Genomic DNA, 261,180 nt, shown 5'->3' with positions numbered 1-261,180 from the left:
CTCGATGACGCAATTTGATACGTATGCAGTGTTCAATCACCTCAAAAAGGCTCAATTGGTTTTGGAACATACCTACATAACATCCACAGAACGCCTGGAAGAAAAAAATATTTGATAATATTTGTGTATTGAGTATAAAAACTATAAAATAGCAAAAACGTAGCTATCCTAGAAAAATGTTTAATAAAGTGATATAAGTTATAGACGCCCATGTTACTTTGCCATATATAATACTTCAACGCTTCGGGAGAAAAAGTATACGAAAAAATGAATGGTATAATAATTATTTACACAACCAAAACTATTTGAAAATTGTCTTTGTAGTAATGCGTGATCATATAAAATATTATAAGAAAAAGTACTTTAATTTAATATAATATAATATGAACATAAATTTAAACCCCACTTGCGTCAATAAAAGTAAAAAGTTGTCATAAAAACTTTAAATCCATCAGTGAAATTAGGTAATTCCATCTTAAATTAATTCGCTTTTTTCCTAATACGAAAGCCATTTTTGCAGAAAATCAATGCCTTAGTATGCAAAATTAAAATGATTAATTTATTCGTAAAAATTCAAATTCGAATCAATTTTTTTAAATAAAATGACATTACAAATAAAAAATATTTAAGGATTTATATTGGGACAAGGTAAATATCAAACCAGGAACCCTTGAGCAATGGTTCGACATTAGGTATATTACTCTCTAAAAACAAGAGTATTTACCTCTTGAACATAGTTTTGATGATGTGAAAGATGTTGATTTCCAAAGTAATAATGTTCAGCTGCCTGACTGCTTTTCCAATCGGCATGAGCAGAGGCAGGTTGGTTCTGGAAGCCGGGAGGTAAAACAGTCTGCGCTGACGCTGTCGGAGATAACCATCAGGTAGATAAAAATTGATACTTTCTGAAATGGCCGAGACCTGGTTGCACCCAAGTCGCACCCACATGCTGGTCCTGGTCATCTTTCCACCTTAGTTGTGGTCGCCCTGCACTTATTCTTGTTGCTTGAGGTCTCCGAGTCAATTTAGTATACCTGACTAATTAGAACCATATTAAGTATCTATTCATATTAATTCGTAATGTGTTTTTACCTGGTACATTACATATATTATCATTTCGCACGGTCTACGAACATTCCGGATAATTCTCTCTAATCCGACAGATGAATGTCTAAATTGACTAAATCCTCATTGTTGGAGGCACAAATCCAATAAGTTAAGTGAAAATATGTCACTTTTTAAATTACCTTACCTTTGAGAAGGGTTAACGTAATAATAATAATGTGTACACAGGTACAAGTCTTAGTTATCTTGGGTGAAATGTACAACATTTATGTACAATGAACATTGGTGTTAAACGGCCAGTTGCATAAAAAATGTTATGGTTAAGTAAAATCGTAGTTACGTTTTCGACAAATGGGCAAAGCTGATTGTAAAATAAGAATTTAGCTAAGGCAACCCATTTAATCCATTTATGCGAAAGCGCAACTATGATTTCACCTAGAGTTTACCAACTTGCGGTGTAACTGGCTCTTTTTGGTTAAGCTCAAGATTCGGGTAATCCATAATAAGTGTGAAAAAATTAGAGTTAAATTAATTTATAAACTTAGATTTGTGCAAATATAGATTAATAAAAATTAATTAAAGATAGATTAATAGCAATTTTCAACTCAAAACCTAAAAAAATACGAAAAAGATAAAATCAACAAATGGAAGATTTTAAGAAAAATAGGCGCAAGAAGAGTAGTGAATGTTACGTAATGCGAAAAGCGATCACTTAAGCCACCTGATTTTTTTTTATTTCTCTCCCTTCCCAAAAACATTCTCCATTTCTGTTGAAACATATATGTTTTAAAAAGTATCGTAGAAATTCTTCACAAAAAATTTACTATAAATTAGTGGATAGATGGCTAAGTATGATATGTTCCTTTTTTAGGGATTCTGAGTTATATATTACCAGATTTGGTTGTATGTCTTCGTATGATAGGGTTAGAGAATATTAGTCGTGTCAGTTTATAATAAATATGTCTATTTTTCTATATCCAAAGATGGTAAATTGCGATGACATGACAACATACATGACATATCATTTTTAGAAATGGAATAATGGTTGACAATTTATTATATGTCAGGCACATCTTGTTTTGCCGTCTTTGTTCTAGATAGCTAAATATTATGTCAGAGAAGTCTGAAAAAAAAAGTAATTTTTCAACATTTTGTATAAACGCGTTATAGTGAAAAAAAAAACTTGCAGATACATATTTTATATTCAATACATCTACTGACACTAAAATTATTGATTTATTTTATTGAGTAACAAACAGTATGTACATAAATATTGTCAACTTTTGTCAATGTATATCAATGTAGGATACTCATGCACACACCAATGACAATATTTAAAATTAAATAAATATAAAAAATGTAAACACAAACACAAACACACCTCTACACTTATTCTCATACAAATACACACAAACACACCCCTTTGTTGTACCTCAGTTGAATATGTATGATTTTTATTTAGAAACTTCGCTGGTCTGTCTATAACTCGTATTTTTTTATGTTATTATATCATTGTTGACTGTTTGTTTCTGTAAAATAAATCAATAAGAAATGAAATATATGTATATTATATTCAAATCAATGAAATATTTGCTTCTCTCAATATTTCTATGATAAGACTTGTAAACTAAAATTTCGATTTTTCAGGACCCCATCAAACTGACAATATGAGCTAATGGATGCAGCTAACAATATATTAGAAATGTACTCAGACCAGAGAAAATCAGCATGTAATAACACTGACTAATCTGGTGTTGAGTCATTTTCCTTGTCGGCGATCAGGAATCAGAATCAGGATCAGGGTCAGGGAAATTGATGATCAGAAACACTGCAGGCACACCATTACGTCTGGAGGGGCCGGATGATGATAAACGACGATGGATTGATGATAAATTTGCTGCGTTACGCAAGTTAAAGCGAAATTCAAACTTAAGCGGCGATAAAGCGATAATACCCTTTTAAATTAAAAATGGGTACGAACATAAAAAGTAAAAAAAGCGAAGAGAAGGGCGCATCGTCACAACGTCACAGTGATCAATATCAAACATGTCGCGTTTTTCTAGTGATATATTTATTTATTATTTCATTTAAAGTTTTATATGAAAACGTTTCTCCAAAATATCCAACTTACAATAAAATACAGTACATCTACAAACATTTGAACTTACTTAAAATAATATTCTTACTTAAACTGTTCTTACATACTATAAAGATTTTGTTATGATCTAACACGTAACCATTTAAGTTTTTTAATTTTGATTCACGTTTTAATTTGAATTTTATAAAAAAAATTGCGATGATAACAAGAAAACGTCTTTGTCACTTTGATCAATGTACACAATTTTAATTGAGGCATAAAATGTAAATCTTAGTAAAGCATAAAGTCTTTAGTGTCTTTTTTCCGCAAAGAATTATTTTCACGGGGGTTCGCTAAGGCTGAATTTTCGTGGCACTCTCCAATGAACCAATTTGTCATCCCTTAACTGAGAAATATGGTTTATCGCGTTATTAGCCGGAGTATTCATCTTGATTTCCTGGGGGTATTTATCTTGGGGGAGACATTTTTATGGAGATGTTATTACGGCAAATTAATGGACATTATAGATGTTATTAGAAAACGTAACTATCCCTGTAAAAAGGCTTTTTGGTACAACGAATCTAAAAGTACTTTCACTGAAGATGACTTTTAATATTTATTTAAATATTTTAATTCCTTTCAACAACGTAATATTTATATTAAAATATCGAATGAGTTCATCATCGATTTTTAAGAAAGATATTTATTTAAATAAAAATATACATTTCATTTACGTATAAGGACAGGCATATTGCCTTAAGGCGATTTCTTCCGGCCTACGCAATCCGTTCAGTTAGTGAAAATTATAAGTCCATGGACATATTTTATCGTAGATACAGTATCTTATAATTTTGTAAAAAAATTCAAACAAAAAATATTTAAAATATTATGAAGAATTGATTTGTAAATGTTTTTTCTGTGCCTGATACTGAGCCAGTGTATTTACTTGCGGTATTCAGTTATGTGGTCGAATTTGCGAATATTAAAGATTTACCATATACAGACATTCTGCAATCGTTTCAACTTATCAAGCAGTTTAGAGTCATTTGGTTAACATACATCAGCATAATCAAGGAGTGGTAGAAGTAAGCTCTGGACTAATATTTGCTTCACATTGATTGGCAAGAAATTCTGCAATCATTTAAGTGAGTGCAAATTTCTATAACGTTTACGACCGACTTCGTTTACCTGTTCGTGCCTCTTTAATGCTTATGTATGATAATACCTAAGTTTTAAACGTAAGTCATACAACAAATTTCTTTGCAATTTATTTTGAAAAGAAGTGTGGGAACATCCATTTTGAACATATTTTTTTTACCACCAACAAGTACAGTTTGGGTTAGATTTATGAAATGTCCATTATTTTTGGTCTACTAAGAGATATACTTGAGTGCATGTGACATTAATTTTTTGTGCTTTATCAGTATCATCAGGTTTAAAATGAATATATATTTGAAATTTTCCGCATATAGATGGACGAACAGGGATTAACTGGAAAGAGAGGCTTAATGTAACGTTTATCTAGAAGCAATTATACATATAATGAGCTGGAAACTATCTTAAATATATTGTCTTTTCAAGATCATCAAAATAAATCCGATTCGTTAGTCCTATTCAAAAGACCTCATTCACTTGTTGATGCGACTGAACTACTGAGTTCTATTAAATTGAATATCCCAACATAGGTCAAAATTTGCTTTTTTACTGAAAATCATAAAACTTACATAGAATTACGATTTTCACTCCGCCTTGTCGAGAATTCCTAGGTCTGCCAAAAAATATCCCAGTCTTGATTTCACTCATAAAAAATGGTCTTGCCTGCATGCGATCACCGAATCAAATCAAATTAAAACAATATCTTTTCCTCTTCCATTAAAATTAAGACTATTTTTCCCCTCTCTTATCTTCTTCACATATCAATGATTTTGTCTGTATTCTTGAACTTTTACTTAACGATAAAATATCATGTTTTTTTATCGTATCGACGCCATTCAGACAAAATTCACTAACCCTAAAAATGGCAGTTATAAGTTAAGAAAAAGTTATGTTATTTAAGAAACAAAAATCGCCAAGGTTACTTCGTCAGAAAAAAAGTTGCGCCTATCTCCTTCCGGAGTGTGGGCACACCCCTAAAATTAAAATTAAGAACTCCCCGTTATTTCTATTGGTTTTGATCTAAATTATTTGTTGTTAGTGAAAAATAGTGGTGTGATTTTCAATAAAATCTCAACAAGCTTAAATCACTAAAGGCATTTTAACAGTTTAAGCAGATTTTGATTATTTTTTAAGTAAGACAGTTTTCTTCCTAAAAACAACATTTTGTTTGTTTGATGTAAGTATAAATAAAAACATGAAAAAAAAAATGTTAAATATTGATCCATTATATAAAACTTTCCAGGTTGTGGTCCCGTGGTAGAATTGTTGACTCACAGACTAAAGGCCCCATGTTCAGATTCTACTCCACCACAACTCGATTGTCTTTTTTCCAGCACAAGTTATTTACGACTTTTAGGAAATGATCTTGAAATTTAAATACCCAGTAAATAAAAAGAATTCAAGTATTTCTCTTTTTCAAAAAAAATAAAAATAATTTAAGGACAGCATTATCATACATAATTATTTGTAATATTTTCTTCCTTTCGCCAACTCTTTTGTCAGAAGTCACAGGAAACAAATTTTAGCCACGTTGCCTCATTGAAAACCTTCCAGATATATGAAAATGTACCTGAAAGAAAAAGTAAGGAATGAAATTCATTGAAAAGACTATATATATTGTGATTTACAAAAAACGAATCTTCCAAAACACGAAAGTCTTTCCTTCCTATCCAAAATAAAGAATTGGGAATTCTCAAAAATGTGTTTATTAGGTTACTGACTTTTGCCTGAACGACGAAGATATAATGTATAGATCGTTCTTGTACGTATAAAATAAAGAAAATATATAGTAATAAACATATTTTATATGTTTTATAAACATTGTTAAATAATGGCTAGATGATATTCTTCTTACATTTAATATCGATGAAACAAAATATCTGCCATTTTGTATAAATAATAGTTCACCATCAAGCAGTACGCTTAATCTAGGAATTTACTGTAATGAAACATGCCAACTTCTGCAACGGGTAGATTCCATAAAATACCTTGGTGTTATTATTGATAGGAATTTGCGATGGGAGGCTCAGGTTCAGTCACTAGACTCTTGGTTGAGAAAGCTGTGCCATCTATTCTGCTCACTTAGAGACATTCTGGATATTGGCACTCTCAGAAGTGTGTACTTTGCTCTGTTTTAATCCACTGCAACCTATGGAATAGCTGGCTGGGGGGGGTTGTGTGGCATTAGTTTTAAAGCCTCTCATAATTTCACAGAAATTATTATTCAGGATAATATTCCGGCGCCCTCCAACATACCCGTCAGAAGAGATGTTCCAATAGATGGAGGTGCTGGATATGAGACAACTGTACCTAAAAGAAGCGCTTACACACTTGTAATTGAACAATAAGAAGAGGTCTCAGCAAAATGTCCGTACGCGGTTTTCCCAGAGCATGATTATGTCATATCCAAAACCCGTGCGACTTTTGCCCAGAGACTTCTCTCATTTATTACACCGTAAGTGTTCAATATTTTGGAAGAGCGTATTAAGCCCTGAACGACAAAAACTATTTTCAAGAAAGGAGTAAAGGACTGGATTTTCCTTATTGGAAGAGATTTGAGTAGGAAACTCCTTGATGATTTTCCGAATGTTTGAGTTTACTGTTTACCATATTGATGTGCCATATATAGGTTTTTTTTTTTTTAAATGTGTTCCTGATCCTATATTTGTAGTGATATACTCATGTGCCTGTGTCAACTAATTGCTCGTCCCATCTCAACACAGGACTTTTAGTCTCATGAAATTGGGACTTATGTCTCAAGTAATGTACAATAGACTTATGTATGTGAATGAATTAATGCCCACATTAAGTTAATTTAGTTATATACGTAGGTACACATGCTCATGTCAAACTTTGCACTGTGATTAAGTAATCATTAATTGAGCATAAAATTACACTTTTGAATCAGCCAAGTCAACTCTTTCCGTCCGTGTTTTCATTCAAATAAGTATACGCGCATTTTAAGTTTTTTACTCTCGTACTAACTAAAATTATAAAGCGGTGTATTTATTTTTTTATTACTTGTATCTCTAAATACGTGACTGTTTTTTTCTGCTTAAGCGAGAAGTCGGTATTGTAAAAAAGTATCTTTCAATTCGATGGTTGGTTTCTGACTGGTTTATTTATTTTAAAGCAAATTCTTTTAGTCCTTCGTAATGATATTTAAGGCATGTTTGAAATGTTTTTGACTAGGTTAATCTAATTTCATAGAATAAATACATATTTTGCCTTAACCGAAATTGATTCGGATATAAAGGGGTCAAACGTCACAATACTAAAAACTTGTTAAGACGCATTTATAAATATGTAGATACAAGTGTTATGTTGATCAATCACAATACTTTAGTGAAAAATACCATTATCATTATTGATGTTCAAAGCATTCACTTTCTAGTCAAACATTTTAACTAATGTTAGTAAATATAAGTAAATAACCACTTATCGATATTTCATGTCTACCGGTTTCGAGACGTACCTGTCTCTTCGTCAGGACACTTACTTCACTAACATACCAATACAAAAATTATTTTTAGTGTACATAGTAAGTACTATATATATAAAAATTATTTAAAATTATTTAACTATAAATATAAAAATTTCATGCAGAGTTACATGGGATGTGAACACTACCGCATCCGAACATACATAATATTTAGTGGTATTTTAAAAATATTTTTTGTTTTCTTTTATTGAGGAAACATACAGTACAATAACATAGTTTTATAGTTTATTCAGTTAGACTTAATTTTAATGGACAAGTGAAGTTTCCATATAAGGTAAATTATCATTACATGTAATCTTAATTCTATGATCTTAGGTTATCAATTAACTATTTTTAGTACGAAAAAGAAGGGAAAAAAAAAACATAAATGAAAGTAGTTTAAAAATTTTAATCGAAGTAAAAAGTTATTATTAAAGTTTTTATATCTTACTACTAACGTATTTACATAAATAGAAATGATATAAAAGTAATTAAGAGGTAAGAATTAAAATAAATAAGAATAAAAAAAACATGCTCAACTTTGTCAAAAAGGAAAAACGTATATATGGATACATATTTTAAAGAATTAAAAAAAGAAACAATGAGAATAAACATTAAAAGAAATAAAAGACAATAAATTTATGTTGATTTAAAAACATCTTCGAAAATAATGACACATTATAGTAAGAAAAGCAATACATAATTTTTAGAAACAATTCTAAAAGTAAATAAAAGTAGTTTAAAAGTATAAAAACATGTCAAGCGTAGCTGAGAAAAAAAAGAATAACAGTTATATCAAGTAATTTTTAAATTTGAAAAAGAAATATTAAGAGAAGATTTTAAACCAAAGGTAGTTAATTAAACTTTATTAAAGCAATATTAGCCGTAATAAAAATTTCAGTGGAGAAACTTAATTAAAAATAACAATATTATAGTATGTAATATGTGATGTAAGAGAAAGAGGGTAAGAACTTATTATATTAGGTCAACGGAATTTTTATTCAAAAGTTTCCACTACATTGTTTTTAAATAATTGTAATACTGTATGATAGATATCTACACCTATACGGTTGAAAAAGATGCTAAAAGTTGAACAAGATCTATGTAAAAACGAAATTTGACAATTGTTCGTTTTGACGTTAGATATTCGAAAGGTGGGGTGGGTGATTTCGTAAGGCATGTGATGGACAATTAATTTGAATTTTATTTAGAAGCGGGGACGAATCAGCTAGAGTGCTTATAATTTTATAAAGGAAAGCGAGGTGCATTAATGTTCTTCTTTTTTCAAGATTAATAAGTTCGTAAAAATGGTGCAAATAATGATGCAGGTATATCGGGGAATTGATAGGAGGTTGAGAAGGAGAGGAGGAAAGAGGTTGAAATTCACTCAATTGGTTTATGTTCTAATTAACAAGTAGACTGCAGATATTTAAAAAAGATATTTGATTATTTATTACGGGAATATTATTTTTGAAGGCTTTGTGAAACGCCTTCACGTTATTAAATTTAAGGCCTTTTTAGTATTTGAATGTAAAACTCTTCCCAACCTCCTACCAATTCCCCAACATACCACTAAATAATATCAACCTTAGTTTTTGGTGCATGTTCGGACGCGGTGGTGTTTGCATCCCGTATAACTACGCGTGTACCTAATTTAAACATTTTTTCATAAATACAATGTACCTGTACTATGGTGATGGTAAAGGTGAAAGTGTATTTTGGTATTTGCATGTTGGCGTAGTGAGTGCCTCGATGAAGAGACGGGTACGTCTCGAAACCGGTAGACATAAATACTTATATGGTTATATACGTATATTTCCTAACATTATATTTTATTTTAGTGTATAATTTAAAAATATATATTTTTTTAAAACCTCATAGGTACATCGGTCTAAAAATAAAATTTAATTTTCGTCAATTGTATGAAAACTGGAACGCATTTCAAAATAGTTTATTTTTGGTACAAAAAAATTGTTTATTGAAGATTGAAAAATTCTTTTTTTTTTTTTTTTTTTTCTCAGTATCAAAAAAAGAGATTAGTCATGTCATAAGTAATTTTTAGCAAAACAACATTTTTTATAAAACATTACTATTGACTTGATAAATTACATTGCTTTATTCTCATACATATCGCTGCCTTAATTCCAAAGGGCCACAAATCTAAATTGGTCTTGTTTCTGTAAAGCCAATCAATGTTTTTTACATGAGTTTTAATTTTTTTTAAATAATCTTACTTTTTAAATTGATGCTTTTAATATCATTAGATGCGTTTTTTAAGGCTGTAACTATCTAATTATGGAGTTTTGTGCTAACGATCGCCCAAAAACCTCTAAAGTTAGTTACTTAAATGCATAATACCAAAAGGGCTATTGTGCTATTGGGGTAATTTATAATGCAAAATGTTCTTATAGAAAATATGACCGATTTTAATTGTTTTTTGCAATGAAACAAAATTTTGGGTTTTATGCCTATTTTTAATTCATAATATTTCAATATGCACACAGAGATACATAAGGCACTGCATTGATACTTCAATGTATTTTAATTAATTTTGTTAAAAAACGGGGAAATATTACGTTTCAGGTGCCAGTCCTGGGATAATGAAATGTTGCAGCGTAGAACCACATTTAAAACCAATATTTTGTATCCAACCTGCTAGGAATCTAATCAGAACCGCAACTGTGGTAGGCAAACGTGGTAACCGCTACACACAGGGTGAATTTATCACCACTCGATTTCATATTTTAGGATTTTTAATTGAGAGTAGTCAAGATTGAGCCGAAAATACCCGTTTTCTGATTCACAGAACTATAGGTATTCATCAGCCCGGACGTGGAAAAAAATAGTGTTTCAAATAATGTTTAAATTCATTGACGACATAAACAGCTTAATGTTTACTTATGAAAATAATATATTCTTTGCATCGGAGTTTAGGGTCTCGTTATGTGAGGGTATTGCCGTTACTATACATGCTATACAATCTGTACATAGATTGTGAACCGAGGTTTGAATTCGATAATCGACGTTAACCTAAAGTCTTGTATTTTTTTGTATCTCGGGGAGTTGTCCGGGCGTGGGGTGGCGGTGGGCGTGTCCCCGGGCGGGCGGGGCGTCGCGACGCAGGCGCTGCGGCGCTTAACGGATTAGACGCCGTCAGGAAGCGAGCCGGGATTGGCTGCTAATCCGGACGCGAGTCCGCATTGGCTCTAATCCGGATACGCAGACGCGGATTGGCTGCCTAATCCAAACGCGGGATGCGGATTGGTCGGCTTATCCGGTGGATAATGCGCACTGGATTTAGCGCCGGACCTGATATCCGCCTATATCCTTCCGGAGTGTGGGCACACCCCTAAAATTAAAATTAAGAACTCCCCGTTATTTCTATTGGTTTTGATTTCGGCGTACTTTAATTTATCAAGATGTATAATTTGATATTAGATTAAAATTGTTCCTATATGTACTGAAACTGCTTAAGTTCGTTAATAGTACTTCCTAACCTTTTTTTTGTCTCAGCCTATTGTGTTAAAACATATTGTTTCAAAAACTTTGTTATTATAACGTAGATAATGTATTTTCTAGAAAGATTTTCATTTATAATTTTTTGTAAAGGTAGAGAAAACTGTTGTACCTCTGGACGGCTTTACCTTTGGACACTTTGTACATCTAACAAAATATACATTTAAAAAGTGTAAAAAAATAGGATTGAATAGATTTATACACTATGAAGCGTGTTGTTCAGATATTTATGGAAATATGTGATAATTTTTTAAATTTTTTTTTACTTATGTTTTTGTTTTTGGTTTCTTTTTGTGCATGCTTCCACTTTCCATTATATTCTATCCGAACTCAACACAGGGCTCTCAGCCTCATTGATTTAGGGATAGGTTATTATTTTTTTTTATATTTATTTATTTCTTTACGGATATTGTCCATTTAAACAACTCAAAGGGTTTTAATTTTAATAAGTGAGAATAATGAAAAACATTAAAAAATAATAAATGAAGCATTGACAAACAGAAGGGACATATATATGAGTTTGTATGAATAAATATTTTTCAAATGTAGTTTTGTCAAGTGGCAATGGCTGGCGACCATATTTTTTCTGTCAAAATTCACGGAAGATGGTTGAATTAAAATAATCCTCCACGAAAATTAAACTATATTATTATCATTATAGTGATTCATATAAAAAAACAACAATGATTTTAGGTGATGTTGTCAAAAACGTACCTATGGACTATCTAAACAACATTATTATGATGATATGTATCGAATTTTGTATCTTTTATTTGTTCATGTTCGCTTCCTTTTTTTCTTTTTCTACTTTTAATGTGTCCATTGGTACATTTGCACCTATGTAATTTTGTACTAAACATTGATAACTTTAGTCTTTAGTTTGTGAAGTATACATTCAAAAATGTTTATCTTGTCTAAACTATTTCTGGTTTGAACAAAATATGAATCAAATAAATAAATCATGAGTTTGTCCACAGGTACAGTAAATGTCCTTATGTACATAAAAGGGGAAAAATAGATGCCGTTATTGTCAATTTTACTTTAATATTTATGGGGGGGGGGGGCACAGATATTGTTTGGTGTCGAATGACTATTTCGCTTATTTCCAAACTGTGAAGTATTATTTTATTTTGAAAAAATTGCATTATGAGGAAACACTATTTTTAAAACAGACTCATATTTCAATTTTAAATTACAAATAAATTTTGATGGATTACACAAAATTGTGTATAAACAATGACATAAAACGTTTTACAATGTACACTGAAATTCGAATTTATAACATCCCATGTTATTTAAAAAGATAATAAGTTGCAGTTTGACGGTATTGACCTGTAGTCCAAATATGTACAGTGTGTTCGAATGTTTAATAACCTAATGTTAATGTGTTAGTAGCTATTGGTGAACTTAATAAATATATTTGTTTTGCTTTTGAGGACACACTTAAATATTTTACATACACATATATAAGAAAAGGTCACTAAAGATTTAAATGTACTGTACTGACATAATAGCACATTCTCAAAATAATCAACTTCTGCTAATATTGAAGCATATTTTGTCCATTTTCTACCTTATTTACTTATGGCAATCATAAGGCATACATTTTTTATTCAACGATATTTTAAATGCGTCAAAATGTTTGAACTGATTTTTTAAAAAAGCAAAATAAAAAATAAGTATTTTTAGGCATCGATAGCCAAGTAGGTGAAATAATTTAGCCAGACAAATCTCACCCTGTAAGCCAATAGATGGAAATATGGACATTAACATAGGCAGAATACTGAATATTACACAGCGTGTCAAACGATCACTTAAACCAGCTAATTGTAGTCCTGTTAATGCGCAGACTTCTATATTCCCCCTTTGTTGCAATTAAAAAAAAATATTAAAAACATATTATGTTTTCTAGAAAAACAAAATTAAACAATGAAAAGCCTTGAAATAATTTAGGGTGAAATCCAATACTTGTTTTTAAAAAAGTAAGACAAATTCAGAACATAGTTTATTTGTAATCAATTTAAAAACCATACTTTTGATAAGTTGTGGTTTAAAATAAAAACTAGGTTATGGTCCCGTGGCTAGTATCGATGACTCACGGATCAAAGGACCAAGGTTCGCACCCTACTCTACCACAACTTAGTTCCCATTTTTAAATATTTTTAATTATTTACAAGTCGTAGGAAATGGCCTTCAAAATTAAAATATATGTGTAAATCATAAGAACTCAAATATTTATTGTATTTTTTTAAAAATAAGAATTAAATGCTTTTTAATTTTATATCAATTCCTAAGTTGTAATTATATAAATCATGCATAGCATATACGATTGCCGAATGTTTATATGCGTTATTTATTTATTTTATTTATTTTGAATATTTGCAAATTCGACCAATAATATCGCGAATATCGCACCCAACTACACTGGTTCAGTATAAGGAATAGAAGAAACATTCGCATTCTATCACTTTTTCACAGTATTTTAAATAATCCCACTTCACCTGTTTATCTAAAACAGCTCTTCCCCAGATTCCAGTGATAGACACAGCATGGACTATATCTTCGTTCTAGTAACGAGGGAACCATTTCAATACCCATTCACCGGTCTTATTTTTTTGCGTCCTCTTTCACAGTAGTAGCTGCTCAATGGTGGAACAATCTACCCACTAATGTAACTTCTTTATTTACATTAAAATCACGTATGAAATGTCATATCCAGAATATTTGAGTTTTTTTTTTCTCTCTCTTTCCTTTCCGTTTTACCCCCTCCTCTCTTCATAGCACACATTTTTTAAAATTGAACAGTTTGTGTCTGTAGGATGAAATTACCTTAAGGCAATACACTCGCATTTATGCATATGTATATAAACTGCAAATGTATATAAAGTGTTTAAATAAATAAAATATCAAAACAACATTTCGACCTTCTGATATTGATTTATCAGTTATTTAAAAAAAAAATATTTTTATTGAATTTTTTTCTATTTTATTTACAAAGGTTTACAATACATGTGAATAATAGTTGAACATGAGAAAAAAATCCCACAGCCATAGCCTGTGCGTACTGGTTTAATCAATTGAATGTGACCACGAATTCACGAACAAAATAACACATACATACATACACACACACACATATACATACAAAACATACATGCATATATATATATATATATAGAAGAAAAATACATAATATCAATATTTAAGTAAAAGTAATATATTTTGATAGCAATTTAGCTAACAAAATCAAGTACATCTCTTTCTATGATTGGTTAAATTAAAAATTTAACACGTAATTAGAAGTGTTATCGGAATTTACACGTATTACCGAATACTTATGTAATTCGCCACTCAGGTATTACAAAAAAGGCTCTTCATAAGTTATCTGCAATTATAATTATAATCTGATATATCTTCTCAAATAAACTCAGTTGGCTTATGTACAAATTCACTTTGTAATTCTGCTCCAGAATAAAAGAAGATCCATGTCATCCAGATTAACTAGCTGATAGACGTCTTACGCTTAGACCAGCTTCATCAACACATATTTGTAAAAATAATAATAATTAGGTTGTGGTCCTGTGAAATGTGTCATTGACTCAAGGATCAAAGGCCCGAGGGTCGCACTCCACCCTACCACAACTTGATTCCCATTTTCTAATAGTGAGTTATTTACAACTCCTTAAAAATAGCCCCCAAAATCGAAATGTTAGGATAAATCGTAAGAACGTTAATGTTTGTTTTTATAAACATACCGCCACACAACTCATCATTTTCTTTTCCGCACCTAATGGTGCATAGGGCACTGTATTAGTACACCAATTACAGCTTATCCTGATCATTTTCGTTACATGAAGGTAAGATGATCAGTCTTACGCTTTTATCAGGGACTATGAAATACTATAGCGTAAAAACACCTTTGAAAATAAATATTTCATGCCAACCATATCGGGAATCGAACCCGAGACCTCTTACCACGAGACCGACTGGCGCATTAAATTCGGTGATCGCCATTCGCGGTAGACTCGGTGACCCTTATGCCAATGAATGATCTCCCTATAGAAGTACGAAATTGTATATACAGGGTGTTTTTTAAACCCTGTCACATCCGAAACCACGAGGATCAGTATGAGCAAGTAGACATATTGGCACATAAAAATATATTTGTAGAATAACTAAAATCTTAAAAAATAAAAGATAAATAAAAAACAAATGGTTGCTTACTCCTGTAGGGGAGAAACGAGGAGGGGGGGAGAAGGGAACCCGATACACTGTCAACCGAATGGCCGCGCCTCCCTCGCTTCTCCCCTGCTGAAGTAAGCAACCATTTGTTTTTTTTTAAATATTTTATTTGAAAAAAAATTCTTCCTTCTAAATATTTTTTTTAATATGCTAACATGTCTTCTTGCCCATATTGATCATCGTGGTTTCGGATGTGACAGGGTTTAAAGATCACCCTGTATATGTAATAATTCATTATTGATTATCATTAATAATTTTCCTCTCCTACTTTTCTTCATCCTCCTTCACCACTCCTCATCAATTTATTTATTTTCCTTCCTACCATCTCCTTGTTTTGTCCATATTTCTTTATTTTAGTCTAATTAAGTGAAGACATATTATTGGATGGCAAGTTCTATTATTTTTATACATACATTTTTATTGTTTATATTTATAATCTTTTTACCTGTTTATCTATTTGTATTCGAAATAAATAAAATAAAATTTATGATGTTTTGGAGAAAACTTAAAATCTGCATGTTTTCTAAATCCGTTGCGTAGGTACACCTATTTAAATTTTGAGTAAAATTTAATAAAATATTGCATATAAACCGCTTTGTCAAGCGCCTTTGAGGTTATTATGACGAAAATAGCGCTTTATAAATTATCCATAATAATAATAATTCCCGACCGCCTAATGGGATAATCCTTACTCCTTTCATTTGGGGATAAAACAAAAAATTACCGGTTAGCCTTGACGGAGTTAAACAGATCCAGGCAGAATGTTTATTGGGCCCAAGAAATAGTTTTTATTGCAGATTGTAAAGTTTTATGTCGGCTTCTATTGGGTATTGGGAGCCCAGTTTGACCATTGGATAATGGTATTTCAGATGAACGCTAAACTAATCCATTCAGGTTCCAGAAAATCTCCGTTTTTATTGTCATCTTTCATTGGCTGCTGTCCCACGTTCTACGTTCCTAATATTTATGATCATAGTTAAATATTTGCCAGAACAATTTATTTCTGGAACTAGTAGACTTTATTTATTTATTAATTTTCAAAGGCAGTCTAGTAAAACAGATACAGTGCGTTTGAATGTTTAATTTATTCAAATACTTTATTTGTTTTTTTTTTACAATTTATGTTTTTATTTTTTTGCATTACAGATAAAATTCCCTAACTGGGGTGTTCCGTGCAGAGGGAGACATTTTATATGATTGTAAAATATGCCTTATTAAACACAATTAAATCATAATCTTAAATACATACATAAATTAATATCTTGGTGTATGCATAAACCAAAATTAAAAATGGAAAGACCATATTAGTGAACTTGTTAAGCGTTTTAGAAAATATACACAATATTTATTAGATTAAGGAACATTTTTAAAATAAGTTATCTTAGTTACAATATGGTATTCTTGGATGGAGTGGTGAATATGTCAATAAATTTAACCCTCTTAAAGTAGTACAAAGATTAATTATCAATGTTATTTTAAAGAAACCCTCAATATTTAGTACGGAAATTCTATGTAAAATAATTAAAGTTCATACAGTAGACACTATTTATAAAATAAATTCCATTATGCAAATTTATGAAGAAGAAAAAATATAAGAATTCGAGATGAATAAGTCACTCAGATACCAAAATAATACTAAAATCTCTTAATTCCACACAAGTCATGGTCAAAAAGCTATTTAGCTTTGTATTAAAAAGTATCAAAAATGACAATAATCTCCCTAATGAACTAAACACTATTAAAACTAATATTTCAACAGAGAAATTTTTTGAACTAGTGCAAAAACTGCATTCAATTTTAATTAGTAGGAATGTATTATTATTTTCTTTATATAACCTACAAGTCGTTTTTTTCTCATGTACTCGTATATTCAAAATTATATCAATTCTAATAGATAAACAACTATAACATTGTTAGTCCTCTCCAAGCACAAGAGTTAGTCTCTTTTTTGGAGAGTTACAGTTATAACAATTACTACATGTATAAAAGTAGATTTGTATGGAATAAAAAAATAAAAAAATATATTTATAAAAAAAATTAAACACACATAAAACAAATAAAACTCACAAATAAAAATACTTTAAATAAATACATTTTTCTATCTATTTGGCCTGATCCACTCATTAATCCGTGCGCATCCCACGTCCATTATCCATTTCTCAATGGCGATTTTATAGTGATAGTATTGACTTACTGTCCTTATGGACAATGGAAGTAGGTTGTACACTTCAATGGAGAAGTAGACTAATCCTCTTTGACCAAAAGTTGTGTTAATTTTCTATTGCTTTTGCAGCATCAGGGTGGAATGTCTAGCAACTCTAGTAATTGTGTTTTGTCACGGTCGGTTAGGAAGAATCGATAAACCAACTATAATTAAAACTTTGCAAGCATTTCTACACAAACCTGCAATCTTTCTCTCCAAAACCTAGCGGCCACCGGCTAGACCACAACGGTACAACATGACAGGGATACAGAGATTCGAAATTTAACAAAATTAAACACAGAAATGTATTGGAGATAAATATGTATTTATGTATATTATTTTTCCACCACAAAAGGCCAGCAGGCCCAATGTCAGTGGTGAATTATATTACAGAACACTCAGGCTTAAAAAAGATCTCATTTGTTTTTTGTGTTCTCACTAGGAATCGAACCCGGAGCCTTACGTGTGTGAGTCAAGCGTCTTGCTACTACCCACGGAGGCCGCAGTATGTGAATTTGATTATTAACATGTGAATTTATTCAATCAATATTTGTTATATTTTTATCATTTTTTTTTTTTTTTCATTTCATTTTTTTTGGCACCACAACAGGCCAGGAGGCCCAATTACAGTGGTGAAACATTACATTACAGAACAACCAGGCTTGAGAAAAATCACATTTTAATTTTTGTGTTCTCACCGGGAATCGAACCCGGAACCTTCCGTGCGTGAGTCAAGCGTCTTGACCCCCATACCACGGAGGCCGCCAAAGCCGCCTAAAGCATTAACGTTGTGGTCAAACATTTCACTAAATGTTATTTAATCTTTGTATAAAACCACTTACCGACTTTTCTATGTCTACCGGTTTCGAGACGTACCCGTCTCTTCGTCAGAACACTAATCAAAGAGACAGGTAAGTCTCTTCGCCAGGACACTAATTAAAGAGACGGGTACGTCTCAAAACCGGTAGACATAGAAAAGTCGGTAGGTGGTTACATACAAATATTTAATAACATTAAGTAATATTTGCTAATTTAAGAATCGGGTAGAGTCTAAAATAGCAAGTATTAATTGCATAAATTCACATGTTTACAATTAAATTCACATACTGCAAAGCAATGAAATTTCATATATTTATCTACAATACATTTCTGTGTTTAATTTTGTTATGTTTCGAATCTCTGTATCCCTGTCATGGTGTACCGTTGTGGTCTAGCCGGTGGTAGCTGGTTTTGGGAGAGCAGGATCGCAGGTTTGTGTAGGCATTTTTTGGACAAATGTTGCAAAGTTTAAAATACAGTTGGTTTATCGATCCTTCCTGACCGTGACAGTTTGGTGTCATGGAGATATTGAATAAGCCTATGTTAATGTGCTAGTGACAGAAAGTTTTCAAATAAAGTATTTTAGTGTGCCTACTAACGCAAACGAAATGTGTTTGTTTACTTGGTTTACACATTACCATAGGGTTACTAAACATTCAAGCGCACTGTTCTTATTCGGATAATATGTAAGAAGACTGCCAAACTGCAACTTTTTAGCTTTTTAAAAATAGCCAAACGAGCTTCCTCTGATGGTATATTTACGTTCCAACCCTAAATAAAATATCTTTGTCAGTCTAACTTGGGTCAGTACCCCGTAATAAGGCCGGCGAGTATTTTTTTTAATGAATTTCGTTAAAACAACAAAAGCATATCTATTATTTCTTCAAATTCGGCTAATTGTATCTAACAACACAATTACGAAATTAAAACAGTAACAGATTGAAACTTTGCCACATTTTTGTCTTTCTTCAATAGGTAGTCATCAATTACTAAAATAATAGCATTGAATTGAATAGAAAAAGTTCAATAAAAACAAACAATACCATCACGCCGTTTCCCCGTAAGGGTAGGCAGAGAGGATAGAACGCCACATCACTCTATCTTTGCATACAGATCTCGATTCTTCTACATTCATACACCTTCTCATGCACGCGCGCCGATTATTCCGACTTAGTTTATTAGATAACAAATAAAAAAATCGAAAAATCAAACCAAACAACCCTGAATAATATTAACTTCGAGATTTACGGGTTTTACAAGTTAAGCCAACGATATTTTATTTTTTTAAGTTTATTTTTGTGTCATTAAGTATATTACACTTTTAAACTTATACAACAGAAACGAACGGTTATAATTCCTTCATCTCGTTTAAGATATCGATCAATGTTATTTCGTTCGTCTATATTTAGATACTGGGCTCTATAAATAAAAAATAAGCTTGGCCAAATGGGAATAACAAAAAAAATGGAAATATTAAACATGTATGTGGTTACTTTTCATTCGGTTTTTGCTATAGATAAGATTATTAAAAATACGCCCTAATATTGTCACCAGCTGTGAATGTTGTAATCCGATTAATCAGTGAAGTTGAATTATTGCTTGACAAGTTTACAAATCAAAATAAGTAGACAAAATCGTCTATTAATCTGTTTTGACATTTTCTAAATTATTCATTTAGATCTTCCGATGTTAAAAATGACTTGCTCGACCAATGATTATTGACGGGTTAAAATATGAGTGTGGTTTTGTTTATATTAAACCATTGACTTTGTGGTCAAACATTCCAACTAATGATAAATATATAAATTAAACCACTTACCGACTTTTTAATGTAAAGGTATTTTAGTATTATTTTAATATATTTTTTAATTTGTTTTTATTTGAAATTTTATTTATAAACCCTCACTGATTATTACATTCATTTTACAAAAATTACATTTACATTTTTTATTCATTCTGTTGTTCAAAAAAATATTTATTACATCTTTTGTAAAGTTTGTCTAAGTCTTTTGTTTAGTTTTGTCTGGTAGTTTAATGTATAATTTCAGTCTCTGGTTTATTAGTCTTGATTTTCCTTGTCTTGTTTTAGAAAGCTGTTTATGATATTTTTCAGATATTCTCACAGAAAGAATACAGAGACGCTGTTCTGTGGTCGTTGTTTGTGTGAAACAGATTCAGCCAGTTATTGACAATGATAAGGTACGCACTCGTATTTATGATTTTAATTTATTTTACTATAATAAGGCTCAATCATATGTTTGCTTAATAAATTGTGGAAAAGGAATAATAAAACAGTATGTTTCCATGTTTTTTTTTCAAACATCTGAACTTTGCGGTAACACGATGTTACATCACCGCGCGCAAAAGAATTATTTACCACAATCTTTCAAGGGCTAATATAAGATAGTATTCTAAATAAAGGTTTTCAAAATATTCCATTTAAGGAACTAGATCAATATAAACAAATATATTCACATAATAAAGTCTACTTAAATTAAACTTCAAAACATTATGAAAACAAAAAAATTAGTTATATTACAACTTATATTTACACATAAGTTATTACATCATTATGACGGAATTTCATCAAAAAATGACAATAAATAATTTTAATCAAATAAAATTTAGTCTTTAATATTGTCGGTCAGTAAAAGATGAATAATTTTCACCAGAAAAAATAATGAAAACTAATGTAGTGAAGCTTACGTAAATATCAAATCATTTCTGACGCTTGTGGCATCCGGGCTTGTACTAACATGCTTTGGTCGGTCTGTGGAGGTATGCTGGGTTATAAAGGGCATTCTCACTTAGTTTGTCGAGAAACATCATCATCTCATATTAGGGACACATGCCATATTCTGTGCATCTTTATCTATAAAAAATATCAATACTTGTAGACATGCATGAGATTATATCCATGTAGATGAATTAGTATGAACATAAAGCAATAAGATATTCGGAAATATGGAAGTCTAAGTATTTATAGAGTTCATGACCCTTTCATTGGGTGGTTTGATTGATTATCTAAATCTAACACACTGTTTTACATTCACTTTTTTTCAACATGTATTTATTTATTTTGGCTTGTTTTTTAATCATTTTTTTAATTGGTTTTGCGCACAGCACGGGATACCCCAAGTGAGCAAACATTATTTAAAAAAAAAAAAAAAATGAATACAAAAATTGTTAAATTTTAAATAAATAATGCAATTTGTATGGGTGATGAAATGTCATTTGTTGAAACTGCATTAACCTGTATTTCTTATAAAAATGTTTTACAGCAATAAATTCGTTGTAAGAGCTAAGAGTCATTTGTTTTAAATTATTGTTACTTTTACTCTAAATAATGATAGGTTTTCTGATACTCTTTTTTGGTCAAATTTATAAAAAATGTATTAAAAATGTGTTTTTTAGGTTCCCCTAACAAAAAAACTCAGTTGGTAATTACGCAGTATTGAGTGTCACCGACAATATATTGAACTGAAAGTATTCTGATATTTTTTTAATGATACTAATTATCCGTTTCATTTTAACGTTTGTATGAACTGATTGTTTTCTTTTTTGAATCCAACTCATTAATCCATTATTGTAATTTGTTATCTTATTTGCATCGAATTAAGTATATTACGTAAAAATAAAATTCCTGGTGAACAGATAAATTAATCTGCTACTACCATATATTGTAATATTATTATTAATTGTAGCATTAGCGCAGTAATATGTGTGTATCGTCGTTTATCTTCGTCCAATAGTATTCAGTGGGCAGGGCCAATACGATTTCATTGCGAAAAATAATAATCGTGAAAAAAACTCGTCGAGTGAAGCGAGAGTTACCTTTGAAACTTATCTCTCGCCTTACGGTTTCCCGCCCGAAGCTTCAAACGAAAATCTGTCTTATATTTTCCAATCGCGTCCGATTCCTAGCCGCTCGGAAAACGTTCACCTGTCGCATTCTTTCACGACCTTTCAGGGGTGACGTGAAAGGGAAAGAGAGATGTCTGTAAGGGTTGTTTCAGAGCTGGCGCGGTAGGGTGTATCGCGAGAGAGACGCGAGGTGGTTATTCAGTTGCTCGACGGATGTCGAGGCGTTAGCACGGGCCGGTGGTTCTGTCGTCACGCATTTCGCGCGCGGAAGATTGTTTCGTCAACTTGTAAATACGAGGAATAGAAAAAGCTTTCATGTGCTCGAGTTTACATTACTTTTGTGTTTTTGATTTGTTTTTATTCATTGAATCGCTTAATTTCGTGGTTTAAAGGATTGTCGGAGAGGACATTAAATTTGGACAATGTATTTTAGTTTGGAGGTTTTAGTTTCGTGAAGTTCTGATCTTCTGGTCTACCATGGACTTCCAGAGCGCCTTGGAAACCTTCGCTGAAGCTTGGGTTGCAGCCAAGACCAATCCTGATGGAACTGATACCGCTCAGGTAATAAACGATAATAAATATCGGTATTTCTTTCTGATTTACTATAATTTTATAACCAATATTTATTTTTTTATTGTTTTGAGTCGAAAATGACGTATATGTAAAACTGAACGTCATTTGATTGATATAATATAATATTGTTAAGTTTAAAACTATTATAAATATTACAGTTAAAAAGAGTTCTCAGAATCTATCGGCTTTGTTGATAAAATTAAATACAATTCTGTTAGTCAAATAAATAATTTATTTGCAAACAAAATATGATGTTGTAATTTTCAGAACGAATTTTAATTTTTTACATTTTCATATATTAAATTAAGGTTTTTAAATTAGTAAATAAAATGTGCAATAAAACCAGTTTTAATTTATAAAACTTAGTTGATCCTTATTCTGTTTTGCTTGTATCGAAATAGGTAACTAATTGATAAGACAGAACGTTTATTTTAAGTGACAGACAGTTTTAATAGTTCGTATTTATTAATTACATTAATAAACCAATAAAAAAATGTGGTTAATTTTATATTCATAAATTTGTACCTCCAAAAAGCTACAAGATTCTTTATATAATAGCGAGTTAATGCTTCCTGTGATTATAAAATATAATATTAAATTTATTACAGATAATTTTATTCTAATATTTTTAAGCAAACAACACTAGTTGGACTTATTATTTCATAAATAGGTACAATTACTTAACCCAAAAAATATTTTAACCAGGGAATTTCTGCATTTTTTTCTATAGATTCAAATAATTTTGAGATTTGAAACTAAACAAAATATACAAAAGGTTTTTTTTAAATCTTTTCTTTTAGTTTTAATCTAATTCAAAAATAACTTTAATTTTACTTTATGTCATGTTTACTGCAAATTTAATTATTAGCGGTATTCGTGGATAATCTATTTACTTTCATTGTTGATTTTGATATTTTAATTCCTTATGAAACATAACGACTAATTTATGAAGCAATGAAATATGAGAAAAAAATAGAACATAATAGTTTTTATTTGCCAAATTTATTGCTAAATTGCAACATGAAATCCAACAGGAAATTCGTTTGTTCAAGTAATAAAAAAACACTTTAAAAATGTTTTCAAACCCCTCGTAAGCTGTTTTCAGAATATTTTCATTACGTCTGAATACGTTCATCAAAAATATCCAACTAATGCAGTGTGATAAATGCATAGGTATAATGCAAAACAATTTATTAATAAGTAGTAAAAATAAGAATAATTTGAAGTATAATATTTACTATTGAATAAATCCCGCCGGCAAACAATGTTTGCTTCCGAATAGGTATAACGTAGAATACCTCTTTAATACTGAAAACACACCTCAAACTCAAATTCAAAAACATGCAATTACGTTTTTAAAACAAATATTTGGTTTATAAAAATTAAATAAAGGCCTTGTAATGAAAATGAGGATGGAACATTGAATTCCAATATCGCAATAACCATAAGGTTAATAATACAAATAAAATAAAACTTAGGGGTAGGCGAAGAGGATAGAACTAAACATTTTTTTTTTGCATACAGACCTCATTTCCTCTACATTCATTCTCCTTCTTCCAGTGTTTGTTAAATTTGGTCGTGGCTTATCTTCCTCGGTCTTCCTCGTTTTCTGCATCCACCAGCATACGCATCGTAAATACTTTTAGACGTTCTTTCGGCACCCATTCGTTCGACATGTCCAAACCGACGCAGAACTCCTTTCTTGATTTTGTTGATAATGCTTATCTCAGCTTTACATAATGCGCGGATCTTGTTAGGTAAAAAAGGTTTATTTTTAAAACGCATACTTTGGAACTTCGGAAGTATTTACGCAAAATAAAAATGTATGATCATCACGTTGTCCCTATGAAAACCACAATTCTACTTTCAAATATTATCATCACACATTCTAAAAAAAAATCATTTTCTCTTGTAGAAACATTTAAATTAATTTATGTATGCCTTTAGTTTTACTATTTTTAAAAATAAATTATGGTATCTTGTTTCAAAACGGCTCATATAAAAAAAAAAAACATTTTGTTGTTTTTATTCGATTGTGCGAAAATAGTTTGTGATAAATTATTTAAAAAGTAAATTCGTTAGTATTTTTATAATAATTTGATTTCCATTAATTAATAAATTAAGTCGCTAAAATTTATCATTGCAATAATCATTAGCCCTTTTGCAAGACTACCTATTACATCAGTAGATATTGCAATACAAATGTTATGTGATGTTTCAATCAATAATAATTGCCGGTGCGATTTTTAAAATCCTTATTATAATAGTTGAGTAAAATTTCACTACTTTAAAAAAAATGGACAACTGTAGTGTTTTACTAAAATGGTATTTTCTCTTGTATTAAATTATTTATCCACTTTTGTTCTATTTTATATAAATGTAAAAAAAAAAAATTTTTGTTTGTTTAAAGTTTGTCATTGTCAAATTAACACAGAAGGCTTACGATTGCTATGTATTTTTTTTTAAATTTCATTAAATGATATTTAAAATAGTTTTGAAAAACGGGCATAGAAAAAAAAAATCGGTTCAAAACTATCATAGACGAGTTTTTTTTAACTTATTAATATCATCGCCATATGTTTTGTGTTACTGAATCAATAAATAAAAAAATGAAGTCATAATTATTTATCACTTTATCAATCACTCAAGATCTTATCACCCCACGAACCAAATCACGGGCCTGATTTGGTTTTCACTCGGTTAGAAGAAAAATTTTACTTCGGATTATCACTTAAGCACTACTTGCTTATCGGGGATAAGATTATTATGCTGGGATTTTTAACAAATTTTATATCAGTGATATTCTTAATAAAGTTTTCAACTATTATCGCAATTACTCTGTTGCTATTTGAAAAAAAAAATAATTACTTTACGTCAGAGATAAATAATAATTAATCGTATCTAATGCTACATTTGCATCGCATAATTTTTGATCAATGAGTTAAACAAGAAAAAAACGTTTTTATCTCAAATCTGTCTTTTTTTATAGAAAATTAGATACACTGTTTTTATCAGTACCCACGAATTAAATTTAGATAATCATTGAGGATCAAAAATTGTAGAGATAGATCTATATTTTATTTTAAACGAGCTGAACCCGGCAAAACTTTGCTGTTACTAGATTTGCGCACATACTCGCATATATGTATATGAAATAAACACAATCGAAAGTTCGATATTATTTATTGTTTGTAGTTAAAATTAAATTTGTACACATTCATTATTATTTTTGTGTATCCGATTACATAAATTGTGAGGATATGCGGTGACAGGGAATTTTGTTAGATAGGTATTTGAACATTGTTTTCCTGTCACTGTCTTGAAGATGCCTCTCCGATGCTATGCAAAAGACAACTGCATTTTGGACTATTTATGCCTTACTAAAACAGACAAAATCAACGTTTTGGGGTCCCATTTTCCGCAGTGTAAAACTGAACCGATTTGGTAATTTTTTAAAAACTGAGTAAAAGAATGACATTTTCTGTATCGGTACGTTTTGTGTTTTTCCAAAAACAGTTATTATATTTTTGGACCGTGTGCCCGAAGCCGCAGATAAAACTGGTCGTTTTAATGGGTTGTTTGATGGTTATAGAACTAGTTCCGATAGAAAACTATTCATCAATAAAGCAAAACAATTGAGACACGCCGATGATAAATATTTATGCTGCGAAAAGGGTGAAAATACGGGAATACGGGAGGACACACATACAACACATAATTTGTCTCTTGATGGATTTGGAATAAAAAAAAGTATGTATTATACGAACATTACATAAGGAAGAATACGTTTTTAGTTAGACGACGGTTAGAACGCAGATAGTTACATAAAATAAATAGATTATCTTAAATGAAAAAGTATGGAGTAAACAATAAATTTATACGTGCAGTATCATATCTCTATAAGGAGAGTTTTGCGTGTGCAAGAGTTAATGGGGGATTCACATCTTGGTTTGCGATCTCAAAAGGCGTGAAACAGGGATGTGTAATGTCATTATGGTTGTTTAATCTATATACATGGACAACTGTATAGATAGAATGTATAGGTATTGGAGCAAAAATTTTAAATTTTTCAGTAAATTGCTTGTTGTGCGCTGACGATGCAGTTCTTCTAGCAAACAGTAAGGAGGATTTGCTACAAATAGTCTCTAGAATGTATGATATATGCCTGGAGACTGAATTGGTGATGAACGAAAGTAAGTCAAAATTGATGGTATTTGAAACGAGGAAAGAGGTTACCGATTGCATAATAAATGTAAACAACGAATGTCTCGATCAAGTAAAAGAATTTGGGTATCTAGAAAACATATTTCCAAGAAATGAAAGAGTAGAAAAAGATGTTGAAAGAAGAGTGAATGCGGCAACAAAATGAACGGCGCACTAAGCGCAGTAATTACCAATAAAAATATTTCAATCGCAGCTAAACTGGCAGTGCACAGCGGAGTTTTAGTCCCAACACTTATGTATGGAAGTGAAACATGGAACTGGCAGAAGAAGGATGAAAGCCAAGAGAACTCGGTCGAAATGGGATCTCTTAGACGAATGTGTGGGAAATCAATGTTACCGGGTGACCAATGATGAAATCAGGCGAGAATGTAAATCTGAGTCAGGTATAAATGATAAAATTAAGAAGGGGTCTCTAAGATGGTTTGGTCATGTAGAACGAATGGATGACAAAATAATGGTAAAACAGATATACATGGCCAGAATGAACGGTAGCGTGGGACGAGGACGATCACAGAAGACGTGGCATGATCAGATAAACCAAAATCTTATGTCTGGTCATGTCAAAAGCAGGCAGAACCGAAGGGCATGTATGACAAGATCTACAAATGTGTGAGAAGCTAGAAATGTCTGCCAGGATAGACGTATGTGGCGGTGCATTTTCTCTGATGGTAGTAGTTGCAGTAATTAATAGATAATTATCTTTACATTAAAAAAATTAATTAATTAAGGACACCTTAATGGTATAAAACTTAACGGTTTATTTTTAAATTCGTTTGAAGTTAATTTATCGACGATTTTAATGATATTTGATTTTGTTCAAATGGTGAGAAGACATAAATAATGTTTTGCATATTATTAAGACGCCAATCATTGTGATGAAGTTAATCCAACAGGTAAAAAAAAAAACATGAGTCAGAGAATAATGAGCTGTACTTAATCCCATGGCTTCCTCCGGCGGTAATAAAAAGGTTATTATTTGGTATTCGATTATTGCGTGTAGGTTTTAAAAAATATTATTTAATATAAAATGAATGATAAAACAGTAAAAAGGTACGCATTAAAAATTATCTAGTCACACGGGGCCTTAAAAAATAAAACCTAGGGATAGTATTGATGTCTTGTATAATATATTTCTTGGTAAAACTCTTTAGTTAATATTTTTATACAAAGCATCAATTAACCTTCTTGATTAAGTTTTACTGTTCCTTTTTATTGAATAACGAGAGCTTTCGTTGATTGCTATGTTGGCATATTCGCAACCGGTTGTAAATAATTATTCACAATATATTTTTTTATTTGTTTTATTTTATTTTTCTTTCTTTTACATTATACATACTATATAATCAGAAAAAGTTACACATTAAACATAATTAAAATTTTTTCAAATATAAAAATTTTAAAAAAAATATTTTTAAATTTAAAAATAAAGTTACATAGTTAACATAATACACTATTAAGACATAATACATACTTTATATTATGTTTATAATATAAGGCATAGTAGGATTCAAATAAAACATTATTATTATCATTATTTTTAATTTTTTTTACACCGGTAAACTAAACTTTAAAGTGAAGTTATCCAAAATGTTGAAAACTGAAAAGGGTTTTATTAATTAAAAATATAAAACATAACACGGGCTAACTTTTAAGCATACATAATTTTAAACTTAGATATAAACTATTCTTTACAAGATTAAAGAAATATTTAAATCGAGGTAATAAAAATTAGGGACAAACCGTTATTTAATTACACGCTTCTCTATGTGTGTTTTAAAAACATTGAGATCTAAATAATATTGAATAAAATAAAATATTTTTCTCTGGAAACACCTTTTTTAATGGCGGTCTCCGTTACTCATTTCAACAATTATTTGTCAATTTCTCTATCTAATTGAAAGCACCCATCTATCCGTATCAGACAAATAGTTCGATACGTTTCGAATCTAATTGAATTTTGTCTCTGTAAGGTTTTTACCTCTCGGTTCCAGGAATTTAGCGCTACAATGCCTTCGCAAATAAAGACGCAATCTCAACAGACCTGCTCCGAAGAAATTATATTTTTTGAAGTCGGACCTCATCAAAGTGCCTCAACATCTTCTTGTATTGTCAACGTCCCGAGGTATTTATTACATGTATTGTGAGCCGTACGCAACGCAATACATTCACCTGCCTCCTCGAGTGATTTAATCGTTCAATTACATACCTTCCGATATACGAATATTCAGATAACGGAATGCGATTTCTAGATAATATACATAGCTAAATATCTAATACTTCCCTTTGTGCTCTTTTATCAAAGTCTGCGTACGTTTTTCGGATACAGACAGCGTCTTGATTATCTATTCCGGTTTGTACGTTATTTAGTTTCCACATGAATATTTTACGAAAATAGTAATGAAGGCGTTTGGAATCATAATTTTGCAAACTGAGGAAAAACAATTTTATTGTTTCTTAGAATAACCTTAAACTTAATTTACTTATACGAAACGACGCGTAATAATATTTTGAAATGTAACAATGTTATAGAAAAAACATACTTAGCATTATATGGAATGTTCTATCGTCATACGTTTTTGCAATTATGCCAATCGACCCGTTTTTTGTGAGCGATTAATAAAAAGTTTTACTTTGTCACCGTGTTTCTATAATTAAATCGTCCTTGCTAATAAATAATTATGGAAGGGCGACACCTGCCTTCGGCTAGATGTGTCCTGTCATATTGACCTTAAAAGGATGTTTTTTAAGCGGTATAAATTTGAATAATAACTGTCATCTTGAGGAATAAAAATGAATGCCAGAGATGTTAAAGTCGGCGATTAAGAATTCTTACTTAGTTGTTATACAAACATTTAATTTGTTTCTAGTTATGCGTATTTACAAATACGGAGACGAGTTTATATGAATTCGAAGCATTGACAAATGGGTCAGAAAAGACTTCTAAAATAGCTGCTGAAGTATTTGTACCGTGTACCCTGTTATCGATCAATCCTAAATGCCTTCCAAATTAAAAGTACCCTAAAGCTATAGTATTGTTTCAACACGGTGTATTTAGGAGCGAGCTAATGATAAATATAAAATAGAGCACACCTCGGGCCAAATCTTTCGTAGGAACGAGAAATATACAAACTCGTTATGTAATACTAATCGATCAATTATTGCTGTCCAAATATGCACTTTTATTGATTGCAGAATCATCGCAAATTTAATTACTTACTTATTTATTTCACAATACTTACATATTATTCAGCTTTTTTGTAGTTTACTTGGTCGATTCATTTTTTTATTGACTTTAAGAAAGTCATACATGAGCACAGACGTATTAATCTAAAATGCATTTCTATTCCGGTATGTACCAAAATGAACTACCAAAATGATTAGGTTAAATGATAATTTCAAAACATCCAAATAAAACATAATATATTTTTAAGTTCTCTCGTATCTTTTTGGTAATCAAATTATTTCGAGAGGTGCCGGACCATTTCTGTAGATTGATATTAGTTCTGATGAATTTGTCATCTCCGACAAAATGATGAGAAGTGTCTGAAAAGTGTACAATCATCGCCGATGTATAGGATTTCGGTGATTGTAATTGGAAATCTGGAGTCGGAGCCATTGTGCTACGGATTTGTATAGACAAGAAATGTTTATGCTAAGCGTGTAAGAACGCGGATATTTATTAAGCTCTGTACGTTCATACGGGACCATTAAGCCGGAACTCTGAGCCTAAACTCGTCCTTCGGAGATGTTATCTTGTCCTCTGTACGAGTAATAAAGTAATTTTTTGCATAAAGTCGATGGTATCAAAAATAATTCGGATTAGTTTATTTAATCTAGATTGTTCCGGCAACTGTCTCAGAATAGAAGAACGAATCGAGATGTTGCACTCGCCACTGGACTTTTTACGCCAATTTTATGTCCGAAAGAATGCACCTAATCGTCATTTTATTTCAATACACAGACCGAGCGATAAAATATGATTATGAACGAACGTGCTTTTTCCCCAATCGTCGATCGTTTTGGATAGCGGAATATTGTATCCGCTTGTGTCGAATTTGGACATTTTTTGCCTTCGCCACATTGCGACCGTCCTGCGGCTTGTTCGATCTGAAATAGATTTGTGTTTTGGACATCCATTCTGTCGGGTGATAATAATAATTACTTGTCGTGTTTTGTGAATAAACCACAATCCATTTTGGTGTCTCTGTACGAGGTCTTCGGCGAGCGAGCGAATAAAAAGTAGGTACGAACTTTACCTACCGGGCCGAGTGGAAGAGGCCTTACCAATTATTAAGAGAACCATCGACGTATGGAACGCGAAAGGTGTTTTTTTACGCGGTGGAACGGCGGTTATGTCGCGCAGTCTTGCGTGTAGGTACTTCGGCTATTGGAAAGCTTCTGTTAGCGCGTACGTGAAGAAATATCTCCTCTTTTTTCTTACGAATTTCAATCAGTCCAAGTATGCAGGTCTTATTCGGGGTTTTTTTCTTTGGATTAGTGCACGACGTCACAGTTGCGGCTGTGATTAAAAAAACATCTATATCGACTTTTCGAGAGTTTGCGTCCCATTATCGGAGTGACCGTTAACCACATCACAATCACGTATGTGATCTTGTCCATCGACAGCTCACATGTTCGCCTGCCGCCGAACGTCTTTAGATAGTGTCTAATGGGTGATGGCGGTACCCGCGCCCGCCCGCTCCGGCGACAGCGGACATCGGAAGAACCTCAGACTTATAGCAATACAAATACGCTAATTTGTTAGCTGTCGGTCGAAACGTTTAGTTTCTCTATCACATGCCTAGTCTATCTCGTTATGTTACTAAAAGTTACTAAACGTATTTCGAATGATTACCATAAGTTTATGTGTCAGTATATACGCCTCTTATTTACTTAAGCTAATTTTCCTTAGCCAATTTACGATCATTTGAGGGAGTCCTCTACTGCCCTGTTACAAAATTTCGGCTGCTAAAATGTTAATTGTCCCAACCGACTGATACCAGTTCCCGAATCGTCGTTGGATGCTGTCGACATAACCGGGAGCCATGTACACGCCCATCACACAAATGGAATACTAACTCCATCTGAAACAAGCGACGCGTCTGGCACCGCGCGCAATAATCCAACCGAGGTGGCTCGCCACATACCCAGCCGAGGGCTTTCTTCAGTTACTTTTGCCAAAGTGCAAGGAGGATAACCGGAGGAGTAGCTTGGCTCAGATTGATCCCTTCATAACCGATCTCCTCCCGGAGGGTATAAAAAAGATGAAAGATAAATTACGGGAACAAGGATCACCTGTGTAGTGATAAACTCCAGATAATGATAAACAAAATTAGAGGACGCTGAACCTTTTCAAGTGGGCACCTATGTATATGCGCGAAATCCACATTAATTTGCACTGAAAGCGCTCGAATCTTCAAACATTTAAACTCGTTTCATTAATCATTTTTTTATTACTGCATCACTATAGCTATGGGCTAAACAAAGCTGGTTTTTAATTTGGATAGTGGAATATATATTTTATTATAGAATACTGCAATGTTTTTATATTCTTACCATTTTTGGTAGAAATAATGGCAGCAATATTTTCGCGAATCTCTTCGTTTTCAGCGACATGCATTATTTACTTGCAAGTCATACAATTATCACGGCGACATTTTTAATTATGTTTTTTTTTTCATAATGAATATTATACAAATAATTATAAACATCCGAATCAATTTTAAATTATTTATTTAATCAGACTAGGTACTCATTAGTAATTAGAATAAATTATGACAAGACGTTTCATTGGCTGTAGTGTTCCTTTACCGTTGAAAGCTCGTTGATGTGGAGTCCGATAATAGACGCGGTGGGTTGTTTTCGAATTCGAGCTATCAATATTTGATTGACAAAAGAAGTTCCCGTGTCCATCGGGAGACAAGGTCGGTGACCCTGTGGGGTTTGGAGTAGAGGAGACTCCTGCGGCGGGGTCCAGTAGCCAGTAGCCAGAAGCCAGTAACCAGTAACCGAGTAACCAGGCCACATTGCGCCGCGTCCCGCTGCCCAAAAACTAGCCATAAATTACTGCGAGCCGCATGGGCCAGGCCTTTATACTGTTTTCCAGCTATCAGCGCATCAATCATGGCGGTGGATCAGCCCTGTTTGTGTGCATTGCAAATTTTTGACATTTCTTCACGTGCAGACAATGGGAGCGGCCAGAACCAGCTCATACAACCACCCGACGACACTATGACATGCGCATATCAAAAGCTTTCGGATTACGTATTTTTATCTTCCTTTTTGAAACTGGTTTTCTAGTGCAGAAAAGCGCGGGCTCTTTCACATTTAGAATACAAATATTTATCTTTTTGGGTATTTCGTCATTTGTATTCGATAAGTTTTTCTTTAATTTCTGAATGTGGGTATATATTTTGTTAAATTGTTGTTTTAATATGTTACTTTTCATATTTTTTATCCCTTTTATTTCTATATTACATTTATATATTTGGTTTCTTTTTTTGTTCAACATATTCGTGTTTATTTGAAAAAATACTTCTTTTTTCAATTCTTTATTTTGCACATTCTGATTTAATCATTTTTATGATTTAAAAGCACGGTTTTGAAGGAATTAGCTGTGTTATAATATGTAGGATAAATTTTTTTTTTTCGTTTTAATCACATTTGAAATATTTATCTATGATAAATAAGTATTGGTTAAAAAACAAACGGCACTGCGTATCACGTACATAAATAAATAAATAAATTCAATGTTTGGAAATTTACTTTGCTTTGATTTTGAGCTTGAATGAAATGTTATGTTCATGAAATGAAATAGTTAATATTCGATTTCAGGGGTTATTTTACGACATTTTATTTTGTATGCCTATTTTAAAGTGGTCGTATTTATTTATTTTTTTTTATAAGGTTGATTTCTTATTTGTAAGTAAGACTATCAAATTAAGCCGGTTAAAAAAATGTGTATATACATCAGTATACTCGTATGTGTATCGTATTATGAAGCAATGATTTTTTAAAGTTTTGTGATTTTGTAATTACACCGCGTGTTACGAGTTACGACATAAATTCACTTTGGTAGGTTCTGCTGGTGGGTTGGCTTCTTGTAATTCTGAAATCTATCACAACGCTCTGTCATTTGTTTAATTGGAAGGACTAGGGACATGGTTCAAAACAGTTCGTTTTTATTAAAGTCATGTTTATTTTTCATACAAATTCGAGAAACTTCGCCGTACTATTGAATGTTATAATTTTTACCACGCATAAGAAAACATTTTTGATATCCAATTTTCCAATCGATTGTTTTTCCATATATATTTCTAAACATTTTCTAGCATGTTTCGGATTGAAAATTTGTGATTAAACGAATTCAAGGAATATCTTACATTTTACTGATCGACTCCTTTTGTTATAAATTGATCTTTAATAATATCGAGAGATATGTCGGTAAAAACATTATTAACGAGCATCCAACCGAAGTTTAATTTTAATTTTAAGAAAATGAAGGCATAATTATTTATTAATTACACGAAATATCGTCGTTATTTCTGTTAAAATCTCGCGGTGATGGGGCGACGTATTGCTCGGTAGCAAGAAGAATTCCGGTAGCCCTCGGCACTTTTAAGGATCAACATCTGGACCGCGGAAGCGTCGAGTAAATCGAATACCTGAACAAAAAGATCATTAAAAATTAATCAAATATAAAAGAGCCGGTGACACTATCACGCCCTTTTGAAGTTGTATTTATTGTATGCAACTACTTGCTTCAAGGGATGATCGTTATCTTACTGACTGTTTTTTGGCACGCACTGTCTTCATAAATTATACTGGATTATTGTTTAAAGTTGATACAAGGCATCGAGTAAAAGTGGTTCGACCTTTAATTTATTATAAACTTGAAAAATTTGAAAAGCTTAGGCGGTATTTAACCATTTCCTTGTAAATCCAGATTAACAAAGTGTAAGTTTAAATTAGCTACGCGATTTAAATGATATTTGCAAACAAACTATTTCACCTTTGAAATAATGCTAAATCAATCATTCGGCTAATATATCAAGATATTCGTCTGGCAACAGATCCGCAAAACGTCCTGCCTGTAAAAATCCATACATTTGTTGTCAAAAACCACGCATCTTTTAAAATCCACATTGCCACACACAACTCAGCCATTCCTCAGTTATTACGTCAAATTTTGTTTTCATATATTTTAGATACATCGCAGTATTTCATATGTTATTAAAAATTAGTATCAATCATTAAGGTTACTTTGTATGGCGTTTAGGTTACTTTATCTATAGTATATCTTTCTTGGCCCGCTTTAGTTTTAACAGTTATAATTTTTCTGTTTTAGTATTTTCTCTTTGGCTTTTCCAATTACTTAATATCAAATATAATAATGGTCATCGTTTTTTTAAGTTTAGTTTTTTTTAGTCAAATGTGTCAGTATGCATTAGAAAGGAACAAACTTCAGCAGGAATTAATGTTATAAGTTGATTACGGACCGTTGTAAACTGTCAAAACTCGAAATACAACACGGCCAGGTTACGAAATCGTGTATAGATAATTATTATTTTTACAAGCTCTAATCGATTTTAATTGTATTTTGTTGATAGGATACCAACCTAATTTAACATAAATTTTGGATTCTCACAGAATTATTTGGATTATTTATTTATTATGGATAACTTATATAGCGCCATTTTCGTAATAAAATACCTGAAGGGCGCTTAACATTATAAATGGTTTTCACGGCTATAAAAATTTGAGCAGAGCTGTCATAGCAATAACGCGAGCGATTCCATTTTTGAATGTGATTTAAACATAGGAAATGCAGAGGATTTACATTTTTTTGCAATAATCAGAAATTGTTAAATCGATTTTTACACTTAAATGCTTTTTAGCAAAACATGATATAAGTTAATCAGGTTTTACAAGAAGATGATGAAATACCCCTTTAGAGTCTATGAAACTATGAAACGTTCAATTACATAAACGTTTTCTTTATTTACTTTCATGTTACCATTATTGTTTATGTTGTGATTATTATTTTTATTAGCGTTTGTCGGGATCGTATAGTTATAATACGGACCACACATAGAGAATACTTCAAAACTAAGTCATAATCATTATCATTTCTTTATTCGCACCTAATGGTGCATAGGGCACTTCATTGGTATATCAATATTTTTTTGAATGAAGTAAAGATGATTATCAGTCTTGCCTATTGGGTGCCAGTCTAGGGCCCCGATTACATTGGAAAATTAAGAGAAATGTCTTCGACCGTCTATAAAGTAAAATAGAAATTTATTTACCGATATGTGTATATTTTTATGAAAATTAAAAGTATCTTCATCGGTAATCTGTAATTGAACATGTTTAGAAAAAAAATGCATGAATATACAATTTTTCATACTGAAAACATAATTTTACTTTGTAGATTAATTGAACGTAGTTATGTAGAAAGCGTCAGGCTACAATTTTGAAAAAATGAGATAGTGGTGTTATCAGCTGATGTAAAGTCAAGTCTATGTTCTGCTGAAAACAATCAGGCCGCTTTAATACAAAAAAAAATGGAAAAATCACAATGTGAAAATTGTATTGGTTACAGAAATGGCAAGTCTCAATTTGCAGAAAACACCCACAGCACTAGGAAAATCTTACTGTATGGATGCTGATGGGATGAGTGATGCATTCAGAAATCTAGTCATCTTAATTAAATGAAATTAGATAAATGCGTAACAAGATGAATTTCAAATATTAATTCATTTAAAAACACGCGTTATAAAAAAAGTATTTTAATACACAATCTCATCTCATCCATTTAAAGTTTGAATGAGGTATCATTCAATATTGGATCTGGTTGTTTTCAGAAAAATGGAAATATTAAGTAGTGTAATCAGGTAGACTTTAAAAAATTACCGAAATTCTTTTAACACAAAACTAAATAATTTTATTATAACAATTTGTTAACAATTAAGTAGTTCCCTTATATAAATAAAAAAAATCATTTTCAATAGATAATGACACAGTATACACCACAGTTTTACTAGGACTGGCTGTTTTCTGCAAAATGCAAAACTTAGGTTGTATGGTCAGCAAGACTCTAATAATCATTAAAACTGATCAAATACACCATGTATTTATTTGAAATTAAAATATTTAAAAAACTAAATGACGCATTATTTATCAGTAGTCAAAATAATTATTCCGAATGTTGTGTAGATTTGATAACTCACTCTTTTCACAAAAGTGGTATTATCAAAGTTTCACTTTTCTATGGTTTGATTTCTTTAGTATAAATACGTTCAATTGAAAATAACTGTTAGTTTTCCATTGAAATATGGGTCCAGGGACTACAAAATATTGTAGTCATTTTTTTAATAAACATTTCATGTTAACCAGGTCAGGAATCGAACCTGAGACTTCTTGCGTGATAGGCAAACAAACTGACCATTAAACCACGGGCAATGGGAACAAAGGGATCGATTTATTAACGATTAATGCTTTAATTTGTAGATTTATTTAAATATGTAAAAGCGTTGAATTTTTAATTAACTTAAAAGTTTCAATATTAATTGAACTACCGTTTATTTTATGAATGTGCAAAATTTTAGAAGCGGCGCATCATCCCATCGTCTTTTTCCCGAAGAATCTAAAAAGACGAGTTTCCTTTCGAGACATCTTAAATGAACCGATCTTGATATGATGCGTAGATGCACTTTCTATTAGGTACTTTAGACATGGCTCATTTTAATTAGTGAGTAGTTACTTCAAAATTTACAACTATGTAGTTTTATTGCCATGTTACATTTATACATATAAAAGGCGACTATAATTCTGGTAGTTCACAATTTATAGCCATCAGACGTATTCAGATTATTTATCTATGAATTTTCATTAAAACTTATGTAAAAATCATCCAATTAGTTTACTCCTGCTCACGATATTTTCAACTCTTAAAATTTAAATAATATTAATTCAAATACGTACATTTGAGTAATAAAACTTTTTTTTTTATTTTAAAAATTTATTTATTAACTCTTACGGATTCATTTTTCATTCATTTAAAAAAAATATATTTACATTTTTTATTCATACTCTGTTGTTCAAAATAATATTTTTTACGTCTTTTGAAAAGTTTGTCTGAGTCTTTTGTTTAGTTTTGTCTGGTAGTTTATTGTATAATTTCAGTCCCTCGTTTATTTGTCTCGACTGTCCTTGTCTTGTTTTAGAAAGTTGTTTATGATATTTTTCTGATATTCTCGTTTTATGTCAATGTTTGCTACAATTTTTTACAAGTTTTAGTTCTTCGTCTACAATAACATTAGTGGCTAATTTATAGATAAATTTTTATGATCCTAGTTGAAAGAGTTCAGTTAAATTTAATTGTTTAGTTTGATTAAAAAGTTCTCTAGTTGATGTTAGATAGGGAATGTCATATACTAACTTCAATATTTTATTATGTTGTCTTTGTAGTCTGTTTTTGTCCTTATGATATCCTGTTCCCCATAGTAGTTCCATATAACATATTTTAGTTTTTACTCAGGCTTCATACATTAGATTTTTTCCATTTTTGAATCAAAATTTTTGATTATTAAAAAAAGACTCGATAATGTCGCCAATTTGCTAATTAAATTGCTGATATGAATTTTCCATTTAAATTGTCAAGCTATTGTTAGTCCTAAATATTTTACATGTTCAATTTCAGTTAATCGTTCATCATTTATGTGAGCATCTATTTTATGTAATTTTTTTCTAGATTCAAAATGGATTCATAAAATTAAATAATTTTCACCTGTTTTGATTATAAACATTCAAACGAAACTTAAATTCACGCAATTGTTATTACTTTATGCTTAAATTAATTTTATTAAAATTCTTTTATTTCCATAATTATATAAAATCACGATTTAAAATCTCTGCTTGCACTTGTATATAACATGGAAATTTGTTTAGTCTCCCATCAGGCTGACGATGTTGGTCACGAGAAAACCCGGTCACTGATAAAAATTTATAAATAAAAAAGAAATAAAACTATTTACGTATTTTTATTATTATAACTCTTGGTAAATAATTCCTTTGCGCGCGATGGTGTAACATCGTGTTACCGCTAATAAAAGTTGGAATATTTGAAAGTTTAGACATAAAAAAAACATATAGACATACTGTTTAACAATTCATTTTCCATAATTTATTCAAATAAACGTATAATTTAGTCCTGGTTTAGCAAAATAAATTAAAAATCATAAATACTCCGATTATATTACGCGCGTGCGTCCCCCATCACTGTCATTAACCGAATGAATCTGTTTTACATAACATCCGCCACAGAACAGCGTCTCTGTCTTCTTTATTGTGAGTTCTATCTTCGCGCTCTCTCTTATACAGATGTGTTGCTGAATTAGCAGACATTAATTCTTCGCGTAATTTTTGCATTGTCATCCAGCATATTTAAACAAATTTTACTTTCCAAATCCGGTGTAAAAATGTCTATTTAAGGATTACGAAAAATGCGATTTCATAATTTAAAAAAATAAGATAGATATATTAAGTCTTGTATCCTATGTCGACTATTGTGACATTACAGCCACACAAGAATCAATAATGTTTTGTTACTGTTGATATCCCTAAATAAATCAAATAAATATATTAATATTATTAATCACCAACTATAGTAAAAATCCGTTTCACTTATGTTTTACTAATTGAATGCTTGATAAATGAACAAGCAAATAACGTTTGTTTTTATTGATTTGATTCATAAAAAACCACTTAAATGCCAAAGGTAATTGTACCTAACTATGATGTTATTATTATCTGTAACTCTGTGATGAAAATATATATATATACGTGTGGAATTGAATATTATTTTAAGTATATAGGTTTTTGTTGAAACTACCTCATAAAATAGATAATAAAAAATACTAAACTACACAATGTGATTTAAAAAAATGTAGAAAGGTTATTCTAACAGTATTGAAAAAAAACGTTTCTTGAATTAGTTTCAATGTGATTACTAGGTACTGTTAAATTTGAACCCACTTTATAGATTATACCTATATTATGTTTTATTTATAATATATCTTATATTTATTATATATCTCATTAGCTGATCCCACAATCATCATAATGTCATATAATTTGTATGAGATAGGTATTTATATTATTTCTTTTAATATTTACTTGCTAAAAACAGACATAATTTAAAAATAAACGTGTTTTTATAAAAAAATAAAAATAACTAAAAATTTTCACAATTATTATTTTGACAAGTTTGTTGAAAGATATAACTTTTAGCACTAAATCCGCCAAAGTACGTGTGTTTTTGTGCTTGATAAGCAAAACATCACTAAAAATGCTGTTGAGGATAATTGATTGGCAAGATACAAAAATCTGAAGTTATTAGTACCATTTTGGGGAATTGTTATGTGCGCGGGAGTAATTTTTAAATATTTTTCGATTTCCCATTCACATCCCGTCCTGCTAGCTGGTCCTGCCGATGTCCTTAATTCCCCATCGGTATATGTGGAGGAATTTTCATCGTAAGTAAACGCTGGTCGTGTCCATCATTAATTCGGCAATCGCTCATACATATATACACACATAATGCACCCTATAGATAGGTACTCACCAATCTGGTCCTGCGGGGAATGCGGACTACCGAACACCGACTACACACATCCTAACTACATACATACTTTCTCGCCTTCAGAACAACGCAACTGACAAATTCCAGTAAGTCAATAAAACAAAAATCCTGAAAACGCAAAGGTGGAGATTAGTCTACCTCGTGGTCAAATTGGTTCGTACGTTCTTCTAAGAGCTGAAACATTTATTGAAATGGTTGTTTTTTACTGCAGTATTTCATTGTCCCTGGACTGGTGCGTGACGCATAGGACTGATGATTTTACCTCCAAGTACAGGTAACTCTTTTACGACAAGGTAGATTAGGTTCCTATAAAACACCGCGTTATACAAGACTCGTAGCCAGTACAAAAACAGAGTTCTTATAAAAAAAAAATTTTTTTGTTGGTTATAGAAAATTCTTAAAAAAATATCTCGTATGTTCAAATAGTAAAAATAACTTTTTTGTTTATGTTCTAATACCAAGGACTAGTTTCTTTCGTATTAAAAATTGGTTTCCCGCATACGAGTATTAATATTCTTCAATATATTTTTCTGGATAAGCCCGGCATGTTTATGGTCATATGACGCAGATTTGACTTCTTTTTTTTTCACAACAACCTTTGTTTACCACAAAATCTAGGTGTTGTAAATTTTCAAAGCTTTCTGTTTAGTAATACAATGGTTTTAATAGTTGCGTTGTTTCGCTAATTTTTTTTAGGTTTTTGCAATGTGTAGGCGCTTTTTTTCTTTTTACGATGCGATCTAAAACTTTATTTAAAACTAGCGGACCCGACAGACGTTGTCCTGCCTAAACGTTGGCTTGCTTGCAATTACCTTGGAATTCATTGATAAGTAGGTACCTAGGTACTTGTTTATGGTTGAATTCCAAAACATAAAATAATTCATTTTCAAAAATAGAATTCTTTTAGCATTTGTCAAACTCAGCTCTTCTCACCAACAGGGGTGCATTTTATTCATGAATTCAGAATTCCATGAATGCAATTCTCAAAAATGTATTGAATGTCAGTTAATATTATTTTAGTTTTACCGAAAATCCAGTTAAAATAAATAAATGGGAACACATTATAAGGTAAGAATCTGATCCATAAAAAGCGATTGTTATTTGTAAACATTCAAACTTTTTTTAAACACAAAAAAACAACATTATTTATTTTTGTTTGTATATGCATTCTCGTCGAATGCAACCCTGGTAGGTCGATGAAAAAATGTTTATGATTCTAACTTTTTATAGATTCGATTGAAATTTTAATATTTTCGAACACGCGCAGCGCAAAGATCTACATTTCGATTAAAACCGCACGTAAATTGGTTTAACCGTTTAGGGGTTCAGTGAAATCACACGTACAGAAGAATTATATATATAAAGATACGTTTTAGTATTCATAATGCAATAGTTAACCAGAAAATTTATCTGCTTTAGGTAGATAAATAATAGGTTCTTTATTGCCATATTATTGATATTTTAATAATATTTTGGGATCCAATCAATTTTAGTATTATATCGATAGTAACTTAACAGGTAGGTTCCCACATTTACAAAAAAGAATACGATGTCATTTGACCAGTTTTTGGAAAAATAAACAGTCACTTAGTGGAATTAGGCACGTTAATGTAAGTATTACACAGCTTATTTTTCAAGTGGAACATTTTATTTTAATGTCAGCACCGTAGAAAATTGTTCGTTACATCGAATGTCTCCTAACTGCTGTTTTCGGCCATACCACAAATAATACGTTTTATTAGCAAAAAACTTATTTCTAATGCGATACGTGGTTTGATGACAATTACCAAATCGAAATGAAATTTGCAGTATTTCATAATTAGTGCAAAATTTATAATTTTTCAATGCGGTTTGGTTATTTTTGGGCCAAATTTAATCGTTGAACTATTTTACGTATCATTCGCAAAACAATATTTTGAATAAACATACCCATATTTTTTTCATTAAATATCAATAAGATACAAAATACATACAACAATAACTAAAAAAACCCGTAAATGGATGTAAAACCAATTACATCAATTTATAAATCAATTTTAATATTATTACAAAACGAAATGAACCTGGATATAAGAAAGCCCAAAGTACCGAGATATTTTTTTTCTTATAAAGAGGTTTCTTTTTTCTTTTTTTTCCCCATTTTTTTTAGCACGTGCACAAGATGACGCTGCAGCCGCATTTGCAAACAAAATGCTCTTTTATTGAGGCCACGGTTTCGGCTCTCTCTTATATAGAGGTCATTCCAGATGGAACGACTCTCTTGTACAGAGTTTTCCCCGCTCTCTTTCCCAGAGGTTTTCGGGGGATGAATAACTGATCTTAAGCTAACTCTCTTTTAAAGAGGTTTCTTTTATATCCAGGTTCGACTATACCAATACATTTTTTGAATTACACGAAATTGTTTAAAAATTATACAAAAAAATGATGTTTTAAATGTTAACATACGTTGTGTCCATTTTTTTACAAATTTATAAATGAGAACCAAAAGAACAACCAAATGGTAAAGGTTATACGTCATTCGAAAGAAAATTTTCTGTTTTACATTATATATTTTTTTTTACGTTAGAAATATTATTTTATTTGATTACAAGCCTTCAAAATAAAATACCAAATATATAAAAGTGAACATTTTTGACACCTCCATCTGTTCGCGTTCAATCGACGAAATGTAACTGTTAAAATTGCTCGCTATATTTTCACAGTGTACGATGAAGATGTATAGATATTAATGAAGAAAAATGTGTTATCGTTTAATTTGTTGTATTTTTTTGTTGCTGGGTTGTTCTCTTCATTTGGAAAAAAAACTAACAAAACTCATTAAAACCCAATACATAAAAACTGCATGTAAAATAAACCTAAGAAAACCAATTAAATGTAAAGAAATATCTCTGAAAGAAAAAGTAATATCAAACCATTATATTATTGCTCACAAAAACATTTATGAATAAAAAAAAAACAAAATTTTTGAAGGTTAAGAAATATGTGTTAAATAACTTATAAATGAAATATTTGTACATTTTTATATGTTTAAAGGTGCCTGATTTCAAGTTTCAAAATAAAAATTTTAAAAATATGTATTTCAGAAACAAAAATATAAATAAAACTTTGGTTGGTTTCATTTTATTTTTTTGCGGTTTGATTTTCAATGTCTTATTTTGAAATTACAATGCAACTCTATTATAATACTTTTAATCTACGTTTCGTTATTAAACAAATGCGTTTAAAAAAACACATTCAATATTCCGTGTCGGTACCATTTTTTGAAGATTGCAAGATATTGTGCATGTATCAATAATAAGCCAGTTTTAATAAAATGCTGCTTACTCATTTTTTACTGAAAGTTTCTTGAACCAATGTACTTAACGCATCTTCGGTAGTCAGAATTTATAGCTGCAGGGGCTGTAAAGTAGCTATTAATATGTAAATCCGATTTCGTAAAACAGGACAAGTTATTTGGAGGGAAAACGATAATGCTCTCATTAAAATCATCAAAATTATTTAAACAACGTTAACGACAATCGTGTCATTATTGGACATCAATACGGACATTAAACGAATAACGCCATTTTTTTTATAAGCGTAAAAATAGTTACATTATCTTCGACAAACAACAGTTTTATACGTGTTTACATTTTTTTAAATTTATTTACTAAACTTTCAATATACTATAATTTATTTAAATTAGAATAGGTAATTCGGAGTTACGTCTTTAAATGTACTTAGGGACAATGCTTTTGTTACTATTGTTAAGTTGATCACATTCCTACAAATTATACCCATACATTTTAAACTTTTTTTAATGTTTCAATTTTATACCGCACATAATTATATTATTCACTAAAATATGAATAAACAGTTCAATTGTGCCAACTTACCTGTTTTAAAATGATATTGATTTGGGTCAACAATGATTTAGGTGGGGTAACGAAGATTGTGTTCTAACCTTAAAACCGGGATTATCTTGTAACTTTCTCACCCCGGTGCCGATACCTGTGCAGGAAGGTTTTATGACGGTAACCCAGTCCACACCGACCGTCAGTTGAAGGGGTATCTATATATCCACCCTCTGTACTCCTTCATACGAGAGGAGGGTTATGTGGTCGGAGATAAGCTCGGATTAAGCTGGACCTTTACAATCTTCGTGAAACAGATCGTGAATAACAGAAAATGACACGACGACATTTTAAAAATTACTTCATAATTATTATTTCGACGGACAAGAAAGAATGACATTCAATGTACAAAATGTATGGGGTAATTCGTTTATTTAGTCTAGAGCATTTTATTGCTTACGAGTATGTAAATCACAATGCGTTATTATAACGCATTCTTTTCGTTTCCTTTTTGCACCTAATAATGCATAGGGCACTGCATTGGTACACCAATATAGGTACATACATAAATGTAATCATTATATGTATGTGTGTATGTGAGTGCTTATTCTTATTATTATTCTTAGAGGTGGGGGTCAGTGCTTTTTAAGCTCTCGACGTCACTGTGACCTGTGAATATCTATTGTGACAGATCCCTGTAAATAATGAGTACTTACATATATATATATATTGTTTTTTATCATATTTTTTTTACGTTAGCGTTCTTAATAATCTTAACAATTTTACATCGATCGATAAGGTGGTTGATAGGTTTCCTCATTAAGGTTTTAAAAAAAAAACGATATTTTTTGATAACCATTGTTCAATAAGTCCACTTATTTTCACTACACACTCTCGAATACACACAATACTCACACACCCATACACATATACACACACCCTCACACACCCTAAATATATATACTCACCCTCACTAACATGTACAATAATAAAACGGATGCACTAAACTTTTTGTGACTAAAACTAGTACTTAGAGTAAATATTATTATGTTATAATAAAAGGTATACCCATAATGTAATTGAGACACATTTAATGTATATATTTCTACCGACATATTATAGGCACTGTATAAATTCCATAATGTGTTTTGTTTTTATGAGAAAAAAAAAATCTGATCTTTCCGGCTGTTAATTTTTATCTGTTATTCATTGTTTATGTAACTGTAAATAATATTATTAAGTTAGTATAAATATAATTTTCACCAACAAGCTACAGAAAGTGGCTTGGTGGAATTTTAGTTTTAGTAAAAATTTAACAAGTGAATTTTTTTTTAAATTGTAAAAATGTATAATTATACAATTAAAATAAAATAAAAATTTGCAGGTACCAGTCCAGAGACTATGACATATTCTAGTGTGAGAACACCCTTTTAAAAAAATATTTCATTTCAACCATGTCGGGAATAGAACCGAGACCTCTTGCATGGCAGGCAAACGCTTTAACCATTACACTACAAGGGCGACTCATAGAAATACAATAATTTGGTTTGTTTTTTTTATTTATTTAATGAAATAATAATGACGAAACGGTGTTTGTAAAAATACCGTTAATCCGCTATGCAACAATTTTATTTATTTATTTATTGCGAGCGCCCTAGATTGTCTGTACTTCATTATTCTGATGAACGACTCAAGCATCTCTATCTGTTCACTCTAGGGTTGGCTATTGTGGAATTTGCCTGTCAGTATATCGCACTTTTAGGACGAAAACGATTCAACTAAAAAATTCAATTTTTTGGGAAATTTTAAAAGAAGAATGTAAATTGTGACACCTTCGTATTCTTTAGTCGATTGTTTCGTATTTTTTGAAGTAAGAACTAAATTTTGAGTTTAAAATTATACCGAAGGTTTTTACCCGTGAATCTCGGAAAAAAAGCGTTGTAAAAATAAATTATTTTATTTTATACACGTTTATTTAACGAGTCATTATTAGATTGAAAAAAACAAACCAAAACACTTCGTTAAATAAGGTAAAGTAATTTTTTTGCAAACCATTTTCAGTTGACTCCATCATTATATTGTGGCGATTAATATTTTATGCGTGTCGAAACCTTTTCTCTTTCTTATTTCAAACAGTTAAAAAAAATGTCGAGACACCGTTCAAAAGTTTTCTCTTCTGAGCTGATTGTAGAAACGAAGATTTGATACAATTTAAGAAAAAAATGCATCGTTCAGATTATGCGTCATAATCATTCCATGTCCGCTCCCTAGTTGTAGCATATGGTGTCCATGAAAATCCTACAAGCACCTCTGTCGGCTGCCAGCTTCCGTGCATCCTCCCAAGTCAGGTTCGCGTTCAGTAGTTCTGGCATGAACTGCCGACGAACAGTCAGCAGTGGACGTTCAGGACCTGATGCCTTGTATAGAAGGCAAGCGTGGTTAAGGCTGAGGGAGGTATCCGCAGCACTTGGCCAACCCAACGTATCGCGTCCGCTTGATGACAGTGGTTACCGAAGTTTGCTGCGTTCGTTCTCTTATTACGTCATTCCATACAAAGTCAAACCAAAACACCTTTTCTTAAAACTCAGAATTCAGCTGTTACGGGCAATAGTGAGGTGCCACGATTCGCATCCGTAGAGGAGAATAGGTGTAATTCAGTTATACATTTTGCAACTAAACACAATTTTTAATATTTGCATATTTAATAGTTGGTCAGTAAAATAAGCGATGAACGATTATGTATTTTTCTTACATCGTATGTTTCTTTTTTTGGTGATGCCGTTTGAGTTGGATTTGTTCCGACGTTTCGGCTACCATTGCAGGAGCTATCTTCATTGTAAACTGAATATTTTGTAAGTATGCGTTCAAGTACTAGTAATTTGTAGTACCGCATCGCAGTCGACAGTAGGCACATTTCTATTCCTTCTTGTAGTATATAGTGGTAGGAACCATATTGAGTTTGATTTAAGCCCGTTATCTTTGTTTATGTTATTTGGGTGTCTGTGTATTTCAATTGCCTCTTTTATTATTCGCACACTGTAATTACTGGGTTTATGTCAAATTTAAGGTTCAAAGGCGAAAAAGTATCCGGTGTCTATAAAGTGTTCCGCTATTACAGATTTGTCAGGGTGCCCAAGTTTACACGCTTTTCCGTGTTCGTCAATCCTTTTCTTTGCTGTGGCCCTGTTTGTCCTATGTACTCTTTATCACATCCTTGGCAACTTAGTTAATATACCGCTTCTATTTTCGAACGAGGCAATTGAAATACACGGACACCCAAATAATATAAACAAAGACGACGGGCTTAAATTAAACTCAACATAGTTCCCAGCACTACATACTACAAAAAAAAATTAAATGTGCCTACTGCCGACTGCGACACGGTACAAATCACTAGTACTTAAACACATTATTTTTTCTACATAACACTCAGTTGACCTTGAAAATGGCTTCTGCAATGGTAGCCGAAACGTCGGAACAAATCCAACACACACGGTATCACCCAAAAAAATAAAATATTGATAACAGTGACCGTGAAAACCTTCGCACCTATTTAACAATACCTTTTGATGGCGCCTTTACCACAGCGTACCGAATTTCGGATGTGAAGATAAAAATATTTTTTCATTCTTAAAAAAATAATGTTTAAAACATGTTATTTTATAACGGATACCTGCCTAATTATTCGTGTTCGTTTGTTTTCTTATTATAAATTTATTTATGCTTTATTAAAAAAAACTTAGTTTTGTAACTGTTATGTGACGAATAAGATGGCAAGGAAGCTTTCTCTTATGGTAAGAATCAGAAGATATGTACGAGCAGATTCGTGCAGAATGATATGGAATTCCATCATAGTGCCTCATATCAATTATCGTTGTAGTATTTTATGTTTGGCAACTGAAGAGGAATGAAATACTATAGTGTGAAAATGCTATTTTAAATTACTATTTTATATCAGCCTTGTCGGGAATTGAACCCGAGAACTTTTGCATGGTAGGCAAACGCGCTGACCATTAAACCACGAGGCTGATACAGTTTTAATTATTTTTTTGCTCTAGTGTATAAATGATTATGTATAAATCTAAATCTGTATAATTTGTATTTTAATATTTAGGCATGTCCGATTTTTTTTTTAACGTTGTCTTTTTTGGAATTTTATTATTTATTATTTATACCTTGTTTTTCTAGATTGTTATTCTATTGCATCATATGTCATTAAACTTTAATTTAATTAATTTTACCGTGTATTTTTCATAGTTAATTATTATGGCACGACACAGGCACATCCTAAAAAGCCGTAATAAGTTCATTTATAATTAAACGAGTGTTATTTTGAATGAATAAATAAATAAGTGTATTCTTTAAATTCTCCCTTTTTATTTATTTACAAAAAATCTCAGTTGTTTTTCTTTCACGTGTATTGAAGTTTAAAAATAAATAACACATTTTAATTTACTGGTTGGCTGGAAGAAATTGCCACTTAGAAATAATTCAAGCAATGCGCAACGTAGTTTTTTAAATAAAAAATCAAATTAATGTAACAGTGCACTTTCAATTGTATTTCATTTATCGATTGACAAATTACATTTCGAATTAAAATAATCTCGGATAGGTATTTTTATATAATATTATAATTACCTAATTTGCTTTTCTGTTCACTTAATATTTTATTCTGGGTAAGTAGTCAGCGCATTTGTTTGCCATGCTGGAGGTCCCAAGAAATTTTCGAAAATATAATAAAAGCGTTAATCGATTGACCAAATATTTACTTTTTAGACCTCCGATCGAACAGGGAGTAATTTCATTGTCCCTAAGATTGATAACCGTATTTTATACCCGTATGCAGAGACAAACCTTAAGGTGAGGAAAGTACATTCTATTGTCTTCACCTTCGGGTTATTCTCTGCATTTGAAATTAGAACTTTCCTTACCTTAAGTTTTGTCTCTGCATACGGGTATTAGTGTAGCAGACGATCATTATATACTACATTTGGTTTCCAATGTGGTGCTTTATACACCATTGGGTGCAAATAAGGGGAATGACGATATTGATATTTTATTTCTCTCTCCGTAAAACACAAATTAGGTTTTTTTAAAAATAAACCAGATAAAATAATTATTTATTGAAAAAAATTCATTATGTATTTTTTTTACCCTTGGTTGTTTATTTTACCCTGTTTGTAAAATAAATAACCGATTGCAACTGCCATTTTGAATAAGAACCCTCTTTTACGTTACAATAAACTAATTACACGTCTATTAAAATATCCCAAGTATTTAGTGAACCTGAACGCGAAAACCGTTACAATCAAGAATCGAATGTAAACAAACAAAATGAAATAAGAAGTAATTTCTGTTTGTTTCAAGAGTTTGGCGGATTATTACGACCCTTAAATTTTGTTTGGTATGTTTTAAACAAGTGGACGCGAAACAAAAAAATCTCCCTTATTCTCAGGCTCCAAAATATACTAAACCCTTTTTAACTACTTGAGACTAATGCATTCATGTGTAGTTTAAATCAATTTGTTAATCAGAAAGATTTCTCTCGCTTCTAAAAGTCAAGCATCAATCAACTCCATTTATTTAATCGTGAGAAAAATTCACCAATAAATATTTAAACGCTGTCGATTGATTTATGATTTTTATTATATTTCACTGGAAAAATGATTGAAGAAGTTACAAATAGCATAATAAAATAATAGTCATTTAAATTAACCATGAAGATCGAAGAAAAATTGTTATAATGGGTTTTTGTGATTATGTACATTGTACAGTCTGCTTAACTAAGGTTTAACGTATTTTAAGGCAAATTACCAACTTAAGTATTTATTATACAATATTCTTCTTCTTCTTATAATTCTTCTTCTTCCTCAGCCTATTTCCGTCTACTCTTTGACAAAAGCCTCCTCTATTCGCCTCCATATTACCTTGTCTTCCGCAGACTGCATCCAAGTCACACCGATTTGCCGGTTTAGGTCCACCTCCACAGCCACCTCCTTTTTGTTGCTCCAATTCTCCAAGTCAACAGGCCTTTTTCCCATTCCTCGTCCACGCTTCTGGCTACGTGGCCTGCCAGTGCTATTTTTTACTGCCATTTTAAATTTAACTATCCATACTATATTATTAATATGTTTGAACCTCTTCTGACTTCTCTGTACAAAAACTGAATGTGGTAATGTTTTTTTCTTCTTCTTTACTTTCCACATCCACTCCTGAGTAGAGCATGTGGACATCACCAGACACCTGCAAAATACCCTATCGCCAGCCAGCACTCTCGCTTTTCTCACTCCAATCCTGCGTCCCTTATTTCCACCGAATAAAGCCGAAAGACCGTCATCGACGCCCTTCCAAGACGGCGTCGGCGTGGTGGGAGCCCGCAGGTAAAAAGAAGAGGCAACTTGGGTTTAATTTCTCCTGAGGCATTCGCAGCACGTCTCCAAGCCAGGTTCACAGCCGCATCCTCAAGTCCGTTATAGGACTTCAATGTTAGTTATGAAATCGAACTACCTTATTCCTAATATTCTCCTCAAGAACTTACTCTTAAAACACTGTCACAAATATTTATTTTGATTATTTTCCCGACGTTGGGCATATTTAATTATTAATAGTAGATTATATGATTTTCCTGTATTAGGCACTTATAAGAAAAAAATGTTACTTATAATATTCAACTAAGAACTGTTAATTCAATTAGATAGATTGGTATTTTTATTACAATGTTTTATAAACAATATATTACAAGTCAATCTACTTTGTTTAAATGCTGGGATTCTAAGTCGCGCAGCGGAGGGCTTTTATTTTTATAGAGTAATATATTTATTTTAATATAAGGCATACGTTAAGTGATAGTGAGTTAACATTTATAAATATTTTATATATTCTCCTCATTAATTGTGTTTTTATTCTACCGCGCCTTTCAGAAATTAAAGTTTAAAATAATTATAATGAACTGGGTATCCAGTATCCAGTTCCTTCCAAGTAATATAACCTACGAGTATTTCTTTATTCTTCAAAGGGAGAATTTTTTTTTACGTATTAATGTTATTAACGTTTTTTATCTTTCCCAAAATCTGAAGCTAATAATACGAAAAATAGAGTAGTTTTAGAGATGTGATAAAAATATTTTTTTTTTAATCATTTATTCCACATATTTACCCATTATTGAATTACATTTATAAACCGATTAAGGCATTGAGATCGCAATTTGTGTATTATCAAAATATAAGATTATTTCAATTCGAAATGCAAAGATTTAATTGCCATTTTTTTTAAGTTCTGATACATACGTTATAAATAGTTTTGAAGGACAAACACAATTAATTTTTGAAAAATGGAATGCTCTTAATAATAACAAAAATCATAAAAATTTAAAATAGTAACATACAAATATATTTACATTATGTAATTTATGATTTTGAATTATTTATATCAGTATTGATTGATTTGGTGTTTATTTTGTAGAACTTCATATTTAAACTTATAATTAGAAACCAAACACTGATTTGAGTCCACTGAACACTTTATTTTATTTTTACGAATATAAACATATAAAAATAAATTCGTTTGAAAATGCCTTAATAAGGCGAAACAATTGTCACGAAGTTTTTATTTTTATATGTTTATATTTGTAAAAATAAAATAAAGTGTTCAGTAGACTCAAATCAGTGTTTCATTTCTAATTATAAGTTTATTTATATAAGCCCTGTAAATGCCTAGACTTTCGTAGTACTGTAACAAGTGGCATTCAATGTTCCGATTCGCGGGTTGCGAAATAATATCGTGCTGTTCCTTCATCAGCACAGCACAAACTATGGCTTGCAGCTTTTTTTCTTTTGACAGTGGTCAGTAACTCCCTCTCTTTGTGCATAATGCTTAAAACCACTTCATTGGAGACACGATCAGATCATGAGATTCAAAGCATTCTTCTGATCAACCAAAGTTCGAAGACCTCAATTTTGTTCACCGTCGAAACTTTAAGAGTCTAACCCTTCACTCCATACAGCAACACTGGCAATAAATACGTTTTTTAATTTTTTTAAGCTGTATTTTATTTCAATTGTACCAGTATAAAAATTAAAAAATAATAAAATACCATTATCAAATGGTCTAAATAAGCCCGTAAACAAATAAGGAAAAAAAAATTCTTGTTCAATTTTTTTTCCCTCTGTGATGCAACAAATTTAAATCTAAATAACTCCCCAGGGAGAAAATCCAGCCTGTCTACAATCATTTTGACATACTCAAATCATTGTTAAATTAAGACTCTATATTATACACGTATTATTTATGATGGTTACATTAATTAATTAGTTTTTAGAAAAACACAAATAATTTGTTTTCGGCGCAAACTATATTGGATGCATGAATAAATTAAAGCCATTGAAATTCGATTATGCATTTTTGTTTCCTAATCCGCCCTTATTGTGCGTAGCTCCCTTCCGGCGTTACACCTGAGGGGATTTAACCGCTAGTGTATATCTATAATACTACGTCCCTCTCTCCCCTCCAAACTTTATATATCTATCCTCCATCGGAACAAATATATAGGTTGACCACAATTCCACGAGACAACGCAATAATATAATTATTCGGATCGAATTAAAAATAAAACAAAATATAGATACTTATTCACTCAACAAAAAAAACAAACGTCGCAATATGAAACAAATCGTAATCAATAACTAAATTATGCCCTCTTCTTGCGGTGCCTTGTCAGGTCCCCCCGACGTTGGCGATCGCTACAGCGAAAGCATCTCGGTCCTGCGCTACTCCAAGACCAGGACAACTGCTTGTTGGATGTACTCGCCATAGTGATTCCTGAGAAAAGATGACCAGAGTGTTTTTCCGTTGCCTTCTCTGGTGGATTTTTCTGTCGGGGTTACCGTTTCTTAGCTGGCTGGTTCGGGTTTGGATGCGCCAGAAACTCGCATTTCATCCTCTCGTTATCTGCTATGATCACACCGATAAGTGCGATCCTATTGCCCAGGGTTCGTGTCGTGGATGCTTCACTAATTATACCTTATCGATCTAAATTTGTTATAACAGAGAGAGAAAACATTTTTGAGAAGGGAATATGGAAGTGTAGGTAGCCAGCCAATGACAGGTCATAAGTCCTGTAAATGCCTTGATTTCCATATTCCCTTCTCAAAAATGTTTTCCTTCTCTGTTGCAACAAATTTAGATCCAAATAACTCCCTAGGAAATCCGGTCTGTTTACAAACATTTGGACATACTCAAAACATTGTTTATACCTAATCCGTTTGCCTTCAAGAAAAGGCTTGCGCACTTAAGGTTTTTATTTCTGATGAAGGAGTTTTTATTCTTTTTGAGACTAGTCCAGTCTGACGATGTTAACTAAATGAATTTAAGCGTCATCCTATCGTTTTTAAAAAACCAATTATTTTATTTGTTTTTATGAACTTCCATCTAAAAATTATACGAACTAAGTTGAATTGATAATTTTTATTTCATTTCAACTATTTTAAAGTAAGCATATAAAATATTTTATGTTATAATTTTTTAAAGAATGCAATTTTTAAGAAATAATCATAACTTTTATTAGTATTTAATTTTTACGCATTCAATTCAAATTATTAGTATTTAACGCATTAACTTAAAAACATAACAAATTTTTGTTAATTAACCATTTTTAAAACGTTAAACGTACTATTTTTTTTTTCTTCTTTTCTTATAAAAAAAATATTTTTTATCTCGTCATTGGCTTCTTTTTTGAAAAAGATAAAAGAAGGGTTTAATATAAATGAAAAAATAAAAATATTTTTTTGCTGAATTACTCAGTATTTTTTCACTCTCTTTGTTTTTACCAAGAGTGAAAAGAAATAAAGGGAAAAAGAAAAAAAAGATGAAATGTAAGTAAATGCGATTAACTGAGCTTAAGTAAATACCATTATCATTTTTCTAAAATCAAACTTTTTTAATAAGCAAATGAATCTGTCTCATTAAAATCGCAATGTATGGTAAACCTATGCATACGTGTCCCCGATTCACATACGCGTAACCTGGCACTCACACCAAAGCAATCTGTATAGTAAACGTGCACAGTTGGGCAATGGTGTTTAGCGCCAACACTAACACATACTGGAGTAGGTAAGTACGTACGCCTGATGACGCGACCCCCTACATACACAGCCAACCCTGGCGATTAGCGAGACTTCCGTGTCACACTTTAGCGATTTCGGTGATTACTGACGAGCAAATATCACCATCTTGTAACCGGGAATGGAAAATGATAAATAAATTATTCGGTATCTATAGCAAACATTTTATTTACATCTAATATACGCTCAGTAAAATTCAACGCCTTTAGGGATCATGGGTTTGATGTAAATCTTACGATTTAATTCATCTTTTAAATTTACCTACACACAAGAGTTTATGTTTCTTTTTCAGAAAAACATTTTATTTGCTTTCGTAATTTTTCTAAATTTAATATTATATATTTTTTTATCTACATGAATTTTTTTATCTTTTTCCCAATGTACTTTTTATTTTTAATTTATATGTCTCTATTTCACAAACACACCATAAATCGCGTAATATATTTTAGATTTAGTATACTTACGCACAGGACATGCTTATGTGGGATTTTTTCGTTTCAATGAATATAATGACACATGTAATAATAAATGAACTGAAATGTAAACAAAAAAATGTTAAGATATAAATATTAGCAAATCGCAGCTTAAATTTTAATTACATAAGTTTTTTTTATAATAGAACGGGAACTCACAAAACTAATTATTTGCTTCATATAATGAATAAGTAAACTAGAGTAAACACTAGCGTTAGAAATATGTTCCCTAAACCTGCGGCCAATTGGCATATGTTTGATAGAACGGACATAAGTCTGTTGCGAGCGTTCGCCGGATACCCGTTAATTTTGTGTCCTCGCAATTACTAAAATGCCAATATGTACGCTAAGATATTGCACAAATCGATCTGGAAAAGCGATAGTATTACCTTATAAGCTATCTCCTGTCTCTGTCCTGCTCAGTTAGTCGGGCGTATAGTGGAACAGTAAACAAAGTTGACGCGTATACGGAAAGGAGCGACATGCTAAATAAAACTTACAGTAGACCGATGTAAACAGTCCGTGCTTTTTACTGTAAAGTCGACGTGAATGACGTGACGCTACTTGCTTCCTCCGCTAGTCATTCCTTTCCTTTGGGGACGACCTTTTAGCTCGGATTCGTAAGGAGTGTTTTCTCTTTATTTTATATCTCAATGATAAATATTGACGAAATGCATAATATCATAAATAGTTACATTGCGTTAGAACGTTGCTTTGGGTTAGCGATATATCTTGCGTTTGATTAAAACTGATATTACATGGCACTATATAAATTATTATTAATAATAATACGCACATTAATGTTGTACTATTTTGTTTATAAAGAAAATAAATTGCATTTGCAGCTTAGTTATCTATTATGATTCTAATAAAGTTACTGGAAATGCATAAAAAATAAGTTTTCATTTATTATTTTCGGGGTTTTAAAAGAGCACATACAAAACGACTCGCAGTTGGCATTCCGTCATTTTGACGTCAAATGTCATGTCCGTCGAATGCGCGTCTAACAAACATCGCATACATGTATGGCGCGATATCCTATAGGGCGCGAAACGTCTCGTTGTTAGGTAATTAAAAATACGCATATTTTACCTTTGAAGGAAATTAATCCGACGTCGCTCGGAAAAAAATAATACCGTTTAGTTTTTGCTTATTTAAAAACAATAATTAAGAAAAACGTGGACCCTATTACAGTCATCTTACAAATGAAGTTAATGTTTGGTATTTACATAATGTACTTACATGAAGGTATTTAGGTATTTACATGAAGTACAATGTAATTAATTAGTTTATTCATTAATTTCAAAAGCTTAAGGCGGTAAGGCAGTTATTAATTATTATGTTCTTTTTCTTCTTCCTTGCAATTAATCTATGTGGTCTGGTCTCCAGAGTGTTGTTTCTCCCATGAGGTGGATTCCCAGCTGTCCTTTTCTTTTTTGGGAAGTTTCCTACGAGAACGAATACCCTGATACTGATAATGCAGACCGTACCAGACCCTCCTTCGCATCTCCCCACATATGAGGGTATTATAAGCAAACTTAGAAATCTCCATTGAAGAAGTTCTGAGCTATTTGCGAAAAACGTTAAAAAAAAGAATTGTTAGATTTCTAATTATGCTCCATAAACTCAATGAAGAATGCTTGCGGTGTCGAGTAGTATGATTGAAAACTGTTTTTGTTAGATTTAGAGACGGTTTTGAATTACGCTATTATTTACTTAGGTAGGTTTTTATGTATAGTTTATTTTGGCATCAATAACTAATGTTACGTTTTTGGTCGAGATGTCAAAGTTTGTTTCTAATACCCTCATATCTCTTTTTTTCTGGTAATCATAGAGATTAGTATGATATTTATTTATTTTCACCTTTTATCAACATACAATTTCACTTTTTCCAGCTAACAAGAGTACATACCCCGTTCCAAGCTAGGCAATTACATTCTAATATATAATAATAGTTAACAAATGAATAGAGATAACAGAAAACTAAAATACAAACTTATTCGTATACACATTTTGATACATATACATATACACATACACATATATACGCATATATATATATACACACATACATACACACACATATACATACACCCATGCGCATACAAATTCATAAAAACATAGACAATTTATTTATGCGAAACTTCATGGTTGCCATCTATGATTATATTTTTAAAATTATTCCTTATTTTCATATTTTATTTTCGACATCCAGTAAGAATCTCCAATCCATGGCATGCATCAACTTTTCTGCATTTTTACGACGAATGTCATGAAAGAGCAAGGTCAACACCTTCCGCAACTTGACAACACTCCCGTCTTCCCACGATTCTGGCAAAAGGCTATGGACTTTTTTGCCTACGTAATAGTGTTGTCTCGATGCCAGAACAGTGTTGACCCCGTCACCTCGTATCAGATCCCTATTAGAGTATTTTGTATTATGGTTGTGGTTGACGCTTGGGTAAATGTCTCTATTTATATGTGTAACCCCTACCGTTTTCAATATATACTGTTGAATTATAGTCAGTGCTCTGAATTCTTTGAAGAGCAAGTCACTTGGATGACGAAATGTTTTTTTAAAATTACTTGGATTACAGATTTTTGTGCATTTGCATTTTTGGTTCAATCATCCTCAGTATCTTTATTTCGGGAATCCTCAATCTTGCTGCACTTGCTTTAACACCATATGTCGATATTGGTCTTACGAATGCTTTGTCGAACCTCATTTTACTCGTAATAGCCATATCTACATTTATTGCGTTAATTTTTAAATAATACGAATTTCGAATTATCTAGCAGAAAGCCACCGAAATAAGCGAGGTGCCACGTAGCTGTGACGATAATTTGGTTCGGGTAGAATAAGCCTTGACAAAGGGACGTCCGGTCAGGTATGTGAGCGATAATCCGCTAAGCAGCTGTTTCGATTTCGGTAGTCGGGAGGGTGAGACGTGGGACCTACGCTCCGTAATACTCCACTTCTAAGCTTCTATGGCCGAATTAGAAATTACCTACTTTGGGATTACTTTTATCGATAGTGATGTCATTAATTCAATCCGGTCTGTGGGAACATTACACATAATATCATGGTTATTTAAAGAATTGTTATAAATGCACTGCATTCCTGGTGGTCTATGTGGTGTAGTGGTTAAAACGCTTGACTCACACACGGAAGGCTCTAGGATCGATTCCCGATGAGAACACAAAACTTTTTTAAGATTTTTCTCAAACCTGGGTGTTTCGTACTGAAGTTCGCTGTATTTTACTTTCTGTTGTGGTTAAAAAAAAAAATTCATAGATAATTTACTGACTTTTTCATTCCTGGTAGTCAGTTTTTTTACTGATTTATTTATTAATTGATATTTAAAAAAAGTACATTATTACAAGAAATAATAGTTTTACCAGAGTTTTTACCACAATATACACTTAAATCAAAGGTACAGTTATTTTAAAACTGAAATCACATCATATAAATTTGTGTGGTACGTGAAATCCTTTTTTCGTATGCTCTTTCAAATGAAAATACTTTTTGATGGATGCAACTTTTTTAAATAAAAGTTTTAGTGCATATGAATATTAATTTGAATGCCGAAACCTCGAGTTATAAAAAAATAATAGAGAGCTGGTGAAAAAGTAAAGCTATCAAACGTGGATTTGTGGGAAACAAATTAAGTTTTTGTGCGAAGTTTCGCGTCTAACTTCACGTACAACCTGATTTTGATTAGCAAATCTAATGGTGCAAAATTGGTATCAAGAAAAATCTTGCCAAATTTATTACACATAATTTAATTGAAAAATGTCCCACCTAGTCGCTAATCGCTACTGTGGAGGCAAATAGTCCGAGTGGTGATAGAATTTGCGGTTTGTCAGTGAAAGCCACATTGCTTACCGCCATATTTCGTTCAATCTGTGTCTATGGTCACCGATTCCCGCTCATTTTGGGAATTACCTACAGCGAAACTTAACATAGACAACACTTTCTATTCTGTTATTCTTGTAATGAAGCGTCGCGCTTCTCCGACATTTTAATATTAAACGAATAATTCGTGCAAATCTTCTGTAAACGTCATAGAATTGAAGGGATTAAGAAATTAGCGACCTTACACCTTGCTCTCTGTAACTGGTTTCGTGGGAATATTTTTTATTCACCAAACGCCTCTATATCAAACTGCATTGAGATTTAATTTTCTCCGGTAAGTACCCGTGTACCAAAGCAAAATTTAGGAAAAACCGTTTACTATTCAAATAACAGCGGTAAATCTCATTTTTAAGGTCGATAGTTTTTTTAAATAATATTTGATAACAGACTGTAGCCAAAAGTTTATTTTAGATTTTTATATACCGTATTATCAGTGTTTAGACTTTAAAAAAATTAACAACTCCGCCTGTGTTGTCCTGATTGGTGGGTCGGCTACCCGGTAATCGGAAATATATCACGCTCCATATATATTTACATATATATAGGGTGGCCTCCGTGATGTAATGGCTAAGACGCTTGACTCACGCACGGAAGGTTCCGAGTTCGACTCCCGGAGATAACACAAAAAAAAGTTTTTCCTCAAGCCTGGGTGTCATGTTCTGTAATTCATCACTGAAATTGGACCTTCTAGCTTGTTGCGGTGCCAACAAATTTCCAAATAAAATGAAAACACTCTGTCGTTGGTTGATTTCCGAGAACTAGTGACATCGTTCAAAGGAGTTTATTGTTATTATTTTTTCCATACATTTTCGAGAAACTTCGCCATACAAATAAATGCTCTAATTTTTACTGCGAGTAAAAAACATATTTTATAGCCAATTTCCCGTAGCACTGAACTTCTTCGTTGTTATAATCTATATATTCCCTCTCATGTACCATATTATTTATAATTAATTTCAAATATCATACGCGTTTGTGTTTCCTTGTTTTATATTCAAATAGATAATTTGATTAGTGATAAACAAATCCTTAAAACGATTAATATATTAAATAAATTCTAATAAAATAAAAGCTCTAATTTTAAATCGGGTCGTGGATCCGTGGTTATGCTGTGGACTCACGAATCAACAGTCCGGGGTTAAAACCCCGCTAGACCACAACTCGATTCCCATTTTTCTAGCGAAAATTATTTAGACTAATCCTTCATTTAACACATTATCAAAATACGCTTTATTCAGTATACCAGTGCAGAGCCCCATACACGACTGGGCGCGGAAAGAAAATGAAGTAAACGAACACGAGAAAAATAGTAAAATTGCCTGGAAAGAGGATGATAGGTACCTAAGGAAAAAAACATACGAGACAGGATATTAGGTACCTAATTATTATAAGTTACATTTTTAAAAAGGATAATGATATAATACAGAGCTTTCATTACATACCTAAAAGTTTATAGATAAATATACAGTTGAGTAATTCTATACTGCGTCACTTTTATTTATTTACTTTACCTCCCAGACAATAGAGAAATATTACATACTACGAATTCCGATAAAATAATATGAAATGGCCATAGGAAAATCAATTTTTAAAAAAAAATCATAATGGATATTGCGGAGAAATGTTTTCATGCATAACATTAAAAAATAAATTATAAAAAATCACGTTCCTAGAAAAACGCGACAAGTTTGGCATTGATAATTGTGGCGACAAGATTCGCGACGATGTTCTAAAAAAAATTTAACGGTTTCAAACAAAGTTTAAAATGAACATGAAAAGTGACGTATTGGGGGCGTGGCCAATGCGATGACCGTTTTCGCTGAAACTGAAAATTATAAAATTAAAAAATATTTTTTATGCTAATTAAAAAAAATAAAAATAATGCTAATTAGTAAAAGAATATTTTTTTTACTCGACAGTATTTTAAAGACCCTTTTTACTTTAAATTGTAAAAAAAACGTAATGTTTCCCCATTAACATTTTTAAGTACCTCCACATGTATTACGCGCTATGAACAAAGGTACATTCAACCACCCTCCTAACAAACACAATCCTCCCGCCGGAGTTGCGGAAATGATACAACGAAATAATGCAATTGAGTGCATTTTGCATGAAGGAAAATATTTTTTTAACATGTGGACAACACCTACTTACCGACCTACGCATGCATACGTACACATCATAATTGGAGTCATAATTATAGATAAATTTGCAGGGATACGAAACCTTTTGATTGTATCTTTTTGATTAGAAATTTTACAGCTTGCGTCTGCTACTAAATGGAAATAATATTTGTTACTAAAACAATATGAAATTTTCGGTCGACTTCCAATCCGAATTATTAAACATTAACAACTAATAATTAAAAACCACGATACAATGTTCCTAAAATAATGTGTATCTGTCTAATTAATGAAAGTAAGTATAAAAACCACTTACTGACTTTAAATGTCTACCGGTTTCGAGACGTGTCAGTGTCCTCGTCAGGAAACTCCATAAATTAACATTCAAATATAAAATACGCTTCCACCCTTACCACCACCGTAGTATACATAGTATTTACAAAACATACACAAATTACATGCAGAGTTAAGGAGGTACAAACACCACCATGTCCAAACATCCACTAAAATTAGGTTAATAATGCAAAGCGATATGTTGCAGAGTGTAAAGGGGGGTGGGGTTTAGGAAGAGGAGGGGCTAGAAGGTTAAAAATTATACGATTGGTTAATTGTTTGATCAAAAAGTGGGCTATATTGAAAAGTATTTGGATATTTGATTATTTATTAAAATGTTTGACGCTTTGAAAATAAGTAATATTGTATCTGTCTAGTTTTTACGAAACATTATTTTTCTTGTGCTTTATTCAAATATCTTACAATTTGGAACCATATTCAACGAGTTATAATTTATTTAATGAAAATGTTTTGAGTGTGCGGTTATTTGACTTTGAGAGAACAGACGGAGCAACTTCCGGTGACAACTGTCACCAAACAAAAGCAATACGGTTGGCTGGACCATATATTGCGGATGCCTCTTAGTCTTAAAGGATATGCGATTACAGACAATTTTAACGGTACCTTTTGCGTTTTTCAAAAAAAAATCGAACATCCGAAGACCGCAGATAATACTGTGTGGTTTTAATGGTTTTTGGATGGTTCTAGTTCCCATAATACACAATTTAAAAAATAATAATACAATAGGGACACGCCAATAAAAAAATATATAGTTTATTCAAAAACATTTGCTCTAGTACAATAATTCAGTAAGAAAATACAGGAATACGTTTGTATGAAGAAAATAAAGACCGTGTTTTCACTCAACTACCATTCCCTACTTTACAGGGTATCAGGTTCTTGACGTCCTGGACGTTCACTGTTGACCGTTCGTCGGCAGTTCATGCCAGAATTAACGAGTAAAAAAATGTAAATAAAGTCCTCGCAATACAAGGAGTAAAATCTTAAACTCTGGTTCAGATTCCACCTCCACGAGACCATTATCCGACTTCATATCAGTAATACTGTCATTCATTGGCACATTTTGGTCAAAGATATCGCTTTTCAATCGCGTTCACTCTGCTTTCATCTTTCTTTTGCCAGTTTTATGTTTCGTTTTCAAACATAGGTATCGGATCCTAAACTCTGTTGTGCGTTGCCAAACTAGCTTGGAACAACATATTTTTCTTACCAATCAGTAGGCCGATGGACATCTTCTTAAAAACACAGTTCCCAGATAAACAAATTGTTATATTTGATCAATACATTCGTTGCTTAGATTTATGCCAATTACAGTATCAGTAAATTGATTAAATTTGTATTTTTAAATTTATTTAAGTTCATGCAAAACATAGTTTAATTCGGGTTTGGATATTTTAAATAAATTAAAATTACTGGTGTTGAGGAAGTTTCTGTGACATCGACTACTATCAAGTATTATAACAAAATAAACAAACAAAGATTATAACAATTGCTTTTTTTTCCCGTTGATTTCAAATACTAGTTCAAAGTATAATAAATAATCAAGGTATTATGTACCTTTACTTTAAAAAAACACTACATTAATCCACACATAAAAAATAAATTCAAAATTAAATACAAAATCAATAATTTTGCAGACTCTTGCAGACCCATGTTGCAAGAATACGCACGGTTGTTTGGGAAGAATACGCACTATACCAAGTGATCGCACGCACCACATTTAAATGTCTTGATGTAAAAGTATGTCGTACACCTATTGTGCAACCATTTAAAGCGCAATACGCATTGAATCCATGCATTTATTAAAGATTGTAGAATTCTAAGCATCCAAGACTTTTACAACCCTGTTTTTGGGGGTACTTTTAGTTTTCTAAATGTTTTGCCTTTTTTGCATTATGGTCTTATTCATTTTTGTTCTCCTTTTCAGTTTTTACATTGTTTGTTGTTGGTTTTTTTATGGTTAACTCTATGTTACTTGTGATTTTGTGCTTCTTTTGGTGGGTCTTTGTTTTTTTGAGCGTGGTAAAGAAGATATAGTTTCAAAACAAATTAAGTTTAAGGTTGAGGCAACTGGTGTTTCTACCGGTAATATTGAAAACAATGATAGATTAAAATATTCCTACCCTAGGAAATCGCAAAATTAGTTATTTCATGTCATTTGGAAAGAGTTGATTGACACAGCTAATTTAGCTTTTTTTATATCTATTTATTACTATCTATTTATTACTATTACTATCCTACTTTGTCATAAAATTTTAGTGCTGCTATCTAGTTTAAGATTATCGAATATGCTTCCGAATATGGTTATTTACTTTACATTGAAGTCGTAATATATCAATAAAAAGTCAATTAAAAAGAAGGCAAAATTTAAAAATGAAGCCTTAAAACTAGAATATTGCATATATTTTAATGTCGTTATGAATGCAGCACGCGCACTCGCTAGGACTGTCAAAGTAATATAAAAACGTAATAAGGAAAACGAAACAGTATTTAATTTTAAGCATAATACTTTTTTTAAATACTATTAAAAATCATATGAAGGTGTTTGCGTCACAAGATTTTTTGATTGTGATGTTTATTGTACCAATTACCTTACAAATATTCTTTTTCGACTGATGTACACAAACAATACAATTATGTTTCAAAAAACCAAAGAATACATTTGATGAAGTCAAGTAAATTATATATTTTGGAAATTTCATTCCCGTGACATAATTTTGGATGTTGAATTACAGTTGAAATTAATCTTTACGACTTACAAATATTGATTTATTTATTCATTGAGATGATACGTGTTTAAGTGGGGGAAAGGATAGTAAACAGACATTATCTTAATTCTAACGAAACAATTATTTATTATGTATAACACTCTATTGTCTACAAGGCGCTATCTTTAGACATTACAAGCAAACAACATTATACACAATAATGTTATATTAATTACTGATCTTTGATCGTATGAAGGGTCAGACGAACTACTCACGTATATGTTAATTTCTCCTATCAGTAGGTCAACAAACTGACTGTTTTATAATACAACAAATAAAATAATGATCATAATAAAAATACTCCATCCTTTCCTTATTTTCAAAAGGATTTGAATGTGTTTTTTGGCAAAGGATTATGCACGAATTAATGAATAAATTTTGTCTAGTGACGCACTTCCCAGAGAATCTGTATAAATCTGATAAATTAATCACTTTTTGTGCTATTAAAGATAAATAAAAAACATGCAAAATAGAATGCTCTTGAAATCAATCAGTTCAAAAGAAACTATTTAATCATTCTTCAATTGTGAACTTAGTCGTATGTATTTGAAATATACAAATACAAAACAAACAATTTGTATTTAATTAAAATTGGGTCATTTCAGTTACCATAAGCTTACCATAAAGAATGTTCCTCTGAAGTTTCGCGGTCTGGCTCTAAAAAACCGTGTATAATAATATATTAACCTTGAAACAAATGCGTGAAAATTATGATTAAAGATGACAAAAAGAGTTTAGTAAAAAATATTACGGAGCCAAAGAGTTGTTTTTGACATAGAAAAGTACGTATACAAAACGTACATAAGATGTACCGAATGAATAAATTAAAATCAACGTGTTAAAAATATTATCAAAACGACTATTTCTATTGTCAGTGCTCGTCTTTCAATAGTTATTCCACGTAAACAAAGTTGATGATCCCTGATGAATTTACAAGGGGTGCGTCTCGGAGGATGTGAACCTTGTTCCACCTGCTTTTTGTCATGAACCAACAAAGCGCCGCAACAACTGTCACGACACTAACACACTGGCACACTTCACACGGCACACCACCACTTTTGCAACACAACATACACACACACACACACACACACACACAAACACACACACTTGCTACACTTTAAGACCTTCGTGTGACCATTGGACAAACGAATGAAACAATAAGTTAAATACGAACTGACTATTAATTTGTGCAAATCAATGTTTACCATAGTCAATGTTTTATTAATGTTTTTAGTTCCTCTCTACACTAAGATAAGTATATTTGTCTCTGGAAGAATCCATAATAAGATGCGGGATCACCGCCTGGGGACATTCTTGTGCAACAAACATTAAATATGTACAAAATTTTCAAAATGCACTTGTCAAATTGATTGCACCCGCTTATGTATACAATCTGAGACATAATACTCCATTCATGTATAATAAATAAAAAAAATTACCGGCTAAGGGTATTTTATGGAGCAAAATTATTATCCAACGGATGTTTAGCTCGATGTATAAAAATAAATTAGAACACAGCTATCTGACAAGATTTACATCTGTTGATACCTTAGTTGTACCAAAATTTAAAAATAAATATGGATAACGTACGTCTGATTATACTGTTCAAAAAAATTCATAATATGTTGCCACTTGACTTGAAAACTTAAAAACATGTCTAATAAAAATAAAATAATGTTTTTGTTACGAAAGTGGTTAGTAGACAGAACGTTCCTATACTGATTTATTATTTTTGCAAAACATTCTTTGATTCAGTATTTTTACCTCTCATTGAATACATTTTTGTTATTTTCTTAGATTAACCTTTTCTTTTATTTCTTTCTTATTTCATTCGAATTTTTCAATCTTAATTTTTATAGGTACTATTAATTATTTTCTTATTTTTATTTTTTCAATAGATATGAATAGAAATGTTCGATTTACTTTGTTTTATTTTTTATCTTGTTTTGATTACATTTATGAGCACACACTATTTATTTATGTATATATTATATTTTTTTCTATGCCTGTAATGTATTAAAGTAAATAGTTATTCTTTAATTGTCAGTGTTTTATTTTTCTCTATTTTTTAAATATTTTAAACCATTTTATTTGGTTTTGTTGAGTTTTTTTATTTTCTTTTATATCTTCTTGATAATATTTTTAATTTTTCAAAACATCAAAAACCTAATAATATACGTTCAATATTTTAAGTTTACCTAGTGTACCCTGTCTGTAGGTACTCTTTTATTTGATTCTTAATTAAAACTAATGTCTGAGCACCCTGTGACAAACTATTTTGAGATTGTTTATCGGGACAAAATATATTTTAATACTTTGTTTTCTTTTTATAGTGTATTTTATATTGTAATAATGTGTGTATTTTATTGAATAAAGACTTTAAAAAATAAAAAATATTTATTTAAATAGTCACCCGCGATAAAATACATGTTTGTACACTCGGAAAAATGCGGAATATATTGGAAACATTAGGCCCAATTTCACTGAGATACAGTAATACAATGCAAAAAGATAAATTACAATATAGATATGTACTTATGCGTATGTCCATGTTTTTGTTTTAGCGTATATTTTTACTTTCTATTTTGTTTTAGTGCTAATGCATAGTTTCTAATGAAAAGAATCCGATTTAATGCAAACAAAAATATAAATAAAAATAACAAAAAATAAAAATAACATAAAATAAAAATAACAAAAAATAAAAATAAATAATAATAGGTTCAATTTTAAAAAAATTAAGTTGTAAATACTGTTGCGTTTCCGTCAAAATCATAAAATAGTTTGGTTTTCTATACTTATTTCATACAACAATAATGATCTTACTTTGAATTATTTTCAAATATTTGATGACATAATTTTTTTTAAATATCTAAGCCCTTTTTGAAATTACATTAGTCCTTTTAACACAAATAGAACTAATCAATAATAGATACATAGTATGAAACACAAAAACTGAATATTTTTTTCTCTAAACAAAACAGTTGAATAAAATAAGTATTTGCATTTGTTTTTTTTTTTTTTTTAAATTTATTTTTGCACCGCAACAGGCCAGGAGGCCCAATTACAGTGGTGAATTACATCACAGAACACCCAGGCTTGAGAAAATACACATTTTAATTTTTGTGTTCTCACCGGGAATCGAACCCGGAACCTTTCGTGCGTGAGTCAAGCGTCTTGACCACTACACCACGGAGGCCGCCTCAATTTGGTTACAATAAGTTTAAAATATCTCACCGATCTTACAAAAATATCAAAGCATGACTTAGGAAATATTATCACGTTATTTGGAACCACTATCTTGTCTAGTTTTTTTTTATTCAATTATGATTGATTAACTTTAATAAAATCCAAAGTTGACCCTTGAGGCATGACTCTAAGAATCAAAGTTTTTCACCTTACTAAACATTTAGCTTCTATTATAAACGCGATAACTATTTTACTCTCACTAGATTTAAAAAAAGTCTTTTTTTTTTCATTTTAATTTTTATTAAAACATGACGTCATACCGCTAATAATCTGCGATAAAAGGAAATTAGTGTTTTTTTACTTCTGAACCAATAAATCATAGAATTATAATATACCAGAAGGCGCGCAGAACATCGTACTGTGTCTAAAAGTCCCCGCTCTACCTGAAATCCCACATGCGCGCATGCGTGAACTGGCCGCGTAATGTTGTCAGACCGTTAACAATACACACAAATATAAGATAATTTTGAATTATGTCATGTTATATTTGGAACGCTCAACTCAAAAAAAGCTTAAAATGAGTAAAGATCATAAAACGACTTCAATAAACTTTATCCATCTTTCTGCATTTAAAAAAACGCAACATTCACGTGGGAATATGACAAAACCGTTACATTGGTCTCTTTATTACCTACTCAGAGAAATTAGATTCAATGTCAGTACAAAAGCGACGCAATTTGTGTTGTGTTCACATTGCTGTGTGTAAGACGCAACGCAGACAAACATATAGTGACTGAAAGCCGATGAAGTCGATTTTATTCCGATACATGTTTACTTTATGTTTTTAAATAATAAAACGAATAATTTAGTTTTGTGATTGTTTCGTTCCGACTTAACGATAATCTTAGTGACTTATTTGAGTTAATGTCATTTTATTATTTAAATTTTCGGTTATCTTAGTGACTTATTTACGTTGGTGTTATTTCGGGAAAAAATAAAAACATGTGTTCGGTGACCTAATCTGACCTAATAAAAATTATGTCATTATCTCATTTATCAAAGTTCTTTTGTTTCATTTTTTTCAATCTAATAATGACACATTAAATAAATGTCGTAGTCAAATATTAAAGTAATTTATTTTTACATACCTGAAAGCCTTCGGTATAATTTTTAGCTCAAAATTTGGTGCTTATTTCGAAAAATACGAAACAATCGACGAAAGAATACGAAGGTGTCCAATTTACGTTCTTCTTTTGCAATTTTCCAAAAAGTTGATTTTTTGAGTTGAGTCGTTTTCGTCCTAATGGTGCGCTATGACAAAAAATATTTGAAAACCTACTAACGAATTGCATGCTTCCATTTCAGCAGGACATTCAATATTTATGTTAGTAATATTTTTAAAAAAGCGCTGAAGTGTACAAATGTTCCCTGGAGGTGACCTCCGTGGTATGTAGTGGTTAATACGCCTGACGAAGGTTCAGGGTCCGATTCAAAATGAGAACTAAAAATATAAAATAAGATTTGTCTTAAGCCTGGGTGTTTTGTGAGGTAATTCCCTCCTGGCCTGTTACGTTGCAAAAAAATAATAGTATTTACATGGGTTCACATTTTTCACATATCCTAATGATACAAACGTTTTTCATACGACGGTTATAAATGAATTACATTTATCGCTAAAAACTCAATTATTTGAAATTTTCTCGATTAAATTAAATCGCAATTGTTGACAATGATATCCTATGATTTTATTATTCTCAAAGTCAATGAACTTTAATCTAGACTCGTGACATCACAAAGTACTATAAAATTTGTGATAAATCTGCTTTTCAGCACATTATTAAAGATAAAACTAAACGCTAATCATATTTCTGTGTTTATAATGAGAATTGTGAGAAATAAAGATGTTGGAATGGCGTTGACTAGCAGCAGAAATAACAAAAAAATAATTAATTATACAAGTTAAGTGTTTTGCCCTTGCGTTGTAAATTTTACAGATAGTTTACTTCTAAAATTCTTTTAATTAAAAAAAAAAGAAATTACTAAATTTAATTATAACTAAGACCTTACAATTTAATATTTAAAGTTTACATAGTAGACCTTTTTTCATTAATTAATAACATTTAATAAAACGATTAATATTCTTAGTACACGTATCTAATAATAACAATATTCAATTCTTTTTTTTTCAATCTCACATGATATAATGATTATAAAAAAGTAGGTGTATACAATATTTTTAAATAACAGAATAATTAATTAACATTTTACGTAATAAAGTAGAGAATTTATTCGTTTGTTATACAAAGTAAATTATTCGTTTTTAGAAATATTTGATTAGCGAAGAATTTCATAAAGAAAACTAATAATTTCAGGTGGATTCATTCCGTACGGATTTTTTTTACTGGAAACGACTACGAGGTTGAGAATGTTCTCATAATAAATTATTGAAAATATATTTTTTATGTGTGTAGGTAGCTATCATTTAAATTAACAAACCTTGTTACTTTTAAATTAGCAAACAAAAACTCTCAGAATATCTTAGGGAACTCTGCATTCCAGATGAGCTAGTTGATAGATGTCTTACGATTAAATCAGCTACATCTACATTGCGAGGAAAAATTATTATACGTCTACGCAAACAGCGCACTAAATTCGGCGAACGCGCATTTGCGGTAGCAGGCCCTACGGCATGGAATGCTCTTCCAGCGGAGGTGCGAAACTATGAAAGTGAAGTGATGTTTCAGAAAAAACTTAAAACCCACTTGTTCTCTAAATCATTTGAATAAATCCTTAGCGTGTGATGACAAAGTACATTGTTTTTCTTTAATTACAAATAAAAAAAAAAATAAAAAAAATAATTTCTTTACATAATCACTTGTAAAGTGCCCTTAAGGCATTATATTACGAAAATGGCGCTTTATAGGTTATTCATTATTATAATAATAATAGCATTTTGGATATAGCCAGTGTAAAGTACACTTACACACGGAAGATAAAATTTTTAGGAGGGCAAACTTTAAAAAAGCGGATTTTATTTTTGGTTGGTATAGTAGTTTTGTATTCAACGCACAAAACCATTATAGAGTATAGAGGTGAGGGGGTCCTTTCATCCATCATTATACGTAATAGGCTCCGATACCTTATGTCAAATGATCTCAGACAGCATCAAGAAGCATCGCGGGCGCAGTTGCTTTGAGCCGAAGAATGTTGGGAAAGATTTGACAGACTAAAGTCTATATAAGTAAAAAAATAACAAAAAACCAGCTACTGACGTTCCTTTGCTCTGTTTATGTCTGAACGCGGCTAATCCAGACACGTGCTTAGCACTTGGGATTATTTTTATTATTATGATGGAGAATTTATATGGCATCATTTTCGTAATGTTAAAAATTAAAATGAATTAATTTAAGAATTTAAAAAACACGTTTGACCCACCCTAGCCTGAACTTCAGACAGTGAAAATTTATGTATATTTTAGAATATAGTATATTATTTTAAGGAATCTGTTTTATTTTATTTTATTTTATTTCATTGGAAAGCCAACAGACATTTATAAATTTAAAAGATTCAATTATATTATAAATGCATATCATAAAGTCCAATTGGAGGCTTCCACATAATATTGTTAGTGTCAATGTTGTCACACAAAAATTATACAAAACATAAAATATTTAATCATACAACACTTATAATATTACTAAAAATGTAAATGTAATAAATATTATTAAAAATGTATCTACTTTTGAATATTGGTCACACAGTTGCACATCTTCATGTTTATAATTTTTCGTACGTGTGATGTCACTGAACTCCTCCTAAACGGCTTAACCGATTTACGTGCTGTTTTCGGAGAAATATAGATTTTTGCGCTGTGCGTGTTCGTAGATATTACAATTTTATATCTAATATGTAAAAAAAAAATTGGGAGCATAAATGTTTTATTCATTGATCTACCCTTAGAGTATATACATACACCAGGGTTGCATTCGAAAATAATGCATTTACAAAAAAAGGAAAAGATGGAAAGATGTTTTTTTTTTTGCGTATTAAAAAGTTTGTTTTTGAATGTTTACAAACAGCATTCGTTTTTTGTGGATCTCAATCAGATTCTTAAATCGTATTCCTACATAAGTACACCCCTCTGTTGGTGAGAAGACCGGAGTTTAAATAAGAATGCCATATTTGAAAAAATATTTATTTTATGTTTTGGAATTCAACCATAAACAAGTACCTACTCAAATTCAATATTTGAATTTTAACAATTTTTAGTTTTGGAATTTAATCACAAACAAGTACTTAGGTACTTGTTTGTGATTTATAATAAAAAAATATTTTTCCAAGGCACCAACGTTCGGGCAGGACAACGTCTGTCGGGTCAGCTAGTTATAATATATAATACATAAACATATTACAACAGAGATGAAGAACATTTAAAACAAAGTAATATAGAAGTTTAGGCATCTACAGGGCTTATGACCTGTCAATGGCTGGTTTAAGTGGCCACTTTACACACTGTGTAACATTCACCATTCTGCCCATATTTGAACATCTATATTCCTTCAATTCTTTCATCTGTTGATGTTTGTGAAGTAAAAGTGCCTAGACTTCTATATTACGTTCTCTTAAATGTTCTTTATCTCTGTTGTAATATGTTAATATAAACAGTTTCCCAGGGAGTTGAATCCAGTTCTTGTCTACGAAAATTTGGACAAACTTAAAATATTGTTGATATGTAATACAACTATAGTTGACCATACAGTTTACATCTATTATGTGCCTACATACAGAACCGCACATAACCTAGATAATATAGACTGCGGATTCAAGGCGCAACATCATAACTTGTTTTTTTTTTTGAAATTTCATATTTAAAGGAAGTTAAAGATATGTTATTTACATCAATACAATTTAATTTCTAATAACACATATGGCAGGTTCTATTCACAAATGAATATTAATAAGATAGTAAAAATAAAATTTATTTAGATATTAAAAAAAAAAGTTAATAAAATAAAAAACATATGTGTGTACATACTAAATATATATTTGAATAAAAAAAATGTAAAACGAACTCTCTCTCTAAACACAAGTTTTCATTCTAATAGAGAGGGAGAAACGTTACTATAAATGATGTGTGTACCAATCATTTTGTAATTTTATACTTATTTTGTGAAGATTTTTTTCAATGAATATAAACAAAATACCTCAGGGGTGCTTTGTAAAGTGATTATAAAAATAAATCAATTTAAATTTAACTTTTTAACTACAATATTTAGAGCAAATCCAAATGTTTCTAGACAAAATACAGAATTTTACACCCTAGGGAGTCATTAAGATAAACAAATTACAGCAGGGATAGATAACATTTTGGAGAAAGGAATATGGAAGTCTAGGCATTTGCAGGGCTTATGACCTATCATCGGCTGGTTTAAATGGCCACTTTACACACTGTGTAACTTTCACCATTTTGCCATGTATGAAATTCCATATTTCTTCATTTCTTCCATCTGTTTATCTTAGTGAAGTTGAAAAGCTGAAACCTTGACTGTTGTGAAAAGATGATTTATTTTACAATTTATATACATATGCAATTTATAGGCTTTAAATATAACAATAAAAAATAGTTAAAAACATTTAAAAAACAGAAAAGAAGCATTGACAAACATAAGGGACATCAAGACAAGATCTAGACTATTTATTTAGTGCTCGGTTAAATCGTTGTAAACTTTAACCAAAAAAGTCTTGATCTTGTCTTGAGTTAACATAACGAAGTCGGGTCATTGGAGAATTAAGACCACAGTTTTTTCTATGTTGATCGATGAACAGTACTTCATTGTTTCTCAACCTATAGGTCGGAATATTGAATTTTACTTATCCCAGTAATGATGGAACATCGATCATACCATTTAGTATGCCGATATTTTGAAAGGCATCTGGACAACACGTTTAATAGTATATGAATCTATCCAATATCTCGCAGCAGTCTCCTGCAATGGTCTCTTTCCTTAAACAAAATCCAGATTTGTACACTCTTTCTGAAAATGGCTTTCGTTTTGGAGAACTTAATGTGTTCATCCAGGACATTGAACACTCTTGGGGCCACAAAAGAGAAATTCTGAACTAAAGAGATTAATCTGATTACATTATTTCCATCGTATACGTATATAAAGAGTTAAAATACAAATTAAAAAATTATAATGATTTTTTATATAAAGAGTACAGGATACAAAGGATGAATGTCAAAAATTGTCGTTTTGAGATATAACGTTTTTAAGTTTTCAAACCTCTCGAATATTTTGATAAACATATACGAGTAAATATAATAGAACCTGCATAATGTAAAGAGCATGGTTTTCATTAATATTAAACTGTGGCTTTATTTCCAGTATATAAATAACATCCAACCTTCATCTCCAGTATGTATTTTTTTTCTTGTTCAGGTATCTTGGAAAATACAGCATTAATGTCTAATTTTATTCAAAAGAAATGGTAATAACGTGAACTACCGTCAGTTGCCATTATTAGTTTAAAAGACATAAAAGTTTACTTTCATCCATTATTTACATAACAACCATAGTAGCGTATTTTTTTTTATAAAACCAAGAAAATTTAAACAAACTAAACAAATTACAAAACAAAGCCTTAAGAATAATTTTGTAAAAATACCGATACACAAGTGTAAATTTGATGTTAAATCAATTAAATCTACCAACATCAGCAACTACAGCAAAGAATTAAAATATTGTTAATAAAAAATAAAAAAAATTGGAAAAAAAATCAAAGCCAACATGAACATGAAAACAATAGCAGAGAAAAGGTAAATATCAGACTCCCGTTTAGAAAAAAGGTGACGTCAGAAAATTCAATTTATATTTTATTTACATATATTTTACATACATATTATTTACAAATTATTTAAGGCCATAAAAAATATTGTAACACGGAAAAAAACATTAATATCAGAACTCAAACAAAAGTAAAAAATATGTGTTAAACAACTTCTAAATTAAATTTTGACCGTTGTTATTATAAGAGCGCACATTAGAATATGTGTGCCCTATTTCAAGATTCAAAATAAAATAAATAAATTAATTTAGCCTGTACCCTTCAATTGTTAGCAGTAGCCTTTATTTTTTATTGGTTTTCGTACTTATGGCTATATTTTTAACACCATTCGATCATTTTGTTGAAATTGAACAAAGAAACTTGTAGATGATACGCAATTCACTGGGGGGAAAAATTGCCATTGAAACATTCTGTTCGCCGCATCAATGAAGGGAGCTATCGCCATTTCTTCGGACGTCAGAATCAGAAGCACGCGTGAATGTTTCAATGGGAATCCGATCTCTATGCAAATGGCCTACAGACAGGAGCCAACGCGGAATAATGAAGCCGGGCTACAGCAGACAGGAATTATTCGCGAAAACAAAGAATTTAGAGTAAAAAGCACCGGCTAATTGTGAGAAGTGCTCAGGACGCGATTCTCGGAAATTCCTCCACCCGCTTTAGGCGAAACGTCTCCGAACTCGTCTCTCCGTCCCGCTTTCTCCCGTGCGCCGGACCATTTTTTATTTTCTTTCTGCGTTTTTTCTCCTTTTTACCGACAGAGATATTCAAATTGCGCCGCGTACCGAAGCCGTGTAGCTATTCGCGGCAGAATGCGCTCGCGTAATTGTGGGTGGAGCGAACAGTTTCAATTATTCTCGTTCGGGCCATTTCGGCGCAGCGCTGACGCTGGTGACGCCGGTGACGCTGGTTACGCTGGTGACCGGTCGCCGGTCCCGGTGACGATTCGTGGACCTCCGCTCCCCGGCCGGAGAAAGACCGAGAGAGTTCCGTGATATAACAGAAGAATATGTCCAATCTAAAATGGATAATGGGCTCAATTATTTCTCGGAGTTCCGTTCTGCCATTGTCAAATCGGACGGAATTCTTATTTCGTTTGATCAGAAATAGATTCCGTCTTCCGTGCCTAATTAAGACTATTCCTCGTTGAAAAGATATGTGTCGCGTAAAAAAGGTAACTCCGTCTCTTATGATTTGAATTGGAAAAGCACCCAATTTGATGTAATTAACTTTTTTCAATAAAACTTCCTCTAAAGATTAATGCATTTGCGCGGAGACTTTTTACGTTTTTTCCAAACTTATATTGGTTTACTGTTAACCGTTCTTACTTATTTTCTTAACTCGAAGTATTCGAATAAATTATGTTTCTAAGAGTAAAACGAACCGCATTTCTTTCTATTTTATCTAACATCAACACCATCGCTTTTTACCTGTGCTGAAAAACTTATGTTCAGTTAAGTTTTTCATTGTAATGTTTTTCATCGTGGTTATTTGGATTTTAACGCATTAAGAGGGTATAAGTTATGTCTTCAATAATAATTATTATCCATTATTATTTCAAAAATAGCAATTAGAATAAAAATTGAAAACAAATCAATTCATTTATTTTAAAATAACATATAAATTGAAAACTAAAATTCAAATGGTACATATTATAAAAAGAAAAAATACATGAATGAGAATCCTGCTCCGGAAAAGCCCTTCGGATACATGGAACAGATCAACATCTTGAACGATGTTGTTCAGCATAGCGGTAACCCTAGTATGAAATGAAATGTCGGTAAAACTAATTATATTCTTTCTTAATAAACCTTTTTTTCCTGATATTTACCTTAAAGTACTAAATTCACTGCGGCTATTCAGGTTCATAAATCAATCTAATTTTACATCAATATTTTAGGTATCTGTAGACCAAAGGTTGAATTTCACTCCTAGCAATAATTAACAATATTATATGTTTTATATTCTACAAAACCAACTGGTCCAAGGAGGAGTTTAAAAATGGGAACATTGTTTTCAGACGTTGCTTTGTAGGTGAAATCAGATGAATCTCTTCACAACAATAAACATTTCAGCTCTTTAACTTCACTAGTATCAACAGATGGAAGAATCAAAGAAATATATATATTTAAACTTAGGCAAAATATTGCATGTTACACAGCGTGTAAAGTGGCCATTTAAACCAGCGAATGACAGGTGATAAGCTTTATAAATGTCTAAGCTTTCTATATTCCCTTCTCTTAAATGTTCCCCATATTGATTGAAGTTTGTGAATTTATTTTTAATTAGCGTTAATTTTTGCCTGTAATATAGTTTACCTCGCGTATTTATTCCTAATTTTTCTAGTCAAAGACTTTCGTCATCGACTGTACCTAGTTTCAGAGTTATGTTTAATCTATTAACACATTTAGTAATGGCTCCTCTTTACCCAATTAACACATTTTTAAAACCACCTAACCTCGACCGTTAAAAAACTTACTTAAATAATGTATTTATATACGTAAATTTTACCTACGCTCTCTATTCGTTCGTGTACAGTGTTTACCTAGTCTGAACATTAAGAGAACCATCGATTTTATATAATTAATAATACATATGTTAATTTTGAAATTTCGTCAAAACATAATACAAACTATCTTTGCGTTTTTTAATGGAACTGGAATTTTAAAAAAAGCCTATGATCAATCTCAGAAATAACATTAAGTACATAAAATATATTTTATCAAAAATATACAATGTAACTATTCATGATAATAGACGCATTCACCATGTCAACGTAAAATTTTCGTTTTAATAGTCTTGTTACACTGTAATATTTCAATGATTGACTGATGGATTGGCACCTAAAGCGTAAGAATGATCGGGTTGCCTTCTCGTAACAGATGCCACGTGACGATAAATGTTGCAGTGTTTCAAAGTAGTGCTCTTTGTACTACTTGTTGCGGATAGGGAATTAATGATCATTAAAGAGGGTTTTTAATTGAATAACCCTTTTTGAATGAAGTTACTAACCGCGTATACTTAATTGATTATAAATTTCCTACTGCAGTATGGGGTGCAATAAAAGCTTTAAAGTTTTTTTGGTTTACGTGATTTGATTGTAAACAAATATTAAATTATCCCTAAATTAGTGTTTGTTTAAAACATATAGTGTTCCCGAAGAAAGACACTTATCTTTATGAACAGTTTTGAGGTCGAGCGAGCTGGCGAGCTGTTTTATTGTTTTTTTTTGTAATTTAACGTATTTAATTATGTTTTTGTATAGATATACTATTATTTAATCATATTGTGACTGTGGTTCTACTTTTAAAACTTTTACATTAAAAACTGAAATAATGTAAGCACACAATTTCATTGTGTACGGACAATATCCACCAAAAGTGTTGCCTTAAATAAACAGACATAATAATAATAACCAGTTGGATGAGTCGACAGGTAGGCAACACTAGTCGTGACGTGTGAATGAATATTCATCTCAAATAGAGACGTACTCAAATTAACACTTTTTTTGGTTACTTAATCTCCCGCCCAGAATCTACCGATTATTGTCGACATTGACTCGTTTCAATTATCAAGTTTTCTGTCAAATCTCTAAGTGCTTGTTATTATACGAGTAACTAACATTAGACAGACTTTTTCTGGATTTGTATTTGGGAACTGTATTTAGTTGAAAGATTTTAAAATGTTGTATTATTTATTTGATTACAAATGGATAGATAAATGAAATTTTAAAGAGGAAGTTAAGTTTTTTTTTAAAAGAAAGGCTTTGATTTAAAAAAAAAAAATTAATTGTGAAATTATTAGGCCGGAGACGTATTGAGTTCTCGCCTGTTGGTTCTGCCGATTGGTCAGTTGGCTCCCGGAAACAAGAAATCTATCACATCGCTCCATTATTTGTGGATTTCGGAGAACTAGTGACGTCGTATAAAGTAGTTAATTTTTGTTAATTTTTTTATACATTTCTGAGAAACTTTGAAAATATTTTTTTATAGGTATTCAATTTTCCGTGACAATAAACCTCCGTTTTATGGCAGTAGTCTTGTTAGGCATTATTAATTGTAAATTAGTGGTAAATTAGAACATATCCTAACATATATAGAAATTCCTTAACAAAAATCTACAACTCTAGTACTTTAACTATAATTTAGATATTTAATATGCTTAAGAAAATTGTATTGAATGCATCAGCAGTTACTAAAACCATATTCATTCGGAAAGTTTAAATTATATAATTACCAGATCTTAATTCCATTCCAATAAAACTTCAAGAATGTTCTAACTAAATATGATACAATGGTATCATGAGTGAACCAATCACATTTTTTCCATACAGAATTTTCACAAAAACTGTGACTGTGGTGATTTATTTCCTTTGAGTTCAGTTAATTCATTTATATTTAGAGCATTTTACATTTTATTGTGCACATAAACGTTTTTTAATTTGCTATTAACATTTAAACTATCAGAAATATCCAATGATATGGGGATACAGATTTTTTTGTTGTTTTTTTAATTTATTTATTTTAAATTTCATTGATAAACCCTTGCGGGTTGCATACATTTAACAAAATGTTTCACTTTTTAAATTCACTTTCTACCGTTAGTGATAATATTTTTACATCTTTTGTAAAGGTTGTCTGAGTCTTTTGTTTAGTTTTGTCTGGTAGTTTATTGTACAATTTCAGTCAATGATTTATTAGTCTCGACTGTCCTTGTCTCGTTTTATATAATATTTGTCCACTTTTACTACAATTTATTTCAAGTTTTAGTTCTTCGTCTACAATTACATCAGTAGCTAATTTATGCATAAATTTTAAAGATTCTAGTTTAAAGAGTTCAGTTACATTTTATTTAAGTTCAGTTACATCCATGAAGAATGTTTACTAAACAAAGTGTTATTTTTAAATATCAGGGGTGGTATTCTGAACGCAAAAGAGCGTGTAGAAAACACATTTTAAACGCGTATTTACGTACTAAATACAGGCTAACAGAACGATCTCTTAGCGCGCAATTCCGTTCAGAATACCAGCCCATTTCTAACAGGATCATGCCACTTTGTATTGAAATTTAAGATAAACCATGATATTTTAGTATTAAGATTAGTTTCACATTGGGGGAAAAATCAAAGATGATTTTATATCAACAAGTTAACCAAATTTTATTTAGTAATTTGGCTTTCGAAAAATTTATATGGTGAGTATTTTTTTATACAGCAGTTTTTCATTAGGTTTTGTCAAATGGATATATTTAACTGTTTTTCGTTTCAGTTTTTTTAAATGTTAATAATAGAAAATAAATATTGAAGTAGAATCGGAGTCGAAACAAGCGATAAATCAAATCCGGCGTACGCTTCATATCTTCTTAATGAACGCCATCTTAATCCCACTTAACCCCGAACGTCTCCAGCCGTACGTAAACCATTTTTAAATGCATTTGAATTTAGAACAGAAGGCGTTATCTTCTAATATTTGAATGTTCTTCCATTACGTAGAAAACACGTGTATGTTAACTGTTATCCAATTAAGAGAAGATTATTTATGTTGAATATTATTTAATAATAGTATTCGCTTAATTGCGGATTCTTCGTATGTTCATATCCGACTCGATAGCTAACTAGTAATAGTTAATAAAATTCCCTTAAAATAAAAGAAAATATTTCAGATGACATCCTTAATTTAAAAATAAACTGACTTAATAAATGGGAATTTTAAAGATTTAAAATTTTGCTTAGTAACGAAACAACAATATATATTTTTAACTATTTACCTATAGGATATGAAAATAAACACGAGTAAAACTAAAACGATGAATGTGGCCCGTTACGAGCAGCAAATAAATGTTGTAATACTAGGAGCAACTCTAAAAAACGGCGAAAGCAGGATTGCCCGGGGTGGTATTCTAAACGCTAAAGCGCGCGTAGAAAACGCATTTTGGGTGCGTATTACCCTCTAAATACACGCTTACAGAGCTTTATCTTCGCGACAATTCCACAAAATTCGTTAATTTTAATTTTATGAATGTCATGTAAAAGCACTCTGGGCGTATATAGACAATTAGTAATAAAATAAATAAATATGAGTTTAGTTACCTATAATTTGTACAATATAAACCATTTTAGCATTGTTATATGTCGACCGGATTCGAGGATATTTGCTCATCATCTGAACTTGAACGTAGACTTAAGAGAAGGGTCTGGTTATAACTCTAAAGTTAAAATAGTTTTTAAAAGAATTTTAACTTATTCCAAAAACATTACCAAAAAGTACCTGTTTTATTTAATGGTGTACATTTTGATTATTATTAGACCAGGCAGCTATCAGCTGATATGCCGCTGTACTGTACTTCTTGTAAGTTTATTCCACTTCCTATGTAATATAATATATCGAATTTGTTTTTGAATGTATTAACATATAGTACCGTAATTGTTTCTTGAATCAGACCATTTCATACATCTATAGATTCGCCATTAATAAAATGTATAACTGGATCTGTCCTCTTAGCTGTTATAATGTTTCGGCTAAATGTGAAAATATCATCTAATTCTGAGACGTAATACGCATACAGCATTTTATAAATTTCTTTAATGTCGCCTCTTGCTTTTCCCTGTTCCAGTGGGGTAAGGTCAAGCCTCCGAAGCCTTCACTCAAATTAAAGCTGCACAAAGCATGAGACATCTTAGTAAATCGTCTTTGCACTCTTTTCAGCACGTCTATGTCCTTTCTGAAATGCGGATTCTATACTAAGAAAACGAATTCAATTAAAGATCTTACAGGTATATAGGCTTTATAAATTTGCAGCTTTAGTTCGGGATTAATTAGGATGAAGGCTTTCTAATCGGGAACGTTGGTGTATTTTCTCTTTACGGTCGTGATATGGTCACATCATTTCAAATACGTAATATTAAAACAAATATATAAAATTTCATTTGAATTATTTATTGACAATTCTTGATGGAATTCCATTGTCATGATGTAATAACTTATATTTACATATAAGTTATTCTACATATAAGTTATTCTGAATTCTGACCAGTCTGAAGATGCCCATTAGAGGGTGAAAGTATTAATTGGTCAAAATAAATAAGTGGAAGTGTACCAAGTATTTTTTAAATTAAAAACTTATATGTAAATATAAGTTATTAAATCATCAAATATATAAAACGTTAATACAGGAAAAACTCGCTAAAATACGGGTATCATGCAAATTAATGGAATAAGAGTAATTTTTGTGATTTTTTACGTATAAAAACACTAATATGAGGGTACTACTTGCAAATCCGGCAAAATTCAAAATAAAAAATGTTATATATTGATTGAAACATATTCAGAATACGATTTTTAGCAATAATTTTAACATTGTCAGTTAAAAATGCGGCTTAATTTGTAAGACTTGACTTTTAAATTATCGGCTTTGTTACAAACATGGCAACCTCTACTTGAGTATTGCAAAGTTGGTAATGTATAAATTTTTATTTTTATTTTACTACTGTTTCTTGACATAATCACGCTTATGCCATCACTGCTTACATATAAAATATTTTCTAATAATAATAAAAAAAAATAAGTTTTATAAAAGTGCTCAAAATAAAGATAGACGGATTTTGCCGGGTTCGCAAGTAGTACCCTCATATGTCAATTTGACAGTTGTTTAGCGCCAAAAATTATGACTTACATACACACCGGCTCGCAGTTGACGTCACGTCACTTTAACGTCACACGTCATGCCCGCCGTGTGCGCTTCTAACAAACATGCCTATGGCGCAAATAACGATACATGCGGTTTGTCCAGTAGGGCGCGAAACGTCAAGTGTTTAGGAAATTCAAAATATGCATATTTTAACTCGAAAATTTAATAGGGATAAAGTGTCCGACCAAAATAAGATTTTTACCCGAAATCGAAACCGAGTTTCGGCTTCCGTTTTAGTTTCGACCTAAGCCAAAACCGAAACTTATTTGAATAAGTTAAAAGTCACTTTGAAATTCCCAAAATTAGCCGTTTTTATTGTTACGAGTTTATCAAATAAAATGGCTTTCACTTTTTGGCTCCTTGTCATGTTATTCAGACGATGTATAATGGGGAAAGAAAGACGTTCATCGCGAGACATTGGGAGCCACACTGTTTAGTTTAACGAAGAGCCGCATTTGCCTACGCCTGTTAGTATTCAGTATACGGTTCAGCATTAAGCATTGCATAACCCAGTTATTATAACATGGGAGACCACTGAAAATCTCGCCAATAAAAGTGTCTGTTGTGCGTCTATTGTTCCCGAAGGCCACCACGCAACTAATATGGCATTTCTCAACACGGAACATTGATTGTTTAATATCGATCAATTGGCAGAATTATCTATCAATCCGTTACTATCTGCCTTACGTTCGTGTGTGCGTGTTTTACAATGCAATGATATGACTATAGAACATACAATACACCCGTGCACAAATCAAATAAATCTGTAGGTGACACATTTTTCAGTTAGGAACTTATTATTGAATTGACCACAGATTTTAATATTGTTCTGAGTTTTTTTTAATCGTCGGCCTCATGGTGAAATGAAGAGCGCGTTTATCTACCAAGCGACAGGTCTTGAGTTTTTTCAAAAGGGTGTTTTCACACCAGAGCATTTCATGGTCCCTAGACTGGTACCCGAAGCGTGAGACTGATCACCTCACCTTCATGTGACAAAAATGATCAAGATACTCTGCGATTGGTGTGCCATTAGTATCGGAAAGGGAATGATTATGATAGCGATGTTTATTAAAATATCAATTGAATGCGGGAATTTAAGTCAATGTTTTATTATCACTACTTTACAAGGTATTAGGTTTTTTTACTTACTGTCGGCATCTTGCCCACCACGTTCCATGCATCACATCTGAGGACTTACACGTCCTTGGCAGTGCCCGAATACAAAGAAAAACTGATTGTTGCTGAGCGCGAAATGCTGCCCGAAAGAAATCTATAATCTGGTAGCCTTGGCAAAATAGGGATATATCACATACTGCGAATATCGATAAAAATATATAAAATGGATTTCAAATAATTGATTGTATTTTCAAAATCAATATGGATATTGCGGAGAATTGTTTTCATTTACAAATTTTTAAAATATATATTTTTTAAATACGTCACTAAAAAATCGCGACATGTTTGGCTTTGATAGTTGTGACGTCAAGATTCGTGACAATGTTTTAAACAAATTCAAATAAACATGAATCGTGAAGTGTTAGCGGCGTGGCCAATAGAATGACCATTTTTGCGCGAATCCTAAATTCATTATCCTAATGGTGCATAGGTAAATTCAAATGGTCAGGAACAAATAAACATGAATCGTGACGTATTAGAGGCGTGGCCACTGGAATGATCGTTTTTGCGGGAATTCAAAATTATAAATTTAAAAATATTTTTCATGCTACTAATAAAGTAACCAAAAATTTTTTTTTTACTGATAAGTATTTCATAGACCTTTGTAAATGTAAAAAAAATGTGATAGGCATTTCCCTATTGTGCGAAACAATGATTGTTCGGTAAAACGCTATATTCATATTTTTACATTTTTGGATTAAGGAAAATTTGACAGTCAGCGGCTTTATGTCTAAAATGTATAATATTGTGTGTTATTCTCACTCTCGGCATACTGTGCCAACAGTGATTTAAAACGTAATAATTTATTAACCCAGTACCCGTTGTACATAACACTTGCAATATGACTTGAAAAAATTGCGTCACTTTCAATAAATCCCGTTAATTTAGATCGTTTAACACCCGCAGAGACAGACGGTGATTTGAGAGACGCGGAGCGGACCCGACGCCGGCGTCAAATCGCTCCCAATAGGCTTCATCATAATTGTCATATAATATGGGCGCAGTGGCAAGTAGCCATCATGAGCAGGCGCCGCCACTGGCCAACAGTCACAATGCAGGGATAACATTACAAAACACACTTCGTTTTAAATACTCTAAACAATATGTATACTGTAGTGTTGCGGATTCACAGTCCTTACGGATCAGAGGTCCGAGATTCAAACCGCGCTCTACCACTAATTTATACTAATTGTTTAATAATAATTACGTATCACAAACTCTATGAGACCAAAAGCCCTGTGTTGAGTTGGGATACAACATTATGGAAAGTAAAAGCATGTACATTATTAAAAAATAGCAAAAATAAAAATTAAAAATTATCATAAATATATCTAATTAAACTCAAACACCGTTATTTCATATTATGTAACTCAATTATAACTTAATAAAACCTCTCGAATCCGCTCAAAAATCAATAGTTAAAATGAATTTTAAAAAGCCCTTCAGGTACCACAGCATCAAGTTATTTAAGGAATTCCAGATTTTAGATATAAGGCAATTATATATTTTTAGAATAATACTGTTTGTGAAAGCAAATTATTCTACCAAATTCCTAAAGGAACACTCCCACTCCACCAGAAGCCAAACTAGAGGATGAGTCATGGGGTCTATCACAAATTCTGAATTCGGGCAAAGAAATTTCAGGTTTCTGGGCCCCAAAATATTCAATATGTTACCCAAACATTGCAAAAGCATGACCCGGATTCAATTTAATAAATTTGTAAAAAATTGGTTACTGGGTTTAGGTCGAGAAAAATCGGAAAATTTACTCAAAATATATTCTTAAAAAATAAATTAATATTGTATAATAGTATAGTAAAATAAGGTAGTAATGTTATTGTTTATTTTTGCATAAAAATGTCTGCCTTAAAACAGGTAGTATCTAGTTAGGCAGACTAAATATGATCCAGAGAAATCTATTACCTAAGTGTGTATGTAGTAGATAAAGTAATTGTTTTTTTTTGTTATTAAACTATGATTATAATAATAATTATTATTATCATTATCATTAATATTTAAAACATTAACTTTGTGGTCAAACCGTTTACTAAATATTATTAAATGTTTGTACATAACCACTAACCGACTTCTCTATGTCTACCGGTTTTGATTCGTTTCGTTTAATCATTCGATACGTTTAATCAGTGCATGTTTGTCCTAATTAGTGCATGTGCTTAATAAAATGCATGTCCTGTTTGTTTTATATTTTTATGCTACAACTATGGTAAAGGTGTATAGTGGGTTTCGCATGTTGATTTAATTGGTGTCATGACGAAGAGATGGGTACGTCTCGAAACCGGTAGACATAGAAAAGTCGATAAGTGGTCATATACAAATATTTTATAATATTTAGTAAAAATTATCACATAAACATTATATTTCAATAAACATCTGGACAACACGCTTCATAGTAATCTTTATTTATTTATTTTTACATAAACGGCATAAATTACCTTAAACGTAAATTGCCCTTTATATATATAATTCTTATGTACGTTTGATGTCACCGAACTTCTCCTAAAGCCAGGGTTTCCTAGGACAGCGGTGACCGTATCTTAACGGCCGTAGTGAACGGTGATGCGGTGGACAGCCGTCGTAACGGTGACTAGAGAGTGGTGTTCTAGGAAAACGGTGTTGATAACATTTAACAATACCGTTTTCCTAAGAAACCACTCTCTAGTCACCGTAACGACGGCTGTCCACTGCATCACCGTTCACTACGGCCGTTAAAATACGGTCACCGCTGTCCTAGGAAACCCTAGCTTAAACGGCTTAATCGGTTTAGGTGCGGTTTTTAGCGAAATGTAGGTTTTTGCGCTGCGCCTGTTTGTAGATAGTAATATTTCTAATCGAATCTGTAAAAAAAAGTTAGACGCATAAATATTTTTTTCGTCGACCTACCAGGGTTGCATTTGACGAGAATGCACCTACAAAAAAAATGGAAAGTGGCCACTTAAACCAACCTATGACAGGTATAAATACGAAAATCTCACCAAGCCCCTTTTCGTGGCTTAGTGGAGATTTTCCATGTTAAATAAATCCTAATTAAAAATAAATGTCTTTACATGTGCATAATAATAACCAAGTCTAAGTAAAAACCATTAGACTTGGATTTGTTAATACAAAAACTCTTAGTTGAGTTGTTCATTCCTTATTTTACATTTGCTACATCTAATATTAAATCCAAAGTGTAAGTCGGAATCAAATTAAAAATGTAATACGCACGTATAAAAATATATGACTTGAAAGCGAAATTTGGATAAATCATAATTATTCAGAAATTGCTTTTTTTATATAAAAATAAATGCCTCGCTCTAAATAAATTTGAAAATCAATAAAGTTGTCATAAAATAAGTATACAAACAGAAAAAGTAAAAAAAGATAAAGGGGATTTAAGAGAGAAAGGTCAAAACTCAAGTCAACAAAAATAATCAAATTATCGTCAAAACATCGTAGGTGTGGTATGTAATAAAATATTATAAATCATTGTTTCATCTAAAGTTGACAATAAATATTTTTGTCGATTAATATTTACGTATTTGTAACTCCTCGTTTGAAATTCCGTTTAATTAAGATTATTATGTAATGTTTATATTTGAAGCACTAACTTTGCGGTTATTCATTATAATAGGTTACGTTACGTAAACCTTGACGAAGGAGCTTGTTTGCTTTAAAACCGGTCGGTGAAAAAAATAATATTAAAAAAATTAGTGGTTAAAAACAAAATTGTTTTTTTTATTTTACTAAGAATATTATGTTTCTCTGGGTTATGTGTGTATTTCGTCCTTTTTGTGAAGGAGGCGAGAATGAGAAATAAAGGACCGTTATAAAGTCTCCACCGTTGTCTATTAGCACGTTTACTTATTTTTCACTGCTATATTTCATCCTGGACCTGAATCAGCAGTCTGATCATTCTACCTTCGAGGAACAAATGGTTGAGGTTTACTGCGTTTAGTGTACTAATGCACGCCAAAATTGAAAATAGAAAACATGTTTATTATCGTTAGCGACCGAGTTGCAAAATCTTGTCCATAACAATTATCCTTTCGGACGTAATCAAAGTGGCTTGTGCCAGATAGATATTTGGTAATTGTATGTTCAGTGTTCTTACATCTCCGAATCCCTACTTTTGACATGAGCCGTCTCTCGTCTCCTTCCTCCAGCTGAAGTCCAGTCCTCGCTGGAGGAGACGGCAACAATGGAATCACATCAGGCGTAATCTGGGTTAAATGGGGTCAAATGAGACCAAGAATTCCAATGCGATTTTATTCATGCGATCAATTATTAAGTAATGTCACACCACGCTAATATTAGCCAGCCTCCGACGAGAATATACGGAGATTGCCTTATTTAGTGCACATCTGCGTAGATTTTATTGTAAATCGTCTAGATGAACATTAATTAAAGGACGAAAAATAGCGAAATTCCACTCTTATTCGGCTTCAATTCGGTTTAGTGCCGAAAATCGACGTTTATTATTAGCAAAATATTATTATACTCTGTATGCAAAACAGTGAAGGTAAAAAAATATACAAATAAGCAAAATTGCAAATTTACCAATGCTTCTTTATACTTTTTTTCAAAACACGGACGAACGAATTTTGGCTTTCAATGGGACATTTCAAGGTTTAATACTTAAAAAACCAACCAAAAAGTTTAACAATTTTTTTATTTTCATTTGAGATGTAAATTGCCCGAGCTTCCAAACTTTTCACTATTTTCTTATTCGTATAAAACTAAGGAGGCACTATTTGTAATGGCGGTGGCTCAGCAGATTTACACAAATTTTGTGAATAAGATATTTTGAGATTTTATGTGTAACCAATTTACACTTTTAAAGGTCCAGGGGTGTCGTATTTTTCTTAAAACGGTTCGACCACCTGTGCTTCGCAGACTACCGTTAACAGAAATGTTCGATACTCCTTTTTAGAAGAAACTTGTCTTCTATCTTCGCGTTCTTACATTTATAGTAGTAAATATAAAGGGGCAACGTACGTTATTAAATATGTTATGCGTCTCAAAAACTAATATCACGTGATAAACACAACTGTTACTGTGATATCCAAATTCTATCTCGATTATCGTTGACAAAATACACAATAATTTGGATGATAAATTGTCCATTTAATTGAAGCAATATCTGAATTTTAAGGAGCCGGGATCAAGGGGTCGAGCTATCAATGGATTCCTTATCGAAACCCCAAATGCTTAGAAAAAAACAAACATTTAAATCCCGCACGTGTATACATCTTATCTCAACTTTTCGTCATAGGACGGTCAATTGTTGTTCTTATTAGTGCGATAAAATGATTTTTCGTCTCTTTTTTCAAATACAATATTCCATTGAAAAAATAATAATTTTATTGAGGTTACTCGGTTTAATTTACATAGGATCGATATAAAACTGTACGTATACACAATAATTAGCATATGTCTGATCATGTCTGGTCTGATGTAACGCTCTCTTTGTGGAAAAACGAATGATTATGGAACGTTATGCATAAATATTTCTAATATTTTTTAAATTCTTTAGTCATTTTCACATAGTGTTTACTGCAACTCGTGTCACCCTTTTATCTCTCACAGTTATTTTTCGTTAGTTTACACACTTTTCTTTCATAATTATCCTTAGGAATTTTCCAACTCAGTATCTTTAAAGGGCGATTTCCGCGAAAAATAGCGCCTTAAGTACTACTTTTTTAATATTATTACATAAGCTTAGAGTCTATCGCAGTTTTAAAAGTTACTCAGAAACTAAGAAATTGCCTTTTTAGATTTTTAATTTTAAGTTGAAAGTTCAAGTCTGACTCGATCGAACTTAAATTCTGCATTTTAGGTTAAAACTGATAACTTTATGCGTGAAAGTACAATTTATAAAAAATTAGGTACAAAAAATCCCGAAAAAACATTTCACGAATTAAATAAAACAAAAAAACCGATCCCGTCGAAAATTTTCAAAAAATCTCAAACATATCTCGAAAGCTACGCAAAATTGCAAAAACATTTATGGGGGTGATCCGGATACCCCTCAATATAAGGCACCCACGATTTACCTTTGGACGTCACTTCTATATATGTAGAACAAACGATTTGTGGACTCAGAAATAGTGAAATTATATTTCGTCATCACAGAATTAATATTATTAATTAAGTAACCAGGTACCTTCTCAGAATGATCAGAGTGCTCACCGAAAAGCAGAATCAGAATTATGTTTGGTGTAAATGAAATGTTATGACTAAACAATTAATTATAATATTTATCATTCAAGAAATTCCATGCTCATTTGATCAACCTGAATCTTCCAATGTATGTGCTTTATATAACATATTGAATATTTCGATGTAATTTTATGTTTAAAATAGACTTATCGGGTTGTCGTCTTGTGGATTCACCGATCAGACGTCCGAGATTCGAATTCCACTCTAACTCAACTGGATTTTCATTTCCATAATAATATATATTTTTGGAGGACTCGTTGGAAATCACGACCGAAATTTAAATATTTGGATAAATTATTACAACGCAAATAATTATTTTCACAAAAAAAAGTTTATTATGAAAATGTGAATTTGAATTGTACATTTTTCACGACCCTTTAGACTTATGTTTTAAAGGTGTAGAGAAAAAACTGATTAAATTTATGTCGACTATTTTAAAAACATATTTTTTATAAACATGTCATCAATTCAAAAAATAATAATTTCTACACAAGTATAGACCTGTCGAGGGATTATTTTTACGCTTAAAATAAAAACAAAATCTTTATTAACTTGTTTTCGAATATCTACGTTTTGTGCCCTTTGAAGTAGGTGCCGTGTGGTTATTTGAATTATGTCTAGTTTTTTCAAACGAAATTTACAGTAAACAAGACCGCTAGTGCGTTCTTTAAAAATAATAATTGTTCAAATCAGCTTTAATCAATCCGATATTTTGATTGATCGGCGACCATTTTAAATGCGATTGATACGCTATTTTATAGATGCTCGTTCACTTCTCATTCCATGCGGGTTCCTAGCACAGTGTAGATGAGTACTTAAATAAATAGGTTGATACTAGGTTTTTGTCTTGAATAGAGTGATTCGGGAAATATTGTGAATTAAATAAATAGGTTGTATTATTTTATTAATAGATTAGATTATTTTTTTGTTGGTAGATGTCTGATTCAGAGTGACTTTGAAACGGGCAAAATAACGTGAAAGGATAGTTCTGTGAGAACTGTTACAGAATGGCCGGTAAAGGGGTGGTGACAGCTCTGGCTCTCCCAATTCAACTTGTTTCTCTCGGTTTATTAACCACTTAATGAACTAACATACCCTATTGAGTCAGAATTAGGAAATTATAATAAAGGAAAGTAGAAAGACACAATAATTTGTAGTTGACTTGGTGGGAATGGAAGCGAGAGAGAGTTGTTTATAATTCAATTTGATTCAGTGATCGTATTAAAGAAGACAACTTGTTATCAAAGAAATCAAGACTAGTATGTTTGTTGGCAGACTTAAAAATAGTGGGCATAGCGGAATGAAAACCATAGTTAGTTCTCTGGTTATCGGTATGAAAGGGTAAATTTTGTCTGAGGTTTCCAGTTCGGATATTTAATTTTATTGAGCTCTGTAGTTCAGACGCATCAAAGAGTGAGTTAAGATCGGATTTATTTCAACGGCCTTGAAGAGAAGATATATTTACACTTGTTTCTAACTCATTATACGTATTTTGGTTCGAGTTGAGCTGATTCAATATTTTGACTGAACTCATTTATATCATGTAATAAATGAGTTGAGTTTATACTTTCAATTGTGAATTAAGAAAAATATGAAAACAATTTACCCTGCTAGGAACACTAGTTTCATAAGTTAATTCAATATAATTTGACATTCCTTGTTTAGATAACTTCATATAGGTATAGCATACATATCTGAAAAGTTCTTTGATGTATCGATAGATCACTCGGTTCAACGAACTGCAGCATCCGCTTTAAGATTGTACTCGAATGACCATAAAATACTTCCACCCAGTAAATATTAGATAAAATTCCCGATAGTGGTTTAATCATATCTCAATAAAATGTGATTTGATTTATTGTCTCTACTCTTCGGGAGCGGTGGCAGAGCGGTGGCGGGAGTCTCGAGGCTAATTGATTTTATCATAGACAATCTGTTTCTGGTTTAGTTTCGGGTGTTATGATTAATGCACACCACTAATGATTTGGTCAAACTGAGCCCTTGGGGTGGCTCCGAAGCGGTCAGACCGGTACAGAATTCACGAACTTAATGAGCTACCTGTTGTAGCTATTAACGTTTACTTAGATTTTATCTACCGTTTATGACTTAGGGATTTAGAGATACGATAGAAATAAAAACTAAATTATTACATACTACATGTAGTTACTACGCACTAAAGTGGATCGTTTTGATTTTAGTTCTTGTCTTTAGAACAAACGGAAGCTGTAGCTTTGTCAAGCTAATCGTTGTTATAAAAATTTTAGCGTCAAAACATTTTTTTATTTTTTTTTATTAAAAACTGTCTTGATAATTACGGGTTACATACATTTAACAAAATATTTTTATTTTTAAAATTCATATTCTACTATTAATGATAATATTTTTAACATCTTTTGTAAAGGTTGTCTGAGTCTTTTGTTTAGTTTTGTCTGGTAGTTTATTGTATAATTTAAGTCCCTGGTTTATTAGTCTCGACTGTCCTTGTCTCGTTTTAGAAGGTTGGATATGATATTTTTCTGATATTCTCATATTGCGTCCATGTTTACTATAATTTTTTTCAAGTTTTAGTTTCTTGTCAATGATTTTTTTTCCTAATCATTTTCGTGAAATCACACCTATTGCGGTAGTTGCAGTGCTCCATTATTATTATTATTATAATGGATAACTTATACAGCGCCTTTTTTTAAATAAAATAAATCAAGGGCGCTTTACAAAGTGAGTGTATAAAAAATCAATTTAATTTCATTTTTTTAAATTTGTAATGTAATTTAAACCAATGTACTTTGCCATCAAGTGCTAAGAATTTATTCAAATGATTTAGAGAACAAGTGGATTTTAAGTATTTTCGAAACATTACTACAGTTTCGCACCTCTGCTGGAAGAGCATTCCATGCCGTAGGGCCTGCGACCGCAAACGCGCGTTCGCCGAATTTAGTCCGCTGTTTGCGTAGAAGTGTAATAACTTTTCTTCTCTACGTCTGTTAGCTAGATTATCTGGAATACAGAGTTCTCTTGGATATTCTGGAGCAGAGTTGTGCGGTGACTTATACATGAGCCAACAGAGTTTGTATTCTGCCCTAATAGAGTATTGTCCCAAATCGGGAATTCGTTCAAAAATATGTCAAATATTTACCGTGTATTTCTTTTTTCGACTCGGCTTCTCTATAGTAATTAGATATTGATAATGGACGGTCATTCTTAGTGTTTGGCTGGTAGATCTACACGTTTATTTTTTTCAGATTATCTGTTTCTTTAGATACTTAATGTCTAAAGGTCTTCATTTCTTTTGATGAGACAGTGCTATTTTTGTTTATTTCAACGAATATTCCAATCACACTAAAAAACTCTTTGTAAAAATGATGTTTTTTGATCCACTTAACTGTAGGCTCGTACCGAGTCTTTTTTTACTCTTTTCTTTTTACTTTAGTAAGATGAAAAACCTCATTGCTACGGAGTTTTAACTTGTTTTTTTTATCGGGGCTACTTTAACTGGTAAATTGGAGTTTTTAATAGATTCGTTGTATCAATTAAGCAGCAAAATTGTACATTCATTTATAGAAATAGATTACGCATACTTTCTTTCGGAATACGTAGCTATATGATGGTATTTATGTTTTTTAAACATCAGCCATCTAAAGCCACCTGAGTTACATATGTACGTAAGAAAATATTATAATATTTTTATTTCAGTACATTATTTATCAGTATATTAATTTATATAATTCCATGATAGTATTCATAGTTCATAATTCATATAGTGTTTACAACACAATGTTTATATTTATACTTATTCTAACAATATTTGTCAAAAAAGAGAAACATAACGTTTTTTTACATTTTTAATGTAATAAAAGTCAGTAAAATACTGTCGAATAAAAAAAAAATGTTATTTATTAGTATTAAGAAAAATATTTTGAAATTTGTAAATTTGAATTCCCCCAAAACAGTCATTCCATTGGCCACGCACTTAATACGTCACGATTCATGTTTATTTGTTTCTGACCATTCAAATTTGTTTGGAACATTGTCTTGAATTTTGACGTCACAACTATCATGGCCAAACATGTCGCGTTTTTCTAGTGACACAATTAAAAAAATATATTTTAAAATTTATGTATGAAAATATTTCTTCACAATATTCGTATTGATTTTGAAAATACAATGAAATATTCTGAATCCATTTCATATATTTTTCGGTATTCGAAGTATGTGATATTTCCCTATTGCATGCACTTATTGTCATAATTAATATTAGCACTGTTGTTTTATATGTCACTTGTATTTTGTATATATTCATAATCTACTTATTTTATGTCATACCAGTAATGTTTACATATAAACTCTTTACATTTTTACAACACCTTTATTCTGTTGTAGATAAGGCAGTTCTGGGATATGTATGCTATGATTTGAAATTGTGGTTGGTAAAATTGCGTAAATAACAATTTACAGATTTTTCTATGTCTACTGGTTTCGGATATCTTCTAATGTAAATCCCACTACGTATTGACGTGCTGATACGACACATTCTATTAGGAACTAACACCAACGTGCAGGTTGGTGAAAAAACTACTATGGTGAAGACGTTAAAGCAATTAATATCTAGATGAAGAGACGGGTACGTCTCGAAACCGGTAGACATGGAAAATTTATAAAGCTATTTTTTTAAATATTAATAATGGCTAATCTCAAGTATTTAAATAACTTTAATATATCTGTAAACCTAGAAAAAATAATCTCAAAATAAAAAATTACTTTTTAATCACTATGTTACCTTTAATTTTCATCAAGTAAAACCGATTTTTTTTTTCGAAAATATGTATTAGTATTCGGAATATCATCGTTGATAATTAATAATTGAAATTTTTTTTTAATCATTCAAATATACATATTTTCGTAACAAAAATAATACATTTTATTTTATGGACAATTGATGATAACAATCGCTATCGTAATCGGTACATATCGAGACGGTATAAAGTAAAATAAATATTATTGAGGAAAATCTGTATATTTGTATGAAAATTTTAATAAAAATAAAATTTAAAGTATCTTCGAAAAAAAATACATATTATATTTTCCATACAGACAACTTCATTTTACTTTGTCGATAAAATTGAAGAATGTTAACTTCCCACTGTAAAACTGTCCCTGGGCCCCGATCACAATGAAAAGTTCAGTTTTATCTTCAATTTTATCTAAAAAGTAAAATTAACTTTTCTTTATGAAAAGCAAAATATGCATACATTTTTTTTTTCAACTATAGGTGGTTACCAATGAAGATTCTTTAAATTTTCATTCAAATATACTCATTTTCGTATACAAATATCGATTTTTCTTTATTGGTAATAATAATAATAATGTTTGGATAATTTATATAGCGCCATTTTTGTGAAAATCACCTCAAGGGCGCTGTACCATAAATAAATATCCCAACACGTCTTGCAGCTACAAATCTCATGGACGGTTGGGATTCTAGTTCCTCGTCTCCAAATATGATATATATGAGCTAGATAACAGAACGTTTTGCAGCTACAGAGCGCATGGGCAATAAGAAATCTAGCCCCTATTTATATTTTTATTTTTTAAAAAAATATTTGACAATGAAGTTTAGAGTTTAAGTGATATTTTAAAAACGAAATAAAAAGCAAATTTATAAAATTAGAATTTAGATAACAACAAGTCTTGCAGCTACTGAGCGCATGGACGGTTGAAATTCTAGACCCCATTTACTAAATTTAGATATTTGATAGTTGATAACATTTACATATATATATATATATATATATATAGTTGGATAATTTATATAGCGCCATTTTTGTGAAAATCACCTCAAGGGCGCTGTACAATTAACAAATATCCCAGCACGTCTTGCAGCCACAGAGCACATGGAGCAGTTGGGATTCTAGTTCCTCGTTTTTTTTAATAGTCGGTAGTCGAAGATAACTGTGCTTACTTCCAATCGTAATCGGGGCCCTGGTCTTTCATGGTCGATTTCGTTCAGTGTGCTAAACATATACAGAGAAAAAACCTCTGTTTGGTCAAAGGTTTTAAATGTGTTTTAAGATTATTGTTAAACTCCAGGTATTTGGAAATATTGTAATAATTCGAAGCAGTGATGGGTAATGTCCTAAAGGTATTTAATCCACGTATCGTGCAGTTGTATTTAAACGTGAAGCAAATTAAGCAATTAATTACTCAATGCGATTATATCGCACGTTTGATTGGTGTAATTGTTAATTATTGTTCTAGTATACTAGTTCTTGATTGGTAAGACAAGGTTAACGAAGACTTAATCACTTATTTTGAACTTGTTTCGATTACTACCGGAATTGATTGCAACACTACATACGTAGTTATATTTCTTGCATTTTATTCAATTAAATTTTATTTCATTAAAAAAAATAATTTACTCAGCCTCACGATGTAATGGTGAGCGCGACCATGCTAGGGGTCTTAGGTTCGATTCCCGACATGGTTGAAATGAAATATTTATTGAAACTGGTGTTTTCACACTAAAATAGTTCCTGGTCTGGTACCTGGATCTTAATACTTATCTTACCTTCATGAAACATTAATGATCAAGATGCGTTGATATTGGAGGAAAAAAATATAGAATATAACAAAATGAATCCAAAATTTTATTTTTATACTTAAAAAACAAAAATTGAGAATTAAAAAAAAAAAAAACCTGCGTAAATAAAGATCTTAAATATGCAAATAAAATAAGAAAAAAACGGAAGAAATGGTTTAAAGAAAATAATAAAAATATATTTAATGAGAGATAAAAATACTGAGTTTCTTAAATGAATTAATGGAAAATTAACATCCAGTAGATTTGTAGTGTTTACGCAATATAAGAACATTGTTTTATTTTGCTAGATTTAAGCATTTATCCCCTCACCTTGTACTTAAATAATACCATACCACATACAAAATGTTAGTATTTGTTTTATATGTGCACGTAGATTTGCGCTTTTCAAAGTGTGGTGTGTGAATTACAAATACGTTTGATTCAATCGATTGCCTCAGCACAGGACATCTCAATGAGGGACATTTTTTAAATGTTGAAAAATGTAACAATTATTGTAAAAGAATGGATCAATAAATATCAACCCTTTGGTGAAGTGTTCATTCAAATATTCGCAGTATTAAAAAGCGTTGAGTATATTTTTAGTTACCGGTATCTCTAAATACGTCTCTATATTTCTCTGATCACGTTGGTAGCCGGCATTATACAGAAAAGTTTATTTTAAGTTGAACAGCTTGCTTCTGGGGTGTTTTTTTTCGTTAGGAGTGAATTCTAGTCGTCCGTTTAAATTATGTTCAAGGCAAGTTTAAAATATTTATCACTGAAAATTAACTGAATTGATTGAATAAAAATGCATCATAAAAATACATTTATATGTAGGTACAAGCTCTATCAGTCCAGTAAAAAGCGTAATTTGTCAATAGTTATTTTTTTTAGTCACATCCATATTTATCCGAAACAAATTTCGACCAATTTGATTGGCTAGTTCGTTTTTTGGTTGATAACATTACATTTTTTAGCTTTGTCGATGCATTGTCAGTTTAAGACTGAGTACTTACTAAAAATAAACGTTGAATAATACCTAATGCATAATCTAGATTTTGGAAAAACATCAAATACCTTTTTATAATTCCATTCATACATGCAGAAGAAAACATATTTTTTACCTCTGCACGAATTAATTCTGGGTGGTATTCTGAACGCAAAATCGCGCGCAAAAAACGCATTTTTAAAGCGTATTTACGTACTAAATACACGCTAGCAGAGCAATCTCTTTGCGCGCAATTCCGATCAAAATGCCAGCCCTGATCTAAAACAGTTAAAAAAGGTAAATAAATAATAAAAAACATACAAATTTAAATCGTTCAGCTGACTCGAAACGCTAAATAAATAAACATCTCGATATTCTAATAAACGTTCTGTTTTGTTCTGAATAAGTAATGCCGTGATAAAAGTCAGTCTTTATTTTCGTTACGTGACCAAAGAACAAATCAACCTTAATCTGATCTACATTTTCAATCAGTTAACCGCTTTGGCAGGCGAATACAACAAGAAATGACTCACAATAGCAAGTCCATCGACAGTTTAACGGATTTGTTGCAAGTTACTTTATTCTAGTGTGACACCAGGAATCTAGAATGATAACATGCCTTATTTGTTATTAAAATATAGGTAGCCAAAACTGACATGTGTATTTGAAAAATAAGTGATTTGCTGTCTCGGTGCAAATTCGTTAACCGCTGTTGTAAACCGTTGGAGTCGCGCGTCGCGTCAGTTTAAATTAATTTTAACATATCTTTCAAATGATACTTGTACATTAATAATATTCGACGAGCTTTTACTTTACTAAATAATGAACTAACATACCCTACTACAATCACAATTGAGATGGTAATATTAATGGTATTCGCAGCATTAAGAACAGTGAATATAAATTCTAAAATCGCAAATATTTAAATTTCAAAATTAATGTTTTTTTAAAAAAAGCATGAATTTGAAATCTTTTAAGTTTAAGCGGAGTAAATACTATAAATAATAAAATAGCCGAATGAACTTCTTGTAAGTGAAGTTGGTGAAATATTGAATAAAGTTTTATAACCGACAATGTGTACTCGATAAAACTATTTTAAATAGTATATCGAAGAAAAATTATTTTGCCCTTTATAGTAAAATATTTATGCTTGTTTAACTATTCTTGATCTTTTTTATTGTCTTCAGGTCAGAGACTCTTTAAATTATTAGAAACTTGATGTTCTCTTTTGAAAAATCTGTTTAAAAAATCTGTTAAAAATCCGTTAATTTAAAAACCGCACTTTTTCTTCCTAGAGTCACGCATTGGCCCTTACTAGAGGGTGCAAAACATCTCCCGGGATGGGGGTGTGCGAGGCTTCGGAGCGCCCCCCGAGCCACCCCCCGCGTGGGCCTCCGCCCCACACCCCTCTGGCCCCAACCCTCACGGACCACTCAGATGCACTAATCGTACCAAAGAAGGAAGGATTCGATCTCACTAAATCATCTGGTAAGTGGAACGCAATTATTGTGACAAATAATTTTGATTGATTTTAAATAAATTTGTGTTTTTAAAATATCACAGTTAACATTATAAAATGTAGTTTAATTATTATACATTGATCTTTTTTGATAAAATACAAACAAAATATTGTTTATTTATAAATAAATACCATATGAATAAAACGTGTTTTAAGAATTATTGTCATTTTGTAATAATCGTAATTGTTTATAGTTTTAATATTCATATTATTATAGTTATTCTGAATGGCTTTAAGATCAAAATTTTAGTGAAAATCACCTCAAGGGAGCTATAGCATACACATCCTAACACGTCTTGCAGCTACAGAGTGCACAGGTAGTTAGAAATCTAGTTCCCATTTATACTTTACAAATAAACTGACCAAGACATGTTTTCAATAAAATATAAATGTTTACAATTTATAATTGTTTATGTTAGAATAGGTGTTGTTAGTTAATTAACATAATAAAAACGCTAATTTTACCATGTATTGTAGCTACATAGCGCATTAATGGATAAAAATAATAATAATCCTTCATTTAAAAAAAAACCTGAAAACAAATAATTAAAAAATAAATACACTGAAACGAGAAACTTTTTCAGATATTTTCATTTTTATTTAAATATAAGTATGATGATCAAATATGATATTTTTTAGAAGCGAATATAGAAGTCTAGGTATATACAGGGCTTATGACCTGTCTTCATAATGACTCCCTACAGCATGAAATCCGGGCCTTGTCTTCAAACATTTTGACAAACTCAAAAGATTGCTTATTGTTATCATATAGTATAATTATTTTTTTATTTTTTATTTATTCATATTTCTACAATTTCATTTATGGGTACAAAATATTTAAAAGTATAAATATTGAGATCCGTACATTATGCAAGGCGGAGGTAAGCATAATCGACAAAATCAAGAAAGGAGCTCGGCGTTGGTTTAGACATGTAGAGCGAATGGACAGCGAAAGAACGGCTAAAAATATTTACAATGCAAATGTTGATGGATACAGAAATAGAGGAAGACTGAGAAAGACATGGTAGGACCAAATTCAACAAATACTTGAAGATGGACATGTTAAAAGTTGGAATAATCGGCGCGCGTGTGCATGAAAAGATGTATGAATGTAGAAGAAGCGAGTTCTGTATGCAAATATAGAGTGATGGGTCGTTCAATCATCTCTGCCTACCCTTACGGAGAAACAGCCTGATGGTTCGTTGTTGTTGTTGTTGTAAATATTTATCGTTATCAATTGTCATATTTGGATATATTTATATATTATTTTATATTTCTTAAATATTTGTTAATACTTGTCAGTATTAATTTATTATTAAATGCTACATTTTACTTGTAACATCATGACTCAACTCTACTTACCTGTAGTGTATATTAATTTATTTTAAACTAATATGTGAAAGGCACTAAGTGCCGCTTATTTAAATAAAATAAAAACATAATCTTAAAACAAATATGAATTTTATGGATGAAGTATAAAATCTTTTTTAAAATTGAATATTCTTTTTGCGGGGCATCGTCAGGTCCCCCAGATGTTGGCGATCACTACAACGAAAGCATCTTGGTCCAGCGGTATTCCGCAGCCAGGACAACTGCTTATTGGATGTACTCGCCATGGTGATTCCTGGGAAAAGATGAAAGAAATAATAATTAAATAAACTCTAATACAGGTGTAATCATAAGTTTACAATAACCAAGGGGGATGGAAGGATCGGTGCCTTCCGAAACTAGTATTACTTTGTGCAATGTCAAGTGGTGGAAGAACTCAGTGTTTTATTAATTATATATTCAAGAAGAGTGTCGGCCTCGCGGTGAAGTGGTCAGTGCGTTTCCCTACCGTGTAAGAGGTCTTGGGCTCGATTCCCGACATGATTCACGTGAAACATTATTTATTTAAAAAGGTGTTTCATACTAGAATATTTCATAGTTCCTGGACTGGAACTTGAAGCGTAAGACTGATCATCTTACCGTCATGTAACAAAAATGATTAAGTTACGCTGTCATTCGTGTACCAATGCAATGCACCATTAGGTGAGGAAAGGGAAAGATGATGTATGTATATTGTTTGATGTTGCGAGCAATTTCAATTATTCTTTGAAAAATATTAATATCACTTATTAACTTGTAGATTGGTGAATATAAAATATCCTCATTAATTTTTTACAAAATATTTACTTTCGATGACTACTACTACTACTACCATCACGCCATTTTCCCGTAGGGGTAGGCAGAGAGAATGGACCACCACACGCGTCTATCCTGGTATATATTCCTATTCCACTATTAAAGGCATAATTTAACTGTCCCTTCCTGATGATGTACCTAGTACACATTGCATCTAATATCTTTGATGTTTCCATAAATATAATAAATAATAGTCTTAATTTTTTGCAAGAAAAAGAAACATTTTAAAAAAGGATCATGGAAGTCTAGGCATTTACAGGGCAGGGCTTATGAAATTTATATAGTTAGCAACGAAAAAATATTTTTTGTAATATTAATATAAATAAAAAATATATAAATTAATGGAAATATTTTTAGAAAGTGTTGTTGTTATGTCAATATTTTTTATAGGTACCAATGATATTTACGCAATGAGAAATTCATTATTTATTTTTATTTCTCTAAGGAACGATGTTGCTTTTTATAAACAAAACAAAAGAACGGCCAAGTTTTCATATTAATATACACATCAACATTTATTTTTTTATTTTTTTATTTATTAATAACAAATAAAAATACAATATTACAACTAATACTTCAATATTCCATTCATCTTGTCATAAATACCCTTCGGTTCTGTCCGATTTTGACATGACCACACTTAAGATTTTGGTTTATCTGATCATGCCACGTCTCTCTTGGTCGTCCTCGTCTCGCGTTACCGTTCATTTTCGCCAAGTATACTTGTTTTACCATTCTTTCATCGTCAATTTGTTTTACGTGACCAAACCATCTCAGAGATCCTTTCTTAATCTTATCAATTATATTTGACTCAGATCTACACTCTCGTCTGATTTCATCATTCATTTACGATTTCATCAAACATTGATTTCCCACACATTCAGCTAAGAGATCGCATTAGAGCATTTCTCTGACATTTGTGATAAACACTTGAGTGTACGCAATAGTACTAAAATAAGGATAAATGGACATATTATCTTATAAATACTACATATTATTATATTAAATTACTATAATAAAACTATTTACATAAAACAAATAATTTGAATAATGTATTGATAGGCATTTAGCGATCTCTATATTGTTACCATTAATAGTAAATTTACATTCGATAACGGCTCGTTAATTTATTTATTTTTGCACCACAACAGGCCAGGAGGCCCAATTACAGTGGTGAATTACATCACAGCACACCCAGGCTTGAGAAAAATTACATTTTAATTTTTGTGTTCTCACCGGGAATCGAACCCGGAACCTTTCGTGTGTGAGTCAAGCGTCTTGACCACTACACCACGGAGGCCGCCTATAATATTCATAGTAACAGTATTTTAGAATTTACAATCTTCATCCAGCATTATATTGTGATAAAATCTCATCAGCCAAACTCATTTCAAATTTCCGAGAAAACATTTGATGCATTATCCGGCGTTTTATAAGTGAATCATCTCAGTTATGAGACAAGTAGCTTCTGATCTGAATAACTGTTAACAGAACGATTCGACGATGTTTATGGTCGATAGGTACAATTTGATGGTTCTCAGAAAGTCTGACAAAAAGACGGCACGTGACTCGAGACTCGGTTGTTCTGTCTCTGTATGCCTCTGTTCCGAGTGCCGACTTGGTTGAGAACTGGGATGGAATTTCCAGTTTCCCAATTATCGTTTTTTTTTTTAATTTACACTCTTCAATTTACATCTTTGCCACTAGCTGTTTTTTGAAAATAATTCAAGATTTATTGTTTATATTTTTATGGTGGTTTTTGGTGCCACGACGAATCCAATTCGTACAATTGCTGCGAATGTTTGACTGCTCTCAAGCACTGAAGCACGAGAGACCTGCGATATTTTCATTGTTGGAATCTACCTTTATTTTTTTGATAGAAAGTACGTTTTAAAATGATAACTGTCTTCAAAACTTTGACCTGCCGTTCCGCCACGAAGCGGTGGTAAAATTTTTAAATGTATTTTTTTATTTTTTACCACTGCAAACAAAACAACATTTTTGACTTATAACACGTTGCTCAAATGATAAGCTTAATATTTGCATTGTATAGCTGCAGCCAATAATAATTTATTAATTTATTTTAAATCAACATTCTGTTTTTGTGTTGATCTCGTCGGAACGTTCAACGGACCTAAAAACTTATTATCAGTTGAAAATTAAATTAACTATGGGGAGCAGGATATCAAAATGACATAAACAGACTACAAAGACAACAAAATAAAATATTAAAGTTAGTATATGACCTTCCCTATTTAACTGCAACTAGAGAGCTTTTTAAACAAACTAAGCAATTAAATAAAACTGAACTCTTTCAACTAGAATCATTAAAATTTATCCATAAATTAGCCACTAATGTAATTGTAGACGAAGAACTAAAACTTGTAAAAAAATTGTAGTCAACATGGACATAATACGAGAATATCAGACAAATACATATACAACTTTCTAAAACAAGACAAGGACAATCAAGACTAATGAACCAGGGACTGAAATTATACAATAAACTACCAGACAAAACTAAACAAAACATTCAGACAAACTTTTCAAAAGACGTAAAAAATATTATTTTGAACAACAAAGTATAATTGAAAAATGTGTATATTATTCTATGTAAAATGAATGTAATAATCCGTAAGGGTTTATAAATAAATTTTCAAATAAACAAAAAAAAACATTTTTACCAGAGCGCGATTACGAAAATAATAAATAGAGAAGAATTCATTTCATTGGTACTTTGAGGTGAAATTACCTGAAAAGTCACATTAAGTACAAAATAATTATGCTTTTTTAATCAAACGGTAGTCGGATTATTTTAACGATAATATAATTAATAAACAGCTCTCCTGTATTGCACATTATGAAGTTACATCATTAATTATTTATTTTAAGGAGTGTACAAATATTTTTTTTATATTTAGTAAACATTTATCTTTATTTATCATTTTAGTTATACATAACTTAATTATAACATGTTTACAAACAGTGATTGCGAAATTTCAATCAATTAAATAAATGTTGTTAAGATCGCGACCTTTTTACGCGTGCTAATTTTTTAACATTAAAATATTCAACCGTTTTCGTGGGCCTTACTATTCTCCCCTTTGGAATAATCCCTAAGATTTCGCTTCCCTCTATAATAATTTTCCATTCATTCTTCCGCGCTCTTTATGAATCATAATCCTAAAATCTTTGGATAATCTTTCTTCCTTTTCTTCCTTCCTGCATACGATATCCTGCGTCCTTTTCTGAACCGCGGGATTTTACTTTGAGCTTAATCCGGAACAATGTTAATATGTGTGTGTTGCTACGTATTAAGTTATACTATTTCTGCGTGTGTGGGGGTTGTATGGGGGGTTTCGTGCACTATTAGGGGATGGAGGTTGAGTATGTGTGAGTGCGATTAAAGAACATACAGAAGGGGTGCTTCAGACTAATCTGACAAACAAAAAAATAAATCTGCATTTGTAGTAGACATCTACTCGTATCAAATCCTGCTTTATGTTTTAACATTATTTCTCAGAAATACTTAAAATTCTCTACCGAAAAGTATATTATCTATCATTTTAAATGTATGACTTTTTTAAAATTTCATTTATCATTTGAGTTCTTTTAAATTAATATTTCTAATCATACGAAGCTTTTGCATCTTAGTGTATTGGTTTCGTGGCTATTGTGTCAGACTCACGGTTCAAAGGTCCGTGTTACAAATTCCACTCTTCCCCAACTTGATTTCCATTTTCTAATATTGAATTATCTACAATTCGTTAGAAATGGCCCTCAAAATTTAATATTTGGGTAAATAATAAGATCGCAAAGATTCTATTTTCTTTAAAAAAAATAATGTAAAAAATTATTTATCAAACTTCAGAAAAGTAACATAAAAACCATAGTTTTATTGACATAATTAAATTTAAGTAGAAAAGGTAATTTAAAAAAAAGCCCTGAAGATGTTAGAATTTATATTCAGAATATATAAACATAAATATTTAAACCATTTAAATCTGTATCATCGATAATTTGTTTCTCCAATTCATTAGTTCGTAGTAATTTTGAATTAGGAGCTGTAGTCTAGTCACCACATTAAACAACTCACATTTATTTGATTAAATCTGTGCAAAAAAAATCTTTGTATCTTAACATTTAAATGTAACCTGGACAGCACCCTTCAGTCTTATGATCAGCGCCTAGAACATTTTGGTATAGATATATTGAAATTTAGGAGACAGGTTTTAGACCTTATATATCTGTATAAAAAAAATAATTGTAATGTTGATTCTACATTTTGTTTAAAGAATGTACCCCTAAATGTCCCCAGTCGGTGATTGAGATCCTACACAACATTTTATCTTCCAACCTTCAATAAAATATGGCGCGCTTTAATGCATTATCACGTATGTTAAGATTGTATAATAATGTAGAAAGTAATGCTGATATTGATATCTTTAACGACACATTAAATTATTATGAGAAAACTGTAACGCAATTTATAAAATCAAATAGTTACTTATGTTAGTTGAGTAAAATAATTTATAATAACCTGTTAGTAATAATTTATTGTAATTACTTTTATAACAATCATAGAAATCCAATTTTAAAAATATTTACTTTAAACTTTTTTTCTTTATTTGTACGTGCTGTATTCACGTATAGTTTTTTTATGTTTTTTTATTTTTTATTAATTAAAAGAAAACAACAGCCTTTATAACAAAAAAATAAATGTTTACAAATAAACCAAAATTATATGCCAATTATAGTTTCCTATACATTACTAAATACAATGTCAAAAAAAGAAGAAAAAAAAAATTATTGCTTGAATACCATCATGAAAAAATGAGAAAGTTCAGTGGTTTTTTTCATTTTTTTTATTTGTTAATAGACTGTAAAACTAAGTCAAAATTTTTTTTTTTAATTTTTACATATCGTATTATCGGCGCTACGATTTTTTAAAGTTTTGTATTTCTGAAATAACTCCGCGTGTGACGTCACAGGTTCATTTCCGCTTATTCTCATTCAGTTCTTCCTATTGGTCCAGAAGCGACAAGCAGACCGGAAATCTTCCATAGCTCTCAGATCATAGGTTGATTTACATGAACCAGTGACGTCATTTAAAGTAGTGCGTTTTTATCAAAATATTGTTTATTATTTTTTCTGTACATTTTCAAGAAACTTTGCGGTACAATTTAATGCTCTAATTTTTACCCCGCGTAAGAAAACATTTTTTGTATCCAATTTCCCGTAGGGCTGAAGTTCCTCATTGTTGCAGCCGAGTTGTACGTTAAGGAATACGAATTATAATTTTCTCAAGCAGCTGAGGGCAATCTAAGTTGTTATTGCATATTTTATCAAGGAAATCGGTATCATTGATGATTCTTCTAGATTGTAAGGTATCGATTTTGTGATGTACTGCAGCTTCTTCTTAGTTATTGAAATGTAAATATTGATGATAGTTTAGGTGGTTCAATTTTTTTTTTGGAATTCTCTCAATTATATTTATGAACAGTATCTAAAATAACAATTTGTGATTATTTTACCAATGTCGTAAATATTTTTTACTGTTTGTGAACCAAAAATAAATCAAATAAAAACAAATCATTTATGTTTACGTACTCGTACTCCACTTGGACCTCTAGATTTGTTTTAATTGAACGTAGTTATGCAGAAAGCATCCAGTACACAATTTAGAATAACTGAGATATTGGTGTTATAGGGTGCAGTAAGATCAATTCTATGTTCTGCTAAAAACAGCCAGACCGTGTTCATACAAAAAACTGTGAAAATCACATTATGAAAAAAGTGCCGATCACAAAAACGGAATTTCTCAATTTGCAGAAAACACCCACAGGACTCGAAAAATCTTACGATACTTTAAAATTCATTTACACTGTTTATATACATAATAAGATTCTTGTTTGTAATACCAAAAAAACTCGTGAATTCATTGTTAATCATTTGTCAAAGTCAAAAACATCCCAACTGTTGTGTATATTTGATAATTTACTCTTCTCACAAAGGTGCTATTATCTCAGTTTCACTTTTCTATGGCTGGCTGCTTTCTGGATACGTTCAATCATAAATAGGAATATAACGATAATCAATTCGGGGAGTTGGAACCAGAGACCTCTTGCGCGCACCCACAATAGAAAGAGAGAGTTTAGTAGACCTACTACATATTAGTGATTAATAATTTGCATATGTTTGACTAACCTCTTAGTCATAATAAAGCCACAACTAAGCCGGCGACTAAAATAAACCATAAAATAACACTCCACAATTCATTCCGCTAATCTTATTAAACTCCAGCGTTTAGATTTCCTCGAATCACCTGAGCTTAATCGCCGCTTAAGGTACGCTTAGGTTTTTTTATTTTATTTTATTCAATTCCAACTCCTGATAGCGGCCTTTGTTACCTCGCCAGTACTGCCACTCGCGGGGAGGAATAATCCTAGGGCGAGATTATAAACCCTATTTGATTTGACACTTCACTTATTAAAAATAATAGATTAACGCTTGATTAGTATTTTCACGTAAAGATTAACCTATAAAATAATGTTTTTACTTTGTCAGTCTAATTTTTTTTCCACCCGTGATTAAAAACTTAAATGTAGCTGAGAATAATTAAAACATTGATCAAAACCGTATTTTTTTTTTAATCATAAGTTTTTACCTTTATATTAGAACTTCCATTTTGAAAAAAATGTTAAAAGAAAATAATATTAGAACATTGATTATTCTTAAAAAGTATGACATTTTAGAAGCTTCTTCTAAAAAAATGGCGTCAAATGATTTTAAGAAGTAAAGAATAAAATAATTTATAATGGAATTCTACATAGAGACAATTTTCTTTATTTCTCTTTGTGTATGTTTTCTATGTATTTTCTCTCATCAATGTTCTCATTAACATATTACAACAGAGATGAAGAACATTTTAAAGAAGGTAATATAGAAGTCAAGGCATCTACAGGGCTTATGACCTGTCATTGGCTGGTTTAAGTGGCCACTTTACACACTGTGTAACATTCACCATTCTGCCCATATTTGTACATCTATATTACTTCAATTCTTTCATCTGTTGATGTTTGTGAAGTTAAAGAGCTGAAACCTTTATTTATGCGGGTGAGATTCATCTAATTGAATTATTTCACCTACATACTAGACTAGGCAACGCCTGAAATTTTTATTTTTTCAATTTCTATACTTCTTCATGGACCAGGTGGATTTAGCAAATGAAAGAATTGAAGGAATATAGATGTTCAAATATGGACAGAATGGTGAATGTTACACAGTGTGTAAAGTGGCCACTTAAATCAGCCAATGACAGGTCATACGCCCTGTAGATGCCTTGACTTCTATATTACCTTCTTTAAAATGTTCTTCATCTCTGTTGTAATTCGTTAATGTTAACAGCTCCCCAGGGAGTTGAATCCAGTCCTTTTCTACAAAAATTTGGACAAACTCAACATATTGTTGATCAATGTTCTCAAATTAAGAAGCAATTTTAAGTGTCTTCGGCACGGGTTACCTAAGTAAGGATATATTGTTTTTATTGCATTTATTGCAAAAAATTAATAAATAATAAAAGACAAAATTATCACTTAAAATTATCCACCATAATTTTTAAGGCTATTTAATAATTCGAATTTAGTTTTGTTCGTATATCTAGAAACACAATGTTTAGCTTTACCTGAAAATCAATATTGTTCAATGCGCCACAGAGTGTGAAGCTTTGTAACTACCGCCTCCTTGCTGTGGTACTCTGTGGCGATTGAGATTTCATATGTTAATTCTTAATCGGCAGCAGTTATTAATCAAGATTACAGCCAAGAGTTTTAAATTCACACCGGCGGACTCAAGCGGATAAAAAATGTATATAAAAATCGTTGGGGATTACGAGGAATACAGCGGAGTCATTTCCATAAGCCGATTTCTTGGCTGACTACCACAAACACCATCACTTTTGGAGGACTTAATGCTCTTATGGGGTTTAGCAGACAACTCCTTCATATCTACACACGTGAAGGTATGGTGTTAAAGAGCCTGCAAGACATCTGCAATTATTTATGATACATTATAATTACTTATTTCGTATTATATGTATGCAGTCATTGCATTTTTGACACAAAAGCTGGTTTGATTTTTTCAAACTATTTACCTTCTCACAACTAGGTAACTCTTTTAAATAATTCACGTTTCATATAATGTGGTATTTTAGTATTTTTTTTATTTATTTAAGTTTCCTTGTTTCTCATTTTCTAATACGGTTATTTGTGATTATCAGAAAATTGCCTCAAAATTGAAACATTTGGGTTTTTTGTGAATCATAAACACAAATATTCCAACGAATCGGGGCAAGTGCACAGGCATTGATCATTCCTAGTTATGTCTCTATAAGTTATGTCTCTGTACTCAATTGATATTTTTATAGTTTTATTTAAAAAAAAGAAAAAAAAATTACCAAATCACAAAAACTCAAATATTTTGACTAAACCAACTGGTCCAAGATATTTAAAATTGGAAAATTTTCATTTAAACCAGCCAATGATAGGTCATAAGTATTGATTGATTTTCTGTTTATTTTGTAAAACTCAATATTTAAACTTATAATATTAGAAATCAAACACTTATTTGAGTCTACTGAACAATTGATTTTATTTTTACAAATATAAAAATAAAAAAAAGTGTTCAGTAGACTCAAATCAGAGTTTGATTTCTAATATTAAAGGTTATAAGCCTTGTACATGCTTAGACTTTTAAATGTTCTCCATCTCAGTTGTAATTTGTTGATCAAATATTTTGATTGAAATTTGTTTCTTGTACACATTTTTTCTAGTTTCTGTGCAATTTTATTCATTTCTGTTTGCATAATATCTATAATGATAAGGCAATAAGTACGTTTACTATGTAGGTATATTTACGGGGAAAAAATATGGTGTTTTAAAGAAATTAATTTAAATTCATTTGAAGATTAAATACATTGCAATTCAAATTTTTGCTTACAGTTATTAGTAGATGTTAAATGAATCTATTAATTGTAAAAACGAGTCGTACGTAAGAAAAACACTGATAAAAAAAGGTGGGACACTGACAGATCACAAATGATATTTTTATTTTATTCGGGAAACCAATACATCTTTACACATAATTATAATTCTACAATTAAGAAATATTGCATAGCGTCATAATCTGTAACGGGTTTTTACAAATTTTATTAGACAATTGAATAAAGAAATATATTTAACCTATTTAGAGACTGTGCTGAAAAATTCCTCTGCAAACGGCGTAGTAATGTTGTGTTACATTAAGCAAAATACGCGAAATGTATTTTACAACACAGATTTTTAAATTTTATCATTTTTTAGTTCCATGTTTACTGTTGAATTATTTATTTTCCATTATTTATATAATTAGTCGTATAATTTAGTTATGTTATAGCAAAAGACGACTTAATTATTATAAAATATAAGAGAGATAAATCAAACCACACGATAGTTAAAGGCTCTAAATCTTACGTTTATAATAAATATGGGAAAATTATCATGTACTTTATGGGGAAGTTCAGTTTTTTTATTTGTTAATAGACTATTAAATTAAGCCAAAAATTTTTTTTTTCAATTTTTAAATATCGTATTATCAGCGCTATGATTTTTTAAAGTTTTGTATTTCTGAAGTTACTCCGCGTGTGACATCAGAGGTTCCCTTCCGCTTATTTTCGATCAGTTCTGCCTATTGGTGTATTATCATTGGTTGACTCATATGAACTAGCGACATCGTTCAAAGTAGTTCGTTTTTATTTTTTAAAAAAAAAAAATTTTTTTCGTAGATTTTCAGGGAACTCTGAAGTACAATTTAATGCTTCAATCCTACCGCGCGAAATATAACATTTACTGTATCCAATTTTCCGTCGGGCTGAAGATTCTCATTCACAAATTTTGTAAACTTTTTGTTTCAAATATTCTTACGTATTACGTACGTTGTAATTGTACAAAATTCAAGTTAATAAACACAAGTTTAGAGCGAAGAATGTGGGTAAAAATCCTTATATTTTGGCATTGCTCCGAGGGTGGATCTTGACCTTGTTTAACACAAAAAGTAAAAGCTTCTTACTCCTAGCCACAAACAATATTCTCCTCCCTAAATAATAGTCGAGCCTCTCGCACAACACGAGTATGTGAGTGGCACTATATCTGTACACTAAACTAACAACACGCACACACGCAGCCGAAACAAGCCGAGGTTTTGTATGGCATAATCCCGGCTCACCCTAATTCCCTACCTTCGGCTTAATCCGGCTTAGCTCGGCTGAGCTCGGCCGTTCCTCCTCCCCTGGCTAAAATAACCTCCACCACGATGTACCAGAGGTGACCAAATTAGGTGGAAAACGCCGGAATGGCAATGAAAACCGTAAAGTTTTCCAAGGAAATTGATCCACGTACATACACATTGATTGCGATGGAAGGTCTTTATAGGTTTCAATAATTAAAAATAAAAGCTAAATAAATTTGACTATCAATAAATTTATATTCGGGCTTCTCATACTATCAATATAATTTGAAATTTATTTTTATTACAAAAAAAGCTAGCTGCCTTTAATAAAAGGGGACAGTTTAACATAAATTTGTATCACATAATTTTGTCGTTCCTAGATGAGACCTACGTACAGTTTTCAATTGTAATTATTTATAAAAGTATTTTTCGTAAGCAAAGGTGGTGTAATGAATAAGACACTCGATTCTCGTATGGAAAGTTCTGGATTCGATTCCCGGTAAGAACTAAAAATTAATGTGATTTTGTGGTGTAATTCACAAATGCAATTGGGCCTACTGACCTGTTGTGATACAAAAAAAATGCATATGAATTGCAATTCCATCGTTGAGGTTTTTTTTTAAATACAAAATACTGTTAATATGTACATTTTCAATTTTGTTTTTTGTGTATAAAAGAACACAAGTTATGATTTTGTAACTTGTAACGCGCAAACAAAGAAATTATTTATTACTTATAACAATCTTTTTTGGTAGTAATATACGGTGCTTCGGTGCAGATTTTAATTTATTTAGAATTGCAAGAATTCTACAGGATGCAAGTTATCTTCTAAATAATTATTTATGCCAAGCTTCTTATTTATTTATTTCCTTTATTTAGTTAATATTAAGTTATCCCAAATATTTAAGTGAGAATTTTTCGTGAAAGTTCATAGTTATTTATTGTAGAAATATTCGTAAAAAGCGAGTGATACTTAAATCCTTACGCATCACCTTTTTTTTATTTCTATAATAAATTTCATTTCTGGCATATCAATTAATATTTATAATTGTTTCAAGTACATAAATTAAATTTATTAATCTACATCATAGAAATGTATATAACGTTTTTTTAGTCAATTAGTTTTCTGTCTCATTATGCAATTTAGCTCTTAATACTTTTAGCTTTTTTACTTGGCTGTTTTGTGTTTTTTTTTAATTCATATTTCTAGTTTAATCAAAAGGCACATAATTTTTTTTTAATATCGTTGATCCAGTTAGGAGTTATTTAGGTACTAGAAGCAGATTTATTTCAGTTTTACACTATTTCAAAGTTAGTATACCTCTGTCAAGTTGGGGGGCAGCTGTGAAGTGTTCTGATTACTGCGCGAGTGTGTGTGCCAGTCCGCCTGAGCCTGTGGTAGTGGATTTAACATGTCCTTATTCATATATCAGATTTACACAAAGCCCCATTGATTCGGGGATTGGCTTTATTTGGCGGGGATTAATATTTTTTGTAGCGTCTCGGCGGACTGCCTTCATTATTATTTATACGATTAAATACGATTATCATTTTAACAAAATAAAATCAGCTCGCGTTATATTGATCCGCTTCTTTGAAAAAAATATTGTATATCGCGATTCATTCATATGTATTCGCTTTCCGTACCTAATGGTGCATAAGACACAGCATTGGTACACCAATGAGTAACTTCAGCCGTACGGGAAATTGGATACAAAAACTGTTTTCTTGCGCGCGGTAAAAATTGGAGCATTAAATTGTACGGTAAAATTTCTTCAAATTTTACAAAAAAAAAAAAATATTTTAACAAAAACGCACTAATTTGAATGAAGTCACTGGTTCATATGAACTATCCAATGATATGAGAGCTTTGACCGATATATATGGTTTGATCACCGTAAATGAACCAATCGGAAGAACTGTCATAGAACAACCTTTGACGTCACACGCGGAGCTATTTCAGAAATACAAAACTTAAAAAAATCATAGCGCTGATAATACGATATATGTAAAAAAAATATAAAAAATTGGCTTAGTTTAATATTCTATTACAAATAAAAAAAGAAAAAAAGGCACTGAACTTCCTCATTGCAGCGGATCTTGACCATTTTTGTTACATGAAAGTACGCTACGGGTGCCAGTCCAGGGACTATGAAATGAACGTTGTTATGCAGAAAGCAGCCAGCCCTAGAAAAGTGAAACTGAGATAATAGCACCTTTGTAAAAAGAGTGAATAATCAAATCTCTCCAATAGTTGGAATGTTTTTGACTATGAAAAATGATATAAATGAATATGTAAGTTTTTTTTTATATTGAAACAAAAATCTTATAAGGTATTCAACCCGTTTTATTGATTTTTAAGTACCGTAAGATTTTTCTACTGTGGGCGTTTTATACAAATTGAGAAATGCCATTTTTTTGATCGACACTATTTTCAGATGGTGATTATTACAGTTTTTTTGTATTAAAGCGGCCTGACTGTCTTTAGCAGAACATAGAATTGACCTTTTTGCACGTTTTTGATAACACCAATATCTCATCTTTTCAAAATTGTGGACTGGCTGCTTTCTGCATAACTACGTTCAAATATTCTAGTTCAAAAATACTTTTTTTTAAATAAAATAATAAATTTAATAAATATTTCATATTCATAACGAGATTATGATAATTAATTATTTAAATTCATTTCTCCTCACATTTACTATCAATCTTAAAAAGGTCAATTACAAAAAGGCCAAACTAAAGTTACCGGTACTAAAATATTTCGGATATTCAAAGTATCGTGCGACTGTCTGTATTTTGTGCAGTCGGATCTTTTCACGTGCTAAATATAGGGTTTCCTAGGACAGCGGTGCCCGTATCTTAACGGCCGTAGTGAACCACCGACGGCTGTCCACAGCATCACCATGCGGTGGACAGCCGTCGTAACGGTGACTAGAGAGCGGTTTCCTAGGAAAACGGTGTTGAGAACACCGTTAAAAGGATAAACCACTCTCTAGTCACCTGTACGACGCCTGTCCACCGCATCACCGTTCACTGCGGCCGTTAAGATACGGGCACCGCTGTCCTAGAAACCCCTAGCTTAAGCATCTAGTTTATAAAATAATCCATAATATGTAGCGGAGACTTTGTATTTTTTTTAATTTTCGTATAAGAATTTATGAGTAATAATCACAACGATTAGCCACTGTCCATTACAAAAAAAAATCCTCAAATGTTTTTTAAAATTATATTTAAAAGTAAATAGTCGGGCTGTTAGGAAAAAAACCTTGTTTCAAAATGAATTATTTTTATTATTATTTATGAATTTCATAATTGCAACTCATGTTTTTTCGTATTAAAATATATTTTTTTACATACGATGCAAATTGTTGAATTTGAATTTGAACGTCTCGATGACTAAAAATGGACCAAAAAACCCAAAGGGAAAAATCTTGATGGAAGTTCAGTGTAATTTATTATGGAAATAAAAGACGAGTGATACTTTAATCCACAAATTTGGAATATCTAATGACCGGTTTCATCGCTTTCGCGACACTTTTGATACTTGAAATTTTTGGATCAAAGTATTACTCGTTTTTGATTTCTATAATATAAAACCCGAAAACCATTATAAAACGTTACTTTTAAGTTCACAATAAAGATAATAAAATAGAATAAAAAACTTAGAAGCGAAAGAAGTAAGGAACGAAGAATGAAAACACTAAAACTAAGTTTTTTTAAGGAATGTTTAGTTCCTTCATACTGAAATTCTCGTTATTTATTTATTTATTTAATTTTACAATACGCCCAAGGGGCACTAACAAAAAATATATAGGTAAGTACAAACATAGTAAGTTATAATTTAAAAATAAACAACGCTTTTTTGTATGCACGTAGAAACAATAAAAAGCATACTCCTATGCAAAATAAAAAGTGAAAGTTTACATCGTAAAAAATAGAAAAATGTGGATATAAGAAGAGAGATTGAATTAAAAAGCAAATTGTAAATAACTTGAAAAGAATTTAATCAAAAAAACTAAAAATATATACATATATACGTATAAAAAATAGTAATAACAAATTAATGTTAAAAACAAATAATAAAAATTAGTTTACAGTAAGTATATATAAGATAATAATATAATATCTTGTACACAAAAATATTTTAGATATTTCAATATTTCAGAAAAAGATAAAAGGATAATAATAATACACATTAAAAATAGAGGAAAAATCGTATGAAAGAAAAAAGTTTCATTACAACATTTTTAAAATTTTTTAAATATTTTTTTTTGTTTTTTTACAATAAACATAAGCGATAAAACAGAGTATTAAAAAAAATAAAGCATAATTACATAGCAATGAAATACATATTAATAGTAAAAATAGCAAACAAAAAAATTCCACAAAAGCATGGCCTGTTTGTGGGTATACAAGAAAATGTTAATGATTTTTTGCTCCTATAATAAATAATGGACAGTTATAATATTTTTGTGTAACATAAGAAAGAAAAAAACATTAATAATTAGTTTTAAACAGTGCATTTAAGAACGTTTTAAAATGGATAATACGAGAAGCTTGATATACCGATTGATTTTTACCCAGATGTGATGGTCGCATCAATGCCGATGGTAAAAAAAACTATCCGTTTTATTATACGTATGACTTAGGTTGTTATTTAATTTTTATTTTTACTTTTATTTAAACAGATATCTTATTTTTTAAAAACATCATTATAATCATAACATACAAAAATAATGAAATAATATTTTTACGGTTAAAATTCGTAAATATTTTCGAGGAAGCTCTCCCGGAACTAGATCTCATTGTACTATTCCTGGATCATTTTGTTTGTTCCCTGTCTGATTTCATTCCATTCATCCCGAATAATCCCTCTACCAGAGAGGAGTCGGTTCATCAATCATCAGGAGATAATCTTCTTACCCTGTCCTCCGTTCTCTCTGCTTATCCCTCAGTTATGATTGTCTGCTTCACCACTTTACCACTACCGACACATCGCCCCACCAACACGCGCAAGAACAAAGATCAATATGTACTCTGCGAGCACCCAGTGAAAAAATATTTATATTACATGGCTACTCAAATTATTTGTCGATTAAAGAGGGCCTATCATAAGCGGAAATATGGATCGATTTAAAAAAATTACATTTAAAATTGAACTGCGTAGAATAACCGCCATATTATAAAAATAAAATATGATAATGCATTTATTTGATTATGATATTACAGTTCTACAGTTTTTCTCAAAAATCTACAAAATACAGTTATAATTCTGTTCCATATTTTTTATTGATTAATTCGAAATAAAGATTTCCGTTTCAATAACGATAAATATGTTTGATAAAATCTTAAAACCAAGTAGTAGTAGTAGTTAAAACCAATCAAATCATAATCGGATAGTAAAATTTATGTTGGATTAAAGCTAGTGTTTATTCTACCATTATTATTATCAATATTGAATATTGACACCGTCGCATTTCACAAAATATATTTCCATTTGTTTTTTGCACCACAATAGATTAGGAGGCCCAATAACAGTAGTGAATTACATCACAGTACACCCAGGCTTGAGAAAAATCACATTTAATTTTTGTGCTCTCACCGGGAATCGAATCCGGAACCTTCCATGTGTGAGTCAAGCATCTCGACCACTACACCATGAAAGCCGCCTTTTTCCTTTCCTGATTTACACACATATTTACCTCCTACCCAGATATCACTATCTCTTAGTGCCCTGTCAGGTATTCGGGGTATCCCCAACGTTGGCAATCACTATACCGACGGTCTCTCTGTCCTCTGTCCTGTGCTGCCCAGAAAATCTGCTTAACAATCCTGAAGCGGGTCCATTCTCGTAAATTACGCAGCCAGGACATTTGCCTTCTTCCGGCTCCACGGTGCCCCTTAATCTTACCCTTCAAAATGAAATGAAGCAAGTGGTATTTTTCTCCATGCATTAAATGACCCAGATACGAAATTTTACGAATATTTATGATGGTTAAGAGTTCTCTGTTCGTTTTAGCTCGACTTCTGAGTTCGCTATCAGGTCTGTCCAAGATGTTATTTGAAACATTCTGCAATGTAACCACATCTCAAAAGCCTCCAGTCTGTTCATAAAGTTCACTTTCAGAGTCAAAGTCTCACTGCATTACAACAATGACTGATACTTACAAAATACTACAACCCGATTTAAATATTATATTTTAAGTATTGATAGAAAACCTTCTTTTTTACAGCACTGTGAAATTATTTTAAACATAGCGATGTGAATTCTTACGTTTGTTTTTGAGAAATACGAAACCTTTTAACAACATCAATTCAATTCAATTATTGTACTGCTCACTGGCGAGGTCTCAGTTAGAATATGCATCTTAAATCTGGTCACCTATTTACTATGTAAATATAGATAACTTAGAGAGAATCCAAAGAAAGTTCCTACGATATGTTAACTATGAGATAGGTCTACCCTTTTCTGATATATCGTATGATTTGTTACTAGAAAACTTACATATATCCTCGCTTTCATCTAGATGCATAGTAGCTGGTGTTGTCACACTACATAATATTGTGAATAATGTTTTAGATTATCCATGATTGCTAAATGAATTAAACATTAGGATTCCATTTAAGACCACCAGACTTAGATGTACTTTTCACACAAAATCATTTCAAACAAATTATGGTCACTTTTCTCCGTTAGCGCGATTACATATAAATGCCATTAAATTTATTAATATTTTTGAAATATTTGATACTTCGCTTGCGTTAATCAAATCAAAAATTATGTCAAGTAAAATTGAATAATTAATTAGAAACAATGTTTTAATTTGTCACTCTTTTTGCTACTTAATTATTATATTGATGGAATAACCTTTCCATATTTGTATATATTCACATGTGTGTGCTATTATTATTTCTTGATTTAAGATATTAAGTTACATATTGTAAAATGTATATTGCGTACTTTTAAATAACTTTTTTTGTATATTTTAAAAATTATTTTTTATTACCTTACTCTTAAACCTTCTGCTACCTATTTTTATTTTTAAACTTAATTATGTATTTTATATATAAGCATTTTTTTATTATAAAAGCCCTATGGGCGGTAAATGTTAAGAAATAAATGAAACAAAAAAAACGTACGTAATTATTTTAATTAAAAAAAGAGATCAAACAGTGCTACAAACTTGTTTTCTTTGTTCGTTCACATTGAAATATAAACCCTGAGCAATAATTGCACCCCGTTTATGCAATGGACGCTAGTATTTTAATTCAATATTGCCCAGTGTAAATTAATCATAAAGTTTTAATTAATAAATAGAGCGGCGTCTCAAAAGAAAAAAATACTTATTTTTCTTTATTTCAAAGGTCGAAATTACGTTTTTATTATGCAAGTATCTACATATTTACATGAACTATATTCATTGATGCTCACTTGAGCTTTTACGCAAGGTGCATTCAATTAAAACTCAACTAGAATATTAAATTGACGTTTACCTGTCGGCTGTATTTTTTATACGCACTTGTATATATTATTTTATAGAGTAATAAGCTTTCTGAAAAATACTTTTAAATGTGACAGTGTGAATAGCGTAAATGGCTCTTAATTTATTTTACAGTCTTGAAAACATTACAGAAATAGAATGAAGGGTTGTATACTTGAATGTTTTTTCCATTATTTGTTTGATTAAATATATAATTAATTCGTGCACACCTTTTATACAATTTTAAAGATCAGCATGAATTATTATCACTATTTCTCTTTCCGCAAGCAGTGGTGCATAGGGCACTGCATTGACAAACCATGTTTAAAGTATTTTTACTAGGGATGGAAAGACCGAGAAAGATTATGAAAGGACGGTGAATGCCAGGAATAGGGTGAACGGTGCACTGAAATTTACTTTGGCAAACAAATGCTTATCACAGGAGGCTAAACGAGCAGTTCACAATGAAGTTCTAGTGCCAACTTTAATGTATGGGAGCGAGGTATGGAATTGGAAAAACGACGATGAAAGTAGATTAAATTCTGTCGAAATGCGATCCCTCAGGTGAATGTATGGTCAATCGATGTATGATAGGTGCACAAATGTTGAGATCCGTGAACTGTGTAAAGCTGAGACATGCATTATCGACAGACTCAAGAAAGGGGTGCTGCGTCGGTTTGGACATGCAGAGCGAATGGACAGCAAAAGAACGGCTGAAAGGATCTATGATGCAAATGTTGATGGATTCAGAAAACGATGAAGACCGAGAAAGACATGGCACAATCAAGTCCACCAATTACTTGAAGATGGACATGTCAAGAGTAGGAATAATCGGCGTGCGTGCATGAGAAGATGTCTGTAATGTAGAGGAAGCGAGGTCAGTATTCAAATATATAGTGATATGGTGTTCTATCCTCTCTGCCTACCTCTACGGGGAAACGGGGTGATGGTTTGTTTGTTCATTTTGCTTAAAAAATATATCGTTATTTGGAGTTTGTAAAATAAAATGTATTATATGGACAGTAAAAATAGTTTAACCTTGCAATGCCGGTATTATTCATGACTTTTTATTTACATAAATTAATCAAAACGGTTAAGGAATATATTTAACAGTACCTTTATATTATGATTGTTTCATACGTAATAAATCATTTTATCAAACAAACTAACCGTCATGCTGCTTCCCCGTAGGGGTAGGCAGAGAGGATTGAACGCCACATTTCTCTGTTTTTGCATATAGACCTCACCTCCTCTACTTTCGTACATCTTCTCATACACGCACGCCGATTATTCCTATTCTTGACGTGTCTATCTTCAAGTATTCATCATTTCATCATAATCCATCCAAGTAAACATCGCCTCAAATATATCAGTCTCATTCAAAGGAGGGATAAACACTTTAGCTAGAATAACAAAATGTGTCGCTATAGAAATCCGTAGGTACGTACTGAGGTAGTCCGCTACTATCTATAGGCTTGCGTTACTCCAGTCCTACCCCCAGATTCGGCGGGTTATCCCGGTAGCAAATGCGCGGGAAGGAGGGGCGGGAAACGAGCACAGACGTAAACAAACCCCCTCCCTTCTTCCCTCGAGAAAATACCAGCGGCTGAGGGGATTCCCGGAGGTTCAAGGACACCCCTTTACCGCCACTGCACGGATAATCGTTTCTGTCCCGTTATTCAAATTTCAAGAAAAAGGCAAAGGCATTTTTACTGTCAATTTATATTGACTGCCATCGCAAAAATTTTCCCATCGGATTGGTGGTATTATTTAGTTAGCTTAGTGAAGCGTGTTACAAACTCCATTATAGGTCAATTGTCTCATTAATACCATATTCGGTATCACAAGACTACTGGTCTAATAAATAAATCGTTTTTAATATCAGTCTTACAAACAGTTCAGACAAGCAACTCCTTTTTTATTTTATGTTTTGTATTTTCCCACATAACAATTTCAAGGAGACAATTTTTTTTTATTTACTACAAATTTGGTTCAAAAAACAAACCAAAGAATTAAAAATATTAAACCATGCACGTTGACAGATTTATTTTTATAGAATAGTGATTTAAATGTTTTTTTAAACTTTTTCCGCTTTAAAAAAAAATACCTTAAAAAAATTACCATGAGTTCTGGAGTACCGCTTACACAAAACATTGGGTTTGCCAAAATGCAAACTGGATTTACCTTACACCTCAGCAAAACCAATACAGCTTAGCTCAATAATCCCATTTTTATCAACACCCTAAACAAATTATAAATTCACGTGTTTTTTTGAGTCTTCGTTTGATTAAACTATTACCAAAGAAGCCCTATAAAGTGTTGGTTTAAAATAAATGAGTCGTAATCCAGGTGTTAATGCTACGATACGAATAAAAACACAAAATAATGGCGAAACACACCCAAATAATTTAAGTTAAGGTGTTAAAAACCTATTATATGCAATTTGAATGATTGAAAGTGTATTACAACAGAGATGGAAAACATTACGAAGAACGGAATATGGAAGTTCTTAATATCTATTTTAATGTAACGAGTATATCGATTTCGATCATTCATGTGTATATATATACTTTTTAGGTAGTATAATATTTGTTCATACTCAACTCAAGAGTGGCCTTTTGTATTTTTTGTTATAATATTGCATATTTTAGATCGTGTCTGTATCACAGCTTAGTTAAATAAATAAATTGAACATTTTATATGGGAACCTTACCTACCCTTATCATAGTGTTTTTATGCAATATATATATTATTTTTTTTACTACTACAGATTGATCAACCTATTACGTAAATCAAACTAAAAAAATAGAATAACACGGCAAGTAGAAAGTTAAATAGTAGAAAACAGATACCTGTTCAACTGCCGATATGTAAAAATATCTGCAAAAGCCGTATTCAGCAAGCGAACTACTCTGTTAAGGGGTAAAGAGTTGCATTCGTACGGCTTCTAAGAAAATAAGGTCAAAGCACCAATGAATGACCGTTTAAGGTTCAGATTGTGGTGAAATCCACATCAAAAATATAAATTTAATTATTTAAGCGTACAAAATAAAATAAAAACAACAAAACACACATTAATTTTTCTACGTACTCTTACTTTTGTATTGAAATACGAGTATTACAATTGTAATTAATATTACTCCAAAAAAATAGCAGAATCAACAGTGAATGACCACTACTACCCCAGTAAAAATAATACTCAGATTTAGTTACATCATAACATTGTAAAACACCTTAACACATTAGAATATGAATATATTCAAAGAATTGCATAAGAAATAGCATCAAATAAAACACTTACCACACCTTTCCTTATAAAAACACTATCAATCTCAAAACAATAACGGGAAGACGCACTATTACTTTTTGACAACTCAGTTCAAAACTGATAGATTTGTTTCTTACCAAAATATGTGTTTGCCTACTGCTTTTGTCATAGTTTCTAGTGTTAAAAGTTTTTCGACTGGACACATCTAGCAATTCTTAATTTATTGTGTTTTATTAACCAATGGTCATTTACTGTGGGGTATGCTTTGGACCCTACGTAAAACAGTGCATGAAATTTCGCTTTTGTATAGTTGTTGGGAACAAACAAATTGATTTCCTTCAGATGTATGATACAGATGTCATCTTTAAAATTAACTCTTTCCTTCAAACTTTCAAATCTGTTTTTTACTTTGCGAAAAAATATTTAAACTTGATAATTATGACAAATTTCCTGCTTAGATTCTCGTAAGCTTCTCATATACGCGCGGAGATATTTTAAGCTCATCATCTCGTAACTACTTGTTTTATCAAAATGGACTAAATCAACAGGCATTTCATCTTTACTTGTCTTGGGAAAATCAACAACATTCATCTATAAATAATGGGATTATATTTTGACAGAAGAGTTGAAACCGTCCGAGGTTCTACTAAAGTCAGTTGCTAATCAGTTGCCATAGTGAGTCGTTATCTCATATGTAATGAAGATAATTCTACGACAACTCTACTGAAAGACGGAATTAAATTTCGCAAGGTTAGCTGAAATCTTGTTTGACGGAGATAACATTTAATAAGATTTATATTCCAGGCTTCATGTTCATTTGCTTATTATAAATAGTGCGTAATCTCTGTGATTTGACTAATAAATGTCTGTTACGTATTTATATTTTTTAACATATCGCTCCGCTTTTGTATGTGAGATAAGTAACCACGTTTTGCTACCACGTAATAGAATTAGAGTAATATTTTCTCGAGATCTCTGTTTTACAACATTTTTACATCGCGACGGTTAGAATACGAGTTTTTGTATGTCATAGGTTGCATAAAAATCTATTATCAATGATCAATAATCAGTCAGTCCTTGAATTCAAGAACTAGTTCTATTTACAGGAAAAAAAATATAGAGGTGGTCTATACGTTGTATGTGATAACGTTTATTTTGATTTTTTAAATTTATTCACATAAATACATATATGTATATTACAAAAAAGTGATAATTATGTAAACCAAACTATGAGGTTAAGAGCCCTGTGTTGAGTTGGGATACAACATAATGGAAAGTGGAAGCATGTACATTATTAAATAATAGCAAAAATAAAAATCAAAAAAATATTTAAAAAACATATGTTTTAAAAACATCTGGACATTAATAGTAAATAAATCTATGCAATATCTCGCAGCAGTCTCCTGCAATTGTCTCTTTCCTAAGACAAAATCAAAACTTGATCACTTAAATATTGTATTATTTTTAATCGTTCCAAAATATAAAACCATTATTTTTAATGTTTTTTTTTTGCACGACAACAGCCCAAGAGGAACAATTACTGTTGTGAATTACAGCACACCCTGGCCTGAGAAAATTCACTTTTTATTTTTGCACCACAACAGACCAGGAGGCCCAACTTCATCACAGAACCTGGCTTAAGGAAAATCCCCTTTTTTATATGTTTAAACCGGGAATCGAACCCGAAACCGTCCATGTGTGAGTCAAGCGTATGTCAAGTGTTATTGCAAAAAAGTTAACAATATTTCCTTTGTAGTTAATAAGTTAAAGTTCATATGGGGTACGTTGAAAAACTGTTAAATGAACCAAAAGCGCTAAAAATAAACAAATTTACGAATTATTATTTTTTTTGTGAATTTTATGGTGATTTTAACAATAAAAACGCCTAATTTTTAGCGTTTGGATGTGATTTTTTACTTATTTAAATAAGTTTCGGTATCAGCTGAAAATTCTGTTTCGGTCGGTTACTATAAACATGACAAATTGAACAAATTAATATCATTTTTATAGATACCTTTTTACATGAGTTGGTACTACGAACTTACGTGGCGTGGGTAGATAAATGAAGAAGTAAATCTTTAATTTCTTTATCATGATACAATATTGACAAACATAAGTTAGCCGATCTTATTTGAATCGCGGAATGAGATATGATTCGGATTAAAGTGGGGTTTTATTTCATTTTGTGGCCATCACAATGCACTGCTGTTGATCGTATTGCTCGAGACTTTCCACTTCCCACCTCTAGATCTTCTACAAATCTTCCTTTCTTCTACACAATCCACTTCCTTTGAAGTCTGAAGAATGGAACTCTAGAGACAGGATCTCGGGAGCATCGGATCATTCTCGGGAATACAGAGAGATAATGGGGATAATATCCCAGCATTCCCTTCGCGTCCTTTAGAATTTAAATTCGCTCATCACCATTTGAATTTTACTTTTGTCTAACACCTGAATCCATCGATGCGTCAAAAGACGTTACTAATAACTATTGAACTTCCTCTTTAAAAATCGCAAATTTTCCGCGTCCGAACCAGAACTTTGGACGTGTGATATCTTCTACTAACTAAAATCGAGGGGAGATAAGTCTGCCTCGCAGTGTAGTGGTTAGTGCATTCGTCTACCACGATTTTGGTCTAGGATTCTATTCCTAGCAGGATGGACATAAAATATCGATTTAATAAGGTGATTTCGCACTTCAATTTTTTTAATATAAATTGATAATGTTAAATTAAAACTCGTCAGTAACGGTCGGCCTTGTAGTGTAATGGTCAGTGCGTTAGCCTGCAATGCAAGAGGTTTCGGGCTCGATTCCCGGCATGGTTGATGTGAAATATTAATTTAAATGGGTGATTTCACACTAGAATATTTCATAGTCCCTGGACTGTTACCTGAAGCGTAAGACTAATCATTTAACCTTCATGCAACAAAAATGATCAAGATTCGCTGCGATTGTAGTGCAGCGCCCTATGCACCATTAGGTGTGGAAAGGGAATGATGATGATGAAATTAATACTCAATACTATAATGGTAATGAATTTTTGCAACCAGATTGAAATTCAACGAGCATGCATATGCTACCGAAAATTGGAGGATGGTAATTTTTGGTGTAAAAAAAGATTGTATTTTAATGTTGAGAATCAACATTAGTTTTTTGTGGATTACAATCAGAAGCTTTCCTTATGTACCTTTTTAATTCGACTCATTTATTTCTTTTCACTAGATTTTGGGAACGCAAAAATAATAATAACTCACATTTATTGTACTTTTAAAACCGTATTTCTATCAGTGCAGCGCTATAATTTAAAAAAGCTTCTCAATTGCGCCGCTAGAAGAAGTTTGACCTTTACAAAAAAATGTATTAATGGTTTAAGCTTCGTTAAGCACTCATGAACAAATATTTACCGATGATATGTTGCATAGTCCTTAATACAGTGTTTATCTAAAAAGTTTTTACACCCTTTCATAACACAAGCAGGCATTTTTGTTTAGATTCTAAACGTCCCACCCAGCTGGTCGAAAAACGACTAAATACGCATTGGTCATGGCTGAGCGTTTCGGCATGAGTTAAGTGTCATTATTGTTGAGGACTCAGGGCATGTCTATATGTATTAATATCTCGTATAGTAATGAAAAAGAGTGACTGTATTCAAATACGCCCTCCAAATAATTTTCCAAACTCACTATGAAGGCAATGCAAGTAGAAAAGTTCATTTCAATTAAAATCGAATTTCACTCTTTCTGCCTAAAATGAAAAGTGGCAGTGAAATAATTAAGGTTACATCAATAATCCAAGAATAAAATGGGTTAAAATCTCATGCATTAATAGATACGAATAAATAGTTTAACAATAATGGAGCAACCATTTTCTAAGAATCGTTAAAGATAATGTTTTCTTTTATAAAAGAATTGACATGCTTTAAAGTTTTAAATGAAATGGTTACGATTGAACACAACGGTTTGCGCTAACATCAGAATTATAAACATCGAAAATAAATATTAATCACTTTATTTAAAGAATTTTATACGACACAATATTTTCTTAAAAAATCGTCATTAACTGGGGTCAGGGGTTAATGAATTGGGCGTTGATAGATTGACAATTATTTTATCACAGCTGTGTATTAAATTAAAAATCTAATCCTAAATTTGAGTACTGAAATGTTACAAAGTACGAAAGATAAGCGTCATATCCCCTACACAGTTTACATTACCGGCGTATCTATGAGTCTGCGAGATAACATAATAATATTGTCCCTTATAGAATTATTTCAAACATTAAATCAAAACGGTTTGTAGTCAATATGACGTAACATTTCTTGACACAGGCAGCTAAAACTAAACATCAACCCTGATAATGGACATCCAATGCGATCCGATCCCTCCGCAGAGAGAACGAATGACACACGGCGCAGTAACCCAAAACTGAATTTACCGACCTGTAGCTTACTTAACGAAACGATTTTGAAATAAGACAGTCTACCCAGTTGCTCACTAATTAACACGATAAAAAAATGAAAAAAAGAAATATTTTGGTTTTGACTATCTGGAATAAAAAGAAGTGTAAAAATTATAAGTAAATTTTGGTTAATTGTAGGACGTGGACCTAACTTGAAAGGACGCACAGAAGCTGGCTGCCGAAAAAAAACATCCAGAGACATTAAATGCTTCAACTAGCATTTGTAGTATGAGATTGAATATTTTACCTTTATATTGTCGATGACTTGAATATTTATTTTAATTTGACATATTGTTTTTTTTTATTTTACTCACACTCCCTGTAAGCAACATGCTGCTTATCTAGGAATAAGGGATACCAATTATTTTTACTGAAGTTCCTGTATATTTTATTTACTTTTTTTTTGTCAGGTCTTTTAAAAAAATATTTGATATCGTTTCTATCTAATCTTTAAAATATCAATAATTTATAAACAAACATCGTTATCATCGTAATATACATATTCAATATATTTATTTAAATCGGGTTGTGGTCTAGTGGCTAGTGTTGCGGACTCACAGATCAGAGGTCCGAGCTTCGATTTCCACTCTACCCCAACTTGATTTCTATTTTCCAACAGTGAGTTATTTACTACTCGTTGAAAATGGCCACCGAAATTAAAATATTCGGGTAAATAATAAGAACGCCAATATTTATTTTCTCCAAAAAAAAACATAATTTATTGTGTATTCGTGTAAAAAGTCTATTTATTCTAAATCTATTCTGCAACGATTCTTTGTGTAAATAAAAAAACAAACTAAACAATAATTGTAAAATGTCTTCCTAGGCGCGGGTTTACTTAATGGGGAATATCTTGTCAATTCAATGAGAATTTTGTGTTTTTTCTTATTTCTCAATAAACTATAAAGCCAAAAATTGAAAATAATAATTTTATGTATCGTATTATCAGCGAAATGATTTTTTTAAGGTTTTATATTTTTAAATTACTCCGCCCGTGACGTCACAAGTTCTCATCGGTAGCTTCTTTTAATTTATGAAATGGCTTCCTGGAAACCCGAAATCTATCACAACACTATCGTTATTTGATTCGCGATGTAGTTCACTTTTATTAAAATCATTTTTTAATTTTCCTTTATACATTTTCGAGAAACTACGCCGTACAATTAAATACTCTCATTTTTCACATTTTAAATAAAACATTTTTTACATCCAATTCCACCTAGCACTAAACTTTCACATTATATAATGTATTCTTGTGAAGTATTAAATTAATGAAAATCAATCAATTTTTAAAAAATGTTTTTTATTTGTGTTTGTACGTATTCGATGACAAATATGTAAATTTTTTAATGAGATTTTTTTCGTTATTTGATCTTATTTTTCATTAATAGTCAACCAAAAAAATAAATAAATCTTAAATTTTCTAATCAATGTACATAATTTACATCCACCGAAAATAATCCAGCACGTGACACTAACAAGTTAAGCCATTAAACTTGTCAAGATGTTTGTTAATAAATGAAGCATCTTTCTTTATTCTGATCCCGAAGTAAATGTGGGTAGTTAATACATACGTCATAACATCATGAAGGACCATAGTTCTGTCATATTATTGATCTGAAATGAGCTTTATTTTTTTCTGGAAGTTAGGATTAGATCATGTGCGTAAGTATTTGATATGCCATAGTCCATTATTATGTCACATGATATACTAAACATGCATTGATTATCTAAGAATATAATATTGTGCTCACTAAACCAACAGGAAAAGTGTTTACAATAGGGGCTCATTTTTCTTTTGTTCTGATAAAATGTTCTAATCTTTTGTTCTCTTGTTCAAGACAATAACAATTTGGAAGATAATATTACCATAGATTATTCATAATAGTCACTTTTTTTGTGTAAACAAAAGATGAACGAATAAATTTTTTTAACGAATTTTAAATCTGGTGATTTAATCGCATCATTACGTCTAAAGATTCATTTGCAATATCTTCCTTATACTTTTCCTATCGTATCGACAATAATTTATTGTTTATAGGTACGCATATTACTAGTTCTACTTTTTTATATTTTGCACCACAATAGGTCATTACAGTGGTGAATTAAAGCACAGAAAACAGAGGCTTTTTTTTTACGTATATAATGTAATTATAAAATAAAAGAATATATTTCATTTTAATTGTTTGTTTAAAATAAATTACCATTTGCAATAAGCCCAATGTCCAATAAATATTATATGCGAATTTAACATCTTGGTGCGTACCGCCCCAAGCGTGAGGCGGGCAAAATCTTGTTCTGATAGCGTATGGCCCTACGGTTGGGACTAAGTACTTAGATATTTCGCTTAAATACAAATACACTATCTAAACTTTGATTACTATTGACATCTATGGACGATTCGACAAAGAAAACTAATTTGTATTGTAAATTTTTAGTTTACCAACCGAATAACAGCTTTTTAAAAATGTCACGTGGTCTCAGCATCACTTGTAACGGACTGATGGATTTTTAATGTGCGTAAATCTGGATGTTTCGTTATTTTGTGCGTAAAATTACGTTTATATTTGAGGAAATAGAAAAATGGATCGCTTGTTGAATGAAAACGAAATCATTATTTTTTTTATTTAAAAGAAAAATATTTTTTTGAATTAAACAAGTTGTAAATAACTCACTATTAAAAAATGGGAATCAAGTTGGGGTAGAGTGAGATTTGAACCATGGACCCTTAATCTGTTGAGTCCGAGACACTAGCCACAGGACCACAACCCGAAAGTATGGGTACAATTATCTTAAAATTGTATTTTTACTCGTTTCGGCTTCATACAAATTATTGTCCAACAAAAACTTTTTTTAGCTTATGATAAGAACGTCTTAAGATTAATTTTATGTTACCTAATTAAATAATCCTATGAAATTGTTTTTATTCACATATTTTTATTAGACACGATTAAATGTTAATGCATTTTAAAAATATTTTTGTATGCTGGTGCTGCGTAGGATGTGGATATTAAAAAAATCAGTACTCTTTTAATCTTGTTTGACGTTTCAATTCTCGTTTTTAGAAGCAAGAGTAACATGTATATTTATATATGTACATGTAAATCTGATGTGTTTATTTTCTAAAACTTGTATCTTGTTTCCATATTCCATTTTAATAAAAATATATGAATAATTTCCATGTGAAGAAAGGGCTTTGGATTTAAGACAGAGATGCATACGAATATTCCACCCCGAACCTTGAAACAAGATAACGCAGCCGGATGGACCTTTTTATATTATAAGCTTATTTTGGGATAGTATTAAGGGATTGTGAGGTATTACGCCAAGATAAGCCGTATTTTATTATTTAATATGAAGTATTTTTCTTTCTTGTAAGTAGTTTATGTTTTCACGTAATAACATATTCGTTTTGACAAATATTTTATATTCAAATACAACAATTAAGGTCCAACGAAAAATTAGGTATCTTTGTTTTTCTTGTAAGTATATATTGAAAAAACAGAACATGTTCACTTACTTACTTACTCAGCCAACTTCTCGAGTCCAGTGTTGAACAAAGGTCTCTTGTTTGGACCTCCGCAATTCTTTGTCAACTGCCACCCTTTGCCACTTTTGACCTGCAACTTTTTTGATGTCGTTAGACCATCTGGTCTGGGGCTTCCCTAGCTTCTGCGTCCTGTTCTCGGCCTCTAATTCATCATTTATTTTGTCTATTTACCGTTCGACATCCGAAAAATATGACCCGCTCAATTTTATTTCAGTTTCGTAATTTTTGTACTTTCCCTGGTCCGTTGATTCATTTTGCTATCCCTGAGTGAGATATTTAGCATTCTTCTTTCTATCGCTCTTTGTGTCACCTGAATCTTGTTTTGGATTCTTTTAATACTGGATGATGTTTCAAATCCATATATGAGCACAGGAGTACGCATGCCTCGAACACTGTTTTCTTCAGGTGTATTGGGATACTTCTAGATTTCAGAATATTGGTTAATTTGCTGAATGCGGCCCATCCTTGTCTTCTTTTTCTTTCTAATTAAGCTTCCATGTTAACTAATCATATTATCTAGTGTCCAGACGTATGAAGTCTAGAGCTCTGTGTGTGTTAATAAACATGAAGTCGGTAGAACACATACTCCGTTGGCTAATATATCTCTTCACAACCCTGATTTAGAATATCTATAAGAGCTAGTTAACACGATTAGATTAGCTTCATATACAGCAATAAGAAATCAAAATAGCCGTAAGTCATTTTTTAAATATAAATCTTGTATAATTTTTGGTTTATTTTTTTTTTATAAATCTTGGGTATAAGGAAATTCATGTTTTTAAAAAAAAAGTATAAATATATTAAGCCAAATATATTAAAATAAAATTAAATAAAATAAAATAAAATAAAATAAAATAAAATAAAATAAAATAAAATAAAATAAAATAAAATAAAATAAAATAAAATAAAATAAAATAAAATAAAATAAAATAAAATAAAATAAAGTAAAATAAAATAAAATAAAATAAAATAAAATAAAATAAAATAAAATAAAATAAAATAAAATGAACGCGCATTTGCGGTCGCAGGCCATATGCAGCGTGATATTTTTGTTACACAAAAGTAAAGGTGATCAGTCTTCGCTTCATGTACCATCATCAACATATTGCTTCAGGTACCAATCCAGGAATAATATAATAACATATATTTAATATACAATGTATTGCAGTGCAGAACCAACTGAAACAGGAAAAATAACATGAAAAGGTTGCTCTTTATGAACGGTTTTCCCGAACGGACTTACTTCTCACAATTTACTAATAAGCTATTGAAATTACGTACCTGATCACCGTCAGAATTAGGTAAATTAGATTGAATGTGAAATACCAATTGACTGAGGTTCACTAGTGGTAATAAGAGCATTGAAAGCAGTAAATGTGAATTCTTAATAACACGAATCTTTTGTAAACAAATATATACTTTTTTTAATTAATTAACCGTTCATTACATTATTTATTCAGTGAATGGCGCGTATATAACGCCTGCATAACACGTACTCTTCTCTACGAATGAGAATCGTGGCATCTCACTAGGAACCAAAACAGCAAAATCCTGAGTTTTGAAGAATCTTGGGTGTTCGGTGGTTTGACTTTGTAAGGAATGGTGTAATGAGAGAACGGACGCAGCAAACTCCGGTGACAACTTTCATCAAGCAATATATACTGCGGATGTCTCCTGAGAACCTTAACCACACTTGCCTACTTTACAAGGCATCGTGTTCTTGTCGTCCCGGACGTCCGCTGATGACTGTTTGTCGGCAAATTATGTCAGAACTACGGGAAACGAACCAGACTTGGGAGCTGGCTGCCGATAGAGATGCATGGAGGCTCTTTGTGGACACCATATGCTCCAATTAGGGACCGGACATAGAATGAAGATGATGAAATATTAACATTTGTTTTTTAATGTGCGAATATGAGAAGAGGCTGCTAGACCTCTAAAATCGAGTGGGCTTTCAATGTAGAACTAACTTTAAAATTTATGATTCAAGTCTGCCTTGCCAAGAACCATACTTATATAGGACATGATAGATTTCAGGTTCAGGATTTTCACCTAAGAGTAGGCGAAAAAATTCATACAGGCACTCAGATTTGTATTCTTCCTCGTTTTTGATGCATAGTATATTAAATAAATAATTTGCCTTTTTTGTCTCGAGTGAGAATCGTCATATTTGAATAAAAATATTTAATTCCGGATTAACCCCCTCTGCAAACTTCATCCTACTCCACTCTACCTTAATCCCACTGCTACCCTAACTGCATGGGCGCATATGAATAATGCAATTTAAATCACTTACATTACTAGTGTAAAGGTTTTAGGGGTAGTTTTTTGTTACATGTTAAGCTGAGAAATGTTCGTAAATAAATTATCAATGTACTTTACATACTGAATATTTGTATAGTCAAAAAATCCATAACAGCTTAAATATTTTATAAATTTTAACAACAAAACTCTTTTTTTTAATGAATTTAAAATTGGTGTAATACGGCTATGGTTTTTAAAAAGTTAAATTCTATATATAATATAGACTGTCAAATTTACGTATGTGTATGTGTGAGAGTGTTTTTTTTTTGTAAAAGTAGTTGAAGTAACACCTTTTTTTTTATTTTTGTTATATTATATCAAATTACTATCAATTTCCACAATGAAATTAGATTTACTAATTTAAATATTTATTTCTATTAACTGTTTATTATACATACCCATATGCAATTCAGCAATTTAATATGACTTAAATAACAAAAAACGTTTTAGACATACTTAAAAATTGTATTCTTCAATTTTTTTTTCAAAAAATTTCAGTATTTTGTTTATTTTTTACTTAATTCAATTATGGACAATTGATATGATGTACCTGTTAAGTGTAAAACAGCATTTATCGATATTATTTTGGGTCGATTTTCTTTCTCCCACACCCTTTCTTCGACACGTCCTTCTGGTACCTACCTAAAATCAAGATAGAAAATTTCTAAAAATATATATTTAGATTTGAAAAATCATAAACAAAATTTTAACATTACATCACATTGCATAAGAACTCTTGGAATCATCGCGTGTCGTTGTGAAATTTGTTAATCATAAATCGTTGAATATCATAATCGTAGTGAGTTGTCATTAACCAGTGCATCAATATTGAAAAACATCCTCATCGCATCAAAGGTAGGCCCATTTCTGTGCTCCTTTCCATTATTTAAATATTCTAACTTTGTACAAAATTTAATGAAATTCATTTTCCATTATGCGTTTCGCTTTTCGTTAACAATACCGTTGTGTAATATTACAACCGATATTTGTTCTCATTATGTTTAATTGAGGAAAATGCAATTTTATCCACGCTAAATCCGCTATTGATATATTGAAAAGTACGTTCTCAAATAAACTCCCTTATTTCATTGACTTTAGAGTATGTAATTGTGTTTTTTTATTTTTCAAATTGTTGTTTTTATTTATTTTGTATATTATTATTTTTATCAATTTGTTTTGCATCTTCCAATGGAAATACATACATAGCAAAAAAGGTTCTGTCTAAACACAGAAAAACTTCATTTAGTAGGTACCTGAAACTATTATTCGCATTTGCCAAGTAAATGCATTTCTAGTGACACTTATATCCAAATTCTTCAAACATAAGATCATTATTGAAAATAATTCATTAAATAAAAACCCACGGGTTTAAAAATAATCTTGTAATTTTTATATGTAAATTGAATATGCTTTCGTTTCTCAAAGACGTCAACCTCCCGCAGCTTAGGGTAAACCGTCAAAGGCGGATAGGGATGGATTTGCCGCCCTGGGAGATTTGCCGCCCAGGTAGATTTGCCCGCTCCGGATTTGGCACCCAACTAGGATTTCCCACACATACGATTGGAGCTATACACACAAATGTGGAAGCTTAAAGTTCTTCAGACTACTCGTACTTCTTCGACAAAAACATGCGAACATTTTTATAATTTTACTATGTCGTGTGTGTCGAATATTTTATCGATACTACTTTGATAATAGTAAAAATAAGTTTTATTGCGTACTTACACAGACAAGATACATCCCTTTAAAAGGTTCTTAGAAAAAACCCTCTAGTTCATACTCCTCGTTTCATCTAATGAAAGGCTAAATTCATTTCTATAGCTACCACTTATTCTAATAAAATTGCAAAATCATTAAACATTTTATAATTGACAACTTTATTTACAGACATTTATTTGAAAACAATCATAATCATATGAGGAGTTTGCTTTCCGAGTAATACGGCTTTTTTTCGTTGTACTTAGTTTACTGCTTGTTACTTACTTATATAATTATCTTAATGTGGTGCGCCTTGTGAAAACGTAGAATTGTTTTTTTTTCTTTATATATTATAATAATGAATATGTCCAAATATTTGTAAAGAAGATCCAGGTTTTTATTAATATGATTGTTTCTGGATGAAGTATTTTTTGCAGAAAAAAAATTTTTTTTTTGCGATAATTTAGATATTCAACATAACTTTTTACTATAAATGCAGATTTTTTTTAAAAATATTGAGTTTGGAGCATATAGTTACGACATCAATTTCTGCATTTAAATTATTACTTATTAATTGATTACCGTGGATATTAACGTAATATTATGAATCCACTAGGTGTTGCGTTTTAATCGTTCAATAATGTTGAAAATTACGTGATTAGTTGTTTATAAATATTTTCACTGAACTCTCCCCATTTTAAATTATTTGTGTTTATCGTAAAAACGCAAATAGGTATTAAAAAAAGTTTTTTGCAAATTTTTTATAACTGCACAGTTTTCTTTTGATTTACTATGCGGAATTTTTCGTTACAAAGCTAAACGAATCTCCCAAGCTCACCTAGCCAGGAAACCAGGATATAAAGGCTGCAGGAAGGCAAATAGGAGATTTAGCATGAATCCTTAATGCAGAATCCCTACCTCTCCTAGACAGTCTTACTCCTTCTCAACATAGTTCTAGCTACATTTATACTCGACCTAAAAAATATGAAATATTAGAATCGATGGAAAATACATGTCATATTTCTGTCAGTCAAGTAAAAGGGACCTTAAAAAAATTGTTCCTAAGAAAAATATTCATTGATCACATAAATTCACGATTCGCCCTAATCTCGGACCTCTCGAGGGTGCGAGCGGGGGATGAAAGGAGGTGGCTGATCTTCGGATCTGGTCCTTTACTAATCCGACTAATTCGTCCCTAAGACAATTTAATTGCAGGATGTGTGACTGTTTATTCGAGGATTTCAGACTTACTCGTATGATTTGAGGACCTTAAACTTACCGTAGACCCGCCTGTTGCTGTTCTGGGGTAAAATTATAGGATACTCACATTCTCAATTGGTACGTAAAATAATGTTAACATGCATGTTTCATTTTTTTAAATGTTATGTTGCAGCGTAGAAAAAAGGCTTTAAAAGAAAAAGAAAGAATCGGGCTTTAAATTTGGGTTGTGGTCCCGTGGCTAGTGTTGCGGATTTACGGAGCAGAGGTCCGAGGTTCGTTCTACTCCAACATTTAATGTTAGTTATTTACATCTGGAAACGGCCATCAAAATCGAAATATTAAAGTGAATTATATTTTTTTTTGCATTAAAAAAAAAGAAATGAAAATCACACAAAACTATACAGGATCATTGCTAGTTTAATAATAACAAAAAAAAATACTATTTGCTGAATTATATTATGTGTCAACATATTATTAATACTGAATCAATTATAATAATAACAATTTATGTGCATCAGATTTTTTGAGATAAGTAATGAATAAAATTATGAATATATTTTATTATCAGTTTAAATTACTGTATTTTTTATTTAATGAAATACCAGGTTATTTTTAGATTATACGCCATCTGCACAGTAATCATAATTACCTATTGATAATTTTTCAACTCAGCCGCAACTTCACCGTAATTTTATTTCTAGTCAGGACATGAATTTAACAAATAAATTGTGCAAACCATGATACGTGAACATATAATTCCACCTTAATTCAAAAACCTTTTTCGATCACTGTTTCGTGAATAAAAACTCACAAATTATTGTGTTTTTTTTAGAATTCTTATTTAAGTGTTATTAATAAGACTCCTCTTCATCCGTTCTCAGGGGTGGGGTGGGGTGTAGTCAGGTTCACATATTATGGGATTCTAGTTTAGCGCTCTTTTCCGGGCCAAGAGGCCTTTTATTTATTCCGTCTATTTATCCCAAACTAACTAATCCCCATGATCAAACGTCAGAGGGATATTGAATCATTGAATTCGTTCCCTATTTATTTGCTTATTGTTCATTTACTTACGTTCATTTCATACATGAAAGAATATTATCTTATTGATCGTTTCAAGTTGTTTGTGTAACTGCTCAATCTACTCATATCCCGCGGGGCAATTTGACCAACATGAAAACTGCCCTTCTAACTGCAATCAAAAAAATATTTTTTTAAATTGAAAAACAACTTACAGTACCCATGATTTATTACATATAACTTTCCTTAACTTATTATGCTGCTGATTTAAAATATTATTTTTTTTATTTAAAAACATTTATTTTATACACGTGATAAGAATGCATTGTAATAATTTCGCCAATTTAACTAATACAAATTCATTAAAAACTTGTAAAATTTATTCCTCGATTTAACACACAGAATATATTTGAACCGAATAGGGATATATCACATATTAAGAATACCTATAAAAAACACGTGAAATGGATTTGAAATAATAATTTGTATTTTTAAAATCAAAATGGATATTGTGGAAACATGTTTTCATACATAATTTTTTAAATACGTATTTATTGAAAGTATTTTTTAAATATATTTTTTTTAATGTGTCCTACCAGAAATTAAATCCGGGACCGGAAATGGTGAGTGAATGCGTCAACCACTACACCACGAGGCCGACTTACACTCACTCTAATGCCATTTTTAGGATTTTTACCTGAGAGTAGCCATGTAGTCGAAAATGCTAGTCGCGGATTCTGGTTTTATTTTACACCTAAAACTGTATTCTTCGTCCACATGGACGTGGAATATAGTTGTGTATCAGTTTCAATATTCTGATTACCGGATATCCTTTTACGTTTCCTTCTGTTTACATTTAATCAAAATATTATCCTGATTGATTTCACGCGTGATTTATGTAAGGACCCTCCGGTCCCTTGTACACCGCACCGTGTTTATTCATTACCTCCCCCATCCTTCCCCGACCCTCACTTCCCACCCCGCCCTGCCAAGGCGACTGTCAGAAGGGATGATTATATGTCAGATATATCCCAGAAAGTTAATCACAACTCAACCTTAATTCCTCCGTTCTGAATTGTATTTTTAAACCTATTTTTATTTTTTCATGAAACATCTTAAACATATGATTGCCTCATGGAAGGTAAAAGGCTAAGTGACCGACATGATACTGTAGCTAAAACGAGGAAGTTCAGCAATACGAAAAATTGGATATAAAAAATGTTTCTTTCACGAGATGAAATTAAGAGCGTTTAATTTTATGGCGAAGTGTTTCGAATATATATGAAAAAAAAATTAAAAAATATTTTTATTTAAACTTTAAACTACGTCACAAGTTTTTTCTAATCAATTGACTGACTGCAGAGTTGGATAGATTTCCAGTTTCCGGGAAGCCAACTCACCAGTCAGGACAACTGACCGGCTGCAACTAGTGACTTCACGAGCCGAGTAATTTACATTTTTTTGGCTTAGTTTGATATTTTATTAACAAATAAAAAATTTAAAAAACCAATGAACTTTCCCGAGTTATTAACACCACCTGTCGTAGAATTTTAAGCTGCGTTATATGACCCAACAACTATGAATATTGGACGAAAATCTTGGTGTTTAGGCGACCTCCGTGGTGTTGTGGTTAAGACGCTTGACTTATATACTTTATTGAAGATGCCGAGAGTTCGATTCCCAGGAGAACATAAAAATTTAATGTGTTTTTTCTCAAGCCTGTGTGTTCTGTACAATCTACCACCGTAATTAAGCATCTTAGCCTGCTGTGGTACGTGATAAAAAAAAACTTTATTATTTATTCCACATATCTCTAATAATTTTCTACAACACATGTTTTACGTACGCTATTTTTTAATTGATTCAAAATATGTTTAAGATGCTAACTTTATAATGTTTTTAAATCGTCCATATTTTACTCTTCTAAAAAATTATCTTAACGTACGAGTATCAGACATTTAAATTTTTTACCGGCTATGTGTTTAAAATACCAATTATTTCTACTCAATTATTTTTTAGGATTATTAGTACTACGTTTAATTTAATAAACTCTTAATCAATTTCTACAAGTTATGTAAAAAAGTTGAATGAAAATACACTCTTTGTTTTTAAACACGTATATTTTTTAATCTTTTTTGGTTTTTGTATTTTACTGTGGATTATCGCAAAATATACGTATTTTTTAACGTACATAAATAGATCATATTTTTTTGAATTGCATTTGGCATTTATTATGATTATACATATACATTTATTATGAGACATGCTTTTAAATTCCTCGTGCATTTTATATAAAAAATATTATGCTCATAAAAGATAACAATATATAACACGGAATAAACAAATTTAGTTATATTTATGTTTATTGTTATATTTTTGTTTATATTTATATTTATGTTCATGTTTATATGTTCATATGGTAGAATTGGCTCTGCACTTTATAGCCATTTTACTGGAATAAAAATTTAAATAAATAAATAAATAAATAAATATTTGTACCCCCTTGATATATTCGATTCGGAACATTTTCATATTTAAATTTGTTGCAACAGAGAGGGAAAAAATTTCTGAGAAGGAAATATGTAAATCTAGGCAATTACAAAGCTCAGGACCCGTTATTGGCCGGTTTCAGCGGCCACTTTACACAAGGTACCATTCACCATTTAGCCTATGTTTAAATATCCCCGTTTCTTAAATTGTTCCATCAGTTGATTTTAGTGAAGTTTAGGAGCTGAAACATTTATTTTTGTAAAGAGATTTATCGGATGAACTATTTCACATACATGGCAATGCATAATCATTCAAAGCAATTTTGTTCGTGAAGTATTAGGCATTTAAATATTTTTTTCTGTAATTTAAATCTGGTAGATAGAAATGATCACTCAGTTAGTATTTATTTATTTATTAACGGACTTTTTCCATTTATACCATTCATAGTGTATTAATAAATTAATATAACAATATAAGAACATTTTTTTAAAAAAGAAAAGTACCATTGACAAACATAAGGGACATCAAGGCAAGATTACTCGTGTTTTTAAATGTCTCCCTTGTAACCGGTTTTTATTATAAAATATATGTAATAAAATACAATAATAAAAAATGAGTATGATGTGTCAGGTATCAAAATCCTTGGTAATCCGTGAAAACGTTTGTCTGATTTTTTATTTAGGTAAGTACTGTGCTGTCTGAGAGTGAAAAGTGCGCGCCGTATCTTCTGGTAGGTTCGTCGGCCATCCGTATCCGTGTCCGGCGCGCGTGGGCAGCGCGGGAAATAATCCTTTTGGCGGGCGTTTATCTGCTTCCGGCGGGTAATCTAATAATCCCGGCCGGCTTATCTGGGCCGCTTATCTTCCGCGCTTATCTCGGCTTCCGCCACAGCTGCGCCCCAGACTAAGTCAAACCGCGGGGTTTAAAAATCCGAATCGTGGGAGTGCCTAATCCGATTGAAGACGGCTGACTGATCAATATACACCGATTGAGATGTACAGTGACTGAACGTCTTGTACATACAACGGGCATCTCAAATTAAAGCGAACAGCAAACCAATGGACATTTTTTCTAATCAAAAACAAAGGTAGGGTATTATATCCATTGGAAGTTTATCACCATACAATATTATATTATTACAGTTATTTAGAATTATGTATGTGATGTTTTTTATTTTAAATTTATTTATTTATAAACCATTTCGGATTAACATATTACAACATACATTAACAAAATTTTACAGAAGGGAATATAAAAGTCTATGCATTCACAGAGCTTATAACCTGTCATTGATTGGTTTAAGTGGCCACTTTACACAGTGTGTAAAAATCACCGTTCTGCCTATTTTTGAACATCTACATTCTTTATTTTACCATTTATCTTTTCACACTTTTTTAGTATTTTTAAATTGCTGATTTAACACTGAGTATTTTTTTATAATGTCATATTGTACAAATAACTTAACTCTACTTGTATGCATATTTAAAAACGTGTTTTTCTCTTTAACACGGCAAGACACAATCGCCTTTAATTTAAATTAAATAAAAATAACAATAAATACAGAAATAACCTATATACTAAGATATAAGATTCAGTTAAAGAAGTAATAACGATGAAATTAAAAATATGGCTCATTTAAAATAAGGAATAATATTTTTCCCTCTCGTGTGTAGTATGTGCCTCTCACCCCCTCTTCCTCCCTCTGATGTTCAGCCCGCCGTTCTCACCCCCCTCCCGGCCGCGGTCCGCAAGGATTTGTGCGGATTTCAATAGGGACTAATCCCGTCCTAATGAATCTCCAATCCGGATTATGCCTCCCACTACCGGCTTTTCCCCACTCCAACCAATAATACATCCCATACAAATCACCATAAACCAATAAATAATAGAATCTCCGAACTAATTATCATTCGCCACCGTAGTGTGGTGGATACAAATCAGGTTCATCTTCACAAAATGATACGGCTAATGTAAGTTTAATTTCACACCGGTTCAAGATGAAATATTAGTCTAAAATTTTTTTTTCATTTTTTCATTTTTTCATTTTTTTTTTTAATTAAGATTCTTTTTTACCTCAGTGTTTCCTTTTTCCTTGCATATTTCCATTATTGTCTTCATTTGTGTTTTTATTCAATTATTTAAACACTTTCCATACATTTACAGTTTACATACATTTGCAAAAGGGCGAACATATTGCCCTAAGTTAATTTTATTATACCTTCTCCAACCGTTCAATTTGCGGAAATCAGTGGTATATGAATATACGAGTATTGTATGTACTTTATAATATTTTCAATATAAAACAGAACATTAACATACATACATTTTTTTAGATATATCAATTTAATAAATATCTACACAATGCTACGAAGAAAGGAGGAGGTAAAGAGTATATTTTATAATCATCAAACCCTATTCCGCATGTGATGTTGCAAAGGGCACTACATTGGTAAAGTACATAAAGTGTATCGCGATCATGTGTAACAGGAAGGTTAGGTGATTAGTCTTTTGCTTCAGCCCCCAGTCCATAGACAATTGAATATTGCAGTGTAAAACCACATTATAAACAAATATTTACTGTTGACTGTAGCAGGGATCGAACCCAGGACAGACATGGCACGCAAATGCGTCAGCCACTACACTACGAGACGGACTTTCTTCCACTTTATTTTTACCTGAGAGTAGCCATCAATTCGAAATCACTTGTCCAGGATTCTGGTTTTATTTCACACACAGAACTGTATTATTTATCTGCTGGACACAGTGTGAAATAGTAAAATAGAGAGCGAGCAAGTCCGCTTCGAAGTGTAGTGGCTGACGCGTATATGAGGTCTAAGGTTTTATGGACGAAAAATATATTTTTTTTATTTCTTTTTACATTGTAATATTTTACTGTTCTTGGACTAATCTGAAGCGTATGACAAATCTTTTTATATTCACGTATGAGAAATTATGAATAAGGGATTAATGGTCTATAATGACTGCGTTCTCAGCTAAGCCAAATAAGAAAATTCGTAAGCATAATTAAAAAATATTAGGAATATTATGAAAATAACAATAAAATACTCAGTTCGATTTATGTTATTTATTGACAAGTCTGAATGGAATTCCATTGTAATTATATTTATTATCATCATAATTCCATATCCGCCCCCTAGTTGGAGCATGCAGTATCCACAAAACCACCATGCATCTTTATCGGCTGACAACTCCTTTGCGTCCTCTTAAGTCAGGTTTTCATCCCGAAGTTCTGACATAAACTGTCTACGAATAGTCAGCAGAGGACGTTCAGGATGTCGAGATCCCGATGGTAAATTAGGCAAGCGTGGTTAAGGCTCTCAGAAGGCGAGTTTGCTGCGTCCGTTCTCTTATTACTTCGTTCCTCACAAAGTCAAACCACCGCACACCCGAGATTTTTTTTAACATATTCTCAAAACTCAGAATTTTGCTGTTTTGGGCCCTAGAGAGGCGTCACAATTTGCATCCGTAGAGGATAATAGATGATATGCAGGCGTTATATAGGCAGCATTTGGTTTTCACTGAGTAAATATCCGATCTCCAGACAGCCTTCACTCTGTTAAATGTGGCGCCTACAATTACTAACCGCACTCCCAGTTCTTTTCGGAAGCTGCCGTTTTCTGTAACATTCGAGTATATACATAATTTAACTATAATTTATGTTAATTTCTATAAATACAATAAAATGTTATGTTCATTTCTGTTACCAATTTTATATTTATAGCTATTCTAATAAGAAATACTTGGTAAACTTCCACGTGTTTATTTGGTCAGTAAGCGCTTTCACCCTCTAACTACTAAATACTGTACGGTGTTGAAACCATTAATACCAACAAAAAAAAATATCCTTAAGTATAGGTACATAAAAAAAAAACAATTAGAAAGAGTGCAATAATATTTCAATGCAACAGATATGTACAAAGTTACAAGAAATTTCTGCAAAGTGTACCAAGTATTCTTAGTTTTTAACTATTTTTCATATATTTTAATCTGTATAACTCCCTAGAGGATTAAATCTAGTCCTTGTCTACAAAAATACTGATAAACTTCTTATGCTTAAAAATCATGAAGTGAGCAAAAATTGACATCAATTCTACGCACGAATGAGACGAAATACGAAGATCTGGGATACGGGATAAGTGCGGGGAGTTACAACTAGCTGCAGACACTTTTATTGCCAGGGGTAAATCCGGACGATTAATCCCGGATTTTCCGGATTAATCCGGACCCGTGTCGGCCAGGCACGGAAGAGGCTTTGTCCGTGTGTATGTATACGTTCGTATACATATTCATTTGTGTATGAGCTTCATTGTGTAAGGGTTTATTGTAATATTGTGTTGAATTTATGCTGTCATACCTACCTACATAGTTATGATAATTTGTTATAGTTAATTTTTTTTTAGTTACGTATCAAAATAAAGTTTCGTCTGTGACTTCTCTTTTTTTTAAACATACATTTAAAGATGTAATGATTTTTTTTATTGTTTTCATGTTCACTTAAAAAATATACTTTGCATATACGTATTCGGTAATATATAATAATATACATCCGTTTTTAAAATTAAAAAAAAAAAAACGATTGTCATTTTTTTTTTAAATGTTGCTTTGAAATTTTCCATGTTGATTAATATAACTACGTGTCATCGACGTTTTTTTTTCTCTAAAAATTCAACCAAAAATTAGGGTGCGTCTTATGGTCCGATGCGTCTTATCATCCGCAGAATACGGAATTTCTTTTATGTAAAAACAATAAAATATTTTTAATATGCCGACCGGTTTTAGAACATAACTGTTTCTTTTTCAAGGTTTTAAAAATGGATGGCTAGATGGATGACAGGTCATAAGCTCTATAAATTCCTAGACTCCCATATTCCCTTTTCAATTTTTTTCAATAATACTAAATTTCTTTTTCTGAGAATTTGTACCCAGGACAAAAAAACAAAACTCTAAACACGTGTTCGCTAATGATGGTACCTATCTACTTGTTATTTGGTAAGATTTGAAATATTTAGTATAAGTTCATTTTTAAGCCTTTAAGGAACAGTCGTGTTTTGAGACATGAAGGCATATCAAATTTATTTTAGTGATTTTACTTAAAGTAAATACATCATATAAACAAGAACATAATGACAAAATTGTTTATTTCTATGTCCCGACTAATGGCGCAAACAATATTTCCAATATTTCATTAATTTAATTTAATTTATTTACTCTCTCAGAATTACACTCGTTTACAGATTTATGAACTTATTGCGGCTCTTAACACTGCGCCCGTGCTAAACCGTAATAATCAACAAATAAAATAGAGCATACCTGTAATAAAAACGTAAAATAACCCAGAAAAATAATGCATAAATGAAAAATAATACAATAAGAAAATAACATAAAAAATAATCTGATATAAAAGTTTTACATGTGTCTCTGTTTAAAACATTTTTTTATAATGTAAATGTTTTGTTTTTCATGATACGAATTTCTGTTTAAAATTAAATACGTCTAACATAATATACAAAGGATAGTGATCAAACATTCACATCAAAATACTCGCTCGCTTTGAAAAAATGTTTTGCCAAAATCGAAATCTCTTTTGTAAGGCTTTATTTCGAATAATAATTTCAATTTAATCCTTTTCCAATTTAATTACATTTCCGATCAGAATTTGAAAAATAAAACGCGTAATTTGAACGATTACTTTATTGTTTCGCATATCTGGCGATTTGCACACAAACTGAATACGAGTCGGCATTGTTATTTTTTAATTTGTTATGAAGGATTATTCTTTTTCCGTGCAATAATCACGTTTTGCTGACGCTAATCCGTAATCTGGCCAGAACAGCCAAATCGAAGTCCGTCATTGAAAAATCAAACTGCTCATACAAACACACACTCCCACTCAAATACTCTCACTCGCATACAAGCTTTAGAGTAGGTACTATCATAACCATATTATGTCTCTGAATACGTTCTGTGCAATTCCAGGGTCGCCATTACATCGGGAAGTTAACAGAGTTTTCTTTAGATGCCTATAAAGTAAACTGTCTGAATTAAAACGGGTATATTTTGATAAAAATTTGAAGTGTATTTATCAACATCAACATCCTGTAATTGCAAATGTTTTTTTAAATCAGTTTTTTACACAGAAAAATTCCATTTTACTTTACAGATAATTGAAGTTAACTGAGCTATCTCCAACTGCTTCTAAAATTTTATCAAATTTTGTGAGCGATAATGCGTATATTTGTTTACAAATTTAAACTGTCTTCGTCAGTAACCTGTAATTGAAGATGTGTCAAAAAAGCTTTTTGTAAATATTTGGTTTTTAATTCAGAAAATTCACTGTTACTTTATAGACAATGGAATATAACTGCGTTAACTTTTTTGCAATCGTGGCCCAAGAATAATTTGAAATAATGCATATTTGGTTTTGTAGTATGCAATCTTTTATTCTTCATATGTAATTTTAATTATTTATTAATATAGTTATTTACGATACACTAAACAACTAGTATGTAACCTTACAAACTACTTACAATAATCAAATCATAAAAATTAAACAATGTGAACACAATTTATAACTTAATCTTATATTTAACCAATTTATAATAGCTTATGTAATACGGCAATACTCGTGAGCTCCCTGACCCAATCCAATCCAATCTCGTTTATGGTTTTTAACCCCTTATGGAAAAAAGTCATTTCGGTAGATGCCAGATTTGTCTTATAGAACCTTAAATAATCGCAGCTTCTCGCAGAGTAAATATTATACCAAACATCGTAATCGCATGTAAATATTTTGTGTATATTTCTATACTTACGTGGAATAATCTACCGATATTTAACATATTTACTAAGGTACATACAAATTACAACAGGGATGAAGAATACCTTAAATAAGGGAATATGGAAGTCTAGGTATTTACCGGGCTTGTGACCTGTCATTGGCTGGTTTAAGTGGCCACTTTACACACTACGTCACAAGCCCTGTAAATGCCTAGACATCCATATTCCCCTAGTTAAGGTATTCTTCATCCCTGTTGTAATTTGTTAATCTAAATGACTCCTGAGGGGGTGAAATCCAGTCTTTTGTCTACAAACGTTTGGGTAAACTCAAATATTGTAGCAAGGTGCATACTTTAAAAAAAAAAAAAACTTTTACTTTAATTTATTAAAATAAATGGTTTTCATATGGATTATCACAAAGTCTCAGTTTATAATTCTTTGAGCCGAGATCGAATATGCAGTTGTTGTACATTTTTCTTATTTATCATACAGAAGTAGAATTAACTATGTAAATATTTACACTTACGTGTTCTAAAAAATAAATTTGAAATAAATCTACATATCTGAGACAACTTAAAGACTGAAGTTACCTTTCAAAACTAAATAAATTATTTTAAGAAAATTACCCACCATCAATTTATTCAAATGTGGACAAATTCAAAAAAAAACAAGAATACTTTTTCTAATCCCAACTGATGACTTAAAACATTCATTTGCATACAATCATTGACGAAAAATTGTTTCGTCATAATTCATAATATATACATCAAAAAATTTCATTTGAATTGATCACGTCAAAAACAATCGATTTTATCCTAGTGTGATTTTTAAAATAACTTATGTAGCGTTAAATACAACATAAAATTATTACGATTGTAATGTAAAAATGTTGAAATTCTAAAAATTGATTTTCGGTCAAACCTTTTATACAGTTATAAGCATATTTCGTCCAGGGCGAACGGGACGATCCGATCATCCTTATACGTGGATTAGGGCGGCCCATCCTGGGAGGCTGTTGGCAATTGATGTGCGTTATCGCGCTCTGGCAGGACATAGTGTCGAGATAATCCTTCACACAAAAGACCCCATCTCTCCCGATCTAAAGTGCCCTAGATACGGGTTTCAATACGTATTTTTAATTTTGTAAACAGCCATAAATGATGTTGTTTAATTAAACTTAGTACATTAATCATACAAAAAAAATGGATCTGTTTGTTGCAATACTTGAAACATTTAGTAAACATATATTACTATAGTTAAAGGGATTAAATAAAAAATACAATTTTAGAGCGTTTTAAAATTTGTCTTTTTTTCATTCATATTACCGAATAATATTTTACTTTTTGAATTCCCGTTGATATAAGTTTTACTAAAATAAAAAAATAAACCAAATCTTCACTATATATCGGTATCCGTCACAAAATAGTTAAGTTTTTATAATTGCCTATTGCCTCTGCAAAAACGTCGTGAAATAGCGGATATAATTTATTTACTAAAAATTGGTTCAATCGACTGTTCTGAATTACTATACAAACTTTTTATCAATGTTCCTTCCAAAGTTTTAAGAAATAACCCTCTTCTTCACATACCTCTTATTTCATCTAATTATAGGCAAAATTCATATTTATGGCGAACTTTTAATAGTTTTAATGTAATAAATAAATCATTTAACCGTTTTTCGTAGTATTTTTTATTTTCTTTTGAATTTACATTAAATTACTATTCATTTATGTTCGAGAATATTTTTTAACTTACTGTGAAAACCTGTAATTGGCTTATTTGTTATTTGTTTTGTTATATACATAAGATAATCATTGCTGTTGGTTATCCAAATAAATAAAATAAAATGAATAAATAAAATAAAATAAATTAATTACAAGAATTTCTTAGAAAGGCTGTTTTTTGGGAAACATTGAGTTTTTATTTGTTCTTTTGAGTTATTTTTTTGTTTCCTATACTAAAATATTTATACTTTGTATTTTTTATTTTGTATATAGGTACATGCTGTAATGTAGTGTAGAACTGATTCAGTTTCAGTTTCAGTGCTGCAGTGCAGCGTTTATTTAATCATTAAAAAATACATATAAGAATTTGTTACCAACTAAGTCTAAAGACTTTTCGGTAGGACACATTTTTTTTATGACAGGTTTATATAACATTTATTTTATTTAGATTTTATAAATTTATTAAATTATAGTTATTATTAATTATTCTGTTTTATGTTATGTTAGTACATACATAATATGTACATTCTATTTTACTTTTTGAACAAAGAGGAGACCGAGGAGAGTTGTAACAGAGGAAAGTTGGAACAATGGCGATTTTGAGAAATCTATGATCGACGGAGAACTGGCAACATCGCGCATTTATTGTTTTTTTACGTGCCACTTGATGGAGTCAGCAACAGCAGTCTACGGGGAGTAGTTGTGTGTATACATCTGGACGGAAAAAAATAGCAAAAGTAAGTTTTTGGCCAGAATTTTTCCGAATTTGATACGTACTACGTGAACGCTGACGTGGTATTATTTCCAATATGCACTGACTATTCAAGTTTCAAAGCATGATACTGTTTTTTATACTTCACCTCTAGTTTTGAGGTTAAAAACTATTATTCTCAACAAGGCTTGATTTTTCGGGCCTAGGAGAGTTGAAACAGCTTGTTTCAACATTCGTTTTTTAATTATTTTATTACTTTGATGTTTTGTGGTGTGAATTTGGACACCAAATTGTTAATTTTTCTTGTTTCAGATCACTTATTCAATATGTACGAAAGAATCTTTTGCTATAATTTATAATTACTGCACGATAAAGCCTGACTAATATATTTTTATTTATTAACATGCTCACTGTTGATTACAGCAGTTAAACACGCGTAGTTTTCTAATTAAATGTTCTTATTTTTAAAATAGTGTTGTTTTTATTTGAAAAAATAATTACAAACCCCAAATACCAAACTATTACAACCTACTTTGAGCTCTGTTTCAAGTAACCTTGGTACTAGGAGAGTTGTAACACAGAGAGTTTTTTACAGTTTTAGCCGATTTTCTCATTGACTCTTTTATTCATTATTTTTTCCTGATATTTTGTTAAGGTTATATATTGTATAAAATTGGCTACGTTAAAATATAAAATTTATTGAGGTAGGTCTATTTTAGGCTGAGATATATTAGGTAATGTAAAAACTGTTTCAACCCTCCTCGGTCTCCCCTACATAAAATACCTTGGTACCAATTACATAGCAATGATTTACTCTTTAATAAAGAATATCTATAAATTAATTTATCTTAAATACCAATATTTATAAATAAACCCGAATATTACAAGTAATTAATAATGATTTAAGTAATAATGTAATTCCTCGTGCACTACGGGTGCAGATAGAGAAAATAATAACCACTGCTTTTTTTATTTTTTTATTCATTATTATAGCATCCCTACACAATTTATTATAATGTACCATTCAACAAACTATTTAAGAAATCTATTGGTGTTATTGTTCTTTTGAAATCGACCAAATTTATATAATAAAAATGTAATAACACAATGTTCATTTACCAATTATCATTTGTATTTGATTCAAAAATGTATTAACACCATTTTGTAGTCAGTATTAATTTGCATACTCAATTTCATAGATTAATAATTAATACAAAGCGATCGTTTCAATGCCAAATTGTATCTATAACTGTTAAGAGTTTACACTAAAAATGTAGCAAAACACAAAAAAAATATTGGTGAGAAGTAATAAATTAGTAGCTTCAATTGATACATTGACCAAAGCTAATCTGAGGAGTGGTTGTTGTCACTGATTTTAGTGATCAATAGCTTATGATATCAATAACTGTGGGCTTTCTTTACTCTGTGCTATGTAGTTCGACCACAACTAGCCAGATCAATGGTAGTAATAATATTCCTGACCACTGACGGTTTCACAAAGCCTAATGCCCAAATTACCCACGCCACCCCTCCCCCCTCTACCCTCTAGCAATTGAGCCAAAATTTACCCATAGTTTGATTTCGCTAAAATATAAGCCCACTAATTTATTCGCGTTCTAAAATTATCAAAGCATTATCAGCAATCGAAAACCAGCATCAAAACTTTTTTGAAATCAGTATTCAATCAATATGTTAATATTAACAGCTCTCCAGGGAATTGAATCCAGTACTTGTCTACAAAAAAATTTACAAACTAAAAATATTGTTGACTTAAAACAATGTTTTATTTTCATAATAATTTATAAAGAAGTGTTACGAAGTGAATGCCGATTCAATTAATAATAGTTTTTTTTATATTCCTGAATTGGTAGGATGGAGATGTCTGACTAATGCACTGGACGATCGATTTCACGAATTTGAGATAATCTGTTTTACATAATTTGGTCTGAGTCTAGGAGTATGAAGAATACAGATCTGTGTGAAATAGAACCAGAATCCTGGACGAGTGTTTTTAATTTGATGGCTCTCGGGTTAAAATCCTGAAAAAGGAAATCGAGTGAGGATTAGAATAACATATTTGTTTATAGGGTAGTTTTAAAATGAAATATTGTACTATCTGTAGACTAGTACCTAAAACGTAAGCCTGATCAATTTACCTTCCTGTAACAGATAATCATTTTACGCTTTATTTACTTTATCAATGCAGTACCCCATGCACCATCAGGTGCGGATAAGGGCTTGATGATGCTATTAAATAATTTAGCACTGCATTTTACTTTTTTATTTTTAATAAACTTTTCAGACGGTATAAAAAAAATATTTGTACGGTCTTTATTTTTATTTATTTTATTTTATTTTATTCAGAAAACATACAGTCACACATAATAAGTATTAAAAACAACATTTTTTTAACATAAAAAGACCAATTAAGTTTTCATAAATTATGCAAAAGATATAAAAACATTAAATGTGACAAAAAATTCAAAATAAATAAGAATTTCAAGTGAGAAAGGAATAATTGTTGACATTTGCGTTTGTCATTAATGTTTAGTTAAAAAAAGTGTGCTTTAATAATACAATTTAAAAAGGTGATTTATTCTTTTATTTTTTTGACGTGTTTGCCCGCCATTAAAGATTAATCTTTTAGATTTTTTAAGATTCTATAAAGCTTTTTTAAAATATTATTGTACCTACTTTTAATTTTTCTAAAACTGTTTCATAACTTTTTTTGTAAAGCTGTACAACGTTTTGAGCAAACATTTCCAAAAAAAATCACAATATTAGGGTTTTTTATTTTTCAACGAAATGTTTACTTTATTTCTATTTACCTAAATATTTAGTGGCTATTTTGTGTAAGTTGCAAATAACCGTTTTTTTTGTTAATAAACATTTGTCTCTCTTATTTGCAACGTTCGTTATATTTTTTAAAAATGATTAGTATTATTGTTCGAAAAATGAGGATCGCATTGCTAAAACTTATTATTTTGGCAAATAGGTAATTAGTATTGCAATCCGATTGTTTTCGATCCCCACTCAGCATCGAACTGCAAAACACTCATTAGTAGAATGGAGCTACATGGAGAATAATCAGCTAATGGCTTAGTAATAATATGCCGTCATTCTACATTATAACAGTACTAGAATAAGGGCTTAGAAATCATTCTATATTTGGGAGACTTGGTTTCACATTGAACGTAAACGATTTATTTTACGAGATATTATAATATTTGCTCTACGTTTTGAAATACAACGTTAAACTATTTACATATTGCAACAATTAAACATACTTTCGTCCATTAAGAAAAAAAATCCATTGCTTTGTTTTAAAAAAAAATATACATAAAATCAAAAGCACAATGAACGAAAAATGTGTTTTCTTTATTGTTATTATTAGGAATAACAACAGATGTAAAGCAAATAGTCAAATATCCAAAATGATTGAATACACATTCTTTTAAAGTTTTTCACAAAATATAAATATGCAACGTGTTACACAATAAATAGAAAAAAAATCATTATAAAACAACTCTGTTTTTAACCGCTAATTATTTTCCACACAACGGTTTCAAAGCAAACTTAATGTAGAGGAACTTTTAAAGATTTATTTTGCATTGCGCCAATCAATTTTGAAGTACGGTATAAAAATAAAACGGTTGTAAAAATAATACTCCCGATACAGACATCTACTGAAGAAATATTCCACAAATCACAACTTATGACACTAAAACAATTATACGCTAAAACAATACTTACTTACAGATTCAAAAACTACTCTTACTCAAATGAAAGACATAACCCCTACAATAAATCACATACAAATAATATAATTACTAGATCCTCGACACAAAGACAACTTTAACAAATAAAAACAAATGCCACTTTTGGACAAAGGGATTTTGAGTATTATTCAATTAAAATCTATAACCTACTTCCACTATCTATTAATACAATAAGTAACGAGAAAATGTTTAAAAGGGCTATAAAAAAATGGATAGTAGAGCTAGGTAGAAGTAAAATGGATTGTCTCATTCGCCCAAACTAATATTGAATAAACTGCTCCACAAGTGTATAGCTTATGTTAGGTTTATGTTATTTTCATTGTGCGTTTTGTATTATAAATGATATGGATATATATATATACCTAGTTTTTAAAACTGTTTTAAACTGTCTGAATATTTTTTTATTAATCTCTTTTTGTTAAGTTAGTCTTCTTTGTTTATTCTCAAATGTAAAAACATTTCAAAAAAGTATATTGTTAATTGTCCTCGGCACGGGTAACCCTAGTGAGGTCACATTATTTTTATCATTGATTATAGTTTGTAAGAGTAAAATATGAATAAATAAAAATAGCAACAAAAAAAAACATGCTTTTTCAAAAAAAATACTTGATTTATTAGCTCCACGTATTTTGTAAATATGGATAAAATAAAATAGGAAATAATTCATTAGTTACGTAAACCTTGACGAAGAAGCTTGTTGGCTTTGAAACCGGTCGGTGAAAAGAATAAAAAAATTGTGGTTAAAAATAAAGCTGTTTTATTTATTTTATTAAAGTGAATAATTACAAACTTAATTCTTCAAATATAAAATTTATAGAAACTTTTTTTTAAAAGATAATAAAATATGAGATTTGTGAGAAGGTTCGAGATGAGGAAATAATGTGGGTAGAGGGATTTTTATAGTATGGTTAACAAATTCGAAATTTACCTTCTATAGTAACATAAACACATTCAATCTTACATAAATTAATTACCCCCTGATAAATGGTTAATTTTAGAGTGCTTCAAAAAGGTTTTTTTTTAAGTCGCAAAATTTAGCATAAAAAATATCTTTATAGGAACAAAATAAGTAAAATTTTGAGCAGCTACGGTAGATAAATGAGTTTTTAACTATTTTGGGCATTGAATTATTAAAAAAAAATGAAACTGTCGTACTGATTAAACGGAACAATTTATTGAAATACGCACTAAAAGTTAATCTTTATCAAATAGACACATTTATTTCAATAATTATTATTATTAATAAATCTTTATATTAGACAGGAAAGTTATGTCCCTATGTTTACCATAGATATAATTATTTCCCATTCAGTGATGTTTACTGATATTTTTTGGGGATATGATTATTTGTAAAATTATCCTGATTTGAGATTAGTTAATTACACTTATTTACTGTATATAATTATGTAGATCACGATTATTAAATAATTATTAATATAATTAGCACGATTACAATGATCAGTATAATTGTTGATTAAGAGCTTTAAAGATTAAACGGTACATATTCCCTGGGGGCTATAGGCGTGGAAAAGAGAGATATTTATCTTGTGTTCTTTGTTTTATAAAATTTAGATAGCGCTCTCTGTTGGCCAGTCTTGCATTTTGTGCAATGTTCCGGTACATGACTCTCTTTCCAGCTGATGGTAGATATATCTAGGTCACATGTGACTATGGTCAGTTAAGAAAAATTATATTCAATTACCTACTATTCCCGTCTCAGCGATTAAATTATTCAGCCACTATTAAAACAACAACTCTACAGCGAATTGGTTCTAAAAATGTATTTTACTGATTTTCAGTGACAAATGCTGATTTCAGCTTCATCAATTAATTCAAATATTGTTCATATTAAAGCAAATCAGAACAATACACTGCATGATGTAAAAATAATAACGCGTAATCCTTCTGGTGCAATCCCACAATTAGCGCTCCCTTCATCGAACCCAGAATTGAGTTAATCCCTGGAAACTCCCGTCCGTATCTGCATTCTATCTAGCTATGTGCAATGTAGGTACACCTACACACACAATTCTACACCGACTCGTTGCTACGCACTTAAATCACGACTGTGATAAACTGTATTCACCCACTTTTAAATCATTCTTATTTTGAATGTTTTACCAAAAACAGCTTTGTTTTAAGGTGATTCTTAACGAAAATATGGAACTAATTATTCATAGATGGCGTTTTAATCATTTTTATTCAAAAATTGCGTTTTCACATTAATTTTCAATGGAAATTTTATAAAACTTGGTTTGCGAAAACTTTACACCAGGTATATTGATTGTAACAAATACCATAACAATATAATTTAGGTTCTGTTCACAAAATGGTGTACACAACAAAAAATAACTTATCTTATTTTTTGATTCGTACATCATTTTGTAAAAAAGACCTAAATTATATTGTTTTGGTATTTGTTAAAATCAATATACTGTAAAGTTTTTGCAAACCAAGTTTTGTAAAATTTACATTGAAAATAAACCTAAAAATGGCATTTTTCAATAAAAAATTATAAAAGCGCCATCTATGAATAATTAGTTTCATATTTTCATTATGAATCACCTTAAATAATCGACCGATGTTTTATCGGATGTAGGAAACCTTTTTGAGTCAGGAGTTACAAAAATAAGTGATAAATTTACCTGTTTTTGGCCAGGTAGTTTATGTGATAACTGTAAACAATTTAATTTTTGCAATTCTGACTTTGTTTAAAGATTCTTTTTCGTAAAACTTTTTCATCTGTTGATTTTTGTAAAGTAACTATGATGAAATCTGTGTTATCATAATATTTTTCAAAATGAACTATTTTTTTGAAATTTGAGTACATTCTGGAGTAAAAATTCTTAGAAATCGATTAAAAAACAAAACCAGTCCAAAACAAATTGAAAATATTATATTTTTAATGTATATTTTATCAGTAATTCATTTTTAATATTTTACTACATTTTCTATTACATTTTATGTTACAATTTAACATAGTAATAATACATTATTTAGTATGTAACTATTTTTCCAAAAAAAACGATTTCGTGCATTTATCAAAGTCACCCTTTTATTAGTTTAAAAACATTGCATTGCTTGTTCCATTAAACTAGTTCACATAAATTATAGATTTTATCTGCGTACACATTTTTTTAAATCATTTTTATTTTTATGTTTCATTGCAAAATACATAAATAATGGTACGTGTCCCAACTCCCTAAGACAACAGTTCCTCTGCTTTTGTTCATTAATTGATTTAGTCTCCTGACAGATAATTAAATTTAAGTTTTTGGTCATAAAAATGCTGATGATTTTCTTTTCACGTCAAAGTAGTAACTTGTAACCGTCAGTTGTATTAAACATCAGGCCATTATCTGCCACCTCTAACCGCTGGTAAACCTTCAGATGTCGCAAATATCACGGAAACATTGATGGAGATAAAGAAATCAGTTTGACACCCTTCCTTTTAACTTTAGAAGCAGATCATTCTTCAAAGGAAACCCACCCCATCATCCCCCTAACGTCGAATATAAGTACCTTCAATAATAATTCCATTTCACCCCCATTTTAGGGATATTATCAGTTAGTCCCGAATCATGTACCCTCTGAAGATGTTTGATTGAATGAGATCAAATTAATATTATGTATTTTAATAATATCTGCGTTACAAAAGCGTTACTCATAAAAAGTTAGTTATTATTTAATGATTTATTGAGTTATCTTTATTATTTACTTGGTTTCATAGTAGAGAAAAAAAGACCCCGAACTATCAAGACGTATATTTTCCAATACGGTTAATTAAATTCCAGTACGTAGTAGAAAATGGTCACAAAATTTAAATATTAAAAATAATTATAGAAGGCAAATACCTCTTTGTAGTAAAAAAAAAGAAAATTGACCGAATATTTTATAACATCTTTGAAATATCTTAAAGTTGAGTTAAACGCGAATACTTAGATCAATATTTGTGTTGAGAAAAAAAGAGTGAAATAATATCAACTAGAATGAAACGTCAGATTAATTAGATTATCAATAAATGTTGATTATTTTTACATATCTCGGTCATTTTGGACCATTTATGTTAAATAAAATTAAAATAAGGTGTAATAGTATCTATACACTCGTATTTTTTTATAAATTTAATAAAATAATAATAATCATAGTTTATTAACAAAAATAACAATTACTTTATCTCCAACATACACATTTAGGTTAGATTTCTCTGGATCATGTCTAGTCTGCCTAACTAGGTACAACCTGTTTTAAGGCAGACATTTTTATGCAAAAAATAATCAATAACATCACTACCCACTTGTTTATTTACTATACTGTTAAATAATATTAATTTATAATTTAGGAATGTATTTTGAGTAAATTGTCCAATTTTTCTCGACCTAAACCCAGTAACCAATTTTTTACAAATTTATTAAATTGAATCCGGGTCATGGTTTTGCAATCTTTGAGTAATATATTGAATATTTTGGGGCCCAGAAACCTGAAATTTCTTTGCCCAAATCAGAATTTGTGATGGAACCCATGACCCATCCTCTAGTTTGACTTCTGGTAGTGTGGGAGTGTTTCTTTTGGAATTTGATAGAATAATTTACTTTCACAAATATTATTATTCTTAAAATATATAATTGCTTTATATCTAAGATCTCAAATTCCTCAAATAACTTGACGCTGGGGTAATATCTTATGATCTAGTAAAATACCAATAAAGTCTAGCAAGCATGGCGTGAAACGTGATTTGAAATATTGTTATTAATTCTCTTAATCTGATAGTGAATGTTTTCCTTTTTACCATATATTATAATACCAATTATTTTGTGAATAATTCTTCAATTAAACGTGAGTAATATTAAAAAATGTAACTTTGTAATTTATTACGAGATTAAGTAATATTTTATAGTTATGTTTTATCATTAATTAACAAGTCAAAGGATTATTTTGCGTTCTGACAGTTGTCATATAATTTTATTTACATACATACAAACGTTCTTTGCGGTTTCCTTTCTTTTATGAGTGCCAATACTAACAAAATACCCTTATTTGAACATTTTTCGTTTTTTTAGTTTAAGATAGTTAATTTATACGTAAATGTTTTATAGTATTACACGAGTTTGTTGGTTCATTAGTTTTATAAAATATATCTGCAGGAGAGCTCCCATAAAGTTTGTAAATATCGGTTTCCTTGCATTTATTGGTCCTGGATTGAGCCAAATCATGATAAAGGCAATAAACAAACGGAAATACACATTGCCACATCTCTCCCACTAACTTGAGTTAGAAGCTGCACACATTACTCCCTTATCGGACACATTAAGATAAACCACCGAGGCGCTTGATAGAGAGAAAAATCACTATAAGAATAATGTTATGACGATCTCAAGAGATCATTTGGGATTCGTACTTGATTTACTGACATTATAAGAGAGTAATGTTGCATGCTGCTAAAATTTTTACATTTCTAAATTTGTTGCGATAGAGAAGGAAAACACCCCTGAGAAGGAAATATGGAAATCTAGGCATTTACACGGCTTCTGTCCTGTCGTTGACAGGTTTAATTGGCAACTTTACACACTGTGTAACATTTACCATTCTGTCCATATTTAAAAACTCACATTTCTTAACGTTTACTTTAATTAAATAAAAGTGCTGAAACCTTGATTGATTTAGGTGAGATTGGTGGGGCTGAATTATTTCACCTATTATGCAATGCCTGAAAAATAGTTTTTAATTTATTTTTCTTCCTCTCATACCAGTTAGTTTAATAAGCAATGTTTTGAGTATGTCCAGACAGACTGTTACAACAGAGAGGGAAAATACCCCTCTGAAGATAATGTAAAGCAGCCAATGATAGGTCGTAAGCCCTGTAAATGCCTAGACTTCCATATTCCTTTCTCAGGGGTATTTCCGTTCTCTGTTGCAACAAATGTGGATCCTTATAGCTCTCTAGAGAGGAGATCTAGCCTGTCTGCAAGCATTTGGTCATACTCGAAACGCTTGACTCACATACGGAAGGTTCCGGGTTCGATTCCCGGTGAGAACACAAAAAAAATTAATGTGATTTTTCTCAAGCCTTGGTGATCAGTGATGTAGTTCACAACTGTAATTGGGTCTCCTGGCCTGTTGTGCAAAAAAAAAATTATTTGAAATTGGAATTGAAATTGAAATTAGTAAGTATGTAAGTAAATAAATAAATTCTTAGTGAATAATGTCAAAGAAGCAGTAATATTTATTTTTATATTTTCTTGCAACAACTTGATGCAATTATAATTACAACCATATTTCTCTCTTCTCCAGATTACTTTATTTTCAACCCTTTCCTATTTTTTTATACCTTTTCATTTTATTTATGAGTTGCAGTTTTTATTTCGGCATTTGCTGCATTAATATTGTCTATTTTGTCTGAATGTATTTGCGTCTTTCATGAGTTTGATGTGGTTATCGGATATATTTGTTTTTGTCGTCCATTTAACAGGTTTAAATTACGGAAATCTTGAAAAAAGATCAACTTACCAATTTATTTATTTTATTTAACTTTTTTGTTGGCATTTTAGTACACTTTCTTATTTATATCACTATATTTATTAAAACGAATCAAAGGGTTTTTTCAATTGTCTATTAAGTAAAATATAATTTTTAAATACCTCAAATTTCGACATAAATGTTTAAATTTTCAAATTTATTTCAACAGAGAGGGAAAAAATTTTGAGAAGGGAATATGGAAGTCTAGGCATTTACAGGGCTTATGACCTGTCATTGGCTGGTTTAAGTAGCCACTTTACACACTGTGTAACATTCACCATTCTGCCCAAGTTTGAACATCCACATTTCCCCAATGCCATTTGGACATAATCAAACATTGTTGAATTACTACCTGGTAAAAGAAGAAGTACAAAAATTGAAAAATTGTTTTCAGGCGTTGCCTAGTAGGTGATTTGGTTCAGCCGGATGAATCTCGCCCACGTGATAAAGGTTTCAGCTCTTTTACTTCACAAAAGTCAACAGATGGAAGAGTTGAGGAAATGTGGATGTTCAAACTTGGGCAGAATGGTGAATGTTACACAGTGTGTAGAGTGGCCACTTAAACCGGCCAATGACAGGTCATAGGCCCTGTAAATGCCTAGACTTCTATATTCCCTTCTCAAAATTTTTTCCCTCTCTGTTGAAATAAATTTAAATATGAACAACTCCCTAGGGAGGAAATCCAGCCAGTCTCCAAGCATTTGGGTTTAAATTTTCATTTAAAAAATCTATTAACTTTAATATAATTGATAATTGAGGATAACGCTGTCCACTTTTCATCGTAATTGGGGCCCTGAAATTATTACAAAAAACCTATTCCATTAAATCTTATGTATGTGAAAATTCTTCTGCTAAATAAATTAACCTATCCAGTACCTATTTATGTAAGAATATTGTGATAAATTGTTTCTCCTTCTTCTACAACCTTGTTCTCTTCATTGCTGTATAAAGGCCCTTCCAAACGTCTCAATTTCTTCCTATCATCCATGTTTTTCGGGCTATCGAGGCAATGTTATCGGCCCATCGCTTTTTTTGTTCGCTCACGGTCTTCGCTTTATTATTCTGGGTTTTCACTTGCCATCGCTTTGCCCCGCCAAGTGCCCGCACACTGTCATTTTAATTTTTCTACACGATCTATGATATCAACGACTCCGTTTTGGCGCCTCATAACATTATTATTTATACTGTATCTTATACATACACCAAGGATCTGTCTTTCCATGGATTGTTTCGTGCATTTTAGTTTCTGGCTACTTTTCTGTGCCACAGACATGGTTTTTTACTAGAAGTAATGTGTCGTCACTGGCAATATACACAATTTATAGACTTGTCTTTTGAAGCATACTTGGACTTGTTTATTTACAATAATATACTTTAGCTTACAGAAAGAAGCTCAACTGAACTTAAATTGCCTAGCTTAGTTTTAAATTATTTGTAAAACTACAAATAAAATAATACATTGGATAGTTTTCATTTCAAATAAATAACTATCTGTCCGTTCATTACTCAGTTTTAGTAGAATTTAGGACATTGTCCCAGAAAATATATATATATATATATATTTAATCTTATTAGCTTGTGTATGTAAAAAGAAGGTAGCTGGACATTTTGAGTCTTTTATATTTGGCAATAAATCATTAAATATTTTTGGAGCAATTACATTGTTTTGCTTTTTACTGAAGGCGGTTCATACAGATGGAACAATACAGTTAATTTGTGTCGCTGAACGAGTGGTTATATTTTGTTGGGTTTATTATTTAATAATATCAGTTGTATTTTCAACATTTCAGTTTCTAAGTGAAAATTCTTGATGGAATTTTATTGTAGTACGATTAAAGAAATAAAAGATAAGTGATACTTTAATCCACAAATTTAGAATATTCAGTGACCGGTTTCATCGCTTTCGCGACTTCTTTAAGATAGGTAATCTATATTAAGAAATTTAATATGCATTTTTCATTACTTCCTTCCATATCCCCTCTATTCCACCTGCTGACAAGCCTCAAAATAGAGGCTTAGCGGGTTATTCCTTTTTAAAAGAATGTATTTATGCAAAACAGAGGTATGGATAGATTTTCCAAAATTATATGACAGTAAATTAAATTAAATTATTTATTAATTAACCTAAAACACTTTGTTAATGATTCATCAGACAAAAACAATTTAATTCAATTTAATCTCATATAATTTTGAGTTTTCTATATTTACCGCTGTTTTTTTTATAAATACATCGAATTTCTTAAGAAAAATAACAGTCTCAAAGATGTCACAAAAGCGATAAAACCGGTCTCTGGATATTCCAAATGTGTGGATCACTTATCTTTTATTTCTACAATAAAAATATATTTTTCAATTTTTGTTAGTTAAGTTCTTAAGTACGGCCTATATTTGTATGGAAGGGGCTTGGTTTGTTTTTAGTGACATTATAAAAATTGTTTCTTCAAATCTCGATTCGGTCCTGTGGATGAACCTCGCTTGCCTATGCTAATCCTGTTAGGTTAAGAAGGTTTCTGCATATTACGGAGCTTTGCGCCGTCTTAAGGATTAAAATAGCACACACATACACGGATGATTCCACCCACCCCTCCCCCACAGCCCAACCTACCTACACACGCACTCATGTACCCTCGTTCTCAAACTCACATTATATTATGCTGTCAGACACTACTTAAGTATATTTTAATATTTCGTTTTTCATTTTATGGGCATAACTAATCCTAAAAGTAGTTTATTGTCAATGTGAAATAAACTACATAGAATCTTTCAAAGCTGAAAGCTGCGTTTTGGGTTTGATTGTTCACCCCATTTAAGACAGACTAAACTGGCAGTAGGACTGAGTTATGGTTCCGTGGCCAATATCGCGAACGCATCTCTACCACAAATTGATTACCATTTTCTAATAGTGATATATTTACAACTCGTTGAAAATGGCTCCAAAAACTTAAATATGTGGAAAAAATATTTATTTAAAAAAATTAATTAAATAAACATATAATATTTATTACAGTTAGGATGATGTTCGTATCTTCTCTTCTCTTATCAATTAAATATTATGGTAAAATGTTTTGGTAAAAGGCTTAAATATTTATGGTATTTTAATTGGAATGTTATTTATATATAATCAAATACAATCCACTTTGTTTAAAAGTAAATATTTCGTTTATTTTGTACATTTTAAACAATATGAAGCAGGTATATAAATAACTACAATGACAGCTGCCAGCAAGTGTGATATCTATGGTAACAAGTTAACATAAAAAAATAACTAAGAAGGTATATTTGTTTATTTCTCACATGAATGTTAGCATGTGTCTCGTGATTTTCTGTCTTTTTTAAAAAAAAATTTGAGGGCAACGCAATTTTTACTATGTTTTAAATGATTTCGATTATATAGGAATAACGTGTCTATTGTCTTCGTCACTTTTAAATCTAATTAGTAAAGCAGCTTCTTATTTGTGTTGTAGGTAGGTACGAGAATCATTTTTATATCATTATCATTTTATCATTTATTTATTCATTTTTTCATTTATTTATACATATATATGTACATTACAAAATAAAATATCTTAATTCATACATATATAAATAATTAGGTAAAATTATGTATATATAAATAAAAACACATTAGTATACATAATATCCAAAGAATAATATGTTGAAAAAGGAAGAGAATCTTGTAACGAAAAACTCCCTCAGAGACGTGAAAAATGTCAATGTCCAAAGTGATATTGTTCAACATAGAGATAGCCCTTCCAACAGGCATAACCATTGGCAGGTTGGTCCTGTATATTGAAATGTGAAATAGTCTATGTTGACGCTGTCTAAGGTAATTATCAGGAACATAAAAGCCAATGCTCCGCATAATTTCAGGGTTGTCAATAATACCACGCAACAATCGAAAGAGGTGCGTTGTTAAATACACATTCCTTCTAGTCTTCAAACTGCTGTAACCAAGCATACCCTGGAGGAACTCAGTGGGATAAAGCCATGGGTAATATCCGCACTCCCTCATGTAGAGAAACCGAAGAAATTTCTTCTGAACCCTCTCCACCATAAGAGAGTACTTCAACTCACACGTTCTCCAAATCATCGAGCCACTCTCGAGCCTACTTCGCACTATGATCGTAGCTACAATTATAAACTATATTGACTTTTAACCACTTATTTTTTCTTCCGACCGGTTTCAAAGCTTCTTTATCAGAGTATACTTATAAGTTAAGTTTACATACAAGTATAGTTTGAAACTGGTCAGAAGAAAACAAAAATAAATACGCGGATAAAAACAAAGACGATTTTGTGAATTCTATTTTTTTTGTGTTTATGGATAACACAAGTAAATATCATAGCTCAGTATACGACCCTTAACCTCTTTATCCTATTTGTCAAAAGCTTAAAGCATCGGATATCCCGCGTAATGTGAACATGATTTTGTGTAACATACTTTTGTTAAGAAACATACAAATTCTCCACTAATCTACTTATCAAGAAGGTCGAATTATTTCGTTTCTTATTTACGGGAAAATCGATCGGCTTTATCCGATAACATTGCGTTATTTAATTATGTTTCTACTTTGTTAATTTGTACTGCTTCATTTGGTGGAATTATTGTTGGATGATTCAAAAGGCACGAAAAATTCAATCCGCAAAAACTCATAAAAATTACCTCGCATTTAAGCCAAAGTTAGCTACATATACAAGTATAACTCAAAAGCTAGCGAATAAGCAATGGTTCAGATATTAAATGTTTTCACAATGCTAAATGCAATCAAATATTTGTGAAAAATAGGGATAAAACAAATTATTTACATTCAATTTTATACTATTAATAAAATGGTATTGTGTATTTATGTATTGGTATTTATTACTTTAATTTGATTAGAAAAATGTTCAATAGAAAATTCACGTATAATATTTATTTTATTTTAGTTATTTGTTGACAATTCTTAATATAATTCCGTTATAATGATATAATAGTTTATATTTAGGTTTTTAAGTTACTAACTAAAAATACTTTCACTTATTTATTTGACCAATATCCGCTTTCACCCTCTAATAGACATCTTCAGACTGGTAAATTTTATACAATGTAATTTTATACAGATTATTTATATTAAACTAAATATTATCTTGCAGTGCAGGTAAATTTAAAAAATAAGTCGAAAGAGATACAATACATAATATTTCTATGAAATGGAGTGGGACAAATTATTTAAAACCCGTGTTAGCGATTAACTGTAAGGGATGAATATATTAAATGAAAATATTTATCATTTCTTGCAATTTACGGAGTCAAAGCGCTAATTAGTGAAATAAGTAAGTGGAAGTATTTTTAATTGGTAATTTATATTCAAATATAAGTTATTATGTCAATATAATTTTGAAACAATTAATAACAGTTATTTATTTTTCACAATGCATAAAAATTAGTTTTGATGAAGCTTTTCAAATTGATTGGTCTAATTATTTGTAAAAAAAGGGCTTCCATAATGAGAGTCTTTATGCCTTTCCCAAGAAAAACACATACTACGTTTCTGATAACCAATGTTAGTTTTTAAAAATATTTTTTTAAAAAGAAACATATTTTATTTCAAATAATAGTACTTTAAAGATCGGTTTACTTCAGTTAAATATATCTTTGCTATTAAAAAATACATTATAATCACGCGCCAAGCGAATCAGGAGACAGTTCTGTGCATAGTTGGTGCGAACTGTAGGTACTAGCTGTAGGTGTAGCTTTGAAACCGGTAGGTAGAAAAAAAATAAGTGATCGAAAACAAAGTGGTTTTATTTTTAAAATTTTATTTTTAAAAAAATATTTGTAAAACATTTTATTTAATTTTTAAAGGAATGCATTTCCTTCATCAAAGTTTACAAAAGTAATCCACCTGCAGGATACAGCGAAAACTCCTTAATCCCAACCAGCGTCGTATACATATTTACCCACCGGAAACACTGACCGCGGAAGGCTTCCCCGCAAGACGCCGGACTTCCGGTGGCCGTCCTTCCTTCCGGTAATCCCCGCCTAATCCACCCCTCAACTAGCCTCCACTATTTACATTCGTTAAGGGTGGTTTATGGAAATGTCTAATCCCTGAGGACCTCTAAGATAACGAAGCATTTGAATCGGTTGATTAAGGAATATAATTATTTTGTACATAATTTATTAAAGGAAGGTAGGCACCTACTTTTATGTACTTATACCAATACTAATGGATTTTGATTAAGAAAAATTCTTGATAACAATAATATAAACAATATTTTTAGTTTTTCAAAACTTCTGCAGACAAGAACTGAATTAAAATACATTATTTAGTATTTCGGCATTTTCAATAAGGAATTTAATTTTAAATAATAAATTAACTCAATAAAATTCTAGTTTTGTACTGCACGCACGGTTTATCTAAACAAAAACACGAATTTCGGGTATTAAGATTTACCTTTTATCAGGTGTAAATATGAACTTAACAGAAATAATTGTAGGGATTTAAAAAATAACGCATTTTTACTATTGCATAATTATTAGTTTTCATGTCCCGACTTGCTAGAAAGTTCTGTTTTAAGTCGAGACTCTTATATACTAAATCAATAATGTAATTATCAATCAGCGTTATGTTATTCGATACTTAAAATATGTATCTAAACTATTTATTAGGTACATATTTATTAGACGATTTAGATTTATACAAAATGCTTGAATTGTAATTGTGTACCTGTCATGTAAAAGCCCTCTGGGCGTATATAATAAATAAACAAATACAAACATAATATTATGATACACATCAATATACAAAACGCATAATACATGTCCACTTAGAAGTGAAATGGTTGAGGGACCGATTCCTAGGGAGGTTGACATAAAATATTAGTTTAAAAGTGGTTTTACCCTAGAATATTTCATTAAGATAATTCTAAGACTGAGCACATTACCTCTCATGTAACAAATGCTAGACAAACTCTACAATTGTTTCAATGATTGAATGCATCATTGAATGTGAATAAGGGTATGGTGATGATGGTGATATTTTGTATCATTAAGAATCGATAGCAGTTTTTTTGACCTATAATGTTGAACGATAAACGAAAGTTCAATTACATTTTTTTATACTTTTTAAAGTTTATAAATAATTATCCTTTAACTTTCTATAACTAATATCCCAAATACTTTATCACTGGATTAGCAAACTGGACCATTTCAGTAGTGATTATGGTCAATAGAGTATTATTTATCTCCTCCAGGGGGATTAGTAATCTCCTAAGGATTCTATAGTCCTCAGGATCTAAGGGATGATTAATTTTGTTTAGTAAAATATCCCCCCGCCATTAAACAATATCGAAGCATGTAATAAAATAGCACGCTTACACTATATTATCATATCATTAAATAACTTTGTTTTCAACAATTAAATTTTATGAACTAAAGAAAGTTTTTTTTAAATCTGAGTTTACTTCATTGACCTAATTTAAAATTACATCACGGATTGGCAGAGAAAGGACGAAAACAGATTGAATGCGATTGTAATGGGATCTTTTAGACGAATGTAATGTTTTTTTTTTTTTAATTTTAATTTTTATTCCAGTAAAATGGCTATAAAGTGCAAAGCCAATTCTACCATATAAACATGAACATAATTATAAATATAAACAAAAATATAACAATAAATATAACAATAAACATAAATATAAAAATAAAATAATGTAATTGCGCCAATAATATTTAATGAATAAATGCCCAATATAAAAAACTCAAAATGTAAAACAAATTTTAAAATAAAAATAACTGCACATAAAAATTGTGTAGGGAGAGATTAAAAAAAAATTAGATTAATAAACGTTATACTTTATACAGTTGGTACAAATATTATTTTTATTTTTATATATTACATAACTTAATATTTGTTTTTTATTATATATTATAGTTTATTATTTATGTTTAAGTAACATGTATTCTTGGCACAAATATTTACTTTATATTTGTATAATAACGATTATTTATTTCTTACAATTAAGATGCTGGGCATTTATAATTTTTTTTTTTTTTGTTTTTCTTATATTAGTATAGAACTACTTATACTTAACTAAAAAAACCTTAGAACAGGCTGAGCCATGTTAGATGGAGACTATCTTAAACAGAGAATACTCCGTTTTCTATTTACTAGTTTTATATAGATTCCCTGTTATTAAATATTTTCACTTATTTTATGCAATAAATTTATAAAATAAATAAATGCAAGGGAAATCAATGTACGACAGGGTTTCGAATAATAAAATCAGGCGAGAGTGCAAATTTGACATTGTTAAGATTAAGAGAGGGTCACTAAGATGGGATGGTCACGAAGAACGAATGGATGACGAAAGAATGAAAAAAAAAACAGATATGCATGACGAGAATGAATGGTAACTTAGGACGTATATGACCAAGAAATACGTGACATGATAAGATACATAAAAGTCTGGTCGTGTCAAAAATAGACACAATAATACTAATACATTATGAGAATAAAAACATAAAGTATTAAAACATATTTGTCCCGATAAACTCTTAAATAATAGTTTGTCATCGGGTGCTCAGACATTAGCTTTTATTAAGATTTATATAAAATCTTACATACATAATATTGTACGCATAAAATAATTAACAGATATTTATTTTGTTTTTGATGCTTCGAAAAAAGAAAAAATAGTGTTAAGAAGAAAGAAAGATTTTTTTTTAAAATTAAAATAATAAACTTTTTTTTTAAATTTGTACATTGGATTATATTTGCAACTACATATACTCGTATGAATGTAATTTATATTGGATTAATTTTTAAAGTATTGAAGGCTATTTTTTTTTCGGATTGTTTTTCTTAGTAATTCTATTGCGTTTTTTGTGATTGTAATTTATTTTAAGTTCTATGTTAATTATTACGGCGTATCACAAACACATCCTAAAAAGCCATAATAAGTTAGTGAATGAGTAAAAAAAACGTAGTTTAAACTGAATAAATAGATTAAATTAAATCTAAACATTTTATGTTTGAAAAATAAGTTTTTGGATTTTTCTGTTTTCTGATTTTGAATAAATAAATTATGTTTGTCTTTATTTATGCACAATTTATACAAACTAATGATTGAATTAGTTGTTTACTCAATTATTTCAGAACTATCTATTTTGATGTTGTCGAATTTTCTATAATGAATAAACAATATGCATTGGATGGATGTTTACAAAAAAATAATTCAATCAACATAAAATAGATTTCACAGTGTTTATAATTTTTGCCATAGCAAGCACGTATTCTATTTAAAACAAAACAAATACATATTTATATTAAATGACTTTAAATACTGTTTTGTTGCCAAGTTTTACTCTATAGTGGCAGAATCATAATTTTTCTAATTCTGTTTGAGTCTTAATACAGTGCGTACCCCTAAAACCTTTCACTAAAATAGTTAGTCAGCAACCCAGTTACTTTCTAACTGGATAAAGAGCAATACAGGATTCTAATCCTTGGAAACAGGACTAATAAAGTGAAGATCACTCAACCAGAATTATTTTATCAGTATTTTTATATTCGTACCAAAAGCTCAGAACCGTAAATAACACGAACACGTATTACATAAAATATGACCTAGTATAGGAATATTAAATTACGCACTAAATATTTTGTTATGGCACCGACTTTATTATTTAATATTAATTTGTACGATTCCGCTATTTTTTTTAAAGCAGCATCGTTTTCGCTTTTGTATGACTTAGAAGTGTTGGAGATTGTTAAAAAAAACTGAAAAATTCAACGCTATAATCATCTTAGCATGATGAGATACTAAATTAATATTTGTTTAGTGTAAAAAAATAATTGTTTTTTAAGAAGATTAAATTATATATGTACTTAGTTCTTGCAAAGAAAAAGCTTTACTATACGTAGTAATGTATTAATAAAAGATCTTTGTGAGGGACCTAAAAGCTTGTAAGAACGTTTTTACCTATTAAAACCATAACGTATATTATCGACAGGTGAGTTATTTTAACGTTTTATTGTGATAATTTAAGTCAACCGTGTCTAGTTTTGTGGAGGAATTTAAAAACTCTTAAAATATTGTTATACATGTTGAAAATAGTACAACATACATCATAAAGCAAATAAATTTATTGGATAAAAAAACACCTTCGTTCACTTGCAACAGTCTAAGATGATTCTGTGAGCTAAATATGGAAAAAAATAACTAAATTATATTTGATGAATGCAAAATCTATGCAGATTAATGAAAAGGGAAGATGGTGCAGGAACAGAGGCGAACACATTGTCTTACGAATCTAAACCCCAGAATGTCTTTTTTTATTATTTATTTAAATGTGTATTGTAAATTACCATAAATATTTAGCAATTAAAAAAGTCAACCTAGTTTTTATTATCAACCATACACTTCTTTACATAATGGTAGATATGACTACTTATATACCTATTTTTTTACACCAAAAAAAACCTATATTGATCATTTTTGTTACATTAAGGTAATATGCTTATTCTTCATATATCCACGGACTTCTAATAAATCATAATAATAATAAATTCGGCTGATTTCAATGGCGAAATTTTTGTGAAAAAATCACCTTGAGGGCGCTTTACAATTGTATACGTAAATTTACATTCTACCTTAGCTAGAGTGACATATTATATTTTATGAGTTAAGAATATTTTTCAAAATATTTTGTATCAAGCAAGTCAGGATTTGAACCAGAAACTTCTTGCTATGACATGGACAGGTAAATAATCATATTTGAATAAAAGAATTCGACTTAGTTAATATTCATCAGAATGCGTGTCCGGACAAAACTTAAAATATAGTTATTTTACAATATTGAAAAAAGATTTCTAAAACTTTTCAAAATTCAGTTCAATTCAGTAAATTTAGTCTGAGTTACTAATTTATATTTACGATAATATTGCTTTGGAAATCCTTCATTAGCTATTATTATTACTATTATTTTAATTGTATTAGTTGTCACTCAAGGTGTTGGCAACACCTGGCTTGAAATTTGGATTCGGACTTCGGTGTTTCGGACAAGCAGTCCTTTATACACCGTACACTGCGCTGTCTGTGAGAATTAGTGATCTATCCACCCGATTCTCTGGCAACCCTCTTCCTGTCCTTAGCGCAGTCCTCGCCCCTACCCTCTGTCCTCCTACCACTGACCAAAGACACCCGGCTTAATCCCCTAGATTTAACAAGGAAATGGACGAAGAACGAATTTTAAAGGCAGAATGTAGTTATTTAATTAGTCTTCGAAAGCCTAACTCGGTTACTGTTTGGATAAGTTGATTTATACCTCGAATCTGATCATTCCGTTTCCCATTACTTGGTTACATTATGTAAGTCCACTACATTTACCGCAATGATAACAAAAAATGCAGTTTCAGCATCAGAGTTACGATACATTGTTTTATTGCAATCTTCCGATCGTCATAAAGAACTCCACAAATGCTAACGTACTTCAGAAAAATATTTACAATTGGCTGCTGCACATCGGTAGGAATGAGATTATAAAAATTTTCCGACTCTAAAAAGAATGGCTATTTCTATAAAATGCACTTATCAATTCATTTCATTCAACTTTCTGTTGTATCTATTATTTTCTCTCTTCATTTATTTTTATATGTACTTAAACATTTTGTTTTATTGTTTATTTTTTTTATAAATTGTCATTTTGTTAATTTATTGACTACTTTAATTTGAACTCCTAAATTATTATTATTTTCTAATAATTTTCGTGTGACAATTTTACTATTTCATAAATTTGATTATTTTTGTATAATTTCCATTATAATATTTTAGTGTTCCCCTATTTTTTATATTCTTTCTGTTCTTATTTTTATTAAATATTTTCCGCTTTTTTGTTTTCTAGATTATATTTATAACTCTGTAAATGTACTTTAAAATAATGGATATCAATCCATTTTTTTTAGGTATTCAATGTTATTTTTTGGGCTGTTTTTCTGTTGTTATTGTATAATATAATATCATTTTTTCCAATTTACTTATTATTTTCTGTTAACTATTAGGACCTAACACGGGCACAGCATAAAAAGCCATATTAAGTTTATAAATGTTTATGTGTAAATGTAAATTTATTTTAAATAAGAAAAGAAAAAAAACATTCATTAATTTGTGCTATCATAAAAATGTAGTCATTATTTTTTTAAAGCGTGATCAAAATCATCATTTAAGTAAAAAAAATTAAGCCTTAGAGACGACTTTACTTAAAAACTCAATCAGATAAAAATGTTATTGAGTGATAAAAAAATATTGGAATTATTCAACCGTAATTTTTACGAACTGCGTAAGTGTTCTCCCTAGTCTGGTTTTACCAAAGAAAAATGTTTTCCGCTAATTTCACCCGTCGAAAATAGACGTCAGATTTTAAAAGGTTCTTAAAATGGAGGATATATTCCCCATCATCAAGCAGTACACAACCAACATCGGAGAAGATTTCCATCGGCATTTTCCGCCGCTCGAAATAATGAGGATTAACTTCACAACAAAGGACTTGTCAATAGGCACTTTTGTTTTTGCCCAAACAAATCACCGGTAGAATAAATAATACGGTTTAAAATCTGCTAAGACTTTCCCTAAACAATGAACCGCTGTGTGTTCCCGGTTCCCGCCATGTGAACACAACTCGAGGATCATTACGCTGGAACAACAGAGGAGTTTTAACAATTATTCCCATTCTTTCGGGATGTTCCATAAACTAAAAACCTAATTAATTCCCTCGTAATTATGGTTGCTATTAATTCGGCTTTTGTTCTTATTAAACACATAAACAAACATCAGGAAAATATTTTCCATTTAACTGATTTGGTCTGAAATTCATAGATATTAATTGAACTAAATGTTTTTTTCTAAATATTTTTACACACTTACTTACTTCATGTGTGTAAATAAACATAATAATATAAATAAATATAAATAATAGATGTTGCCAGTTTAAAATTTGTCACAAAATGGGGAATATTATGGGGATATTTATTATTCGTGTTGTGTTTGAATTGCGTTTAAATGATTTAAACAAGTGATTTTTTGGCCTGATTTTTCAATGTTAGATTTTTATTTTACTCTGATTATATATTTATTCATTCAAAATTACACTCCTTAAATATTATAAACTTATTAAGGACTTTTAGGCTGTGTCCGTGTCAAACCATAATAATTAATAATTAAAAATACATCGTAAAATTCTAATGACATGTAATACAATAAAAGAACATGTTAACTGGTACCATTATTTCCATTACCTACCCTTCTTTAAATAAAAAAAACGTCCTGCTTTTGTGTTCTACATAAATCGCAAATTCCTTAATTACGATTATACAGCAATATCAAGTTATTAGTACCGATACAAACTAATAAAAACTCGAATGCAGACTTTACCCAACTCAGTTGAATAATGGATTGATACATGTATTTACCAGTGAATCATAATATTTTCTGAAATTCAAAATAATTACTTTGAAAAAATTAAAATTTGTACTCGAACGGAAACCAATTTGACAAAAATAAAATATAAACTTTGACGTCTCCTTAATCCACATTCTGTGATATAATTTATCCACTTTTTTGTTACCAAAGAAGCGAAAAATGAATGAGTTTGATCGTTTCCTTTTGATTCATGTCTGGATACGTCACTCGAGGGCACCCACCTGTCCCCGCGGAGGCTCCGCCACTAATCCGCAGGGTGGAACATCCCTTTGTGCCGAGACTTTACGGGAAGAGATTCCGCTAATCCGGAATGAGGGGCAGATTAAAAATGTTCAAGATCTCTGTATTCACGTATTCTTGGTATATACGTCACAGGATGATACGCGCGGGTGGCGGTGGTTGGAAAAGAAAAGATATTAATCTAACTCTAACTTAGTATAAATATTTAGCTTAACACGCAGCGTATCTTGATACATAACAGTTTTGTATTCTATAGACTTAAAAATTACCATAATAATATATTTCATAAAATTCGTTATTGGTTATTAGTTTTTTTTCTTTCAAAACATGCGTATAATTGAGCAGTATTCCAAATTTTTCCCGGCGATAAACTTATAATTGATTCTTAGATTCTAGTATATTATAAGAGCATTCAAAATTCTAGATTTGGATAAAAGATAGTTGATCAAGATTTAAAAATATAATGTATTTTGCAAACATTTATCTGACAAAGAAGAACTAATAAATATTTGTTCAGTTAACAAAAGAGTGTCCAAATATGAAAGCTGGATATGATTTTACTATTTTATTAAAAATTTTATAAACCAAAGATAATTTCAATTGAAAATAATATATGTAAGTCGGTATTTGAACAAGTTAATAAAGTAAACGAAGGATAAAACTCCGTTTATTTTATTTTATTTTCAACATATTGGAAAAGCTTTACGTCAGAGTAATAAAATTGATAATTCTTCATTGACACCTTTTATAAAGTCAAGTAGGGTTTTTTTATTAATCACCTGGAACGATAAATAAATTTAATTTTCTGCATAACATTGACTTCAATAAAACAAAGTGTTTAACACCGAAATATTTCAATATTCCTAGACCGGCCTAAGACTGATCATCTTTTCTTTCTGAAACAAAAACAAAACAATTTAACCTGAAATTATTATACCAGCTCAGTGCCCCATGAACCAGTAGGTTAATATAAGGGGATATTGATGATGATGAAGATGATATTATTTATACGTTTTGTGTATACATATAACTACAGAACATTCGCAAAAAAATCTACGAATTATGATAATTGGATTTTCTGTAATTACTGATGGTAACAAATTATTTGGTCTTGAATCTGTGTCTGCCTTTGTCTATGCCCAGGCGGATGAAGTATACAGTTATGTTTGTGAAATATAACCAGAGCCCTGGCTAGTGTTTTGGCTTGTTAGCTGCTCTCAGGTAAAAATCTTGAATAAGCAAATCAAGTGAAGATAAGTCCGCCTCTTTGTTAAATGATTGGCGTGTTCGCTTACTATTTTTGAGGCCCTGGGTTCAATTCCTGGCAGGATGGACGTGAAATACTCATTTTAGTTGTTTAAACTGCAGTATTTCATTGTTCTTGCGCTGATACCTGAAGGGTAAGAATGATAACCTTACATTCATGTAACATATTATATTGACACGCTGCATCTGGTTTACTAATGCACTGTCCTGCGTACCACTGGATGCAAAAAAGGAGGAATGATGACGATGATCTAATGATAAATTTAAAAAAACGACGCAGTCCCCTCTGATTTGAATTCTGAGATTAACGAGTAATTATTTGCATAGACGTTCATTTGGCTTTACCCCAAAACATTTCACCCTAGTGCTCGGAGATTTGGCTCCTTCTCGATGTCAAGTAGCCACTCCAGAGCAGACACAAAACGTCCACCGCCAGCACATCGCGGTGGTACGATACCTACTGTAGCCTGCTACTTGGTAACGTGATAACTAAAAATAAAAGTAATCGAATAATTAGCATTCGAATTATTTAAATAATCGAATAAATTTATTCGGTTTGAAGTTACAACAATTTCTACGTCTTTCTTGCGTTCGTGTGGATTCTTGTGCTGGTGACAACATACTGTCTTGAAATCATATAACTCACTGCCAGGAATGTCTACAAAATTAAGTGCACTCAGCGGTCTACGATACGATTTTACAATTAATGTGATTTTGGAGCTATTCAACTACTGTTGATTGGCTTGTAAGCGTTCGAATGATTTATTTTGGTCAAGTCGAATCTTTTACATGAATGTTTATTCCTCGTGAAGTTAGCCCAATTCGTCTATTTTTATATTAGCATTCACTCTTAAAAGACTGTGGTAAATAATCACTTTGTGCGCGGTGATGTAACATCGTGTTACCACTTGTAAAAGACGGAATATTATAAAGTTCAGATATTTGAAAGAAACAAAAAAAATGAAGACATACCTTTTAATATTTTTTTTCCATAATTTATGCAAATAAAAATATAATTTAGTCCTGTTATATATAAAAACAATAAAAATCATAAATACCCCGCTCTGTCAATGACTCATAATGAGACATCTAAGATAAATAACTCATATATAAATAACTCCCTAAGGATAAAATCCAGCTGGTCTGCAAACATTTGGACATACTCAAAACATTGTTGAACATCAAATATTGAGTTGCCTTTATCAATTTGAAAGAAAAATATCAAATCACGAGACGCAATATGCACATGCAATAATTCATGCAAGAAAGAGTCATTGTTATATTTCTGAGTAACTTGTTACCACAGAAACGACATAAGCTGGCAACCGTTAAAGTTTTGGAAAATGTGCTTAAAAATATAGCCAATTATCTACATATCCCACTAATTAGATTGTTTTTACGAATGAAGCATAGTTTAAAACGTATATTTTTTTGCACCACAACTGGCCAGGAGGCCCAAATAAAGAGGTTAATTACAACATAAATCACTCAAGCTTTTGAAAAATCCCATTTTTTGGAACCTTCCGTGCGTGAGTTAAGTGTCTTAACCTCAATATCATGTTTTGTTTTTAGCAGCGCAATCAAATATTTTTTGTTACACGCGATAGCGTATTTCTGATTGAGCATCACGTCTGATCATGTTGAAAGTCCGTTAGATAATGAAGGCACGAAAGGCAACTACCTACAAACTGAAGTTCCATTTTCTTCGCGCTAGTAACGTGTGTATTTAGTTATAGATCATGGGGATTGGTTAGTTTTTTTGGTGTCCAATTCATGTATTGATTTAAAAGTTACTAATTTTTTTTTAATGAACTAATCAAAATGTTACATGAAGTCAGCGCTGGGTCAGATCCTTCCATTTTACTTCTAATCAATCGTTATCATTTTTTTTTATAAAATAAAATCAGCTATGAGTTAAGTACCGAATCTTTTTAGTAACTACAACAGATATTTTTTAAATATTTTGGTTTTTAATTGTAGCGATCTGAGATGAGTTCTAACTAAAATAAAATTCACTGTGCTCCATCTCCATCTCCATATAAGTCGGTAGTTCAGTACTGAATTCACAGGCTCGCGCGTGCGCAATTTGAGATATTTAGAAGCTCGGTGGAAGCAATTCTAACAAACCAATCCATGATGTTTTTTTCATATTTTATAACGGTTTTACAACAAATTTAGCACTTCGGTAACATATCGGTTGACACGATGGTATTATAATATTAAACCATGAAATGTAACTTTTTTATGCTAAAATGAAAAAATCTCGAATTATTGCGTTGGTAGTAGGTACATATTTTACCTTTATACTTAGTACCAAGTGACTGCCTCCCTAATCGAAAACCTCACCGCACGCTACTGGTACCTATGTATATTTATTCATTAATCCATTCGAATAAATTTCCGCATTCTGACGGATGTTATAATCGAATTCATCCACCTCTACTGGTATTTAGTACTACATACACCCGCCTCCGTAATCCGGTGTACTACGTACACCCGCCGTCAACCAGAGCGGCCCATTCACAATACTTTGTACAGCGGGAATACTCATGAAGCGCAAATTAGTCTGCTTTAAGGAAGCGGGTGGATTACGCTGACTAAGTGCATATTTGCAGTCATACCCAGACGGCAAAAATTGTTGAAAATCCTCGCCTACAATGCGTTTTGACAACAAGCTCTGTTGAATTTCTGAATAAAAGTCTTTTCTGGTTTAATTTTAGGTTCTGTAAAACGTGTATAGTTGAATTTGTGTAGTTTAAACGTGGATAAGACGAAATTTCTCAATACCATTTATTTTTTCTATCATCACATCGTTCCCTTTTATGCCCTTCTCCTTCTTAGTCGTTTACTCTTAGCAGAGCAGTCGTGGTCACGTTGGCAGGAGAGAAGCGCGTCGTTACGATCCGCCTCCATCCGCTTCTATCTTCAGCGCTTCCGGAGGTCTCCTGAAGAGGGACACCAGTCGCTTCTGTTACCAAGTCTGTCCGTCTGGTGGGACTTCTTTCGCGAGATCGAGTTCCTTCTACTCGTCCTTGTACCACTAAGTTTTCCACATTGTTACTTTACGATCCGCCTCCATCTGCTACCGTTACAATCCGCCTCCATCCGCTTCTATTCTTCTACCTGCTCCAAACGGTACAAATTGTGTAAATTGCCCTAATTTAAATACTGGGAAAACAAAACGTAAATTTGAAGTAAGAGTCCTAAAACATAATAAAAAAAATATCGCAAATAATATCTTCTTAGAATTCGCAAATCATCTTCTATCCGAAAACCATAATTTTAATCAGAAAACGGGTGTAATTTTGTTCATATTTATGAAAATGGTCTTCGTTTAGACAATCAGGAAAGATTAAAAATAATTAAAGCTATTAGGTACCCAAAAACTCCATGATAAATAAAAAAAAAAATTCATCTTTGAGTCCTCTTTTAATAACATTCCCGTTATGATTCATATTATCCTCTCTGTCTCTCCTTCTTGCATTTTTCTGTTTCTTTCGTACAGTATTATTTTTTTATTGTAAATAGTAACGCGAGTTATTTTTAAGTTAGTTCGAGTCTTGATGATGAGGATATAACTTCGAAACTGGTCAACGTATAAGTTACGACTCTAAAGTTAAAGTAGTTTACACAAATTCAAAAAATAAATAAGGGCTTTTTTCAAATAATTAATGAAAGAACAAAACTTTAATACATTAAGTTTTCCACTAATAAATTAAGTTTCACTAAAAAAAAGTCCATAAGTTGGCATATAAGCCCTCAAAGTATATGCCTGATGCATTCTTATAATATATTTCTTTCTTCGTAGTATGGAAAAGTCCTGTATTAATTTGCTGAGGTTTAAGAAGTATGAGGAAGCCACAACGCGGGACTGGAGCTTTGGCGTGGTGGGGTGGGAGAGAGCTTAGCGGATGACAGACCCGGTGTCAAATCGCTGACAACCTTAGCGCTGATCCTCCGCCCGACATTATTGTTAGGAAAGTCTCATTTTCGGGATGAACTCCTTCTTCCGGGACACCAGGTACCTGAAAGTTTGTTAAGTAAGACAAACATCAAGAAAAAAATACAACATAATCGTTCATTAAATATTATATATCTTAGGGTTTTAAAAAACGAAGAGAAGAAACTCCAAAGAAATAAACGAACAAAATCCAAGTTTATTTAAAAATAAGGACATATTAAAGCAAGAAATGAAAGTTAGATCCACTTTCTAAAATAAATCGTAAAAACTACAAGTTTTACTTTTATATGTTGAATTCATAAATTATCACCTCTGCCTCCGACAGATATCGTTAATCTGAAAAAGTTAAAGAATTTTATTTATTTTATTTTATTACAAAATCAAGTCTTAATTATCATTAGTGACACACGTGTAAGTTAATTATGATAGGTTTGTATCACCCCTCAATGGGAGGAGTGCTCTCCCGAAACTAAAATTGTGCTATTTTAATAGAAAAAAGTTTTTTGTGTAACACTAATAGAAGTAAGTTTTTTCTTTATGTAATGTATCATAATGTGTTACTCGTGTGTGTTTTGTTGATATTGATAATTTAGAATATTGCGCTACCATTTAAACTTTTCCATTTCGAGAGGGTTATATCACTGCTTTGCAGCCGTTTTTGACCGTAAAAAAATTCCGGGATTTGTAAAGTGAACTTAAATGTAGCGACCGTAAATATATAAATATATATATTACAAATGGTTTGTGGTCATTGGAGGTTTAAGGATTCAAAATTCACGCACTTGGACTTGCCCCTAATTTGTGTGCGTATTCCCAATGACAGACGGTCGCTACATTTAAGTTCACTTTACAAATCCCGGATTTTTTTTACGGTCAAAAACGACTGCAAAGCAGTGATTTAACCCTATCGAAAAAGAATAGTTTAAATGGTAGCGCAATATTCTAAATTATCAATATCAACAAAACAACAACAACATTTATAATTTATTTATTTATTTCATTGATAAACCCTTACGGGTTACATACGTTTAACAAAATATTTTTACTTTTAAAATTCACATTTTTCTGTTAATGATAATATTTTAAACATCTTTTGTAAAGGTTGTGTAATTCTTTTGTTTAGTTTTGTCTGGTAGTTTATTGTATAATTTTATTCCGTGGTTTATTAGTCTTGACTGTTTTTGTCTCGTTTTAGAAGGTTGTATATGATATTTTTCTGCGATTCTCGTATTGTGTCCATGTTTACTACAATTTTTTTCAAATTTTAGTTCTTCGTCTACAACTACATCAATTTATGAATAAATTTTAAGAATTCTAGTTTAAAGAGTTCAGTTACATTTTATTGCTTAGTTTGTTTAAAAACTTCTTTAGTTGCTGTTAGACAGGGATTCGTAATATGGGTGGTTTATTTATCAAAAACCTAGAAAAACGTTGTGTTATATAATAAAAGGGGAAAACGACAGCGACTTATTAAAAAAATCTGACGGTAGAAGTCCTTAAGAGGAAACGCGGTCGTACTTTTCTTCATATAAACGTATTCCCGTTTTTGTTTTCATGAAAATGAGTCAACGAAACATCGATTTTGTAGATTTTAGTTAGGGATAATCAGTACGACGTACAGTTTTCTTTTTCAAACAATAACGGAGAGACATATATGAGAGAGTGATAGAAAAACTATGTACAAATACCCATTAACAAATTTCTCTGACACGCATTTCCTCTTAATTTTTTTTTTACTTTCGTGCTAACGGCGGCACGGCGCGGTGCGGTGGTGCGGCGTGATCGGAATCATCGTCAGCGGGCGCACACGTATTTTACCTACTTACAATCACATGCAATGACGATGCAGACTTTTATGATCTTATCAGTCAGGATTTAAATTCAACGCGATCATTAATTAGTTGCAGATTACCACCCTTTTTAGGTCTCTGATCAGAAATCAGGCTATCTGTAGACACGGAAGCCTGAAACCTCAGTAAGCCTTCATCCCTCGCCGCCTTGAGTAGGTAAGCCGGGAGAATCCAGTTAGATATCCGAGCCAGTGCAGTGTGCAGTGTGACTGGTGACCGGTCAATAAGCTAATCCTAATGTGCATGCAAAGATCGCGTGCATCGCCGCGCCACTGCAACCTCTTCCATCAACGCAACACACCCACTCCTCACTATAAGCCATCCTCTCTCGCGATTTCGTTACCTTCGGATTATAGCTGATTTTTCAAAGCTGGTACAAAACGTACACAGCAAAACTAGTGTGGATTGATTATAATATTTTATGTTTTTGATATTTTTAAGTATTTATAGTTTTACTGTCGTCCTGTACAGGTTCAAACTATTTATATATTAAACAGATTGGAATTAATGAGTATATATTATAAAATAACACTTATTCTAAACAGTCTTAAAATCTATTCAAATTTACAAAAGGTATAATTATGGCATAATCTGAGCGGACACAGTAAGTGTGTCATCGCGAGTCAGGAGTGACAACACCGCTTGCTTCTTGAATGCTTGCCTTTGCTGTAGGAACACATCGATTGTACCGTTTAACGGGATTTCGTTCACTGTTCTGAGGTCCTTGGCAGAGAGGAAAAGAATTCGGTGTTGGTTTTATAATTTCCCACAGCAATGACAGCATCGGTACGCAAGTTACGATGAGGTACATTAAGGTTAATCTGAGCATAGGCATCAATTTGTGCAAGAATATCGAACCAGCTAAAATTCTTTTGAATTCTGAACTGAAGAAATGAAAGTACTCTAGACGAATATAATAGTTCATTATAAAAGTATTTGATCTAATTCTGAATATTAACGATTTTTCAAATTTACGTTGCACCGATTCAATCCGCGTTATATAAATATTATAGTTAAAAGACCATATTATAGAATTAAATTCGAGCAAACTACGAACAAATGATTTATGAAATGTAATTGCAATTTTTGGGCTTGTGAATGGCATAGATATTTGCAAAATATATCCACAGATTTTTGACGCTTTCTTGGAAATGTGATCAATGTGATTATTATTTTGTATCTTTATTTTCTTCTTATAATTTTTTTATATAAATTGAATCGTCTGAATTATGATTAACTTTATTTAAAAGGGGAGCATTGTTCGAAATGTCATTATTTAATTACATTTTTTTGTCAAAAATAAACCCACGTAGGCATGGCCTGTGCGTGGATATACTAAATCTAGAACATATTATAAAATCTATTGTGTAATAGTGAAATAGAAACATACACGTAATGGGTTAAAAGCCCGTAAAGTAATGGATGCCGACTACAATTTGTCAAATAAATAAATATAGTACAAAAATGAAAAGTTACATTGAGGTTTTTTTTGCGTGATTCTGCATCAATATTGAATCAATACATTATATTCGTTTTACTTTACTTATTTTGTATATTTTGTAATATTAGATGAAGAAAAAAATGCAGAAATTATGGATATTTTTTTGCTGAATATTTCACAGCTTAAGTAAATAGGGGAATTTTAAAAATGAAGTTTGCGGAAGGTCAGTTGTTTATACGGCCAACTCTTAAACTAGGGTCACATGTTCGATTCCGCCAGTTGAAAGAAAAAATCAAATAAAGATCTTTTTTCAATTGCTCCGGATGTTGTGGTTATTATCAATCATTTCCGTCCATATGCTGTATTTCCTACCGTTATTCCTTTTTTAAAAATGTTTTATTGAGTTAAAAGTTAATGAGATTTTTTTCTGTTTTTAATGCAGTAAAATAAAACTTCAAGAAAAATAAATTATAATTATTTTAATATGGATATTACAGAAACAGGACATGTTTATTTTATATGCAAATATATTTTAAATACTTACAATTGTATGGTAAGTTTTGTATGGAATAAAACATAGGAAACTATGCAGTTTTTTTTTTTTTAAGGAACAAACATTTACATCTCATTAGAATAGTAGCGAGTAAGTGAGATGGCGCTATTTCGTAGGAATATTTCATAAGCCCCGCGAAATGGGAAATGCAAAAATATGCAGAAGTTCGCGATCCGTTCTTAACCATTCTTCCGCCCATTGCCGACCGTGATCCCCGCTGCAAATAGCGGGAGAGGGTTAGAACATGTTAAACACTTGTTAAGGCGCATATACACACCCTGGCAGGGCGGAACTTGGAACATTCAAATATGTATATCTTTTGCTTCACGAAAATCAACACATGGAAACAAAATATTTAAAAATTACGGAACGGAATAGAGAAATATATTTTTTTTCAATTTTAAAATAATGGGCTATAAAATACAATCGAGAAAAAACTTTTTTTTTTGTACTATTAGTACCATAAAAATTACTTTCAATGTATTAAGTTGTATTAAGTAAATTATTTTTTTAAACCACTTCTTATCAATATCCTTCTTGTTTTGATCATATTTCTTTTATTTTAATAAATGGTATATTAATTATTTATATAGTTCAAACTGTCGTCGTTTATTGTAGTATAATTTAGTGAATACACATCATTGGAAGGCAGGCCCTACTTTGTATACATTGCTTATAGTTTTTATTTATATTCATTTAACCTGTACATCTGTTTGTATTCGAAATAAACTAAATAAAAATAATTTTAAATTCCCGCAAAATCGGCTCATCGCATTGGCCACGCCCGTAATAATTATTTTTTGTCTTTAATAAAAATAAAAAAAAACTGATCTTGGATGTTACGTACCATATCATATTTTATCGATAGACTCGTTGTTTAATTATTTATTCATTTATACATATTACACTTTGCCTAGCAAATAAGGGTGTACCTGTCCCAAGCTAGGCATTACATTTTAATACATAATAAATATTTACAAGTTAAAAGAAAGAACAGCCAAATAAAATATAAACATATTAATACATACACATTTACAAGTATATATACATATTCATACACACATACATATATATATATATATATATATATATATCGGTAGTCAGATGGCAGAAGGGACCATCTGTATTTTTTATGTGTTTTAGTTTTCTAAAGTTTTAGTAAATATTTCGGTAAATACACATAGAAAAAAAAACTGCATTATTTAGAATGGTAATTTGTTATTTTAAAATAATACTAAAATATTTTAGTTTGTGGATTAAAGTCTTAAAATTTAGTCTTATTTCAGCTCTCCTGAACGTTTTTGAAAATTACAGATGGTCCCTTCTGCCATCTGACTACCAATATATACATACATATATACACATATATAAAATACATACATATACACATACATACACACACATACATATACCGATGCGCATACACAAAATATTTTTTTTTTAAATTAAAATATGTGAAACTTCAGGATTGTCTTTTGTATTTTTTTCATAGTTCTTTATTTTTATATTTTATTCTAAACATCCAGTAAGAATCTCCAATTCGCGGCATGTATTATCCTCTCTGACTCCCTACGACCAATGTCACGAAAGTCCGTTGTGGTCCCGTTATTAGGTTCGCGGACTCACAGTTCAGAGGTTCGAATCCCGCCCTACCACAAAATTATTCCCATTTTGTAATAGTGTGTTATTTACACCTCGTTAGAAATTTCATTCGTACTGTATTTTTATTAGTTTAAGATAACTTTAAAAAAATTAATTATACCTGTTTTTTTATCGTCTTGAGCCGGTCCTGCTGCATCCTCGGAATAAGTAGATATGAGTGTAGACACGGGCTTAATTCTTGTAAGTCTAAAGTTTTAATTCACACACTACTTATTCCGGGTAAGTAAGGGTACTACTGCTACCCTTAGCGGCTTGGAGCTACCTACAAATTAAGTATGATCTCAATGGCGGCAGAAAAACTTAATAATATGGATAATATTATAATTACCCATTTTAAGTTATTTTAGATTGTGAATATTTTTTTAAATTAAATTGTTATTAAAAAAAATGTTTTAATTTCCACCCACTTTAATAGGTCGATCATTACATTAAAAGAAAACAGCTTCTACTGATTGTATGATATCGTTTTTCACATACTTAATTCAAATAAAACCATTTAACATCTTTTAATTTATGAAAATTGCCTGAAAAGTATTTTTGGGAAGGGATCCGTAAAGCGTTATAATTTTATTTTTGAAGAATGCTACTAAATTGTATTTTTTTTTACTTTTAGTTTAAAACATATATATTTGTGACTCTTTTCTGTCTTTGCTAACGTTTTTATTACAAATAATAAAAACTGTTTCTTTGGCAATAGCGAAAAACGCGTTTTTTTGCTGCGTCAATTCCCGTAGTGTAGTAGTAAACTAAATATTTGTAATAAGCAGATAAGTTTTTGGTGAGATTTTAATAATTTGCAATTATTTTTGATCTTATCTTGACTCTGATCGTCCTCTCTATAATAGTGGGCAGAGGAAGTAAAAAATTCACATAACCGAGGGTGGTGGCATGCACAAAGACCTCGTAACTCGCATTGGAAATGCTGGAGGAACTTTTAAGATGATGTGTGCTTTCTGGAATTCTTATCTTTACTCGGTCAAAATGAAATGACGATTGTTCAACTCTTGTTTATATGCCAGCACTACTATACGGGTGTGAACCCTGGCACCTTACCAAAACATCAAAAAAACTTTTAACTTTCGCTTGAGGAGATTATTAAGTGTGAGGTGATTCGATTTCAATGCTAACATTGAAGTCTGCGAACGGACGCACCAGCCTTCTATAACGAGCATTTGAAGAGTATAGCGATGGACCTGGCTAGGACACATGCTGCGGATGCCGGAAAAGAGATCCTTTACTCATGTTGCTTATTCTGCTGGAAGGTCGTCGGTATCAAATTTTCGGCTTTATTCGGTGGAACTAAGAGACGTGGTAGGGGGCGAGAGTGCTGGCTTGCAATAAGTCTTCTGGGCGTCGATTATGATGGGAAAAAAAAGACGTCGTACCTTCACCTTGATGGTATAGTTGAAGATAAATTCCTTCAAGCGATTATAAAGATACACTACCGACCCTTCACCTTCAAGTTTTGGGTAGGTACATCGATATGAAACAAGGAGAAGCGTACGTCACGGTACACATATCTACGCTCTAAAATGACAAAGCTTCAATATGACGTAATAGTTGAAGAAAAAAGTCTCCCGACCGACTATAAAGGTACACTACCGATACCTCCACCATCATGTTTTGATGTAAGTACATCGGTTTAAACCGACGGGTCTAGAACCCCTCGATACATTTATCTACGCATAAAAAGTGTCAAAAATTTAGTTCCACCGAGAAGTTTTTCCTTTAATTGTGATTTATTTCAATTTGAAATCATTTTAAGGTTAGCACTTTTTTTCTTATGAGCCTATAAAAGATATGAGAGAGAAATAAGTCAAGTTTAAAGTCGAATTAAATTCCGACATAAATGTCCCTTTAATAAAACAAACGCCTAGATGTGAAAATAATGTCGCTTGATTCTCTCTTATTAACAAATAAGAGTATCTAGGCGTTAGAAAGTTGCCAATCTAAAAAAATAATTTAGTTATTATATTTTTTCCATCTATTTTACTATCTTTCCGAGTGTACGTATCGATTTCCAAAAGTCATACAAAATTCATGTTCAAGCGAGCATTTTTTGCTTGAATTAGGATTCATTGGAGTTTATAATCGCTTTGCAGTGAGCACTTTTTATTACAGAAGCCTATTTAAACTATAAATTAGAATTATTTTTTATGTTAATGACGTAACGCGGACTAATTGTTTGCGGTCATTCCATTGGCTTGTTTCGATCATATGATGTCGATATGATAAGTAGATAGAACATACAGAGGTAAGATACAGATAGTACAGAAGTTAAGTATACCTTTTCGATATATACAGATGAAGATAGCATTCATAATCGAGGCACTGGAGGCATTAGATGATGTCCACATGCTCCACTTAGGAACGGATGTGGAATTTAAAAAAAAAATGTTATTATGTATTTCATTCCACTACTGGATCTCTGGCAAACTGTTGTCTAGAAATAAATATAATACATCAAAGTCAATGCGTGATTGTCACGATCATTTTAAATTTTGTTTTAATGTGTAATATTTCACGCGCCACCTTTAATTTTCGAACCCCCGCGACACCTCCGCGCTCCGCTAATACGATTTAATTTTATGCCGGATTTGCGTTAAGATTTTCCAAAGTACTGTAAGATCTGCCCCCGTTCCTCGACGCGCAACCCCACTACACGCATACGTAGCGCACACTCGCACATAAACACTCTGTACCGTGGAGTGGTAATTCCTTTTCTACAAGAATCCAGATCCTCGGTGAATCCCGACTAAGTGGTTTAGTGTTAGCGCCTTATCGTATATAAAATAATATGTTACGTATACAGGTGAAATCTCTTAATATTCCATATCCACGATAACCGAATTCACTGGATTATTATATATAAGCGTAAAGGGAAATACAATCATTGAATTAAGCCGAAATAGCTTAGATATAGCCTAAAAATTATCTACCTGAACAAATAATGAACATTTTTAAAGCGACGCAAGGCATTTTTTTGTTTCAAAATAAATAGGCCAGTTATTAAAAACGTCATCTCTTCGTATTTTGGACCATCGCGCATCGATCCTTTAGGTATTATTTTTACTCACATATCAAAGGTTTCAGCCCTCTTTTTACCATTTTTATTTATTTATTGACGAATTTATACAGACCATCCTAACAATGGTGAATACAATTTATTTTAATAAATACAGGTTCTAATAAAAAAAGAATACAACTAAAAAATAAATTTTTCTAGAACAAAACAAAAATTACTACCCCAATACAAGACAGTCTGTCATGGTTATTTTTGCTATACGAGTGGGTATTCGGTTTGAATTAACGCAATTTTTATACAGTTCTTTTCCGAACATTTTTTGCTCTCCATGGCCCTTACCATATATTTTTAACAAAATTATAATTAATGACTTATTTAGTGACATAAAAAACATTAAAAAATTTCGTATTTTTTTTTATTAAAAAAGAAATACTAGCATTCTTATAATTTACTCAAATATTTCAACTTTAGTGGCCATTTTCAACGAGCTGTAAAAAACTCACTACTAGAAAATGGAAATCAAGATGGAGTAGAGTAGGGTTCGAACCTTGGACCTCTGATCCGTGAGTTCTCAACACTAGCCACGGGACCACAATCTGATTCATTTACATAGTAACAGTATTATTTTTTGCCTTTCGCAAATTTATTATTTTTCTAAATTTCTTACACTCAATGTGTAACATCGTATGAACCAAGAGAGCTTTCGTCGTCTTAATATGAATTAAACCCAGCTTAATATTTGCTTGAAAGTTATCGTATGCGCTAGTAAGGAAGCTTTTACAATAAATAATAAAGGGCATAAAGGCACAAGAAAAGATGCAACGTTTAGCGTTATTAAGCATAAAAAATGATGTTAATTTATGACAAGAACTAGAGAGTTATGTATTCAGTATTAAAATGATTCGCGCATTTCATTGAAATGTCAATAGTTAAAATATTTTTAGATTTGTGGTGGATTATAAACGATAATTTAAAAGCATGAGGCAAATTATTATTTTTAACGTTATTTATGGAAATAAACAAAATGTTTACATAAAATACGTTGTTGAATTATGAAGACTTTATTTTTTAAATTTTCTGAAACATAAAAATACGTTTATAAATCACGATTAAATTAAGTACTTTGGTAAATTGCAAAGAATGAGAATAAAATTGAAGATAAAAGCTCGGTGTAAACGCTTTCTGTTGCTGGGCGTAAACTGTCTTTTATAATAAAACCTCATTTTATGATGTAAATCGTTATTGCCTTCAATTAAACCAAAAACTTAAACATATTCATTTTAAAACAATACAGGTATTTGGGCTAATATCAGCATAACCAAATCTCCTTTAGGTGACCAAATTAAATCCAGGTTCAATCCCTCAGGAGGTCCGAACTATTGTTCTCCCCTCTCCTCCTCCTCATACCCACCACCATATTCAACCCCCCACAACTAGCCCTTAACCCCTAACCGGACCGTTAACGTTCGTTTAACGGGACGAAATATTTAATCACACTATCAGAATTACAATATGTCCGCTAACTAGGACATTCTCCTAAATTCAGGGTTGTTTAAATTTTAAAGAAATAACTAATTTATTGAACAAGTTGGTGTTTACAATTTTTTTTTCATCTAACACATTAGTTATCAAAATAAATTTGGTTTTCATTAAGACAGGATTTAAAATATAAATGAATAAATACCGACAGATATAGGGATTATTTTAGAGAATTAAAAATGGAAGTCTATGCATTAATAGGGCTTTTGACTTGTGATTGACTGGTTTAAGTGGGCATTTTACACATTGTGTAATATTCATCACTTTTATGTGTCGATTTCAGTGAAGTAAAAGAGAAACCTTTATTATTGTGAAGAGATTCATATACTAGAATTATTTTACATACTAGGCAACTCCAGTTATTTTTAAACAAACGTTTAGAGAAACTCAAAATATTGTAAAAAATAAATGATTCGACCATATAAAAACATTTTTGAAAATCAATTTTACAGAAAATAATGTTTATTAGACGTGGGTAATTTTTTACTTTTTGACACTTTTGACTATTTTTATTTTATATTAATCTTGATGAATAGAGTTTAAAACACCGCGCATGATAGCCAAACGCTATATACAGTATTTTTTTTTTATTTTGTTTATTCAGAAAAACAACAGCAATACAAAAAAATATACACAGCACTATAAAAAAAACATAAAATAAAGCCAAATCAGTTTTCCACATAAATACAATTATAAAAATCCAGTTCAGTTAGATATTAATTCATTGAAGTGCATGTGTGCGAGCTTTTTTTTGTGTGAGGATGCGTGTGTAAAAATGTGGAGTGTGGTTTCAGTATGTAAACCATCCTTAATATTTCATTAAATTAATATTTGAATGACTCACTTTGTGATTTTCGTGTTAAATTATTTATATATAAATATCATTAGCGTGATTTTCGACCAAACAAATACATTTATTTATTTATTTACATACATAAATTTATTGAACATTATTTGAGACAATAAGTCCCAACTCCGAGGGACTAAAAGTCCTGTGTTTAGATGGGACGTACAATTATATGACACATAATGTAGGATTCGAAACATAAATAATAATTATAAAAAATATTGAAAAAAACATATATATGGCACATCAATATGGTAAACAGTAAACTCAAGCATATGGAAAATCATCAAGTAGTTTCCTACTCAAAGCCCTCCCACTAAGGAAAATCCAGTCCTTAAATCTTTTCTTGAAAATAATTTTTGTCCTTGAGAGCTTCATACGTTCTTCCGAAATTTTTTTTTTTTTTTTTTTATTTTCTTTTATTCAGGAAACATACAGTACAGTTACAAAGTTTAATATTTTACACAATTGGACTTAATTCTAATGGACCAGTGAAGTTTCCATATTAAAAAGCAATTAAATCTAATGTTAATTATGAAAGTATAAAAAAGAGAAGGAAAAAGAAAACATAAATGAAAGTTATTTAAATATTTAAATTTAAGTGAAAAAAAAATATATTTTAAGGTTTGTAGTTTGTAGTGAGTATTTACAAATGGAAATAATATTAAAAATGAAGAAAACTTGTAAGAGTAATTAAGAATTAAGAGTGGAAATAAAGAATGAAAAAAATACTCCGATGTAAAAATAAAATAAAATAGTAATAACATTTTTTTTTTTTTTAAAAAAGGAAAAACATAAACACATATTTATTTTAAGAGATTCAAAGAAACGATGAGAAGAATCTTTAAGTGAAATATAAGACAGTAAATTTAAATTTAGGTCAATTTAAAAAACATCTTCAAAATAATAATTTTCAAGATGTTTTTTAAATTGAAAAATAATAATACTGAACACTTTCGGTACGATAAATAAGAAATGTATTTGAGCAAAAGTCATACGGGTTTTGGGTATGTTGGAGGGCACCGGAATATTATTCTCAATAATAATTTCTGTGAAATATAGTTAAGTTGTTTAATTCAGTACATTCAAGTAAATTATTTTAAAATATTAATGCGAGGTTTTCTTACTAAATATTGTTTTATATTTATAAATAGATTTCCAATACCCCTTCTCTTGGAGTCTCGTGTCCAGCTAAGACCAACTAAATCCTTTATGAATATGTTCGTGGCATTAGTGGGCAGGTCCGGTGCGGGAGTTGGCGCTAATGCTGACCGTCGCCCGTGCACCCCACGAAGGGGGCCTTTACCCAGCCAGGCTCAGGATTAACTTAGCCTCGGGTCTTCCAACGGAAGACGATGCTAGGAGTACAATTTACAGCGTAACTTGGTCTAAAATGACCAAAGTTTAAATTTAATTATGTATATTTGAGCAAACAAAAAAATTTCATTATTCGACCACTAAGAAAAAGTGAACCAACGAGTTTGACTTTCGTTCGAAGAAAATATGCAAATTTACGCCCACTAAAAAAAATTTTGAAAATGGGTGAAAAAGTAAAATGAGGTACTGGTGTTAAGTAGAAATCAATCACTAGGATTTAAACTAGAAAAATTTAAAATTTAAAAAAAACTTTGTTCAATTACCACATTTTTTTCTACCGGCTGGTTTCAAGGCTTTACAAGCTTCTTAATAAAGGTATCCTTAACAAATTAATTATACCCTATTTTATTTTATCTGTATTATGTCAGTGTATGGATTACGGATTAATAAATCAAGTTATTTTTTCTTGTATGGACGGTAATGTGAGATACACACGCTCAAAACTAGACAGGAGTAGACTAAAGGAAATATCGTTTATTTGGTTATTTTTTTTCTTTTTGTTCGCTTCTTTTGTTCGCTTTTTTGATTTCTATTTTATTTTAAAATTAAATTTATAAAACTTAAAGAAAAATATTATTTTTTACTATTTTATGCCTCCGATCAGATGCAAATATTTAAGACCATGCTCCATGTCCATGACTATACAATGGTCATTTCCAAAAAAAAATTTGAACTTTCAAATAACGAATTGACCAAATTTAATTTTTTACTTAATTTTTTTGTTATTTATTTTTTACTGTCATTATTTAAACTCCATAAGAATATTTCCATATCGACGAAGGACAGAAAAAAAGTTACCTAGCTACATTTAGTAACTTTACATAAGAGTAATAAAAGTTTTTTGCTGATTTTTTTTTATTCATAAAAAAATCTCATACACTCGTAGTATTTTTGCGTGATTCCTGCATATTTTAAATAAAAATTTAAAATACGAGATTCTTTATAAATATTTTTTTTTAATGTTGACTCTTCTGTAAAGTTGCTATATGTCGCTTGGTTTCTTTTTCCTTTGCAGCGTCGATATGTATTATTTTTTTTTTATTTAATGAAATGCATGTTTAGTTTGTAACAAAAACAATAAACTTACTTTAAAACAATGTCTAATAAGGTTTAACAGCCATGAAGTTTTTTGGTGTAAATTACACCTTATAACTTCATTATTTCGTGTCGACCTTGCTGGGGATCAAAACCGGGACCTCATGATCGGCAACTAAATGTACTAACCATCACGAGGCAAACTTGTTTCATTTTAGATTAATTTGAGTGAAAGTATTTACATTTACGATGAAATCAAATATTACAAATCGTCTTATTAAACATCTCCATCTTGACAAAGTAGTGTCCGGCACGGTAAGTCTCGGGGGGTATTAGGGGTACAGCTGACCGCCATCGCCAACCCAAAGACCAACTAATCCACGGGCGATATTAAACCCGAGGTGTTAACCTGAACCACCCCCGGGGGCGGCTCCGGGTTAACCCGGCCCGGCCGGTTAGGGGTTAACCCGGAGGAGGACAGTGAGGTGAGGGGTGTATTGTGGCCAAAGACCGTTTTACTTTGCCAAACTTGCGGGATTTACGATCGCCGGACCTGGATTCAGACCAAAGGACGCTTAATTAAAGCCGTACATAATTAAATATGCGCTGTGTTGAGACTAAACTAAAATACTACATTCGAATATGGTATTCCTAACACTCGTTATTAAAATTGGTCAAAATAATTTCTATTCTCATAAAGTATAAACCAACAAAACAGAATAACATTCATGTACACAATCAACCTTTTAAACAAATATATCTCACGTTTTTGAAATAACTGTGACTGTATTTATAATTAAATTTATTAATTTCATTTCTTTTTATATTTACAAAAATCAGCACATAGAAGAATGACAGAATCGTTTTTAGGTGCTCAAACGTAGGGAGAATGGTCAAAGTTATAACGTCAAGTAATATTCTCAACCTGACGACAGATTATAAACATGTCAACGCCTAAACGCCTCTCAAAAATGTTCTCGATCTGCTTTGAAATATCCATAAATTAAAAAAAAAAAACGAAAATACGATTGTATTTTAATTTATTTGAGGTGTAAAAACTGTTTTATTTTTTCTATTTTTGAATTTAATGGTGATCGTTTTCATGATTACCTATCTAAAACTACTATTTATCTGCTGTCTAGATTTTTGAAAAGAAATAATCCACTCAGCACATAGTTTAGAGGCTTGTCGACGGGTGGAAAAGAGGGAATATGGAAGGAAGTTATGAAAAATACACCACAACACCCAATCTAATTGAGAAAGAATCTTTTTTGTGTTATTTTCTTACAACTGCGGGAATCGAACCCGCGACGCCAATTTCGCAGTACCGGTCAAAAAAGGATATCTGTAAAATATAGGGAAATCATTTTTTTCAGAGGTATAGTGAAATGTGTTCATGCGTGTTGTGCATAAACGTAAATTAAAAGGGTGTTTTTGTTTGTAATTTTTTATACAATAAATTTTAAAAATAAAATTTTGTTTACTTTGTATTTATGGCAGCCTTTAAAATTATATAAAATATTTCCCTCACCACAAAATAACGCAGTGAGGGCACATTGTTTTTAATTTAAAAAAAATAAAGACAAAGATGGTAACAGAACAAATAAATTGACTTACAACCATGTACAGTTGTCGGCGTTAAATAACGGGACATCGGGCTTAAGAGAGATATCTGGCCTAATCGGATTTTGAAAAGCATCGTCTTTGTCATTCATACAGATTCCGTATTCGCGTGACAGAGAAGACGCTATACAAAACCGGGAGTCTCTTTCTTAATACCGATGTGTTTTATTAACTGCCGGGTATTGTACCTACAACTGTTTCTTTTTTTACTAAACTTGACGACTAATATCGTATTTTATAGTTAACATTGTTGAAATCTTATATTAAATAAAAAAAACAAAAAATATACAAAATGTGCAATTCCTTGAATAAATCTTGATTTTCTTATAAACTTATTCGCCATGCAGCATAATGTAAAAATATTTATTTTTTAACTGCATCAAAGTAGAAATTATATTTTCAGCACGGTAACAAAGTCGCGGGTCCGCCATCAAAGGCTTTCTTTGTGAATATATTAATTTTGTCTGCTGCATTTATTCTCCTAGTTACTTATTAAGACAATGCTTTGTGATTTTTAATTAGTGAGATTAATTTGCATCGATTTCCCCCTACTACTACTGAGAAGGAAAACTTTGAAGTTCCTTCATTTCAGAAAGTTTTTTAAAATCACAAAAAAGAAGCAATTGGTACTCAAAATATATTTTTATGTATTTTAAAACATTATTTTATAATATTTTGTTAAGAATAAGCATTCAACAAATATATTTATATTTGTTTTAAACAATAAACTAAACTGCAATAGACCAAGACAGAGACATGCACTCTTCTTTGCTCCTGTACTATACAATGTATTTATTAATGATGTGAGAGATATGAGAATATTAACCAATTACACAAAAACATACTAAAAAGTGGAACAAAGAAAAAGATGTGCTTGATTACGTTGGCTAAATTGCTAGCAATATATGTTACATTTTGTTTTTTTTTGTAGAAAACTGATTTATTTTATATTTTATTTTATTTAATTTTATTTCATTAGAAAGCCAACAGATATTTATACATTTATATGATACAATTATATTATAAATACATATCATAAAGTCCAATTAGAGGCTTCCACATAATATTGTTACTGTAAATGTTGTCACACAAAAAATATACAAAACATAAAATAACCAATCATTCAAAACTTATAATATTACTAAAAATGTAAATGTAATACATATTATGAAAAATATATCTCCTTTTGAATATTGGTCACACAGTTGCACATTATAATATATAATTCAACTATAGCTGACCATGCAGTGTACATTTATTATGTGCCTACATACAGAACTGCACATAACCATATTTATATAAAAATATCGATATTTTTCTCAAGCCTATGTGTTCTGTGCTGTAATTCAGCACCGAAAAACATTTTGCGACACAGCGGGGTTCGAACTACGGACCACTGATTTATAACTCTTAGACACTACAGCGAGACTAGCTCTCATCCTTTTCGTTTCCTTGTTGCAGCTAAATCTCTTCCAGTGCACTGCGTGGTAGAAGGCGTGACGTCACTGGAGGCTTTCGAAGCCGTGGGTGCGCATCCCGTGGCCCCCGCCCCGCGGCGCCCCACCGTAGAGGCCGACAGCTACGTAATCATCCCTGCAGCCACAGCCTTCAGGGACCTGGTGCCCGCCGCCCTGGTGAGGCTCGGGTACCCCCAGGACTGTGCCCCCATCGCCAAAGGTAATCCGCTGGCTTAATAAAGCTCTACGGCCATCACAAAAAGCTCTTTTTTATTAAATGGAAAATTAATAAAATCAACGTAAAATAAAAACCAAAGATTATTTTGTTTATTTCGAACAAGGAAAAAGTGTTTTATGTCTCAATACTTTTCTAAGAATTCATTTATTTATTATTTTACAATTTATGTTTTTACATAAAATATAATGTTCTCTCACTGGTATTCTGTGCCGAGGGAAACATTTTACATTACTTTGAAACCGCAATACATTTCCCTAAATATTAAACATAATAATATCATATAAAAAACATACAAATAAAAACACTCTACAAATTAGAACACTGTTTTACCTTTGGCATTATTAATTACACAATTTCAACCTAATTAATTTCTCAAATATTTTTAAAATGCACAGTCTGCCCAAATAAGTGATACCTGTTTTCAGACTATATTTTATTCTGCAATAATAAATGATTTACTCATGTTAACAAATATGTATATATTTATAATCAATCACTTACCGACTTTTAATGTCTAATGTTTCAAGACTAACCTTCTCTACGTCAGGATACTAACCTCTTTCTTTTTTCGTTTTTTTGTAATATAATTGGAATTATAATATCGTACATTTCATCCCGCACAAAATGTCTAAATAAAAAACAGTATATTTAAACAAATCATTTTACGGTTGTTCAAAATGTTTCATGTAATTAAAACATTAAAAAATACATTACCACAGAGATAGAGAACACTTTAAAAAACAGAATATGGTAGACTAGATATTTACATGGCTTTAAACTTGACATTGTCTGGTTTACGTGGCCACTTAACACGCGGTGCAACATTCTCCATTCTGCCTAAGAAAAAAAATTAAAACCCGGCATGTGATGAAATAATTTGTTTTACTAAAAAGTTTTACGTTTGAAATGTTAAGTCGAATTAATATAAATATTCATAAAATATCCTTGTACACTATTACATATAAAAACAGGAACACTCCCACACTACCAGAAGTCAAATTAGAGGATGGGTCATGGGGTCTACCACATACTCTGAATTCGGCAACGAAAGGTTTCTGGGCCCAAATTTCTTTAATTTGTTCCCCGAAAATTGCAAAACCATGACCCGAATTCAATTAAATAAATTTGTTAAAAAATGGTTCCAGGGTTTAAGCAGAGAAAAATCGAAAAATTTACTAAAACACATTCTTTAACAATGAATAGTATATTTAAATATTGTTTAACTGTACAATAAATTAACTAGTAGGTAGTCATGTAATTGTTTATTTTACATAAAAATGTCTGCCTTAAAACAGATTATACTTAGTTAGGCAGACTAGACATAATTCAGAGAAATCCGTTTCCTTAAACATGTAGTAGATAAAGAAATTGTACAGAAAGTGTAATTTTTGTTAATATTCCGCGATCATTATCATTTTTTTAAAGTTTATAAAATAATCATTTTTTCTTTATCCAGGTTGCGTTGTGATTAAAAATTGGAAGCCTCTTCCACTAGAGCTGGTCTGCTCCTCATCCTTGGCGACAGTGGGAGAGGTCCTGGGAGAGCTGACGGCTCTCGCCACCCTCCGGATCCAGCTCCTGCGGCCCCGTCCTGCTGCAGCCCAGGACATGAGAGACAAGCTCCTTCGGCTTCTACTCCTGCATGGCCACGGACTGTTGCTCAATAGCGGGTGCCCGCTTGACGAGGTAAGGAAGATTTTTTACACTGAATTTAATGACACTAGATTTGTAAGTATTTACTCATCGCCGTACAAATGATAACCCATCAAATTGGAGCATAGTAATTAAATAATATAATTTTTTTTTTTTTTTTAAATTGTGATAATGAATTGAGTTGTTGTCTCGTGGCTAGTGTTTTGGACTCACTGATCTGAGGGTAAGATCTGAGGTTTAAACCCCGCTCTATCACAAATTTATTCCTGTTTTCTTAAAGTAAGTTATTTGCACATATTATTGGCCACTCTCGGGTAAAATTGCTTTAAAAAGATATCGAATGCAAATAGTCGGCCTCATGGTTTACTAAAATGAAATAAACAATAAAAATAATGCAATCAAAATCAATCTATTCCAGGTAATTTTACTGTACTGTGTGGATTTGTACGATACATCTAAATTGCATCATTCTCGGTACCTTCGATTAAATATCAAAGAAACTTTGAACTGCTGACAAAAATCCATCAAGTGTATATTCAATTTAACGTGCAATGACAAGCAACGCTGATTTATAGAAACATCGCAAATAATGATACATCTGTTATCTCGTATTTCTATACGTTTAAGGAGGGTAACATTTTCAGATTTGTTATTAAGGTTCTAATGAACATACGCACATCATAGGATTTAACATGAAAGTTGTTCATTTATTCTTTTGTATGCTGTAATGATTGTCAGACAGTTCTCTTAACTCCCGTTTCCTGGAGTGCGACAATACCTTCTCATCTCCAGCCAATCTAAGACGTGTAACGATGTTGAAATATAATCTATATGTATCCCCCGAGCCGCCCACGCCCCCACGCGCCCCCACGCGCCCTCGCAGGAGACCCTGTGAACCAACAATGGTGCGGAATTACTCTTCCTACCTACAAGATGTATGGAGATAACTCAGATTGTCCTTATATCAAATATTAATTAACAATGATGTCTACGGTTCGTGGTTTACTGAGTATGGTTGAATACATTTTGGGAAAATGTTACGTAAACAGCGTCAATTTTCAAAATCAAACCAATAACTTATGAATTTTCTCCTTCTTACCCCTTTTCGTATTGCATTTGGAAATCAAACGAATTTTTTATGTTACAGATAGGGAGTTATTTTTATAAAAATGATCCACAATCAAACTATTAGAGCTTTCAAGTTGAAACTAAAGATATATTGACTAATTATAATAATACGGTTAATAAACCCGTATTTTTTTAAACTTGGTAGGTGGAAAAAGAAAGTAAAGGTGCTTCTTGCCGAGGTTTTTATTCCTTTATTAAGTGCCCCCTGTTGAGAGCGTTTCTTTCCACTCTTAGTTCATTTCGTGTTATTTAAAATACAGTACAGCTATATACAAGACGGTAGGTATGAAAAACAACCTAAAATCCAAAAACCAAAATTATTGTAGTGAATATAAATGTTTTTAATAATTACTTCGTATTGACATTCACACAAATGGCCAATGTCTTACGAATATTCAACCAAATTTACCACTTACTTTTTTATGAGGCAGAAAAATTATGAATTCCATTAATTTCAAATTAATCGTCTCAGTAGCTTTGAAACCAATAGGTAGAAAAGTGCTCAAAAATAAAGCTGTTTAATATTTATTTTATGATTATGATAATCATAAAGTAAGTGCTTCAAATATAAAATTAAAAATATGTCAATTTTAGAATATTGACGAGTCTTATTTTTTTATTCAACAGATCTCTATTTTTTAAAGTAATTACGTTTACATAAAATAGTTCATTAATATTTTCATCAACTCATAAATTCTGAAATAGAGAAAAAAAAATCTGTAAAACGCAGAATATTTTGTAAAATGCAGAATGAACAATCTTCATCGTTTTTTTTACTAGTTAGTAAATTAATATTTAAAAATCACCAGAGAATAGGGACTATTCTTGTAAAATTCTGTTCAGATATTTGGGGAGATTATGAAATTGAATTCTAAACATTTCAATAACGCGATGCACTATCAATTCGTGACGTCAGCTGATGCTGTTTGACGTCACCCATTGTTTTCCTCAAAATATTTACGGTTTTTATAGAGATAAAACTACTAATTTCTAAAGATCCTTTGTTTACGTTTACGGCGTTCAAGTCCTGTCACTTATTAAACGTTGTTGCGAGAACGAGGTGGCGATTAAGTATTAAAATATATTAAGCTTAAAGAAAACTGTAAAGTCCGACATAAAAAATTGTAAAAAAAACATTTTGCTAAAAATACTTTAAATAAAAAATATAGCCTCAAAATTTTATGATTTTACAATCACCTGTCAATGTCTAGAATGCAAAAGGTAAAGTGGAGGTGAAAGAAGGATAGACAACACTTTTATATTTATATATTTTATTTATTTATTTATGTATTTATTTATTTATTTATATATACGCCCAATGGGCCTTTTTACGGACACATTTATACATAGAAAATTATTATAACAAAATTAGAAAGACTCAATGGTTTATAGTAGACTTTGTGGGAGTGGAAGCGGGAGAGAGGTGTTTATAATTGAATTTGATTCAGTGATCGTTTGAAAGAAGACAACTTGTTTTCAAAGAAATCAAGACTGGTATGTTTGTTGGCAGACCTAAGAATTCCGGGCATAGGGGAATGAAAACCATAGTTAGTTCTATGGTTATCGGTATGAAAGAGTAAGTTTTGTCTGAGGTTTCTAGTTGGGATATTTAATTTTATTAAGCTCAGTAGTTCAGGCGCATCAAAGAGTGAGTTGAGAATTTTAAATAGGACTATAAGGTCGGATTTATTTCAACGGTCTTGAAGAGAAGATATATTCAAAGTAGTTTCTAACTCACTATACGTATATAGGTCTCTGGGTAAGCCCAACCTTCAGCCTATCTTTCTTAAAAATTGATGTTGAACTGATTCAATATTCTTGATGTGAACATCATAATATGGAGACCAGATAACAGAGGAATACTCTAGGTGCGGGTGAACTAGGGAACAGAAGAGAGTTTTAAGGGTATTGATATTTTTGAAGTCAGTTGTGCTTCTGTTAATAAACCCAAGAAGTTTTAAGGATTTATTGATAACATGTTCAATATGAATTGTAAAAGAAAGTTTAGTGTCAAGTATAATAATTGTTTCAAGATTTAATTCATTTCTCTTGGACTCATATGACTTACTTTAATTACAACTTACAGTTCTGTAAGTCTGTAATCTCAAAAACGATAGTTCTATCGTTTTTGAGATAGCGAATTTTGCAAATGAAATTTATGAATAAATTTATTAATTATTGGCTCTATTATAAACGCTAAAAGAGACTTTAAAAACTCACTTAAAAGTACAATGTGTTAAATCCGATATTCCTCCCGAGTGAAAATATGCTATTTACTTTACATATTTCCTTAAAGGAGCGGAGCATAGGGGGGGGGGGGGGAATTATAGATTATTTTATACTCAAACAATCTTATTGGCGCGTCGTTTGTATAGAGAAAGACAGCATGTAGGTAATTTCCCATTTTCGCCAGTCTCTAGTTGGAAGAGAGGTAATAATATGATTTCCTAGACAAGGCGGAATCAGACGTTTGTTCCTCTACTGAGAACGAACTCAGATCCTTAAGTTGGAATATTGTAATGCATTTTTGTGTAAGCCTAACCAACTCTCTAACTCATAATGACAATTTACATTTTTAAATTGACTCTTTATCTAATTATTTATTTTGTATAAAATCACTTGATTGCACGTTGGCCGGCTAGATTAAAAAAATAACCATCAATGATTAAATACCTGAAAATAAACTAACTAAATATCTTAAAGGAGGGTATTACTTGCAAACCCGGCGAAATTCAAAATTGTAAAAAGTGAGATATGAATTGAAACTTTTAGAGAAAACATTTAAAATATAATAATAATAATAACATTTTTAATTCAAAATACTGCTTTATTTGTGAGAATCTGACAGTTGAGTCATTAAACTTATTGGAAACATGACAACTTCTACTTGAGCATTGCAAAGTTGGTAATTTCCGTTAAATTAATGTATTTACTATTGTTTCTTGATGAAATCATGATTATTTTATCATTAGTTACATAAAAAATATTAACTGGTAAAATTTATTAATTTAAATTTATTTCAACAGAGAGGGAAAACATTTTTGAGAAGGGAATATGAAAGTCTGGGCATTTACAGGGCTTATGACCTGTCATTGGCTGGTTTAAGTAGCCACTTTACACACTGCATAACATTCACCTTGAAATCTTCACGTTACCTTTATCACGTTTCAGCTCTTTTACTTCACAAAAGTCAACAGATGGAAGAGTTGAGGAAATGTGGATGTTCAAACATGGGCATAATGGTGAATGTTACAGTGTGTAAAGTGGCCACTTTAACCAGCCAATGACAGGTCATAAGTCCTGTAAATGCCTAGACTTCCATATTCCCTTCTCAAAAATGTTTTTCCTCTCTGTTGAAATAAATTTAAATTTGAACAACCCCCTAGGGAGGAAATCCAGCCAGTCTGCAAGCATTTGGACAAAATCAAACATTGTTAAATTTATTTATTTTTAATATTTTAACGACTTGTTGTATTATTGTATCAGTTTTTACTGATTTGCTCAAAATAAAAAAAATATAGATTTTGCCAGGTTCGCAACTAATACCCTTAAATCTTACTAGAAATATTGAAATAAATTACAATTAAGTATCCACCTAAAATACATCTGCCAACATGTGCTCAGTAAAACACTTAACTCATAGGTTAATCATTTAACATAGAAGATTTTAAAGCAAGTTTTCATGTATTAATTTAACTAATATTTATTTAGCGGAAACATAGTATGCGTTATAAAATATCTCTAACGACAATTCACCAAACGCAGATATAATACACCACCATGGATTTTTTGTATTTATTGGCAAATTGTGGTTCTTTTACAGATTATGCATATTCTCGTTCCCATATACATGCATTGTTAGATTAAAATTTCATTTAGAAAAAAGACGGATCTCAGAATTAGGTGGATGCGAACCCCACCCTTTAGATTTTATTTCCAATTTCCTAAGGCATGCTCTTCATACTTACGCAAATACTTATTTAAAAAAATAATTGAGTACATTTTGACTAATTTGTTTTATGTTGACACTTATTTACAGTCTAGCTTCATCTTTTTTTTTAAAAGTTGTATACAAATACTTATTATTTTCTTTACTGCCTAATTAATGAGCCAAAATCAAATCAGCATTTTTAAGACGGTATTCTTTTCAAATTTGTTATTAAGTCATTGTAATTAACCTTTTCTCACAAACGTAAAAAAAATAATTAAATAAAAGCGACATTTGGTTAGGTTAACTCTTTGTTTTATAAGGGTCTTGAACCGCAGTGTAGTATTTACTAAGAAACGGGTGTCTTGTTCCCACCCCCTCCTTCTATACTCCCCTGCCCTCGCCTTGTACTTTATAATATTTAACCCTTATTAGCGGGCTGCTTATTGTTTCTGAGCTTAACCAACCATTTATTCCACGAAGCGGAGAATGAAGAATGGAAAACGAGGAACGGGAAATGCATACAACTTGCAATATTATTTATTTGTTCCATACCTTGTGCGATTATTATTTGCAAACCTGCGCAACCATTCACTTCCTTTAATAATATTTTGTTTACAATTCAGCTTACCCACAATCTTGATTTTCAGTACTATTTTAATAGGTTTATATAATAACATATTACAACAGAGATGAAGAACAATATAGAAGAAGTAATATAGAAGGAGAAGAAGAATATAATATGGAAGAAGTAATATAGAAGGTAATATAATATAGAAGGTAATAGGACTTCCATATTACCTTCCCTTAAATGTTCTTCATCTCTGTTGTAATATGTTAATGTAAAACAGCAACAATTGAATCCATTCCTTGTCTACAAAGGTTTATAGAATATTTTAAAAAATTAAGTCTTTAAAAACACGTTTTAATATTTTAGCAGAAGATATTAAAAGATTGTGATTAAATAATTATTAATTATACATCAATATTCTCAATCATTCCAGTTTGTAGGTGAACATTCTTAGTGGAAGTGCATTGAGATTTATGAAATAAATAAATGACGAGTGACACTTTAATCCACAAATTTTGATAAATGTTATTAAATATTTGTATATAACCACTTACCGACTTCTTTGTCTACCGGTTTCAAGACGTCCGTCTCTTTGTCAGAACACTAATTGAACCAACATGCAAACCAACATGCAAAACCCACTAAACGCCTTCACCATAGTTGTTGCACAAAAATATAAAGCCAACACGACATGCATTTTAATAAGCACATGCACTGATTAGGTCAAACATGCACTGATTAAATTATGAAAATATTCTGTTGTTTGAAAATTAATTAAAAGTAGAGGGGATGGAGGGAGGGGGTGAGCTTAATAGGTTTAATAGGGTGACCATTACAGTGGAACATCGTATAATGGACTATATTGGGAGTTTGTTTGATTATTGATCACAAGAACATGATTTTTTAAAGCTTTCCTAATGTGAAATATTTCCATACTATTTACTTTAAAACATATATTATTTGTATGTAAGATTTTAACTCCTTTATTTTTATTAAAGTCATGATTTGCATTGATTAGGTGATTTGCAAATTTAGAGAAATTATTATTGTGAAGTAAAATGTTTGACCACAAAGAAAATGCTTTAAATATTAATAACACAAATGTTGAATTACTCGTGACCGATTTCATCGCTTTCGCGACATCTTCAAGACTGGTTTCATTATTTTTTTTCTGTTTGCGAAAATTGTTGGTTTATTGTCATTTATAAAATAAGATACGAGTCTCAAATATGCCGCTCGCGAAAGGGATGAAACCGATCACTGATTATTCCCAATTTCTTAATCAAATATCACTTTTCTTTTATTTCTGTAATCAATTGTTCTCAAAGTGTGTCCAAATTATTTGTTTATTTTATATTTCAAATTGTACACATATTGTGGTAACATGAACTGCTTGACAATATTTAAAATTTTGTTACATAAAAACGATTTTGAGTCTGTAGCTATTTAAAGTTTTAACCAAAGTAATAAATTTGTTAAAAACAAAAATAAATGTAATTTTGTGAAATTATTAATTCGCTTTTAGAAAACCATATTTTATAAACAAACACACAATATGTTTATTTAAATGAAATACTAAAATTTCGATTGTGCATACGAAACCGTTTTGCCAATTCGAATTATTTTCTGTCAAATTTCTTATTGCGAAAAGACTCCTCTAATAAATCCTTCTAAATATCAAAAGTTTTAAGACCGATTCCAAGAAGAGTTTTGAGTTTATAGATATTTATCGTAACCCCTCTCCAGAATCAATTGAAGGATAAAAACTTCGTTTATTAAGTGCCATTTATTAATATTATTAATAGCAAAGCAAATAAATCAGCCTTTTAAGGCCGACTCACCCCCAGTTTAGGATTTACCTCCCCCTCTAAAGTGTCTTGGGCGAAAGTTTTGTGAAGGGGTTTTGCTTATGGATTTTATCAGAAATATTGAGATAGAAAGATAAAGTTTGATCACGGTGTACTTTTTAGTATAAATATATTTAAACCGAAGCATTTTCGTCGTTATTATTTTTAAAGGTTCTCTCTGACAACGAAAAGCGATACAATATTTACCACATTAAAGTACATCGTTAAAAACTTAAATTTAAAAAAGCTTCACTTTGCATTTGGATTATTTTATTTATTATAGTTCAACAATAAGCAGTACATACGACATTGGTATAATAATCACAATTTGTTATGTTTAGATATTGTTCATCAATTATATGTGAATATAACGTGCAAAAATAAGTTTGTTTTTTTTATTTTTTAAATGTATATTTTTTTAATATAAAAAAAAATTGTTGGCTATTCTGTAAAGTTGCTACATGTCGCTTGGTAACTTTTCCATTCCCAGAATTCGATATTTTTATATTTACTATGTTTCTAGCATAAATCAATTAATTTTATGTGAAAAAAATAACATTACAGAAATAACAGCGTATGATGAAGCAATAAGTATTGTTTCGGAAAAAAAATATTATTTTAAGTACATGTCCACAAATATTATAATTTTCAAATATTTATATTCATAAATTCTTCATCATATTAAACTTTAAAAATATACATAAAATATATTGAAATACTTAATCTTGCATCAGCTAGTAATTGTCCGGCATTTTTTATATTCATAGCTAAACTAAATAAATTAACGGAAGATTTTTCTTTTCTTTTCTTTTCTTTTCACCCTCAACCGCTTGTTTCCTACATCTTCATAGCATAGTAAAAACGATTCGCTGCCAAGCTTAAAGAAGCTGCGGGTTAAAGGGAACTTTAGCTGTAAGAGCGCTTTTGATCTTATCAGTACTATGAAATAATGCTTTATAATCTTATTAGGAGCGAGGTTAGCGCCGAGATGTACCCCCTCCCTTTCCGCATCAACCCTCTCTCCGCCACCAACACCGACGTATCGACAGTCCTGTTATTTCCTTAAATATTATTACAATATCTGAGGGGCGCCGGAAGGTTCTAAAATTGTTTCAATCAATGGTAACTGAAAAATGCCACTGAAAAAAACCCACAAATAAATCTAATATATCTGTCCGTAAAATATGTATTAAACATGTTTTATAGCGTATCTGTGAAAAACTTAAATCAGCATGTGTCAAAAAAATTAAAACATCTATTATTATTATACTTTTATTAAATAAATTATAAATTAGGTATATTATTAATATTAAAAGCATTAATTTTGTGGTCAGATTTTAAAATAAATGTTAGTAAATATTTATAAATAATCACTTGCCGACTTTTTTAGGTCTACCCGCCTTTTTGTCAGGACAATAATAAGCAAATCCCACTATAAACCTTCACCATTGTAGCTAAAAACATAAAACCAAGATGTCAATACAACACATGCAAAGAACAAGCTAACACCAACGCGCACTGATTATAAATGTAATGTCCGTGTACATAGTGTCCTGACGAAGATACTGGTATGTTTCGAAACTGGTAGAAATAGGAAAGTTGGTAAAAGGTTACATACATTTTTTACACATATTAGTTACTGATTTTTTTTTTCCTTTTTAACATCTTTTTTAAGCGCGATTATATTGTTTCGCCATTTACTCAAAACACTATTGAATTATTTTACAATTATTTTTATCATAAATATGTGAATGTTTAAATTAACAGCATACAAGTTTAACTCATTTGCATATCGTTATACTCTTATTTTAAAGAATTATTAAAAAAATATCTTAACCGTACTAAAACTACTTTAATTCTGAAAGATTCAAATAAAAATATTAAATTCAACATAATTTGACGTTATCAATCGGAGGTATTCGATCACTTATTAAAATACTTTGATAGAACAGACACAAAGCCACATTAAATCAAATGAAATTTTTTTCTTTTGACGTATTTTTAAAAAAGGTGTAAGTACAATTATACATTTTATTCATTTAACACTATGAATGTACTCGATAACAATATCTATAAATTAGTGATATTTTGATGTTTCTGATATATTGGAATCCGGGATGTTTATTTACTCGTTTGGAATATCGCACCTTAAAAAATCGCACCCCATGTAAATGAGGCGTGGTGCAACCGTTGAGTCAGTAATGCAGAATGAACGGGGCAGGATTTATCCTCGGATCCTCGGGATCCCGGAATCCCGGGATATGGGATGTGGAGTTTGTCGAAAAAAAATTTTTAAGATAAGAGGAAAATGAGCTCTTTTCCTCTTTCAGCACCAATTCTCTCAAAGGAAGGTTCAGAGATATCCAAAATCGCTCATGTAGCAAGAGAAGCAGATCTTTTCGTTTCCTGGCGCAATGAGATTCTTATTTTGAAAGGGGCAAAAGTGCATTTAAATTAGTATTCCTGCTGTTGAAAATAAACAAATATAATTTTTACTGCAGGCCTCTAAACAGACTTGCATAAACCTTTTCTCCCGAAAAACTAGGAATATCGTTAAGGTTAACATTTTTACTGATCTGCTTTTGAAAGTAGTTCAGAGTCCATGGTGCGAGTCTGGCCTAGACATGGAAATGCCTGACTACATACTTTTTGGCTGTCCAATAACTGACGGACACAATATTTATTTCAAAATTTCAAACACAAATTTATCTAAAATGTCACTTCTCTCTTATCCTCACTTACCCCCGAAGTGATTCATCATATTGAAAGATTTCTGAGGAAGAATGATGTGAATTTTCAGCAGGTTGCTATTCCTACCTGAATCTTTTTTAAATCCCAGTCCAGATAATTTTTTTATTACATTGATGGCAGGATAAATTGCCGAAAATAAGGTAAAACGGTTTCAATTTTAATTTTTGATAAAACATTTTCTTTTTTTAAGTTTTATATTTGAATTACCAACTTTGCGGTTATTCATTATAATAAAATGAATAGAATAACTTTGTTTTTAACCACTATTTTTTTTCCAACCGACCGGTTTCAAAGCAAACAAGTTTCTTCGTCAAGGTTTACGTAATTAATGAATTATTTTTTTATCCATGTTTACTAAATACTACCCAAATTCAATCAATCAAGTATTTTTTTCTCTAAAAGGGTGGTAATTTGAGATGAAAATTCATTAGTTACGTAAACCTTGACGAAGAAGCTTGTTTGCTTTGAAACCGGTCGGTGGAAAAAAAAATAGTAATTAGAAACAAAGTTGTTTTATTTGTTGTATCATTTTCTTTTTATTTACCTATTTAGTCAATTAAGTCTCAAGGCAGGATTACGTTGTTCTTGTGTGCTGTGGAATGGTGTGTTGGGGAGCTATCTAACGCGAAAACCTTATATGAATATTCGAGGTGCATCGACACAACGCACGAGAGCGATGCAATTCTACCCATACAATATCCATATAATGATGGCTCTTCAACACATCTCTACTAATCCTAATTCAACCTTTATTTATACATTTACAGTGTACAGGTGCCGTGGCGCATTTGGTTAGACCACCAACTATGAAACCGAAATAGTGTCGGGGTTTGATTTGAAATTATTTTTCAATAAATTCATCCCAGTGTTCATACCTTCCTTCCATATCGTGTCTTTCCTACCTGCTGACAAAACTCTTATAACTATATACTTTGGTATCGATATTGTATCGACAGAAACGGATATCAACGCATCGCTATTTTTTACTGCATATTGAAACGACAATGTAAGAAAAATCACACGATCGTGTGATAAATGTACGAGTTTGTGAATAAAATATTTATCACTACAATAATTATTGAAGTATCGCTGAAGTAGTTGGGGTGAGGCAGGAAGGGGTTACATTAGCGGCACAATATTTGACGTTCTTTAGGCTTTGTGTCTGGAGAGGGCGGATTATTCCACACTTTGGAGATTATTTAAAACGAAACAAAGGCTCCTCGGAACACAGTTTTGCCTCCAAATTGTGTTTACAATATAAAGACTGTTGCTAAAGCTTGTTAAAAGGATTTATTATTTCGGATTACCAACTCATATTTCTAGTTATTATAAGGTTATTCATAAATTACAAGCTTATCTACAACTGAAATAACGAATGCTACAAAATGGACTTAAATGCGTAAAGTTGGACTAATCATAACGAATTGTTTAATAAATAAGTTAATCAATCAATTAATTAATCAGTTTAATTAATCAGTACAGATATGCACTTGGCGTCTTAATAGGGAAATATCACGTACTAATAATACTGATAAAAATAAATATATGAAATGGATTTATAATAATTAATTGTATTTTCAAAATCAATATGGACATTGTGGAGAAATTTTTTCATATACGGCATTAAAAAAGAACATATAAAAAAACGCGACATGTTTGGCATTGATAGTTGTGATGTCAAGATTCGTGTCGATTTTCTTTAAACATTTAAACGGTTTGGAACAAAGCTAAAAATGAAGATGAATCGTGACGTATTAGGGCGTGGCCAATGCGATAACTGTTTTCGCGTTTTTCAAAATTACAAATTTAAAAATATTTTTTATGCTACTAATAAGAAGAAAAAATTAATATTTTTACTCGACAGTATTTCATAGACCTTTTTTACTTAAATATGTTTAAAAAAAGTGATATTTTCTTAGAGCAGTACCTTCAATGCAATTTTAGTATTTCAGTCATTCAAAAGTCAAGAATTACTAAAACTCAATCAAAATAATGTGGATTTTTTATATTGTAAAATAAATTCACAAGTATGTGGTCATGTTTTTGCTATTACTTTGCACGGCATATAAAAATGTCTGCCTTAAAAGATGTACCTAGTTTGGCAGACTACACATAAACCAGAGAAATATATGTATTCATTTATTTCTTTTATTTAAAAATAGTAAAAAATTTACACTTGAATGTCCTAATATTATGTTATTTTTGTTCGACTTTTATGTCTACCGGTTTCGAGACGTACCCGTCTCTTGGTCAGGACAGTCATTACACCAACATGCAAATACTAAAATACACTTTCACATATACCATCATCGTAGCGTACATGGTATTTACGAAAATTTTTCCGAAATTACATGTAAATTTAAAGAGGATGCAAACACCACCATGTCCAAACATGCATAAAAATTAGATTAATAACATTTAGCGATATGTTGCAGAATCCTAATATTAACATAATTATTATTATTTTTAAACTTTATATTAATTAATAGGCGCGAAGGTTTTTGCGGCCACTGTTATAAATACGTTTCTTTTTTGGGTGATACTGTGTGTGTTGGATTTGTTCCGCCGTTTCGGTTACCATGGCAGGAGCCATTTTCAGAGTAAACTGTGTGTTTTGTTGAAAAAAAAAAGTGATTATGGACTAGTAATTTGTACCGTATCTCTCTCATTTAAAATTAAACTCAACATACAACAAAACCGAATAGAAATGTGCCTACTGCCGACTGCGACATGGTACAAATTACTTTTAAATAAACACATACTTTTTCTACAAAACACACAGTTTTTCTAGAAGATGGCTCCAGCAATGGTAGCCGAAATGCTGGAAAAAATTCAACACACACGGTAACACCTAAAAAGAAACATATTGTATATGAATCATTCGTATTTATCAATTACACACATTTAAAATTTACGCCCTTTTTTCATAAGAATTTTGTAATCCACATATTTTTTAAAACATTTTTTTTTTGTAATTTCTTTATTTTTTAATATTATTCATCATTTATTTATTATTAGAAATCATCGTCTTTTAAATAGACAGAAAGTATAAGAAACCAATTCAAAAACATAAAACCAATTACGTATTTCACATTCATATTATTATAAATACGGAGAGGGAAAAAAATAAATACTTAAAAAGGAAACATTAAAAAATTAAATAAAAAACATATTAAAGAGGGAAGACATGGTATAATTCCGTCCCAACTCTCCTCTTGTCTATCTCTGTTTCCATTAACATTTATATTTAATGACTAAAATTTCACAACAAACAATCCGTAAAATACAGGTAGTACATATGTAAAAGTTAAGCAGAAGATAAATTTAAAATGTCTTTAACAGACCTGGTAAAACTGTAGTATTTACAGAGTATTATGTCGATGTCACTAAAACTGTCATTACAGGTAGTCTGTATTCTTCGAAGGGTGCTATTTTTTATATTATTAGTCTGTGAGCGCGGTATGTCTACAAGTCCAGAATCCCGAATTATACGAACAGGGACTCGATATCAAATGTTTCCAACAATGTGCAGGCTTTCAATTAGTTTAATATTCATATTTTATATACCTGAATATTTTAGAACGGGTGTTCTTACACCTAGTAAAGCTGCTTTAACTACATATTTCAATAAGCACTTATTTAAAAAAAAATGCAAGTAAATTATGTTTACCAATTTGTTGACAATCGCCGTATTTTGGCACTAAAACTGAAATCTTCACGTAAATAATATATTACTTTTAAGTCTTTTCGGGAATTGGTGCCGTCATCATTCATTAGGTTAAGAAAGTCAAAATAACGCTAGAAACTCCTGAAATCGAAGACGTCCAGAAGATGAGTACGAACAGTGAACAGCCTCCGAGATGCCTAGAGCCTCCGGCCACTCCCCCCGCCCCCGCCCCCCATCTCCAATAGCCGAGCAGCTGAGTAATTTCAGGCTTTCTGTTCTCAAATAGGAATTTGGAATATCTTGCAATCGCCTTTGTGAGTTATGCCCTCGGCTGTATAAATACTAAGTTAGGTACCGCCAATTCCTATCTGCTTAACATTCGGTTAAGATAACTCCATCTGAATATTATTATCATTTTCCTGAATGCCGCGGAATGTTTTAATCCAGGGGTTGAATTCTGCGCTTTTTGTAAAAATTTAAATCAGAAAATATCTCGAATTTACCCATTCTCAAAACATAGAAATCAGGCTCTTCCCTCAATTAAATCATCCTTGCGGTAAGAGTTCAAAAAATTTCTTTGATGAACGTATTTGAATGTTTCTATTTTAAATATATTATATTTAGCCAAAATACAAAAACAATTCAGTTTGAAATCAGTTCGAATAGTTTTCTATTTGTATTAAAATGATACATTTTAGCCCTTTTGATATGTAGATATTTAAGGGTTTTATTAAATTTAGATATTTTTCTATAAATCATTTCAATATAAAAACAAAATAAAAGTATGTAATTTTCATATATTCGCAACTCAAAAATTTCATCATTGTTTATTGAGGTACCGAAGCTTTGATACACCTGTCTTTAATACTTCCTTCTAATAATTTATCGGGACCTCGTGGTTAATTTACTCACTTCCGCTACCAATACAAAAGTTCCACTGAACTTTGGCTTAGTCTGACTTTAAGTCTTGCTCGAGTATTCATAGATCAATACTTAGAAGTCATTTATCATTTCAAAGGCTCCCCTCTTTAATGGAGCAAACGATAGAATCTTCATTAATTTCTATAAATCACCGGATAATAATTTCAAAAGGAAGAGTTAGTTGCTGACTATTTAAGATTAAATATCAGACATTATTGGGCGCTCGAGATATTTAGTAGTTTGACTAATTAGAAGGATTGGAGATATTTAGAATTGATAAACATGTTTATCTATAACTTTGAATTTGATACAAAAGTAAAATTTGTTTTAGAAAAACGTATTATCTCTTAATAGAAATATATATATAATAATATATTTTAGCTTTAAATTGAAGAAACTATTTAATATCTACAGATTGATTATGAATAAACATTACGTGATACTTATAATTTATTTATTTATTCATTCAAAATTACATCAGTTTAAATATTAATGAACTTATTAAGGCTTTTTAGGCTATGCCACGGACACGGGTTAAACCATAATAATTAACAATAAAATACATAGTCAAATTAATTAGATTAAATTACAATAACATGTGATGCAATAGAATAACAATCTAGAAAAAAAAGTATAAGTTATAAATAATAAAATTTCAAAGAATACAATGCAAAAAAGATAATCGGAAATAATTTTTAAAATATAAATTATACAAATTAAAATTCACACATAATCAAATATACAAAATAGTGGTATCATTAAAATCAACAAAATGATAGTAAAATATAGTAGTTTTAAATAAAAACGAAATAATAGTATCATTAAAATCAACAGAAAAAGAATGTAAATATAAAAACAAAATTGTAATGATAATTGAGGTATGTTTTCTAAAAACTCACTCAATACCAAGAAATAGGAGTAATAAATAATATGCCAAATAATAATAAAAAAATCATATTTTTTTGTTCTCGCTAAAAACCATTAAAGTACTTTTTCTTCTTACGACTGCATGTTCAGTCCTCCATTTATTTATTTATTTGTATTTATTTAACACTTTGTATACATATACAATTTTCATAGCGATAAGGTAGGCAATTTCTTCCTACCTACCTATGCCGTTCAGTTTGAGAACATTACAAGTACATGGACATATTCTAGGTAGAAATGGAGAATTCATATACGCAGAATCTTAAAATACAAAAAATTAAAACAATAATTAACTAAAAAAAATACACATTACTTTGAAGGAAGGAGGGGAGAGGTGATAGGAAGGAAAGAAAGGGAGAAAGGAACAACTCAAACATGTAGATAGTAACATTTCGATCTTAATTTATATGTTAATAAAAAAGTCTACACGTTGGACAAGGAGATTTGTTGTTTGGTTTCTGTTTTACGGCCGGTTGCCACCTGACGCTGAGACAGTAACCCCTCTTGCTAACTGGGGCTTAGAATGCCACCGTTGACTATAGTCCTTCCGCTGCCATCCTCAACACAACTCGATGCCGCTGTCTCCCGACAGCATACAGCCTGAAGTATGTCCGGGTGGCCTGAGAGAAGATTTGTGCTCCTTGCACTTGTTTCGCCATACTGATGCTGGGTCCTCATCCAAACTTTGCCATCTAAACACTACGGTCTACTTAAGTGAAAAGTGCCAACCCCCGCGACGTGGATGCGCTGAATGATAATTACTTCAGTGAGAACTGAGGAGATGACGCAATCCTCCCGAGGCCAGGTTGATGGTCTTGTTTAGGTATAACAGGCAAAAATATTACACAAACCGTCCCTCGAGACCAAAGGCAATAACAAATAAAGTGCATTTTATAAAACCGTTTAGTTATCTGATTTTTAGAATAGTCTTTGTAACAATTAATTTAGATATTTTTAATATTTAAAGCATTAACTTTGTGGTCAATCATTTAACTTAACGTTACTAAATATTTGTATTAAACCACTTACCGACTTTTCTATGTCTACCGGTTTCGAGACGTACCAGTCTCTTTGTCAGGACACCAATTAAATCGATTAAATGTAATGGTCACCCTAAACCTACTAAACTCAAGCTCCTCTTTTCAACTATTTCTCAAACAACAGTGCATGAGCTTATTAAAATGCATGTCGTGTTGCTTTTATATTTCTGGACAAAAACTACGGTGAAGGAGTATAGTGGGTTTTGCATGTTGGTTTAATTGGTGTCCCGACGAAGAGACGAGTACGTCTTAAAACCGTTAGACATAAAAAAGTCGGTAAGTGGTTATGTACAAATATTTAATAATATTTAGTAAACATTTTAGACCTCGTTTAAGATACACAAACAGGAACGTCAATGTGTTTTATTTTACACTGTGACAATTTGGATTTCATTTTCGTTTAACATCCAAAATAACAAACTTATGAATTATTCCTAGTAACAAAATTGTAATGATCAAAACGCTTATTCAAATTGTAAAATAATTAAAAATAGACTATCTGTTAAGTCGGCCTCAATGTCTTCGCAGCGTTCGTTTGATACGTCGTTTTGTCATCCACAGTGAGGCATTATTCCTAATAAATCTGCCTGCTGCACCGTTCCGCATTATCTCGCCAATAAATTACTTTAGATTAGCAACTGTCTCTACTTACAACAAACACATCATAATATGGCGTATTTTCCGCTGAGCTGAGTAAACACATTTCCACGGAGGAGATTAAAATTTTCCGTCCTTAAAATATGACGGATTTTGTACACGAGTATAATATAAAAAGATATCTTTATTTACTGACATGAAAATTGGTATCAAATAACTTACATACTTGGTGATCCGCTTGACATAACAGTTACTCAAATTATAATTAAGTTCTGGTAAATATTTTGTTAAATTCTACCTACCCATGCTAATCAGGAAATATTGTTTTAGTATCAACCAAATCCATTCTGCTTCAATCGACAATAATAATAATAATATTTGGCTGATTTTTATAACACAATTTTTGTGAAAAATTACCTCAAGGGCGCTTTACAATTTTATACGTAAGCTTACATTCTAACTAAGCTAAAGTTACATATGAGATTTTCTTATCTGTACTGACTAGGACTGTCGATGATTCGCAAGTTTGAAGGCAATTGGTTCCAGGCAGAGAGGCCGATCTCGGAACCTAGTGTTTGGGCAGCGCCAGATTTCGACAAGTTTTTCTCTGTCTGAATCAAATGTTGACCAAAGAGTAGAGCTGACCCAAGAGTACAATGAATTTAACGTTGTTATGCAGAAAATAGCCTGTCGTAGAAAAGTGTAACTAAGGTAATAGCATCTTTGTGAAATGAGTGAATAATCAAATCTACACAACAGAGTATTACTTCCATTTAGGAAAAAGGCAAAGTCACAAAATTCAATTTTATTTAAAGCAATTAAAAAGTATTACGAAATGGAAAAAAATATTTATGAAGAAAAAAACATATCAAAATTTAAAATAATGGTCAAGACATATGTGATAAACAATTTATAAATTAAATATATTTTCAATGTTATTATTAGAACACACATAACAATATGTATGATATGTGTGCCCTACTTTAAGATTTAAATAAAAAATAAATAAAAAGTATTTTGACTTTGACAAATGATAAAAAAATTGTTTTTTTTTATGAAACAAACAAAAATTGTATAATGTATTTGAATGGATTTAATGTTTTTTAAAGAAATATAAGATTTTTTTAGTCCTGTGAGTTTTTTTTGCAAATTGAAAAATACCATTTTTGTAATCGACACCATTTTCAAAACGTGATTATTACAGGTTTTTGTATGAAAGCGGTCTGGTTATTTTTAGCAAAACATAGAATTGGCCTTACTGCACCCGATAACATCAATATCTCCTTTTTTTAAAAAATTGTTGAATGGCCGTTTTTTTGCATACCTATGTTCAATTGGTGCTATTGCAAGACAGTCCAAATCTTATTCTCGTCGTTAATTCTGGCTTTCTCACAATAACCAATAGCAATCGTTTTGGCTTATTAATATTTTAAAGCGTTTTTTTTTTTACTTAATAATTCGATTATCATGTTTCTCGTGAAAATAAAAGCTTTTTTGATTACCTGTTAGATTGAGTAACGGTCAATGGCTAATATGGTTTATGTTAACTATGTTAACTATCAGGAACAGGAAACCAAAATGACATTAACAAAAAAAAAACTAAACATTTGAATGTGAATGAACTTTTTCAACTGAAATCTTTAAAATTTATTCATAAGATAGCTACTAGATAGACAAAGAACAAAAACTTGAAAAAAAATGAAATAAACATGGACATAATACAAGAATATCAGAACAATATCACATCCAACATTCCAAAACAAGAAAAGGACAATCGAGACTAATAAATCAGGGACTTAAATTATACAATAAACTACCAGACAAAACTAAACAAAGACTCAGACAAACTTTCCAAAATACGTAAAAAATATAATTGTCAAAAACAATAAATAAAAAATAATATATTATTTTTATAAAATGAATGTAAGGGTTTATAAATAAATTTCAAATTACAAAAAAAAACAAGAAAAAAGAAAAAGAAGATAGAATAATCGGAATATGCATTTCTATATATTCTTTATTAACCTCCAAAGCATTGAGCATGTTAGGTTTCTAATTCGAATGAGTAAACACTTTGATAATCCAAAGGCCCTTATTTCATTATATTATACATTTGTCAGAAGTCATTTGGAATACGCCTCTCAGATATGGAATCCCCATGCCATATATATAAGTAGAATAGAAAATATTCAAAACAAATTTATAAAGTACCTTAAATACAAAACCGGTATTTCTTATGTATCTACTCTCACTGCCTCCACCTTCCATGGAATCATTTCTCTACAATACCGCAGAGTGTGTGCGGACCAACTACTGCTTCACAAAATTGTGACAGGAATGGTTGACTGTACAGAGCTGCTTGGTTTAATAACAATACATGTGCCAGCCAGGATTTGTAGACGGTACCACCTGCTTTTCTTCCAAACCAAATCTTTGATTATTGAGTACATGAAAATAACATATTTATATGTATAAATTGTATGTATTTATTTGATATGTAATATGTTTTCTTTACTAACTTTGTATACTATGTGGAAATCTGTTGTTAGTTCTGAGTTTATACACTATATCTGTTTGTTTACTAAAAATATGTATGTAGAACTGTTGATTTCCCTAATAAAATAAAATAAAATAAAATAAACTACGATGTATACATGAATCTGTAATATTCTAATTATTGGCTCTGAGTATTTACAGTATATTCGTAAAATGAAATAAACGGAATATAACTATTGCAGTGTCTAGTTTTAATATCCTATCCACACAATCTACAACCTGTTGACGCCAGAATAACTGTTACGATGGTTTAAAGCTAAATCTGGAGTTTGCTCAATTTATTACTCGGCTTAGCGATGAGATAAAGTGGCTTGTTAGGAACAGATTCTGTTAGGTGCATCTAAGGAGAAATATCGTTTTAACTGGGGAAATATATTTAAAGATAGTTCCTCTCCTAATAGTTAATATACTACAACGGAGATGGAAAATATTTTAGAGAAGGGAATACGGAAGTCTATACATTTACAGGGCCTACGACCTGTCACTTGCTGATTTAAGTGGCTATTTTACATACCGGGTAACATTAACCATTCTGCATATGTTTCATACATATTAATTTCTTTCAGATGCTCTCCATCTCTATCGTAATATGTTTACAATTATAACTCTTTAAGGGGCTAAATAAAGTCATTATCTGTAATACAAAAAATTTAGCAAACTTTTATCTTCAATTTTATATACAAATAAAATTAAGTTTTCCTAATGAAAAATAGAATATGTGTACAATTTTTTATTGATCAATTGTACACCCTTTCGAACACAAATATCGATTTTTCTTGACACCGTCTAGATATTTTATGACGAAGATAGTGTTTGTAATCGATGCCCTAGAACTACTTTATATTACAGTATAAAACCACCTTTAAAATCATTATTATTCATCAGCGATGTTTCGTAATAGGGAAATACATTTTTTTTTTACATATTTAAAATAATCAAGGTTTGTAAAATACTGTCCATTAAAAAAATACTTTTTGGCTTATTATAGTAGCATAAAAAATATTTTTAAATTTATAATTTTGGATTCCCGCGAAAACGGTCATTAAATTGGCCACGCCCGCAACACGTCGCGATTCATATCTATTTGTTCCTGACTATTTAAATTTGGTAAGAACATTGTCACGGATCTTGACGTCACAACAACTAAGAAACACGTCGCGTTTTTCTTGTAACATATTTTTTTTAAAATCACATTAATGTATGAAAACATTTCTCCACGATATCCATATTGATTTTGAAATTACAATTAATTATTCTAAATCCATTTCATGTTTATTTCCCTATTCCGCTGAAATTGGAGCACTAATGCAGTGCCATATGCACCACTAGATATCGATAAGAAAATTATGATGAATACAGCTATTACACAAAAGTTGAATATAGTCAATATTTATTTGAATTACTAATAGTAACATTTATTTTCCTTCAAGTGTTTATTTAATCATTTTTTACATTAAAAATCTAAGCAGCAATGTGTTATCCTATATGTAGTCCAATAACCGTTAATATTCATTATTTACGTTCTTTATACTGAGGCGGATTGCTAGAGCTGCCTACGGAATATTCTAGATGCCAAACTCACAACTCCACAATTAAGATTTACTACCAAAAAGTGAATTTAAGAAATTATCCAACATGAATTTGCTTCGTATTTACTGCGGGCTTTTTGGCCTCGTGTGATAACGCTGAATCAGGGATTGAAAACTATTTTAGGTTTGAAACTGAAATACTGAGAGTCTTGTTATTTTGATTTCATAGTTAGTTAAAACTGAAATTAATTATTTAATAATACTGCACATTAATTTATTTTATTTAAAAAGGCTAACAGTCATGGTAGTGTCCATGCATTATATGTTAGTGTACAGGCACTAACATTGTGATGTATAGGTACTTATGTACATTATTGTATGTTTAAGTTGCGAACGGTGAGAGGTGAGAGGCGGACAGCCCTATTCATTCGGGTTTTGCCTCCTAGTCGGTCACACGTCCTTGCTATTTTAATTGTATTGAACTCTCTAACATAATTGTTAAGCAAAATTTCTAATCTTAAAGTTTTTATTAGTAATCTAATAAGTATTTATCGAACCTATCAATTGTGATCACTTTTGTCTGGAATGTTTAAAGATCCCGGCCAAAGATTTCACATTTATATTATAAATAAAATATTACAAATCATAGAGTTTCATAATGTCTACATTTGAAAATATCAAACACAAATATGAGTCCTTTTTTTTGGTGTCACAGGCAAGGCAAAAGTAAAAAGCAAGAATTTTAGATACCAAACTAGTAAGTAAAAATACAATACAACATGCTCTTATGCGAATTAAATTCCATTTTAAGCTTGGCGTATGAATCCTATACATCTGCTTTGGACGCTTCACTGTGGTTACCTTTACCTTGCACTGATAAAAAATAAGGTTGTCTCAATAGAAAGAACATTAAATACATCGTCGATAACATCACTACATAATACCAAAAAAATAAGGTGCTGCGGGGTCGCCAGATTTTCTTTACTCGTAAGGGGGTTGCGTGTTCAAAAAGGTTGAAAAACATTGGTCTAAAATATAAAAATATTATGTTATGTATGTATGAATATAGATGTACTGTTAACGAAAAAGCGGACTGTAAATTAAAAACGAATTTCATTCAGTTTTGTGATTTGGAAATATTTGAGAAAGGATAGGAACATGGAATAGATACCTACCTTTAATATGATCTGAATGTTCTTAAATTTCTGGCACTGAATGACAAAATAAACTATAAAATTTAACATTTTTTTCCACGACGCGCGATGATTCCAACTACTTTTTATCCGATTTTATGTGAAGTCAAAAATGTTGTTTGGTTTTTGTTCTTAATCCGAATCTTCTAATTTTGAATATCTTCTATCTTGATGTTAAGTAGGTACCATAAGGACGGTTTAAAGGATGGGAACGAAAGGTAATCGGCCAGGAATACTATCGATAAATGCTGTTATTTACTTAACATGTACATTTATTTTAACAATATATAAATAAAATATGTAAGACGATTCATTAATAATTACCATTTCAGTTAACGTTCATTTACGTGTATAAATGTATATAGCTTAGGTACTTATGAAAGAATATTAATGTAATAGTAAACTAACTAAACTCATGGTTAAATTGTTAACCAAATTCTGTGATTTTTCTCCCAGACAAGCGTATAATGATTTATTTATCTCTAAAAAATATGCATGGATAATATTTAACAAATTAATCCTCGCTCTCTCCGGCACAGAACTTTTCAGCTTAGAGTGAGGATTAAGTTGTCCCGGGGATACCTGCCCCAGATCAGTAGTCCCGTAGTCCCGTAGTTCTGTACCACAAACCTCTCCTTACACTTGCTTTAATTCAACTTGAGAGACATTATGCCATAAGGCACTAATCCTCTTAGGACATTTGTCCCGACCGGCTGTATTGCGACCACGCGCAAATGATTTGAACAGAAAAAATAAATGTTTAATCCAGTACTTCTCTACAATTTTGACTTACAGAAATATACGTAGTTAAAATTTTACACATTACTATTAATACAAATCCACAGTTCTCGGCAAGGTCAAATCGATAACAAATATGCATTGTTTTTATTCTTCGAGATACTAAACAATCTATAATGCCGTTTTCCCTGCAGTTAGACATAGAGAATAGAACGCCTCATCACTCTGTCATTGGATACACACCTCGCTTTCTCTACATTCATTCATCCTCTCATGCACATAGGCCAATTATTCAGACTTTTTTATGTTTATTTATTAATATACACGGCAAGCAGTGCCTTTTACCTTATAAAAATATATATTTGTAATTGATTTATTTTAGATAGTTGAACAAATAAAATTTGAATACCTTATTATAGTTCAACTAATAAACAATATATATATATATATATATAAATACAAAAAATATTTTTAAAATATAACAGTGTTATAAAATTCAGACGCTTTTCGATGACAGTATCTACCAATAAAGATGTTTGTTTACTACAAAAATCATCGCCAACCCACGAAACGATACGATTGACCCAGCATCCCTAATCTCTTTTGGCAACTCATTGAACACCTCAAATCTTTTTTGATACTTGGTTACTTTTTTGATGGATTGTTTTGAGCTGCCTGGATTCTTGTTTTGGGGAGTCTGAAACCTTCACCTCCCCTCGTAGGATAGCGATGAATTTCTTTAATATGCGAAACATCACAAAACATGTTTTCGGGCAATAATTTATTTTTAAATTTAAATATTAACATTTAAGTATTTGAAATTACTTTTTGCTTTTCCAAATATTTATTAGAATATTAACACATTAATATGATGTGGAAATGAAAAAAAAAGGTTTAAAAAAAAAATACATTAAAAGAAAACAACAGCCCTTACAGCGAAAAGGGTACAAACTATAAGTTTATTCAATGCAAAGAACAATATAATTCTTTTTAATCCCAAAAAAATATAAACTTATACCTTGAAGTATTTGTTGGATTTGGTTAAGCCATCTATTTCTCGGTTTTCGCATTCCTAAATATTCGCATCATAAATCTTTTTAGTCGTTTTTTTGCCACCTGTTCGTTAATTTTACCTTCTAATAGTAATTGTAGCCATCGGTTTTTTTTTCAAATAATGTTATTTTAATAAAAGCGCGTAAAAATTTAAAACAAATCTGTTATAACGAACGAAACCATTTTATCGTGTAAAAATATATATCTTCTCTTCTCGTCATTAGGGAAATTTATCTTATCTTATTTATTATTATATAGTTTTTAACTAAACTTGAATCAGTGCAACTGGTCCTTAGTGTAAAGGTTATAAAAATCAAATTATTTCAATAACTCATGGGAAGTAAAAAAATAAACGATTTTAAGTGTATATTTACTTATTTTATGTTTTCGGAGAAATAGTTTCGAAACATTTATTTTTCATTTTTTATGTACCATAAAAATTAGCCTGTAAGATGGTCTCCTTAATGACGGTGGAGGGAGGTCCCTCTTTTCACCATTCGCTATTTAGTTTATTCATTATCCCGACAGTCAAAGAAATTGCATCGCAATGAGATCATATTATTATACAAGTAATACGAAAAGCCTTTTGAGAGGGAAACACCGAAATATAATTTGGACAGTTTACCTACCGTACGAAAATTGCTTTGGGATTCAAATTATCAGTATTACGCTTTCAATTTGGCTTTATGAAAATTAATGTTTTTACAAGGTAGATTCTTAGATTCATATGCTATGGAAAAAATCACGGGACAGATAATGAACAATTATATTTTTTTTATTCCAGATGACTTTGGCTCAACTTTGCCGTAATTCATCCCTCCCGCCTGGCCCGCACAGTTATCACGAGCCTTCTGAGGACACGCGCAGGAAGTTTGAGCAGTGGTGGGCTGCCCAAGTTCAGCCTCGTCCTCCGCCGTTTAGTCCCCGGGCGCCTCCATCACCTCTCACCAAACTTGAACGCCCTCCTTCCCTCGGAACTCTTCCGGAACACGTTCATCCAGCACTCCAGACGGTTCAAAGTCAATACCCGACACAGAAAACTAGAATGAGAACGAGCTTCGATCCTGAGCTGGAACTTCCAAAGCTTCAGAGGTGGTTTTCGGACAACCAACACCCGAGCCGACAGCAAATTCAACAGTATGTAAGAGAACTGAACAATTTAGAGTCAAGGAGAGGAAGAAAACCTCTGGATGTAAACAATGTGGTATACTGGTTTAAAAATGCAAGGGCAGCTCAAAAACGGGCTGAGTTGAGAAGCATCGGACCAGGAGGGCTATCCTCGTGCCATTTATCACTAAACGGATACAATAGCAGTAGCCATAGTCCTCCAAACGGTAGCATGCTCATGCCTCACGAAGCTTATCTGTCGTCTGACAGGCTCGCCGAGCATCACTCTATGAAGAGCCCGCTATCCATTAGCCCTGGTAGAGGACACCACATGTCGATGATATCGGAAGACAATTTGTCGAATGGAGGCTCCGATGTGGATGAAGACGATGATATGATGGATGAACCCAGAGACGAAGACAGACCAGAAAGTCCAGATGCGCCACTTTCGCTGATAACTACCAAAAAAGAAGTTGAACCTGAAACGGGACGAAGGAACTCTCCCAAACCTCCTAACATACCGAAGGTGATAACTATACTTAGATTTATTCCTAACATTTTTTATAACATTCGTACTATTTGCAATTTATGAACTATTGATTTATGTAATTTTTACATATATCTTGACATAACTAACTAAGTTTTGTTTTTTTTAGATAGACGAGATAAAGCAAGAGCCCCCAAACGATGAGCCCGTAAAACCTCAAGATCTTTCCCCTGACCATTGCTCGGTCAATAATAATAACAATCACGTTAGTAACAACAACAGCAAAGAAAAACACGATAATAGTATTTCGGATGAAGAAGATGATGAAGATATTGATCACGATGTAACTGACGAAGAAGTAAAGACACATAGGAGAATGAGCGAAGAATCTCTACAGACAATGAACCCAAGTAGAGTAGCTGATATGAACAGGCAAAGAATGCATTCGTTCCGTTCTCCGAGCCCTTCGGACTTGATGAGTGGAGGTCAGTTAATTCCAAGGTGTCCTCCGGGATCTAACCTCGAAAGATTGACAGCGGCGGGGTTTCCTCTAGTTCCGAACTCCATGTTTAGTCACAGCATCATGTATATGAGCCATTATATCCCTGGTCTCTCACACGGTGGTCACAACTTACCGAGCTCTCCTCCAGGATCCAGTGGACTGAACCTGTCGGCTCTGGCAGCGAGCGCTGCCGATGAACGTCGCAAAAGAAATCGAACCTTCATCGACCCAGTGACGGAAGTGCCACGGTTGGAGCAATGGTTTTCCCTCAACACTCACCCGTCGCACAATCTGATTCTCAAGTATACGGAAGAACTCAACCGGATGCCTTATAGACAGAAGTTTCCTAGGCTAGAATCTAAAAATGTTCAATTTTGGTTTAAGAACAGGAGAGCAAAATGCAAACGTTTAAAAATGTCTCTCTACGAAGCGGGACCGCCAGGTTCAATGTCTCAATACCACGTCAATGATAGAGATTAAGAATAATCAATTTCGTGTTAAGGAATATTCCAAAGTTATGATTTATCACAATTGACTAAATTTCGTGATATAACCAAATTTACTTTAATTGTTTTTTTTTCTGATTACGTTATGAGTTGCTTATTTCTAAGGCAGTTAACTGTTGAAATTTATTTTAGTGAATATTTTGTTTAAAGCCATTTAATGGTAAATGTATCAGAATAATGTGTAAATTATTATAAAATATGTGTATTGTAGATTAAAAATCGTACGAAGATGTATAAAATTTCCTGCTAATTTGATGGGAATATCGAGATAAATTACTTTTGTTGTAGAGAATATAGAATCTTAAATAATTAAGGCATGTAATAAGACATAAACGGAAAACAAAAAATAGATGTTTTACTCTTTGTTCCGAAATAATTTATTTATCTGTGATTTCGCGTTGACTTCTTGCATAGTAATATAACTATTTCATTATAAATAAATACAATTATTATATGTATGGGCATTTGGCGTTTAAGAGGCTATCGTTACGATTAAATGGGTACTTAAACAAATGAAAATAATAATTTAAATGCACAATACAAGAATACTGAAACCAAAGATCTTAGGCTTCTTTAATGTATTTAAATGATCTATTTACGATGCACGTGGATTAGATATATCTGTGTTTGTATATTGCATAAACCTAAATTTAGGTACTTAATTGAAATTCATAGAAATCGATCACATAGAAAATATTACGCTTGCTTTTTATAATACTTTTTTATTAACTTTACATTTTGCAAATAGCACGTATAAAATAGCTTACACTTCGTCTTTTAATTGCCATGCTTAGATATAAAGTAGCAAATACGAAAATGAAATATTTTGAGTTTCCAAATAACGAAACTCGCACAAATTCATTAAAAATTCTGAGGATTTTGCATATTATGAATATGAGTACTCTTTTATTATGCTAGAACTTTAAATATTTATTTAACACAGAATTAATTTTATGTCTAACTGTATAGAATTAACGAACCGATCTTTGGGACGAAAATAAATCATTTGTGCTGATGATGTATCAATTAATTAAGTCGTTTAAATTGAGTAATTTGAAAATGGGGTATATTAAACTTTCGTGTCTTTAAAATGTAGTAAAAAATAAAAACATTCCTTATCCATGTTCCGGTTATAGCAATTATTATTTTGACATTTCCGCTATTCGATTTTAACGTACTCTTATATGGCACGTACTATGGAAGTATTTTTATCTTTTTACTTAAGTTCATGATATTGCATTGCAAACTGATTAAACTTTTTTTTAAACCTTTAAATAGTAGTTGCCTCCTATTTGATAATTAAACGCATTAATCAAAGAATACTTGTTAGCCTATTTCCTTCGATAACTTATTGTATTTCATCGAATGTCTAATTTAGTATGAAATGTTCGCCATATTGTTTGTTTCGTTGTATAAATGTATCTAGCCATAAGTAAAAATATTCCGAACGAGGAAATTTACTCGCGAAAGGAGATTATTTGTAAAATAAAGATCTGAAATAGACTGTTTGTTTTATTTTATTCAAAGATTCCTTGTTTCAACATTTTTCTTATTATATTAGTTAAATTATTAATTCTACGAAGTCCATTGTGATATTTTTATATTAAGAATTAAACATATTATTTATTGTTTCAGCATTTACTTTGTAGAAAAACATTTTGAATTTATTTAAAATAAAACACTTTGTAAATTTACTACACAAGAATTTAATACGTTAAAACACGACTAGTTTCGGGTAATCAGTATTACCCATCCTCAGGTGTAAATATAAACTAAACTAAAATACATACACAGATTAATACTTAGGTACTGATAGGTTCGGGTCAATATAAAATGAAAAATGCAGGTATAACTATAAAAAAAGACAACGTTTAAAAAAAACAAGAACAAAAGTAATACGTCTAACTGTGATTCTATTTCAAGACTAAATAAGACTATAACATCGGGAGAAAATTCCTCCCAATCGGAGTTTTAGAAGGTTTTTTCAAACCTTTCAGAGAGAGGTTTACAGACACCGGAAAATAATTCAAATATGACTCATTGCATTAATGCTCTAAATGCAGCGTATATGGATTGAAGCAAGATTTTACGAGAGAAACAAAAAAAACTTTTTTTTTAAATATTTATTATGCAGATCAATTATTTATTTATTTAATCTTATTTTGTAAAGCCCAAGGGGCATTTACAAAAATTATACTGGTAAATACAAACATAGTAAGTAATAATTTTAAAAATAAACAACACATTAAAAAAAAAAATTACATGTAGAAACAATAAAAAGCATACTGCAATTCAAAATAAAAAGTGAAACTTTGCATAGTAAAAAAGATAAAAAATATGGATAAAAGAAAAATATTAGAATTTTTATAAAAATTTGTAAATAACTTGTAAATAATTAAATTAATGTTAAAAAACAAATAATAAAAAATTAGTTTAAAGTAATTATTTAAAAGATAATAATATAATATATGGTACAAAAAAATATTTGATAAATTAATTTCAGAAAGAGATAAGATAATAATAATACACATTAAAAACAGGGAAAAAATTGCATAAAATAAAAAGTTTTATTACAACTTTAATAATTAGTTTTAAACAGTGCATTTAAGAACGTTTTAAAATGAATAATTATTTCATTAAAAATGTCTATATCACAAGTAAATTTGTTGGCTAAGGAATGTAAACGCGTTATACAATAATTACTTTTTGTTATACAATAACTACTTTTAGCTTCAACAGTTTCCCATCTTTCCATAAGCTCATTTATGATTAAAGCGAAACTATTAAAGTTAGGCGCGAAGGGTGATACATGGTCATTTTTTTAAGATTCCAAACTAAGCGAATGCCTTGAGTGTATTGAATGAGTTCAAACCTTTTTTCAATATTTTTTTTACTTAGATAACGGAAGTAAGAACATTACTAGATTTGTTTTTACAAATAGAAAGATGGAAAACTGTTTTAACTGCGGTAATTATATAATTGAGTTTAAGAAAAAAAACACATTTTAAACAAATCACTATTGACATTTTTCTATGCTTAACCAGGGTATTTCATTTTTAATTTGATTGCAGTGAATTTGAATCATTTTTGGCACATGGAAGATAAGTTGATTTTGATAAAAATAGTTAAACTTTAATAGCGTCATGTGACAGTTCTATTACAAACTATTTACTGAACAGCACTGGTTTTTAGAATCCAAAATAAACACCAAAGTTCATTTCAAATCAATGCAACATCGCAGGTACACACTATTCAATGCGATGAAAAAACCTTTTCTCACAAACATACGATGACTTTATGACGTTGGTTGCTAGAAAGTTCATTTGAGATTCACTCGCCGTGGAACCAACAGGGACAAGCGATGGTTTAAAATAATGCATGTTTTCTTCCGAAACAGCTGAAAAGGTTTCACAAAAATAATTTAACTGTTACTGTAATGTAAAACAAGTCAGGATATTATTTATTCATAAGTTAAATCGCTTCATGAAACAGTTTCTTAAAATAACCGTTTTAAGCAACGTGACCAAAACCATGGTGAACAGCCATCCTGGGGAGGATGGTTTCTCATAATCAACTGTTATTTTAGAAACAGTAATCGATTTTTTTAACGCTGCTCTAAACTGTTATTTAGAATCCGTTTATCAAAACAGTTCAATATGTGAAACAGTAAAGGTTACTGCTTCATGTCACGTTACGCTATTACAAATAATCACGTTAAGCTGAATTTTTTTTCTCTCGTTATTTATTGTTTTGTTTTTGCATACAAAGCTTTTTTCCTGGTGTAATATATATTTTTATGCGTTTTAGTTTAACAACTAACGTGTAATGGGGGTATTCAGTGTATACTTGCAATTCTCTACCCGAGTACCTACGACCCGTTGTATTACTGTAAAATGTAGCTAACTTCGTGGTCAATATTCAAAGTTAAGGTTTTCTCCGTATGGGCGACTTTATTAGGTTGTTTCTCAAAGCTTTCAACATATTTCATACTTATATGGATGACACTTGAGAATACTTTGATGTGTTTTAACACAATGTTACACAAACTCTAATTTTGTACCGTTTTTTTCATTAAATTGTATAAAATTAGAAAAACTAAAAAATACTGGTTTAATTATTTGTAAAAACCATTAAAACATCCGGTATTTTAAAAGTATTTGAGTAATAAAGGGTAAAGTTTTAAGAAGTCATTTTCAGGATTGATATTTTACCAATGTGTTTACAACATTTTCAACTTTAATACTATTTTATCATATGATTTTTAATAGAAAAGAACCTCCGGTAAGTATTTTATTCGGGGACAGAAAACATATAATTACAAATAGATGGTCAAATACAACAAAGTAAGAGTTTTCATTCTAGGTAAGATAAAAAAGAAAGAATCTGAAAAGTTAATCAAATTTCCGATTAGAGAGCCCAGTATTAGTGACGAAGCATTTGATTAAAATGGTTGAGTATTGAGCATGCTTTAAATTTCCCCTGGTACTGTTAAAATTATTATAATTACGCGTCATGAGGGGTTCCTGGTCCTATCTGCCTATCTACCCAAGAGATCCAAGAGATCCAAGGGTAGATCAAAACAAAATACATTCTGATGTCTTCAGTAGCTAAAACCCATACAAATTGTAAAAAGGATTAATAAACTTGATAATTTACATAATAGTTTGGCATTAACTTTGTGGTCAAACATTTCATGTAATATTAATTAATATAAATAAAATAAAACCACTTCCCGACTATTCTATGTCTACCAGTTTTTAAGCGTTCCCGTCTCTTCATCAGGACACTCGCTAAATCAACATTTTATTTTTATTTAAATACGAGAATCTTTCTTTCATAAACGTAAAAAAAATAAGCGTATCGTGTGAAAAATATTACTTATTTTATTTTATTTTATTTTATTGATTGATTTGGTGTTTATTTTGTAGAACTCCATATTTAAACTTATAATTAGAAATCAAACACTGATTTGAGTCTACTGAACACTTTATTTTATTTTTACAAATATAAACATATAAAAATAAAAACTTCGTGACAATTGTTTCGCCTTATTAGGGCATTTCATTCAAATACAAATACCTAAATTCCCCATTACCTATTAAACACTTAGCCTCACCCTTAACCATCGGTTTTTCCCTCAATTATGATTAATGTACATGCTATAGTTCATAAGATTATTTTTATTTTCTACTTAAGTACCTTGAATTATATAACTATATAAGAACATTCAATCCAAATAATCTTCACATTCGTTTGAAAATGCCCTAATAAGGCGAAACAATTGTCACGAAGTTTTGATTTTTATATGTTTATATTTGTAAAAATAAAATAAAGTGTTCAGTAGACTCAAATCAGTGTTTGATTTCTAATTATAAGTTTATTTTATTTTATTGAAATAAACGGCAATTAGTGCCTTTTACATATTAGTTACAAAAAAATTAAATATACATGTAAGCATAAGTAATACAGAGCATTTAAAACAATATTATTAATTAACAAATTAAGAAAGTCTAAGAAATATAAACTATATAAAATAATAAAATATTACCAGCTATAGAATTATCGATAAAAAAAGATAATTTGGTATTAGAAATACTTTGAACCAGTTAAAAAAAAACTAAGAAAACAATTTTGAATAACGTTAAAAAAAATATATATATTTATGTATTATTATTCAAAACTAATATTTAGGTAAATAGTATATGTTTATGTATAAAAATATATAATGATGTAAAAAAATTAAAAAGAGAATTTTTTTTATTTATAAATTAATTCGACAAAAAAAACGAAAAAAGAAAAAAAAAACACTAATAAAGAAGTTTAAAACAAAATTTTAACAATAGTAACAAATAGTTTCCTAGAATTATTACCAATGAAATAAAGAAGAAGAGCCGTTCTATATGTACTAAATTTTATGTGAAATGAGTCACCTGGTACTTATTGCCTAGAGAGTGAAGTCTATTGATGACTGCATTTTTACCATATGATGTCGAAGTATTGTTGCCACAGTATTGGTAGGTTTGCCGAGTTGTCCTTTTCGGTACATATGCGTTATAATTTAAACTAATTGTGCATAAGGCACATTTCCCAAGACCAAAAATATACCTTATGCATGTATTCTGAAGTCGTTCAAGTTTATCGAGTTGCTTACGGTTTTAATCAGTCGTGAAAACATCGGCGTAATCTAGAATAGGTAATAGTAATGCTTGTACGAGTGTTTTTAGTGGGTAAATCAAAAATGCCGGTTTTGAAGTTATCTATTTGGAGTAATACCCCCGTGACATGATTATAATACACTCGCACTATCCTCTTTTTATCACAGTATTGTTATTGTGATTAATAGTCGATTTAATCAATCGAATCATGGGCATAAAAGAAATGCAAAGAAACCCCCGAAACTTCAGTGTACCGTACCCTAAATGAAATTGAGTTTATGGCCAAAATGTAATACCAGAAAATTGAAACCAAAGGGTTTGGGATTTGGAAAAGTTTAATCCTCCATTGTTTCCCCGTCTTGGAATTGAACCCGTGTACTTTCCGTAGGCCAGAAAAGCGTAAAAAAGAAGATTGTTTCGTAAATAAATGCCGAAAAGCAAGTAATGGTTTTGCGGACTTAATTGTTATCTCGAAACTTATTCGTTTTGTGACTTAAGAATTAAACCCTTTTGCTGTGGAAGGGGAGAAATTTAATACGCGGAACAGTTTCACCATTTTCTATTGTCTTCTGTAATAAAAATATCCGCGACCAAGCTTCGTTGTACTATTATTTTATTTATATCAAAATTGAATTGTGAACACTATTTTTTGCTATAAGGACGCAGCTATATTCATTTTGTTCTGTGTTAAATAAATGTTTTTTTTTTTAAATATCGACATTCATAATATATGTAGCTTATGTACGAATATATATTAGCACTCACTTCAAATAAAAACTGATAATGTTTCACCATTGTAACATAATACATAATCATTATTATACCCGTGTCCACACCCGATGGTGCATAGGGCACTGCATTAGTTCATTAATGGCAGCGTATATCAATCATGTATTTCCTTTTTTTGTTATTTGTAAGTCATCTAATACAAAGTATTTCACAAAGTTTAATACATGTGGGACTTTACTCGTAAACTTGCTATAAAGTTACGCCTTGGCATGGTGGCAGAATACGAATGGGAATACTATCCTTATTATAGTGGTAGAATAAGGATGTTATTATTTTCCTTATTCTACTAAAATGCCTTAGCGTAACTTTATACCAAGTTCGTAAGTAGCCCGAATTACATTACCAGGAGTCACTATAACTCAATTTGGGACTTAAATAACTTTTTTTTTAATCACACGTTAAACACAACAAATAATCAAAGTAAGTATAACACATTTATTACCAAATATAACACAACATTAAAATATTAGCCAAAAACCTTTTCTTACACAAACAAAATAAATATGTAAAAACGCGTTTAAGGCTGGAAAAAGCCATCATCTCTTCATTCCCTTTTTGCACCTTATCGTGCATAGGGGACTGCATTGGTACACCAAACGCAGCGTATTTTGATCATTTTTGTTACATAACGGCAAGATCATCAGTCTTACACTTTAGATACCAGTCCAGGAACTATGAAATATTATAGTCTAAAAACACACTTTTAAATAAAAATTGCATGTCAACCACGTCGAGATTCGAACCCAAAACCTCTTGCATGGTAGGCAAATGCGCTGACCATTACATCACGAGGCCGACAATATCTAAAACTACGGGAGATAAGGTCATCATCATCACCAAAAATAAACCAAAGTAGGGAACAAAATGCCGAACACTCCTTTAGTGGAACGGAAGGTCTGTTGACTACTGCCATCAGGCCGGCATCTTCAGTAGCTCAATCACAAATAACTAAATATTGTTCATATCATCTCTATGCAGATGATTTACAATTATATCTTCATTGCAAACCTGAAAACGCCAGCGAAGCAATAGAATCGATGTCTAATACACTAAATCGCGTGTCAACATGGACAAAAGAGTATGGTTTACTAATAAACCCATCTAAAACACAAATTATGTTTGCAGGTATTTAAAGATTGCTTAGTAAGCTAGACATACCTTCACTGAATCCTCTTATTGTCAATGGTACCAATGTTCAATACAGGAAATCCGTAAAAAATCTAGGAGTACAAATGGATGAACACCTCTGCTAGCGAGCTCATACTAATGAATTAAGCCGCAAAATATTTTTCAGTCTACACTCACTTAGAAGGTTGCAAAAATTCTTACCCATTAGTACTAAATGCACCCTTGTACAAGCATTACTACTACCCATTCTAGATTACGCTGATGTATCCATGACTAATTTAAGCTGTGAGCAACTCGATAAACTTAAAACGACTTCAGAATACATGCATAAGGTACATTTTTGGTCTTAGGAAATATGACCACATTTCTGATTATCGTAGGCAACTGAAATGGCTCAAAATTAGACAGCGGAGAGACTACCACTCCCTCTCACTTCTGTTCAATGTACTTCATAGTCCTAACGCTCCTATATACCTGCGTGAAAAATTTCAACGCTTATCAGTTCATGGTTTACCTCTTCGTTCTAATTCTCAAGGCACTCTCTTAATACCCATCCACAATTCCTCTTTCTTCTCTAATTCATATAGTGTCCATGCGGCTCGACTGTGGAATCATCTCCCACCCACCATCAAAGATGCTACTACATTATCTCTGTTTAAATCACGTCTGAAAAAACATCTCCTTTCTCTTCCTTAATCTATCCTCCTTTCCTTTTTCCTCTTACCTCTTTTTTTCCTTTTTCCCATTGAGTAATTGTTTTGATTTAAGGTAATTTATAAACAAATACGTTTATTTCTATTTTTATATACTTTTAGCTTTTTAATATTATATTTTCTTTTGAATGTTCTGTAACTTGAATTATAAAAATAAAACTTTTATTTTATTGGTTGGTTGGAAAAAATTGCCATTTGGCAATAAGCCCGCCAATGTACAAATAACATTACAAAAGTGTACAAAAGTTAAATAAATAAACGACGTGATAACAATTTCTTTCCATGGTTGTTTATTATATTCGCGATCACAATGGAACATCCGTGAACACCTGTTATTTAATGTCAAAATATTTACGTTTCGCGACGTATAATCCTGCTACTGCTATTTTTAATTATTTATTTATTATTTATCATGTTATTTATTGCATATAGCCGGCGCGGCGGTCGGCAAGCCAAATGTCAAGAAAAGCAGTCAAAGTAATTGTAATTTAATTTTTCACTTTTTTGAGTTGGATACATTTTACTATTTCGCAAATGCAATATTTTGTATTTTTTTAAAAGTAAACGCCGTTTTTTTGCCAGTGAACTGTATTTACTTGTGTTTACGAGGAAAACAAAAATCAAACCGACACGAGCGTTGACTCAGAGATTACACACGCGTTGACTTATGACTGCGATAACTTAAACATGTTCATTATTGTTCATTGTGATTGCTTAAATTCTTAGCATGTTTTTAAGCACGTCGATAGTTATTTGTGATTGAACTACTATAGAGTTTAAAGAGGTCTCTTTTCTACATGAGCAAATACTGAAAAGTTTCAGATTGGCCCACTCTAGTATATCCTTCCTGATCCCAACAGTTAAGATAAATTAATAAAAATTTAATCGCAGAAAAATCCACTTTTGAAATATAATATAAATGAAATATAAAATACTTACCTTGTTTACTATAAGCAAGGTAAATAATAAAGCAACTCCAACATAAAAAATAAAAGAAATAAAAAATCCCTGGTTATTAGAACATATTCTTCTCAGTTAGTAAAACAAAGAGTGTTAATATTTTTTAATATTTAGGTCTTAAAATCTCGAGCCTCCTAATCTCCGAAGTGGGGGAACAAACAAACAAAGTATTTTAATTTAATTCAAATTCTTTTTTGCAATTTCTATATTCCTTACATTTCTCAATTTTTTTATTACTTTTATTTGATACCTATAATTACATACATACATCACTGTGGAAAATTATATTAACTGTTTTTATAATTTTAGTTTCTATTCTTATTTTCTGTATGTAACATATGTGAAAACTGTTGTTTTTTCCCCAAATAAATAAATTGTAAAGTAAAAAAGTTAATCTCACGTAATTGTATTATCGATCAGTGGTTGTTTCTTAATGAGTTTTGTGATCATTGTTTCCTGACTGCAAAATATGATGTGAACACGGGGTGTTCCGACAGCATCCGTGACATGCGGCTTACTTAGGGGAAGATATGGTATTATGACAAGTATGTACGTGGAGCTGTCAGAGCGCATCCTACCATTTGTGAGTGTGTCCCTCCCACCCTTCCCACCCTCCCTCACTACAGCGGCCGATCCAGGAAAACTACAGAAGCTATCAGTCGCGAAGCTAGTTCGCCAGTTACTATGCTAATGTTCACGTCCACCAAAAAATACTATTTCCACATCAATATTGACTTTAATGCGCACATTAAAATGCGGTGGATGACAAGCTTATTTATCAATTTATTTTATAACGAAAATGAAATAATCAATGTTTCTTTTTTTTAAATTTATTTATTGGGGATATCAACAGTAATACATGTAACAAAAATACAACAAATAAAATATACAGAGAATAAAACCAATGACAGATTTCCACAGAAATACATTAAATACACGTACAGTACATAGTAGTGTGTTTGTGTGAGTGGTAGTGAGTGACAGTGTGGGTGTTATATTGGAATGAGGGTGGACATGTGTGTAAATATTGCACAAGTGTCAAGTGTTGAAAATATAAATATATTAAAAATTAGAGACAAAATAAAATAAAAATAAGATAAAATAAGACTTTATTATTGAAACTAAGTATCAGACAAAAAAGTATGTTTTAAGACGCGCATTTTAAATGTTATTTTTTTATAATCAAATGGATCAATAAGGGGAAAGTTCAAATTATATTCACTAGCAAAACGTATAAGTGGAGAGTTCTGGGCATAGTTCGTACGAACTGCTGGTACATGAAATAGAAAGCTCGAAGTGTGACGGGTGCGGTAGCCGGGGACATTTAATGATAACTCCGACAAAAGAGCCGGACTACCAAGGCGTCCACTAAGTATGTCATGAAGCACCCCCATGTCCAGTTCTTTCAAAAGTTGTTAAGTATCTAGGGATTTATATAAGCTGTCAACTCAAATGGACTGAACAGATCAACTGAACAGTTGGGTAATAAACTTAATATATATTGAAAAGACTAAGTGGTATCGTGACACCTCACTAAAGCCCAAAATAGCGATACTGATAGAAATACTGAGTTTTGAGAATAGGTGTCTCAGAAGAATCTTGGGTGGGTGGTTGTTTGACTTGTCTACGAATGAAGTAATAAGAGAACGAACGTAGCAAACTCTGGTGACATCTGTCATCAAGCAAAGGTGATACTGTTGGCTCGGACGTGTACTGCGGATGCCTCCTGAGAGCCTTAACCATGCTTGCCTACTTTACAAGGCATAAGGTTTTCGACATCCTGTACGTCCGCTGCTGACTGTTTGTCGGCAATTAAAGCCAGAGCTACGAGACGCAAACCTGATGACGAGATGCATTAAGGGTCGGACACCGTATGCTCTAACTAGGGAGCGGACATGGAATAATAATGAAGTGGTATTGTTAATTTATAAATTGTAAAATTGATATACCATGCTCTTGTTCATTCGTGTTCATGTACAGAACAATTGGATGGGGTAACCTTAAGACAAACACGTAAAATAATTTTAAAAATTTTGCAAAACTTGAATTGCAAACCAACTTTGCCACCACATTTACCTACTCAAACTGACTATTGGAGAATTTTACCTCATCAAGCAAAAGCTTCATGTGACCAACAGGAATACTAAGAAGACGATTGCCGTTGTGAAGTTACAAGTTTAGAAAGCCTATAAATAGAGTCGTCGAAGCTGAAAATGTAAACTCTAAAAATATATGTCAGTGCGTCCCCAAACCAAGAGTTTATTCGTCATTTTTCTGGTGATTTTTGAATCAGCAGGTGGCAATGGATAAGAATAAGCTGTTTTTGAACTCGTAACATTCTCATTGTTGGCGGGTGTTTTCTTACCTATATGCAACAAAAACTATCAAGATACGCAGTGATTGGTGTACTTATGCAGTGCCCTTTGCACTATGAAGTGATGATGATTATGTTATGGATAACTTTACCCACTGTGTAACACAATATACCAATTTGCTTCCGTTTCGCCACCCATAGGTAATTCTACATATAATGTACAGGGGAAGATGGTTAAATTCAGTATCTGTCTTCAAATAGTTATTTATACTTAATCAAATTATTGTTCTTAACAAAATTGTTTAAATCGTGATTCAATTCCACAGGTATGGGTGTCGTTCCTGATTGTGTCGCTATAAACTGTGTCTTTTTTCCAAATAAATGTGTGTACACCGTTATTAATATATAAATAAATAGTTATTCAAAGTCATCATATTTTTCGCGAACAGTCAATACGCTTGTCAAAATAAAAGATATCATATTATTTATTTTTAAAGCATTAACTTTGTTGTCGGACATTTCAACCAATGTTAGTAAATTTTAATATTATTTTAATTATTTTTTTTATTATTATTTTTTTATTTAGAAAACATACAGTCATACATCATAAGTATTAAAAAAAACATTTTTTCAACATAAAAAGACTAATTAAGTTTTTATAAATTATGCAAAAGATGTAATAATAAATAATTATGCAAAAGATGTAACATTTGCGTTTGCGTTGAATAATTGTTAACCATGGAGGTTATAGTTAGTAATAAATAAAAATACCGAATGCACACTCCGAGCCATCTACGCAAACACACATAAACGCACATATAAAACATACACAAACATATACATTACATGCGGCACATATACATAGCATAAACCACTCAAGATGCACATTTAGCAACTATCCCAACGTGCAGTTAAAAAGTATATAACCACATGCCCACTTTTTTATGTCAACTGGTCTTCGTCAGGTGAAAATGTATTTGAGTATTTGCATGGTGGTGTAGTGAGTATTCTGGCGAAAAGACGGGTACGTCTCGAAACCGGTAGACATAAAAAAGTCGGTAAATGGTTAAATACTAATATTAACCAACATTAGTAGAAAAATATCACACTCTTTTGAATTCCTCGGCTCTTAAGCGAAGCAATAAAAAAACATTACCACTGTGGTAGTAGACTTGGTAAAGAAAATAAGCGCTTTGCGAAAGTTCAGGATCTGCGTTACCTACTGAGTAGTATGAAATATAGTAAACACTAAGCGGTGAGATAAGGACGAACCGGAAGGATGTTGTGTTTATCTTCTGCGACTGCCAGTTGAACTGTCGGGACTAAAACAGGTCTGTTACAAAATCTTCAACAGCAGACTCTTTACCTAGATCTTGCTACTACTACAGTGACGCCTAAGCGAAATTGCCATTTTCTGTATAAAAAGAAACACACGTAGTTGATAATACTTCTGACTTTAAAGCTAAGAGACTGTGCAGCTGATGTTTCTCGTAGATTGAGATCATCATTAATACAAAACACTACTGACATTACATCAATAATCAATGAACCAAAAATTAATCTAAAATTGGTATTTGAAGCACGAGCTTTGTGGTTATTTATTATGGTAAAATGAATTTTAAAGTAAAAAAATACATTTTTCATCTCTCCTATATGAAATATGTCAGTAATTATGTATGTACTCGTATGTTCATTATTATATTTTTGTACCTTTTACATTATGTTTATATAACTATTTTCTTTTCTTATCCTTTAAATTTAAATTTGTTTTGTATCTATTTACTTTTTTTTTATAACTGTATATAAGTATATGTATTTTTATTTTATTTGCAACTGCTAGTGCCAATTGTTACAATTGTTAATTGCTTTTATTTTTAAACCGATAATGTACTTAATCAATAGCTTACACCACTGTGGAAATTTTTTATTGACTGTTTTCACAATTTTCGTTTATATATTCTTATTTTCTGTAAACAATATATGTAAAAATTGTTGTATTTTCCCAAATAAAATCAAATAAATAAATATAAAACTTTTATTTAATAAGCTTTTTTTTTCTTTCTACTGGCCAGTTTTAAGGCTATTTTTTTTATTAAAGTATACTTAACTTATGAATCTTATTGAATATTTATTTGATAATATTTAGTAATCACTGACAAAATAATAATAGATGCAAAATATGAATTATTAAGCTTGTTTAACAAGCAAAATTGGATTGTTTCTGGAATGGCATCTGAAGCGTAAAACCGATCACCTTACCATCTTGAAACAGATGATTGAACAACGGATTTTCGCCAAATTATAAATTATTTCAAATTAAAAAGTCGGCCTCGTAGTGTAGTGGTCAGTGCGTTTGTCTATCACGCAAGAGGTGTCGGGTTCGATTTCCGGTATGGTTGACATGAAATATTTATTTTAAAATGCGTTTTTACACTAAAGTATTTCATCGTCCCTAGACTGGTCATCATCCTTGATCATCTTACCTTCATGTAACAAAAATGATCAATATAAGCTCGCGATTTGTATACCAATGCAGAGCCCTATGCGCCACTAAGTGCGGAATAGGGAATGACGGTTATTATGTCGACAAATTCATGATGACAAAAATTAATGTTTTTTTTTTCATAAAAAATAAACGTTATAATATTTCTGATAAAATCATATTCAAATTTTCACGCCGTTTCTCTGTAGGAGTAGGCAGAGAGGATAGAACGACATATCACTCTGTCCTTGCATACATACCTCGTTTCCTCTACATTCATACATCTTCTCATGCACGCACGCCGATTATTCCTACTCTTAATATGTCCACAAGAATTTGATGGACTTGATCGTGCCATGTCTATCTCGGTCTTCCTCGTTTTCTGTATCCATCAACATTGGCATCGTATATCATTTTAGCCGTTCTTTTGCTGTCCATTCGCTCTACATGTCTAAACCAACGCAGCACCCCTTTCTTGATTCTGTCGATAATCCAAGTCTCAGCCTTACATAGTTCACGGATCTCGACATTTGTGCACCTATCACACATCGATTGATCACACATTCGCCCGAGGAATCGCATTTTGACAGCGTTTAACTTCATCATTATTTTTCCGATTCATAATTTAAATAAAACATTAATTAATTTCGAGTGTTGGCGTTGTTCAACGTCTTTTGTTTGAATTCTCAGTGCGTAAAGATTCCATTTTGCTCACACGATACTTCCTGAAAATTTAGATAAACTGAAGTGAAGCATTTCTTAATACAGCTTATTAATTCTCAGGTAACATTGTTCAAGTGAGGGTGGTTTAAGGTGAAGCCCCCTTTTCGAGCCTCCTCCTTATGCGAATGTAGACGCAAATCTTCCCTTCCATCTTACAATAAAGTGATATTTTTAATTGGACAAATCGGATTGACTTCATTATGTATGTGGATTAAATCTTATTGGCTTGTGTATGTAAAAAGAAGGTAGCTGTAAAACCCTCTCAACATCTTTAAGGCAAAATCTTTGTTTGAACGCACTTTATCCGATGACGAGTAACAGTCAATCAAAGAAAAGGAATCTCTTAATACGTTTATTATTGATATTTTTTAAAAAAATAAATTTATTGCACAAAATTAGCATACATACTTTATAACAGAGAATCTTTATAAAACTAATTAATGTAAAATGTAAACGGGGTGTTCTCTGTTTATGATAGTCTCCATCAAACATGGCTCAGCCTGTTCTAAGATGGAGATTTTTTATCTTTAGAGCATAAGTAGTCCTATACTAATAAAATACGAGTAGTAATAACATAAAAAAGAAAAACTAAAACTATTAACTAGAAATGCCTAGCTAATCAAAGAAAGAAATTAATAATCGTTATTATAGAAATATAAAGAATATATATATGTGCCAAGAATACATGTTACTTAAACATAAAAAATACAGTATAATATGAAATAAAAAACAAATATAAAGCAATGAAATACATTTGAAAAAATATGAGTACCAATCATATAAAGTACTACGTTTTTTGATTTCCATATATTTTTCAAAAAAATCTCTCGCTACACTATTTATAGGTGCAGTTATTTTTATTTTAAAATTTGTTTTACATTTTGAGTCTTTTATATTTGGTATCAAATCATTAAATATTTTTGGAGCAATTACATTATATTACTAAATTACCAAATAAGTTTATTTGACCGACGCCGACGCGACGTCAAGTATCGGATGTTATGAAAATAATTATTATCAAAATTTAAAGCATTAACTTTCTGGTCAAAAATTTTACTTAATGTTATCAAATATTTGTATTTAACCACTTACCGAATTTTCTATGTCTACCGGTTTCGAGACTTACTCGTCTCTTCGTCAGGACACCAACTAAACCAACATGCGAAACCCACTATACACCTTCCCCCTAGTTGAGGCACAAAAATATAAAACCAACACGGCATGCATTTTAATAAGCCCATGCACTGATTGGGACAAACTTGTACTGTATAAAATATGAAAATATTCCATGTTGTTTGAGAAATAGTTAAAAAAAACGTGGAGGGGATGGAGGGAGGGAGTGAGCTTAGTAGGTTTAGGGCGACCATTACAATGGAACATCGTATAACGGACTATATTGAAAGGTTACTTTATTATTAATCAAATAAACATTATTCTTTAAATCTAATGTGAAATGTTTCTATATTACTTACTTTTAACCCTTTATTATTTGTTTGTGAGATTTTAACTCCTTTTTTTATTAAAGTCATGAATCAATTTATGATTAGGTGATTCGCAAATTCAGTGAAATTATTATTGTAAAGACATCTCATATATTCTTAAGAACGAATATCAAAATTTCTTTATCTTCTTCCAACGTACACTGATATTTATTTTTTCAACTATTTTTAAACAACCGAATATTATCAGAATTTAATAAGTGCATGTTTGTCCTAATCAGTACATGTGCTTATTAAAATGCATGTCGTTTTATTATTGTAAAGACACCACAAATGTTTTTTAACACGAATATTAAAATTTCTTTATGTTCTTCCAACGCAAACTGACATTTTTTCAACTATTTCTCAAACAACATAGAATATTTTCATAATTTAATCAGTGCATGTTTGTCCTTATCAGTGCATGTGCTTATTAAAATGCATGTCGTTTTATTATTGTTTAGACACCATAAATGTTCTTTAACACATATATCAAAACTTCTTGATGTTCTTTCAACGTAAACTGACTAGTGCCAGTCTTGTGGCAGTAAAATACGTCAGGGGAAAACCACCTTTAAAAACAAATATCTAGAGACGATTCTTTCAAATGAAAATAGCTGAGTTAATTTGATTACTCAATTCACTTGAATGAAAAATGAATTAGTAATTGAATGAAAAAATAAAAAAATAAATGAGTGAACGAATGGATGAATGAAGGAGTGAATAAATAAACAAACAAATCAATAAATTAATGAATTGGTTCAATTCATTATTTAAAGGTATAAGCCGTATCTTGGGGGAAGGGGCAAGATCAGATTAAATTCCATATCTTGGGAAATCCATGGCCACCCTCTCCCCTTACATGGATTTTGAAGAAGCTAACTTTTCTCCAAATTTTGTGGACTCCCTTCCCTTCCATAGTTTCGAGTGACCCTAGGACTCAATAACCGAAACGCCCTCTATATTATACGCAATACTGAAAATGAATGATTCGTTTAATTCATTCGATCATGGTTAACTTGTATTGCGCCATTTTCTTAATGTAACACCTCATGGGCGCTTTACAAAGATATTTTATAAACACTGATTTTAATTTGACTTAAAATTTAGATAAATTTAAATTAAACTTTTGAGTAACAGTTTAACCATTCTCTTATAGATACACCTCATAAAATTACTGTAAAAAATATTTTAACATTTAAACATCCTCTGTTTTGTTTCTTGCCGAATGAATAATACAGTTCTTTGTGTGAAAAAGAATCATAACTTTGGACAAACGTTTTTTTGACTCGATTGCTACTCTCAGGAAAAATCCTGAAAAAGGAAATAGAGTGGAGATAAGTGCGCCTCGTAGTGTAATAGTTCGTACGTTTGCCAACCATGTTTTTTAAGATTGGTTTTGAATGGTGGCAATTTATTAGACTAATATTTTTTCTCTCAATTCAATTCACGCTAATATTTATTTAAATAATACAACAAATTTTTTTATCATGGATTGAATAGTAAAAATATACAAAAAAATATTTTGATTTAATGAAGGATAGAGAAATAAACATTACAATGTGCCAATTATTACGGTTTTGTTTATCAGAAAACTAGTATCTAAATAGTACATAAATATGTCGGCCTAGTAGTGTAATAATGGTCAGCGCGTTTGTCTACCATCCAAGAGGTCTTGGGTTTGATTCCCGCCATGGTTGATATAAAATATTTATTTTAAAGGGTGTTTTTACACTAAAAATATTTCAATGTCCCTGGACTGGTACTTGAAGCGTGAGACTGATCATCTTACCTTCATATTACAAAAAAATATCAAGATACACTGCGATTGGTGTGCCAATGCAGTGTCGTATGCACCATTAGGTGCGGAAAGGGAATGATAATGATGGGTATCTATTTATTTCGCTTATGAAATGCTTACTATTCGGAAAGTTTTTGATTTTACTGTATGAAGTACTCTATTCAAGTACAAACGTACATTTATTCTGAAAATATTTTTTTTCTTCTTTTTAACCTGAAAATAGAGCACACACAGATATATTCTTATGTGTGCTTTAATAATCTTCTCTTTTCATGATTTTTTTTCTCTATTACTATTAAATATGTATATATGTCTGTGTGGATTTAAATTTAAATGTGAATATGTAATATTTTATATGTATTAATTAATTAATTTATTATGGATAACTTATATAGCGCCATTTTCGTAATAAAATACCTCAAGGGCGCTTTACATGTTGATTCTATTGTTAAGTTAATTTAATTGAAGCTTTTAAATTTGTAATATATATATTTAGACACTATAAGTATAATATAGTAAATCATGTAAATGAATGCCTCGACACGGGTTGTCCCTAATGAGGTATTAATTTATTTTTTCTAAAGTTTTATGTAAAACGTGAAATAATAAGTAAATAAATAACGAACTCCCTCTCTAAACACAAGTATCTACTTTATTAGAGAGGTAGAAACGTTATATAAGATGTTCTGTAAATTTACCTATTTTGTATTTCAAAAATGTATTTTGTAAAAAAAAAAAATCCATAAAAAAAATAAAAAAATAAAAAAATAATAACAATGTGTCGTGAAATATTAATTGCTTATATGTCAGTTCTTTTAATTAATTTAACATACAATTTATACTTATATTTATACGTGGAAGATCTTTCCAGTTTTCGCCCTATTTCAAATCTTCCCATCGTATCAAAAATACTAGAAAATATAGTTTCTCATAGGCCCGTTAACTATATCGAGCAGAATTCTTTATTTTCGGTAAGGCAATCGGCATACCCACGTTTTCATTCTACGGAGACGGGAGTGATAAGAATACTATCTGACATTATAACGGCGGTAGACTCTGGTAATATGGTGTTGATGGCTCTTCTGGACATGAGTGCTGCATTCGATACTGTAGACCATAATATTTTGCTTGAACGTCTGGAGAAAACTTATGGTATCCGTGATTAGGCACATAGGTGATTCAGTTCAAAGATTTTAGCATACTCAAAAAATTACAAGCATTTGTATTTTCTGAAACAATGCCTTTCATTTTTAAAGTAAATAACGCGAACCTTTTTTGGAAGTACGCACTAGAGTGGATATGGTTTTTATTTTCAAATAAAAAATAAATAAATTTACTACAAGATAAATGTTTAAAGACTGTTAAAGGCTTTTTCATCGTAGATTATAATTTTTTTGAAATCATAAGATATTTTTTGACATCACTCTATAACCATTTTATAATTGTTTGTTAAAAGAAGTGAGTTAGTACATAAAATACGGTATTTTAACGATATCCGGTAAAAATCCAAATATTTCAATACGCTTTGAAGAACTCCTCATAATATATAAAACGTAACATTAAATTGAGGTAAAACGCCTTTAAGATTCGAATAAGGCAATCAGCACAACACTAGAAAATGAGTCACATAAATTATGTATATATTTTTATTATTAATTTATTCTCTCACATTTTTTGTCTCATTTTTTCACCGTAATGATGTTTAAATAATGTGATTAATATATCTTTGGGTATGTTCTTCATAATTATTATTATAAAATATTTTTAAAGTTACGGTATTACATAATGTGGTTTTGTTTGAGCCATTAGTTAAATGGTTAGTTCGTTTATTCACAATATTTTTCCCCTGATTTATTTGTAAATAACAAAAATGTCGTTTTAATTTATATAACAGTGAAAATTATTTCCGTTCAAAACTGGAAAAATATTTTCAAAAACAGAGATGGGATACATCGTCTCTCTCATACCTGCCCTTACCGAAAACGATAAGGGCAGGTCTGAAGGTCATTTAAACTTAAATAAGGTGTTGTTTTAAACTAAATACTACAACAGGAATTACCTTCTTTTTAAAAAAAGAATACAAGTCTATAAAAAAAGGTTTCAACTAAAATATTTCCTTTTTTTTTTAAAGTACCTATAACCGAAGGCAAAATTTTACGTAGAAATAAAGGAAAATGTCACAAAAATGTATGTGATTTAAAATGCTTGCATTTTTTGAAAAAATAAACAATTAAAATTATTCGAAATTTTGGTTCGATACTTCAGTTTAGTCTAAATTTAAAATGGCGTAATCGGCCGGTCTAAAAGTAAGTACATTTTAGTAACATAAAACTTTTAAGTATGTTTTTTAACAGAAATACCTTCAAAAGGTTTTTTTTTATCTAATTTATGTTTTTTTATTTTTTTATTATTGCGCGATTAAAAAAAACATTAGTTTTAAAATGGCACAATTGTATGATTTCCTAATTTTGCGTTCGTTTTACCAGACTACAGCCTTAAGGTACAGATATTATCTTCACTTAACTTAATATGATTAAACTCGATTCATTAAAATACAAGCTTACACCTGGCGTTTTTATCCATCTTTTCAAATTTTAGGTAAAGTATGCACTGTTTATTGTCTGGCTCATCTTGTTATGTTTTTTTTTAATGATTTAAAAAAATATAGTTGCTCGTGAGTTTTCTTGTTTTTTTTATAAATATACATTTTTCGACTATGAACAATCTAATATTATTTCTAACGAAGTATTTATTAAAATTTTAAGCGCATTTAAGCGAATGAGATTCATCTTATTTTGCGCGTATTACTGGATAATAAATGGGGACATTACTTGTCGCGGGAAATGTCCCCGAAATGAAACCGACCAGCCCCCCGTAATTAACTTTTTGCCTAATAACGTGAACAAATTATCCACACAAAACAATTTAACGTAACGATGAAGGCTTACCTCACTGTCTGCCATTACTGCGGCTTAGGAACTAAATAACTTGCGGAATGTGGAAAATTATTACGTCTACAAAAGATCGTTACGGCGTATTAAGTTAGCGGAATAAATCTTGACTCTCATAAGCCAGAGTCTTACAAGTTTTATTGTAAGATACAGTGGAGAATGTTCTCGGCGGAGGCTGGAATAGTTACTCTAGGACTGGGAGTAAACGATCTTATTTCCTCTCGTGGTAAACTGGAGCACGAGGTAATGCTATCATTTATTCTACTGATTCCGCACAAGCTTCGTAGACCGTGAGCTATGCGCGTCTTGGCCTTTAGCGTTTACCGTTTACTAGTGGCTGCTGCGAGCTAACCAGCCACCTTACTAGAGAATTTACTATTTTTACTGATTCCTACTCATTATTATAGTTAGAACTCTGCAAATGAAAGTCTGTGTTTTTTAATCATATTAGAGCCCTGATTACAATGCAAAGTTAAATAAGTTATCTTCAATAAGGAAATATCACATATCACAAATACCGATATAAATATATGAAATAGATTTAGAAAAACTAACTGCACTTTCAAAATCAATATGGATATTGTGTAGAGTTATTTCATACATAAATTATAAAACAATGCTTCCCTAAAAAAACGTGAAATGTTTGGCATTGATAATTGTGACGTCAAGATTCGTGGCGATGTTCTAAAAAAACTTAAACGGTTTCAAACAAAGTTCAAAATTAGCATGAATCGTGACGTATTAGGGACACCGCCAATGTAAGGACAGTTTTCTCTGGAATCCAAAATTACAAATTTAAAAACATTTTTAATACTACTTAGTGGTAAAAAAAACTTTATATTTCTCTATTGTCTATGAAGCGTAATCGAATTATCTTTATGTGTACATTTGTGTAAAAAAATAAATAGCATATTCATAATTATTATCATTCCCTTTCCCCACCTAATGGTGTATAGGGCACTGAATTAGCACACTAATCGCAGCGTATCTTTATCATGTTTGTTACATCAAGGTAAGATGATCAGTCGTAGGCCTCAAGTACCAGTCCAGGGAAGTGTTGTGTGTATGAAATGTTCTAGTGTAAGAACAAACTTTTAATTGATATTTCATATCAACCATGTCGGGAAGAGAACCGAGACCTCTTGCATGGTAGGCAAACGCGCTGACCATTACATCACGAGGCCGACAAATTTAGTGTTCTTACTTCAGATGCCGAAAAAATTTTTTTTGATACAATAGACAATTGAAAAAAACGTTGTTACTTCCATCGTAATACGGACTTAGGTAACTTTTTGAATTCTGTGTCTAGACGGACAAAAAGCACAGTTTTGTAAGAAAAAAACGGAATCCTATACGATTATTTCTGTAAGGAATGTAGGTATATTGTTGGTGACAACAATATATCTACAGTCGTCTGCATACCCACACAGCTTGGCAAGTCATTCTAGATTCGTCTCTCCTAGTAAACAGTCGCTCTCTATTCACAGTAAAATAAGCATTTAGAATACACCAAAGTCAACTACAATAAGTTTTATTATTGAACTTCACATACCACCATAGGGTATAACAGTTTCCAAGTTCATGGTTACTCTCAGGTAAAAATCCTAGAAAAGTTAATCGTTTGGTGATAAATCCACATCGTAGTATACTGGTTTGCCCGTTTTGAGGTCCTGGGTTCAATTCCTAGTAGGGTGGGCGTGATATATTAGTATTAAAGATAGTCTTACTTGCAATATTTTATTGTTCCTGCATAGGAAACTAAAGCGTAAGACTGATTACCTTACCCTCCAAGTAGCAAAAATGATCCAGACATGCTGCAGCTGGAGTACTAATGCAGCGCGCCATACACCAGTGGGGAAATTAAAAATATTAAGTGAATATAAAAATGAAAAGAATAATTCAATGATTATGATTCGCTGGTATAAGATGTTGGTTTCATTTCCGTAATCTAAAATCGCCCTCCGGCAATTTATTTTCATTAGCGATCATCCGCCACTAATTTTATTCAGCCTCTAATCTCCTTTCCCCTGGTTAGCCACCCTTGTTGAACCCTAATCTTAGGAAATGTTCTTTCAGCGCACTTACAGAAAATAATATTAAGATCGAGAAAAAAGTTTTCAGAATAATAGATAATAGATTACTGGATTTTAACTTAAATTATGATAAATCAACGATATTATGAGTCTCTCTTAATTTTTGTAGACAAAGATAAGATTCAACTCCCTGAGAAGCTTTTAGTATTAACATATTACAACAGAGATGAAGAACATTTTAGAGAAGATTATATAGAAGTCTAGGTATCTACAGGGCTTATTAACTGTCATTAGCTGGTTTAAGTGGCCACTTTACACACTGAATATCATTTTTAAGCCCTGTAGTTGCCTTGATTTATATATTGCCTTCTCTAAAATGTTCTTCATCTCTCTTATAATATGTTAATATTAACAGCTCCCCGGGGAGTTGATTCCAATTTTTATCTACAAAAATTATGACAAACTTGTGGCTAAATATTGTGGATAAATCTACCTGGTCCATGAAGAAGTATAGATATTGAAAAAAAAATTTTTCAGGCGTTGTTGTATTTAGGTAAAATAATTCAATGAAAAGAATTTTACCTGCATAAATAAAGGTTTTGGCTCTTTAACTTCACAAACAGCAACAGAGGAAAGAATTGAAGGAATATAGATTTTCAAATCAAATCAATTTTCAAATCGGGCTGTGGTCCCGTGGCTAGTGGTCTGTGGTCCCGTAGCTAGTGTCTCGGACTCACGGACCAAAGGTCGTGGTTCGAATCCCACTCTACCCCAACTTGATTCCATTTTCTAATAGTGAGTTATTTACAACTCGTTGAAAATGGCCCTCAAAATTAAATATTTGGGTAAATCATAAGAATGCAAATATTGCTTTTTATCAAAAAAAAAATATTAAAAATATGGGCAGAATGGTGAATGTTACAGTGTGCATTCCCTTGACGCACCTTATGGTGCATTAGAAACTGCATCGGTACAAAAACGGCAAAGCGTCTTTTTCATTTTTGTTACATAAAGGCAAAATGATTAGTATTATGCTTCGGGTGCCAGTCCATAGACTGCCATGTCAACCATATCGGAAATCGAACCCAAAACTTCTTGCATGGTAGGCAAACGCCCCGAACATTAGACACGAGGTGGTAGCGATTAATACTCTCTATATTCTAGATCAAAATTTAATGTTAGAAATATAAATAAACAGAAAAATATTATATGAACGGGGGCTAATTGCCCACCCGAAGTAAAACTCTTAAATCTAGATTATTCCATATAAGCGCTGCTTCCAAAACGGCCATTTCCTAAGCTCTCCGATCCCTCCATAAAACGTCTTAGGTTTATAGGTTGCTGGACAAAATATTTCCCATAATAAGAATATCCTGGATAGCCTGAAATGTTGCGGCCCTTGATAACTCTGTCCATAAATCAACTGTATGGCACTTACAGTTCCACACCATCTTAGCATTTGGTATAATAGGTTAAATATTATAACCACATATAGATAATGTATTTCTGGTAGTACTTTTAATTTATTTTTTATATTTGTACAACCATTTTCTTAAATAAGCTGTTTTATTAAAACTCCTTTTACTGAGAGAGTATTATAAAAACGTATTTGCCCTCTGCAATCGCAAAAAATATCTACGTACATTTTTAATAAATAAAAATGAAAATACAAAAATAATAAATAAATGTCATTATGCCTATAAGTTGTAAAATAATTTTCAACATGAAAACGATCGTTTTTTTTTTATTATGTCATTTTCAACAATGAACACTCAACGTATGACAAAAATCTCGTTTAGTTAATAGAATTATCTATAATCGTTCTTCATAATTCCGAGTTTTTTGTTGTGAAAAAATCCCAAGATGATTTTCATGAAAATTTATTAAAACGCATTTAGATACCATTTCCCAAAATAACTTTTTCTTTATCTTATAATATGACATTGAATTGAAAGCCTTACCCGAATCTGTTTTAAAGGTCTCGTGGCCTCTTTTCAGGTCTGCACATTGCAAAAACAATTCTTTTTTTTAGCTGTAATGAACGATAAATTTATTTATTTTTTCAAAAAAAATTGTTGACAAACATTCGCGTATTTTTATTTTTTGAATTTACATATACTGCTTTTAATGCCTTATTGCCGTTATAATATGACATATTATGTCTTTTACTTTTCAATTCTCTAATAAAAAATAATGGGCATCTAACAGAACTCAACCTGAAAAACAATCATAATATTATGGCCATCGCAGATTCGAGGTTTTCGGAAGACTTCATTAGAATTTAAGCAGTTGATAAAGTTGGTTCGACCAAAAATGCTGAAGAATCAGCAGCTAAAGCGTTTTTTTATGAAGGATTGAAATGGGGGTGAAAAAATCATTTCTAGGGTGGTTTAATGGGCCGGGGAGCGGATAGAGCGTGAACGTTTAATCTCGTCATTAAGTCTAGGCAATCTGTTTGTAAAATATATATTTTGTTTTTGGTAACATATTTCGATTTTTAAAAATGTAATACAGCTCAGATGTGTCTTTTGAGTTTCACAACTATGTTAAAAAGGAATGGCCAAAATAAGTTCATATTTCAATAAGTTCATATTCATCATAATAATACGTTTATATTGTATGTATCATTTTATTTGTATGTATTAGTATTGTTTATTTTTACTCAATTTAAAATTGTCTTTTAAAACGATGGTAAAAAAATCTTGTTATCTTATTGATTATGTTTTTTAAAGGTATTGAGTCAACACAAACTTTTGGTTAGTCTATCAAGTCAGTGCCCTATGCACTATTATATAATTGAACTAATATATTGTAACTGCCCCCCAGGTACCAAATGAGTAGAATAAGTCTGTAAGAATTCTTCATTGCATTGAGTACTCCAATTATAACTGCACATTGATCATTTTTGTTACATGGAAGGTAAGGTGATCAGTCTAACACTTCACGGCCCAGTCCGAGAACGAATTAATATTTAAATTAATAGAACCACCTTTAGAATTATTTACGTCCACCCTCCCAGAAATCGAACGGAGAACCTTAAGCACGTAAGGCGTACCGAGATTTATCCTCACTCGATTTCATTTTTCGAGATTTTTACCAAGGATCAGTCATCGAGTCAAAAACACTCGTACAGGGCTCTGGTGCTATATTACATACAAAACTGTATTCTTCATCCCCCCAGACACAGAACTAAAATGAAAGCATTAAGTCGACGCGTTAACACTACTTCATTATTTTTTAATTGGGTAAGCTAAAGTTCTTTTTTCTTTCTTCTATAATATTTTTTCAATGCCGTTTTTTCAATGCGCGTTGACTGTAAGGACATAAAATAGATCTAAAGGCAGCATTAAGGATGAGTCAATCTTAAATAAATGAAATCATAAAATCCCGAGGAAATCAGCCACGGGATTATTTTTTATCTCAGATTTTCCTAAATTGAATGAGGACTTTGGCTTAGCAAGTTATTTTATAGAAGCCAACCAGACAGCCCTCCAGCTAACGAAGTTATTAAAAACATTTCCCTTTTCTTGTCAAGCAGGCAGTGGAAAAAATATTTTTCTGCTTACGAAAATCAGATTTATTCACAAAAATATGTAACATAGATACATTAAAACTCCAATTGCCAGGATTAATATGTCCCAGATTTTATTGTTTTTGAAATAATTAATAAATTAGAATCAAATTAAAAACGCTCTTAAACATGTCCAGCACAGGTAATTGCACAATTAAATTGAAAAATTTGAAACCCTTTATTCTTTGTTTCCTAAAAATGATCAGGATATTTGGTAATCCGGATGTTTACAGTTCAGATGAACAAAGTTCTACTGTATATGGTTTCTTAAAATATTCATAAATATTTCGATATTATTTGTATTTTCATCTGATATACATACCCACATAATAAATATACATGTTTTCGAATTTCGACTGTTTTTTAATGGGCAGATAGAGTTCTGTCATATAAAATTAATTATAAAAATACAAGGTAATTTTTTAATTTATTCTTTAGATAAAATACAGCCATACAAAAAAAACAATAAACGTATTGGTGAAGCGTGAGCTGGTTCCCGACAGCAGGTATATCAAATTTTGTAATGTCACAGTGCAAACGGATTATCAAGAACATTGATTGAATGTACCGACCTTTTTGAAGATTTTTTTTATTTCTCTGGAAAACTGCGGCTTAACTCCACACTGTAGATATTTTCGTTTTCTTTCAAACAGTTAATTTATTTTTGTTTGTTATAAATTATATTTTATGATTTGCGATACATTTTGTACCGAAATCGATTTGCGATTAACAAGTACTTCTATCGAGTTCAAAGCGGACACTGACCCCAGGTGCTAAATAATAACTATTAAATAGGTACGAAGGTTTTCACGGTCACTGTTATCAATTTGTTTCTTTTTTGGATGATACCGTGTGTGTTGGATTTGTTACGACGTTTCGGCTACCATTGCAGGAGCCATCTTTAGGGTAAACTGAAACGTCGGAACAAATCCAACACACACGGTATCACCCAAAAATCAAACATATTAATAACTATTAAATTTACTTTTCGAAATCTTGTCTGTTGAAATCAAAAGTCGCCACGAGTTGTTTAGCACACTTTTCTTGTTTTAATCCACGTCGAAAGGCATAGAAAATTATCGCACGAAAATGTTCACGTTTTAGTTTGATTTTTGTAACAAAATTTTTTTTTCCAGTATCCGTAAACAACACAAATATCACTCTTATGACAAAACGTTCTGAGTTCATTTACCATTAAAAATGGCAAACTTTACGATGACAATGTCAGATTTGGCATATTCTCACTGGTGTTGCCATACCTCAAAACTTAAGTAGCAACCTTCGTAATATATTCCAAAGTATTTGAAACTTTTAACCCCTTCGATAACTTGGTTTAAAGGAATCAGGAGATTTCGGGCATCAAGGCACGAAGTGTTACACAATACTACATATTACACAGTACCTACAAGGATTTTGCAATATTGGTTTTTAAACCAATGCATGCGGAGTATATATTTAGCCTATCTACAGTGAGCTCAGACCCTTGCGTAAGTCATCAATTATAACCGCATCATCAGTATACTCTAGGTCACAGGGCTTTCCGGAGAAGAATATAGATATAAACCGCCCTTGAACCTGTAGCAATTGCACAGAAATCTTTAATCTGAGTCATTTAAAAAAAACATTTCGCTATCCAAGTGACTTGCTCTTCAAAGAATTCAAAGTACTGAATATTATTCAACAGTATATATTGAGAACGTTATTGGTTACACACATAAAGAGAGATATTTACCCGAGCGTCAACCACAACCATAATACAAGATACTCTAATAGGGATCTGATACTAAGTGAAGGGGTCAACACTATTCTGGCATCGAGACAACACTATAACGTAGGCAAAAAGGTCCATAACCTTTTGCCAGAATCTTGGAAAGACGGGAGTGTTGTCAAGTTACGGAAGGTGTTGACCTCGCTCTTTCATGACATTGGTCGTAGGGAGTCAGAAAAGTTGATGCATGCCACGGATTGGAGAACCTTACTGGATGTCAAAAATAAAATATAAAAAATAAGGAATAATTTTTTTTAAAAATATTTATTGATGACAACCGTGAAGTTTCGCATAAATAAATTGTCTATGTTTTTATGAATGTATGTATGTGTATGCGCATGGGTGTATGTACGTGTGTGTGTATGTACATGTGTATATATGTGTATATTTGTATATATGTGTGTATATATGTGTATGTCTGTATGTATATGAATCAAAATGTGTATCCGAATAAATTTATATTTTGTTTGTCTGTGCTCTATATTAATTTGTTAACTATTATAATATATTAAAATATAATTGCCTAGCTTGGAACGGGGTATGTATCCTTGTTAGCTGGTCAAAGTGAACATGGAATTGTATTTTGATAAAGAGTGTGAATAAATAAATAAAAATAATAGAAATAAAAATAAAGGAGAGGATCATGTAGGGTACGATAAACGTAAGAACTGTAATTTGAGTAAAAATTATGTTTTTTTTTTTTATTTCATCATCTATTGATGATGATACTACTGAAAAATTAACTTTTTGATTTTTATAAAGTAATAAAAATGGTCGTTGTAAAAAAATCCTGTCGTTAACTTTTAGATTCTTCGCTTTAGACTGGCATTTTTTATTATTATTTGTCAGCTAAATACATATTTAAAGGCGTGAGAGTAAAGCCACGTGTTTCAAAACCAAATCATTTTGTATTCAGCTTTCAGCAACATTATTTAAGTAGGCAAATCCTTATTAGGGAAGGTAAGAAGAACATATTTCGTGCACCCCCATCCAACCTCTGACAATTGAATTGTTCTCACACAAATGACCTAAACCTCTCCCTTAGAAAACTGTCTATAACGCTGAGGAGTTTAGTGTGAAGGATCATGTTTACATCAGGGGTATTAATTTACATAACCGTTCTTCGTTTATTAACCCGTTTATTCAAACACATAAAATCATTAACAGTGTTGGAAAAATAATGAAAACCACAAGTCCACATAATATGATTGTGTACCCAGGGACGCTAGAGATTAATCAAACTTAATGATGATTACATTTATTTACGGTAACTATTTCCCCATCCACACCCATGGGTGCATAAGGTATCATAAATTCTTATCCAAATATAATGGTGCATAGGATACTGTTTTTGTGCACGAATCGTAAGATGAGTCTTACACTTAAGGTGCTAGTACTGAGACCAAGTTTCGTGTTAAGGACAAACGCGTTGATCATAGGGCACTGAATTCGTTTACCAAACGCAACATACCTCAAGATTTTTGATGAATTATTATGAATCTTAATTTCAGCTTTGGAAATTAAATTAACTACATTAGCGATTTTCAAATCATTTCATCGAAAAATTTGATCATTACTCATCAGTCGATTTCTGTACCATAAAAATGAATGATCACTCTAATTATTTAAGTTAACTTTTTTTTCATAACCATAACGGTTTTTGTTTGGAAATGCCAAGACATCCATCTTTGTCAAAAGTAATTCATAATGTAATAAAAAAATCATAGGAATGTAAGAAATATATATTCCCAAATACATACGTAAGTCAACAATTTAAAAAATGTTCTTGTTCTGCAAACTAAAAAAATATATTAAATGCGAAATGATTCACATTTTGCATTTTGTCAAATCAACATTTGTATTGACTGGCGCTGTTGCGCCGTTGGACGGTTTACTTTGAAAATGGCGTCGCTGATTCAATTCCCCAGTTGCAAGAATAAAATCTAAGAAAGATTTTTACTCAATAATTTATCTTGTTATTATGGTGGATTTTTCCTCACTACCATCCACACCCTTTCCTTTCAACCTGCTGTTAATCCTTAAGAAAGGAGATTTAGCGGGTTATTCCTTTTTTTCATTCGTTTATTTTTTATTAAGTTTGTTCAAATTTTTGTAAACAAGAACGGGATTTAACACATTAAATAATTGAGATGTTGGGATGCGATCAAAATTTTACTTGAACCTTGTTATAATGAAATCATTTGAAAAGTAGACAGTGAAACGACACAGATTTCAAATTTACAAACAGCACTGCAACACGGTACAAATTATGAGTACATAACGTTACAAATAGGTATATCTACCCAAATAACATCAACCCTGATAATGGATGCTGTAATGCGATCCGAAACGCCGGAAAAGAGTATGAACAACACGCGACATAAAAACTCATTGAAAATTATTGTTTTTTTTTAAATATTATTTATTAATAAAAAATCGCATTATTGAGAATTTACATTTACTGCCCTCAATTTTCACTCTCAGTACACTTCAGTCTGTATATTCAATTTGTTCGTCACCAACAATCTAATTTTTCCAATTTTGACGGCGATGGGGTATTTTAGTTCATTTGTTTGTTAGTAAGCCGCTAGAAACGAGACCGATTAGGCAAACCAGAGCCATCACCACCCCACCACAAGCCACTTGTGTAACAGTCATACAGAGCAACCTTTCCACAAAAATCGACGGTTGGAAAAATTTAAGAAATATGAGTGTTCAATCTGTATGCTGAGTGATGAATAATACAGGTTTATATATATTACCGTATTTCATCAAAAAAATCATCTCTAAGATTTTGAAATTTTAAATGAATCTCACCCGCATAAATAAAGGTTTTAGATTTTTAATTTCACAAACATCGACAGATGAAAGAATTGAAGGAATATAGTATGTATATGTTCAAATATGGGCAAAATGGTAAATGTTACGCAGTGTGTAAAGTGGTCACTTCAATCAGCCAATGACAGGTCATAAGCCCTGTAGATGCCTAGATTTCTACATTACCTTCTCTAAAATTTTCTTTATCTCTGTTGTAATATTTTAATATAAACAGCTCCCCGGGGAGTTGAATCTAGTCCTTGTCTACAAAAATTCAGGCAAACTCAAAAAATGGAGAATAAAATCAACTGGTCCAAGAAGAAGCATAGAAATTGAAAAAAATAAAATTGTCAGGCGTTGCCTATGTATGTCGGTGAAAAAAATCAATTAAATGAATCTCACCCGCATAAATAAAGGTTTCAGCTCTTAAACTTTACAAAAATCAACAGAAGAATTGAAGGAATACATATGTTCAAATATGGGCAGAATGGTGAACGTTACACGGTGTGTAAAGTGGCCACTTAAACCAGCCAATGACAGATGCCTAGACTTCTACATTACCTTCTTTAAAATGTTCTTTATCTCTGTTGTAATGTGTTAAGATATAGATATATAAAGAAAAAATATTTCTTGGCTTTATGCCTATTATGTACATATTTCTATTTAAAACTTTGGTATTCCTATTTTGAATTTCTTTTTTCTTTTTTTATCTTACAATTGCGATATCGTTAACTTATTCTTCTTTTTTTTTTAATTTTTAATTTTTTTTTTATTCATTTCTCGCTCCTTATGGCTAAGTAAGTAGTTATTATTACTTACTTAGTGTAATAATATGTTTTAATCTGAAGGATCTTCACCGACAACTATATAAATTGGTTTGGTGAGTCCTGTTTTAAAAAAAATTACGTCATTTAAAAAAATGTCAACGGTCAATGTATATATGATATGAAGATAAAAAAAAAATTCAAAAAAATAAAAATAAAATAAACACAATTAGCAAAGTGGGCACTAAAACCATCTCTATAATCTCGTCCGTTTCTGATGTATTTTTTTAAACGTTAATTAAAATAACTAAATCATTTCCAAACCCCTTTCTAGTAGTCACAACCCCGCTTGAGTGGATAGATATAACAGTGAAGAGCTTACTCCCTTTCGGTAATAGTAACCTATTCCTTTTCAACCAACGCGCTGCGGTGTGACATACTTTACTCAATTTATACATTCGCTAAGTGAATTCAGACTTGACTGATTCGCCTGCGCGTAAATGGATTACCCCTGACTACCGACTGCTTGCGTACAGTATACTGTTAGCTACTACGCAAGTATACAGTAAGGGACACCGAACGAGGAAGTTCAGTGGTTTAAAAAAATTATAAGACACCAAACTAAGCCATTCAAAATCACTCGCAAACGAGTGGAGGCGTATAAAAAAAAAAAAAAAAAAACTAAGCCATTTAAGGTGATTCCAAACGAAAATATGAAACTAATTATTCATAGATGGCGCTTTTATATATATTTTTTTAAATTGCATTTTTACGTTTATTATCGATAGAAATTTTACAAAACTTGATTTGCGGATATTTTACACTATATTGATTGTATAAAATACCATAACAATATAATTTAGATCCTTTTCACAAAATGGTGTACAAAACAAAAAATAAGATTAGTTATTTTTTGATTTGTACACCATTTTGTGAAAACGACCTAAATATTTTTTTATTTATTCATTTTTTTTCATTACTATGATTAATAATAAAAATAATGTGACGTCACCCGTGCCGAGGACACTTAACAATATACTTTTTTAAATATTTTTACATTTGAGAATAAACAACTTTATATTGTTAGGTGTGGTATTTGTTATGATCAATATAGAGTAAAATATTCGCAAACCAAGTATTATAAAATTTCTATTGAAAATAAACGGAAAAATGGCATTTTTTAATAAAAAAATATAAAAGCTCTTAATTAATAATTTATTTTATATTTTCGTTTAGAATCACCTTAAGCCGTATGTATCGTATTATCATCGCTATGGTTATGAAAAATTTAAAAATCCCCATCGAAGCTTCGAAATTATACCGCCCGTGATGAGTGATCAACCCACACATCTGAACGGTGAAATATAACTGACAAGAAGAAAATAAAACATGGGGTTAACTTGCTAAAATGATTAAAATTGCTATATAAAAAGAATTGTTTGCTTCAAATACGTAAAGATAAAATAAATAGTAGTATTTCTAGGTCACAAAACGTAAGTACGCGACCTAGAACAGGTGTTAAGATCTTAATTCCTAAATTAAAAACAACTACTGCACAACATAATTTTACTTATAGAGGAATATTTTTCATTAATGAAATGAACAAAGGTAATAAAAAGTTCAGTCAAGAATACAATAAATTTAAGAAAGAAGTGAAAAATTACACCTATAATTCTTCTTTATGTAATACTGATTGAAAACATCGTTTATATCTTTTTTGTAATTTATTTATATTATCCTAAAAATATTATTAATTAAAATAAAATAAACTATTGTAAGACGTCACTCCCCATTATTTAGACAAGAATTGTTTATTTCTTTTACGTAATGGGAAACGTTAATGAAAATATATGTATTTGATTAATGTAAAAAATTGTTTTTAGTTGTAATATTGTATTTTTCTTTGTTATTAATAAATAAAAAAAAAATTAAAAACTGATATTTATTGTACGGATCGCGGACTTGCAGGAATTCTATGACATTATCGGATTATTTGGAGAAATGGCGGTTTGTTTACGTTGCTGACTTTTAAAAGTTGAACCCCTAATAATGTACTGTCAATACTATAATTTATTGGCTATTGCAAACACAAAATTTCATAAATAATTAGACTACAATATTATGTTGTATTTTTTGTGTGATTTTATTTGCATATTTAAGCATTATGCAGAATCAAAGAAATTTGGGCCCACGCTTCTGTAATAATTTAAATTATTAACACCTGGCTCATTTCGAATTATCATGCGAGTATTGTAAGCACCTGGTATTATTATTACTCTGCTTACTTTTTGAATCAAATAACGAGTTGGTTCGCATTGGCGGAGATATGAGATAGTAAAATGCGGAAAAACATTTCGTGTTCTTTACCGGCGAAAGATCATTCCGAAGACAGCATCCAACAGTATCATTTTTGAGAAGTTAATTTCCTGTCTAAGTTCTGAAACTGGAATCTTCGTGCTTCGTAGATATGTCGATCTTTGGTAGCAGAATACGAGCGGGGGCAGAATGTGTAAAAAGATTTATCTCAAGTAAAAACTGATTAGGGGGTGATGTCTAACAAAAGAAGTAATAATATTTTCTTTTATTGAAAAGAGGGACGCGGGCGGGTTTCGGGTAGGTAAGTTGAGTCGTATTTGAGAATAGGAATGGTGTGCTGATAACAAAATATTATTTGAATTCAAATCTATAAATCTTTTGTCTAAAGTTTGTTACGTCATTAACAAAATATCAAAACAATAAAATCACGCTCACGAATAAAATGTATTAAATAATTCACACAGTTACATAAATGATACATGTTTTATTTTCTATTACAATCTACGTGTATATTTTAAAAATATTATTTACTTTCCAAAAAGAGACTAGCTCTTGTGCTTGGAGAGTAACCTGCACTGATATATTTGTTTAGTGATTTGAAATAATATAATTTCTTATACTCGTATAAATGAGAAAAAAGTTAAAATAGAATGCTGTTTTTTCTCTGGTTAAAAAAAAATATTTAAAATTTCTACTTCATTGGAGAAATTATTGTAATTTTTTATTCCTTTGAAAACAAAACTATTTTGACCATGACTTGTTTAGAGTTTAGTAATTTAGATATATATTGGTATCTGAGTGACTTATTCATCTCAAATTCATTTATTTTATCTTCTTTGTGAATTTGAATATCTGTAAATAGTGTCTACGGTATGAACTTTATATAATTGATGTAGATTTTCAGTATTGAATGTTGGGGGTTCTTTAAAATTAATTTGATGATTAGTCTTTGTACTATTTTAAAAGGGTTAAATATATTCGCGTATGCATTACCCTATCCAACAATAAAGATTGTACAATTGAGTAATAAGCATTTTTTTTATTATTCATTCTTTAAAAAATCCTCAATCTAATAAATATGTATATACATTTTCTAATACACTTAACAAGTTCACTAATATGGTCTTTCCATTTTAAGTTTTGGTCTGTGTATACACCAAGATTTTTAATTTTATCTATTGTATCTAGTAGTTAGCCTGCCATGCAAGAGGACTCAGGTTCGATTCTCGACATGGTTGATGTGAAATATTTATTTAAAAGGGCGTTTTCACACTAGAATATTTCATAGTCCCTGGACTGGTACCTAAAGCGTAAAACTGATCATCTTACCTTCATGTAACAAAAATGATCAAGATACGCTGCGATTGGTGTACCAATGCAGTGCCTTATGCACCATTAGGTGCGAAAAGGGAACGATGTATCTAGTACTGAATATGTTAGATTGTAGTCAGTTTTGCTTGCTTTGGCTTTTGCTTTTTGAATTGCTTTGGTGAATAATTGTTCTTATTATTGAATCTAAATCAGTTTTTTTAATAAAAAATGAGATAGTTTTTGTTTTATTCTTATTAAAAGATAACATACTTTTGTCAAAATTGGGATTTAGTTATTTTTAGTACTGTATTTAGTTATTTCCGAAATAAATTTAAGTTTGTACATTTTGTTGCAATTTTTTAAATGTAAAAAGTATTCATTTTATTTGTCTTTTTTCACAGCGTTTTCTTAAGATTTGAGAATCTGTTTTGAAGATAAAGATTTTAACGAAGCGGAATTCCAGAGTTAAATTTTAATTTATTTATGAACAAATAAAAAAAAACCCTTTCATTTTTACTAATTCAATAATCAATTAAATTAATTTGTTGGTAGAATTCTATTAAACATTATATGTTGGTAAGGTATCTAAAATAATAGCAAAATCATAAAACACTATACCTACCTTCTGAAGATGCTCGTCTAGAGCAAAATTTCTGATATGAATTTTACAAGTTGAATTGGCTTATTATTTTGTTATTACATAAATTCTTTTTTTATTTTAATACTAGTTATAAATATTGCATTCCATGCAGTATACAGGTAATTCAAAATTACAAACCCACTTAAATTTCACTACTTTATGAAGTACCTAACCTGTATCATATAATATACGAAATAACGGATCGAATGGTTTTCCAAGAACGTAAAAAGTACGGTTTTCGTTTATTCAACGAGGTATTTGTATACTTACTGAAACGAACCCTAGGGTGTTATAAAGCCAAAGAAAAGCAGCTCCCTGATTACTCCCAAGTACACAAATTAGCGCTTTCCCAGTCAATTATTTCGTTAGCGAACCGCACTACAAGTCGTAAACCGCGCACCAGTGCTGACATCTGCCGATAAAAAATGTTTGGAAAAGCGTACAGCGAATTTCGGCGAGATAAGGCCATATCCGGTGCCTTTTGGCGCGCTCGCCATCTTGTTCCAGTCATCAAAGGCTCCTTCCATTCTCTCCCCCGACCAGTAGAGAAATATAACGAATTTATTTACTTTTAAGTGCGCAAACGACGGGACCGATACGTATGTATTGCGGGTTCTTAATTTCCTCTCTCGAGATAACGCGCTGGTTTGGTGGCTGCCTGCCAGAGTTATTCCCACTTGGCTTTTTATTGTCACTTTTAACGATTGGTCCTTCGTCTCATTTTCTTTTCTATCTTACTTAAGGACAACTTACGAGCGTCTCAGCGCATTCAACTCCAATAGAGTTCTACGCTGAATTTCACTAACATTCACGTATTGTTATTATAGATTTTTTCTGTGTATTTTTATTACGTTAAATACTTGAATTGTATCCTCAAGGGATCAAAGATGAAAGGATCAAAACCCCACACTATCTACCAGCTCCGCGTGCGCATAGAGGAAAGTTAACTAAATTATTCCTAAATAATACAACTCTTTCTCGATTTCATTTACGGCAGTAACATCTTTGGATGAGAGATGATTCCACAGTCGAGCCGCATGGATACTATATGTGTTAGAGAAGAAAGAGGAATTGTGGAAGGGTAATAAGAGGGTGCTATGATAATAGAATTAGAACGAAAATATAGACTTTAAATATCAGGTAGAATACCATGTAAATAGAAAGCAGATTAAAACCACATTAAACCACCGATATATAAAAGGTGTAAAAAAAAAGATCGTATTTATTTTGTGCAGAAGCCGTATTCAGAAGCAAATTAATCATTAAATAGGTTTTATTTAAAATTTATTTGATATTTCATATATTTATTACTTTACATATTCTGAGCAATTATTAAAAATCGTTTATACTCGTACTAACCCTTTTGTTCTTTTTTTATTTCAAGTCGATTAGGTTTTTTTGTTAAAACTGAAAGTTCTATTTCCTCCTGTTCCCACCGCTTGGGCCGTCATTATGACAGCGGGGGTGAGAGTTTAACAGTTGACGTCACATTAAAAAAAAAACGTGAATTACCATTTCTGGAGTAGTTATTTCATTAATACGAATAGGGTTTATGAATGTCTGTGTTTGATTTCAGAAATAAAACGTTTTTCTGAACGACCGTATGAGCCGATGTTGGTAAAAATATTGTATTATTAATAGTTAAAGCATTCACTTTATAAGCATCAAGTTATTACAATGATCTACAAAGTTGGTGCTACGAACATCCAAAACGTAAACTTTGAAGTCAAACATTTTAATAATATTTGTTTATTTGTTTATAACCACTTACAGACTTTTCTTTATTTTCCGGTTTCGAGACTTACGCGACTCTTCGTCAGGACCTACTATACACTTTCACCATTGTGATTCCACGAAAATATAAAACCATCGTGCTGGTACACATGCTATTATAAGCTAACATCAACGTTCACTAATTACAGGTAAAAAAATAAAAAGTTGAAGGCGAAGAAGAGAGAGCGTGAATTTATTAGGGTGAAATAAGACACCGCATTTGAACGCTGATTGAATTTTGATTATTTTATAAATAATAAAGATTTTTTTCCACCTAAATAGGCCAGGAGACCCAATTACAGTA

The 261,180-nt window shown here is 31.1% G+C and overlaps 1 protein-coding gene across 2 annotated transcripts; it reads left to right on the top strand.

Moving 5' to 3' along the window:
- Positions 1-22,638: 22,638 nt before the first annotated feature.
- On the top strand, positions 22,639-223,890 carry dve (SATB1_N and homeodomain domain-containing protein dve). 2 transcript variants are annotated; one of them, XM_088239792.1, is made up of 6 exons: positions 22,639-22,983; positions 98,423-98,615; positions 193,455-193,670; positions 195,145-195,374; positions 220,572-221,420; positions 221,551-223,890. In XM_088239792.1, exons 1-6 carry the CDS (start codon positions 22,900-22,902, stop codon positions 222,361-222,363), a joined length of 2,385 nt encoding a protein of 794 aa, XP_088095918.1. In that variant the 5' UTR covers positions 22,639-22,899; the 3' UTR covers positions 222,364-223,890. The 2 variants fall into 2 exon arrangements, with proteins under 2 accessions (XP_088095918.1, XP_088095919.1); XM_088239793.1 differs by having other exon boundaries at positions 221,555-221,673.
- The last annotated feature ends 37,290 nt before the right edge of the window (positions 223,891-261,180 follow it).

This window comes from Micrasema longulum, unplaced genomic scaffold, assembly GCF_059751315.1.
Source record: "Micrasema longulum isolate JH-2025_06_02 unplaced genomic scaffold, ASM5975131v1 h1tg002264l, whole genome shotgun sequence".
Lineage (NCBI taxonomy): Eukaryota > Metazoa > Arthropoda > Insecta > Trichoptera > Brachycentridae > Micrasema > Micrasema longulum.
The sequence above is the reverse complement of the archived record's forward strand: the minus strand, read 5'-3'. Positions and strand labels throughout refer to the sequence as shown.

Coding starts and splice junctions, on each gene's coding strand:
- dve (XM_088239792.1), top strand. CDS start 22,900: ATGGACTTCCAGAGCGCCTTGGAAACCTTCGCTGAAGCTTGGGTTGCA. Junction 98,616..193,454: donor CGATCTCACTAAATCATCTG/GTAAGTGGAACG, acceptor TCCTTGTTGCAG/CTAAATCTCTTCCAGTGCAC. Junction 221,421..221,550: donor AACCTCCTAACATACCGAAG/GTGATAACTATA, acceptor TGTTTTTTTTAG/ATAGACGAGATAAAGCAAGA.